We start from the raw sequence: 288358 nt of genomic DNA, 5'->3' as shown, positions 1-288358 counted from the left end.
ACAGATGGTGAACGATGGAGCGGACATACTACAGGGAAGGAGGGAAGAGAGGCTAAGATGGTGGACAGAAATAGGACAAAGAGAAGATGAGAACACTGGATCTGGGGGTTTAACAAGGTAGCGAAATAATGATAATGTTGATGTCCAGGTCAGGGGTCATCTCAGCCGGAGAATTTACAGCAGCGAGCCAGTAGTCTGGAGGTTACACTCTGTTGCCATAGCAATCAACTGCACTTGCAGGAGAGGCAGACGGAGCCATTTGCCACTCCGTGATGTGTGAAGTTGTAGACTTGAATGAATGTGCGCGTGTGCACGTACATGCACGCGCACGCATCAGTGTAAATGTGTTTGTTTGCATGCGCCGCTGCTCAACTTCATCCCTGCATCTGTATTTGTGCACATTGTCTCCCCTCCTCCCATCATGCATTTCTGTTTCTGAGTTAATGACTGAAAAACCACAACCCAGTTTTGCCCGGGCAATGGCACCTGGCAGGCCGGCGGAGCGGCGCGATATTGTTTGAGGAGATATTGTTCCAACCTGAGCAGAGGGCTTGACGGGCTGTTTATATAAACTCTCATCAGTAGCTGCTGGTTTTTGCACGCCAACAAATTCTCTCTCTTCTGCTCTCCGATTCCCCGCCGGGACGCCAGCTGTTCCCGCATCTTACCCCCGTCTCCTTCCTTCACATTAGGTTATTTTATTTTTTTTATATATTCTGTGTCGACGGATCGCTGTGTGTTTTTTGGGTGTGGGTGATTTGAACTCGTGTGTTCATCCTGTTTTTTTTTTAACGTCTTTGTCCTGCTACATGCAGCGCCTCTCTAGCCTGCCCTCTGTGTATCCACTCGCTGCTGTGTGTTGTGGTTCAATGTTTTCTCCTGCTCCTCATTTAAATGTTAAACCGCCTCCTGGTGGGAGCCATTTGTCATTGGGAGGCATGAATACATTATCAAAGCCCCAGTCGTCTGAAACACGGCGGCACACACACACACACACACACACACACACACACACACACACACACACCCACACAAGCAAATTTTCAGTGTCTGCTGCCGCCAAATCTCCAATAAAAAAACTCTTAAGTTATGCACGAAAGAGCTGAGTAGTGTTTGAACACGTGGACGTTCGGAGGAGAGGCCAACATTTAGAACTTGTGTGTGTGTGTGTGTGTGTCTGTGAGACAGCGTCGACGCAGTGAAAGAGAGCTTTGTTAATTACAGGAATATTAAGTATTACACACACATTCACGCACTGAGACTGAGCAGTGTGATAAGCCTCGGCATTCATCACAGTCAGATCACATCCCCTCTGTTTTAAATCAAAAGCAGGAGGCAAAAGGAGAGAGGGGATGCTGAATTCTAATGGGTCACAAAAAAAAAACGCTTTGGTGCTCAGATGGATGTAAAATTAAATAGGACTGTGTGTGTGCAGCATGTGTGTGTCCGTCCATCTCTCTGTGACAGGTCCGCATAATAGGTTCATCATCTCTTCTCTCAAAAGAGAGAAAACGACTGACAGTGGTAGCCGGCTGTCGGCAGCAGAGATACCCACTATGTGTGTGTGTGTGTGTGTGTGTGTGTGCGTGCAAGCCCACCATTCTGTTCTCTACACGTGTCCATCTCCGTGTTCGATGTCTGCCACCGTGCCGCCTCATTGCCATGCTGAGTGCTGGGAACCAGTGTGCCGCTCATTGCTGTAATAGGCTGAGTAATTCCCCCTGTTTCAGGCCAGCCCAGACACAATGGTTCCACCGCTAACTGTCTGTCATGTTAGGAGCACACAGTGAGGCAGCCTGGCAGGCTAAATGCAGATAGATAGACTCATGTTGTGTCTTTAGCCAGCTGTGATCAGGCTGCCTCAAACTACAACGGCGGGAAATAATAAAGCATGATGAGCCTGTGTGTGTCAGCCCAGTGCGCTGACATCTTCCGGCCAAGAGCAGAATAGAATAGTAGTAGTCTTTTACATTTGGGAAGATCATTGTCAGTGTTTACAGATTGCTTTTAGTTCTCCAGTTCTGGCTTTTAAATGTATAATGAAACTCCGCTAAACCCTGATTTAGCTATTGATGAATCAATGTTTGATTAATAGGGGATTTGGGACTGAGCTGTTAGCAGAAAGGGACATAGTAAATGCTAGAAATCAGCCATGACGGCCCTCTATAACTTTCCACAGAATCCATTATGCTAGAGCCAAGAGAGCACGAGCTAAAGAGCAGACTGTGTCTAATAGAATGGTAAATATAGAAACGGGAGGCTCAGTGTCAAAGGAGACAAAAACATGGAAGAAATTGAGACGAGCTCGAGAAACAAGGTAGGGAGAAAAGTGAAAATTAAGACTGGACAAAGTCATTTTTTGGGGGGTTGGAAAATGAGAGAGTAAGATCGAAGGCTTTGTCAGACGCCATTTGACTTTAACAGGTTATGAATTCTGGACTTGTTTACTCTCCTCTTTCCTGTCTTAAGGCTGGCCCACACCAACAGATTTTCAAAATGTGAGAGACCCCACACATAACGACTTAATGTTAAATTTATCAGTTTTGTTCCTACAGTGTGTGGTGAGCAACGATTTGGCCAAAACTGCACACCACACACTAACAGATTCCATTCATGAACAACCCGACTAAAAAAATGAAAATATCGCAAAATCTCTTGTGATCGAACGTGACTAAAGAGACAAACTAACAAACATGGCGGACAACGGGTATAGGAAGGATTTTTGCAATTCACAAAGGATGAATGGATGAAGTCATGGAGACACGTTAAATTGCCACAAATCAACAAGTTGGTCCATTTCTGAGGTCCATCTTACTAGTCCTTTATGCTTTGCATTATGTATCAGCTCATGCATTAGCCGCGACTGCCATGACGACGGTTGTTGTCCTTCCTTCTTCAGTCAGCTTGGTTTTCAGTTGGCTATCGCTATTTCCCACGTAACTGTGCCATCAACTGTCCTCGGGGTTCCCCACACACACAACAGGATATACGATCGTAAATATTGAACATCAATGCGGCCAGGATGGACTTCCGAGCAGATCGAGGGATGTAAAAAACACTCTTAACATACCAAGAATATCTGGAGGGATAATCTTTAGAACTGTCAAAAAAACGGCGCTTTGTTTGCTGACCATCGTCAGGAGGGGGGAATCAGGCCCAAAATCAGCTTGATTCTCGTTTAGTGCTTACCCAGCATTAAGGTCACTCTCCCTCCCCGTATATATATATATATATATATATATATATATATATATATATATATATATATATATATATCACTCTCTTGTCAATCCCTTTATGGAGACAGCCACAGAGGCAAGCAGGTTAACTACCTTACAGCAATGTGTTCTCGCCCAGTCAATCAATTATGACCCTGTGTGGCAGTAGGCAGGGGTGACGCAGGCGTGAGGGTAGGAAATCAAGGCATCTTGACCCGGGATAATGGCAGTGTAATGGGACATGCTCTGGAAAGCGCAGCAGATCACAGCTCGACGCTGCCTCGCCTTCTGTTGCCTCCCCTGTATTGCCGCGCCGCCTCATTAACCCCAAATACACACTGTGTCTCTCTCACTTTAGCGCTTTGGTACCACCTCCCCAACCTCTGTCTCCCTCTTCCCCGTCCCTCCATGGCTGCCTCTTGTCTTTCATGTCTCGACTTGTAGCGGAACCTCTTGGGGAAGTCGCCACCTTGTAAACAGGTTCACGTCTGTGATTAAAGAATACCTTTGTTCGGCTTTGCCAGGGAAGGAACGTCTCTCTCTGCTGGCTGTTATCGGGCCCTGCCTCTCTCGTGTCCTTGGAATACTGATTCATCCATGGATCAGAAGTCATCGCCGAGCCTGGCATGCTAAAACTAACATGGCTCTGCCCACTCGGCAAGAGAGCCTCTGTCTGAGTGCAGTGATACCAGGATAGTTATTTTGTAAAATACTGAATCTCCTGGTTTTGTGGAAAGTGAGTATATTCAATGTGATTAAAATTTTAAAAAGCGCCCCCCACACCTCTTCTGGAGCGGTGAGGAGTCCTCACCCAGCACATCTCTGGATCAGAATTTTCCACTCGGGCTTCTTCTGCAGAGATATGAACAGCTTTGGCTGTAGTTTTAATGACAGGGATCCAAATGAAATGAGATGAGCGGGTAGCAGAGATGGAGAGGGATAGATAATGAAAGATGAAGTCAGATGATGGAATCAGGCAAACACGGCTGATGGAGGATTTCTTTCAGTGTATCTAGATGTATGTCATTAGACCAACATAGGAAATCTGTCAGCGGCTTAGTTCCTGATGAAGAGTTAAAGGCACCATCTGTGTATGGCAGTGTGTGTGTGTGTGTGTGTGTGTGTGTTTATCCGGGCTGCATGGTGGTGATGTGGTGTGCAGGGCTTGGGGGGTGTTTTAATTACACAGCCTCACAGTTTCTTAGTTGCTGTAAAGGCCACCTCAATTAACACCTTTCACGTTAAAATTGGCAGGGAATTGCTCTGGCCTGTGATATTCCCTCCTCCTGTGCAAATTGTATTAAGAAAATCCCACATTTTCTGCAACATTTTACAACCCAACATCATTCCAAAGCTTGTAATAGTCCACCAGAGGATAACGTGTCAGTGCCAAGTTTTGTCTTGCCGAGGCTTCAATATTACATGTCTGTATGAAAGTGCAATAGCCTACCAGCAGGGGGCAACAAAACCACTCACTTAGGTTTAGGCAACAAAACTCCTTGGTTAACTAAGTATGTAATAAGTATGTAAACTAAGTCAAATATGTACGGAAACAACGTAACATCAGTACAGAGAACATATGACAGGCGTCACTATGAAACAAGTGACAGGCGTCAACTTGCAAAAGAAAACACTGGTCTCGAACAACGGTCTCCTGGTTGAAAGTCCTGTGGCATAATAATAAGAATATGGTCACACTGTACACATTGCATTTACACCTGGCTGAGATCAAATCAGTGCGTTCTACATGCATTTATCCCTTGCATTAGCATACATTTTTCCTTATCAAGAAAGGATGTCCAATTAGAGATTGCATGTTAATGCCAGGAGTAAATGGGGTCAAAAAGGCAGGCAAATTGGTTCGGCCTTTTTCAGTGACAGTGAGTACATCCCAATTCCCTTATTTGATCCTTCCTCCCTCCTCATTTGACCCGGAAATCGTTCCAGTCCGTCATAATGAAGGCATAATGAAATGCTCTGAGCAGTGAGGAGGAATAACTGAGGAGACCTGAGCAATGGCGAACGAGAGCCTTTGCGTAAGACTTTTATCAAAATCTGTTAGTGATTGGATACTGCAGCTGATCGGGCTGCTCTGAAACATCACCACAGTTTTATATACGGAAGTAGACATGAGTGTTATTACTCTTGTTATAATATAGATTTTATTTGTTTTCTTATTCACCAACTAGTTAAGAGTAGTGGATATGTGTTAACTGTAGAAATAGCATTTACCGTCTGAAAGTTGCTGCAGAGCTGTTAAAGCCGGCTGACGGCTGATCCAGCTGTGCTGTGGTTATCAGAACTGGCTGTCACTTGAGATGACGGTTCAGAGGAACGGACGTCTCATTTCTGTAAAAATGCGGTTCCTGGATTCCTCTCTCCTCGTATCTTCAGTGGGAGGGACTAAGATCCAATCACCAGATGAGAGTGAGGACAACATGGATGCAATTTAAGGTATTGGGATATATCCTGCGTAAACTTAACGCAAGGGACTCGAACAGCGGTCTCCTGATGGAAAACCCTGTGCTTGCTGGACCCATCCACCTCCCGTTCTTCCCGCACTGTGTGTCCCTTTTGCTCTTTAAACTACATCACCACAGCACTTTCCCTGTGCGTTTACTGTTGCCATGGATGGGTTTATATTGTAGTTAACGGAAAGCTCGGTGCGTCTCCTACCTCCGCTTAAGGGTGCCTTGTGAGGCGGGATCGAACGCCAATGGCCGTGAAAAAGCGTAGGTGTTTGATGCCCTGGAATGAGATCGGGCTGCAATACCAGGACCTTGAAAATGTCTGCAGTGAGAAAGGCCTATAGACAATCTGGTAATGGGGAGCAGGTGTAGGCAAAGGGATAACAGGTGCCTGTATAGGGGCTTTAATCATATTTGAATGTGTAACTAATTTTGGTTTATTGCTGTATGCACAGTAAAACAGGTAAACTGTTTAAAAAGAGCTTTTTTAAAATGTCAGTTTGGACCAGTAGGCCATTAGATCTTGCTGTGGATAGTGAGTTTAACAAACCTAATTAAAGTTGTTTCACTTGTATGTGTAGACATTTTTTTTTTTTTTTTTCATTTTTACCTGACACCTTATCACAGTAAAAAAAAAAAAAGGTTTTCTGGGAGCAGACCAAAACAAGAAACCTCCCAAGGAAGGCAATTTTGGTGTTTAATTAGCACAAAAAGAGCTTGCAGTGTAAGCCTGCTTTAAGCCGTATCAACACCCTCCTTCTCCAATCACTTGGTATAATAGGCAGCAACTGATAACCCAAACTCTATTCTGAAAGTAATTTGCCAGACTAGCAGCGATGCACCTGTCCCCGGCACCGCTTCTCTCCCCGAAGTCATCTCTCTTAATGACTTGTGCCTATTGTAATTGGCTCTGGCCGGATTCATTTACAGTTCTGATCAGCCAATCAGATTAGCGGGGTGTCATGTGATAGTGTTAGCCGAAGCCCTGAGGAGACCGATGAGTGATGGGACAGAATGAAGTGGGTTATCTGAAGGGAGTTTTAACAAGGTCTGGGACTCATACAGTGGCAAGACGGATGGAGAGGAGCTGGAAAATACAAAACCAGTTAGGATACCGTATCCTTCAGCATTACAGGTTTGCAGGTGCTCGTTCCATGAATTGCACCGACTAGAGGAAAGTGAATTGGCATGTGTGACTGTTTGTCAGTTTTAAATACTGACATCACCATTTAAATCATCACAATCCATAAAGTATTAGGGATTTTTTTAATCTTTGGGCACTTTGTAATTTACTGTAATCTCTGTATCTGTTATCTTTTAGTATTTTGTTATTTTGGAGTGGACTATAAATTGATAAGGACTAAACTCCCTTTGGACTGAAAGAGGGAGGAAAACACACTTATCACACATCCACTTATCTTATCTTATGAAGTTTAATCAATATTTGAACAAGATTCACTCTTAAAAATTCAAAGCAGTCTCCAGTGTACGTCATGTCAGATCCACAAGGGCTTTGTGATGTTTTTTTTAGTACAACACAAACTAGTTTGTGTAAGAGTAAAGTTGTGCTAAAATTCACCAAATACAATTTTTCAAATGAATTGCTTCCATGTCTTTCTTATTTTGCTTCCAATGAAAAATTGAGTTCTTCAAAGCACATCTGTCTAATTGAGGCTTTCTGAATTTCAAGATATTTCAGAATGCTTCCATAGAATTGCACGTCTTAAAACTGTTGCGGTTAAAAGATGAGGCTTGAAATTGTTTTATTAAAAAACAGTATTTTTTCTGTACTACATCCAGAGCATTAATATAGATGCAAACAACTATTGCTATGTAAAGAATAGTGGAGTAATGTCTACCTGAGCAGTGAGTGTGCCCTACTGGCCAGCTCATTGCCGCTACTCTGCACTGCGCACATACGGAGGTGCAGCCCAGTCGCACAGCAGTTCATGAAATAGTCACTAAATTTAATGTATTGATTTGTGTACATAGACACGAATATCACAGTTTTTTCATGATGGTCAGCATGAAATCAGTTTGTATGTAATCATGTAATTGTGAACCGGGAAGTGTAAAGAGCGGTGAGCATCGAATAGGAAATAGGTCGGGGTGGATGGGTGCATCAAAAACTACTGGACTTTTGCCCAGGAGACCACTGTTCGTACCACATGTGAAACCAGAGGTCAAAGTTGATTTATTTGTCACGTAACTTCCGTACTTATGTTACGTAACTTCCGTACTTATGTTACGGCACTTCCAGAGTTATTTTAACCCAAATCGCGATCTTTTCCTAAACCTAACTAAGTAGTTTTGTTGCCTAAACCTAACCAAGTCGATCTATTCCTAATCCTAACTAAGTAGTTTTGTTGCCTAAACCTAACCAAGTCGATCTTTTCCTAATCTTAACTAAGTAGTTTTGTTGCCTAAACCTAACCAAGTTGATCTATTCCTAATCCTAACTAAGTAGTTTTGTTGCCTAAACCTAACCAAGTCGATCTTTTCCCAAACCTAACTAAGTAGTTTTGTTGCCTAAGCCTAACCAAGTCGACCTATTCCTAAAGTTAACTACGCAGTTTCATTTTGAAAAGACTGGAGTTGAAAAAAAGGGAAAATTCGTGTCCATGTACACAAATCAAATAGATTAAATTTTGTGACTCTTGTGTTGGGTGGTGACAGCTGATAACGCCGTCCCGACCAACAGTGTGTAGTTTTATTGTCTGTGCCTTGATTCCTCTTCTGGTCGTATAATGCTGCTCTGCACGGGCTGTGGAAACACATTTCTTAACTGATGACAATATAGTACAATGCTGTTCAACACAAAGGATAAAGACGTATCCCAGTGCGATACCTTAACATAATGTGTACTCATTGTGACCCGTACAGCGGATGGATGTATTTGAATGGAGTCGTGAAACAGTTTAAACAAGAATGGACTCAGGAACCGGTTACAGTAATGAAGAGAAATGGGATGGCTCAGTATTGTGCTGTCGTGATAAAGAGTTTCCTGTTTTGCTGGAAGACACTGTAAAGTGATGGGGAATAGAATTACCTAGATTTCAGTCAATTTTGCTGGCATGGCAGACATTTCATATAATCACATACTTTTCAGAATCACTCTCCTTCAAAGCTCCTTTCTTGCTCTCATCTCCTCCCTTTCTCATTTCAGATTTAGCCTTCATTTATCTTTTCTCTTTCTCCTCTATTACCTTGCTGTAGTCCACCTGTGAATTAGTCTTCTTGACTGTTTAGCTGCAGCATGATGTATTGTGACATTTTCCAATGAGCCATTCCTCATACGCGAGCCCTGCTCCTGGCTTCTTCTAGTCCCTGCTTGTTGTTATTTCATTTCCTCCACCGTCCACTTTTATGTGGCCGAGGAAAATAATCAGCGTAATAACAATGCTGAATATTTTTAGCCAAGGGCATCATCCACTGGTTGTTTGTACCTAAGCTGTCCTGGTACTTAATGGTTGTTCTAATGAGAAAAAGAAAAGTAGCCAGATAAGAATATTCCTGTTTCAGCTTTGTCCTTGGCGACAAACTCTACAAGTGGGCCTTTTTTTAATCCTGTGAATTCACTCGTGGCCAGAGCACTTGCCAGACTTATTTCACAGTAAGAAAAATTGATCAAATGTATGACTTTGCCAAAAATGAAAATGGAACTGGCTGTACTTTTCCCCCCTTCAAATTTGCTGTGCTCCCTGCCCTCACCTCCTCTCATAAAATGTCATTGCTACAACCCATTTTCCCCCCCAAGAGGAAAGACCAACCGCAAACAGATCATGGATTTTATACTTCACCATACCGTGCAGGGGCCGAAATTGGTACATTTCAAACCGCTGCCGGTCACAACCCTGTCTTTCCATCTTCTTCTACAACAGTTGGGGGAGAAAAAGTCAGACAACAGAAAGAAAAAATAAAGCGATAACAACAGAAAGTGACAGTCAGACATAAATAGAGCATTAGCCTAAAGCCAAAGTGTTGGGAGAAAAAGAGTGTTTTGGGGGTTAGATAGAGAGAAAGCGGGGAAAGGAGAGAGAAAGAAAGGTCAGTTTGCAGCCTGTAGCTATGGATTAGCCCTGACGGCCCCGGGAGTCAATCAGTCTGCTTGCTCCTCTCATCTCTGGGCAGACGGGAGAATAACAGGGCTGTCTAACTGCCAGCCACGGGCAGGTGGAGTTGTCGGGAGTAGTGGTGGACGATGGAGATGGAGCAGGAGGGCAAAGCCTAAAGGAAAAGGCTGGAAGTGATGAAGGTGGCCCTTGTAGAAATTCCTCAACGTAAATCTTTGCTGCATCCATCCCACAAACATAGTGTTCTGCAATACTGTCATATTGTTCTAAATATCATAATAGCACAAATACAAATTATCTGTCTGTGAAAAACATCACCTGCGCTCACAAATGTATTGGATGTATCTATCCACTTTCACCATGATTATGATGAGTGGATTAACTAACACTGCATGGAATAATTTCATATCTGTGTAATGCTTTTATTATATCCATTTTTTTTGTGTTTGCCAGTGGACATTATGTAAATTTCCTGCGATGCAGTACCAGCTCATTTTTTTGTGTTCTTCAACAGATTACTTACTTCAAAATAGGATAATATTTAAATGGTTGCCTGGGGTTTTAAATGTTTCAATATTTGTCAGTAGTCTGGGAGCACAACGCTTTATGAGTGAGATGTTCTTGACTTTTCAGTGCATCATAATTGAGCAGAAATAAAGTAAAGTAAGCTCCCGGCAGTCCCAAAACTTTTCTTATCATGCTTAACATTCATTGTTTAAAATATAATTAATATATTGTATTACTTTGAACATGCTACGGTATTATCAATATTTTTGCTATTTAAAAAGGATCACATGATGTGTATGTGAGAGGGGTCGCTCAGTGATTAACCCACAGAAAGGTATCGCCAGACTACATAGAACTGTATATACAGAGTTTGCGTTTGGTGTCTTTCACCTCGACATTCCCTAAAACTACAAGCCAATCTTAGAACAGAGAACCTTGAAATTAAAGCCTACAGGTGTTTGCAGGGCAAAGGTGGGTCTTTTGAAATACTGCAGGAGTGGCAGAAGCATTTCCACAAAGTCTGAACAACTATAGACCAATTTCCAATCTTCCTTTCATGTGTTCCTTTCCTTTCAAATACTTGAGAGGGCTGTCGCTGATCAACTTACTACCCACTTATTCAATAACAATCTCTTTGATACATTTCAATCTGGCTTTCGGTCCCGTCATTCTACTGAACCTACCTTGACCAGAGTAGTCAATGATTTACTAATAACTGTTGATTCTGGCTTAAGTATATTGGTATTCAGGGGACAGTGACACTTTCACGGTTTCATTCATATTCATCAAATAAAACTCAATGTGTAAGCTACAACATTACAATCTCTGAATTTTCTGACGGAAAGTTTAGTGTACCCCAGGGATCAATCCTTGGCCCCATCCAAATGCTTCCCCTTAGTGAAATAATCTGCAAATATGGCATTAATTATCACTGCTACGCTGACGATACACAGCTATACATACCTGTAAAGCCAAATAGCCTTTTCCCAACTCATAAATGTAGGGGCATGTCTATCAGAAATAAAAAATAAAAAGAAAATGGATGGACATGAGTTGGTTATCTTGGTTCGGCCAAATATGGACATTCGTATAAAAATTTCAGTGTCAGCTTTGATGGCTTTATTATTTCTGAAAGCTCGACCATCAAAAACCTTGGAATGATTTTTGATTCTCGTCTGACATTCCAGTCTCATATCAAGGCTATTACCAAGACAGCATTTTTTCATATCAGTAATATTGCCAAAATCTGACCTATTCTATCATTGTATGATGCTGAAACTTTTGTCCATGCCTTTGTATCCTCCAGCCTTGAGCATTGTAATGTCCTTTTCTCTGGCCTTCGTAGTTGTGCTACTAGAAGTCTTCAGTTTGTTCAGAATGCTGCAGCTGAAATCTTAACTAAAACTAGAAAATATAACACCCATTCTGGCCTATCCTCAATGGTTACTAGTACAAGCGAAAGCTGATTTTAAGGTTCTTCTTTTAACTTATAAGACCTTGCACGGTCTTGGACCACCTGAGATAATTACACCAGAGGGACACCCTCTTTGCTCATGATGCTGGTCTCTTGGTAATTCCTTCAGTTAAAAAGAAATCTGTTGGCTTCAGAACATTTGCCTACTTATCTCTGGAATGGCTTTCCATTACATGTTAAATAAGCATGTTCAGTTGAAATCACCTTTTTAACATCCCTTTAACATTGATGTTTTTATTGTAGTTGTTTTACTTTGAATGTTTATTATTTTATTTGCTTGCTGTGTGCTTTGGTAATGTATTTTTTTTTTTAATTGTAAAGTGCATTGGAACCATGCCGCATGGTCATTCTGCACTTTAAATAAAATTGATTGATTTATTGATTGGTTGATTGATTTCCAGATGGCGTTTTACAGAAATTGTTTGCAATTGAGTAGTACAGCAGCTGCATACCAGACCAAAGTCATTTTAAATTGGCTGGCATATTGCACAGGGTGCGTTGGGTATATATGATGAATTTAGCGGAGTTTGTCATGTGGGAGTGTAGCACCACTACTGGAGTTTTCTGCCTGAACTGGCTCGCGGGCTTCACTCCTTTTAATATTGAAGAGGGACTTTGATGAAGACAATTAAACCTAATCTCACTCGTTAATTAGTGTAATTCCTGCTCTGAAACCAATTTATCAGAATCAATCCCCACTTGTGGAAAGTTAATTTTAGCTTTGGACTGTTACATTTTTCAGTGAAATAATACATCATTAATTATCTCATTTGTACAAAAAAAACACTCTTCACTTGAATAAAGAAGTTACTTAGCTCATGCAAGTTTCAAAACTTTCTGACTTCATCCCAGCAATCTAATTAAAGCTTACATAAAGGAGAGCAAAAAGGGAGGGCCGCAGAGCAAAACAGTGCTGGGATTTCCACCTACATTTATGTTATTTTAACCTGTTAGCAATATGCAAAATGTCAGAGCCTCAAAGGTGATTGGATTACTTCAGATTTGACAAATTGAAACTTCGCTTGAAGCCACATTAGGATTAAGTTTTACAATACATTGAAATCCCAATGGGTCAACCACTGCTGAGGGGAGCTGGACTGTAATAAAGACAAGGAGGGAAGGCTTATGCAGAAAAAGATGTCTCTTGTTATATACACAGTCCTAGAAATGATGCAAGCCTTGCTAGCTTTTTAATGAAATGTTTCTACAACTTTTTGATGGATTGCCAGTTTGGTTCCGACATTTATGTCCCCCTCAGGGTGAATTGTAACAATTACGGTGATCTCTTAACTCTCCATTTAGCGCAATCATCAGGTCAAATTATTAATGTGTCCAAATATTTGGTTTATAACCAAATACCAGAAAAAAACAAATGGTGGAAAATAATGGTAAATATTTTACCTGCATGTTAGAATGCTGTTGTTACTGTAGCATTTAGCATGAAGCCCCGCTGTGCCTGAGTACAGCCTCACAGAGTCGCTAGCGTGCATGTAGACTCTTAGGGCCCTATTTAAGCGGCGCAAAGTAAGGCGCAAGGTGCAAGGTGCAAAGGGGTTGTATTTAGTCTGTTAATTAATCATAGGTGTGATTTGGGCTTAACAAGAATTAACCCAATCAGAGTGTCATCTCCCATTCCCTTTAAAAATCAGGTGCACCTGCATTGGGTGCATTGCTATCTAAACGGTGGATTAGTCAATTTGGAGAAGTGACAGGTTTTCTGCCGACGAAACGATCTGCTCGTGCGCGAAGTGAAAGCGGGCGAGTAGATGTACAGTATGTGGTATGTGGTGCTTGGCGAGTGGACCCTCTGCCGTCTCTCAATCCTCTGTCCCTTCAACAATTGAGTGTACGCGTCTTGTGTAGCGCTTGTAGACGCATCTTACAGTACATTTGCTAATTACACAACATGGGCGCTGGGCGTGAAAATTACAACTGTGTCTGTCTGAAACTAGCAATGACAGTTGCGCTGCGCTGGGTGTAAGATAGGGCCCTTAGTCCTGATAATTGAATTGAATTTGATTTAATCAGCATTCAAACAAATATGTATATGTACCCGAGTCCCTTTGCCTGATGTTGTTAGGTATCCTAGATATATAAAAAACAATACAATATGTACAATAGTTAAGAACATACTAATAATAATAAGTGTCTCTGACAACTAAAAAGAAGCAAAATTGATAAACAAATGTTCAATCATGGCCATAGAATCACACATAACCATTAGAGAGCATATTGATAACAGGATTATAGACATACAGCTCAGAGTTGTACTGGAATTGTGCATTGTGTAAGGAGATATTGGCACAGACCTGGAACAGTGTTCTGTTAAACTGCCATATTCACTAGTTATTTGCTGTGGCTGTTGTTCCATTACTCTCTACCCACCAACGTGGCCATTAAGTCTGACAATTTGCATTTGGAAAGTAGCAATTGCCAAAACAACAAAATAATTGAGTAAGTCACTCCGAGCGCAATTGTTATCTGAGTATAAGAGAGTCGAGCCTTAAATAACACAAACGCAGCATTACAGGATTACACACACACTTCCTAAGAGGCAGACAGCACAGACCTTTGTCCTCATTTTAATCTTGTTTTACTGTTGATTGAAACCTCTGTTAATTAGACAGGAACTCTGCTGCCAGCACAGTTTGATAACTTGATGTAGCAATGAATACATTTTCGACACCGAACTCCAACAAGACAATGAGAGGACAGTTTTTTTACACATTTTCAACACTCTGATAATTACCATGTTCTTTTGGCATCACAGCAAATCCTCCCATGTCCCATCTTTCTTTAATATCGCCTACTTTACTTTTTGATGTACTTTTCGATGCCTAACACGCGGAGCTGGGTAGACACGTTGTAGTGGCAAAGATCCATAAATTGCAGCGTGTTTAATCAGAACTTTAGTGACAAAGCGGTGTGAAGTAGAGGCCAGTAGACAAGCTTCATTGGTGCCGTGGCAGGCTGATGATGACATGGGCATGATGCAATGGAGATAAGGAGTAGTAGGAGCAGAGAGGAGCAGAGAATTAGAGTGATTAGGTGTGGGGAGTATTCGTTTAGGAAGACAAACAGCTTCATTTAAAGCTAGCCAAGCACAGAGACGGCCTCTCCCACTACAGATGGGATGAAATTTTCATCTTCTCTCAGACGGGTGGATCCGAGCCCCCATCCTCACTCTCTTGGTCTCGAGTGCCGAGTGATAATAGATTATCTAAGGTCTCGCCTGAAGAGCTACTGTCTTTGATTTGCTTTTCAACACATTTTCCGTCCGCTCTCGCTAAAGTAATTCCTCTCTGCTCTTGATCTGCAGCTGATACTGTCACAGCCGTACTTATCTACAATAAGGACTGTTTGCTGTTTTTGTTTCATTCCTTGACTCCATGCAGAAAAGCAACCGAGTGCAGAGATAGCAGTCATTTCACGATTATTATACAGTAGAAAATGCCAAACTCGCTACCATTACATTTGATTTCTCCCTATCCGTCCCAATCACAATCTGCTGATGGCTTTACAGCTGAGAATGAAATTAAAGTTTGGAGCTTAGCAAAACAAACAAATCATGATGATTATCTGATAAACACTTACCAGTTGTAGATATGATTTCTCTGCAGACTGTTATGAAGCAGAAAATATTTTGGCTCGCAGGTGAATATAAGCCAGTCTGCTTTCTGCCATCCATCATTCATTTCTCTTCTGTCTTCTGTTCTGAATGAAAATATTATGGTGCTACACCAAACTTCAAAATATCTGATGGAAGTCTATTAACTCACTGTTATCACGGCTACTTTTGCGCTGGCACTGTGAGATTATTTCATCTTTGTTATTGACCCAGTGCATGTGGCGTTGGTGGGAATGCAGGGAGGGAGAGTGGCCTCTTTTATGTGTGTGTGGGGGAGTGGGGGGTGGATAGGTGGCTCTATGGGTGTATATCAAGTTGGATTACTGCCATTACCCTTGAGAACCTGCACCTACTCATGCCTTTAAGGGTTCCACTACACTTGACATACAATATGTTCATGCATTTACACAAATAGTAAATATTTAGCACTTGGATACTTGCCTCCATCGCCCTGCCGGAGGGATTTAGCAGCCTGGGCAACACTTTATGTTGCTTCTGTTTAAGAGGTTGTGTGTGTGAATAAAAAAGCCTCCGCATAGAGATGAGAAATTTTCCATCTGAATTATTTTCAGGTGTATTTGACATTTCTGTTATGTAGCCTGGGGTATTTCCCGAGGTAAGCAGTTCCTGCACATATACAGAGACAGGACTCGGAGTATGTGGGATAAGTCTATCGCAGTGCATGTTTACACCCATACTATGTGTATATGGCATCTAAATGAAAGACATTAGGATAACTTCACACCAGTACTTGGGTCTCCGTTTTAAGTCAATGTAAAAAAAGCTGTCAAAGGTGTCTTTGAGAATTTCAAACCGAAACACTTTTGACGATATCTTAGAGTCTAAGATCTTTCACACCTACCTTGTTTGGTCCGGACGTTCTGACTTTTCACTTTGATCTGAACCGAGATTACTGATGTGAGCCAAACTGTACCAAACAGCCGAACCTTGGTCCAATGAACAGAGGTGTGCTCTACATGGATCATCAGCTAGTGAGGATGCTGACTGTCTGGGACATGCAGCTTTAGCTTCAGTCTTTTCACACAATATGATGTATGTAGCCATCAAGTGCCTATTTAAGAACCGTTTTACAAGATTCTCATTTTAAACAAGTCAGCGGGAACATAAAGAAATCAGCCAGAGGCAGCGTTTTCAACCAACGCATGAAGTTCATTTTAGCTTGATTAGCTGGTTAGCTATAGCTGGTAAACTCTACAAGCAACAGTTGTCATTTCAGCTGGCAAGATCAACCGTTGGCTAGAAATTATTTTTGTCTGTCTCTTTCTGCAAACTGACATATTGTTTAAAAAATTATGAATAACAATGAGTGGTAGATCTGCCACTGTTTTCATTGTAAACTGCATACATTCAGCGATGGATTGGAAAGCTTAATTTTATGGTTAAAATTATATTTTTTAGATCCAAACCTGTCTATTATGAAACTGGAAAAGATTTACCTCTAAGTCATGTGTCATATTTCAACTTTAAAACAGCGATCAAGTGATTTTGCCTCATTAGTTAGTTTCCTAAAAACGTAACTTTCACCTCATCAGCATTTCACGGCGGGAACATTTCCTGCTCGGTGTGTGCAACTTTCTCCAACCGCACCGTAAACACCCAGACTGGGTTTCATTCCAGCGTCACTTGACATTTATTGCACATATATCTTGACTTGTTTTTTCACCTCCTGTCTGCCCTAAATTGTCCGCGAATATTTTTTTTTTCCTTGAAAAGGTGGAGGACACCCATTTTCCAATTACAGATCTTGTCTTTAGGTGTTAATTGCTGACTGACCTCTGGAGCTGTTGTGGTTGCCGTGTGGATTTTTTTAATAACCTCTAATCGCAGTGAAACAGAGAGCAGTAATAGAGAAGAGCCAAGCTGTGTTTTAACCCAGCATCCTTCAATAAGGTGTAATCTCATACAAACACAGAAGCCGGCCGTGTGCCAAGTCAAAATGTTCTCTCGCAAAACATGAGCCACTGTGATTCATGCTCTTCCGGCATTCAAATTACACACATTTTTGTTTTGTTTGGGTCGAATTAGGTCAGCGGAGTAGAAAAGAGCAGGATGGATGTTATTAGGTTTATTGGCAAATTGCTCTTTAAAAAGCATCAGGGCTTGCTTTGCTCTTGGATTTCATTCAGCTGAATACGTTTTGACATGACAGAATGAAAAACATTTAAAGGAGAATTAACTTTAGAATAATCGTGAGTACACCATGTTTTACTGCAGCCACATTGCGTTATTGCTCTTTTCACATCTGCCCAGATCGTTACTGTTCACATTCTCCACACAATGATGAGCATCCAGGCCTACAGCAGTGCACTAAATTCTGCAGAGTGAGTCAATCAACACCTTTGTCTTTTCCCCATCCTAATATGCGTGTATTTTTCTGTGTTTCCAGGCAGCCCTCCAGCCACAGGTACCGGCTCATTGGTCATTCACCTGGAAGACTACAATGACAATGCCCCATATGTGGTTCCATCGGTAGCGCGGGTGTGTGAAGACACCCATGACATGAAAGTGGCCATAGTTGGGGGTCGGGATAAGGACCTACCGCCCAACGCTGCACCCTTTACGATAGAACTGGCAAAACAGCAAGGCCTAGATAAAACATGGAAGGTTACCAGGGTCAACGGTGAGTATTTTATTTTGAAAAGAAATGTGTATGCTCTATGAACTGAACCGTTTCAGACATAATAATGGAGTTTAATAACAGGTAACGTGTCACCTATTGAAAAACAGCAAAAGTCAATTTCATTGCAAGAATATTCCAGGGTCAAACACAATTGTATAAGCTGTCACACAGTGTTAATATGAGTGCTGGATACAGGTAAGTCTTAACTAGTACGGATCACATGATAAGGATGAAGAGTAAAATAATACAAGGATGAGAGGGAGGAGGAAGAGGGTAGACAGACAACCAAGACATTGATTCAGGGTTGCATGAGCGGCAGTGCTGTCTGTGTGTGTTTGAGTGACAGAGCAGAGTTAAAACCTGCCCAGAGGTATTAACTGTGACTGACAGCGGGAGAGGGAGGTACAGACACTCCTCAATCACCACCGCTGGAAGAGACAGATAGGGCCAGCAGAGAAAGAGCCCGCTCCCAGTGAAATGGACTGGCACTGTGCTCGTCTCGGCTGTGTGTGGATGTGCACTTACCTTCCTATCCAACAGGGGACTTCGTTACACATTCACCAACGGGGGACTCCTTAGCCAACAGGGGGACAGTTCCACTACAGTACATGGAAGTCCCCGTCTTTGATAGGTAGACATCTCTCCAGGATGCAAGTTCCTTCTTTTTGCAATTTCTTTAAAAAGAAATGGAAAGCGCAATAATATTCTGGGAAAAGACTTTGAAAGTAAATTTTCTACTCTATTTTTTTTTTTTTTTTTAAATGACCAGAAACAGTCCACACTTGGTTTCTAGTTGCATGATAGTCCACTGTTGGAAATGTAGGTCTGTGTGTGTGTTTGGAACCACAGGTAGGAGAGCTGGTGGTTATACCTCAACAGTATACTGTATAGCTATGTGAAAATAACATCAGTTTTTATCAATGCAACAGTTTTAATCCTTCTTACTACAATTGTTTATGATTTGGTTTATGAACACTGAGAGTGCTTTCACACCTGTAGTTGGGTTCATTTGGTCCGGACCAAGGGGACAAAAATAGGTGACAGGTAACTCGTTGATTGGTCTGTTTTGGCGATTGTCATCCTGCATCATCAGGACGTACGTCAGGGAAATCAAATTCTGGTGGGTGACAGAAGTTTATGCAGCACCAGGTGACTGGTGCGAACACATAGTCGGAACCTTGGGGAGCACACGGACACGCGTACTGTGGGATCGCTGTCACACACTTTTTAACGGAGTTAATGAACTGACACATAGTCGGATACAAGGACAGCAATTTCAACAGCTTTTGATCCATTAATTAGTGAAAATACACGCACTGACGTGCTTAAATATACATGGCCTTAAATACAGATCAATTATAAGATCTGCTTCCTGAACAGATTTCACAATCAGCAGATGGGTTTATTAGCAGTATACCTTTCGAAGTCACGCAAAAAATCACATATCTGCTTTCATAAAATCCTGTGGTTTGTTTGCTTTCTCACCACAGACACACACTAACAGATATATTTTAATGCATGTTTTATTTTCTTAACCCAATAGGTCAATACAATTTTGGATCTAGACTTTCAAATCTGTCTTTTCAAAATGATAGTTAGTCAGATTTAACATACGGACGGGTGAAAGATTAAAGAAATAGTTAGACATTTTGAGAAATACACTTTGCTTTCTTGCCCATAGAGTTAGATGAGAAGGTCGTTTCCACTCTATGTCTAAGATAAATTTGGAGGTACCACCAGCAGCTGGCTTAGCACAAAGACTGGAAACAGCTAGTCTGAGGTAACAAAATCTCTAAAGCTCCCTAATTAACACGTTATATCTCATCTGTTTAGTCCTAACACTGAAGCTGCCCTGGGGGCTTGAGGTGGAACAGCAACTTACTAAACTCTCTTAAGGTTTTTTTTTAACTTGTCACCCATCCGTATCTGTTATCACTTTGAAAGCGCTGAAGTGTAACATGATAAATGCTTTAACAACTTAGCACAATTACACCAACTTAAGTATGATTTTTTAAACTACCTGTGGAGCAATCTGTCTGATTGTACAGAGGGAAATCTGATGGTGCTGACAGTCAGCTGTTTGTTGATATGTCATATGCTGCACATATCAAATTACACTGATGAGCCAGAGAAGTGGTTGATTTATGAAATGTTTACTGCTGCCTTGTGACATTGTTTTGAGCACACAGTTGGACACTGTACATTTTCTAATTAAATACAAATCTAAAAGTCACCCTACCTGGAGTTAACAGCCGTTGCAGACATGTGAAATGTGCAGCTTTTCATATCGTGGCACATTTCAGCATGAAGTGAACTGGCTCCAGCATTTCCTTTTGTGTCTCTTAAGGAATTTTTAAAGTGTGATGCAACAAAATGTAACAATCTTATGCAACTTAAGTGCTGCCAATTTTTGTCGCTTCAGTTGTCAAGAATGGCTTGGCAGACGGTTACATGAGGCTTATATGAAAAGTTTTGTGTCACAATACACATATTTAGTTCTGCTTTGCAAAATGGGCAGCTGTTAAACGCAGAATAGATGGACAACACACGCAGGATGGGGGATTATTGCACATTCACTTCATTAAACCTCCCTCTTCTTCTCTTCCCCCCACAGCCACACACTCCCAAATCATGCTTTTGCACAGTCTGAAGAAAGCCAACTACCAGGTCCCGTTGCTCATCACTGACTCAGGGATGCCCCCTTTGTCCAACAACACAGAGGTCAAAGTTCAAGTGTGCGTCTGTAAGAAGAACAAGATGCACTGCAGCTCTGCCCACTCCCACTGCGCCAGCCTTCTCGTGCTGCTCGCGACACTCCTGCTCGCCCTACTCTGTAAGTACCATCAAAACCACAACACAAAGAGTTAAAGAGAACTTGAGATGATGTTTTATTTGCAGACATCTTTGTTTAAACATGGATAAATACTGAAGTAATATGGCATGATTCTTCCAGTTTTGGCGAGGAAACAATACAGACAAGGCGCAGAATAGACGCAGTTTGAACTTTAAGTTTGGGGGTTCATAAAAAATAAAAAAATCTAGAGGGAATGTAATGTATACAACAGAGGCTTTGTTTGCGTAAAAAAAGAGCACCAGCAGGTGTATTTTCACATCCCGACTAATATGCCCAATGAGTGATGGAATATTGCGAGAATTACCATAGAAACCGAACTCACACAAACCGCAAAACCCGACAGTAAACCAGAGAAGAGCCTTGCAGGCTCGTTGATAGACCTACAGTAGGCTACCCGGTGGTGTCTAATATGAACCTTAGGATATTTGTTAAAACACAGAGAGGTCTGGTGTAGTGGGATGCTGTGTGTACATATTACCGTGACCTAAGTGAATGTGACGCGAGCGAGCGTCAGCGACAAGATCGATGGCATTGTTTTCTACTGGAATGTTCTGTCACACACACACACACACACACACACACACAGCGCTGCACAGTGCAACGATTTGAGCCGAACTTTTGTTGAACGCCCTGTTTCTATTAATTCCTGTAGCTCGTTCTGAGAGCGCCACAATGGATGAGGAGCGGCTGATTGGTGAAGTTGAAATGATTAGTTATCTATACGATACCTCCTCATTTCAATACAGAAACCTAAATAAGGAGGCAGCTGGCTGGAGGGAGATCACCCTGAAAGTTTCCTACTTGCTATTGGCTGTAAATATGATATTAAACGGGCGTTTTCTATTTAAAAAGTAAGCTACAAATGTAGGAAGATAATAAGTAACACCCATCTTTTAAATAGTTACGTCTCCAGCTCCAGTCTGATCTCAAGCACACAGCTGGTACGCGGTACGTGGTTTGTTTACAAAGGCTAACAGAAAGAGCATATTTAACAGATTCAGTGTAGACAGGGAGTGTCTTATGAGTAAATAGAAAGACCACAAAAAGTAATCTTGTTGGTTTCTTATTTTGTCAATAAGAAAACACAACAGGGTTGACACTATTCTTCATCATAATAAATTATTAGTTCTGTGTTATTCTAAAAAAATATAGATAATATTTAAATCCTTACATGCATTTTTGGCTACGGCCACTAGGGGGTTCAGTGAGCCTCCTGAACCAACGCAAACTGCGCCTGTGACAAATGGTGCTGACTTTTAGGAAGCAATTCATTGAACTCAGTGAATACAAGTCATATGGGTAATGTGTGTTTGTGCACATATACATTCACAAATTTGACAAGTGTGCTTTTTTTGCATCCGTTTTGTAAAAGTATGTATTTTGCATTTCATTTTTCTGGGTTTTTTCGCCATTCCTACGGCACTCCCCGGGAAGTCAAACTTGAATTTACTCCGCATATCTCATTTAAGCCACATTAGCGACAGCATTAATAATTCAGCCTCCTCCATTCACAATACAAACGTAACGGAAGACATCCAGCAGCTAGTTTGGTGAGAAGAAAAATCATTTGCAACTTTAAGGCCCCCAGATCCCGTCCTCTCGTCTGGGCTTGTTCTCTGTAGTTTATAGTCGGGCTCGCTGCACGCCGGAGGCGGGATGCAGCGGGAGGGATGGTGAGAGTGGGGGGAGAGGAGAAGAAGAAGAGGACTAGGAATAAGAGGGGAAAAGAAAATAAGACGGAAAAGGCAAAACAAGAGGAGAATGAGATTTTAGGCCTAAAATATGGTGTAGTCGTAATTATATCCATCTTTTTTTCCTGCTCATTTGTGTTTGACTGTGAAATGTTTCATTGAAGATCATCCGGATAAATCACAGTCAGTCTCCTCTCCTCTTTTCAGCTCTGTTTCATGTGTTTTTGTTCTATTGATCTTAACATCTTTTTTCTCCCTCTCTCCCGTTGATCACTCCCGCTTGCGTATTCTGTCTGTTTTCCGTCTCTAATCCCTCGGCCCTCTCTGCCACTGTTTCTCCTCCCCTGTACCACTTCTCCTGCTCTTTTGCTTTCTCTCTATAAGGCAATCAGCCGCACTCTCCCCATAATCCTTTTCTTCCAGGCAGAAACTCTGCGTCTCATCTTCCCTCGGTATCATCTGTGCATCACAGCATCTAGCATGACCCATCGGTCTTCCTCTGGCTATGGATCAATCTGTCTGTATATCTTTTCTCCAAACACTCATTCTTTGCGGATGACTGTGCCGTGTATGTTTGGAGAACTCATCATCTTGTTCTCTCATGATGCAGTCAGGGTACTTAGTAACCTGTTAAAAACTCATGATTACAGGACACAAAGTCTAAAATTCAACTGACAACGCGTGGCAAGCGGCGGCATATAAGCACAGCACACTCCAGCGTTGATAGGCCATTAGTTGCGCTTTCACTGCAACACACTAATCATGAGCGTAAGCTGATGCTGCGTCAGCGTTCGCCGGCGAGCAGCAGCAGCCACCTCTCGGAAAGTTTCACGGCAGCGATCCGGAGAGTGTGCCAGCTGGAACAGTCGCTTAGCTTTTTCACACTCTCCTTTTTTCGAAATATTTTGTTATCTGCCGTCGCTATGGCAGCAGCCGCAGTGTCTGAACTAGAAAGCATGATAATTGGTTGACATGCCAAGATGACATTAGGAGAGTCTTCTCCGCAGATGTCCTTTGACTCTGAACGACAGTAGCATTCATTACTCCACTGTAAATAGTGCGATGATAGACAGTGGCATTCATTAGCCAAATAGCTGCTCCAGATGACAGATTCTTGGGCTGCCTGGTTCCGTGCCCGTGTACATGTCCATTCATTTGGACTCAAACGCGTTTGCGTAGTCAGAACAGACGTTAACAGCGAGCGGTGTTACCCCGGAGCTGCAGGTTGGAGTGCAGAAAGAGAGGAAACAAGGACGGTGTGTGTGTGCATGCGTGTCTCCATTGGGAATCTCAGATAGTATTACAGCTGGGCAACAGAGTTTCCACCAATTCAAACGCAGAACATCTCTCTATACACACACACACACACACACACACACACACGCACACACACACACACACACACACACACACACACACACACACACACACAGCAGCGCCCAGAGAGATGACTCCTGCTCGAGCTCATCACAGAGACCTGTGCTGGGGGACAGATAGAGGGGACTGATCACTGCAGTGTATAGTCAGATAGTCTGACAGAGAGGCAGAGAGGATCCTGTTTCAATTCCCTTATCTCCAAGCTGAACTCTGACCCCGCAGGAGAGAGATGAGGGGAAGAAAAATGGAAAGAGCCAGAGGGGAAGGATGGGGAAAGGAGACGAGAATAAAGGTGCGGAGATTAAACTCTTCTGTTTTGTTCTGGTTTTGCCCACCGGGCTGCGGGCGTATGCGCGGCGACAGTTTTCTGAATTTCTCTGGCTTCTTGCGTCTGTATCTCTCTTGCCTTTATCTCCCGCTATTCTAGCTCTCTCTTTTTCTATTAGTCCCCAACCCTGTCTACCAAACAAGACCATGTACAAAACAATAGCATCCTGTAAAGTAAAGCCCATGTAATGACGCGTTTAATCAATATAATCACTGTCAATAAATTTCACTTTGTTCCCCTTAATATATTCTCCTGGTAACACATTGTTATGCCTTTGCGCCTGTGACAGCGATGTCAGGAGGCATTATGATTTCAAGTTGTCCGTCCGTCCATCTTGTGAACACGATATCTCGGGAACGCCTGGAGCGAAATTCTTCAAAGTTGGCACAAACGTCCACTTGGACTCAAGGATGATTGATGATTGATTATGGTGGTCAAAGGTCACTGTGACCTCACTAAACACCCATTTGGCCATAACTCAAGAATTCATATGCTAATTAAGACATCCATCCATCCATTCATTTGTTTCCCTCTTATCTGGGGCCGGGTCGCCGCGGCAACAGGCTTAGCAGGGTATTCCAGATGTCCCTCTCCCCAGCAATGTTTTCCAGCTCTTCCTGGGGGACCCCAACGAGTTCCCGGGTCAGACGCGATCCCTCCAGCGTGTTCTAGATCTACCCAGGAGGCATCCTGATCAGATGCCTGAACCACCTTAGCTGGCCCCTTTCGACGCGAAGGAGCAGCGGCTCTACTCCGAGCTCCCTCCGGATGTCTGAGCTCCTCACCCTATCCCTACGGCTGAGCCAGGCCACCCTACGAAGGAAGCTCATTTCGGCTGCTTGTATCCGCAATCTCATTCTTTCGGTCACTACCCAGAGCTCATGATAATAGGTAAGGGCTGGAACGTAGATGGACTGGTAAATCGAGTGCTCTGCCTTCCGACTCAGCTCCCTTTACACCACAATGGTGCGGTAAAGCGCCCGCATAACTGCTGACAAGATCCCAAGAGACTTGAACTCCCGCGCTTGGGAGGGTGACTCACTCCCCACCTGCAGGTTGCAATCCACTGTTTTCCGCAGAGAACCCTGGCCTCAGACTTGGAGGTATTGGCTCGCATCCCGACCACTTCACACTCGGCAGTTAAGACAATTTCAAACAAATGTCTAACACGATAAAATGATGTAGTGATGACATTTTGAACAGACATGGATGTAAACTGCAACTTGACTGGTTGGCGTAGGCATACAACCCGGAGGCGGTAATTCAAGTTCACTTGGTTAAGTTTAGGAAAGGGTTGTAAATACTGAAAAAATCAACATTTACGTGAAGCATGAGATGAGAAACAGACTTTTTTCAATGTTTAACCAAAACCAGGATGCTTTCCTATAACCTTAACTAAGCGTCCTAGTAGTGCAAACCAATGGTTCCCACAGTGGGCACCGCAGCTCCCTGGGGTGGCAACGGCACCAATTAAACTCAAACCAGGGGGGGGGAATCACTATGAAGGGAAACCATGGTTTTAAAAAGTTAAACCTAAACCCAACAACATGTGGAACGCATGACGTGAACCCAACCCCTGTCTTCAGTGTAAAAGTCTATGTGATTTCTGTACAGAATAAGGATGTCACACTTCCTGGATGGAAAAAGCAAGAACTTGCCAGCGAATTTGATTGAAGCAGTAATAACATTTCCTTGGCAAACCAAATTTGTAGTATACAGTATGAATATATTTTATACGAGACAGGGTTGTTCTTTGCTCTGAGACGTTAAGTTATGTAACACAAGACAAGAACTACAGTTGTTCTTTGTGTCCTCCGTTTAAAACCCTCTGGAGGTCATCTAATCTACAATCTCTGCAGCAGTTAGTATTTTGTTTGTGTGTGTGTGTGTGTGTGTGTGTTTGTATTTTTCCTCTGAGTAATGTATTTCCGTGTATCCGAGTGTTTCTGAGCGAGGCTCGAGAGGAGAGAGAAAATGACTACAAACTGAAAATGCTATCTCGACAAGCACTTCAATTCCATATTCCATCTGAAAAATCACATTTTCCTTAAAACAACTGAAGTGATTCACATTCACGCATTATCTACGAGCTCAAACAAGACAGAAAGAGGCAAATTAGCCTGAGAGTCTCCATAAAATGACACTCGAATCAAGAGAATTGATGAAACAAGTTGATTTTCGTTGAAGAGAAAGATCATCTCTCCCCCACTGACAGATTTTCTCTCGTTGTGTGTCTACTGGAAGCCAAAGGAATTCAAATGATGTGTGGGTTGTGAAGCCTGCTCGTTAATACGGTGGGGAACTGCACTACCGCTGTCACCGGCCTCAGTCGGATCTCACCTATCCATCCAGTACCTCAAACCTCCGCACTTTTCTCCCACCGACTCCTTCAGCAGTGCTTTCAGCTTAGCAACACCACCAAAAGCAGAGCCACGTCCTCACTGGCTTTCTGTCCTCCCTCTCAGCCATATAACACTCCACCGGGGTTGCTTTTCAGACCCTTAAATAATGTATGTAACCCTGCAGGACGGAGAGGGAGGGAGGGCGTGCGTGCGTGCGTGTGTGCGTGTGTGCGTGTGCGTGCGTGTGCGGAGTGCCAACATATACAATCCCAGAGCTTTCAAGGGGCCTACTTTCACTCCCCTCCATTGTAAGCCTTTCTTTTGTGATCAAAGTGCCATAGACTCTCACACACACATACTGTACACACACACACATCCTCTACACACACACACACACACACACACACAGATTACCATAAAGTAGGGAACAATTACAGTATTATCCTACAGTTCAGTAGGGGGAAACTCTTGCAGATATGTAAAGACAAACAGATTTGGGGTGTTAAATGGCCATGTGAAAGCATCCGTTGTTCACCTGAGATAAGACTTCCTAATTGGACAAACTAAGTGCAGTCAATACGTGCTCCCATAGGCTGCGGATGCACGCAAAAAAAGGACGGCTTCCCATAAGAATGATTCCTAATTTTTTGAAGTAATTACAAGGAGGACTGCTCTAGCAGAGCTCACAGGTAGCAAACCAACACAGATGACCACACTGCCCCCTATCAGTGCACATGTGAACTGTGCAGCACATGCACTATCTCCTCGCAGCAGCCTCACTGTTGCTCAAAATGAAATTCTCAAAAGTTGATGATGTGTAACTGCAGGCAATAACTGTCCAGGTTGGACGGTATGTAAATAATGTGTATTTTACACATATAGTCGGTGTTGACATCGCCAGACTTTGGAGATTAATATGTTGCCCGTAGTCGCTGTGTGTGAATGTAGCTTATGAGGGATGTGAAATAAGATGATGAAATGAAAATCTCTGGGGTGGGGGAGCGGATGCTGATGCTCTCACCCGTGTTTCTACTCATACACACACATGCACACCCATTTCATCCTACACTGCACCAGTTCACAGTGCGTATGCTCAATTTAGGGGGGTGCTACAAGCTCAAACCGCTTGCTAAAATCTCTTCCATGCAGGATTACGGGCTTCAGCTGCAGATTTGTCTGTAGTTGTAATGCACTGCAGAGAACTGCTTCTCTCTGTGTTCCTCTGTAATTTCAGCAAGAGTAATAATGTAATTCCAAGAGTAAAGGAGAGCGTGAGAGGGCGGAGTAAAAACAAAGCATTTACCATTAAACACAACAAACAGCTCCCAGCACAGATGCCACTAATTTACCTCCATCCTCCCGGGGGTTTTAGTCCACACTATTCCTCCTCTCTGATCCCTCGCTTTGCTCTGACAGCCACTTTTCCTCTTCCTTCTCCAGCTCTACACTAATCCCCTCCCAGCTATAGAGACAGGATGTTTAGGGGCTTATTTACTCTAGTAAAAAATATGGCTTTTTCACAGCTTCCTTTGAAGAGACGTCGCGTCACAGTGATGTGCTCGGTGGATGGGTTGTTTCTGCCTTCAGATCAAGCTGTCGAGGGTTATTGATCTTTGAACTGTGATATGTGTGATGTGAATTTCGAGAGGTGTATCATTTCTCGAGACAAAAGTCTATAAGCAACTAAGCTATCACTCTCATAATAGATAGATACTGTAGATGTTCTTTATTGACCCCATATTGGGAAATTCTTGTGTTACAGCAGTAGGTTATCCAGGCAATGCACAGGAACAGTAAATACACAGTAAGTATACATATCAACACTAGAGATAATATCAATAGTATACACAATATAAAGAATATATTAGAATACACTACAAAATATACCAGACTACTACAACTAGCTTAAACAATATGAAATATAAAATATGAACATAGAATAACAATAACATACTATATACATTAGCAAAGTGTGCAAGTTACAAATTTTGTTTTAAAATAATATTAAATGAGGGAGTAAACCAAAGTGCAAATTCCACATGTGCAAGATTGTTACAGGACTAAACAGAGTGTGGAAAATACTGAAATGTATTGAAATATTGAACGTTTAGAGGCCTTAAAGGGGAAATACGCCCATTTTCAAAATTCATATGTTTCTCTTATTCTTAATCCTATGATCTAAGACAGTCCAAAAAACATTAGTAAACATGAACAACTCTCTCCCAAATACAAAAACTAGAGTGTTAAAACTTAAATTTGTGATGCCATAAGGTATAAAGTGTTGAATTGCACCAATAGACAATGAATTGGGAAAGAAGTTACAAATGACACTGAGAGCACCCGGGGAGATGTTCTGTTTCACAACTGACAACTGTACAATAGAATAAAGATCATTTGGGTATAAAAAAAAGAAAACAAACATTGTGTGGATTCACAAAATCCCTGTCATTGTCTATGGAGCAGCTCCAGACTTTATACCCCGTGACATCACAAGTTTCTTGGCCATGGAAAAAAACATTTTGTAATTCTTAATTTAGGTGGAGTTCCCCTTTAACAAACAGTATGAGCTATTGATGAAATACATGACAAGTTACTTATTCTACTAGTTGACACCGAGTAATGGCTTTGATCTGTTTCATAAAAAAAATTCCGTTGCTAGTAAATAATTGCCGGTACCTCACGTTAATATATAAACTGTACATTTGACCTTTTTAGGAAACAAAAAAGTTGTCATTTTTGTGCTCTCAAGATGTATGAATTATTTGTCGATCATTAGCAAGTGATGCTTGAAGGCCTCGTGAATTATTTATGAATATAAAGTTGTTGCACCCGACTGCACTCATATTTTACTGATGCACTATGAATGATTTGTTGGTACATCTGTTAAACAGTTATACAGGGACATACTGCTCAGGGACTTCTCAGCCACAAATCTGAAGTTGCCAAAAATAAAAGTCTAGAAACATTCATAAGCTGTTTGCTAACATCAGGAGGAGGTGACGTGACGTGACTGCGAACGACAATACAAAGCATCTGATATACAGTGACTGGCGACAACATGTATAAATACCAGCCCTGCAAATAATAACAATCATTCTGGTGATGAACCATTTACATGTCCCTGTCGTATTTTACATGTTCCACTTAAATGGAACGTCGCCATCATTATTTAGCTTTTTGGGTCGTCATATGTCAACATATGCACTAGGGTTGGGTGACATATGACGCCCCCCCCCCTCTCCCCCACTATCGTAGTTTCTGCTATAGGAGATCAGCTGTTCTAGCCGAGGAGCATCGCAAAACACACTTCATTCAAACTCGACAGAACCTAAATAAAACTCACCAAAACCGTCTTGGTTAGTGTTTCCAACAATCACTCACTCTGGTTTGGTTAAAACAAACCCTCGTTTCATTGAGTAAGATGTGAAAATATTCCGACTCTACACTCTATTTTGCCCCCGGCTGATTGGCTCTCGTTCTTCGGTGGCAAACCATTAAATTAGCAAAATAAAATGACAAACATTGCACAAAAAAATCACCCAAAACAACCAGTTGCCGATGGCTGATATATTAGTCCAATCGCCCAACCCTAATATCCACTGTGAAGAAGTTCTATTAAACTCTAAATATCTTCGGCCTCCAGTTCCACTCATTTCATTGATAACGGTCGTAGCAGCGAGTGCAGTCTAAGTGCCAAAATTCTGGGGGCAGAAATAGTTCCTCTAACAGCTACTTTGTCAGCAGATCCAACAGAAGAGCAACTGGTGTGTCTCTTTGCAGCGCAACCAAACAAACTACCATTGTTTCTATGAAGAAGTCAATAGTTGGCCTTTTTCCATCATGCCATGAGCGGTCTGATTTCATGCTGCACGTGTGCGAAGGCAATTTGAATCCCAGACGGGAATGGTGGACTCCGCCTCTATCAAGAGAGGTAATTACTGAATATATCCATTAAATTGTTATCACCATAAATGCCAGACGATAAATATTATAAAAGCTGGGGTTTCATTTCATGAAAATCTTAAGGGTAATAACATAAAATAAATAAAAAAACTATATTATATTTTCTGATGCTCTAACATTTTTGTGTACATAAACTGAATCTGTATTTTAATTTTGCTGATTTTCAAAGCCAACCTCTCATTACAGTTTATGCTTATATACAGTATGATCCTGAAGTTATATACTATATATGTTACTTAAAATGTATGTCATCAAAATGATTGATTAGGTCTCTAACATTCCTATGTTAAACACTTTCCCGTACAAGTAATGGCAGTATGAAATAATGGTAAATGATTCAATAGAGATTTAAATATTCATTAAGATTATCATACATTATATGATTTTAACTAAAGTCAATGCCAGTCATCCGTTCACTAACAAATTCCTGTTATTTCTTTTAATAATTTTTTATATAGTTAACTCATTCATCATTAAATTCTGGGTTGGTAAGGCTCATTAACTTTCATTATAGCCGGTGTTACCCTGACAGATTCCCTGTCCTCCTCTATAATGTTTCCTCTTCATGCTGCAATGCCGCTGTTTTCGTCTAGCAGCCGTGACATACCTGAGCTAATCAACTGTCACCCTCCTCTCCTCTCAGCAATTAGAAAGGCTGGGGAATGGTTACTGTTCCCTCCAGTGTCCTATTTGATTCTTCCTCGCCTCCCGCGGCTTGTTAAATTTACATTTTACGCATTAAGCTCGGGCTTTTACCCGGAGAGACTTCCAATAAACGGAGACGGTAAGATAAGTCAACATCAGTGAAATCGCTGTGATACTCCTATTTGGTCATTCGTATACATGGCGACAAAAGCCTTTGAGTCAAAATGTATTTCTTTCTGTCTGGCGTTGTGGAATGGAAATAGGCTCATTTTCTAGCACAGGTAGCAGTTGTTCAGGATAGTGATAGAGAGGGATGTATATGGAACTTTAGGCTGTATATACTGTATATATGGGACCTTTTCCCAGCTGCAGACAGATGTGAGAACCTTATGTTGGGTGTGATAAATGTCACACTCATACATTTATGTGTCCGTGTTTGAGAGTTTCATATAGACCAACAACCACAGCAACAAACGTACATCAAGAACAAATGCACTGTAGCAGGAATCATTATAAAATCTTCCCTCTGCGATTCTCTATAGGAGCACAGCGTGCTATTGCAGCCTAATTCCGCTAGCTCGAACATAAAGCGGCTCATTCATAACTCAGCCAACCTCAGGTATAGTGATTATATCCCTCTCTTTGTCGCTTCCCCTTCCTCCTACCTATAATTCTCTCTTTCATCTGTTCCTGACCTATGAGTTCATAGCTTATGTGTGCTCGGGAGCTGAGGTGAATTGATTCGGCAATGTATTTTCATGTCAAGGCCTTGACTTTTTAGCCAGAGGGGGAGAAGTGCCTCTTTTATACCCAGTTCTTCATGTGAGGTGAAACAGGCCTGCCAGAGTCTCATTAGATTTGCAAAAACCAATATCTGAGTCTCGAGCGCCTTGGAGTGGTTCTCGACTTTTATTTCCTTTTTGGGGGAACACTTAGTCCTGAGCGTTATGAAAGGGGGGCATTGGAAGAAAAACAATGGAGAAAGAAAAAATCAATCGTCCCTTCACCCTCCTCCTGTTCCGTACCCTCAACCATATTATATATTCACACCCATTCAAGCACACTTCGATCGCTCCAGAATTTTTTGACGTGAACAGTCCAATTCATTTCATGAATGTCTGGGAAAATTATAGTTCACATTCTTCAAGACCTCTCCCTAATCTCATAGAGAGAAAAGAGAGATGTAGAGAGAGAGAGAGAGAGAGAGAGAGAGAGAGAGAGAGAGAGAGAGAAACAGAGATGGGGGGAGGATAAAGACAGAAAAACAAAAAAGGACAGAAAGACATATTGGCATGTCAACAGTCGAAATGCATGATGAGTGTGTCTGACTGATACCGACTGCCAACTTATTAAACAAAACCCACGAGAGCTGTGACCACAACAGTGAGTGCAACAGTGCAGCCCACTCATGCACTCACAATGGGAACGCAAAAAAAAGCATAATGCAACAGTAAACCCTTTAGAAACAATCACTAGCTATGACAAATTGCCACCTCCAAATTGGTTGTTTTACACCACATTTTGCTGCATGCATTTTGCTAGATTAGCAGTAAAAGGCAAGGCTTAAAGGTAAGCCTGTTAAGTAAGGCAGAATGTGTACGGCACACCTGATCCGTTCCTCGCAGTAACCGCTACATCTGTGTACTGATGAGTTGTACTTACAGTGTACTTAAACAAAGTCAGCAGCGTATACACTGCTGTAGGGAGCGGTGTAAGATCTCTCTTTCTTTGCTACAGTATTAACTGTAAATTGCACATATTACAAGTGTCTTGCGTCTTTCATCCTGTAAAGGCTACTGAAATGTGTGGGGTAGCATATAACGTATGCATAGTCACAATCCCATGTCACATTGTGATAACAGTATACGGTCTTAAATAATTGCAAGCTTATTGAAAGTTGAACAGATTTCACAGTTATTAACCATCCTGGATTGGATTGAACTGGCTATTTATACATCCATTTCTAAGTTTGCTAAGTGCGTAAAGTCCGTTCTAAGTTCTTCATACTAGCTAGTTTTAAACCAGTGATTTACAAACTCAATTTGCAACATTAGAATTAAAATCATCTCTTAATTAGTAAAGACTTAAGTAAGGTGTAAATCGGTTGCTAAGAAACATCTGTGCTGGTGCAACCATTTACTAAATCTGTTACCTTGAGCATGTGATTTGTTGCCCTACAAGTACTCAAAATGCATCTATTAGCAGCTTATTACTAAACAAAAGTTGCTACAATCATTGTAAATTTCAGTTTATGTTCATGTAATGCTCAATAGAAAAATATATTTGAGAATTTGCGCACTGCGTTCGACAAGAGGAACAAAAGGTCACAACAGAATGACCTGGATTTGCCTCACGCTGTTCAGAGTGCACTCGTGAAATATGTAGCAAATGTAGTGAAGTGCTCATATCCACAGTGCAATCTGACTTGAGTAGAAGCAAAGTGACCTTTTCCTGAACTTGCGGTGAGCACCTGGAACCTGCATGTGTAACCGTTTAAATATCTTTCAATTTAGTTCGACCTCTTGACTTCTCCTTAAGGAGAGTTTAAGGACATTGTACTGTAGAAGCCCAAAGTGCCTTATCCAATCCAGTCATATCAGAAAACAGATTTTGAAAAAAAAAAGGAGCCGGGGAAAGAAAAAGAGGAGAGAGAATGAGCAAAATGGCGAGCAGGAGTGAGGAGGGTTTCTGTCTAATGCTCAGCCGTCTCCAAACACGTCAGAAATAGGGAGCAGACTTGGAGGAGATGGCTGGCAGAGAGGCAATCAATAAACTCTCACATTTCATACTGCAAAGTGTCTGTGTGTGTGTGTGTGTGTGTGTGTGTGTGTGTGTGTGTGTGTGTGTGTGTGTGTGTGTGTGTGTGTGTGTGTGTGTGTGTGTGTGTGTGTGTGTGTACATGTGACTGCTGTGTGTATTGATGTGACTGCATGTGTTTGTTTGTATCAAATTTGGAACCAGCTCGTTGTAGGCAATTCTACCAGACTGATGAAACAAACTGTCACATTACCAGGGAACATACCGCCTTTTTTTTTTTTCATTCAAAACTCTGTACCACCAGGGAAAACACAGCATCAGTCCAAATTAACATATGTTCTGTGATGCTTTGAAGCTCATAGGTTCTCGTAAAAGATTATGTTGTGTGAATTGAATCAGACCCCCCTCCCTCAGAAAAACAAGCAGGGAGTTCAGCCCAGGCTAATTTGTCCAACACATGGCCATATTTTCTGCTTCGAAGCTGTCCTCGGCACCGTAAACTGAGCTCATTCCGAAGTTAAAATTTAAGTATTCCACAAGTACACGTCAGTAGCCAATTAATCTTCACTGTAGCCACTCCAGAAAGTGTCTCATGATGGCATGATAAATCAAAAGCCCGCTGCACTTCTCTGCGCTCTAAGTTTGGAGAGAGTTGCGCGTGTTCAGCCGTATTGATTGAACTGTCCGGGACGTTGAGGAAGGTACACGCTGACACAGTTTCGGGGTGGACTTCTCACATTAAAGCCAATTACTCGGTTGCTACTGCCTGAAGGTGGACTGAGAGTGAACAATTATAACTTCCCTGTTCTGTCCTTACGGAATCTTTAATGGCGCGATGCCGTCACCTGTCCTGTGTAATTGATTGCGATTGATCTGCTTCAGTGATGACCTTTACTTTACAGTATCTCCTGTCTTTTTCTCCTCTCTTTCCCGCACATTCCTCCCCTCTCTCTTTCCCCCCCGTTTCCTCTCCACCTCCCCTCTCCTCTACTGTCTTCTCCTGCGCTTTCATCTCCTCTCCCTCCAGGCCTGTAGATTCTGCTGAAACCTCCCGTAGTCCTTTTTGCAACACTGAAAAGCAACGACTTATCTCCCCCACGCAACCCAGGCTTAGGAGAGAAGAAGAAGAAGACGAAAAAGAAGATGAAGAAAGCGAGAAGGAGTCTTCTGACCGCGACAAATCAAACAAGAATATACACACAATCCCCACTGGCACAACTGCTGTATAACACCACTCGGCGTTTTTTTCTAAAAAAAAAAATCTCTCACTTATCCTCTCGCCGCTCTCGTCTCCTTCTCTTCATCTTTACTTTCCTTGTGGCATGTGTCCTTCCCCACTTCAGTCTTCTCTCATCTCATCTCCTCATGTTTTCCTGACTCTATTTGACATTTTTCTCTGTGTTTCCTCTCCCTTGTACACTTCCTCCACCATCGATTATTCCATTTCTTTTTTTTACGGTTTTCATTGTATTCCATTTTGGCAGCACACCATTATACTGGCAGACAAACGTTGGGTGTTAGCAGCTTTCATGGCAACACGCCACATCCGTAGGAGATACTTGAAACAACATGTATATTGATATTGTAACAAAACAAAAGCTATGAATCAATTTCGTATTGGACCTCACCTTAAACCACTGGTGTTTTCCCATAGTTCATCCAAAACCTCTCGCTCCATCCCCAGTTTCGTTTTTGTCCTCTTTTTCCTCCCATAGCTACCTCTATTTTCTTTTTCCCCTCCGCTCCATCCTGCCTTGCATCACCCCCATCTCCCATGCATACACATAATCCCCCCTATCTATCTGCCTCTCCTTCCCGTCTCCCCCGTCTATCTATCGACCTCTCTCTGTCTCTCGGCGGGCCAGGGAACACTGCGAAGGCTGAGCTACTGTCCTGGTCGGGGAAGAGCATTGACTTTTTGATGTGTTCCTTTCTTTTCTCGTCACAGACTGTGTTTGATCTTGTTTCCCTCTTAAAGCGGAGAGAACAAAGCCTGTTTCTTTGTCTGCAGTGGTTGTGGTCTTTTAGGACAAGGTGGTAGCCATAAGCCTTCAAAGTCAGAAACTCTCTGGAGTCGTTCCTTCGATTTGCTTCTGTTTTTATTGCATTAGTTGTCATGGAGTGGAAAACAGTATATCTTTATAGTAACGGTGTAAACCTTTAAAAAAAAAAGTACTATTATATAAATATTTTATTTTTTACCATTGTATAAATATACAGTATTGATTAACTTATGTACTTTGATTGCAAGTTCTTTTGTCACCCACACAGTGAGTAAATAAAAAAGAGGAAACCTTTTTTCTGTGAATTTTAGGCACTATTTCTAATGCTATTGATGTGTTGACTATTTTATTGTAACATCTTTTTTTTTCTTCTTTTTTTTATAATTTTGAAATCTGTGATTAATTGCAGAATCAGGAGTCTTGTTTTGATGGCTGCCATGTGTTTAGGTTCGATTCTGTCTCCCGTCAACTCTACCCTCTCCTGTTCTCTCCCCATCTGTCATTACAAGTCACAAGAAGATGTGTAAGGTCGAAAACAAAGGCTGTGGTTTTGGTGGATAGTTTAGCTTTTTTCTCTTGCGCTCATCAAAAGAAAGTAGCGTGTGTGGGTTTGTGTGGAGGACCACCTTAAAGAAAAAAGATGACATTTTGAATGAGTTACGTCTGTCTTTTGCACTAATTTAATAAAGCCGTTACTGAAAATTCCCACACTGCTGTTTTGCAGATTGTGTGTTTACTGAATGGCCATTTGATCTCTCGTAAAAAGGAGTTGTTTGCACATTTACCACGAGTGTTAGCGTGTGTAAATGTCATTTACATTTTTGCATTCCTGCATCCTAATCAATTTCACTTAAAGGTTATTTTGTAAAAGACGCTTATTCGCTTTCTAGCTGCGAGTTACTGTACATGAGAAGAACTCTGGAATATGTCCGTTTAATATGAAGCTACAGCCAGGAGATGGTTAAATTAGTGAAGCATAACAACTGAAGGCAAGGGGAAACAGCTAGGCTAGCTCTATCTAAAGGTAAAAAAGAAATCTCGCTTCCCACACTTCTAAGGGTGCTTTCAGACAGTGAGCTGTCGTCAAAGCAACATCTATGTTCTGTACTTTGAATTGGTGGCAGCAGGGCAACTTGCTCTCTGTAAACCACAAGCTGCTGCTATCCACCTAGTATAAAATCATCATGCAGATTAATAGAGTGGGTTGTAGCTTAGGAAAAGGTTAGCAATATGATACAATTATTATAGCAAGTTTTGTTGTCTAGTATCATAAATTGTTTATTGTCCCAGACCAAATAATCACACACTGATGAGTGCAGTGCCGGTGCAAAACATGCCTGTTCGGAATGGGCCGAATGATTGGCCTGTGGTGTTGCTGCTTGCAGCTTTCTCAAGAACCGCTCATACAAACAACTTCACACTCAAAACAACACTCTGGTTCATCGGCAAAAAACATACCCAATCCGGCTACTCGCGGTCAGATATACCTGTATTATACACTCCAGTTCACGGGGGAAAAAACACACCCAAGTCAAACTACTCACACTCAGAAACAACTGTGGAATACATTCTGCATCCAAGGAAAAAAAACACACCCACGTCCGGCTACTCGCGGTCAGAAATGCTGGATAAATACACTCTAGATCAAAGGGAAAAAAACACGCCCAAGTCCGGCTACTTGCGGTCAGATATACCTGTGAAATACACTCAGGTTCATGTGAAAAAAACACACCCAAGTCAAGCTACTCACAGTCAGAAACACTTGTGAAATACACTCTGCATCCCAAGGAAAAAAAACACACCCACGTCCAGCTACTCGCGGTCAGAAATGCTGGATAAATACACTAGTTCAAAGGAAAAAAACACACCCAAATCTGTCGACTCGCGGTCAGAAACACTGGTGAAATACACTCCGGTTCACGGGGAAAAAAGACACCCACATCCAAGTTCTTGCGGTCAGAAGCGCTGTTGAAATACACTTCGATTCACAGGGGGAAAAAACACACCCAAGTCCAAGTTCTAGGGGTCAGAAACACTGGTGAAATACACTCTGGTTCACAGGAGGAAAAAACACACCCAAGTCACGATGTCAAGGTATTGGTCGCCATGGTCACACGGCGAGCAGCTGCAGTAAGTTGAAAACGTTGAACAATGAGGGCAGCGAAAGCTGTATGGTCAAGATGACAACGGAAAGTCACTACACCCTGCCAAGAAATAGTCCAGCACATTAACCTAAGCAAAACCACTCCACGTTTTTTGTGCGGATTAAGAAATGAGATATAAAGTGTTAATTAGGCAAATTTTCTTTTATCCTTGAGACAGAGCCAGGCTAGCTGTTTCCCCGTTTCAACTCTTTATGTTAAGCTAAATCAACCAGCTGCTGGCTGTGGCATTATACTTAACTCCTCTCATCTCATTCCCGGCAAGAAATTGTTTAAGTGTATTTCCCAAAATCTCGAATTGTTTCTTTGAGCAGTCGGAGACATAATTCTTTTTAAATTTTTTAACATCCATTCAACAACACAACGACATCTGGAGGCTGGTTACCAGATTTATTTGTTTTGATTGATCAGCTAATGATTAGATGTAACATACATGGGACTTTATTGGTTGTAATGTTCTTGTACTGCATTGCTTATGATTATTTAGCAATTAAACAACGGCATCCGTGTTTTTTCTTGGATTTTCAGTTGATGACACTGAATTTGCTTTTCTCAAAGCTGCTCTAATCAATATGTTTCTATTTAAAATAGATTAAATGACCATGTATAGTGTGAAATGCGCACAAGATGCCCACAGACTGTGCAGTTCACCTTAGCTCTACCTTGCATTCAGCGTCTTTAGTATGCAACTTAACTTTTGTTCCATCTCAGCGTTCTTCTCAGCATCAGACCAAACGGCACACAGACAAAGTTAGCGACTAGCCGGTGAACATAGTGGAGCATTTAGCAGCTAAAGAGCTATATATATATTTTAGTCTAGACGAAAAGATGTTCTGCACCTCAGGGTTCAGTTATTGCTCACAGATTTAAAAGGTCAGTCACGTAAACCATGTTTGCGTGTGTTTTTAAAGTAATCAATAAAACCTCAACACTGATTCTAAAAGGCACGTTTAGCCTCAGTGAAACCAGTGCCGAGACACACAAATTGGGCAGATATGATGAGAGTAGTTGGAGACTGAGCCTTTTTGACAGCGTTTTTGAACAAGCTGTAATGGTGAGGTGGAGTTTTGAGTGGCGTGAGAGTATCAGATAAATTAAATGTATGAATGAGGTGAAGGCTGTGATATTAGTGCTTGCAATTCCAATACATTTGGGCTGCAGAGAGTACAGCCATGCAACCCTTGTTTTTGTCTATACTGCACTTAGCTGAAACTAATGTGAAACTGTGAAAACATGTGAGCCTTTGTTGGTTTAGAGTAGGCTGTCAAAATTCACCTCTTTATCTATTAATCTTCAGTGACCATGGAGTGGCAGGGTATCAAGGTTAGAGGACTTAGCCTGGGTCTGTGGACTTATGGGATACCATCCGTAACAGAAAAGCAAAAATGAATTGATGTTGTTAGGAATAAAGGATGAGTTGATGGCCTTGAGAGGCACACTTTTTTTTCATTGCTAACAGCAAAGCTAGTGGATGCACAGGTTTGAATAACAGCAGAGGGTGTACCTGTCAGCCACATCACAGAAAGCTATAATGAGAGAAGGAGCCTGTCTACCTTCATGGTGGCCAGACTTGTTTTCAGTAATTGTTGGGCCATTTTATGTCTTTATATGAAAATGTACAGTAGAGAGGTGATAGGAAATGAAGGAAAAGAGAAGGGGGTGACATGCAATAAAGGTCCCAGGCACATTGTGATCACAAAGCCCAGTTGCACAGCAGTTCTTGAAATAGTCATGAAATTTAATTCATTGATTCTCGTTCGTAGACATAAAATTTAACTTTTTTTTTTCGTGATGGTCAGCACGAACAGAGAGAGAGCAGCGAATGTCGCGTAGGGAGGAGATCTGGGTCGATGGCTGGGTCAAAAAACACCGGACTTTCCCCCAGGAGCCCGAGTTATTTTAACCCAAACCAAAATCTTTTCCTAAAGCTACCTAAGTAATTTTTTGTCATGATACCTCCATACTTAAGTTACACCATTGTTATTTTAACCCAAACCCCGATCTTTTCCAAAACCAAACAAAGTTGTTTTGTTGCCTAATCGATACCTAAACCTAAATTATAAGTAATTTTTTTTTAAAAGACGAGCGGAAATTTCATGACTATTTCACGAACTGCTGTGAGACTGTGTTGGATCACAGTATATGGTATGCATCTTGACTACTAGGCCACCAGAACACCTCAGTAAACCATGTTTTAACTCATCACATCATGATTATCTGAACATAGAAGCTGCTGCTTCTAACCCCCGGATGTAGTAAGACATCATTCGGTGTCAACAGGATCTGGGATCCATGGGATTTCGATTACTAACGAGCTGGAGGTTGTCTAGAAACATCTCCCTGAGTGAGAGCATGGTGGAGGCCTATCTGATGGAGTTTAGTTTACTTGATAAGATCATTCCCACCGAATGCCTTAAACCCAAGGCGCTCCATGATGCTTTCAGGCGTAAATCTGATCCTTATCACACTGATGCATTTTTGGCAGCTTTATTTATGCAATCAAAGTAAAAAACTGAATTAATATACTAAAAACAAAAATTACCTTAGCTCCAAGTGCTCCACTGATGTTTCTCCGGGCTGCATTGATTTTTGCACCAACTTTTCTGCAATATTTAGACTTTTTTTCAAATTGCCAGAGTTTCCACTCAAATTTTTTTTAATGCTCCACAAAAATGCCAGAGGTGCCAAATGGATAACGTGAGATGCCCAGAATGCAAAAAACAGCGAAATAAAAAATAAACTTTGGAATCAATACAGAATGGCACTACACAGTTGTTCGTCTAGTGTAATCGCTGCCTTAATACGACCCTGAGAAAGTTCTTTATTGCTCTGGGTAACCCGACGAAGTTGTCGACAATTCCTATGTCTCACTTTTCAGAAGAAGCAGCAGCTAAGACAGTGGTTACAGATAGCAGGTAGTGCACCATTAAGCAATCATGCAGGGGATAAATGTCCGCTGGGAAGAGCCCCAAATGTCTAGCCAAGCCTGGCAATGGAACACATGGGGCCTTTCACACGTAAAAGATTAAGTCAGTCTGTTTCAACACATTAATGTGAGCTTCGGAAATGAAGTGTGTCCCAGCCAAAGCTATTATGTAGGGCCCCATATACAGTAGTGAAGTCAGGCCAGAGCAGGGAAGCAAGATATATCGGTGTTGATGTCCATTTTGTCCTTGTCCGGTGAAGCATCAAGGATATGGGCTTGTCCAAAAGGGTGACGAAAGCTCATCTCAAGGCTTTTCATGGTTTCTTCTTGTCATCTTAGTCAAAGTGGAAATATTCCCATGAAAATGGATCAGTGGAAGTTGTGCTTTCAGGTACTAAAGAATAGACAATAGGCAAAGTCCCTCCCTTTCCGATTGACCACCATGGGAGCTTATTTCGGAAAAACGTCTACCATAGTTAACGGCAAGACACAAACATTTGTTTTGATCCCATTTGAATTGCCCCATGAATCACACTTATGATGTTTGTCATTTAAAAGATCATTTTGCAAGTCAACAAAGTCACAGTTTGTTGTTAAAACTGTCAAAGTATAAAGACCGCTACACATCGCCAGCATGTTTTCATGAGATTAATCCGCATATCAATCTATTTTTTGAACTGTTGTTTTTGTCATGAGTACTTTCACACAGAACCAGTGGGCAACTCCGCAGTCTGAGAAGTGAAGCCAAAGCGGAAGTGCCTTAAACTTGCATTCTTTCTAATTGCCAGCAGGGGGCGACTCCTCTGGTTGCAAAAAGAAGTCTGATTGTATAGAAGTCTATGAGAAAATGACCCTACTTCTCCTTTGATTTATTACCTCAGTAAACATCGTAAACATGAGTTTATGTTCTCAATCACTAGTTTCAAGTCTTCTTCAATACAGCATGATGTTCATTTAGTAAATTATGGTCCCATTTAGAGTCAAATATACCATAAAGCAGGGTATGCTTTAGGGCGTGGCTACCTTGTGATTGACAGGTAGCTACCACGGCGTTGTCCGGTCTGAGAGTTGTCTACATTTTCATCTTAGAACTTTTAACCCTTTCACAGTGTGTTTTCAGTTCACGAAAGTTAATTATAACCTCTTTGGTGGCTGAAAAATACCTCATTCAGCGTTCGGTTATACTTAAGCTCCACCCTGTCGTGTCACTTCTGGTTGCAAAAAAGACCAAGATGGTGATGGCCAAAAACTCAAGGCTTCTAAACGGCAGTCCACAAACTAATGGGTGACGTTACGGTGACTACGTCCACATCTTATTTACAGTCTACGCACAGAACGCAATATAAAGGGATGTCGTTTTGTTTTTTGGAACGAGATAGATTTTGTGAGCTTTCGCACTGGGAATAAAGGCATCAACCAATCACGTTGTGCGGAACCGGTTGAGTTGCATCCAAACCAGGACGGCAAACTTTATTACTCGTTTCAACCTTGACAAAAGCAGTGCATACCAGATCCGCTACTTCCGTTCTTGCCTTTCACAATAAAAGCACTAGACATATTATATAAATTCTTTGTCTCTCGGCGTTGACTAATGTAGGTGAAGAAGGTCCCATGGGGGGACACCGGAAGTGAAGAGACTTTGACTCTCTATACTGAATACAGGAGTACGCTTTAAAAAGTCATTAGCTGCAAGTACATACTTTAATAGCAGTGCTCTGCTCCACGGAGGAGAGTGACTGATCTATAGGAGCCATTAAACGGTGTTGTCTGTGAATGATTGTGACTCACCCAATGATACATTTAAGCCGATTGTACAGAAAGACCTCAGCCTCTCAAACCCTCTGATTTCTTTCTTCAAGGAGAAAAGATGAATGGGGGAAGTTAATGAGCAAGCGAGTGAGGTAAAAAGAGAGAATAAAACAGTTTTTATTGCTTTTTTTCCTATTCTTTTGTCGACAGGTGCTGGACATAAAGGCAACAAAATGATTTTCATCCAGACAGGTTAGAAGAGAGTGCTTGTCCGTTGGTGCATGATTACAGCAGCTGGGATAATTTAGCAGATATAATAATGGGCATTTTATTTTTGGTTCTGGTTCTTTAGTGCCACAATAAAACCCCAATTTCAGTTGGATGTGAAAAATTCAACTCCAAAAAGTCCATTTATTTATGACTTTAACTTTTTTTTTTTTTTAATACGCTTTCTAGACTCTTGAGCAACACAGAGATTCAACATTATGTGAAGTCTGGGTTGCATTTTGATGTCAGCTCTGTACACGGGTAGCTGTCAACTTTAATGAATGCAATCATCAAAAACTCCCCACATTTTTCCAAACTATTTTAACGAGCAGTGAGACTTAACACCCTTGTTGTCTTCCTTTGTTACTCGTGCATCACTTCGCAACTGAGATTAGTTTATATCTGCTGGAATTCTGTTATTGCCTTCAATTATTCTGTAATGTGTGATCTCTGACTTTGACATATATAGATGTGAACACTTCGGAGTCAAGCCGTCTTGGTTGATCAGTGCTTATTCTGCTAAAGAGTACCTATTATTTGTACTATACTGTATTGGATTTGAGGCTGATGGAGGATTTAAAAGACGACCTTTTAGATCGAACTGAACCTTCTGTTGGCGGCAAAATACAGTTGACTCAACAGACGTTTTTAAAAAACTGTATTCATTCTCAGTGTAGCGTTGCTGTGAGTGAAATAGACAGATGCATGCTGCTATATGTGCACCGCAAGCACAAAGTTAACTGCTTATTAACCTGTGCTGGATACTCATGAGGAAATGATGGGTGCAGTTTACATTAATCACAGCAGTTTCTAGTTCATGTACAGCCTTTAACACCCACCTCCCATGTAGAATACCGTGTGATGCATTGGCACATATTTCCATATCGGTTTGGGCTCAACTGATTCATGTTTCATGTTTTATTCTTGTGATTCGTATCAGGCACTGGTGGGTGGGTAAAAAGCACCTAAGAGAAATATTCTCCGAGACGCAAGAGATGACAAAGTAGGACAAGGTGAGTACTGAAAGGAAGGACAAGCAGGAACTTTAATGGTTACGAAGTTGAAAACAAAGTTTATGAGTTTTTAAATGGCGGAAAAAAACTGTTCTGGTGGGAAAGGCAGGGTGACTCTTCCTCCGCTTCTTTGTGGCTTCAAAACAAAACCATCCATTGCTTGAGTATTTTCATTCCACTACCTAATTAGAAGTCCTGCTTTATAGCTTTGCCAACGTGGAGGATTTCCTCCTCACAGCTTCCTATAACTTTAATTCTGGAAATGCCAATAGCAACCATACTATCCAATAATAATGATACTAATCTCCTTCATCCACCATCTCCCACTCTGCCATTCAGACTCATTTATTCCCTCCTGGATGATCATTTAGCACCTATTAACACAAGATCCTCATCTGTAATGACCACTCAATTATAATTTTCACTCTCATTCTACTTAGGCTTAGCAAGGTTAAGTAACGCCCTGAACTTGTGACAATCGTTGAATGGGCCATTGGCAGGTATTAGTGGCGATTACAGTAGCAATATATTCAACCAGGCCTAAAGGGTCTCTTTATTCTCTTCTTCATCCATCAACTGTTATTTTCCCTCACTCATCACTCTGATAATGTAGCATCACCTGCCTCAATCTGCTGGCCATGTCCCCCTGATCCTTAAAGCTGCAGTCGGGAACTTTGAGCAAGTTATTTTCATAAAACTGTCACTGTATCCTCACAGTATAGTGCATGAGACAGATAATCTGTGGGAAAAAAATCATGTTCCTCTGCCTCGTCCTAGTGCACCTAATGGCATTTACAAGATTTCAACTTGCCTGAAGGAAAACAACCAATCAGAGCCGAGGAGTCTCTAAAGCCAAGTTCACACTACACGACTTTAAAAGTCGTCAGATCGCTGTACTGTTCACACTAACTTGCTGTCTTGTAATCGGGAGTCTTTAAGTCGTTGTGGTTTTCACACTACATGGCTGTCCGGCGATAGGGGGTCACACACTACAAGGTCTTTCACCGGGAAGAATTGCCGATGAGGTCTCACAAAAGCACACACGACAAGTGACAAACAACATGATACCATACCATGATGGTATCATTATACGATGATGTTGTTGTTGGCACGGGTTCACAAAATAGCCTGTTTTTACCGGTTTCCACACTGGTTTTTTTACTATTTATTCCTTTAGGTGCAACAACAACTTTGCTCCGTGTTGCAAGTGCAGTACATACGGTAAGTTCCTCTTGTTACAGGTATTTGGTATGCTAGATATCTGGAATGTTTCTGTGAGGCATCGGCGAGCGTCTTCAAGCAGCTCACACATGACGCTCAAGGCGGCGAGCCAACACAGATTTGCCTCTGATCTGGGGCTTTTGTCGGGGAGCGGAAAATCAGGGCAAAAGTCGTGTGGTGTGAACTAGGCATAAGCAGCTGTCAGTCACTGCTCGCGAAACTGGCAAACTCCGATCAAACTGTCAAACTAGGCAGCTCTGATCAAATATGAATCAATGTTCTGTTACTCTAATGCCTATTTCTCGCCTCAAATGTTTTCAGAAACACGCTGTAGTGTACTGTTTAACTGTAAAATGAGAAAGTTTGTGACCCGACTGCCATGTTGAAAACAGCTGAGCCAAAATCAAGCACCGCCCACCAGATCAAACTTTCTCATTTTACAGCTAAACACTGCATTTAGCTCAATTGTCAATTTTTTCACCACCCCTACTTGTGCAAAATAAAATAAAATGAAAATGGAAACAACTCTAACTGGAATCAGTCTTGTGCCAAATCGGTTCTTTAAATATAATCCCAGCTGTATTACCTTCCTTGACACAGCAGGGAAGCTCTTCTCAAGGTTATGGATATTCATGTCAAGCTGTACTACATGCTCCAGATGAAAGAGGTGAAAAGAGAGGAAGAGCCAACATCGACCTTGATCTGCGCTGAGATGAGGGTACCTTCCTCTTTTTTTTTGTTCCCAAGGTCTTTCCTTCCACAGAGCATAATGTAGACTCATGGCCCTCTCTGCTATTTCATTTCATCACGTCTTGAGCAGACACCGGGGTGATTTATCAACTGAAACTGAACTTTGCCTGGCAACCAGTTAACAATCAATGACCATGGATCCTCTTGAGCTGTACATTTGTGATGATGACTTCATTGATAAACTGTCTCTTATTCCCAAACCTGTGCAAAACAACATACCACGGTCTCCTTTGTGAAATGAAGCAAGACATTTTAAAAGGATCCGACGAGGATGAAATGCTACAGGAGAGTCTTTTTCAGGTTTTGATATTCTTGTTTTGAACATTTTTTCAATTTTTGTGAGAATGAATGTGTGATGATTCTGTTAGTTTTGGTTTTGTTTGTAGGTCTTTTTGTGTTTGTTCTCTCTCTCTCTCTCTCTCTCTCTCTCTCTCTCTCTCTCTCTCTCTCTCTCTCTCTCTCTCTCTCTCTCTCTCTCTCTCTCTCCCTCCCCCTTCTGTCTTTTCCTCATGGCAGGGCATGTGTGTGATTGGCTCCTCCTTCGGCAGCAGACGAGGCACACCAGGTTCCACTCAACTCATCAACCTCCCCATAAAAGCCTGGTCTTCACTCCACTATGCTGCCAGATAATTCAGTCTCGTTCGGTAGTGCATCGTGCACCTTCTATACTAGTTTTTGTATATTTCTATTTTTGTAGTGTTGCTCGTGATCTCCGTACTTACTGTACCTGTGTTTTTCCTGTGCTCAGGTCATCCTGTGTGCCTCGCTGCTGCACCAGCTTCCGTGTCTCCTGTGACTGAGATATTTCATGTGCTCAGTCCTCGTGTTCTGTTCTCTCCTCGCCACGAGCCGGCCAGCTCCCTGCCCCCCCCTGCCTGCATTTTTTCCTCTGGGTTGGAAAATAAACTCTTTCACTTTACTTACCTGTGTCCGTCTGCAGAATGGTTCGCGAGAGAGCTCTAATGGAGGTGCTTAAAATGTAAATACTCTCCCGTTAATAACAATTTGAGGGTATACTGTACATAGTGTATCTACTGAAGGTGTTTTTACATTCTCATGCCAACCTCTCTCTTACTGTCTTTAAGGAACAGATGGACATTTTTGGAAAATAAACGTATGTTTTTTCTTGCTAAGAGTTAAAGGGCCAATATGTAATATACTTCTATCATAAAATGACCATGATATGTCATCAGAGATTAAGGAAACATGCTAAATTGAAATACTGGCTTCTCTGACAACAATGCTACAGCCAGTCTGTTCTCCTCTAAAATTTCTATTCCGGTCCGGAACGTCTTTGTTTTTAGCCAGTGTGATCTCAAAACGAACTGGATCAACAGAGATAAGTTAACATTAGATTCTACCCGACCTGATTACCCCAGGCACATCTCTCTGCGGTCCGTGTGCAGCTGGGTTATCAAGGCAGTGAGTATTTGAGACACGCTCCTTTAAATGAAAAGGTCGATACCCCTCTCGTATTTATCTGTTAAAGAGCTAGAAACAGTAGACAATTAGCTTAGCTTAGCATAAAGACTTTAAGCAGGGTGAACCTGCTAGCCAGGCCAGTCCAAAGTTTTATGAAATTAACATTTAACAAAACTTACAAAAACAGAAATGTAAAAAATCGGTGTTTAATGAGCAGTTACATACTAACTGTCTCCCAGTTCTAGCTCCACAGCGCACACACATGAAAGTGGTATCAATCTTCCTATCTAACTTTGGCAAGATAGCCAATAAGCACCAACATGTTGAACCATTCTTTCAACTTGCTCACTCACATTACATCAATCTTTGATTTGTTTTTGGAGGTCTGGAGGTTTTTCTCGGTGTAACTGTAATAGTGTTGTGCTAAACACTAGCACATAGAAAAGGTAGATCTTTACCACAGGGTGACCATATTTTTCAAACCCCCAAACCGAGACCCTGAACGTGTAACGCACGTTCATGCACACGCATATGTATCCGCTTATGCACGCACCATAGGCATTTCATCAGGATGGGAAACAATTGTTTCAGCACCATGGACAGCGCCTCAGCAGACAAAAAGTGATGTTTTGTCTCCCAATCCACCAAAACACAAGGACTGCATTGGTGTAATATAATTATTGATTGTCACATGCTAACTAGAGGAAGAGAGCACGCATAACGGAACACTTCCTGACCTTGCTCAACATAAGCCAAGTAAAAATGAAAAAACATTTTGTGTTTGACAGTGTGCACCATCGCAGGCTGTCGACTAAATAGCCAACTGTGACACATTTTCTGCCAGCTATTGTCTATTGCTATCTGCCTGTCTTAATATGATCTTTTAAATTGTTATTTCCACTGTGCACAACCGAAAAATCGACTCTTGCAGTGTGTGCAGAACGCAGCAATTTCATTTTTTTCGCTTAACGAAGGAAGGAGTAAGCCTCCTGGAGCTCTTTAAAAAAGTCTGACTTTCTCTTCAGCATGACAGCCAACCGTTATCGTACTGACAGGTTCGGTCGGAAAGAGCCACAATTGTCATAGCATAAGCCTTGACCAAGACACACTGATTGATTGGCATGCATACAGACAAATTAGTGTTGCATTCTGACGCATTGGGCATTGTTTATGTTTTCATCATTTTGGGTCAGGTGATAACGAGTGGGAGAGGACATGATAACGTCTTTGTAAGCGCTGAAAAGAAATATTATATTATTACTATAGAGACCATTCTGCAATGGGATCACACCAGCCGCGACGCCAAATCAGACCAGGGGCGTGAAATGGGGGACCAATGGCCCCTTCCCCACTTCCTACCCCCACTTCCTACCCCCGTGCTTCCAGCGCCCTTGCTCGGACCACGCCCATCACTGAACTCAACCTTCATTTTGATCTAAACTACTCACTTTTGTGACTGCATCGTGCTCGGTTTTGATGCCAGCGTTGTGAAAATCTGTCCACAGACAGAAATATAAACACCTGGCAAAGTACTCCAAACCACCTCTGTGGTAGTTCCTGCTACAGTAGGTGTCTCCAGGACCACATTGGTCCTGGTCCCAACCAGGACAATCCTGGACCAACCGGGACGTCTGGTCTAGCGATAGGAATTCCGACTCTTTTTAGTGAGCCAGATCATTTGGCTCAGCTCACCAAGAAGAGCCGGCTCTTTCAGCTCCCAAACGGCTCTTCGTTTAACCACTTCTGCCTTTTATAATTTAGCGCTGTTTTGACCTACGATTAGTATGTGTGCACATATATCACTTAAATTATTCAATATAGTTATACTTAACCTTATAATTTCCAGAACACCATCATTTTACATGCTGCTTCGTTTCCGACTGTCACTTATCTTACCTGCTATTCGCGCACCACACTCTTCTCTCTCTTTCTCTCCTCCTCTTCCTCCTGCTCTGTACCTGTAGACCGTCAGCGCGCCGCGCAACCACGCCCCTCCCTGCTTGATGGTATGATCCTTGTCTGTCATCACCTGATTGGTCGCACGGACGTCAATAACACGACATTCAGTCACACTCAGTGCATGGAGTGCCCGTGGCGCGGAGAAGATCATCATATCATTCTGCCTTGAATTAATAAAAAAAAAAAAAAAACATGGCTCTCGGACGGGAGCCAGCTCCCATTGTTCACTTAAAAGAGCCGGCTCGTTCACAACCGACACATCACTAGTCTGGCCACCGTACTCATTAAGCATCCCCATCCTCATTAGCAGGACATCGTAAAAGAGTCAGAGAGTGAAGCTACAAAGACCAATAAGAAAGAACAGCCTCCTTCATTACATGCAAAGGTGCACGGCTAATGTGCTGTAAATAATGCTCTTAATAGCCTCTCCAAGTCAAATATCCATTTTGCCAAGTCAACACGAGTACGCAAAACACCATATTAAGTCTATTGAACAATTTCCTACTCCTCGCAGTTTGTCATTGATGTATTTCAAGGTCGCTAACGAACCGCTCTCTCATTTTCTGTGTTGTCTTGTGCACAGAAAGGTGTTAAACAGGAGGCCTTGATATGCAAATGAGGCAATAAAAGATAGATGGAGGTTGTGGATGTCAGCGTATGACGGCAACAACACAGCATCTGCCTTCATGTGATAGCCCGTCTGTGACAAGGTTGCCTTTCTCCCTTTTCACTAGGCCCTGTTTCACAAAATTAATAGTGTTTTTGTGTCTGCTTAATTATTAATTGTAGTCTGATGTTTCAGTTTATTTTGATACATTATCAATTAAGGTGTGTAAATGACACAAGCTTGGTTAATTTGTTTATTTTATAGGATTTTTGTTGTTCTGCATGGGATGTTTGGGTAGAGCAGCTGCTCAGCAGCTCAATCAAGGAAAGTGAATACAGGTTTGCCTCATTATGTCCTCTTACCAGGGCGGGGCTGCATGGCACTGTTAAGATGGAAGATAGGTAAGATAGCTCTGCAGTAAATGAAATTCTGTAATATTTGGTGGGCTTATTGGAATGGATGGTGCCCATAGATAGAGTAAGTTGGCAGCAGTAACTTAGAGATCTTGCATTAATGGTATGTTCATTATTCTGTGTGCAGAAGGCCCTGACACACCAAGCCGACGGACAGTTCGGGGCCGTCGGTGAGCATCTGTCAGCCTAGTTTTTGTGTGTGTCCGCATCGTCGGCTGTAGTTTACCTGTGTCAGAGGTTTTCCAGTCGATTAAGCATGTTGAATCAGCGGCGGAGCTCGTCGGTGAGAGAAATCACTCTGATTGGCAGTTCAGCTTAAGCGATTCAATGCATGACAAGAGAAACAGAAGTGAGGAAAGTAAGCAAACGAGTAAAGTCCAGAGGGCACACACAGAAAGCTCTTCCGATCGTTCCAATACACGGATATTTTCACAACTACATGGCCATCTGGAATGAAGCTGAGTGGTGAGTGAGAGTGGTGTGAAAATGGTCGGCAAACGCCGTTTTTTCTCATTTACGAATCATAACAACAGTTTGTATATCCGCAGTCCTCGGTCTTCTGATTTGAATTACGAATACAGACTACCGCGACCTGCCAGGATTGAGAGTTATTCCATCTCACGCAGGCGCAGAAAGTATGTGGTAGTTCGCCGTTAGCTGTAGTCTTTGCGGTGTGTTCGAGTGCAACTTTTTGGCCAAGACAAAAGCGACGTGAGGCGACACAAGTGGCGGCCTTCGTCGCCGCTAGTTCTTTGATGTCTGGTTGGTGGGTCTCCAGCTTAAAGTTTGCCAATGCCAAACCACCTCATCTTCCCTTTTATATGGGGTGGCGGCACTACACCGTTGTATATTACTGGCTGAATTAAAAAAATGTAATCTCTGTGGATGAAAACTACATTCATCTACAAGCTCCATACCTTTTTTAAACTTTGCATAGGAAGATATATTGTTCAACTGATTTCCTGTGTGCACTAACAAAGCTGCGATAAAAAATAATACAATTTGTGTGCTTCTCAGGTACCATGTTTATGGTGTTATTCTAAAATTAATTTTGCTTTTGTTGTTTTGTTTAAAATTCACATAGTTTGCCTCTAAGCTAATAATGTTGTGCCTCAGAGGATTTGTCATTAAGCTACTTTACATTGTTAGGATTTAGGAAGCATTGGCAACATGACATACTAGCTTTAATGCCAGTTCTTCTGGGACCCGTTTCAGGCCCTGTGGTATTTAAATCACATGTTGATTAAAGCATAAGTCATGTTAGTATTATACTGTGCCTTGAGATCTCTTCTGCAGGTTCACAAAGAACAGTTGGAGGCTTTGCTTTACAAACAAAAGAATGAAAAAAATACATGGTTGTTGGGGTTTTATGGAGCAGCACATCTATCTGTGTGCTTTAACACACCATACAGTGTATAATGCCTGGGATAATGAATACAAGTAGAGAACAACCCATGAAATCAACAGGGAATATAACCAAGAGGCTTTACTTTTGTACACAGTATCAAAGTGAGGATTTCTATTAGTATGACGCATATCAGCCTGACCTTTCCATGTGTGTGGAGACACCACGCTGAGCTCAATATGCATCAAGTGGCAACCTACGGTCGAGGCTTATTGAAAGAGGCTGGGACACAAGGTACTTTTGGTCTTGAGCTCTGGGGTATGACACATGCGCAGTGTAACTGGAGCTGCGGTCGTGCGTTGCTATTGGCCCAATTTTGGCGAGTGCAGACCAGATTTTACCGCACATGTTTTGTACCCCAATGATGTGATGCGATGATGATGCGTGACATCTCCTCTTTCCACCCTCTTTGCCTCTGGAGCTGAGAAATGAAGTCAACGTGTAAGTGCCAAAAGCTGCAGTTCTACAAATGGCCACTTGAGGCTGACTCCAAAAGTGAGTCAATCCATCATAGACTTCCATGTTAGAACGCCCAACAGAAATAAACATGTTTAAAGCCTGGTACAAAAAAACAGTTTTGGTCTCGATAGCTAATTTCCCCTTTCATGACAACTGTACGGAAGGTGAATTTTTATATAACTCACCCATTTAGATTATATCAAGGCTTAAAGTTAGACATTATTAAAGGCATTGCCACTTTGAGTGACAGGTGGGTGCCGTTCCAGGTCGCAAGCTGCGTGCTGTGTCACCCGGGCCCGCCTCAGCTCCACCAACGATTCACCTCCTTGTCCATTTTTGGATTAGCCGGGAGTCAGGCGGTGTTGGCACTGCCAAGATGGTGATAGCCGGAGCCACTAAGCCCCCAAAAAGAGTGCAGAGCTTTGAAGCAAATTTCCATAGTGGCCAAACGGCGGTACTACAACGCCCGTATCCATCACGTGATACAATTTGGCCCAAAAATACTTTTTCCCATAGACTTACATTGGGAAAGAGATGTCTGTAAATCACAGAATAATCGTTTTGTTTAGGTAAATCAACTTCCCAGTATGAACAGTTAAAAAGCCCTTATTTAAATCATTAGGTCCTAAAAGTTGTAAAATGCACTAATAGCCGAATCCAGAGTTATTTCCCTTCCTCCGTTCTGGTGAATGAGAACCAGACCGCGGCTGCAGCGAGGTTCTCGGAGGTGGGGTTAAAGGAAATGCTATTGCGCCTGCTCTATGGACCCAATGGATGCGAAAGATCTCCGGATGATCCAGGTTCTTTATCACTCGGCAGTCGAGCCATTTTTGCTTCGTGCACGACTGAGCAACTCTCATATGAACAGGCGCCCGCCTCCAACGCTGTATCCAGTTTCCTTTATACATCCACGGGGGCCACCCACTTTGAGCTTCACAACTGCTCTTCAGAATGGGTGACATCACAGAGACTATACGTCCATATTTCATAGTCTATGATGGGCATTGTGATGGTTGTCTTATTGTTTAAACTTCCAACACACACATACACAGTTCTCTGTTGGACAAACCTTCATCACAGCAGCTGATGTATTTTATTATGTCGTCCCCACCACACCAGGTAGCAGAAAGGAGGCATCAGAGCTCCCCAGAGTCCCAATTTGTTTTCACTGTTGGGCTCATTGTGTCTCTTTGCGGTCGGATGCCTGTGATTTTCCCTTCTGATAACTATGAGGAGCAGCGGATGGACTCAGCACATTCACTTCCAGGATGGATTCACATTGATGAAACTCAATGGGTGTTCAGGTAGTCACAGGAACACATTAGGGGCAAATGTATGGACTATGAGCTTTGATGAGTACTGATGTAACAGGAATAAGTCAACGGAAACAAGGAGAAAACTGGATTTCTGTGCCACATGAGTGAAAAGAGTGTCTGGCATTTTGTTCTCTCTGCAGGTGCCTGTCCCCCTGCTCTTGCGTCAATATGTGCATTTTAGTCTCCCCTTTGCCTTTTCATGTGATGTACGTAGACTACCGATCATATTATTATCCACAATCATGGTCCCAGCAGCTCTCTCATATTCATTTTAGAAAATAAAAGCCTGTGAGAGTGAAAGGTAAAACGGTTTCATCGAGTTGTATTTTATCTGCAACATAGTCCTGGCAATATGCTGAAGTGCACTTTCAGTTTCCATAAGCTAAATGACAAGAGAAGCTGTCAGTGAAGTGTCCATTGTGTGCATACTTCTGACGTGATTGTAGGACTTTTAAATTCTAGATATAAGTAACACTTCACCCGCAACGCTCGGTGCTTGTAAGTACGCTGATCATCTAACAGAATTAGCTCCATTTACCGAGGATTTACATTAATGTTGTACAAATAGAGTCAATTTGCATTACAATTAAAGGAATTTGCTTGGAGATTAACAGCACAGAGGGATGAATTCCCTCTCTTATTAGCTGTAAAATCATCATGGTGGGAAATGACAAAATGAAAGCCTTGCATTACACTCATAGATTATCAGCTCTGGCAGAAATAAAGTGAGAGAAGACTTCCCATTCACAGCTTCTGAAAAGCCATTTTTTTTTTGCTGCACAAGGTTTCATTCGCCCATCATGACCTCCTGTGAGACAGAGATAACTCAGATACCTGACTTCTTCATTGAGCCAAGAGGAAATCTGTATGTAAGTCTAATTGTGGCCAGCAGTGTCACTAATAGCTGTTGCTGCCTGTCCTTTACTCTCTTACCTTATTAACTGTGGAGGCAAAGTCAATTAAAAGAACTCTGGCCTTTCCACTTCCCCAATCACTTTGGTTTCTCAGAATTGGATAATAAGCAGGCTGTCTAAGCCCAGAGTGAACCTGAGGCCATGTTTGTTCACTTGTGCAGATAAAATTCAAAATACCATTTTACATTACCAAGTAGGCTCCAACCAAGGACAAGTTTCGCTTAATAGGATGCCGTAGAACAGACTTTGCTGTGTCCACTTGCTTGGTCGATGGGGTTGATTGAATGTCTGATATTTAAAGGACCAGTGTGTAGGATTTAGTGGCATCTAGTGGTGAGGTTGCAGATTGCAACCAACTGAATAGCCCTCCGCTCACTCCTCCCTTTCCAAGCCTGTCGGAGAACTACGGTGGCCTTCAGATAACGTAAAAATGTGAAAGGCTCCCTCTAGAGCCAGTGTTTGCTTTGTCCATTCTTGGCTACTGTAGAAACATGGCGGATTCCATGAAGAGGATTCTTAGTTTCAGGTGATTATACACTTACGAAAACAGTTATACTGATCAAAGGCTCAAAAGACTTCAAATAGAGTGTGCAACCTTGATTTGAATATAACAAAAACTTGATAAAATGAAATTGCAAAATACAGGGTATTTTGTTGCTCTCACAGTCAAAACAATTGTAAATGGTCGAATCTTGTCTTCCTTCACTTCTCGCCGTTTGATGGTGATCAGTGGGCAACCTCCGGGTCTGAAAAGTGAAGCCAACACCGAAGTGCCTTAAACTTGCATTCTTTCTAACAGCCAGCAGGGGGCGACTTCTCTGGTTGCAAAAAGAAGTCTTATTGTATAGAAGGCTATGTGAAAATGACCCTACTTCTCACTTGATTTATAACCTCAGTAAACATTGTAAACATGAGTTTATGGTCTCAATCGCTAGTTTCAAGTCTTCTTCAATACAGCATGATGTTCATTTAGTTCATTATGGTCCCATTTAGAGTTTAGAGTAGCGTGGCTACCTTGTGATTGACAGGTCGCTACTACGGCGTTGTGCAGTCTGTAGAACCCTTTCACAGTGTCTTTTCAGTTCATGAAAGTTAATGGTATATACAGTCTATGATGGTGATTGGCAGCAAACATAATACTGCCTCTCTGAGGAGAGGGGTGTTGAAAGGACTGAGTATTTTGAAGTGTTTTAATGTGTTTAGTAGGAAACGTAATGATGCCCACATTACAGGTTCATAGTGTGTGAATCTGCTATGTGTGGCACATAACACAATTGAAGTTCGGACTGTAGTCATTGTTAAATCATGTCACTGTTAAATAACAAAAATCTCGACCTTTGTTTCCATTTCTCTACATGAATTTGAACACATTTACTATTAAACATAAATCTCTCTGTGAATACCTGCAAGTGGACATGGTAAATTTGTCAACGTTGTGAGTACTTGAGTATAAGATAGTGATTTATTATGTGTTAAATGCTACCTAGTAGCCAGGGCTCTACTTCCAGTTGCTGCTTCTTCACAGCAACTCTCAATCAATTCGCTATTTTATCTGAGTGCAGTTGTCTGACAGCAGACATAAAGATATGTCAATGACAGGGCCTGCACTGTGTGATCCTATATTGACACACTAAATAAGTGATGACAGAGAGAGCCTGAGGAGTGTTGGCTTCTGAACGTGGATCCTACACAGCAGCATTCCCCAATGCCTGGGAACTCAATCCCTGATAATACCACAATGAAAACTCCATTCTTTGTCCTGCATTCAAATTTTGCTCAAGTAAACGTATAAAATTATTAGCGGTGAAATGTTAAGTAGTGTTACGCTCCAGCAATGGAGTTCCTCCTCAGAAAAAAACCTTGCCAGTTGATACATATCTCTTTATGTCACACTACTGCTACTATACTAGTAGTAGCGACTGATTTGGCCAAAATGTAGCATGTAGTATGCAGTATGTGAACAAAAGCAAAATCTACAGTATGCCAGAAATACCTGGATGTCATACTGATTTGGAAAAAAAAAAAATTCCAGTGTACATCGGACCAGTCTACCTCGCCTACTGTATCCCACAATGCAAAGCGCTGGAACGGTACAGGCTGCGGTTACAACAGCAACCTAAAACAGCTATTTTTTTTGCATTTTTCGTCACTATTTCATCACTAAATCCACTTCTGAGAATTTTTAGAGGCAAGAAATCAACTGTGTAAATTTTGAATATTGACAGATTTACAATATTAGACGGCTGTCGAACATTTGCTCCACCATTTTCAGAGCTAGAAGACGAGAGGCTTTTATTTCCTTGTTGATGGATAGTTTGTTTAAATATCACAACAGATATGTCCATAATAAATTAACAGGAACCTTTGTTTATCTGCCTTTTAAGTTGAAAAGCTCCACAATCGCCCGTGAGCTTAGCTCGCTCGCCAGTTGGCCAGTGACGCTCTCAGACCGGCTACAGAGCAGCAGAGTGGCGAGGGAAGAGTATAGCCTCTGACGAGGCAGAGAGATACCTGCTGAGACAACATGACCCTCATTCCACTGTTGTTGCTGTAACTGAAAAAGCAGTTTGAGTACTGTACATTTTGTCGAGCAATGGTTTATATGTACCGCCTCCCCTCGTTGATGATCCTGTTTGTGTTACTTCACTATGAGCTGTTAGAATAAATTGTTTAAACCTTCAGTATCTTATAAAGTGAACTAACGTAAAATAAACAAAATCTAAGTTGTATTTTTCGATAATATTGCAATAGCGGTACGAGTTTTTTTTTTGTCCAGTGCTTTAAGAGCTGGTTTAAAAGCTAAAGCCTGGTCCAGCATACTGCAAAATACATTGCTTTAACAGTTTCATACTGCATACTACTCACGAACGCAGTATGCAGTATGTACTGTATACTGCATACTGCATTTTGAATTTGGTTTTGAATACAGCAACGGTCTGTCTGTCTGTTCCCTCTGAGCCACATTTCCACTTCCCCAAACCTGCTCACCTGTTTCCACTTTCCCTCATCTGCCCTGCAGTAACCTCTCTCCCTCCAGTCCCAGTCACCTGACCTTCCTCACCAACCCGCTCACCTGTTTCCACTTACTCCTCGTCAGCCCTGCAGTATATAACTGACCCGTTTTCACTGATTCCCTTCCAGATTGTCAAAGTTGCCATGTTGCTTTGTGCCTTTGCTTTTGAGCCACCAGCTACTTTGACCCTGTACCTGCCTGTTGCGTATAATATCCTACACCTTCGCTTTGGCAATAAATCATTGAACTGTCTCTGTCTACTGTCTCGCTTGTCTGTATGGGTTCTTCCCCTGTTGCCTCATGCTCCCATCTTCATGATGCTTTAAAGCTGCATTAAAGTGGCAGTAGGTAGAATGGTTTTGGCATCATTGAGCAGAAATTTCATAATAATCTTTCAGCAAATTGTAATTCAAGTGTTTTGAGAGAAAACTAGACTTCTGCACCTCCTCATGGCTCTGTTTTCAGGCTTTAGAAAATCTATCTCTTGACGGGAGACTTTGGCCAATCACAGGTCATTTCAGAGAGAGAGCGTTCCTATTGGCTGTTCATTCAACAGAGGCAGTTGTCAATCACTCGCAAACTCCGATCAAATGGTCAAACTAGGCAGCGCTGATCCAATATTCTGTTACTGTAATGCCTATTTCTCGCTTCAAATGTTTTCAGAAACATCTTGTAGTGTACTGTTTAGCTGTAAAATGAGAAAATTTGCTCCGGGCTGGTGGGCGGTGCTTGGTATTTCCTCAACTGATCTCAACATGGCAGCCAGGTCACAAACGTTCTCATTTTACAGCTAAACCGTACACTACAAGATGTTTCTGAAAACATTTGGGGCGAGAAATGAACATTACAGTAACAGAATATTGATTCATATTTGATCAGCGCTGCCTAGTTTGACCGTTTGATCAGAGTTTGCGAGTGATTGACAGCTGATCAGAGACGGCAGGCTCCAACTTGGCTCTGATTGGCTGGTTTCCTCCGGTCTGTGAAATCTTGCAGATGCCATTAGGAGCACCGGAGGACACAGAGCTACATGGGCTGTATTCGACACCGCCTACTACATACTACTGAAGAACGCAGTATGTAGTATACAGTGCATACTGCGTTCCTCAGTAGTATGCAGTATGTGACGGTTAAAGCGATATATTTAGCAGTATGCTAGACCAGGCTTTAGCCTTTAAACCAGCCCTTAAAGCACAGGACAAAAAACAAACTTGAAAAAAAATATTATCGAAAAATACAACTTTGATTTTGTTGTTTATATTATGCTTGTTTACTTTATAAGATACTGCAGGTTTAAACTATTTATTCTTACAGCTCATAATGAGGTCAGACAAACAGGATCATCAACGAGGAGAGACGGGAAATAAAAAATATTGATCCACAAAATCATTCTTTTTCAGTTACAGCAACTAAACAGTGGACTGATCTCCCTCCAGATATTAGAGAAATGTTAAAAAGGGTCATGTTGTCTCAGCAGGTATCTCTCTGCCCCGTCAGAGGCTGCTCTTTCCCCCGCCACTCTGCTACTCTGTAACCGGCTCTCCAGCGAGCTACGCCCGCGGGCGATTGTGGAGCTTTTCAACTCTAAAAAGGCAGATAAACACAGGTTCCTGTTAATTTATAATGGACATCTGTGTTGTGATATTTAAACAAACTATCTGTCAACAAGGAAATAAAAACCTCTTGTCTACTGGACCGGTCTCTTGAGAGAGCTTCAGCCAGCTCATAGCGCGGTCTCTGAGCGTGACTACCCGGCTTGCTGGCAGCGACTCCGGCAGGCGCTAGCTGGCTGTCACAGCATTTTGTGGAGCTTCTAAACTCCGACAACGGTGGGACAAATATTAGATTTGCCATCTAACTTTGTAAAACTGCCGATATTAATAATCTACCCAGTTGATTTTTCGCCTCAAAAACTTTCAGAAGTGAATTTACTGATGAAATAACTACAACATTTTTTTTTTAAAAGAGCCGTTTTTGGCTTCTGTTGTTGTAACCGTAGCCTGTAGCGGTCCAGCGCTTTGCATTGTGGGATACAGTAGGCGAGGTAGACTGGTCTGATGCATACTGGAGATTTTTTCCAAATCAGTACGACATCCGGGTATTTTTGGCATACTGTAGATTTTGCTTTTGTTCGCATACTGCATACTACATGCTACATTTTGGCCAAATCAGTACATACTACTAGTATAGTATGCGGTTTCGAATACAGCCATGATGTTTTTTCAGATCACCTTTCTCATGCACTACTGTCAGGATATAGTGACCGTTTTATAAAAATAACTCTTTTAATCATATTTTCTCCAATTCTACCTACTGCTGCTTTAATTGATAATGAATTTATTTTTGGCCTCTTGGAGTCAGCGAAACAAGCTGTAAACACGATATTGAGATCTTATTCAGGTATAAAGTCACCTGAATACATTACATTACATTATTATCCAGCAGACACGTTTTGTTTCTGGGCAACTGATGAATATTCACTTATTTTGGCTCTGTTTTGCTTCTCAGCAACTCCTGAGGGAAATATGTGGCTTTTTAGCTGCTAATTGCTCCACTATATGTTCACCAGCTAGTTGCTAACTTTGTCTGTTGGTGCTGGGCAGGTAGCGCACAGTAACAGCTGCTTGCTGCTGTGTGGCAACAATGCTGAACTAAGTGATGAGACTGAGCCAAGCATAAAGTTGCAGGTTAAAAAAACAAAACAATTAGCTGAAAGCTGGTCCGTAGAGATGAGGGAAACTGTGGGTTTTTTCTCTACCGTTGAACCATTTAACATTACACATAGTCATTTGATCCATTGTAAATATTGAAATATTGATTAGTGCAGCTTTAACTCCCTTCCTCAAACAATTGATCCTCTTTTGTGTAACTGTATCTATTCTTATCTGTGTAATTCTACATTATGGAATCTAATCAAACTAAACAGGCTGTTCTCATACACTGTTCATAGCTATACCTACAATAAGTAATGCACTCTAATTCATGTATCCACGTATTTGCGAAGCAGGAAGTATAAAGAGTGACAAACGTTGCATAGGGAGGAGGTCAAGGTGGATGGGTGGGTCAAAAAACACTGGACTTTTGCTCAGAAGACCGATGTTCGTACCTCGTGTGAAACCAGAAGTCAACGTTGATTTAGTTGTCACCTAACTTCCGTACTTAACGGCCGGGACACACTGCCCGCATGAGCAGTGCGTGACGGCTTCCACGCTGAACTGCTGCGTTTCTCACGCATAGAGTTTGCCTTCCATAATGGCCATTTCGTTTCATTATAAATGTCATCTTTATTTATTTTGGACAGAAAAAGGTTAAGTAGAGTGTGCTCATTTGTAAATAATAGTAATAATCCAAAATTAAAAACCCTTACTTTATTTATTCATGGAGTCCCGCAAGTCACTGCATTTTCCACAACACTGTCCTGTAAATAATTCAGAACAAAAGCCTTGTGTTGACAAATGAAGGAATTCTGTCCACAGGAAAAAAAACGGAAGCAGGGAGTGTTGATTTAAAATAAATGTTAACTTTTTCTGACATATTCTACAGATACAGACATTGAAACTGTAGTAGTGTTGCTAGTATGATGTCAATATAATGTCAAAAGCTAATTTTTACTGTCTGTTGTTGCTGTAAACCGCGGTAAAAATAGGTGAGACCTCGAATCTCTAGAAGAGATGCAGCTGAGCCTTACGTGACCCGCACTGCTCAGGCGGGCTGTGTGGCCATGTTAACATTGACACCGAAATAAAAAATAAACAGGTTCCGCAGCCGCCACATTGTCGTTCCCAGTGTAGCCCGGGGCTAAATTCCGCCTTTAGTGTTATTTTAATCCAAACCCCGATCTTTTCCTAAACCTAACTAAGTAGTTTTGTTGCCTAAACCTAACCAAGTCAATCTTTTCCTAAACCTAACTGTCGTTTTATTTAGAAAAAACTGGAGCGGAAATTGACGTGTGCGTCACATGTTGCTGGGCATTCGTCGGAAAACGCACAAAAAATGAGTAATAAATCATACGAACCGTTGGATGAGGATATGTTGAACTAAGAAATCAAATGTGACTACAGATCATTTCCAAATGAGTCCACGTGTTGATCACATTTCACATTTCAGGTCACTCAATCCATATGACCTTGATCGCACACATACAAACACGCTCACACATTCAAGCAAAACGTCTTTCTAAGGGTCCTTTCATACCAACAATATTGCACCAAAAAGCACAGGACCTTCCTTCATTTCAATGAGACCACTACGTGCAGCCGGACACAGATTAATCCGCCAGAAAAGTCCTTCGTTGACTTTTACCACAGAGCCCCGCACCGCACTATGTGTGCATGTACATAGCTCGTAGCATTGTGCTAAGAAGTGATTAATAAGCTGTTTCAAAACCACTGTGAAGCATCATCATGTTCAATAAACCTAACTAGACTTCATGGTTCATATTTCATATTCTAACTTCACCCTGTAGCAACACACTCACACTAACACAGACCCTTGTTGTCAGTCTGATGCACTGAAGTGTAGATAAAGTCAAAGACCACTTAGCCCAAGACTGAAGGTGGCCTCGGTGTATTAAATTATGCAGCGTAGTGAATTACAAGACAAACGTTGACTACCAATTGGAAAATATACTGTGCACACACTAATTGCCACAATTTTTCAAACCCAATCTTGCATCACCTAGAGGCTTTAATATCAAACCTCTGCCTGTTAATGCCTGAATTTGATTTGACACGAGAAACCCTGAAGTCGAAGCTGAGGATTTGGAAGACCAGTTATAGAGGTTGTGTGTCAGCAAAGTGGTTAGCTAAGCTACTTATCGTATTATACAGAGTTATTGTCATGTTTGGCTTGGTTCTGTCTGAGAGGCTTTCATTGCAAGCACTTTGCTGTCTTCCCTGAAGGAATATTGGAGATAAATAAGAAAAGAAACACAAAAAACAAGAGAACAAAAAGAGATAATTCCTTGATTCCTTGGCAATGTGGTGATGGAAAATTGCGAAAAGCACAGAGAAAAGATTAAGCTTTTCTTCTTTTTAACGGACTGTGGTGGGAAAGTTGAAAACCAGTGCAGCGCATGCCAGCACTAGCACACTCTTCATAAAGGTCACATTGAGGGTTTTACGTGTTGCTTTCCCATTTTTTAATTGCAGTCTTCACGTAAGTAATGAAACATTTTTCACACTCTTGAGTTTTCAACAACACTCTGTTTACATTATTGAACCAAACCGCACTTCTCCTCTTCAGTCTGTGTCAAGTATAAATAAAAGTCTGAGAGTTTTTGTGAGTGATGTTAATGATAAAGTTGAAAAAACAGCTAATGGCACCCTTGTTGTTGGCACCCTTACAGACACAATAGGCAGCTGCCAAGAGCTTCACACATCCAATTTACTTTCCTATTGAACAATGGAATACAATGGGTTCCAGTACTGACAAGTTTTCACTGCAGAAAGTATCAAGGCATCAACAGAAACTTTTAGAAACTATAGAATAATCCACAAGAGACAGAAAACAACTACAAAGAGATAAATGGCTACAAGGAGAGACAACAGGAATGCAGAGAGATGCAAAACGACCACAGAGAGAAGACTACAAAGAGACAGAAAACAACTTTAAAAGGACAAAACATAACACAGCAGGTTGTTTGCCAATGACTCCCAAAATGACATATATGACCGTTCTATTTAACGTTGTGAAAAGGTCGCAAAGTGGCAGGTTTAAATACGTGACCACATTCAGACATGTGTTTAGGCAACAAAACTACTTGGTTATGTTCAGTAAAAGATCATGGTTTGGGTTAAAATAAGTTTGTTAAGTAAGTATGTGATGTAATACGTAAAATGGTTACGTATGTAACTTAAAATAACTCAACAAGTTGACTTTTTACACAGGACACGGACAGCGGCCTACTGAGTGGAAGTCCTGTGTTCGTTTGCTCTTTATTAGGGCTGTCAAAGTTAACGCGATAATAAAGCATTAATGCAACTTGTGATTTTTTAGGTTGTATCGGGCTCAGTTTTAAAGCTAGAAGGAGATACAGGCATCATATGGAACTAGGAAACCTAAGAAACCCATTGGTACCAATGGTGTCATACTAGCTTGACGCAAAGATGGCTAAATAACGCTCCAAACTTACACCAAATTTTTGTGAGGAAAAACTGGCGTAACCATTTTCAAAGGGATCCCTTGACCTGAAAATTGGTTCTATGGGTAGCAACGAGTCTACCCTTTACAGACATGCCCACTTTAGGATCATAACATGCTGTTTTGGGCAAGTTATAGTCGAGTCAGAACACTGACACACTGACAGCTGTTGTTATCAGTTGGGCTTGAATTTGCCATGTTATGATTTGAGCATATTTTGTATGCTAAATGCAGTACCTGTGAGGGTTTCTGGACAATATTTGTCATTGTTTTGTGTTGTTAATTGATACCCAATAATAAGTATATACATACATTTGTATAAAGCAAGCATATTTACCTACTCCCATGTTGATAACACTATTAAATACTTGACAAATCTCCCTTTAAGGTACATTTTGAACAGATAAAAAAAATGTGCGATTAATTTGCGATTAATCACAATTAAATATTTTAATCGATTGACAGCCCTCCTCTTTATGCTACATTACCCAGTGTTCTCCTTTCCTTCCGTACTAAGTCCTCTAGAGGTCACAGTCTAACAACAAACAAAATATTAAAAAATAATAAATATTGATCGTAATAAGGTGCTTGCACATACGACCTATATGGACGTTTTTTGGGTGAGGACAGCTTGGCAAAGAGATGCAAAACAACCACAAAGAGACATTAATTGATTCAAAGAGACAACTACAAAGACACGACCACAAACAGACACAGACACAAACAATGAGGCTGGGCCGTTTGTAGTCGTTTTGTGTCTCTTTCCGTTTCGGTGTCTTGCTCTTATAGAGGATACTGATGTTGAGCTGTACCTGTATAAAGTGTGAATTCTTGTCACCACTTGTCTTTTTGTTGTCACAGGGTTCTGGTGTATTAGTTTTCTGTCAGGATGACAGCTGGTTGATTTCTGCTCGTCTTCACGCCGTTGACCCTGCAGTAGAAGGGATTCAGCTCTAGAGAAGATTTTCTATTCATTGAAAATCACATTCTTTTGAGGCAACATATCCTAATTCTCAATAATATGTCAGCTAGGAAACATTTTCTTTGCCTAGATTCCCCAAAAGAACATTTTTTCTGATGTTTGACTTCATTTATAATATTTTTTCACTGGTTTTCAGAGGGAAGTATAGACGTCTTTATCCACATTTTGGCTGGATTGAAAATCAGACAAAATGATACGCTTGTACACTATTTGTGATGAATAGTTGAGCAGCAGCCTAGATTCTTGCATCAATTTCATTCAGTCATTTCGTCATTGTTTTTCCTTAAAGGGACTCAATGTAAGAATCAGAAATTGTTTGTTAACAGTGACACTTGTGGCCATTAAGTCAACAACAGTCAGCATCCTGTTGCTAATGCTTGTGCTCGCACTACGTAGACGCGAGCATCATTGACAGCTAAAATCACAATATCACTACATGGCCAATGTTGATCCTAGTGTTAACTTGTTCCTGCTTCGGCCTCCGGACTGTGATCAGAAGGAACAGGGGAGACACTGTAATTTCGGTCTCCTGGGCCAGAGTCGATAACGTTACTCGCTCCGGAGTTAACCCCCTTCACTTCACTCAGCAGCAGGGAAACAAAGATACAGGAAACCTCTGTTGGATTTGAGGAGCTGCAGCATTTATTTCTACACAAACTGCAACTTCCACTGTACATTCCCTTGATATTCTCAAAGCTAAACTAACTCCCTTCTGCTCCGCTGCTCGCTTGTTTTCTCACACACTCGCCGCTCGCTCGCTCTTGTTTTATCACTCACTTCCCACTTGCACACACACAAACTTCGCACTGGCTCTGCTATTCTCCCACAACCCTAGTTTTCCCCTGTCGGTCACATTCCTGTTTTGCAAGACGGGATCCACTAGATATAACTGTTCTTTTGTGGGGGTTTTTGTGGAGTTTTTGTTGGAGTCTGAGTTGTGGTGGAGGCTGCTTGTCTGTTGGCGTTAGCTGACTCCATTTCTAACCGAATGTTAGCTATAGTTGCACACTGGAGCTGAAAATACAGGCACTCACGAGCGCGCATGATGCCACATCCGCTGGATTTTCTTGGAAAAACCGGCTCGCATTCTTCACATTAAAAGCAGTCTACAGGCTGATAGAGGAAACCTAGAAAGTCACGGAAGGTCTCATTTTTTAGGTTAGGTTACAACCTGTTCACACATTGACAAACTATTAAAACATGTTCATATGTGTAAAAAGTTACATACAGTCCCTTTAAATAGTCGAAATTTTGTTTGCACGCACGACAAAACATGAGATTTGTATCAGAGCACTGAGCCGAGATAGTTTAGATACATGCAGCAGGTTGACTATCAGCCCACAGAGATCAAGCATGAAGATACTGCAGGTGTTGGAACATGTGGTTGGTGGAGGGAAGTTCACTGGCAAGAGAAGAATCACACTGAGGCTGCACACACTCTGGAGGATAACTGTATATATCATGAAAACATTCCTTTTTCATCTTGATAAATAGGGACTCCATCTGAAAGATCTTCTCATTGAGTGCCAAGAAAATAGAAAGAAGATGCACCTATCACTGGCTAAAGACAGGTTTTACTTAGGCTGGGATGTTCCCTGTGCAAATTGCTACCCGCCAGGATATTTGCATCCCCTAGGCAATGCTCTTTTACTTGTTGTTGACAACACGATTCAGGAAACTCTTGCATTGGTAAAGACTGGAGCATCCACTGGCCAGTATTATGTTTGCCAAACGTTGACAGATATAATGGAACACTTTTTTTTTTTACATCTGTTACTACATCAGTAATGATACAGCTCATGCATGTGATGCAAAGGCTGCTCCACACTCCTGTCAAAGCCAAACCAACTGCACGTTATATAAATGTGCTAAAACCTGAATCAAGGAGCCATTTCCAGTGAGTCCCTTTTCTCTCTTGTTAATGACATTTCTGTGTTCTTACAGACATCCTGTCAAAAGATGATGCATAGGATGAATGTGCAGGAACACGAAAGCCAAGAACGTCAAAGCCTTTTCCACTAATGAACAGACAGAATGGGCCAAAATATGTAGCCTTGAAGAATATCTTCAGGTCTTTTTGAAAGTTACACCAGGCTCTGCACATTGATGCTCTTATGACAAAGAGTGTGTCTTGAAAACTACAGTGTATGTCAAAGCTAGATGATTCTTAAAAGCCCATAAGAGATAAATAAAAGGCCGCATAAGCTCCCCAGCTTTTCCTTCCTTTATCGAGGTCACGACGACACCATTGACAAAATACCCACAGGATGGTCCTGACAACTCACAATACACTCAAAACGTGGTAAGATTTCACATTTAAGGGAGCTGCTGACTATGTAGTGCTTTGAGCTTGAATGATGGCTAAAATGGCAAGAGAATTTTATAGATGTAAACAGTGCCTGTGAAGTAGAGGTCATTAACCAGGCCATGCTGTTTGTCATGAGCCAATCTTGGTTGAAGTCCTGGGACATTTTTAGCCCCACTCCAACCCTGAACGTAACCACAGACGGCAGCAACATAAACTGTTTAGATTGAGCAGTTAGCCGTGTAAAGGCCTTGGCTGTATTTCCTGACCTGTGACTGTTTTTTTGTTCTCCTGTGCTTTGTGTAGCTGTATTTGAATGTCACCCTGTAGGTGTCTCTGGGCCTTTCTCAAACCAGACCCTCCCCTCTCCCACTCCGTGACGGAGTAAACTCCGTTTGTAGTCACACTCACAGCCGAATGAAGCACCCCTCTTTAAGGTGTAGGGTATAAATACAGCGGCAAGTTTTGGGACGAACTTCCCTTTCTCCGATGGAAACTCCCCTAACGTTTGGTAACCATGGTTTTGTATCGAGCGGAGGGGAGAATAAAAAGAATATGTAATAAACAGAGAAACTAAAGGTGAAAAAAAATGTACTTCCATGCTTCTGTGGTGGCATTTTTCTTTTTTTGTAAACATCTTCTCATATTTAACTCTGATGTTAAGTGAGCTGCTTGGTTTTTGCAACAGTTCCTGTAAATATACAACACTTTACAATCAAATTAATATGTTTTCAATACAAGGGTAGATCTGATCCTAAATACAATGTAACCTTAAGTTGTTAAATATCTATTTAGTTTGAGCAGTTTTACATTTGTACGGGTAGTTGCACGGACCTCACATTTGTACGGAGCGTGTTCCGTGACCAACACAAAACGCCATTGCACACAGACAGTAAGTCGGCATCGCTGCAGGCTCGCTGTTGGACGGTTATATTACCCACTTCCACTCATCGCTAATTGGTTTGGGATGGCACCTGATATGGCGGACCCTCCACGCGAACGGAGTGGAAGTAGGTAGGGAGAGGTTGTAAGGGGTGGTTTAAGAAAGGTCCTCTTTCTGCCTTAGGAGAGTCTGCTGCTGATTGACTCCAACATAACAGCCTGCCCTTTAAATACCCAGGTTTCCAGCAGTCCAGTGGCAGCAGTCTGAAAGCAGCACCTCTGTTCTGTCCTCGGCCTCCAAACCCTTCTGTAGTTGTTTTGTGTGTTTGATCTGTGATGTGATCTTGCTAGGTCTAGAGCTCTAGTTGGCTGGCTGACCTTACAAGTGTAAAAATAGAATACTCCACATTTTGTAAATAGCAATGTTTTGGCCTTTGTTCAACCGGAATTATAGTGCTTCAGTGTGTTGTCCCAATTTATTTGCAATTCAGTGTTCAGACTTTGGGGACCAAAGGAAAGGAGAAGGAGGAAACAACCTTTTAACTTTTATGTTGCGCCCCTACCCCACTAAATGGGGGCGCAACAAGCCGTTATTTATAATCTGAGTTTACTTTTTTTGGTAAATATCCAAGACCCACGGTGCGAGGTTACCTGAACACAGCTTTTAAATGTTATTTTTAAATTAAAGGAGCACTAATTTATTTTTTATATTAACAATAGGTCAAATTACTATATGTAAATGTGAAAGGGATCACTCAACACCAAACTCTGGCACCTACCTCAGCTCTATGGAACATTTTAAGGTATTTCACTGCATTGTTTTGGCTTTATAGCTCACAAATTCACTGTATTGGTTCACTCTCACTGCTCTAATGAACCTAAATTCTGGTTGTAGTAGGCTCCTGTTTTCAACAAGGAGTTCTAAAACACACTGTGCTCTACGTGTCCAACACCAAACAACAGACAAAGTCAGTGACTATCTGGTGAACATAGTGGAGCTTTCTGCAGCTAAAGAGCAAGATATATTTCTCAGGAGTTGGTGGAGACCAAACGTGAGCTAAAAGGAGAGTGAATATTAGACTTCCATTTGTAAGGTGGCCAGAAACACATCTCAGAATGAATACTAATGTTGGTCCATGTCTGCTTGATGTGTAAATAGCTAACACATTTGCCACATCGACTTTACAAAGCCATTATGTATCAAATGTGTGTGATAATGTCACTGAATTAATGCGGCTTTTAAGATGCCTTTGTAATTACATTATCAAAGACCCAGTGAACTCAGTTAGGTGTTTCCTGAGGTTTTGGTTTATTAGACCTTGGCTGAGGTTTTTTCATTTGGCGGAGCTATGCTGGAATTACGTGAGGTCAACCAGCCAATTAGACTGTTATCAAGTCATTAAATGGGGCGTTATCAGTGGTTATAAGCCTCATAGATGTGGGTTATATAGGACCCTGCTACACACACTAATAGGTTTTGTCATGTATTCACATGGTTGATCACCAAAAAAAGGAATAAAAGAAGACAACAGTGACCTCTAGCGACCGTAGTAATTATGACAGGAGCAAAAGTGCAAGTGAGGCGCTGTAGTATATACAGTGGCTCCAGGGTCTGAGAGGTGAAGCCAATGAGGAAGTGCCTTAAACTTGCATTCTTTCTAATAGCCCGCAGGGGGCGACTCCTCTGGTGGCAAAAAGAAATTAGATTGTATAGAAGTCTATGAGAAAATGACCCTACTTGATTTATTACTGAACAACATCTATGACGCTTATAGCGAGCAATAACGCATATTTAATGGGCTGATAACAGGCAAATCGGGTGAGAGTGAACCAATAAGAATGATCAGAAAGGTATCAATCAAGCACATTGTGTAGGCCGTTACACACCTACACAGTCCTCAGAGGAGATCTAATTGGGCACCATACGTGAAAACACATGTGTGGGTGGCCCATAGGGCCTTTAAATTGAACCACGATTATCAAAGTAAAACATAGTGAAAATGTACAAATTAACGTTTGGATACTGATTTAATGGGCGAAACAAAGCCTGAACCATCCCTATTAAAAAGACATTATTTTACTTTGTAGACTGTGTCACACGTTCAGAGCAGAGAAATAACGAATCTACACCTGCAATGATTAGCATAAAGTAACGCAGAGACACCATTAACATTGTTTAACAGGGGATGTGATGGACAGATATTTTTACCCGGACGTTAACAGGGACAGCTAATCGTGGCACACTGGCTGTGACTGGGGATCAAACATTCACCTTAGTCACACAGGGGCTGAAATGTGTCTCAGATTTTGAAATTAAAGCACTTTTTCCCGGAAAAAGCTATTAAAGGTGTTAACACTTACATGTTTCTGGCAGGTTAATGCAGACACACTGCTGGTGAATTAAACATTTGCTCATTCATTCCTGCCCAGCTCTGGTGACAGATAAGCTCTGGTGTCAGCTCAAACATTGTTTAAAGTCCGCATAATTGTGTGTGTGTAATTTAATGGCCTGGTTTAATCACATGGGTGTGTGTGTGTGTGTGTGCGTGCGTGCGCTTCCCATTCAAATGTGTGTGTGTCTCATGATTAACTGTTGTATCCCCGAAGTATATTGATCTTGCCAGTGGAAGACAGATCGCTATCTAACAACATGGACAGAAAAATCAACAGTGGATCACTCTTGCTCTCTTATTCTCTCCTTTCTTGCTGGCAGTGTTGCATTTAATTACCATATGCTTATCTCTGGCATTTGGCCTCTACAGCCCTTTACCAACATTACAAATTCATCCGATAACCACACAAACCCGTAGCTAAACTATCAGCTTCCTTCATTGGGACATGAGAAAGAAGCAATGTCATATGATCTACAGTATCTGGGCCCACATGAGGCCCTCTGTGCTGGATACATATTACTCAGATTAATTAATCCAGTGTGTCTGCTATGTTTTTCATTGACATTGTCTCCGCCCCAGGAGAAATTCTCTTCTTCTCTCTGTAGTAAACAGATACACAATGGTAGAGAGAAATAGAGTGAGGAGAGCTCACCCTGCCAAACAGTGGAAATGCATGACCAAAAGTATGTGGACACCCAAATAAAGTTACCCTCATATGTGATTGTTGAACTTCTCATTCCAACACCTAGGGCATTGAAGCTGCAGTTTTTAGCAAATATGATTAAAAAAAAGATATTTTTATAAAACTGTCATTATATCCTGACAGTAGTGCATGAGACAGATAATCTGTGAAAAAAATCATATTCCTCTGTGTCCTCCGGTGCTCCCTAATGGCATTTAACAACCATACAAACAACCAGTCAGAGCCGAGGAGTGTCAATCACTGCTCGCGAAACTCACAAACTCCGATCAAACTAGGAAGCGCTGATCAAATATGAATCAAGATTCTGTTACTGTAATGCCTATTTCTCAACTCAAATGTTTTCACAAACATATTTTAATGTACTGTTTAGCTGTAAAATGAGAAAGTTTGCTATGGCCAGGGGGCGTTGCTTGGTTTTGGCTTGAGTGTTTTCGGAATCGGCAGTAGCTCAGTCTACCCTCCGGTTCCCAAGCCAAGTTTCTTGGGAACTGGAGGGTCGCCGGTTCAAGTTCCCTGACAGACCAAAATATGGAGTGTGGAGGGGTAGCAAGGAGAGCAAGGAGAACTGCTCCCCGGGCGCTGTGTAGTAGCTGCTCACTGCTCCTATAATACTAGGATGGGTCAAATGCAGAGATTAAATTTCACTGTGTTCTGTACTATGTACAATGCAATGTGTGACAATAAAATCTGATTTACATTTACAACATGGTGGTCGGGTCACAAACTTTCTTATTTTACAGCTAAACAGCACACTACAGGATGTTTCTGAGAACATTTGAGGCGAGAAATAGGCATTACAGTAACATTACAGTTCGCGAGTTCCACGAGCAGTGATTGACAGCTGCTGTAGAGACAGCTCGGCTCTGATTGTTTTTTCTGGGCACTTTGAAATCTTGCAAATGCCATTAGGAGCACTTCTTCACAAATTATCTGTCTCATGCACTTCTGTTAGGATATAGTGACAATTTTATAAAAATACCTTTTTATCATATTTGCTCAAAGTTACCGACTGAAGCTGTAAATGTGCTGCTATAACAGCCTCCACTCTTCTGGGAAAGCTTTACCAGTTTTTTTTTTTAAATCTGGCTGCAGTAATTTGCTCCCATTCAGCCACAATTAGTGACATCAGGCGATGAGGCTTGGCTCAAAGTCTGCGATGTTGGATGGGCTTGAGGTCAGGATTCATTGCAGATCAGTCAAGTTCTTCCACAGCAAACACGGAAAAAGAACAAGCCCCTCACTTGATCCTTCAATTTACATTTATTGTAGGCTATTTACTAATACATCCATGGTCTGTGGTCTGTTGTACATCGATTTTGGAGGTCCTTGACCAATCTCTCCAATCTCAAACCTGAAAAGTTTGAGATTGCTCTCGAAGTCTGTGTGCTGAATTTCTCTAACTTTCATTTATGCCCATCGCTCACTTTGTGCTCATCTGGGAAGCGGCCGGGCACAAAGTTTGATAAATAAATAAGTAAGTAAGTAAATAGTTATAATAGTATGCATATTTATAATATTTTTATTGTTCAACACAAGTCAATTTGGTAGAGAAAGGAAATCATTTTGTTTTACTTTTGTAAGGCATTTTCTATGCAGATGTTTTACTGGCGTCCAGTAGTGCACTTTCAGTCCAAAATGGCAGAGGCATAGCTTTTCTGCTGGGCACTGATATTGCAATAGCATGAACAATTGGCTTTCACTTCTTATCAATTTACGTTCTTTGACTAATGTGCCTATACTATAAAGCGAATATGCAGCATCATACTTTGGTCGAGATCCATTGCAGCAGCTGCATCATCCCTCTTTCTTTTCAATACCACCCTTCATTCAGCATTTCCATAATCGCATGTGCCACTAGAGGACGACTGTAATGAATCAACTCCACAGACTAAGAGGATTCTGGCGTTGCTACACTTGTCAAGGAAAACAAACGCAAAAAATGCTCAAAAAACAAAACAATATATGAGTATCCATTTACGAGTATGTGTGAACAAAGAAAGGAAGGTTGGTGGGAATAAAAGAGAAAAACAAGACAGAAAGTCTTCAGTGGCCTTAAGGATGGCTGAAGGGCAGCTCAGTGAACAGCAGTGCAGTTGGCAGACACAGGAAGTCAACTGGCTAAGTGATCCAACTGGGAGCTAATGAGAATGAATGTTTGCCTTTATAGCCTCTCTTCCTCACTCTTCCTGCTGGCCTCCACAGATAGCCAACACTACATTTATCTTCTCACGCTGACACCTTTTTAACACAATGTTACATAGAGCATAGTGAGTAGAATAAAAGGAGGGGAAAAACACTCTGTCATCAGAAAACAAACAACCGAGGAGCGTGGGCTTCACCTCAAATGCCCTTTTTTTCTTCTTCATCTGTGCGCAGAACATTTCTGCAGAGAGAAAAGAAGGAGGGAGAAAGAGACGGAGAGAATGATTAGATCGGCGTGTTGGGTCGGTTTTTAAATGCTTGGTGCATTTGGCGGAGAAGGACACTAGTGATAAGAGAGGCAACAGTTAAAGCACTGCTCTACGGGGAAATAGTGACTGTGAATATACTGACACCCACGCTCTTATCTCTAGTGGAACAAAGCAAAGAGACTGACCCAAAGGTTGTGGTCTAGCTTATACAAATATTGAATAATATGTTACATCTAAATAAACCCAATACAATAATTCAACTCTAAACTTCAGTTTATGTGTGCAGCCAACGTTTGCATATATTTTTTAAAGTGTTTATTCTCCCGTCAAGTGTGGACAGGAGAATAAAACGTGTTAAAAAGACCTTTCAGTGCAAGCAGCCTGGTTAAACATGGAAAATCCAGAGAGCAACACCTTGCTAAGGGCTTAGTAATGTAATATATACTACTACAATGGCTAATGAGTAAATGCAGAGGAGCTGAGCAGGCAGGTCACTGAGTCAGGGAATTCTCAGAAGCAAGAAAACATCTAGAGGGCAGGTGAGGCATGGCAGTAGTGAGCATGAGGTGCGCACACACAAATACAAAGTGGAGGCTGTGTCCAAGCGACACCGCAACATTCATTGGAAGCCGGTGACATGAAGTTACGAACTGACGCCCGGCAATTGTCGCTCTGTGACATGGTGCGCTACAAATAAAATTGACCTGGAGTGTGTTCAAATCCACGTACTACCGTACTTACACCTACTATTTTGAGTGCATAAGTGCGTTCACACTGTGAAGTATGGCAAAATGCTGTGCACTCGAAGTACCCGGATGTTGTACTCAAAACGGTCAAATCGTTGAGTGTGGAACGCTGGACACTTTTCCCACTCAATTGTCACCATCTTGGCTACGTAGCTGAAAGGGCGGGACCACGACCACTATTCAAACATGTGAAAATGGCGGCAGTTGATGCAGTAAACATACCGGTACATTTTCAGCCAACAGGAGGACACATCGTAGGCGTAGGCGACAACGTTGGAAACGTAATTTCCACTTTGCTTTAATTTTTTCTTCAACAAATGGCAGAAAATAGCAGATATTTTGGCGGGTAGTGGACGGGTAAAACCTGAAGGAGGCAGCAGTGCAACACAAAGGATGCCATCTGCTGCAAAACCCCGAAGAAGATGAAGATATTTTGGCGGGTAGCGAGCCGCGGTGAAATGTTGCGATCGTCATTTCCGGTAAGCGCGCCGCAGAGTATTTGATTTGAGACGACCCTACCCCGTTGAAATTCACGCACTACTCAAGTAAATACAGAGTGCACACAGTGCACTACAGTGAAGTATACTTCCGGACGTACGTGGATGGGAACACACTCCTGATCTCAACTTTTTTTTTAGCGCTCCAATGACGCGGTGAAGCGTCAACCAATCAAATGTTTTTGTTTCACCATGTGGCTGGCCATCTGAACATGGTCTATGAGGGTGAGTCATAAAGAGAAACAGAAAGAAAGGGGGAGAGAGAGAGCGAGAGAGAGAGAGAGAGAGAGAGAGAGAGAGAGACGAGCAGAGTGAGAGATGAAGCAGGTCTTGAAAGAAGGGTAGTGTTGTGTTTCACTGCTTCATTATTAAAAATCGGAACTATACACTTGTAAATAAGCACATCATTATGAAGTCGTAAAAACTTTTAAAAGGCTGTAATGGAGCTGGAGATGACCTAATAGGCATTTCTCACAGCAGCCATTTTGACTCGTTATGGTAGGAACAGTTCAGGTGTTACCAATAAACAGTAATGATGGCTCCGCTCTGTTCAAGCGTGATAGTGAGCTAGCATGCAAATACTTGGACCATAAATGTTAAATTCAGCCATCGTTATTTCTATTATTTCAACCTGTGCTTCTCTTACTGTGACAGTGCATGGCGCCTTCAGATTTAATTGATTTATTACTCAACAGCCCCCACACCAATGCAGACCCTCGTGGGTATTTTTTTTTAACGCAGTACTTTCGTTCAGTGTGTTGTTTTCCACCATACATGTACTTTTGGCTGCAGATATAGTAGATGATGATATGATCAAATTAGTTGTTCAACTAAGTTGAACCGATACCGTTGATACAATGTACCACACCAAAAGTTAGCTTTTCGGTCAAAAGGTTTGCTACATCACTAATGTTGGTGCAACTCAGGTCTTATTATTGTTTTCTTTAATGTCTTTTGTCGTCTTCATTTTTAAAATTCTTTACTAAGCCTGTAAGTAAGCACAAATAAAACAGGAAACAACCAATGCAAAGATCAACAGTACAAAATGTTTCTGCTTCAGTAGTTGTAAACGCATTCAAAAGGTTGTAACAGAGCTGGATAAGGCTTAATGCCTCTAAGATGTATGAAGAGTATAAAGAGTGTTTCCACCATGAGCCTCTAAATTTACTGTACTCTGGAGATGGAGCATACTTTCATACATTGCCCAACAGAAAAAACCTAAACATTCATTTCATGAAACTAAATTGAACTTGAGGCAAAACAACACTGTGGGCAGTGGGCCTCTGGTTAGAGAATGAATCCAGTGGGCTTCCCTCACGAGGAGAAAATATGTAATTTAGAAGCCCTTGTCAGGACAGGGGCCAATCAATAGCTAGTTTAATGTATCTGCGCTGTGACAAAGAGGCTGGGGCCAGTAATATGTAATGGATTTCATGGAGAAACAGAGCAGAGGATAGATGTACAGACACTAATATTGGAGATAATCGCAACATTAATCTTGATGCAAATGACCCTTTTTTATGGAGGACCACAAGTGTCACGGAAATAGCAATAAAGCATTTCATTAATTAATAACTAATTGTACTATAAAAAAAGACATGAATACATTTTAGTTTATTAATCTAAAAACTACAAAGTAATTCATTATCTGATATCTTAACGGGCAATAAAAAGAGTAAATAATTTACAAATGAAATATGAATCACTCAATAAATAGTTAAAATTAAAAAAGGATTTATAAAAAAAACAGCATAAAACAATAAGTCCATAAATACATGAATTCATAAATAAATATTGGAATTTAAAAATCTATTTGAAAATGATTTACGATGACAAATTAAATGAAAAATGACGACTAAATCACTTCTATTAGTCTATTTATTTATAGATTAATAAATTGATTTGTAAATAACTTTATTAATGCATATTGTTATTGCACAATTAGTTATTGATTAATGAAATGTTTCATTACTATTTCTGTGACACTTGCGGTCCTCCATACCTTTGTGGACGCCTTTGGGTCTGAGACAGAAACTATCGGCAGTCAGTCGTACAGTGACACTATTTTGACTGAGTCCTTTGATACAGCCGGGGAGCAGATCTCAGGCTCCAGCAGCTCCACTGACAAAGACACAAATTGACCAGAATCAAACGGATGGGAAAGACTTTGATACTGACCACAGCATGCGCAGTCAAACACCCAATGTTCACAAAAGTGACATCACACAGACGCCCAAAACACGGATTTGGATATTCAGGATGAACAAAACACCCCACTGAAGAAACAGATGTGCATGCTGATCCTATTCAAAAAGATGTCTTGAGGACAATCAGTCTGATACTGCCCGAACAGAGACCGTTAGCATAGACACTGATAAAGCTGTAAGATGGACGACTATAGAGTATTAAATGTGAGACAGATGACACACAAAATTAACTCATGGACATAGATCAGTGGTTCCCAAACTATTTTCCTCGAAGCCCCCCCCTACTCGTACTTACTAAATTAGTCATTTTTAATTAAATTAACTGTTTTTGATGAATATAACTCTTTAGCTAAATGGCAACAAATATGGATATTTCATTATTAAAAACATTGTTGTGAATTTTATAATACATGGATTACATCTATCTTTTTCCAGTAACATTTACAACACTCTGGAGATATTAGAAATGTTTTGATCACACGAGTTGGAAACAATCCTAAGCAGCCACCACTGGAACCTAATTCTATACCAAATAGTATATTACTAATAATATTAATGTAGCCCAATCTTTATTTGCAACTGTGAACAAATACGGGGTTTTAACAGAATGTGGCCTACCAAGTAGAAAAAATATATATATTTTGAAATAGTTTGATACACAGAGTTTTTTATAAATCATCCAGTAAGTGTGTTATTATGATTTTAGTTATACATGTGCACATCTAATTTTGATAACCTCAGAGGAGACAAATCCTGGCGCAGCCTCTGAGATCTTTGGCGCCTCCCTGAGGGTGGTCCGGACCCCAGGTTGTGAACCACTGACATAGATGACATATACACATAGGCTGTATTCGAAACCGCATACTGCATACTACTCAGGAACGCAGTATGCAGTATACAGTACATACTGCATACTGCGTTCCTGAGTAGTATGCAGTATGTGACAGTTAAAGTGATGTATTTAGCAGTATGCTAGACGAGGCTTAAGCCTTTAAACCAGCTCTTAAAGCACAGGACAAAAAAAACAAACTTGTACCACTATTACAATATTATCAAAAAATACAACTTTGATTTAGTTGTTTATGTTGTGCTTGTTTACTTTATAAGCTACTGCAGGTTTAAACTATTTATTCTAACAGCTCATAATGAAGCGAGCTATGCCCGCGGGCGATTGTGGAGCTTTTCAACTCCGAAAAGGCAGATAAACACAGGTTCCTGTTAATTTATAATGGACATCTGTGTTGTGATATTTAAACAAACTATCTGTCAACAAGGAAATAAAAGCCTCTTGTCTACGAGACCGGAGTGAGTCATAGCGGTCTCTGAGCGTGACTACCCGGCTTGCTGGCAGCGACCCGGGCAGGCACTAGCTGGCTGTCACGGTATTTTGTGGAGCTTCGAAACTCCGACAACTGTGGAACAAATGTTCAATTCGCCATCTAACTTCGTAAAACTGCCGATATTAATAATCTACACAGTTGATTTCTCGCCTCAAAAACTTTCAGAAGTGAATTTAGTGTTGAAATGGCTACAGAAAACGTAAAAAACTAGCAGCTTTTGGCTGCTGTTTTTGTACCCGTAGCCTGTGCTGTTCCGGCGCTTTGCATTGTGGGATACAGTAGGCGAGATAGACTGGTCCGATGCATACTGGAGAATTTTTCCAAATCAGTACGACATTCGGGTATTTTTGGCATACTGTAGATTTTGCTTTTGTTCGCATACTACATGCTACATTTTGGCCAAATCAGTACGTACTACTAGTATAGTATGCGGTTTTGAATACAGCCATAGTCTCCCAGTGGCACTTTATGTTCATCACTGACATTTCCTCCATCTGGTCACATGTTTCTTGAACAGCACATTGACTCCCACATTCCGGCCACGTTCCATGGCACTAACTATAGGAAAGATGATGTCAGTACTGTTACATTTTCAGAGATTTAGTGACTCTAAATCATGCGCTTTTTGTACGATATATTCTGTGGTTACCACAGTGCTTCGTGCCTGTAGCATATGTTTTCTATTTTGTCCCTGGAAGATACGACTCAAACATAAAGGATGTTATTTTGTTTGCTTTGTTTGCTTTGTCTGAGTGTTTATTTGTGCTTTTTGTTCATTCAAATATGGGAGAAATACAGTGGCCTTGAGGTGCAAAACACAGCAACATGGACAAAACATGAACAAATCAGAACACAATGAATCAGAAAATGACAATGTTAGGGAAAACCCAATTGCATTTCAGATAACCAACCCGTTCTCACTCCCAACTCGTCAAATGCCGCCGTTTGGTAAATGCCCCTCAGCATCGGAAACCGACTCAAGGAGGCACCATTTAGCAACAGTAGGTGACGTACCGGGCTTTCAACTAACTAACTAAGACCGGTGTGAAACTAAAAGTAATGTTGACGTATTTTTTCACGTGACTCATCGGTATCGTCAGTCCCGTGAGTCACTACTCATGTGAATCATTAGTCATGTGAGTCCTTGGTATCATCAGTCCTGTGAGTCATTAATCACGTCAGTCGTTAGTATCGTGAATCACATGAGTCACTATTCATGTGAGTCATTAGTCAACTGAGACGTTAGTATCGTTAGTATCGTCAGTCCCGTGAGTCATGTGAGTCGTTAGTTAGTGAAGTTAACTTCAACCACGACCGTTTCCTAAACCTTACTAAGTGGTTGTGTTGCCTACACCAAACTCTGAGTGAAAATGGAAGTTTATTTTGAAAGGACACTATGCATGTAACGAGCATAATTGACACGCCGTCCCTGGTACGTCCAAATGTAACACAACAGGGGTGCATCGGTCTCCGATGCCAAGGGGCACTGTCCAAGCGCCAGTATTTGACGAGTTGGGAGTGATAATGTGTTGGGAAAACACAATTGCTAACTAATCAGTAGCTATTCTATAAAATTTGATTAGGAGTTACTCACTAACTAATGGTTCACTAGCAGTTAGTTCATCACTCGTTCCTTGTTCCTTCCACATTCTTGTGTACCGTACTGTAAAGTGCTACCAATTACCATTTTTCTGTCCCACTAGACCTGCAAGACCTGTCATTTATCTCCTTGTCTGAAGGGCCAGAGACACGTTCGGGGACTTCCTGCCGCCCTATTACCGCGTTTATTAAAATCAGCTCTGGGATATACAGCAAAGACGCAAGAGCAATCTTCAGCCATCTATCTAACCCTACAATACTGTGTCTCTCTCGTCTTCCTCATCTATCTGTGCTGGTGGCAGCAGCAGGGTGATGGATGACATTACCCAGCAGGGACTCTGCCGGCGGTATTATCATGGAGCAGGTATTAGCATGGAGCCTCTCGGTCCCTTCTCGGCCCATCGATTTGGGCTGCTGCCTGACCCTAACCTCCTAAAGGGGCCTTCAAGCTGGAGGAACAGAGCCACGGTACAAGCCCTGGGGATAATCTTTGCCCCGGTCGCGGTCCTTCATCATCCTTATTCATCCCTCGCTGCCTTCCACCTCCTCATTCCCTTCTGTTCTGTTTGAGTCTCAGTCTGTCTGCCTCTCTCCTCTTGCAGTTTAACAGCAATTGCCAGATATTAATGCCACAAAAAAACTGAAAAATCCTCAAAAAAATACTGGTATGTACTCCTGAAAAAGATATATACCGTATGCTGTTATCCCGCAGCTGAAAAAAAAAGCCAATTCTTTCCCAAATGAGTTTATCCCTGAGAGGCATTTTTCTGTTGTTTTGAATTTTAATGGAAAGCGGGACATCATCACCATGTTGATAATAGAGATCAGGAAAAACAAAAGTGCTTTCTCTTTCTCTCTCTGTGTGTGTGTGCGTGTGCGTGTGTGTGTGTGTGCGTGTGGGTGTGTGTGTTTGTCTGAGAAATGCTCTCTTTACTGAATTTCTCCCTATCTCTGGCACAAGTGATAAAAATATGAACATTATGTAGGTGCTTTTTGATTTACACACACATATGCAAAAGCGCCACCGCAGCATTGTTTTCAGTGCGGCTGCATGGAGGCTGCTCCTGTTTCTAAGGTGATTAGAGAGTTATAGAATCCCCAACATCATTTGCGAGCGGTGTGGTTCCATTCACTGTTGACAAGCACGGCCCTGTAATCCACTAATTGTTTAGGTTGGGAGTGAAAAGACCCAAACTGCATGTGGCAGGACATGAAGCCTAGCCAAAGTTCAATCAGGAAGACAACTTTTCCTGTGTTTGCCTTCTTTTTTAGGCTTTTCTCCCACTTACAATGAAATCATTTTCTATTATCTAATTCCCAAATGAAAGTAATTAAATTCTTAATTGTTGTTCTTAGGTTTTTCCAAGTTTTATCTCACTGGGTAGCACTCCTGCACCGCTTTCCCCCATACTGTCAGATTCTTGGGTGTATATATTTTACATACCATGCATAAACATACAAAAAAAAAGCATTTACACAGAGATGTAGATGTGTCGGAACCTACACATGCAATGAAAGATTGAGAGATGAGAGTGATTTACATTTACGTAGGTTTTAAAGTAGTTTGCCTTGCTGTCCAGTACAGGGCGTTCTTGAAAATTCACAAAAATCGGCTTGACCCTTTGCGTGCCTCCACTAAGGCAGGTTTCATGTACGTCGCTGCCCCCCCGCCACCAAAATCTAAAATAGAATAGATTGTTCATTGTGCCACACCCTACCCCTGTCATGTGATGAGTTACTAAGATGACCCAAACGCAGAGTACAAGCAGGACAGGAAGATTTTTAAATAAAAGCGAGCTTTAATTCAGCTGACAAACTCCAGAACTAACAAAACAAGGAGGGGAACAAAGTACAAATGAAAACACACCAAAAACAAACTGAGAACAAAAACAAAAAAACTACAAACCAGAGGGTGCGAGAGTCACGGGCAGGAGGAACACTAGGAACACGGAGGAACACTAGGAACACGGAGGACAAGGGACTGGGAAGACAAGTACGAACCAACAAGGACAGAGGGGAAACACACAGGCTTAAATAACAGACAAATTACACACAGGTGAAACAAATCAGGGCGGGGCAGACAATCAACCAAAAGGCGGGAAAACAGACAAAGGAAGGAAGTAAACCGAGACAAGACACAGGAGGAGTGAATCACCAAAATAAAACAGGAAACACCGGAAATACATACAAATAAACCCCATCCAAAACCACAACAGTTCACCACAACAAGCTGGCACAGCCAGAACACAACATAGCCCCCCCCTCAAGGGACGGATCCCAGACGTTCCACAACCAGAACCGGGTGGGCGGAGGGGGGCCCGGAGGAGGGACTCCAGGAACCCTGGGCACCGACCCTCTCAGGCGGACGGCCTGAGGGCAAAACCGGGACAGAGCCTGAGAACTCGGGCGGACGGCCCGGGGACAGAACCGGGACAGAGTCTGGGAACTCGGGCGGACGGCCCGGAGGCAGGGCAGAGTCCGAACCGAGAAACTCCGGCAAATGACCCGGGGGCAAGGCAGAGCCAGAGCCGGGAAACTCGGGCGGACGGCCCGGGGGCAAGGCAGAGCCAGAGCCGGGGAACCCGGGGTCCCGGAACCGCGGCCCAGCAGTCACAGGAACAAGGCTTTTGGGCTGAAACCCAGGCGAAACAGGAGGTGACGGTTGCGACCCAACCGGCGAACCAGACGGAACAGCAGGTGGCGGTTGCGGACCAACCGGCGAATCAGCCGGTGGTGGTTGCGGACCAACCGGCGAATCAGACGGTGGAGGTTGCGGCCCAACCGGAACAGCAGGTGGAGGTTGCGACCCAACCGGAACAGCAGGTGGAGGTTGCGGCCCAACCGGAACAGCAGGTGGCGGTTGCGGCCCAACCGGAACAGCAGGTGGCGGTTGCGACCCAACCGGAACAGCAGATGGCGATTGCGGCCCAACCGGTAAAGCAGGTGGCGGTTGCGACCCAACCGGAACAGCAGGTGGAGGTTGCGACCCAACCGGAACAGCAGGTGACGGTTGCGACCCAACCGGAACAGCAGGTGGAGGTTGCGGCCCAACCGGAACAGCAGGTGGAGGTTGCGACCCAACCGGAACAGCAGGTGGAGGTTGCGACCCAACCGGAACAGCAGGTGGCGGTTGCGGCCCAACCGGAACAGCAGGTGGAGGTTGCGACCCAACCGGAAAAGCAAGTGGAGGTTGCGGCCCAACCGGAACAGCAGGTGGCGGTTGCGACCCAACCGGAACAGCAGATGGCGATTGCGGCCCAACCGGTAAAGCAGGTGGCGGTTGCGACCCAACTGGAACAGCAGGTGGAGGTTGCGACCCAACCGGAACAGCAGGTGGCGGTTGCGGCCCAACCGGAGCAGCAGGTGGCGGTTGCGGCCCAACCGAAACGGAGGTCGACCCGACCCCCGACAGGAGACGTGGAACGGAGGTCGACCTGACCGCCGACAGGACACATGGAACAGAAGTCGACCGGACCGCCGACAGGACACGTGGAACAGGAGTCGACCGGACCGCCGACAGGACACGTTGAACAGGAGTCGACCGGACCGCCGACAGGACACGTGGAACCGGAGTCGACCGGACCGCCGACAGGACACGTGGAACAGGAGTCGACCGGACCGCCGACAGGACACGTGGAACAGGAGTCGACCGGACCGCCGACAGGACACGTGGAACAGGAGTCGACCGGACCGCCGACAGGACACGTGGAGCAGGAGTCGGCCGAACCGCCGACAGGACACGTGGAGCAGGAGTCGGCCGGACCGTCGACAGGACACGTGGAGCAGGAGTCGGCCGGACCTCCGACAGGACGCGTGGAGCAGAGGTCGACCGGACCTCCGACAAGACGCTTGGAGCAGAGGTCTGTCGGACCTCCGACAGGACGCTTGGAGCAGGGGTCGGCCTGACCTCCGACAGGAAACTTGGAGCAGGGGTCGACCGGACCTCCGACAAGACGCTTGGAGCAGAGGTCTGTCGGACCTCCGACAGGACGCTTGGAGCAGGGGTCGGCCTGACCTCCGACAGGAAACTTGGAGCAGGGGTCGACCGGACCTCCGACAGGACGCGTGGAGCAGAGGTCGACCTGACCTCCGACAGGACGCTTGAAGCAGGGGTCGGCCTGACCTCCGACAGGAAACTTGGAGCAGAGGTCGGCCGGACCTCCGACACAGGAGTAGGCTTGGTTTTGGATGGAACACTGAGCAGCTTAGGAGAACGCCGCCTCCGAGACCCACGCTTCCTTCTAAGGGCTCCAACCCCTAGCAGGTCCAAGCTAGTGTCCTGTATATCAGCATGGCGAGCAGCAGACTGTAAACTTAGTGGACCTCCCAGGGCAAGGCGGGTTCCCAAGAACCGATCCGGGGCTGATGCTAGCCTAAAGCTAGCTGACTGCTGGGGCATGGGCCGGAAGCTCAGGAAGCCAACAGGCCGGGGCTGAGGCTGATGCTCGGACCGAATCCGGATGCCCAAATGGGCATAAAAGCTCTCTGCTGGGGTCATTATTTAAGGTTGGTTCGTTCTGTCACGTGATGAGTTACTAAGATGACCCAAACGCAGAGTACAAGCAGGACAGGAAGATTTTTAAATAAAAGCGAGCTTTAATTCAGCTGACAAACTCCAGAACTAACAAAACAAGGAGGGGAACAAAGTACAAATGAAAACACACCAAAAACAAACTGAGAACAAAAACAAAAAAACTACAAACCAGAGGGTGCGAGAGTCACGGGCAGGAGGAACACTAGGAACACTAGGAACACTAGGAACACGGAGGAACACTAGGAACACGGAGGACAAGGGACTGGGAAGACAAGTACGAACCAACGAGGACAGAGGGGAAACACACAGGCTTAAATAACAGACAAATTACACACAGGTGAAACAAATCAGGGCGGGGCAGACAATCAACCACAAGGCGGGAAAACAGACAAAGGAAGGAAGTTAACCCAGACAAGACACAGGAGGAGTGAATCACCAAAATAAAACAGGAAACACCGGAAATACATACAAATAAACCCCATCCAAAACCACAACAGTTCACCACAACAAGCTGGCACAGCCAGAACACAACAACCCCTCCAAAAAATGTCATTCAAATTCAGCGCAGACTTTTTGAGTTATCCTCCAAACGGACAAACCAACAAACCAATGCCGGTGAAAACATTACCTCCTTCCTTCGGCCTTGGTGGAGGTAATTAATATAGACCTTTGTGTGTGTGTGTGTAGGTCTTTAGGCTTATATGTACGTTTTTCAGTACGGCAAGTGAAATCTAAAACACTCTCTTGACATCTCTGTGGAATTTCTCGTAAACTGACATGATTTAAAGTCGGGGCTCGTCCATTTCCACTCATTCTCTTGTTCTGCCGCTAATAATACACACCACTCAGGGACAAGACACACACTTAAACAATGGCTTCTTGCTTTTAGACAATAATGAGAGGGAAACACGTTGAATGGTTTTAAAAAGAGCAATCTTTTATTTCCCTGCTTAACATGGGAGGCACACATTATTGATGCCTGTAGGTTAGTTTAACCTGTACTGTTATCCCTTACTGTACCTTACCCAGTGAGAAACAGTGATAATGAATGTGACCAATTTTTAATCACACTTCAATTTGCGACACTGCTCATTGTTCCACACAGAAAGACAGAGAGAAGGCTGGTGAGAAAATCAAGGATTAATTCATTTAGATCCGACCCATAAATAAATGGAGAACAATGTGGATATCAAGCAGCAAATTTGAAGCATGGAGAAATGAGCGATGATAAGGCGTCAAACCTACCAACCGTCTCCAATTGGATTTTTTGTCTAATCCTTTTGAATAGAAAGAAAGAACACAATTATGAGAAGACAATGCCCTTTCATCTAGAAATTCAACACTTCTCAGCTCCAACTTTCATTTTATCACATATATCCACATGTAATTGAATAAATAAAGCATTGTTTTGTCCTGCACACTGGATGATTATTACAGCATCTCCTCAGCACTTGGAAAAACACAGACAAATACACATAAATACTAGGGCTGTCAATTACCTAAAATATTTAATCGGGATTAATCGCAAATTGATTGCACATTTTATATCAGTTCAAAATGTATCTTAAAAGGAGATTTATCAAGTATTTAACACTCTTATTAACATGGAAGTGAGCAAATATGCTGCTTTATGAAAATGTATGTATATATGTATTATTGGAAATCAATTAACATCACAAAAAAAATACAAATATTGTCCAGAAATCCTCACAGGTACTGCATTTAGCATAACAAAATATGCTCAAATCATAACATGGCAAACTCAAACCCAACAAGCAACAACAGCTGTCAGTGTGTCAGTGTGCTGACTTGATTATGGCTTGCCCCAAACTGCATGTGATTATCATAAAGTGGGCATGTCTGTAAAGGGGAGACTCGTGGGTACCCATAGAACCCATTTTCATTCATATATCTTGAGGTCAGAGGTCAAGGGACCCCATGCAATGACAGTTTTTCCTCGCCACAATTAAGCGTAAGTTTGAAGCATTATTTAAACTCATTCTCGCGACAAGCTAGCATGACATGATTGGTACCAATGGATTCCTTAGGTTTTCATATGATACCAGCATCTTCACTCTACCATTGAAACTGAGCCCGCTACAACCTAAAAATCGCAAGTTGCGTTAATGCGTTAAAGAAATGAATGGCGTTAAAACAAGTTTGTGTTAACTTTGACAGCCCTATTAAATACACATAGTCGCGGTTACACATCTGGAAATGAACATGTGTGGATGTCATAGATGATAACCATGTTGAGGGGTAATCAATAAAAAAAAGATGCTCTTTTATCAATCACTGTGAGATCACACACTGATTTGGTAATATGATTAGACTCATTCTAATTAAGCACCCAAGTGTGACAGACTTCCAGTAAACCAACACTCCTGCCTTAAGATTTGATTTCCGGTGGTGTTATTGTGTGAATGTATTGAGCAATTAAAAAATGCAATAGCACAACATACTTCCAAATGTAAGCTGTGATATTCTCAGAGTAACAAGGGGAGCCATGTTTAACACATCTCAATCTTCTGCTAATCAGTTAATGAGAACGCCCTCCCAGTAATGGTGTTTCTTTCACGTGTTCTTTACACCTTCAGACTTGTATCTATTTTCTGACAAATAAACAAGATACCGGAACAGAAAAAGAGGTGTGACTCGGTTTATATATAATTTACATATAATTTGACATCAGTTTTCTTTTCACAGAAAAGTGTGAACAGCTTTCCGCAAATCAAATGAATTTCTGTATAAACTACTTCCATGCCTTTTCCTTTTTTCTTTACCCCTCTTCACCACCCCACTTACTTACTTTTGCTACTGTAAAACTTTCCATTCTTACAAGGCACATACGAGTTTACAAAAAAAAATTAAAAATGTAACAATGATAACAGTGGCAGAGACCACTTGGAATTCATGGTAGGTCTGGAAACAATGGATCCTTGATTTCAGAGAGAGGTAAACAACACAGGCTTTCATTTCTAGCCAGAAAGGACAACTGCTGCTGGCAGATTTTATCAGCTGTAGCTTGCTTTGTATTCCAAAGTAGAGCTAGTTAGTCCTAATATAAAAGTCATATCGTAGTTCATTTTAATGTACGGTGCATAGACTGTATATAAGTGGACGTAGTCACTGTGATGTTTGTGGACTGCCGTTTTGAAGCCTAAGGTTTGGTATTTTTGCCGTCGCCATCTTGTGTTTTTGCAACCAGAAGTGATAGGTGATGATGTTTGGGTAGTCACTAAATAAATGGTGTAGTGTAATATAAGACAAACCCTTAACAGCTCTTGATGGAGTTACTAAATAAAAAATATGTATTTCAGAGACTGTATATGTTTGCCGTTGCCATCTTGGTTATTTGCAACCAGAAGTGACACGAGAGGGTGGAGCTAAGTACAATCGAACACTGAATGAGACATTTTTAGGTGACCAAAAAGGTTATAATTAACTTTCATGGAATGAAAACACACTGTGAAAGGGTTCAAGTTCTATGACTAAAACACGGACAACTCCCAGACCGGACAAGTCCTTGCCTGCCTCACAGCAAAAGCTTTGCAGGTTCCTATCTGGTTCGGGGCCCTTCTGTCTTCGTGTTCTCCCCCTGTTAGCGTGGGTTTTCTCCGGGTACTCAGGTTTCCTCCCACAATCCAAAGACATGCAAGTACGATTAATTGTTGACTCTAAATTGCCCGTAGGTGTGAATGTAAGTGTGAATGGTTGTCTGTCTCTATGTGTCAGCCCTGTGATAGTCTGGCAACCTGTCCAGGGTGTACCCGACCTTCGCCCAATGTCAGCTGGGATCGGCTCCAGCCCCCCCCTCCTGCAACCGGAGGATGTGCACACACATATCTTCTTCTTTTGTTTCTTTTGTCGTATACCATACGCTTAGTACAATGACTAATCACGCCCGTACTACAGTCATGTACATTGCTTCAACATGTGGAGAAATCCAAGGCTTGACAGACCTGCCGTGTCTAGTTACGACACTTTACCAAATTAAATCACAAGATGGAATAAATGCCCAACGATGTCCTGCGACAGCCACAGATACCTTTGTTTTTTTGTCATTTTTCATTTTATTGATGCTGTCGGGATGTAATGAGAATTTAAACAAATATATATATAACAAAAAAATTTTTTTGAAGAACATTAACAACCCTAGTTTTAAAGTATGCTTCTTATTTACAGTGTTTTTTCCGCATGTCTACTTTTATGAATCAGTAGTCCAACGTGATTCAGCCTGGCCTTCATCAGGGAGCATCTGTGCATATCCATGCAGTGTAATAACCTCACCAATCTTAATCAATGATACGACAACCACCCTCTGATTGTCTTTTGCTGTATTGAAATGCTCACCCCCAGTGCCTGTGTTTTTCTGTCTCTCTCAGCGTGCAGGCAGACTGACAGAGGGGGTGTTACAGTGAGACAGGGGGGCTCAACAGATGCCGTGGGATCCCTTACAAAAGCGAGAAAGAGGCAACGTTCCCGTGGTCTGATTAGAGCAGCCACAGGGGAGCGTGGCGAGGAGACTTAATTAAAACTCATCTAGATGGAAAACGCGGTGGAAAAAAATGGCATTTTGTGCGGGGCTGCTGGCAGCTTGAGGGTTGTAGAAGATATGTGCACCTAATCACAGTGTTGGTAGGGTGGGGGCTTAAAGATGAGCTCACTGGCCAACTGACTAATGTGGAATGAAAAATGATCACAATTAGCATGTGCTGTGGCCGTCTGGGTTGCGGCCAGATGCAAACACAGTTATGCTTCAGTGGATAAAGGACAGATTTCTCTCGATTTCTTATCTATATTTCTTATTTCTTTCTTCTCTCTCGTTCCCCTGCTCCTCCACTCTCTCTGTCAGCACAACTCTGATCAAAGTAAACATGCATAAAGACGTTCTCGTGGCTGCAAATAGAGCACACCTCTACCACAATGGAGGAGTCTCTTCCCCGTGCACCTCATCCATTTTTCCTTTTCATCCCACTCTCTTCCCAGGCATCTAAATGACAGCGCACCACTGCAATGGAGCCCATCTCAAACACCCATTAAAAATAATGAGATGGCCATTTTCCCCGCCTGTTACTTGAAAACAATCCATATCACACAGGGGGCCACTGGCAGAGACTGAGGGGGAGCCAAGCGGAAGGCAACAATTGCTGAGTAGATTTACTTAATAACCTCTTGTTGTCCTTGGTCGGACTGCTGAGCTGGTCTCCTGCAGTAAACCTATCCAAAAGACAGAGGGCTGCTGGATATACAGTAAACATATCTGACTTACTACTGCATGGAAGATACTTGAAGGTTGGGTCAATCTGTGTTCTTTTCCATTTTGTTTTTTTTGTTTTTTTCCAAATGGAAATGTAAACTCAGCTGTTAGCAAAAAGCAGTGATGTAGGTTACCAAGGTAAGCTAATCAATAAGGTTATGAATAATGTAAATGCCAACACTAGCTGAGTCAAAATTAGCTGTGCTAAGTTTGGAAAGGGTTAGTTCAGATTTCCTGAAGTGGTGTTGTACAGTATGCATACTCTCACGTTCCGCGAGGTCAAATTACTGTTTTATTGAATGTAGTCTGGTGGCTTTGAAGAGAGAGATATAACGGCTTTACTTCCCCATAAGAAAGGGCTGGTCTACCATTGCATCGATCAGTTAGTTTGGGGCGGCTGCGGCTCAGAAGTAGAGCAGGTCGCCCACCTATCAGAATATCGGCGGTCCGATCCCCGGCTCCTCCAGTACCATGTCGAAGTGTCCTTAAGGTTAAGTGTACTTAACCACAAATAGCTGACATGTAGTGTAAAGGGCTTTGAGTGGTTGGAAGACTAGAAAGGCGCTATATAAATGCAGTCCAATTACCTTTACTTTCCTAGTACATTGCATAGCATCCATGCTTGTACTCCCGCCGTCAGTGTTGCCAGATGGCAAGTGTTAAACTCTCGTACCAGAGTAATGGTACTAGCGTACTATTACAAAATTTAATTACAACAGCCCGACTGGAAGCCTGTTCATAGTCTGCATGAGGCCATACGCTAAACTAATTAAATAAATAACTGGGCTTACCGGTGTATTCAAAGCTATCTCTCGTGCAAACTCTCTTCAAATGAACGTTGAGCAGCCGTGTACCCGAGTCAAGTTCTTCAACATCATAGCCTACACCAAGCGTGATTGGCTGGAAAGAGTTCACGTGAGAAGAGAAGCATATGCATAGAGGTAGGATTCATCTGGGATTAAAATGGTCAAATTATCGTACATTATGGCACTTTTGGGCATTATTGATCGTACATTGTACAGAGGGCAAAATTATCGTACAAATATGATAATTATTAGCATGTCGACGGCCAACCAAGTCACCGTAGGTGATACGCACTTAATGGATAAGTATATACCGCATATATACATAGAACGTCATCATAGACAAAAACATAGATACTTCGACAAAAATGGAAATGTTCGAATACATAAGGAACATCACTTGGAAGCTACAAAATGATAAGAAAAAAAACTAAATAATGGGCCTGCCCTTTAAACAACACATCTGACTTAGTTCTTGGGAAGTATTTGGCATGGCAGTTGTTTGTTATTCCCCAATTATATGAATGTCACAGTCTTCAACAGTCTTCTTTTGGGGACAGAGCCTTCAGTGTGACAGCCCCCACACTCTGGAACTCTCTCCCCATAGAGCTCCGCAACGCACCATCTCTGGACACCTTCAAAAGACTCCTCAAAACCCACCTCTTCACCAAGGCCTATGGCCTCTAGCTTCTGTTACATTTGTTGTGTTTATTTATGTCTTTGTTAAGCGTCCTTGGGTTTCATGAAAGGCGCTATATAAATCCAAGCTATTATTATTATTATTATTATTATTCAACGTATCCTCATACAATGGTTTGTATGATATCTTACAAGAAGTTTACTTTTCGTGTGTTCTCCCACGAAAGTCCAGCAACACAAACTATCAGTGCACCTAAGCAAGCCCCTGCATGCAGAACCTGTTTAGGCAACACTTGGTTAGGTTAGGAAAAGACTGTGGTTTTGGTTCAAATAAGTGAGCTTGTTACGTAACTTATGTACTTAACTACGTAAAAGTAAGGTAAAATAAGTCAACGTTGACTTTGGCTTTCACACGGGACACAAACAGCGGTCTGCTAGGTGAAAGTCCATTGGGTCGTTTGACCCATCCATCCGCCTCCTCCCTACGTGGACTTTGTCACTCTGGCTTCTGTCATAATCTGCCCTTCTCCTAGGTTATGTTTTCCTTTGTTTTATTAATTTTTTTACGTCAGGTTCAGTGTTTCCTGTTTTATTTTGTTACTCACCCCTCCTCTCGTTTCAGATCACTTCCCTTCCTGCCTTTGTGTGTTTTCCCGACAGTTTTGATTGTCTGCCCCGCCCTGATTAGTGTCACCTGTCCCTCGTTGGTCCTTCCCTGCTCCCATCTACACACCAATCAGCTCCTTTCCTGTTCCCAGTGGTTTTCCCCTGCCAATCAGCTCCCCGCCCGTTCTCCTGCCTCGTCACCTCATTCCCCTCACCTGAGCATCTCCGCCCATCTCTCCACCTGCACTTCATCATCTCGTTAGATTAGATTGTATTTAAGTCTCGGTTTTCAGTTCAATCTTTGTTGGATCCTTGGTTTTGTTATGTGATGTTCAGTTCTGCCTTGCCTTCACCGAACCTTGAATTACAGTTATTTATCCAAGTTCCTGTTGCCTGTAGTCTCGACACGTTCTCATCCCAACGCATCACATACTGACGCTTTGTCAGACCCCTTGCTGTCACTTTATGGTCGCAGTAAACACGTGCTTAACGTTGCAAATTTAGACAAAAACACTTTAGGTTTAGGCAACAAACCCATTTAGTTGAGTTTAGGAAACTCATTTTCACTGTTCTCCAAATTCTGGGACTGATATTTACATCATCAACAAAGGTCTCTTCACAAATTCCTTTTCCAGATTAATGTTCCATGGACAGGAGCACAACAGTGTTATCATTAAGTTTGTAGTCACCGGAAGGCATTGCCTATAACCTTGAAACACCATAGAGCTCTTTCATATAATTTTGTAAACTTCAGCACAAACATAAATAACTTATACAAATAAAAGCAAGCAGACAATACAAATATAAGTAAACCGGTGATGAGATGTTGGGAACAAACTGGAATAACAACTTGTTTTCTGCACAAAAGACATGTTCATTTATTTCCTTTACAAGATAATGGTACAACAGAACTCAAACCTAAAGGCAACAAAGGATAAACATAACTAAAAGAAAAAGAGCTTCAAGGCACAGGGCTTATCATAAATTCTGGTGGCTCATGTCCCCAATGTCTACAAAAATCATGTTCTTGTAACTCCACAGGGTGCAAACGTGGAGCAGAGAGCAGACTGCCAGTCGGTCTCGCTGGCCATGTCCGCATCGTTCCCCCCTCACAGGACGTGGTGGAACCACACCAATGTCCCCAGCATCCTCATTGGTATGGTATGGTATGGTGTACGGTCTAAGACCTGCTCTATATATAAAGCATCTCGAGATAACTTCTGTTATGATTTGACGCTATATAAAATTAAATTTAATTGAAATGAATTTAATTGAATTGGGCTCGAAGATGTCCCCCGCTGTGAGGCAGATGTTATGTAGCACCGCACAGGCGGTGATGACGGAGGGGAAAAAGGTGTGGTCGACCTCCAGAGCCCTGAAGAACAGCGATCTACACCGAGTCTTCATCATGCCAAAGGCCCGCTCTATAATGGAATGGGCCTTAGCATGATGCTGGTTGAAGCGGCCACAGGTCCTTTCATGCATGGGTAGCCACCTTCACCCAAAATATAGTATCCCTTCAGAGAGTGGGAAACCACAAATTAATATATTTATAGTAATTGATGGATATTAATGCATTGACAACGTATTTAGCCTCACCTGAGGGAGGACACAGAGCCTCTTTGTAGATCCTGCTGTTCTTCAGGACTCTGGTGTCATGGACAGAAGCAGGATAGCCCACAAAGGTGTTAATGAAAAGGCCCTTCCCATCACATACTGCCTGCAATTGTATGGATGGGAAGAGCTTTCTGTTGAGGTAATCCTGGCCATTAGGTCCTGAGGGGGTCTTTATGTGGACATGGCAGCCATCAATGACACCCACACACCTGCAGAACACTGGACTGTTGGCCAACAGTACAAATGCTTGGCCAACCTCATCCAGTGCTCCAGCGGTGGGCAGTTTGATGATCTCCTGACAAAGGGCTGCAGTTTTCTCCACTCCAGTGTGCATCAGTCTGCGGACTGTAGACTTGGGAACATGAAAGGCCCGGGACACCACACTGTATGCTAAGCCGTGTGCCAGCCTGTAAATGGAGATGAGTAAATGCACCTCATGTGAGCAGCCTTGTGTGTTCTTTGATGGCAGAATCCTCAGAAGGGTCTCCGCGGACTGTCGGCCCCAGCCTGTAGTCGGCCATGAGGTCCTTCTGGCCATCAAAGAACACAGCAAGGACTGGCACATGGGGACTGATTAGTGCATTGACTGGTTCTGTGTCCAACTCCATCTACAATATAAAGGAAACGGTAACTTCCTGCACCTAAGTTTGCTAAATGTGAATAGAACTAATCTTACATTAAATGAAACTCATTGGTACAACCAGTCATAAAGCATTACGCTTGTGTTTGTGATGCTTAACTCTAAACACAGGATAGCACGCTGCAGTCTTGCTCTCCTGCAACTTGCGTTGTCTTGCTGTTGCTGGAGCCAATCAAAGATTGCATTTGCACAAACTAATGCGTTCGACATCTTCCTACTTCTTCTGACATCTTCTTTTGTCTATCTGACACGTATATAGGCCTGGTACCTTCTTCTTGAATTAGCCTCATAAGTTACAGCTGGTAACGTGTCAACACATCTAATTAGCCTAAATTTGGCTGCTGAATTGCTGAATGGCAGTGATACCATTGACTAGAATTTGAAGGGGTCATTTGCAAAAACTGATCTGTTTTTATTTTCCTAAATATTTTTTTTTGTGAAATCCAGGGAATATTTATCAAACTGGTCTTGGGTTGTTTTGATAATATATATTTTTTCATAAATCTTGTGTTTTTTTTATTGTGTACTATTTAAAAAAAAAAAGTGTTTTATCTGTTTTTGCAAATTAACTCATCATTTATACACTTATCTCGGTCTGCAATTAATATCAGAAATGTAAACACAAGTAAATGTGTCACACAGAGTCCACAGTTGGCGGGGGCTATTGTTTGTGAGTGAACATAGAACAGATAAACCCGCAGGCCGCTGTCAGCAGATCTCTAGCTGTGCCACCGTCATCAGAAACGGACGTCATTTCACGTGACGCTTCACGTGACGCTTCACGTGACGCTTCAGAGGAAAGGACGTCTCATTTCTCTTAAAACATATTTCCTTGTTTCCTCTGTCCTCTCATGGTTTCCTTGCATCTCTCCATGCATCCCTGGTGGGAGGGAATAAGACGTAAGGAAAAGAAGCAAGTGAGGGAAACGTGGATACAATTAAGAGACTCGGGATGTATCCCATGTTGTTAACACGGGACACTAACAGAGAGCTGATTGCAACATAAAAGCGAAACTTAACACACGGGAAACGAACAGCGGTCTCCTGGATGAAAGTCCTGTGCTTGTTGGACCCATCCACCACACGTCACCACAGTCCCGGCACACTTTCTCTGCACGTTTAATATTGCCGCGGATGGGTTCCATTGTAGTTAAGTTTTTTTTGTTTTGTAAGTTACGTTAGTGAAGATTGTCACGTTTTTGATTGTCGTTTGTGACGTGTTTTCCGCAGTTGTTTCTGTACGTGTTTTACTTAGTTTACTTACTTATTTTAAGCCCAACCATGACGTTTTCCCTTACCCTAACTAAGTGGTTCTCTTACATGAACCTAATAGTGGTTTTCTTGCCTAAACCTAACTGCGGACGTTTGGGTGGCATTCAAATGATACACGGAAAGCGGTGTACAAATGACACATGAAAATGCGTACACGTATGATGCACAGAAAGTCCATGTAATGTCTTGGTATTTATAAGTCATTCCGTGAGACCTGGTTGTATTTAATGCTCTGCGTATGAGAACGGGCTGCTAGTCTCCTACGTTTGGGTCCACCTGCTCCGCTCCTCATGACCGCTTCTTTTAGCTTCATATTCTTAATACAGTATTTCATGGAAACATATGGTGTTTATAATGGCTAGAGAACAAATTGTACCATTAATGCAAATGAGACTGTCTTTTAGGGCTGTTTTTTTATGATAAGTAAAGCCGTATCTCATAAACAGTCTGAAATTACAATGGCAGTCTGCATACACAGCATAACATATCACAATAAACAAATTGTTTACTAATCACTTGCTTTTTTTATTGGGGAAGTGACAGTATTTTATAATGGAAATGGAAGACATCACCATTGATTTCTTCTGTGCTCAAATACAAGGAGTGATGGTGTGATTAACATCTGTTTGCGTGTGTGTGTGTTTGATGTGTTGCCAGGGGGAACATGTCATCTCACCAAGTCTATGAATAACTAACAGGATTTTTGTGTATTTTCATGATTGCTTGCTGAGTTCAGTAACAGTAACCACAGAGTACCATTCATTTAACCGATCCTATGAAGAATACGCCTTCATCTCAAAAGTTGTAGGTGTGAAGGCAGAGTCACACTTCTCTCTGGAGGTGTTGTATTATTTGCCATGGGGATTCATTTTTGGTTCAGTGTGGGTTTTAACACATAAATTATCACTGCTTATTGTACCACATGTACTGTATGTGTCTTGCTTATCAGGCAGTGTTGTGCATTCACGATATACTCACAGTAATCATGTTGACATTCTCTTTATGTTGAGATAGAGAGAAAGCCAAAATGCAGTATGTACAGTAGGAGAAAAACAAAGCAGCTAATAGCAGACCATAGCAGTTCTTGAGGTCTCTACGCAGCCCTGATATGTAGTTCCATGTAGTTGGTTCGTATATTATCTTACGAAAAGTTATTCCTCATTTTTCGTGCGTTTTCCTAATGTCCAGCAACATGTGTCAATTTACATCAATCAACGGAGAAAAGCAGCAGTCCTTACAGTAAAGAGACACTGAAGATGTTGTTGTGTCTTTATACAATCCCTCTAAAGCAGGGCTGCCCAATGTAGGGCCCGCCATCAGGTTTGATTTGGCCCGCCAGATGTTTGCAAATTATTTTTTTTTATTAAAAGACCCAACCGACTTTACTGTCTTTTGGAGGCCGTACCAAGCTCGGGTTTATGGTTAGAAGATAGTGGCATTGTATGAAACTAGAAAACCTAAGGACTCTATTAGTGTCAGGAAGGAGGCTAACACTCTAAAGTTGGGTTAAATTTTGACGAAAAAAAACTGTCATGGCCATTTGTCAAGGGGTCCCTTGACCTCTGACCTCCAGATATGTGGCTGAAAATGGGTTCTATGGGTACCCTCGAATCTCCCCTTTACAGACATGCCCACTTTATGATAATCACATGCAGTTTTGGGGAAAGCATGCAGTTTTTTGAATGCAGTATACATTTTTGCCTGTTCTAAAAATGGTGTATTTTAATATTTCTGCAGTCCTAAACAGTCTTGGAAATGCATAAATTGCATAAATGAGCCCAATTGTATTCAACAGATGGGTTTTAAGGGGCTAACTATGTAAAACATATTCAATTAAGGGAACTTGGGATCCTAGTACCATTTTGCATCTTAACAATACAATAGGTGTTTAATTTTGGCCCGTGGACCTCCATTGAGTTCCAGTTTTGGCCCTCCAAGGGAAAAGTTTGGGCACCCTTGCTCTAAAGAAAGGAGTCAAATATTTGGAAGAACAACATTTTATAACGAAACGAACTTTGAAAGGTTGAATATAATTTGATTTGGCTGGCAACATTTTTACATTTAAGATCTCCTGTTTTTAAAGTATTTAAAAACAAATTGGCCCAGGGGAGAGAGAATATGAGGCGCTCTCCCCTGTCAGGATGGACTCCCGTGTGTAGTAGTATGTCCAAAATAAAATAGCTATTAACTGGTATTAACATGTACCTGTTTTAATATTTCCATTCAATTTCCTCTGATAAGGCAGAGCAAACAAATTACCGCTATGCGAAACAAAGCTGTAAGGGAGGAAGAGGTTGAGGAAAACCAGTGGAGGAAAATCCATTTGTAAGGGAGTTGGTATTGAATTGTGCAAACAGCTGTGCCTGGTCGTGCTGAACACAAAAGAAAAGAATGCCCCCCGTCTTTAACAAAATGAAAGCAATTCCCAGCACATTTCCCCTGGGTTTTCTGAGACGCTGCTGTTCTGAGCAACTTGACTCTGCGTGTGTACTTTGCCTGAGAGAGAAAGACAGATAGAGAGAGATAAAGGAAGAAAAACGGAGAGAGAGAGAGGAGGAGGAGGGAGGCGTGGAAGGCTAACAACGTTGACTGGCTAAAACAAAGACAAGAAAAGCCAACTAAATGAGCACCACAGGGGATGGCAGAACTGTCCGGATATGATAGTGACATGCTGAAATGACACATTTTCCGAGCAGCATACATTCTGTGTAATGCCCTTGATTAATATGGCTGCAATGTTATTTGCCTTACTGCCTCTTCAACAAGTGAATTAAACATGCTAATCTGCCCCCTGCAGTTTACCAGAATGGCTATGTAGACAGTCCGATATCCGCGTGTGTGTGTGTGTGTGTGTGTGTGTGTGTGTGTGTGTGTGTGTGTGTGTGTGTGTGTTTAACGAAGCAGTAAAACGGGAGATGCCCAGTTGGCGTTGGACCCCCCTCCAACAAATTAACCACAACAAGGCTGATGTCCTACCAGCTGGCCCCATCAGCGCACACACACATATACACACACTTGGGTTACGTGCCCTGTGAGTGTATGATCAGTTTAGTCTCCCGTGCCTTTTGTGATTTCCCGCTTTACTGAAAAAATTCAGGCTGTTCCTTTTATCAAGGAGCGTGCAGGGAGATGGCTGATCACAGTGACCGCTCCACTGAGGCTATTACGCTCCCGCCGACTCTTTGTCACTGTACGCCATCGCGGGAAACATTGTCACTCCGCGACATGCTTTTCATTTGTTTTATTTCGATGGGAGCCGAGACACACGGTTGAAAATGATGGAAACAGTGTGAAATTGCAGATTAAGTGCGAGTCAAAACGGCAGTGGATGAAAAAGATAGAAGTCCCTGCTGCCAAAAGGAACAAAGGCACAGAGAAGATTGCAAAAGCCAGCAGTGGGATTGTAATTTTCATATACAGATGGAGCAACCTGATTTTATATATTATGTGGTAGATGTACAGTAGTAAGGTATTGTTTCACCAGGAGACTCCAGAAACAGCTTCAATGCTCCTTGCTATTGATTCTCCAACTCTTTGGACCTTTAATGGATATAGGAAATGTCCAGATAGTACATCCTTCAAGATACAAGACAGCTCTTCCTTCAAATGCCAGGAATGCTAGCCAACAAGACCTCACGGATTTACAATATCCTGTAAACAGCAACAATCGAGATAAGAAGATCCCTTTTCCCCTACATGGCCACTAAACCAGACCTCTGATCCTTCAAAATCTCCTAAGACACTAACATAAACACCCCTCCACCATTGGCCATTATAAAGCGCCCCAAAGGCCCTGACAAACCAAGCCGACTGTCGGCCATCGGACAGTTTGGGGCCGTAAGTGAGCGTATGTCGGCCTAGTTTTTGCGGAGTTTGTCCCGCACTGTCAGGTCTAGTCTGCCTGTGTATGAGTTTTTTCTGCCAATTCATCATGTTGAATCGGCGGCGGAGCCTGTCATTGAGAGAAAATCCCTCTGATTGGCGGCTCAGCTTAAATGAATCAGTGCACGAGAAGAGAAATGGAAGTGAGAAAAGCAAGCAAACGAGTAAAATCAAGAGGACACACGCAGAAGGCTCTTCATCTGATCATTCCAATTCATGGATATTTTCACAACGACATGGCCATCTGAAATTAAGCCAAGTGGTGAGAAAAACAGTCGACAAACGCAGCTTTATTTCATCTACATATCATAAAACGACTTGTATATCCGCAGTGCTCTGTCTTCCGGTTTCCCTTTTTGAATGACAAATACAGACTACCGCCGCCTGCTGGTGTGGAGAGTTAATTCCTCTCACGCAGGGGCAGAATGTACGGGTAGTAGGCCGTTAACTGTAGTCTTTGCGGTGTGTTCAAGTGCAACTTTTTGGCCAAGACGTGAGGAGACGTGAGGCGACGCAACTGTTGGCCTTCGTTGCCGCTGGTTCTTTGATGTTGGGTTGGTGTGTCTGGGCCTTATGAGCCAGTCACCCACCGAGACTAGCTGACACCAACTTTAATCCCACTGTGGACTCTGATCTTGACTAAAATGTAGTTTAAGGATAATTAATATAGTATATTAGTAATAAATGTCTATGCAATTAAAAGTGAAGTTGTTGGTGTTTTCTTGTGCTTGCATCACTTAACCTTAAAAGATCTATGCCCTTGAAAAATCATAATTAAGATTAACCTCTCTTGTGCAGCCCACAAGGTGTACAGTTTGCTTATTATTTTATATACTCCAATGTGAGTTATGTTGCTGGATGAATGATTATATGTTTGAGTTGTGCACAATAATAATTAAAAATTCCCCCTTTAAATCATGAAACTGTTTGAGTGCACACATTTCTACACTGGACCTCCATTTTTCTACAAAAGACATCCCCTTATTTTGTGTTTTGATGAAGGTGGTGGCAGCCAGTCACATGGTAATTTAGGAGGCAGATTCAGATTCAGATGACTTTATTGGCCATTAGAGTTGCATAAAATGGATAGTTGTCTTTGGCACTGGCATATAAGACAACACACACCATACACAGCGATACACAGCATACATACACAACAATACACAACAATTATGCATCTTAAAAGTCTTAGAGTGACCAAGCAGCAGTAGTAATAATAAAAGTGCTGAGTGGATTGTTCTTCCACTGGCATGTGTTATTTGGCCTTGTGTGCTTTGATTCATTGCCACTCTTGGCATTTGCTCCCGCTGTTCTTAATCAGTGAGTATTAAATTGGTCAGTTTTTGCAAACTCCAGTTGCAACATCACTGTCTATGTTCAAGGAAGTGCTCAGCTATGGCGTAGCTATGCCAACTATAGGTGGGTAGACTAGTCGTCTTGATGGACCTGAATCTTATTTAATGGGACTATTTTTCTTCCCCGTATAGATCCAGACATATTGTGGTAATTTTAGTTGACTGGCAGATGACAGCGCTACGCTCCGCTCAAACTTTCCAATTTGCTGCAACTTTCCATTTTGCTCAGCGGTAGGTTGTCCCCAAACAGATAATAACAGAAGAGGTGATAATTTACCGCGACCCGAAACCAGATAAGCGGTTGAAGATGGATGGATGGTGATAATTTACTTGATGAAGAACATTTACAGCCAGTCCAGGGTCTCATTGTCCTGGCATCAGGGGGTCTTTATCTCTATGGACCTGAAAGTTGTTCTACCTATACTCATCCAAGCATTATGGAGATGTTATTCGCTGGCAGATGACAGTATCATGCTGTCAGAGCCTGCAATTAGGCAGCAACTTGCTCGGATAGACATCGCCTGGTACCATATTATGATGGAAAAGATGATAATTTACTTGATGACAGGCATTTACTGCCATTTCAGCATTTGCTTGACAGGTTGCACTTCTTCAGCCAGCTCAGCATATGATCTTACTGTTCCCATATCGGAGGAGCACATGTCAGTAAATTACTTCTACATGACATGTTCTCTGCTTCTAAATAACACTGCAGATGATGACTTCTAAATGGCTGAGTAGTTTCCTGTAATCATTTTACTTTTTTGCCAGGGTCTGAGAAGTGAAGCCAATGCTGAAGTGCCTTAAACTTGCATTCTTTCTAATAGCCTGATTGTACAGAAGTCTATGAGAAAATGAGCCTACTTCTCACTTGATTTATTACATCAGTAAACATTGTAGACATTAGTTTATGTTCTCAATCACTAGTTTCAGGTCTTCTTCAATACATACTTGTCTTAGAACTTTAACCCTTTCACAGTTTGTTTTTAGTTCATGAAAGTAAATTGTAACATTTTGGTCGCATAAAAATATTATCATTATTCAGCGTTCGGTTTTTGCTTAACTCCACCCTCTTGTGTCACTCCTGGTTGCAAAAAATCAAGATGGCGATGGACAAAATGCCAAACTTGAGGCTTCAAAACAGCAGTCCACAAACCAATGAAGACGTCACGGTGACTTAATCCACTTCTTATATACAGTCAATGGTTTCCGCTGCCCCTAAGTGTCCAAAACATCAATTAGCCTAATGTAGGTTTGAAGGGAAGTACAATTAGTACTTTAAACATGTCCATTTTATGCTAGTTTATGCAGCTATACTTTTATATACAACATATCACAGGAATATATTGTCCCTTTTTACTCCTCTACACTTGTCTGACAGATACAGATTTGCAGATTAACATTTTACATACAAAACTAATGAAGATCTAATCAAATATGATGAATTGGACACTATCCTATACTGTATATCCCGAGCACACTTAACTGGAGGTCATAGTTGGGATGAAGATGAGCATCGCCAAGTACTGCAGCCAGGACTGTCCCTGAGAGCTGAGCCTGAAGGCAGAAAGGATCTTAATTTACTCTACGTATGTCCCAGTCCTCACCTACAGCATGGCCACGACATTCTGACAAATGACCAACAGAGTGAGATCACAGATTTAAGCAGCCAAAATTAGTTAGACTTCGCAGTCTGGGTTCACCCTTTGGCACTGGATGAGGAGCTCTGATATCTGGAAGGAGCTCAAAGTAGAAGTGAAGTTGAGCCAGTTCAGTCGTCTGATCAAGATGCCCTTCTGGTCGGCCCCCTTTGGAGGTATTCTGGGCATGTCCAACTAAAAGGAGACCCCGAGGCAGACCCAAAACATGCTGGAGGGATTACATATCCGATCTGGCCTGGGAATGCCTTGGGCTACCCCCATAAGAGCTGGAGGACGTGACAGGAGAGACCAACATCTGGGCTTGAGTAACCTACTGCCACAGCATGACACAGCAAAAAGTTGCTCACTTTTCATTTGATATGAGTGCAATCTGAGCATGCAAGTGTTAAATTGTTCTACATAGGGTTATATATTTATTCAAGTTGTCACATTGAAAGGTGATTATTTTCTGTGAAGCCCCCTGGATTTAATTTTTTACTTTCCTGCTTGTGACTGTGGTGTAAATAAAAATTGTTGTTTTTTTCTCTCCATTGAGTCCATTGAAGGATTAGGGCATGTTGGAATCTGTGGCTCTGTTATCATCGTCTGTTATATTATCATTTATATCCCACTACCTTTCTGTCTAATGGACATTGTGACAGAAAATAATTTGAAAAAATATTGCAGTCGGACTGCGAGTGAATCATGAAAGTGGCCATGGAATAAATGAGAAAATTCCTCCAGCATTCCTCCTCAAAGAAGAAAGAATTCAAGTAACTCTTAATGAATAATATGTGTTGATGCGTTCATTTTCTCCCCGCCTTCTGTCTCTCCCTCCTGTATGCCAGCTAGCTGAAATGATGTTTGAATAGAGCTTGAATCGGATATGTTTGAATAATGCCGGGCAAGTGCGCATTTAATATTTCATGGCTAATGACCGATACAAACTTTGCTTTAAAAAGCAAACAAAAGAGTTGCAAAAAAGGGTTTTGATATTAGTAATATGGGGGAGGTATCCCTCACAAATCATACTAAGGGAAGAAGCACATCCAGCATGGTTTCCTTTCAACTGCTCTGAAAGTAGAGCGTAGTAGTTTGAAGGCACGGGGGATTCTTTTCTTTTTTTTTCGAACAAATTAACCAACGGTTCAAGTGAACCGTCAGCTGTCACTCCCCCACTCTGGAGTGCGCTCTGAACGCTGAATAACCAAACGATTATACTAATAATGCTCCGAATTTACGAAAGCGCCTGGCGTGTCATCCCAATTGTAACCCACCTGTTAAGTGAGTCCTATTTGTTTTTTTGCATCGAGACAGTTCACAATAAATGTATTTCAATAGTATTACCTAATAGCCTAATAGTAGATTACCTACTTTTAGCTGTAGTCAGCATTGTGTTGGACAGCAAAATACGTTAGTGAGTCAAATAGAACAAGAAAACACAAGAGAGCAAGCCTGTCAGATTTCAAGGTAAGGACATTGAAGAGGAATTTTAAAAGATGAGGTAGACCTGGGTGATGAGTTCAAACAAACCATAATGATATTTTTAAGCCCCATTTTCAGTTAACTATGCATTAGGAATACATTAATCTGATGTTTGAAAGAAAAGTTATTTTGTTAAAACAACAGTCTGAGCTTAAACCTATATGATTTTTGTTTTATGTTTTTGTTTTATTTGTTTCATGAACATTAAAAAAAACATTAAATACAAGTCACATGAAAGACATAGGCTATAAAGTATATGTGAGGGTGTGGTAGAAACCTATAATGGCTTAAAAAACACACCAAAAAGAGATACACATGGTAAAATATTACTATATAAAAATCACCAGTAGGCTACAAATTAAATATTTGTGTTGAATGTCACATATAAAAAAAGGTGTAGGAGTAGCCTATTATACAAGAACAAAATACAGAGAAGCATGAGTAATTGCTGTATTTACAGTGGGAACAACAGTTTCTAAGAGTGAGTTTTTTCAAAATCTGTTTATTTTACATGTTTAATTTGCTAGATTGTTTTTCAGACTGCATTACAAACACACTGATAGTATAAACTGTTCCCTCATGCTTGAAAGCCAGTGACAGATAGATATAAGTGCTTGTAAAGCTTTTTTAATATGCCCAATGTATTGCCCCTTTAGTTTGAAGTATCTGATGTGAATATGAGCATAACCGACTATTAGATTGAAAACGGTTGCTGTTTAATTTTCATACAATAACTGACATTTGGACTAAAGCACAGCTCTGATCAGGTTGTGAATGGTCACGGAAATATTATAGGTAGTACCCAGAGCATTTACATTTTGTGGCCAACGCTGGCATCCTTTACCTTGATTTTCTGTTGAAGATGTCTTTTTTTGCACAGCCACATGGTCACTCATGTTGTTTTCCCTCTATCCGGTGCTTTTACTGCAGGAAACGGCCATTGCTGATTTGTGGACAAATGACACAAATAACTTTCTGTGTTTTTCCCAGAGAAGACAGACCTGGCACTGGATGTTTACTACAGCACATTTGCTACATACAATTTTCATAAACTATAGTATATAGCTTGAGTCAGGCCAAAATGGACATTTGATCATGTGAAATTGTTCTGTTAGACAGGTGTTGGCACACGGGGGGAGACCACAGAGCTCTCCTGAAACACAGCCCACAGCCACAATGTGCACCAAATGAGCAAATTGCAAATGTAGGGTCATCATTTTTGCCAAAATGTGGCTAAATACACTGCTTCTGTGAAGAACTGTTGTCCCTCTTGATGCTCCAAAGGTCAGCCAAAAGTAGTATGTTACCATATGTTGGTGGCTTATACTGCTGGAGGGTTGAGAAGATGTATTTGACGTTTTGATACTTTATTGTAAAAACCCATTGAAACAGGCATGAAGCCGACCACAGGCCCTGTTTTTCATAGACGATCAAACTTTTTGAACTCGTTAAAGCCTTTACACACCAGGGGCGTGACAAATAAATAACATGAAAATGCGATATACTCGTGTGCGAATATTATGTAATGGGCTTTTATTGAGAAAGGTAAGAACGGAGGGAGTAGATCTGGTCTTCACTGCCTTTGTCAAGGTTGAAAGAAGTAATAAAGTTTGCCATCTTGGTTCGGACTACAGAGCCTCCATGTTGTTTCATAAATATAGTTGCAACTCAACCCGTTCCGCACAATGTGATTGGTTGATGCTTTTATTTGTGGTGCAAAAGCTGAGAACATCGAACAAGTTCCGAAAAAAAAGTGTTGTTTTTTTTGTCGCGTAATATTTGTGTTCTGTGTGAAAGTACTCATGACAAAAAACACAGTTCAAAATAATATACTGACGTACGAATTACGTATGTCAGTATCCAGTTATCTTTATACAACCATGGCAGGGAGGGTCTAATGAAAGATTGAGTTGCATTATGGGAAATGTGGGATGATGAATCCAGCATTTTTGGAGCTTGACCGTCGTTCTTTTTTAATCTGTCTCTTGTGAGTCCCGCAACTTTATGCAGTACTCCTTCCATATCTTAGTAATTTAAATCCAACTGTGGGTGTCAGCAATTTTTTTTGGCTGAAACTGTATTTAGTATTTATTTCCAACCTGTAATTTGCAAGGTCATTGTTCCATGTTTGAGGTTGATTAATAGTGTACACACCACTCCCAGGCTACATGTTCAGTGGATCTTGCACATCTGACTCAACAATTCTGTGAGAAAACTTAGGAAAGGTATGCAAGATGCATAAGGAAATAGATTTACTTTATGTATATATTTGGACAAATATTCTAAAATTAAGAGCTAATAGTCTCATAGTGATAGTTCAGGTGGTCTGATTAACAGTTTTGATGCTTTGACGGAGAGGATGAGTGAAAGTTAAATACGAATAACAGTGAATTAAAACTTGATAGACAGAGAGATGTAAGATGTTGCAAAAGACAGGTGAGGTGCAGTTTGCCGAGGTTTAACGCTTTCTGCAGAATCATGGGCGCTCTGCATTGTGACGCCACATGGCATAATTGTCGAAATCAGTCCTTCTATGCTGCTGAGATCAGCAATTAGTATTTCCAATCTAATTAAACTGAGTGACCAAACTGTGAGACCAGGCCTGTGTGGTGAGGAGAGCCAATAATCAGATTCCTGCTGGAGTTTTCTTACGAGTGCAGTTAATGTCCATCATTTTGAAGTTGACTCAAACAGCTGAGGAGCTGAATGTGAATCAGCTTTCCAGCTTGAGTATCTTCACGTGCATTGTGTGCTAAGTAGTTTGAATTGAGGAGAAAATAGAAAAGGGTAATTTGATGTTGAAGAAGCGATCCTGTTAAATTGTTTTCCAACCCATATATTAATTTAAGATGTCAGCTATGAACCAATTAGCTTTCTTACCAACTGTCCTCTTCTTTTGGAGTCACTCGGTTGCTAATGTAACAGACGCCACGAGGGTCCCATGAGACAGGTCCACTTAATGGACTTATTGATAGATCATGTTGTTTATTTGTTCATTAATTTGCATGTAATTGTGTAATGGCCAGCTCTTGCTGGGAGACCCCTTTTTAGTATCGTGACCACGGTGATTTGCAGAGACAGAGCAGAAAACAAAACAATTTAACTTCCATAATTTGTCATGACTCATCATGTAGGATGGTAATTCTTCAAGAGGAGCCTCAGACTGAATTTAAATGTGGAATTAAATTTTTTAATGTCAAACAATTAGTGTTGTAATCTTGTGGGTTAAAGACTTGAAGTTGTGTATATATGTGGAAAAACAGACATGTTTAAGCCTACACTCCTGCAAAAGGATGCTTGTGCTGCCTGTTCAGGGTTCTGCAAGGGGCGGGCCTCAGGACGGAGGTGAGGAGGGCGCACGGCTGCCTGCAGAGGGCCATGAAGGTGGTGGGCATCAGGACGGAGGTGAGGAGGGAGTACAGCTGCCTGCAGAAGACGCTGGAACGATGGGGCACCAGGAGGTCTCTCTTGATGCTCTCTCTTCGTCGTTTCACTTGGCACGGTGTTGATCCCACTGCCCCAAAAGCCAGCCCTGGCATTCAAAGGGGTCTCTGCCTTGTTCCATAAAGACTATCAAAAACAAGGTTTTATCTAGCCTTTTTTCCCCTTGCTCTCCCAGGTGATGACCCTCTCCTCCAGCATCAAAATATCAAATATGAATCAATATTCTGTTACTGTAATATCCTATTTCTCTCCTCAAATGTTTTCAGAAACATCTTGTAGTGTACTGTTGAGCTGTAAAATGAGAAAGTTTGTGACCCGGCAGCCATGTTGAGATCTGCTGAGGAAATACCAAGCACCGCCCACCAGCCGGAGGATAGCAAATAGGAACGCTCTCTCTCTCTGAAATGACCTGTGATTGGTCAAAGTCTTCCATCACGGGCTAGATTTTTTAAAGCCTGAAAACAGAGCCAAGAGGAGGTGCAGAAATCTAGTTATCTCTCAGAACACTTGAATTACAATATGCTGAAAGGTTATTGTGGAATTTTTGCTCAATGATGCCAAAAACGTGTTGCCTACTGAAGCTTTACATGACTGGACCCATTGGAACGCACAGACTACCACCTCATGACCCATATCTGACATCAGTGTGAACGGATCTCTGCTCTGAAACGCCTCACATGCAACCAATAACGCCACACACACAGGGGGACTGCAATCCGACGGCACATTGTTCCGAAAATATACACCGGAGTTGTTGGAGTCCAGTGACTGCCAGACTCTGTTAACATATTGCTCAATTTAACAGATCTGGGTTCCCCATTACACAGATGACACTATGACACATATGACTTTGTATGACTCCTAAAGAAAGACCGATTGGCTGATTGGCTGATTGGCTGATTGGCTGATATTTAACTTTAACAGCTCTTCTGTGAACTAAGTTAAATAAACTAAAGTACGATGTGTAACGTTACTGTTTGACATATCGAAATACCACCAGTCAGCACGTCCACGCAATTTTTATAACGCAATTTCATTTAATCAGAGTTCTGCTTTGTAAAACATGATGAATTTATCAGATGAACTGAGTGGAAAGTGATAAGCGCCAAGTTAATTTACATAAATCAAAGCTCCGTTGACGTATTGTTAAATTTAACAGAGCCGAGCTTACCAGTAAACATCTACCTAACAGTAGGCCTACCCTATCCTCAGATGTTACACAATATGCACAGTATTTCAGTGTGTGTGAATCTACACTGTGACCATGAAATAAATGAGCACATTCCTCCATCAGAATTCCTGATCAAACATAAATTCAAACTCTGTAAGTGAACCCACGTCTATAGTGTATTTCCTTTGACTGCCTATGCTGCCCCTGGGATGTGCTTTGTCTGAAGTCCCATTAAAGCACATACCATCTAAGCATGATGTCCTTGGTCTGAATAGCTGGGCTCGTGTTATCCCTCAGTCCTCTTCTCTACCTGTTTGCCTGTCATGCTCCACTATGCACTAGTTAATGAAGGCAAAAAACTAAAAAATACAGTATAATTCACGTAGGAAAAAAATAATTAGACACTTTGCAGTAGTTGCACCGCTTGGGTGAATCATGGCTCAGAAAAGAACGTTGTAAAAAAATATTATGAAAGTGTGAGTGTGTGTTTCCTTGTGAATGAATTTATGAAGGCACAAAATATTTCTTATGGAAGTATATTGAAGACGAAAATGTGTGTTTTGTGTATTCTATATGATCTTAATATCCACTAAGGGCACATACACGAGTGCTGACCCATTCATTAATGTTTTTCTCATAATGGTTCTAATAATTTTTAAGGAGAAATAAAAAAAAACACTACATCTGGTTCAGAAAATTAAACTAGAAATAGAAGTTAACACAAACCTAACATTAACACATTAACATGACCACTATGATACATAGCTAGTACTTTGGGCACTTTTAAATTAACTTGACGCACAAAATTATTCAGCTATAATGGCTTTAACTGGTTTAAACCATAGGTAAATTACCAACTAATTGAATGGGATTTTAGTCATATAGTGTCAACGCATTTTGTACATAAAGACACCAAATACTGCTCTTTGTTTTCATCAGGTGATTAAAAAAATGCCAGGTTCAGCTTTTATTTTGAAAGAAGGAGGAAGGGTTTCACTTCCAGGTCAAACTGAACAGGTAATTCAGAGTGCCAAAAGTGAATGTGAGCAGCAATCACACACTTCCTCTTGCATGCTCACGATTCTGACCTCCCTCGCACACAAATCGAATTCTGCCCGTACAAATCCGTGCCTGTGTGCTCTGGAAGGTGGACTTGCAGACTGAGTAGTGATCTGACTTGTTTTGTGCTTTCTCAAATCTCGTCATCAATATACTTCCATAGTTTCTTTGCATAGTGTATGTTGAGAAAGCATGCCTGCTCTATTCTTCCATGATTGCGTCTGCTACTCAGATCAGATAAAATAGATGAAACAGTTAGGCATCAATCAGATGGTTATTATACATCATATGGTGCACTCTTTCAGTCAGTTTACCTGTAAATGCAGTGCGTTGTTATAACAGTTGGGCAGAAAAGGCCTGAAGGCATTCAGAAACAGAATCAGATATTCTTTGCATGCTTGTGTAATGTACATTACTGTACATCCTCCTTGTCTCTCTCCAACATACACTCCCACATACAGTATATCCACATATACAGGAACAGTGAATTGTTTTAGTTATTGTATAAAAGCATGTGGGCAAAGCTGAGGACATATCATGAAAACACTTAAAAACTGTAATACTGTTCTGCAGTCTAAAAACATACTGTAAGGTAGACTTGTTGCTAACAGTTGCTAAGATACATTTGTTGGGTATTTCAAAGTGTAGCTGTGGACTCTACATATAGAGGCTGGTGCTCAGGCTATTGAAGGGACCTGTTTTAGTAAACAGCCCCATTTATGAAGAAAACACATTGCTACAATCACACGATACCTCGTGTTTTTTTACTTTTTCAGTATTTAGAAATGAAGCAATTTGCTGGAAACCAGGAAAATGTGTGTTTAAAGGTAAATTTATATGCGTCCTTGCATTTTAAGTTTTTTTGGGGGTGAGCAGAACTCGGAGCACTAAAATGTCACTAAAATGAGAATAGCTGGTCCACCTTAAAGGTCAGCCCACCTCAAGTGTGCCTGAGCCGAACTTGCCGCTAATTTCGGGGCTAACTCCCTTCACTTTATTCCGCAGGTGAAAAGCAAGTCACAGGAACACGGCTTGGGTCTTGAGGAGTTGTAGCCTTTATTCATCGACTGCCTAAACTGTACACACACTGCACTGCTATGTTCACAGCTATAATGTAACTGCTAACTTTTTTTTTTCACCCTCTACAGAAGTACTACATTTTCTTTGTTTTTATTCTTTTTCAAATAAGTAGCCAATGAAGGACAAGAAAAGTGATAAGGCTAATAATAATCATAATCTTAGTCATAAAGATAACAATATTACTTAAAAAAAATTACAAAAAAAGCAGGAGCGAATAAGCCGGCCACCTTGACGACATAAACAAATCATTATTGCTAACTTAACAGGCTACTTACCGTCACCATACACATAGGTGCTCTTTATCTCTCTTTCTCGCTAACATTAAGCACACAACCTACGCATTGAGTTATTCCTTAAAGGAGTTTTACTACCTATATAACAAATTTTAGGTTTTAATGCCCGCCGGGCAATACACTGGCAGAAACCCTGACTACATACCTGTAAAGTTTCATGACGCCAAATCAGTCCAAGGACGTAAAGTGGTGGGGCCTTTCCCCGGACCACAACCATCTTCGAACACGGCCATCATTTAATACTATCGCCGTGACAAAATCTGTTCCCAGACAGACGGACAGAAATTGAAACACCTGGCAAAGTACTCAAAACCGCTTCTGTGGTAGTTCCTGCTACAGTAGATGTCTGCAGGACCATCTTTTGCCATGATGACACACTCACACAGACTCACAAGGTGAAAACAACAGAAGTATCGGTGGTAAAAAATCATGTTGTCACACTGGAAAGAGAAGCTATGGAAAAACAGACTTACTTATTGACCCTTCAGCAGCCTCTATAATAGAACTGAGTGACACTATGACTCATGACTACTAGTTGGAACGCTTAAATCACATGCACATGGACGTTAAATAGGAGACTTTTCTCCCTCGTCACACACAATGAGTAACAATGAGCACACCCACACATTTCCCAACCAATGCTCCCTTCACCCCCACATCCTTACCGTATTGATATACCCAGCTGTGGACAGCTGGATTTCCCCCAGCAATGGATTTTAAGCTGCCTTGCTGCGACAAGAATTTCCTCTTGTAGGACAATAAGGAGATTAACTGAACTGAAGTGAACTGATATAAAAACATCGAGTTATAACTCAAATGCTTACGAGCTTCCATAGGAATCGTATAATTAATCTCCATCATTATCATCATCACAACTTTTATCATCATCAATAATTCACTCATCTGTGTATGTAGCTTTTACATCTATCCTTAGACTCACCTCAAACCCCCAAAGCTGCTTTGCAAATGCATAGGAAATTATTTGTGTATGTAAGAAACAATACAGTCGTGTGGTGCCGCTCCCAAATAACCACCCTCACAATGCTCATTTAAATCTTCATAAATATTTATACATAATTACTGTAAATGCTCCCAGTTCGGCCGCGCAAAACTTTGCAAGCCCTTTCTTTGGCTATAGGAACCCTGAGGGAGGAGAGTGGTAACTTAACTATCAAGTGCCTCATCCAGCAGGAGAAAAGACTAAAACTGGTGAATGCAAATACGAGTCTACAGAGGACATTGGGGAGACATTGTTTATACCTAAACAGATGCCAAAAAACATGAAGAACAGAGAATGCAAACAAGACCAATCTAACATCAAATACAGGTCAGGGGAAGAGGAGATCTCCTTCCTTTGGGAAACTCTCCTTGCTCAGTGGGAGATAAACGACAGGCTAAGAGCTTCCAAGAAAGAGGATGGCAACAAGATCAGAACAACCTCTGAAAAAGACTTGTGCCAACCGCCAAGATCAGAACAACCTCTGAAAAAGACTTGTGCCAACCGCCAAGCTCAAGGAGGTGGAAGCAAATTGGCAGAAGAGGGTGAGTAAGCTGGAAGAGGTGACCTCTTCAGCAGGGTCACTGTCACAACAGGCATATCGCCAGATATGACTGATGACTGAGAGGAAACCACAGCAAGATGGAGAGGAATAGAGCAAGAAATCGATCACTATTAAAGAGGAGATTATACATCTATACTGCCTCAGCTGATCAGTTTTCTTTGTAATAATATCTCATTGGATTCTAACAGTTTGTTTCCCCAACTTGTTCTCCCAATTCAACATGCAACCCTGCAACTTTCCACTCCCATCACCCAACCAAACTTCCTCTACTACTTTTCCCTCCCTGTTTTAACACATTCCGTGCCACCACCACCACCGCCACGTAATGCCGTCAAGAAGTCGTGGTCATTTCACGTATTTCTGTGAGATCACACACACACACACACACACACACTGCAAGCCGAGCGCTCAAGTCCGCTTGTCTCTGTCCTTTTCTCAGACCTCAGTCCTGATATTTATTGTGCAAAAAGTTGCCGGTATGCAAAAGTTGGCGGTTTGCGGATGGGGTCAGGTGGTTGATTAAGGCATATTTTTGCAGAACGGGTGGTGCGGATTTGCTCCCATAACGGGTTGAGTGGGTGCACGTTATAAAAAACCCTGACCCGCGCATCACTGCTACATAGGGAGCAGGTCCTCTTCACGGAGACCGCCATGAGAGAGCATTTTACGTTTTTACATTACCTGAAGGCCACCGTAGTTCTCCGACATGCTTACTGCAGTAACGTGAGCTGCAGAGTGCAAAACCGTGGTACCGCCAGCCGCTGTCTGACTACCGTTGCTCCTAAAGTAGTGTTATTGTTGTATGGATGGCCTCTGAGCAAGGCGAACAGAGTTACCACAGTTTTGCTTTCGGCGGCTCACGTTACTCACGAAAGGGAGGAGCCAGCGGAGGAGGAGTGTGTAGGATTTGATGCCACCAAATCCTACACACTGTACCTTTAAATATAGCGTGACTACTGGGCTAGCAATGCAGGTAACCATTTAAGAATAATGCTGCTCCCTTTTCATTTTTGTTGTCTGTTCTTCTCATTGTTTTGGTGTCAATGTGGTATAAGAGGTGAATTATACTGGAAGCACATGTGAAGTATATGCGAAAGACTGCTACAGTCAGTGTTACAAGTTCTTTCTTGTGGCCAAGCAAACTTTTTGAAATTCCTATCCAATCTTCATGAGAAATATGTGGTTTCATGACCCCAGCCATGGTTAATTTATTGAAATACATACTGTACATACCAGTTGCATAGTCATTTGAATGGATATTGGATATTGAATGCTTTCACATTCCTTGTTCCCTAGATACAGGCGAATCACGTTGGCAGAGAGATGGATGAGCTGTCTCATTTTCATTTTAATGAAAACAGATGGAAAGTATCAGTACCAGCACAAACACTGTTTCCGGAGCTTGATTTGATACTATTATGATTTTGCCATTTTGTAACAACTCAATAGTTTGCTAATGGCTTTGCTAGCGTTAGAAAGAGAAGAGAGAATATTTGAGGCGTGAAGTCGACACGTGTGTGTGTTCTGCTTCCCTCCTCTAATTCTGACATGCAAACATACACGTGCTCCCCCTTGCCTTCAACTCAAGGGCAGCTCAGCACTAGCATGATTTGATATGCTAATGCCGGATGTCATGCATGGACATCATAATGAGTCATTTAGCGCCTGACTTCTCCCATTTCTATTGACACTACTGGTACATCCAGAGGACAAGGATTTTCCCTGTCTCCCTTAACTCATCATATATGGATTCTCCATTGACTAACCGGGTCTGTCTCATACTTTAAGGGAGCAGACGACAGTGTGATTGCCATTTAATATTTTTCCCTGTTGAAGTTGGGTACATTTCAGCTGGAGAAAGATTGATAAATGGAGTCATATATCTGACCAAAGTGACTGGCTGAATAGCATACACCATTTCCTTTCCATCACATTTCCTTAAAGTAACACCCGAAGGATGATATTTTGCAATTGTGAAATTCAACGTCTCTTTCCAGAAGCAACATCCTGATTATGCAATAAAATAAACAGACTCTCGCTGTGGACAGATTTTTTTATTTACCTTTGGCAGGAAACAGTTGCCAATGAAAGCAAGATCTGTGGATTATCCTGAGTAAATGAGACATTGTTTACATTATATGCTATACAGCAGTGAAAAGACTGTGTGAGAGGCAGGCTGTAAAGAAGGCAGAAGCAGAGAAAAAGACACACTTGAAACGAATTAGGAGAAGAGAAAGAGAGAGAAAGCCAGATAAGAAGTTAATAAATAAGAGAAGGTGAAAAAGAGTTATATTTTATTCAGTTATATTTAGATGAATAGAGGCTATTATAATGAGTTGAGAGGGGAAGGGGAAATGGAAATGCCTTTAAGGCAGCGCTTTAAGAAATACAATTGAATGCAGTAATAACACAATGTAATTTACAGTACTGTGTGAGAGTGTGTGTGCCTACATAACTTTAGGACATAGAATAGAATTATTTTGAATGGTCCTGCAAAGGCCTTGGCTTAAAAATGATTGGTCTTTGTTTTTTTTTTGCTGAATTTTATACTGACTTTGATATGGACAACTTTGATATAGGTTCTTATGTCAGTAAACAATGTGGTGGTGCAAGTGGTACAAGTAGAGATCAGGAGGTGTTCTTTGAGTCGTGAATATCACAGCAAACATCATGCAATCTTCCCATAAGATGATTGTAAAGTCTATCTGGTGCAAAAACACCAAGTGTTTGAATAAAAAACATGGCTTACTTCTACAACAAAGTCTACTACAAACGTCTCCTATAGAGTGAAACCACTGTGCTTCAAAATTGTTTTAAAGGCACTTATTTCTTTAACGCATTAATGCAACTTCTGATTTTTAGCTTGTAGCGGACTCAGTTTTAAAGCTAGAGTGAAGATACTGGTATCATATTAAACTATAAAAATCTAAGGAATTGGTACCCACCATGTCATACTAGCTTGTCAAGAAGGAGGCTAAATAATGCACTAAATTTTGTCATAGAAAAACTGGCACTGCAATTTTCAAAGGGGTCCCTTGACCTCTGACCTCAAGATATGTGAATGAAAATGGGTTCTATGGGTACCCACGAGTCTCCCCTTTACAGACATGCCCACTTTATGATAATCACATGCAGTTTGGGGCAAGTCATAGTCAAGTCAGCACACTGACACACTGACAGCTGTTGTTGCCTGTTGGGCTTGAGATTGCCATGTTATGATTTGAGCATATTTTTTATGCTAAATGCAGTACCTGTGAGGGTTTCTGGACAATATGTGTCATTGTTTTGTGTCGTTAATTGATTTCCAATAATAAATATATACATACATTTGCATAAAGCAAGCATATTTGTCCACTCCCATATTGATAAGAGTATTAAATACTTGACAAATCTTCCTTTAAGGTTCATTTTGACAGATATAGAATGTCTGATTAATTTGCGATTAATCACGGTTAAAATCTTTTAATCGATTGACAGCCATAAAAGCAGCTTTATTTAATTGATAATCAGGATTTCTCATCAAACCACAATGTTACTGGAGACACTGATCCTATAGTGAACATAGGGGAAATCCTGGATCTGTAATAGGATTATATTTAACTGTTCTATGTGAGGAAGAATGCGTAGCATGATTATACAGTAATTAAACATGATTCTACATACAGTATGGCTCTATTCTGAAACTGGACACAGGCACTAAAAAATGGACTTGGGCCTGATGTGAAAGTCTTTACTAGTGCCTGCAATGAACTTGTTCATTAATTAGTAACATATGATAATATTCGTTAACTACAAATATGTGGTTATAAATACACACAAATCAGCAGCTACATGTACATTTTGAAAATGTGAAAAAAAAAAAGACCATTTTATTTCCTCCTCTTTTCATGCACCATTGGTTTTGTTTAACCTGTAGCTGTGATTTGACCTGCATAAAACCAAAGGGGTAATTGTACAATTTACCTATTTACATCACACTTCCTGTCATTCAGCTACTTTCTCCCAGCTGCACTCTGAGCAGGTATTTGTGCTGCAGTGCTAAAGGAAGTGTCACTGTTAACTTAATACTGGTACATCTCTAGCTGCATAATGCCATCATGCATCAGCATACCTAGCTTTAAAAAGGCAGTGTAATTGCAAGATTATTAATAATGGAAAATATTTAAAGTAGAAGGGGGCTTAAAAGGAAGACTGGCGGTGAACTTATGCCACCGGCAAAATGTACCTGAAGGTTCCATTAACATGCGAACACCATTGCTAGGTGTAATATAGCTTATGTTTGCAGAACTGTCGCCAGCACACCATGAGCAAGTTTGATGTGAAAGTGAGAAAGACACAGAGATAGTATTGTAGATAGCCAGGGATTTCTTGATGACTAGTGCACATGTATTAAAAGCGAACTGTGTCCGCTGGGTTTTGTAAGCAATATTTGTCTAATGTCAATGTAATCTACATCTCATAGAAGTGGAATCTCAATCAGATGCAAAGCCATCGAGGCACTCTGGGCATGAGGAGAGGAGATTAAGACAGAGGGATATAGGCAGAGGTGTAGGGGAAGGCTGTGTGACGTGAAGTACGTGAAACATGGAGAGGTACAGTACAGCCATGCAGTACATAGCCATAGCCTTGTTGTTTCTCAGGGTTAATGTTACTGTGCATTCACCCTAAATATCATGTTAAGCTCTGAGTATAGCACAGTTATCTGTGAGCCCATGTGTTTACTGTCACTGTAGACGAATACATCTTGGGCCCTGTTCACACCAGGTATTAACATGCGTTGTCAGTGTTCGGATCACAGGTGGACAGCTTTGAGTACGTCTGTTCATACCTGGCATTAAAATGCGTCTTCACATGCGTCTTCAGTGGCCACTGATCCGATCTCACTTCCCCGCCCCATATGCAAATGAACACGTAGTTAAGCGTCCTTGGGTTTCTGAAAGGCACTATATAAGTCCAATTTATTATTATTATTATTAGTAGTAAACACATGGATAATAAAGCAGCCGTTGTGACGTAATATTACATAAATGTCAGTTGTAATATCCTACATATTCATTAATTCTGGTACATTGTATTAACATCAAAATAAAAGGTTATTGTATTATTGTGGCAAAAGCGGGGTACAGCGCCCAAGCAGCAAAATATGACGAGTATGGATGAGATCACATTGCAACATCATAGCACTGGCTAATTTTTGTGCAATCTGAGCAAAAGAATGAACATTTGCCCATATCAGTAAAAATAAATGAATAAAGTGCTTGCATAATTCTTTAGGTAAACAAATTAAGTAAATAAAAAATAGAAACCGACAATGTTACATGTAAACTGTATTGCCTATATATTTTTTTAACTAGACTATTAATTAAAAAACGATTCAGTGTTTTTGAGAATTGATACAGTATCACAAAACATATCATGATACTCAAGTGTATCGAAATTTTCAGCCGTCGGAGAGTTTGGGGCCGTCGCCGAGGGTCCGTCGCCAAGTCTTTGTGCGTTGTGTCCCGCACCGTCGCCTCTAGTCTGCCCGTGTTCGGCCGATTCAGCATGTTGAATCTGCGGCGGCGCCCGTCAGTGAGAGAAATCACTCTGATTGGCTGCTCAGCTTAAAGAATCAGTGCACAAGAAGAGAAAACGAAAGTGAGGAAAGCAAACCAACGAGTAAAGTTGAAAAACCCAGGCGGCTCTTCTCATTTTTCAGCTTCACTTCATCTGATTGTTCCAATTACATTTTTATATTTTTACAGCGACATGGCCATCTGGAATGAAGCTAAATGGTGAGTGAGAGGGGTGTGAAAATGGTCGGCAGACGCCGCTTTGTTTCATGTACGTACTGTATCATAACAACGTCTTGTATAGCCACAGTCTTCCGGTTTCCCTTTTTGAAAGATGGTTTCTACATAGTGACAAGGACAATTGTTGTTTAGTGAATGCTCAATTAAATGCAGAGTAGACTACGTGTTGGGTCAACTTGACTTGCTCGACGTTATTTGAGCGAAGAGCTCATCTGAGAGAAAGCGTTTGTGGGGCTAAATAGAAAAAAAACGTTTATAATATTGGATATGTGCAGAAAAGTTGCTCAATTCTCTCTATTTATAAATCTTATTTCTTTCATGTTGTTCCTCTTTTTCCTTTCCCCGCTGCTCTCTTCTCGTCTCCTCTCCTCTGCAGACTTGTTTATTCCCCTGCTTTGCCTTAGATTGGTTAAGCTGTCCGTGGCAGAGTAGCAACAAGGTTGTTTGTGATGTCTCTGTGGTTGGAAGGAGGACAGCGAGAGGCTTGATAGATCCATTAATGTTCCTTTGGTCTTCCATTTCAAGGCAAACACTCTGATGCGTGTCTGTGTGAGTCTGTGTGAGTCTGTGCGTGTGTTTTGTCTTTCTAGAAAATTGAGAGAAAAAAAATGCATGACTAAAAAGCTACAGTGGCAGTGGGTGTGTGTGTGTGCTTGTGTGTGTGTGTGTGTGTGTGTGTGTGTTAGGCATTGTGATAAGGTTTAACTTCATTAAAATTCTGATGTAAAAGCCCCCAACAGTTCTTAATCCGCTGTTTCAAACCACCTATGGAGGTGGTCTCAGATGTTTTATGAAACTTCAAAGTGAAAACACATAATTTCTCAACCACATGTAGCATGTACGCCTATACACTGTAAGTAGAATGAATATGCAATACTTTTAATAATACCCTCTGCAACCAAGTCTGCATAACAAGAACTTGCATGCTTTCAACACATTATAAACATGCCCAGTTAATGAAAGCTAAAATGATGTATAGGGCTTTTATGCTAGAGATGTTATGTGGAGGAAATCTTTCCTGTCTTTTTTATAGGAAAAATGTAGTGCCATAATTCCCATTGCATCGGGTGTGTGGCAGCAGAATCATGAATAATTTAACACTTCTCGGACAGCAGTGGACTATCAGGCCACCTGAAGGTCCTGTCTGTTCAGGATAAAGTCAGAGAGAACTACTGTATGTGGCAGACTTCCTGGTGGAGGAGCTGGACTGATGTCAGCCAATTTGTGCACTGTGAAGCTGCTGTGTAGCTGAGGAGATGGGCTGAAACCAGACCTCCAGGTCAGAAAAGTGAAGCCAGTGTGGAAGTGCAAAGTCTGATTGTATAGAAGTTTATGAGAAAATGACCCTACTTCTCACTTGATTTATTACCTCAGTAAACATGGTAAACATGAGTTTATGGTCTCGATCGCTAGTTTCAAGTCTTCTTCAATACAGCATGTTGTTCATTTCAGCCGATTAGACTGTTGTCAGGCTATTAAATAGCCGTTATCAGTGGCTATAAGTCCCATCGATGTGGGTCAGTAGGGTCCTACTACACCCACTAGTAGGTTTTATCATCTATTCACAGGGTCGATTATCAAAACAAGGTAAAAAAAGAAGACGACAGCGACCTCTAGCGACCGTTGTAATTAAGACAGGAGCAGAAGATGAATTGAGGCAATGCACACGGGGTGGATGAGTCAAACAAACACAGGACTTGTACCTAGGAGACCGAGTTTGCATCCTGTATGAAACCAACAATGTTATTTTAAGCCAAAACATCATGTTTTTTTCCCCCTTAACTGAACCGCTTGTTGACGCCTGCTAGCTTGCCAAATTGTTTGCCTCTGTGGCTTCTGGATGCCAACAGTAACGTTAATATTGCCGTTGCTTAGCAGCAGTGTTCTCACAACTTATCCACTTGAACACCAAGCATATTGTGTACACAACTTCCCATGTTGTAAACACAGGCTCACGAGTTTCATTTGAAGGTACCATTAGCTCCACCCTCTCGTCACATCTGGTTGCAAAAAACCAAGATGATGATGGCCAAAAACCAAGATGGCGACGGCTAAAACCAAGATGGCGACGGCTAAAACAAAGATGGCGACAGCCAAAATGCCAAAACCAAAGTTTCAAAACGGCAGTCCACAAACCAATGGGTGACGTCACGGTGACTACATCCACTTCTTATATACAGTCTATGAAATCCATATTTTGTATTTTTTTATTCAGTAAATCCATATTTTACCAAAGAGCTGTTCATCTTATATTACAATACACATACTACTATTTGGTGACTATCCAAACATCATCACATATCTGTAATGGGCTTTTGCGTGAGAGAAATAAACAATAGTCATCCCATTGCTAATATTTCTGGGAAATAGATCATCTGGCCCTCAGCTGTGGTCACTATTATTGTTGTTTCATTGTTGTATCTTAGAAATCAAATCACATCTATCATCAATTTACTGTTTAGTCGCCATTTAGCATTGATGCTACACTGCAATGCTACTCCCTCTGTTCCGAACTAAACAGGCCATCTGTGTAAACACTAATTACCAATCGACCATAATAAAAAGCACAATTCCCTCACCTCGGCATCTGCCACAGTGGACGATGTGTCTCCCTGTCTTTAACAACGGGTCACAGTCACAAGCGACATCCACATCCACAGAGGAGAAGCTGTGGCTCTCCCTGCACGGCTCCATTCAAGATTGCTGTTGTTCAAAACGTCTACTAAAGGAGTAGAAGGTCAATGAATGAATGACAGCATACGTAATAGTTTCAGCAATGAGTCTGAGCCAAGGATACATTCAGTCCAGTCCAGCCTCGCCTCTCTCTTGCTGCCGCCCACTTCATCTGATTCATCTGATAACTTCCTTCTCCAGCTCCTGGTTCAGTATCGTGCCTCTTCCCATTCTGAAATTAATCGTACTCATCTCACAGTTACCCACCACCGCCCAGCTCCACCTGCCACCGGAAGACTCCCCACTGGGCCGGGCTCAGACGCCCTCCTGCAGAGCATTCTGACAGGATACATCTCCAGTCCTGGTTGGCAAAGTCTCTTAGATGAAGTGCTTTTTGATGTAGCGCACAAGTGCATCAGCTAGACAGATATGTCAGTTTTTGCAATCTTAGGTTCCAGGTTACAGTTTACAGCGGAGATCATTAGTGCATGAAATGGGCCAGGCACCCTACGGGATACTGGTACTTTTTTTTTTTTATATTATTACCTATGGTGCGCTGCCACTTGCTGATGAATGATGGCACACATTGTGTAGTTTAAAGTATGAGGCTTGAATTTTTCTTTTTCCTGCCCAACCAAGTTTGGAGAAGCATAAAAGTGCCGCTGCTCTTGGCTACCTGAGCTGCATATTAGCACTCAGCAGGGGGGACAGCTCCAGACTCCAAAATCCTCCACCAGCACAGACTTGATGTCAACATAATTAATGCCAAAGTTTTCCTTAAATTGATTTGTTTGGTTATGGTAGAAGATGGGCTCTTCAGCAGATCCCTCTTGAGTAAGACTGGTTTCATAAAAATACCAATAGTAACACATTTTTTTAAAGGGTAACTTCAGTATTTTTCAACCTAGACCCTATTTTGAGGGATAACGCTATAACCAGCAGCCACAAAACAAGCTGCGAGGGCAAATGAGCAGCGTCAATGTAACGTTACGTTCACTAAAAGTGATGTTTTTGCCACCAACAGGCTCTGTATTTTATTATAAGTGTCTGACAATATTATGAAAAGGATCCTACAGAGAAATAAATTTTTTTCTTTACCTTTCACTTGATCCAATCTGTTTGTTATTGTGCAACACAGTCTCACGGCAGTCAGTGAAATAGTCACAAGATTTAATCTATTTGATTCGTGTACATAGACACAAATGTCCCTTTTTTTTCGTGACGCTCAGCACGACTTTCAACAACATATTTTTTGTGCATTTTCCTACGAAATGTCCAGTAACACGTGACACAAGTGTCCACTCTAGTCTTTTCAAAATAAAACAAATTAGTTAGGTTCAGGAAAAGATTGTAGGGTGGGTTTGAATAACACCAGAAGTGGCGTAATTTGAGTATGGAAGTTATGTGACAAAAGCTACTTAGTTAGGTTTAGGAAAAGATCCTGGTTTGTGTTAAAGTAACTCCGGAAGAGATGTTTATGGAAGTTACATGACAAATAAATCAACTATGACTGGTTTCACACAGGACACAAACACCAGTCTCCTGGGCGAAAGTCCTGTGTTTCACCAATCCACCTCGACCTCCTCTCAACATGGCGTTCGCCCCTCTCTATATTTCCTGGTTCACAATTACATGGATCACATACAAATTAATTTTGTGCTGACCATCCTGAAAAAAATGTGAAATTGTTTATGTGCACAAATTACTACATTAAATTTTGTGACCATTTCACAAACTCCTGTGCGACTGGGCTGTATTATGTCCATGTCCCGCTTAAGGAGAAGTCTCATGAAATCTGAATATCTGTATACTCAAATAAATATGGGCTGCCATCGAATTAAAAGACTCATCCACATTGTCTAAATCATCTTGATATTCAGCCATGACATTAGAAATCTTTTAGATATCACTAAGCTACGCTTTCTGTACTCCAATACAACAAACTCTGCCAGACTGGAGCTCACGTTTCTCTTTGCCCTATTACTGGAATGCCACACCCATCTACACAACTGCTTCCACATCCCTCATCTGCTCTGCAATTACCTGGCCTTCCCCGCCCACCTCCTCACCTGCATCTGATTGTCTAATCAGTCACTCGCTACATATACCGGTTCACTTCCTTTGTGGGCTCATCATTACTATGCAGTACCTTGTTGCCTGCCTGTTATCTGTCTGCTGGACCCACTGCCATTTGGGCTTTTGAAAATAAATCACTGAATTCATCCTGCTGCTCCCTCATTTCTCTGCATTCGGGTCCAAACCTGTTACTGAAATTGTGACACTTCTCCTTGAGCGAGACTCTTTCCATAATGTCAGACTCATATAATAACAATCAGAGTCTGTCATGGCAAAAACAATAATTTTTAGTGGACCTAAATGACGGTGCCAGCTTGCCCCAACAGTACCATATTGCAGCCCGTGAGCAGCTGTCATCTACAGCGGTCTCCCTCAATACTGGACCAATTTCAGAAATTGTTGTCGCTATTTGTCAGTTAGACACAAAAACATGGAAAAATAGGGTCCAGGTTGAAGAATACCAAAGTTAGAGATTATAAATGGGTTTTTCGTAGCAAGGTGTGTTGCAATTTCCTTTTTCCACACATATCAGAGTGAGGTTATGGTTGAGATTGGATCAGCCCACACTCCCTGCAAATAGTTGACAAATCGCTCAATACTGACCACCTACAACATGATGCAAAGCATGTAGCAAGTAAGATGAGAGAACTGGGTGGAAGGCATCCTCCTCCAAAAATCAGTTTGTTGACACACTATAAATGAACGACATTTACCACTAAGGTCTAAGATATGTGATTTTTTTAGTTGTTGTTCTATGCTGCAATACCCATGCAATATGTGTGATTTTTCAATGGCTTACTGTACCACTGCTTCACCTATACATCAAGTGTTCAACTTGGCTTGTTGAACTCGGGGATCACTTTCATTATGCGTGTTGTATTCCTTTGGGGCAACCAAGGTCTTCATGGCAACCACTTCAGCTCATGTGCCACAGCCTCTTAGCAACAGTTTGCTCTTCCTTTCTGTTTGGATTCAGTTCTTTGTTTATGAGGAACTTTGAGTCGTGCCTGTGATCAGGGTCTGCATAATGTAAATGAATCTTGACACCCTGCCAGTCTGTCAAGATTCACCTGAACACCTCGCCACAAATCAAAGGCTCCTTGATAGCGTTCATGAACGCCATGTACAAAAACACGCAAAGAGGCAGAGTGAGACAGGAGCAAAAAGTCAAGAAGAAAAAGTAACAGATGCTTGATGGTGAATAAGCAGCAATGTTGAGTACAGCACATGAATATGCTCTGCTGAATCCATCCATCTTCCTGCTTCTCCATCTTTCTCTACTTGTATTGATTTGCAAGTTCCCAACCGACACTCGACTTCCATATGGGTGTTGGTGGAGCTCGTCCAGACACTTTGCATGTATGGAGTGAGCGAACAGGGATTTCATTAAGTGTAAAAGGCTGACTTTATAGTGATCAATGGCCCTGCTCATCGGTCACCTGCAGTGGCCCAACTGACCGCAGCATCGAGATGGATGAAGGGACTAGAATGGAGAAAGACGGGAGTGGCTGAGATTGAGTGGAAATGGAGAGGAAGGCGGTGTTTGTACTGATGAAAGTAAGGGTAAATAGACAGAAAGAGACAGATGAGGAATAATGGATCGCATTAACCTCACAACCCCTTTCTACACAGGGGAACAACGCATAAATACTGTATTTACTGTTGTTACAAAATGGCTTCAATCATCATGTCACTTTTGTCGAGTGAAAATGATCAAAAACATACCTGCATGATTAAATGCATGTGTTGTGCAACCGCACAGTCCGTGCAAAGACACACACCGCAGGATAATTTTGTTATATGCAGTATATTTACACAGCAGGAGAGAGTAGGGTGATTTGAGCCTGTGGGGAAGTTGAGCCGGCCCTTTTTTCTTTCTTTGTTACCACACATTGAGTCATCCATTTTACCGACCCTGTGATGAGAGAGGCAAGGTGGCAAGCACGTTTAGGTTAAAGAAAACATCTTTATGCCGTTCTAAGTGATTTTTTTATATTCAGGGAGTCATGATTCTTGTGTCTGAACAATTACAGACAAGTTTGTAAAAATCTACTCTACTGGCTATAATGTTGGCATGACGTTAGCTCTAAACTGCTGGAGGATACAAGTTTGTTAAAGTGGTGGAAATGCTGTAATTTGAGCCAAAAGGCCTGGGGCAAGTTGAGCCATTATAATTATATATAATGAGATTATAGCTTCAACTTGTTATGTAAATCTCAATGTCAATGTACTTACCCCTCATCGGGGGCAAGTTGAGCCAACTTTTATTTTGGAAAGTCATATTTTGAAAACTGTTTATTTTAGATCCAAAGCGATCATTCCCAAGGCAGCATCCCATCCTGAAATATATGTACATGTTTTAGTTGGAGTCATTACTGTCATTCCCTTATTTTAAAGATGCCTCAAGTAAAAACTGGCTCAACTCACCCCACTCTCCCCTAAAGTGTTATACTTACAGCTAGGGCTAATGAAAAATGTTCTCAAAAAGGTGCCACCTTTTGCAATAACTCTTAGTTATGTAGATTGAATTCACGCTATTTTCTGAACAAGATAATTTAGCATTTATTTATGCTCATGCCTGGTGTGAAGGCCATTATGTGCGCAACCCAGTGTTTAAAGTGCCACTGTTTCACTTAAAGGAATGAATCCATTGCTGTAGCTACAAATTGTGTGTACTTAAGTTTTCCGTTTTCCAGTGTATGTGATTAGTTTTTTGAGTGACTACCCATCTTCAAGGCAGCTTCAGTGCTTTTAAATACACATTAGCATCCCTGTTATGTATGTTTAATTTATGTCATCCCTATTAGTATTCCGGTCATGTGTTGATCTTTATATCCTGGTTTCAGAAACCTTGATAAACCCTTATTCCAGTTTTGAGAAACCTAAATATGCTAGTTGGAGTCAGAGTTGTAGTTGTGCAGTGTAGCGGTCAAGACCACCTAAAACAAGAACAAGTCATCAAGACCAGAGTGTATCGAGACCGAGACAAGATCAAGACTTTGAGGGGTTGAGACCAAGTCAAGACAAAGACCAGACCAGTGCAAGTCCCACACTGCATCACACGATAAAATGTGGAACATGCAAACAAGCCCCCAAGGAAGAGCACCAGGCTTTGAAGCAAATTTTTATTTAGCCCTTATTTAAATGATTAGATCCTAAACGTTGTAAAATGCACTAATAGCTGAATCCAGAGTTATTTCCCTTCCTCAGTTCATCTGAATGAGCCAGACTGCGGCTGGAGCGAGGGCTGGGAGGCGGAGTTAAAGGAAACGCTACTGCGCCTGTTCTATGGGCCCAATGGATGCGGAAGATCGCCGGAAGATCTGGGTACTTCATCACTTGGCAGTCGAGCCATTTTGGCTTCGTGCGCCACTGAGCAACTCTCATAGGAATGAATGGGAGCCCGCCTACAATGCTGTATTTATAGTTCTCTTTATACATCCATGTGTTAACTGCGCACTGGAGACTTTTGATCCCTGACTTTGGCCTTTAAGCCAAACCACGATGTTTTTTTACTAAACTTAACCAAGCGGTTTAAAACTGCGATCGTAATCCGGGAGAAAATACATTTCCTTCAAAATGTATTTTGGTTATGCAGTTTAGTTGCAATCGGAAAGTAATTTTGTAGGAGACAGGGTTGCCAGGGCGGTATACTGTCTAGAAGGAGGCACTGCCTTAAAATGACTACGACATTGAAACAAAACAAAAAATGCAACAAAACTATTTAGTTAGGTTTAGGCAACAAAACTACTGGTTTAGACTTAGAAAAAAATCACTATGGTTTGGCTTAAAATGACTTACAAACAAAAAAAGGCAAGAAATTACTACATTTCACACGGGACACAAACAGTGCTCTCCTAGGGGAAAGTCCAGTATTTGTTGGACCCGTCCACCTCCCCTCCCGCCCACCAGTAGTGGACTTTCTTGCTTGTTATACCCATTATCATTCAATAACGTTTTTATTCAACGCATTTTCATTCACTCGATACATACCTGCTCTGTACATCGCTTGTTTTACTACGTCACTCTCTGTGGCTGTCCGCAGACTTACAGAGGTATTTCTGATACATAAAAGACAAACGTAATCCACTACAAAATACGTTTCCTTCCAAACGTAATTGAGAATGTAATGTAGTTGTATGGGATCGTAATTTTTACGAGACAGGGCTGGCCCTGGAAAGAAGAGCTGTCTTCAAGGAACCTTATTGTCATTCCATAACAGGGGCAACACATTATTAAACGCCTGTCATGGAAAATAACCAATTACATTTAACCAAAATGCCACTGTAAATAAGTACAATTTTTGAGGTACTTGTACTTTATTTGAGTATTTCCATTTTCTGCTACTTTATAGGCTACACTTCTGAATTCTGAGGGAAATATTGTACTTTTTATATGACATCTATATTTACTCCACAGAATACGCAGGTGCATGTTCAACTCAAGTTATGTAGTAGCTAGTCAGCAGAACAACAAATCTAAGTAGCAGAAATATAATGATGTTTATTATGCTGGAATGAAAGTGAAAGTCTAACACTGGTAGTGTTAAATGATAAACTGTACTGTTAGTCTCATCCGGGCATCTAGAAACCAAACTGAGATCATCCTTGCTGAAGTAACCGAAACACTGATGCTGTTTGTGTGCAGGTACAGTATATGAATAACCAGATTTATTTTGTTCCATGTACTGATTATAACCCAAATATGATCCAAACTAGAATGTTAGTATGCATGTAAACATGACATACTCTGTGATTTTTCAGTCATTTCACTATGAACATCAACCACTTGCAGAGCCTTGAAAATTGCAAGAGACAGGCAATCCATCACAGTGAACATTTCATCGCCTTTCTTTTTGTCCAACTTGTGCTATCATTCCCCGGATATGCAAATCAATTCAGCTTTCTGATGGCATGCAGTATCAGAGTGTGACCCCCGGGTAATTGAATATAGCATGAAAGGTGTCGGTGTCTGTATGAAAGTTTCCGCGTGGAAAGTCTCTCTTTTATCTGCACGCTGCGTAGATAAAGAGGACTCTCAGTGGGGGAGATTTCAGATTATGTGAAAACAGCAGAGGGTAAGCAGGTGGGCATCCGGAGAAAATTGAGAAAATTGTCAACCCCTATCCTAGCACCGCCATCGTCACTATCCAGCCTCCTAAAGACACAGCAAGGCCAATTAACCTCCCTCATTACCACTGCTATAGGCCTTCCGCTCCAAAGGATAGAGCGAGATGGGAAACAGGATGGGGGAGTGGCTGAAGGGTGTGGGGTGTGGGTAGTGGGGTGTTGATGGGTGGCAGTGCAGCAGAGGGAAGGAATAAATCAGCGGAATGAAAGTAAGAAAACGCAATTTGTCACACCATTGTCGGCTTCCGCTCTCCCCTCTTCTCCTGTTGCAAGAGGAGCATGGTTTTGCGAGGCGAGGCTTGCGTGTCAGCCCAGCTGCTGCATCTATTTAAATGAGACTCACAGCTTCATGAAGTGAGACCACGTATCCTTTCAATATGCGGCTCTGGATGAAGGGAGGTAGACACAGAGTCGAGACAGGGGGAGACGGAGAGAGCGCGGTGGGAGCTGATCTGAGGGAGAGAAATAGAGTAAAGTGATTTTTGAAGATAACTCTGCGGATGCATGAGCGAGACTGAAAGTGTGGAGGAGGTCTACGGCCTTAATGGGTCGCTGGGACGCACGCAGTGACTGTAAAAGACAAACCGTGTTGACAGGAAAAGCCATTGACTCATTACTCAGTTTGTCTGTAGAAGAGAGGAAAAGTAAGAAGAAAAGTCTCTCTCTCACTGCATGTGTTGTATATTTCATCAGATAAAGGAATCTTTTGAAGAGACGAGCTGAAATTCATTAAAAATGCTTGTCTTTGGTGCTATTAGGAGGTTTCGACTTCAGATGGTGTATGAATAACACACGTGTGAGCTTTTAATGGAATATTAATTAGTAGCATGACTTCATAAATGGTCCTAAATATTCTATTACAAATATGAATAAGCGAAAAGTGATTATGATCTTTTCGGGGCTTTCAAGAGACTCCGAATCAGTTGTATAATATCTTCTGTAGCTGTGAAGGAGCTTTGTCAAGTCTGATGTCATCAGGGTTATTCGAGCTTGGGCTTCATGACTTAATAACAGAAAGCCTGTGTTACAAACTGGAGAATAAAGTTTGACAGATGTGGAGATTGAAGGTATAACCTTTTACAGTTGTCGGTTGGTGTTTGTAAACACACAGCGTTCGAAGTTGTCCACTTCTTCTCAGCTCAACAAGCGAGCGAGGGAAAGAGAAAGAGAAAGAGAGAGAGAGAGAGAGAGAGAGAGAGAGAGAGAGAGAGAGAGCTACTGTAGAGAGCTACAGCGCTACTCTCGGTCAAACTCAAACTGACACACTGATAGAGGAGCCGGGGGAACACTGCACATAAAAAACACACAATCGGTTCTCATCCGTCAAATATGGTCGCTTTGTATCTGACAGAGCTAAAGGGGGCCTGTGCTCATGGATGTATAATGCTTGTACCTCGGTATCAGACGCTGAGGTGCTTGACAAAGCGGCGGTATTTGACGACCTGAACGGGCTTGGGGTTACACCCCCCGGTGACGCCCAAACTTTTCTGAAGTCCAGAAACATCCCGAATACAGCAAAATAAGAAGAAGAAAAAAGAAAATAAAGGCAGAGGGCAGGGTGTCTGCAGACACAGACAACACCACACACTTTTAGTGGGTTATAAGCATAGACTGTATATAAGAAGTGGACGTAGTCAGCATGATGTCACCCATTGGTTTGTGGAGGGCATTTTGGCTGTCACCATCTTGATATTTGGCCGTCACCATGTCGTTTTTTTGCAGCCAGAAGTGGCTGAGAACAAAGAAGTAGAGCTGCACCGAGGGCTTGTCAATAATACATAATGTGCATTTTGATAATTGTTGTCATAAACCCTCACCTCGTCCTCCCAGCCAACTGGAGGCTGCTTCGGTGGGAGTAGAGCGTGCGGCAGCTCCGGGAGACGGACCCCTACTAAGCAGTTAGCAGTTAGCTCGAACTCAGCCAATGCAAACCCCAGCAACGGGGTCTGGACTGCTGCCCCCCATTGTGTCGTAAATTGCAAATATTAGGCTTTGTCTCTTCAAGACGTTTTCCTAGTCAGAGGAAGAAAGAATTTTGCTTTGTCATTCAAACTTTGCTGAAGGATGAAATAGAGCGAGAGAGTACAAATAATGTGTGTCAGAACATCTGTTTTGCTGAATCTCTCAACATCTGGTTTGTTTCGCAACTGTCAAAAGTTTGACAAATTTGACACTTGCACAGGAGGAGGCACTTTATATCAGCACAGCAAGAGGGACGGGAAGGTGTTTCCGGAAATTTCCAGGTGGTCCAGATATCAAGGGCAAAAGATGAAGAGGGGGAAGGACATATGAAGGGCGATTTTTGAGTAATCATCACCTCTGGGTCTCGGACTGTTTACTTGATCGATGAATGAATGCATACCGGTGCTCTTTATGGAATGTGTCTGTGTGAAATGTGAAAGTCTCAGTGATCACAAGGAACCGGCAGAATCAATGGACAGTGTGTGTGTGTGTGAGAGAGAGAGTGAGAGACAGACGGGAGGAGAGAGTTTTCACACTCATACCAATCTGTCTGGCAACTGTATCAAGCCTGGAGTGGCTGTCACCCTAGGGTGATGCCACCACTACCTCTGCCTGTTTACCTCTTATTCATTCAATAACCCAATCTGATACAAGACGTCAGGTCAACTAATACTGACTAATTGCAATGGATGAAGGGGGATGGGGAGGGGGGGCGTAAAATGCCATCAGCAAGCCAAATTAGTTTTAATTACAGCCTATAACCAGATATATCAGATCTGTCAATCTCCAACTCGCTCCGCAACTGGGCCAGAGTGGATGGGTGAGCTGAAAGAAATAACAGAGGAAGGAGAGAAAAGAAGGTATGGAAGAAGAGAGAGTGGTATGGGAATTTAGCAGAGCAAGGAAACGAAGGTGTTTGGCCAGCCGACACATCAGGGAAGCATCGTTCCAACTACTGTATGTGCTCAGTGTCTAACAATCCACTCTGAGTGAGACTCTGCTGCCCTCTAAAGGTTACATCTGGCAAAATATGGGCAGATTCAAAAGGGTACGTGTGTGTAATCCCTGCGAGAGTGTGTGTGTGGCTATGCACATGTGGAACGTGTGTGTCCTGATTGCTCGTAAAACCGTGAAGCCCTTTGAAGGCAGACCAAGGGATTGGATGGGCTGCGGGTGCAGGGTCGGGTTACCGGGGGGGGTGGAGAAGGAGGAGAATGGTGATGATGTGAGGTGAGAAGCATGAAGGAGGGCCAGCGACAGCAACCAGGAAGAATGGATTAACACACTTGGATGAACTCTTCCCTCACACATACACACATACACAGAAAAGTCAATGGCCTGCAGGTAAAGCCAGCCTCCCTTTGGGAAGTTTTTTTTTCCCTATCCCTCTCAGTTTTAACTGAAAATCCCACTCTCCTCACATCATCACGTACCTGCTAAAACTGCTGTGAACAGACCACGCAATGACATTTGGAACATGTGTGCAAAAGTCCTCATCATAAAAAATGACTCAAGCTGAAGAAGCGGGATGCATTGATTTCCCTCAAATGTCAGGAGTAAGTGTTACAATAAAATGCCACACCCTATAAAACTTCAGAGGACACATCCTTCAACCTGGGCCAATGCTCTAAAAAAAACACATCAGAAAGTGCATTGACTTTTTGAGGCACATACTGTAAATGACTCTTTCATTTTCACACCACGCCAGATGCACTTTATTGACTTTACTTCACTGAAAAGTAGGTTGTACAGTAGCTAGTTAAAGGCCCTGAAATTGATTTTTTTTTCTCAATAATCATCTTTCTGTGAGTGATTGGGTCCTAAAATGTTCTGCCAAAGTTAGAGTGGCTTTGGTTATTTTGCATGAGATTTCCGTCTATGCAGCTTTATCCATGCTTTTCTTACCGGTTCACAGTGGGCTGGGCTCTGGTGGGAAAAGGAGATGTCACATAGGCCTACTTTTGTTCACCAATCAAATCTGATATCAAACCACACCCACACAGTCAACAGATTATCATTTTTGAGGGTTAAATGCTTAACAAATAATACCAAAGAGTGTTTTTCCCCCAAGCTTTAACTTTGCTTATTTAGTCATAATTATTTAACATTACAAAATATGTCATATTTTTTAAAGTTTTCAGGATCTTTAAAGGGGTTCTATGTAAAAATCAGAAAATGCTTATTAACAGTGACACCTGTGGCCGTTAAGTAAACGACGGTCCGGTTGCTCGCGCTTGTGCTCGCGCTACATAGATGCGAGCAAGCATCGGTCAAAACAGTGACACGACACACACAAGACTGAACGTGATGGACAGCTAAAACCACAATAAAACCATAATATTTCATGTCTTGGCAGTAATTGTAGCTTACCTGTCCAATAGGAATTTTGCCAGCTCGGGGTGGAAGTCCCAGCCGATGTTGATACTAGTTTTCCTCCCCGACGTCGGTCACATTCCTGTTTTGCAAGACGGGCTTCACTAGATATAACTTTGGTTTTTTTTGTGCGTCCGTGGAGTTTGTGTTGGAGTCTGAGTAATGGTGGGGGCTGGTTGTTTGTTGGCGTTAGCGGACTCTATTTCTAACCAAACGTTAGCTATGGTTGCAAACTGTTAGCCCTGTAGCGGAGCTGAAGACAGTAAAGGATCTCGCGAGCGCGTATATAACGTCACATCCGTTGGATTTTCCCGGAAAAAACGCCTCGCTTTCTTCACATTAAAAGCAGTCTACAGGCTGATAGAGGAAACCCAGAAAGTCGTGGAAGGTCTAATTTTTTAGGTCGTTTTAGGTAAGTTGTTTAGGTGTATTAAAAAGCAACAATTATAGGAACAGTGTGTAACATCTTGGGGGATCTATTAGCAGAAATGGAATATAATATGAATTGCCATGTTTTCATTAGTGTATAAACACCTGAAACTAAGAATTGTTGTGTTTTTGTTAGCTTAGAATGAGCCCTTCATATCTATAGGGAGTGGGTCCTCTTCACAGAGTCCACCATGTTGCTCTGCCATGTTTCTACAGTAGCCCAGAATGGACAAACCAAACACTGGCTCTGAAGAGAGCCTTCCACGTTTTTATGTCACCTGAAGGCCACCGTAGTTCTCCGGACTTCCGTTACTTCTACAGTGTTATTATGGTAAGCATGACCTCTGAGCGAGGTGAATGGTGTTACCACGGTTTTGCACTCAGTGGTTCACGTTACTGCAGTCTTGGAAAGGGAGGAGTGAGCGGAGGGGTACTCAGTTGGTTGCAATCTGAAACCACACCACTAGATGTCACCAAATTCTACACCATGGTCCTTTAAGCTATTTCTCAGTACTGGTCAAAGGTCAGAGCCGGGACAATTTGATGGTTCCAAGAAGACACAGCTGACATGAAAGGCTCAGTTTGCATCATGTTTGCATCTTAAAAATTAATTACAGTTTTACATTCTGTTCTCCTTTGTGACTTTTCTTCTGCTATATGCCAGATCCACTAGTGGCGTCCTCAAAATCAACTGTGAGGACGTCAGCAGTGGAATGAATCTGACTTGGCATGTTTGCATACCCTGTGTTTTCCTCGGTGGCACAGTGATCACAAGAAATATTGGACTGAGTTGGAAGGGGTTTGTTTTTGTTCTGTGCCAATGTTTATTCTCTATACCATTTAATATAATCAAACGCTTGGGAGGCAGACACACACGACCAGTGTTTAGATGAATTTTTGGAGCTCTTTGATTAATAGCTAAATGTGACATAATGAATCCATTGAAACCATTTCCAATCAAAACTAATGACAGTATTTCAATTAACTGTTTAAAAGGTTTTGGAATGCCACATCTTTTCCTGTCACTTACTTTTTTGTTTTTGTTTTATTGCCAGCATTCTAATATATTATAAAATACAACATATCAGAGTTTATCAGTAATACAATCCAGCACTTACCTCCATCGTTGTACTTTAAACTCGCTGTACAGATGAAGACAAAAGGCTTTTATATCCCAGACCATCAGAATGAATTAGAACACGAAAATGCCACGGCCACCACTCTTCCATCACTCTCCTATTTTTCCGGCCACTGTGATCTGTAAAAAATGGATTACCTTCATTTGTAAGGCAATTTCCTCCGAATGAGGGACAAGAAATGAAATATACCCCGGCCACGCACACATGCACTCCCCATCTTAAAAAAAATAAATAAATAAATGGATTCTCTGAATTACTGAATTATTTTTAGATGAGGCATGAATTTCCACGGCAGACAGTTTCTAATCAATTGTAATCAGGTCTTCTGCTGCTTTTTGGAAAGTATTGGCTCTAAGACATGTCAGACAACGGAGATGTACAATATTGAACTTGGCTGTGAATCCATTATCAACATGTGCTAGGCTGGAAATGTGACAAAACTGCAATCTGATTAGATACAAATGAAGACTGGTCTAAGTACACACTGTGCCAATGTGGAAATTGTCAGTGATCAGAATACTTGCTGTGACATTTGTCTACAAAAAGCTCTAACATAGCTATCCAATTTCACTGCCATTTGATCACAGATTAGCCTACAATTATGTTTTACGTAATTACATATTCAGATTCCATTCATTTGAACAGCCATTTTCAAATTAGCTCCATTTAACACATGAAAAGTGGATTCGACCTCTTAAAGGGTAACTTCATACTTTTTATTTTTCCACCTGACCCATGTTTTTGGGTCTAAATGACTAATGGGGACAATATTTTTTTTAATTGGTCCAGTATTGAGGGATGACGCTGTAACGGGCAGCCACGAAACAAGCTGCGAGGTCAAGTGAGCAGCGTCAATGTAACGTTACGTCCAAAAAAAATGCTTGTTTTTGCCACTGACAGGCTCAGATTGTTATTAGAAGTATCTGACAACATTATGGAAAGGAGGCTGCAGAGAAATAAAATGCTTTCTTTGCCTTTCGCTTGATCCGGCTGTTTGTTATTGTTTCCAAGTACCGCTCAAGGAGAGGTCTCGTTGTGAAATCTCAATATCCGTATACTCTGGCTAAAATAAATACGGAGGGCCATCAAATTCAAAGATCATCTAAATCATAAAAAATCATCTAAATATTCAGCCTAGGGCTGTCAAATTTAATGCAATAGTGTGTTAACGCAAATTTGTTTCAACGCCACTAATTTCTTTAGCGCATTAATGCAACTTGCGATTTTTAGGTTGTAGCAAGCTCAGTTTTAAAGCTACAGTGAAGATCCACTATATAAAACTAAAAAACCTAAGAAATCCATTGGTACCAACCAAGTTATACTATCTTTTCGCCAAGGAGGTTAAATAACGCTCCAAACTTACGCTAAATCTTGGCGAGGAAAAACTATCATGGCCATTTTCAAATGGGTCCCTTGACCTCTGACCTCAAGATATGTGGATGAAAATGGGTTCTATGAGTACCCATGAGTCTCCCCTTTACAGACATGCCCACTTTATGATAATCACATGCAGTTTGGGGCAAGTCATAGTCAAGTCAGCACACTGACACACTGACAGCTGTTGTTGCCTTCTGGGCTTGAGTTTGCCATGTTCTGATTTGAGCATATTTTTATGCTAAATGTATACCTGTGAGGGTTTCTGGACAATATCTGTCATTATTTTGTGTCGTAAATTGAATTCCAATAATACATATACAGTATACATACATTTGTATAAAGCAAGCATATTTGCTCACTCCCATGTTGATAAGAGCATTAAATACTTGACAAATCTCCCTTTAAGGTACATTTTGAACAGATAAAGAAATGTGCGATTAATCGCAATTAACTATGGACAATCATGCAATTAATCACAATTAAATATTTGAATCAATTGACAACCGTAATTCAGCCATAATACTGAAAATCTTTTAGAAAACAAGAAGCTACGCTTTCTGTACTCCAACACAACAAACTCTGCCCAGCTGGCGCTCACATTTCCACCATGGATGTATTCCGCTATTCCACCGTTGTGTTCCGGCAACACGTCACCTCGCCGGATTTCAGAACAAGACTTCTCCTTGAGTGAGACTCTCTCCATAATGTCAGACACTTATAATAACAATCGGAGCCTGTCATGGCTAAAACAAACACTTTTAGTGGACGTAAATGACGGTGCCAGCTTGCCCCAATAGCACCAACATATTGCAGCCTGTGAGCAGCTGCCGTCTACAGCGCTCTCCCTCAATACTCGAGCAATTTCAGTCAGACTAGTCTAGACACATAAAAAATTGGAAAATAGGGTCCAGGTTGAAAAATACCAATGTTACCCTTTAAGCCTCCACTAAAGAGCTTTCTATCGTTTAATTTAGTGGGAGCTGATGTGTCCATAAATCAGATTTCAGTGCTGTAACTGCTCGCTGTGCGAGCAATTTGTCTTCTTAGTCCGATGGGAAATACCTGACTGACTACTATCAAAAAGTAATTACTTTCACTGTACGACATAATATACTTTTAAAAAGTTCATTATCAAAAGCTGCTGGACTTTCAACCCAAACTGCTCTGTGGTCATTCCTGGGCACAGTGACTCAAAACAAGCCCTACCTGCCAGCAGCATGTGAGCATTATGTCATTGTTGTTTCCCTGGTAACCCATACCTTAAGTGTGCATCGTCCTCCATTGCGGGATGGCGTGGCAGTGTCGCTCTTTTCCGTGTGCCCACGCACACATATAGAGGTATATGGGTGTCTTATTGTCTCCAATGTCTCCGGCGACACTCACATTGTCTGTCAAGGGCATCCTTTAAACAACTATGCTTTTTATGCTTCTTTGTTCTCCTCCTCCCTTCCTACACAACTGAACACCATCAATCTAGCCATTTACTTTAACTTTATTTCTCACTCCATTAGTTTCTAGGACACAGAGCAGCACAGGGAGAGAAAGGAGGAGAGGAGGGGGTGGGGTGGGGGTGGGGAGGGGGGGGACAGAGATTGTGAAAAAAACAAAAAGAAAGTTTGGCTCCTTGGAGAGATAAAATGTAATTTCACAGTCAACTTGCTGTGATATATTATTTCACAACAATGGAGTGTGGGCTGATATGAGCCCTGCTTGGCACCTGTACAGAGCAGTTAGAACATCAGCGATGGCTCTCTGGAGAGGTTGGTAGAGTGAGTGTGTGAAGGCAAAATTATAAAAAAAAAAAAAAAATCACCTGAATGGAGGTACCAGGAGGGCTCAGTCCAGTGGATCAGAATGAGCACAGTCGACTGCAAAATATGAGTAGCCATGATACACGGCAGAAGAAAAAAAAATACTGTTTTGTTTGGAGTTATTTAAAATGAAATAATATTTCCAGTCAGTGATTTCATGCCCTTGTGTATTGAGCTTTAGAGGGGAATAAGCAGGTGTATATACCCAAGAAAAAAAGACACAATCCAATACTCTCCCATTCATCAAAGTGTTTGCAGTGAGACAGTTCAGCCAAATGAAAGAATCTAAACATCATTTATTCCAGTAGCTGCACTCCTTCATTGCTCCTGCTTCACCATTACACACACTGTTATCCAGGAACATAGTAAGGCATTGATAGATGCCTTGTGCTTCATTAGCTGCAGTCTCTCAGCCTGGGAGGCACTTACACAATATCAAACAGCTTCAACCAGAAACCCAATGAGGCAAGAAGCCTAACCTATGCACTACATACAGAAGATGGGATGAGACATGTGAGAAATGTTCTAATTTCAAATAAAAAATAATCGTCCATTCAGTGGTGCTATTGAAGCAGTTTTTTTTCTAATTGGATATTTAAAGAAACATGTAATTTATTAAAAAAGTTCATCAGTTAATGTTTCAATGATATCAACGGCCATCTAACAGGGTGTATTTATGGGTGTATCTTCATCTCTTTCTCACAGTTTGCTGTTCTTCTGAAATTGGGACACCAGCCCCAGCACCTGCTCTGACGCAGTGATGACCTTATTCTGCAGGTACACAGTGCTGTTTTTAGACGTCTCGTTCAGGAAGTAACGATAGTTCACCATGACGCCGCAGGAGTTTGCCACTCCCCTCGGGCTGGTGTCGGCGTGCCAGTTGAGCCGCCACATTGTGGCGCCGTTTTGCAAGTGGAAGTTGGCCACCGGGTTGAGAGCGTAGCCTCGCCTCTTCTCCCCGTAGAGGTACCAGGCGCAGAGGCGCATCAGGACGGGCTCCAGGACGCGGGTCAGGCGCTCGGACCGCGTCCACTCGCTGGTGGCGATCAGCTTGCGGAGGGCCTCGATGGACGCGGTCCCCGGGGCTGAGTCGGTGGCCTGTTCCACCTCCTTCCACTCCTGCTCAGAGAGGAGGTCAGAGCCCCGGCCTTCCTTCCTGTACTGGCTGAGCAGGCCCTGGAGCCAGGAGGAGAAGCCCGGGATCGGAGACAGGCTGGAGAACTGGGCCATGTGAGGGAACTCACTCTGGAAGACATGAGGAGAGAGGGAGGTAAAGTTAAGGACAAAATATACATTAGGTGCTGAACTCCCTTCTATTCCTTAGACTCTTCCTGGCATCAGAATTTCATAACTGAGACTTGTTTTTCTACTATTTTTAAGACTCTTTAGAGACCCAAGGTATGTAAGGGTGTCTTCTTTTTCACAGTACGCAGGTAGCTAGATAAAGCAGGTAATGTGTTTTTTTGGTTTGGCCTCAATTAGCATCACTGATACTATATATTGACACTGACATAAAGATAAAAAAGTTTGCTTCTGCCACAATAACATGATGGTGCAGCATCAGTGTGTCAGGCACACTGACTGGATGTTGGAGGGTTTTTTGGGGGGAAGACCAGGAATATATTTTGATACAAAAGGATCAGTCAGATAATTCCATAGAGCACATCTGGAGCAGGAGTATGACAATGGGAGCTCAGGTCATTCTGTGCTAACTAATTTGTGCTTTGTAACCAACCTGTTATCCCTTGGAAAAAACACCTAACATAACATACCCAAAATGAATCGGGAATAGCTTCTCAGCGATAAGGCTTATATGCATATATTTGGTCTCCTTTGAAAGGTAAGAAGCTAAACTATACTACTAGCTGTAAAATGAGAAAGTTTGTGACAGGCAGCCATGTTGAGATCAGTTGAGGAAATACCAAGCACCGCCCACCAGCCGGAGCAAATTTCTTTCTCATTTTACAGCTAAACAGTACACTACAAGATGTTTCTGAAAACATTTGAGGAGAGAAATAGGCATTACAGTAACACAATATTGATTCATATTTGATCAGCGCTGCCTAGTTTGACCGTTTGATCAGAGTTTGCGAGTGATTGACAGCTGCCTCCGTTGAATGAACAGCCAATAGGAACGCTCTCTCTCTCTGAAATGACCTGTAATTGGTCAAAGTCTCCCATCACGGGCTAGTTTTTTAAAGCCTGAAAACAGAGGCATGTAGATGTGTAGGAGTCTAGTTTTCTCTCAGAACATTTGAATTACAATATGCTGAAAGGTTATTAAAGATTATGGAATTTTTGCCCAATGATGCCATAAACTTTCTGCCTATCCTCGCTTTAAATATGGAAGGGGTGTCTCTAAAGACCTAAAGTGTGCAGGACTGTTTGGCAAAACATTCATGCATTTAAGGGTTAAAAAAAAGTTTATTTTTTAATCTCCTATTTTGAAAAACAAAAAGTTGCAGAATCATTTAAATGCATGTGGAGACACTTCAACGCAGAATTGCCTCAAACGGCTTGAAGAGAGGAAAACAAAAAAAGAAAGTTGCAAACAAGGTAACGGTTTAAAGAAAACAGATGAGAGGCGGCAAAGATTTGATCCCCACCAGAATGCAGGGGCACCGGCTTTGCAACGGCGGAAATAAGGGAGATGAAAGCTCCACCTCCGTATCAAAACACAAAACAACATTTTCTTGTTTGCGCTCAGGCTGCAGCTCAGGCCTTTAGTTCCTCAGACAGGAACGGCATTACAAATCAACTCCATTGCTTCACGATCCTGCCCCGCTGATGGAGATGGATGATCCCCTCTCTCACTCCCTCCCTCTTATTCTATCCTCCTCAGTCCCCTGCACTCTCACTTGTAATACCTGTCCTCTTCTCTCACTCGCTTCTCCCCCGTGTCTTTGTCTCGTCTCGACCACCCACACACACACGCACAACACCCACCCACCCATCTCATGAGTTCTCTTCCACCCCGCTACCCTTCTCCTCTCGCCAGAATCCTCCCCCTCATCTCTGCCCGTCTTCGTGCTCCGGCATCTGGGTTGATAAGTGACGGAGCGATGTGGCAGGCAGAGGAGTGAAAGTGGCTGCAGATAAAAGTGGAAGTGTCAGACAACCCCTGGAGGGACATGCTGCTCTGTGACATTGTTTTCCTTTCGTCATCCTTGATTTCGCCCTCCCTCCACTTCAAAATCCAGCCTTCTCACTTTCCACGTCCCGCTGGCTCTCCCCTTCTGTTTCGTCTCACTCTATCGTGATCTCGCCTTCTTCTTCTCTAACCTCTACATTTAACTACTGTGTGTTCCCATGTCGAGAGTGGGCAGGGTTGACAAAGAAAAGATCATGGTGGAAATAAGGACAGTGGCAGTAGCAGAGGTAAAAAAAAGAAAAAGGAAGAAATAATACATTGAAAAAGGAAGAGCAGTGCCAGACCTGTGCTCTAGGGGCCAATCTACAAAGACAAGCAAGACCTCCTCCCTTCACCTTAAATCACGGCTGTGACCTTTTCTTTTCCACTCTATCATCTATCTATCATCCTAGTGGTCCCTCTGTGACTGCGCGGCTCCTCTCTTCACCTTTATGTAAGGTAAAGCCCTGTCAGAAACCCAGGGCCTCTGCAGAGTCTGTATTGTGGTTTGGGGTAGCTCCGATGGTAGATCATTGCACTTATACATCGTCGGGGTCATGGGTTCGATTCCCACTAGGGTCATAAAAATATAATTGCACTCATGGGGTGCTTTGGGTAAAAGCGTCCAGAAAGGGGTCTGAAAGTCACATTGAAAAGTTCAATTTCCCAATAGTACTTTATACTGTACTTTGTTACAAAGCCAAAATGCAGTATAGCTACATAGGCTATTCAGTCAAAATTGAGTTACGACCAGAAACTGGCTTTTTGGAATCTGTTTTACAAAAAACAACATCCTTATGCCATATTAAATTTATGATTTTTGTTTTAAAAAACATGTCAAATTGGCTCTGGCTTGGTAATCTGCTCCAGAGGCCATATTTAACTGTGCTCTCTACCAGCCATCTAGACAGCAAGAGAGCTATAACTACCAAGAGAAAGCTAGCTAGTGAGATTTGAGATTTTGAGCCTTAGCTAAAACTAAATTGACTTATTGATTTTGCCTTAACTGTTATCAATTTTGATGACATCGACATCTTGGTACTATATTTTGTTATTCCTTATTTCTAGCAGTTAAGTAACAGTAACTAGACTACATTCTATAATGGTGAAAATTGGCTAAACCCAACGTTACTAGCACTGCTGGACGCATGATAAAGTGCCCTCTAGGGTGCCCTTCCAGTAGAGAAAACATGATGAATGTGCCTTCTAGGGTGCCCATCCAGTGGTGAAAATAAAAGTGATCTCTAGGGTGCCCTTCCAGTGGAGAAAATGTGATGAATTGCAACCTAAGGTGCCCTTCCAGTAGAGAAAACATGATGAAGTGCCCTCCAAGGTGCTCCTCCAGTGTATAAAACATGATGAAGTGCCCTCTAAGGTGCCCTTCCAGTAGAGAAAACATGATGAATTGCCCTCTAGTCTAGGTTGCCCTTCCAGTGAAGAAAATGTGATAAAGTGCCCTTTAGTGTGCCCTTCCAGTAGAAAAAACATGATGAAATGCCCTCTAGGGTGGCCTTAAAATTGAGAAAGCATGACGCAGTGCCATATAGGCCGCCCTACATGCTAGAAAACCTTCTGCGTGCAGCTAGTACCCTTTTTATTATTTTTTGCCCCTGCCCTTCAGACAGTCTGAGTCCGCCACTGGTTACTAGCTTAGCAGACTCTCAGAGAAGCAGTAACTGCCATCTCAGGCTTTGACTTTCGTAGAATGTATGCCATTTGGTGAGGTTAACTTAAAATCAAATATTTCAATGTATTCAATGGTAGATTAATTTCAATATATCATTAGTAGACAACCAGATGGACCACCCCATGAACCATAGGGACCATTTTAAAAAGCTGAGAGAGCATTTTGCTTGTAGAAACGGTCTCTTTTTCTGTCTAACTCTTATTCCTTTTCCCCTCCAAACATCACAGTTTAGTACTGTGCCTTTGTAGGGTGGTATAGAGAAGCTAAAAAGTAGCACAGCTCTTTTTTTAGATTATTATTTTTGCATTAGAAAGACAACAAAGACGACAGGAGAAGATGCTGGCTTGCAAAGCTAGCAGACCTCTTGATGAAGACAACATTCCCCATCTGCAAGGCTTTTATAACGCAGTGCAATATAACCTACTTTCCAACCTCCGACACAAATAGCCCTAATGCTTAAGCAGGGAAACACAATATCTGCTGAGCTCACTGAACTGCATGTTGCCATTAATAAAAAGGCCGATAAGTGAAAAGCTTGCACCAATCAAAACAGTCCCGTTGAACTGAATAAAGTGGAAGCAGCTTAAAGCTCTGAAACCTGATTTTTTTATGAGGGTTCACTGTAAAAAGCTACTTCCCATCTGTTGGGTGGAGTGGCTTTTGATGTTCCATTCAATGTTGCCAATCGTTTAACAAGTGCTAGCTGGAGTGGCCCGACATGAAGGGCCACTTCCGCGCTTATTGAGAGGGATGGATGCGATTTCATTACTGCCTGTCTAGTGACTACAGCTCTGTTTGTGTGCATGCATACATGTGTGTATGAGCAAGTGCTAGAACAAGCGGGGGATTTATGATTCAGCACTGAGAGACTAAAATAAAAACTTTTGAAAAGCAATCAAACAAAAATCTTGCCTGGCACAGCTACATTTCTCACTGGAATAACGCTGTGCCAGCTGGGCCGCACCTGAAGGCCACCGTAAAGCCGTTTAATTGAATTCAGCGTGTGAGTCATACAGAGTGAAACATCCTGCGGAGGAGACTAACAACACTCCTTTGCAACTACACCATAAGGGAGGAGCTCTGCAGGAGTTAAGAACTGGCTGCATCTGTGCACGTGTCATGTGCACTGTCAATGATAAGGCGTTATTTAGCTATAGTGGGACAGGGTGGTTTAAAAGCTTCACTGATAAGACTGGGTACTTCATAGTTATTGTATTTAGATAACATGAGTTTACATATCTCTTCCTCTTCCGTGACCTTATGCCTTACCTCCTGTTTACCGGAGCCAAGTCCTTATAGGAATACAAATAGAATTGATTCAAGTAATTCTTCTGTAGCAGTATTTTTACAGTGGTTTTATTAGCAAAACTATGAACTAGGGCTGTCAATCAGTTAAGACATTTAATTGCATGATTGTCCACAATTAATCGTGATTAATTGCAATAATCGCACATTTTTTATCTGTTCAAAATGTACCTTAAATGGAGATTTGTCAAGTATTTAATACTCTTATCAACATGGGAGTGGGCAAATAGGATTCCTTTATGAAAATGTATGTATAAATGTATTATTGAAATTCAATTAACAACACAAAACAATGACAAATATTGTCCAGAAACCCTCACAGGTACTGCATTTAGCATATAAAATATGCTCAAATCATAACATGGCAAACTGCAGCCCAACAGGCAACAACAGCTGTCAGTGTGTCAGTGTGCTGACTTGACTATGACTTGCCCCAAAACTGCATGTGATTATCATAAAGTGGGCATGTCTGTAAAGGGGAGACTCGTGGGTACCCATAGAACCCATTTTCATTCACATATCTTGAGGTCAGAAGTCAAGGGACCCCTTTGAAAATGGCCATGCCAGTTTTTCCGCTCCAAAATTTAGTGCAAGTTTGGAGCGTTATTTCACCTCCTTTGCGACAAGCTAGTAAGACATGGTTGGTACCAATGAATTCCTTCGTTTTTTCTAGTGTCATACAATGCCAGTATCTTAACGGTAGCTTTAAAACAGAGCTCGCTGCAACCTCAGAAATATTGATTGCATTAAAGAAATTAGTGTTATTATTGCGTGTGAACTTTGAGAGTCCTACCATCAACACAAAATGCTGTACTCCTAATTGTGGCCTCATCTCACATATCAAACAAAATAAAAACATCTGTGTCAAATTAGGTAATATACGATGCAGAAAGTTTATCAGAACATCACAACATTATTATGTTCATCCCTGAATTTTGATCATTGTTGCATTTTAAAAAATAAAATGGTAATTTCCTTAAAGATTATATAAATAGCAACAATTTAATTTTCGCAGAGGCCAGTGATCATTTGAAAACTTGAATTTTACTTATTAAATGCTTCAACATCCATTCCTAGTTCCACATCCATAGTTTTAAATTTTCGTTGACCAATGCACTACGCTACATCCTGCATCCCACCCGCGCTCACCTGTAGTTCTCGGACCACCCTCTTGATGAGGTAGTTGCCCAACTCCACCCCTTGGAGGCCAGCCTGGGTGGAGGAGATGGAGTAGAAGATGGCTGCATTTATCTTATTCACATCCTCCTCCGAGTCAAGAGTGGCGAACTCACGGACGATACTCTGAAGAGAAATAAAACACATTTCTGTCGAGTCGCACAGACAAATAGTGCATCCCTCATCCGGATACAAGCCCATACTCAGTGTTTTCTCTCCTGAAGGCCAAGTCAGGCGTCTCCTATAGTTACTGTATGTCAGAGCTGCTGGAGCGAAACTGTGGATATGGTTGCACTATTTCACACCATGGAATATTCTCAAATTGCAGAGTTGTCAAAACCACCTTTTCCTCACTGTAAACACAGAGGAAAGGAAGTCAGCGCTGTAGAGGCTGCTCCCAGAGGGATATGCAGTTTAAAGGTCTCTGTATTGTTTTTCACACAGCAATAATCCATTTGTCAGCTCAGAGGAGGAACAACGTAGTAAATCCCAGATGTTTAACTATCCTCCAAGGTGTGGTAAAGTGAGACGAACCATTACAACAGCCTGCAGCTATCGCTTCTAACCTGAATGTTATCAGAGATGTCTTCAGTGAGGGCCACGTGTAGTACAACCAGGGGTTCTCCTGGCATGGCGGCGTGGGTGAAGGCATAACACCGGCGGTATGGCCCCACTCTGCGCTTCAGGTCAGTCCAGTTCCTTATAGGGTGCACTGCCTCATACCTGGGAGAGAGAGCCACTAGTTAGTCTTTCAGTATCCAATTAACCGTTTGCTAAGCCCCGACTTCCTCAGTTACAGTTGCTACGCCGGTCAAGCTTTCCATTTGTATTAGGGATGCTAATTTAGAATTTTTTTTCCTGACCGATACCAGACCATCGTTAACCGATCATTAACCCTTAAAACGACAAGATTAGTGTGTTGCATGCAGCGCTGCTGTGGTTGTAGTGCCTAACAAACCTCCCAGCTACAACGATAAGCCGATGCACAAACAGGTTAAATCCATCATTTAGCGCCAGCTGCAGTGAATGTGCAAAACAGGGTTGCGAGGTTGTCAGCTGTGTGTCTGCCTGGCGTACTCTGTCAGCCCCCCGTAACGTTAGCGAATGTCCGACAGACCGTGTGTATGTATGTATTTAAATATCAGAGCCGAGCAGTCTCTGGGCAGCTGTCAATCACTCTAACCAAAACGGTCAAACTAGACAGCGCTGATCAAATATGAATCAATATTCAGTTACTGTAATGCCTATTTCTCACCTCAAATGTTTTCAGAAACATATTTTAGTGTAAAATGAGCAAGTTTGTGATTCGGCCGCCATGTTGAAAACAGTCGAGCCAAAACTAATCCCCGCCCACCGGCCAGAACAAACTTTCTCCTTTTACAGCTAAACGGTACACTAAAATATGTTTCTGAAAACATTTGAGGCGAGAAATAGGCATTACAGTAACAGAATCGTGATTCATATTAGAGCAGCGCTGCCTAGTTTGACCGTTTGACCAGAGTTCTCGAGTTTCGCGAGCAGTGATTGACAGCTGCTGTAGAGATTGCCCGGCTCTGATTGGTTGTTTTCCTTTGCCACTGTGAAATCTTGCAAATGCCATTAGGAGCACCGGAGGACACGGAGGAACATCATTTTTTTATAAAAAATAACTTCTTTTTTTTATCATATTTGCTCAAAGTTATCGACTTCAGCTTTAGAGCAGTTATGGTTTTGGAAAGGCTAAATTAAAACTCTTATAACCTTGACACACCAAGCCGACGGTGGGCCATCGGACAGTTTGAGGCCGTCGGTGAGCGTCTGTCGGCCTATTTTTTTAGCTTTTGTCTGCCCGTGTCGGAGGCTTTTTCGGACAATTCAGCATGTTGAATCGGCGGCGGAGCTCGTCGATGAGAGAAACCCCTCTGATTGACTGTTCAGCCAAAACGAATCAGTGCACGAGAAGAAAAATTGAAGAGACGAAAGTAAGCAAACGAGTAAAATCAAGAGGGAACACACACAGAAGGCTCTTCTCATTTTTCATCTTCATCTCATCTGATCACTTCAATACACGGATATTTTCAATAGAACGACATGACCATCTGGAATGAAGCTAAGTGGTGAGTGAGAGTGGTGTGGAAATGGTCGCCAAACGCCGCTTTGTTTCATATCATAACAACGGCTTGTATATCCGCAGTCCTTGGTCTTCCGGTTTCCCTTTTTGAATGGCGAATACAGACTACCGCAACCTGCCGGTGTGGAGAGTTATTACATCTCACGCAGGCGCAGAACGTGCTAACTGGCCGTCGACTGTAGTCTTTGCGGTGTGTTTAAAAGTAACTTGTCAGCAAGACAAAGGCAACGTGAGGCAATGCGAGGCAACGTGAGGCAACGTGAGGCAACGCAACAGTCGGCCTTCGTCGTCGCTAGTTCTTTTATGTCAGCTTGGTGTGTCTGGGCCTTTAGATGACACGCAGGTTGTTTTGCAATGTGGAGAAGTGCCTAGTCACGTCTGTTAAACTATATGATTGGAAAATCACTGTTCAGGGGACGAGTTTAACAAACGGTCAGTTTTCATTACTGTGCTGTATAATTTGTATATAAGAAAAGAAACTTGTGTTGAAATGAAAGAGGGAGAGAAAGACAGAGAGAGAACCACAGTATATGAGGGAGCATGAATGCCCTTACTGGCTGATCCTCTGCAGGATCTCGCAGGGGGACTGCCAGGTGATTCTCTCCAGACGGAGCAGACCTACAGAGAACCACTCAGACAGCAAGCTCTTCAGCGTGCCGTTCAGGTCCTGGGAGAGAGAAAAAAGGCGAGAGTTTAGAATTAACATCCACCTCCAGCTGATAATTGAAAATTCACCACATTCTTTCCTTTGTCGAGAACCGCTCAGCCGCCGGTCTGTCGGGAAAATTAAAGCGGGATCGTGCATTTGTATTTCATAATAGTGCAGGAACTATATATTGTGTGAATAAAAAACTGGTATGCAGGTGTGATGAATAAGAAAAAGAACGTCATGGTCCGTGCTACATTAAGTTATCTGAGCAATGTCCTTTTACTGTGGCTATGCAGGATTTTTTTGTCCTTCCTTTCTATTTTATAAGGAAGAAACACCACAAAAGTATTCTGTAGGTATCGCAGCTTTTATAGAACTATTAAAAGAAGTTGATGAACACAGTCTTTACAGCTCTATCTTACTGACTGACAGCAAAGTTGCTCAAGTTTCGGCTCCGAACTATTCCAAGACCGGTAGCTTACACACTGCAGGGTGTACGATCCCCTGGGCGTCTGTATGCTGTTTGAATGTTTTCACATTATGAGTAGTGATTTGTTTGCGCTCGCAATGGGTGTAGAGGAGGCACTTCAATAAACAACTTGCCATTTCAAAGCAGGCCTGTCCTCCCGCAAAAGGTCAGACTTCATTTAAAGCAAATCTCTTGCAAACACACAAAAGCAGCGCACGCGGCGCACGCACCCAAACACACCCGAGCACATAAATACAGCTTATATTGGCCGTTCCATAAGATGACTTCACTGCAGGTTTACTTTAATACCGGCTTGTCAGTCATAATAATAGCTAATACAAACAAGCTGGAGTACAGTCATGGTGTAAAAAGACACTGGCTGAAATTCTCCGCGAGCAACTATCAAAACCAAAACTATCGAAATTTGAAAATCATCCTCACATAATATGCATCAGGCCCTGCATTATTCAGCTTTACGGTCGAGAGGTCTCACGCTGGAAAACATTCTGTAGAGCGAGGAGCTAAATAAAAAATAACCCTCCGAAAAAAAAGGGGAAAAAAAGTTCAGCAAAACTTCCATCACTACTTTTGTGAGGGTGTATGTGTGTATTTGTGTTCCTCTGACCTCACAACCTGCCTGAGGTGAAATAATCTATAAAATGGCCGATAATCCCGGCCCGGCATTTCTGTGGAAAACGCAGCACATAAACAACCCATGAGAGTGCAGCCGCTGCCTTGGGTAGCCAATTCTCACCCACACAAAAGGAAGGCCAGAATGAGATGTGTATTCCATTGACCTAGCAGAAGATGAAGTCCTTTTGAAATGGAAGGGTCTAGCATTCAGAGCCTGAGGTTAGGAGAGACGCGTCGGAATGGAGGGAAAGCGAAAAGAAGAAAATTCCTGCACTCCATTAGAAAGAAAATAAAGCAATACTTTTTTGACACTGGAGCTGTATATAAATGCAGAGAGGCTCTGATGCCGTGAGCTGATACAGCCTCTGTTACCTTGAGCTGCAGTTATATTGTGATTATATGGAGTGATGGGAGACTGCAGTGCCTGGAAGGAACAGTCTGTCTATCCGAGGCCAAACGACCACCATCTGCCAAAGTGTTTACGGGTCAAACTCAGAGTGTGCCAATACCTTTACTCCAGTAGGCTGCATGCCACTTGTCAGCCTGGCAGGCTGTCCGTGGGGAAAAAATAGCCTCACTGATACGCTGTGAAATCCCAAGGAGCCAGCTAAAACGATGTCTCTGACTTGTCTTTACATCTTTCGCTCAGTTTGTGGACAGGTGAACAAGAATGAAAGGGAGGAACATCAAAAATCAATTACCCAACCAAGAGAGACTAATCTAGCGTAGAATTCAAAGTGAAAACTCTGCAAGAATCATAGAATTTGCAGCGAGCTTTCATTACTTTAGCCATTTTAGAAATTGTATCTTTTTCTTCCATCTAGGTTTCTGTGCTATTTTGATTATCTGCGTCATTTTGTGATTGCAAGATATTTCTCTCCCCACATACTATCAATACATGTACTAAAAGCTTAATATTTACCATGACCTTTTCTCATTTTTAGCTCAATCAATTCTGGCAATAACAAGAAAAAGATTGCTGCGCACCCCCAAGCCCAAGGTGGTCAGCACTCAGTACGAGTACTCCGTAGGCAGCTTAGACCTTTTTAAGCTACAAAAGGTCTCAGTGGGCCTCGCTTATTGAGATTAAATGCATCTGGAGCACCTCGCAGCAGGAATAAAATAGGTATCGAGCAGGACAGAAGAGGCTAAGAGTCCTCTGGCGATAGTGCAGTGAGGGTCTTTTTGAAAAATCATATTAATCTATATTCCAAAGCCAAACAAACAAAGCATAAAAACTGACCACAAAGATGATAGAAAACCTTCATTTCATCATCAATCTGTATCCACAGACAGCACACATCATTTTAAGTAAAGTGGCTTTAAATGGCCTCAGAATGATTTCAAGCAGGACAGCTTTAGTTTGACCATTACAGCTTTTGATGGTGCACACATCAGCATTACAACTTCACCGGCAGCAGTTGCATTCTAGTGTGTTTGAGAAAAGTGGACACGACGTGTCAACTATGACAGAAGCAGTATTTGCTTTGGATAAGGCCACCAAATTCCCTAAATTACTTCTGCACCTCCTCATGGCTCTGTTTTCAGGCTTTAAAAAAATCGGAGACTTTGGCCAATCACAAGTAATTTTAGAGAGAGAGAGAGCGTTCCTATTGGTTGTTCATTCAACGGAGGCAGCTGTCAATCACTTGCAAACTCTGATCAAACAGTCAAACTAGGTAGGGGTGATCAAATATGAATTAATATTCTGTTACTGTAATGCCTATTTCTCACATAAAGTGTTTTTTTTACTGTTTAACTGTAAAATGAGAAAGTTTGCTCCGGCTGGTGGGCGGTGCTCGGTATTTCCTCAACTTATCTCAACATGGCAGCCAGGTCACAAACTTTCACATTTTACAGTTAAACAGTACACTACAAGATGTTTCTGAAAACATTTGAGGCGAAAATAGGCATTACAGTAACAGAATATTGATTCATATTTGATAAGCGCTGCCTAGTTTGACCGTTTGATCAGAGTTTGTGAGTGATTGACAGCTGCTTAGAGACGGCAGATCAGCTCTGATTGGTTGTTTTCCTCCGGTCTGTGAAATCTTGCAAATGCCATTAGGAGCACCGGAGGACACAGAGGCACATGATTTTTTTTCAGATTACCTGTCTCATGCACTACTGTCAGGATATAGTGACCGTTTTATAAAAAAATACTTTTTTTTAAATCTTATTTGCTTCAATCTGTTTACTCCAGCTCTAAAAGAGCTCCTGGAGTGGCCTGTGACACATAAATAGCAATTTTCCAGGCTGCAAGCCACTAGTTGATTTATAAATGTAGCTTCATGCAGCATCAACTCAGTATACAGCCAACATAAAGAACTCAGTTTTGTAACCTTTGTCAAGCTTAAAATTCATTGATAAAAAACTAAATACTGCAGGAAGAAAGTAGGTAAATATGCAACATTTGGTGCACTTTAATTACAAGCCACACTCTTGATACATGTTAGTAAAATAGTTAGCCTGTCAAATTACTCTGAGCGTGTATTAATAGCAAAACATCTATGGTACATTTCAAACTTTGTATACTGTATATCTGCACTTTGGGGAAAAAAAGCAGTGCAGGTTTTAGATGAGATTAACCCACAGAGTGCACGGAATTAACATCTGAAAAATATTCCACCCCTTATTCCAAGGTGTGCATGAAAACTCCTTCACTCCAGTGCTGAACTGAATTGAAAATCGAAATTATATTTGACTGAACATGAGTGACTGAATAATGAGACTAGAAAGGGGAAGCTTTTCTGAAAAATAAGTTGCCAAAAAATGTGCCATTAAGGTGAGAAAGAGCAAGGGGACCATGTCTGTGTGATTTTAATTTTTTTTTTCCCCCACTTCCTTTCCTTTAAATTTTTCTTTCACTTTGTCTCCAAAAAAAATCATTGAACATATTCATTACATGCCTGATTTATATTCAGCACTTTCACCTTGTTGCTGCAGCAGAGTAGCCCTTGCCTCTTCATGTATAGAATGAAATGGGGTCTATTATTCTATGTCCCTGTATGCTGATCTGAGCAGCCAAGATGAGCAGAAAATATGAAGGAGGCCAATCTTATCTTTTTTGCAAAAACGCCCCTAAACTATGAGGAAATTAATAAATAAACAAAACAGATTTAGTTCCTCTAGTTTGGTCAGGAAGGTAAACTAGGGCAAAGGTCATTTCCACTCAAGCTGTGAGGAAATGTGAGCCATGTGACTGGGGGGCAAGTCACATGCAGTCTGTGCCTCAGTGTGGGGGGTGAGTTGGGTAAGCAGCTATACTCGACTAATGCTGTTAAAATATACCACATACAACGTCTCTAAATTACGGGACTTTCAGGTTCGGTTTGTGATACGATCTTATGTAACTTTTACAATTCTTTTATTGAAAGCCTTTTAACCTTTTCTTTCACCTGCTGGATTAAGGGTCTGTCTGTGAAGGACAAGAACAGTCTAAATAGTATAGTCAAAGTGTGCTCCAACATTATTGGAGTTCAGCAGAAGGACTTGGGCACTATTTTGGAGAAACAGGTGGCTGAGAAAGCAAAAACAAAAAGGTATCAGCCAACCAGATCCCCTTCTTTCGGCTGAATTCTCTCTGATGCCTTCAGTCCGATGTTATAATGTGCCCTTAAGGAGAACAAATCATTACTCTAAGTCCTTTATCCCTTCTGCTGTTAAGCTGCTGGACACAGACCAAAACCCATTTTAAAGGGACTGTTTGTAACTTTTTACAGGTATAAATCTACCAGGTCAGGATCCCATGCGCGCTCGCATGTGGCTACGCTGTTCAGACCGCTCCTCTGCCTGCTTGTCTTCACTCACACAACGCGCTCGTCCTCGCTCCACCTCACGTTCATGCGCGCACACTCTACACTGCAGAAGAGTTAGTTTAGCTCTGAGAATATCTAGTGAATGCACAGTGGACGTTTGTGCAGAAATAACTGCTGCAGCTCCTCCAGACCAACAGAGGTTTCCCATATCTTGTGAAGTGACGGGGCTCCGCAGCGAGAAATGTTATCGTCTCCGACCGGGTGCCGGATTCATCCCTTTTCACTCCGGCTGCGGTCGGAGGCGATAACATTTCTCTTCCTGCTTCAGCCTCCGGGGCTGAAGCAGGAAAAGCCAACACTAGGATCAGCATTGATTCATGAAGAGACCTCCGTCTGGTCAGCTAACATTACTGCCAAGCAGGTGAAATATAGAGTGATATTGTGGTTTTAGCTGACGTGTGTCGCCTCCATGTTTTGAGCGATGCTTGTTCACGTCTATTTAGAGCGAGCAAAGCGCGAGCCCGACGCTGACTTTCGTTGACTTAACGGCCACAGGTGTCGCTGTTAACAAGCATTTCTGAAAGTTACAAATAGTCCCTTTAAATGACTGTTATTTAGAGGAACTTTAAGATATGTTGTTCTCATATATTGTTTCTTAATTTTTTGGCTTTTATTGCTATAATCCTATTTATATGGTTCTTATTGTAACTTGTCCCTCCAACTGCCCCATGCCTTTAATATGTTTCCTTTGACTTAACTAATTATTGGTTGTCTGTTGTATGTATGTATGTATGGACTGGGAATGCTACAAATGACTTGCCCCCTTGGGGATAAATAAAGTTGTCTGAACTGAGCTGTTCAGGCAAAAAATGCCAAACGCTGAAGCGCGAACGGCAATGATTTTGACTCATGCGAGCACCCGTGGACAATGTAAACATACCCTGATGTGTGGGCTCTCGCTAGCTTTGGATGACAGTATTTCAAGCACATCTGCTCGGAGATCCACCAGAAACTTCACTCCTCCTTCGACCCTGCTTATATGATTAAGCAGCTGCTTATAGCGGGGAGTCAAGCCGTACCGCAGCCTGTCTTCAACCTGTAAGATGGTTGCTAAGTCTCGTAGCTGAGTGTCCAGCAGCCTCACAGACAGCTCTGAGGCGCCTTTATGATCTACTCCAAAGTCCTGCGACAGCTTCGTCAGGAAGCCGAGCTTGTCTTCCTGGTCCAGACTACCGTAGAAGTGCATGAACTCCAAGCTGTTGGACTCGGGAGGAGGAGGGGACTTGTCTCTGGTCTCGTATGAGGGTAAAGGAGCAACGACCCTCGCCAGTATCTCCTCCATGCCCGTGACAGCGACACGAGTTGGGGTCGAGTAGCAACGCCGACCGCGGACGTCCGAGGCCTTCAGAGCCGCTGTGAGGACAGCCCGGTGTCCAGCCCAGCAGCACCGCACACTGCTTCGAAAAGCCCAGATCGCAGGATGGGATATCATCGCCCCGGGAGGGAGCACAGCTGTCTGTCTGGCGGAGGTGACCAGTGAACACACACAGGAGGGAACTGTTTCCGGGTCTCTTAAAGAGACAGTACAGCACATGGCAACAAGTCAGATGGTTATAGTGGAACAATCATGCAAACAGTGATACAAGCACCACATTTGGACTCTTAGCAAATATGAACGATTAGCCACTTAAAAATCCAAGATTTTGACCTGCCAATAATGGTTTCTCTCATAGAAATTCATCTATTTTGTCGCGTAGTGGATCAGTAGTCCAAAGTTTCCGTCCCTGAAAGCTGGAATATGACCAGCTCCATATCCAACACCAGGTGCTAAACTGGAACTGTGACTCTCAAGCTGCAAAAAAACACAAAGCAAAGACTCAGCGGACAGCCAGAAAGCAAGAAAAAACTTATTGTAGGATGTTAAAGCTGTAAAAAAATAGATCAAGAAAACATATAACTCTACATCGCACATTCAAATTGACCAAGTACATGCATTTGGCAGCCATATTGCAGTTTAAAACTATCAAAATTAGATCCAGCATGCCAGAAAACATATAATTTGACACTAAGATCACTCAAATCGATCAAGTAGATGAATAACTATGAGTGAAATCATTATCGGCAGGTCAATTTGGCGGCCATCTTGAAAAATGGCCGCTATCTTGGATTTTCAAGTGGCTGATCGTTTATATTTGCTGAGTGACCCCTCGGGAATCATCATGCTGAATTTGGTGCTTGTATCACTATTTGCACGATTTGATTGAAAAATTGATGTTATCTGCTCCACTAAGGGCCATGACAAGCAGTATGAAAAGAATAGTAGTCTTATATAAATGCTCCCATGCAGTGTACTGGTGAAATCCCCAGACTCTGATTAAAGGGAATATACTATCTATATATCTGTGTGTGAAAGTGTAACAATTCACATATAAAAAAAACAAACACTATGTACAATATAACCCCAAGGCTATCTACTGGCAGTCAACAGAATTTCCTTTATTAGATAAAAACACATTTGGAAAGACCCCTTCACTTTCTTTATAGCCAATAAAATAAAAGAGGTTCATTTAAAATTATTTTATTGTTTATTTTGTAAATATTATAAATGCTCCCATGCAGTGTGATGGGGAAATCACCTAGACTCTTATTAAAGGGAATATAGTCCATGAGCCAGGGGGTTGGTCGTGCCACTTTGGAGGGACCAAGTGTCATGTGCACATCAGATCAATATGAAGTTAGTTATAAGGGCATTTGCAGTGGTATTCAGAATTTGCCCGATTACAGCATTGGAGGTCAAAGGTCAAATTCTCTTGACCTCAGTGTCATAACAATGTGACCGATGGATAGATTATAGTTTAAGCTTTACAATGATATTTAACTTCATGGTATTGTGTGTTTCTTTCCCTCTTTTACACTGGATCTATGTGTAAAATGGCGAAAAAATATGGAAAAATTTGATTGATGGAGTGATGAAAAAAGGAGTGATAGCACATAGAAAGCTACCATTGCTGCAATGCTATCATGCATTTCTTAACACTAGGGACATAGACCTTTAAAAAAATCACTATGAGACTTGGTCCCTCCAAAGTGGCACGATGACCACATTTTGGGGGTCTGGCTCATGGACTAATATACTATCTATATATCTGTGTCTGAAAGTGTAACAATTCACATATAAAAAACTACCAAAAAAACCCCCCCACTATGTACAATATCACCCCAAGGCTATCTACCGGCAGACAACAGAATTGAATTTATTAGATAAAAAACACATGTGGAAAGACCCCTTCACTTTCTTTATAGCCAATAAAGTAAAAGAGGTTCATTTAAAATGATTTTATTGTTTATTTTGTAAATCTGAAATAGAATCAATACTTGTTTTAACAGCTACTTCAAACATTTTGGTCAGTTGTTTCTTTATTAATTTTAGTGTTGTGTCTTTAGCAAATTAATGTATTTTTATAGTTGCTCATCTGCTCATAAGGATAACAGAGTTGATGGTTGATGACTGTATAAATCTTTTTGATTTTGAGGAAAACATATTCAGAAATCAGACCCAAATAAAAGCTTATTTTTTAAATCTGATTTTGTTATTTTCATGCGCCCATTATTGTTTATTTATATGTGTTTTATTTCATGATCTGTAACCTCTAAAAAGCAACAACAAATAACAATTTAGTCACCATGATGTGAAAACTTAAATGTCTACAGACAGCCTATGTGTAAAACTTTGTTTCTCAATCAATGACTGTTTAATCCGTTATAGACAGTACCCATAGGAAGTGAATCCAGAGAGGATTGTTGTTGATTTCTTTTAATAAATAAAGAGAAAACAAGAAGACAGATAATGATATATGTTCACAACCAGCCACAACCAACTCCGCTGTGAGAATAGAGTCTTACTTATGGTTTTTCAGATCACCATGGATCACCGATCATTTATTGATTGCATTTGTTAAACTTTGCTACTAACCTAAGTTGTGTTTGTGTTCAGCATCAGACATCCTATCAGTCCGAGGTTTTACCATGTCGCTCAAGGTTTGCTCCCAATCATCTACAGCTACTGTAAAATTCATTCTGGAGCAAATATATTATTTTTTATAGGCCTTTTTGATGTGTCTCATTCCTGCCTGTGAAAATACAGTAGCTCTGCTGAGAAAAAACTGCACTGACAATCTTCTGCAGTCCACCTTAGTGAACCTCTGTGGGTACATACCATGCATTATTGCTTCTGTCTGCAGCATGTTTCCACTAAATCAAAGCCTCCTCCTCTATTGGAATCCTTTATCCAAGGTAAAAACATCAAACATCTGTCCTGTGTTGTTTGAAAATGTTTGATCTGCCTCCCTATAGACTGATATAGCAATACTTGAGATATACGGGCCACTCAATCATGTCATCCAAGGCAATTTGTTCATACGACTGCAGTATAAAAATAATATTGCTCTTTTATGCTCTTTTATATTTCAATGTTTAGTTTTTTTGGCAAATGAGATTAAAATTAATGAATACTTTTATTGCTGAAAGTTATCGTCTCCCCATAGATTAGGTCATAAGAAGCTAATAACCAAATATAATTTAAGCATTCTGTTTTTTTAATGAGGAACTTTGTAATAGTCTTAATACTGATTTAGAGGGTTTCCACTCTGAGAAGATTGCAATTATGATAAAAATGTGGCTTATACATTTAAATTTAAATTCAGGCAAAAATAATGATAATAATGAATATAAGAAGTTTCAGTATAAAAGAAAAGGTCTTAGTATTGTGTGTCAAAAAACATAGTTTTGAGACTGATGTAACCTTTCCAGAATTTCAAGCAACAGTCAAGTATGACCTATACTGTAGTATTCCTTCTCTGGGTCTGGGATTAAGTGCTGCTGATTGAGATAAATCCTGCACTCAATAAAGGATGGGCTGAGATGACAAAAAAGACTAGATTTCTATGTTCAAATGGCGAGGAATACGTGAATACTGTAGACATGAAGAGGGGATGAGCTGCCATAATGCAAACCAAATAACTGGAGTAAATAAACCTGTGTCAAGAGGTTAAACAGGAGCCAAACTGAGGTCAGTGGTCCTTGAGTCTTGCTTGCTGTTAGGTGTAACTTTGCACCTACAGTGACTAGAACAATTTATTTATTCTTTATTTCCATTATTTATTATCTGTCTTTATATCTGTTTTTATTACAAATGTACATCCGTTCACAATACATTTTACTTTCTAAACAATAATAGGCTACGGTACATAATAAGGCAAAACAAACAATTATATACAGGCTTTTTCCTCATCCAGCCAAGTTAGGTTACATTAGAATTTAGCTGATTGTGTACAGCCTTTTAAAATTTGACATATTTGGCTACTATTGTCACACCAATCCAATAATAACCATTTAAACGTCCAAACACAGTGATGTTGCATCTCATCCTTTCAAATTTGGTCAGATCAGTGATGTCACAGAAATGTCAAGTGTTTAGGAAAGCATTTTTTTTTTCCATTTAAAGCATTTATATTTAAAGCTTTAAAAAGACAGCAATTAAACACTCAACGTTTGAAAATGTTTTTGAAACATCAGTGGGTTCTGGAGAAGGATGGTAATAGAAATAAAGAACAGAATATCATTTTTGAGCGTGGGTGGGATACTTTTAGTCAGGGTGAGGATTGGAGTTAAACAAAATTAATAAATAAATAATGTTGATAAAGGTCAACTAAAGGGATGTAAATATGTCCTTTTTTTGTCTGTATAATAGAATAGATAATTGTGTAAGCGAATGTGTTTAAGTGGATATGTATATGAATGCGTGTGTAGATATAGACATATATATATGAGGTTGGTTGTATGATATATGAATATGAATATGAATATGTATGTATATGAATATGAACTTATCTCTTGACACTACACTATTACAACAGGTGGTACTTTTTCTTATGTTTATATATGTTGTTGCTGCTGTCTGTATGTCCCTTTACAAGTATGTGTATGTATTCCTTTAACCTTAAATACAATTTTTTTTTTTAAAAAGTGTTTAGGAGACTCCAGACCAGCTCAGACTTTCAAACACAAGACAACATCCTGTCAAGACAGGTCACAGAATCAGACGGGTCACTGAATACGGTGTAACACCACCCAACCTGGCAACTCCCGGAACTCCCTCAGCCAATCAGAAGTCAGCTGGATTTGACGCGCGTCCAGCAAGGTGCTGCGTTCAACGCTAGCAACAAATCTGGCGAGGTTGCGCTGCGTCCATCAAGAGAATTGAACCGCCTAAAGATTTGTATTTTTCACTTTTCATTTTTGTCGACATTGCAAGCGGTGAGCGAGACCTATGATACTGCAACGTTAGTTTTTCACTAGCCAGCTCTGTAATGTGGAATAAGATTGCTTTTAGCTCACTATCTTTAACTTAATGTTTTCTCCTGCAGCTTTCAGCTATTGTTAGCTAATTGGCTAACGTGGGAAAGCCAAAGTCTTCCAGGACGTTTAGCATTTGTATATTGTAAAAACTGATCCTCTTTTCACCAATTACGTATATTATTTGCTTCCAACTATGTCATGTTCACTGTGCTTTACAGAGTTACATGTGAGAGATGGGAAGAGAGAAGGAGGCTAAAGGAGAAGAAGGGAAGGACAAGCACAAAGCAACGAAGCTGAAAAAACTGAGGGACAGTGAAGGCGCCATTGCCGGGGGAGATGCGATCAAGAACAGGTGAGTAGTGCGTGAGAGAGCATGTCACTACTTGAGACAACCACAACAACACATAATAGATGTAACTCACACTCTGCCTTTTATTTACTCCTCTACTCCATGTTTTTTTTGTTGTTTTTTACATTTATCCTTTGATATTGCAATATATTGTTATTCATATTTTTTTAATGTTTGTTTGTTTTATTGACACAACAAACATTAATTACTTCTTTATGGTTTTCTTTCATTTACATGCATGTTCTTTTTAAATATCTATATGTTGCAATTAGCTTAATGAATTGTATATATATATGTTTTTGTTTTTATTTTGTTCTTTTTTTTAACTTTTTATTTATTATTGAATTGACGCTTTGGCAATATTGTTTTGTCATGCCAATAAAGAAAATTGAATTGAATTGAGTAATGATGGATAGAAAAAAATGATTTGCTGACAGGCATAGTTTAGCTAGCACTTAATCATTATCCCACCATGTGTCTTTATCAAATAAGTTGCGTTTTATAGTTTCTCTGTAACAGTTGTCAAGTTAGAGCAGCTCCTCAATAACATATGCATGTGACCTGACTGCAGCACATCCAACATCTGTTCAGCATCAGCTCACATCAAAGCTGTTTTTTTTTGCATGGATCCTGCAAGATAGTATTGCCTTTCATGTTGTCGAAATGTGGAGACAAATTAATTTGGATAAAATTCTTGCAATGGTGATAAATCAGCTGAGAGTAAGATGCATATGGCAGCATGTGTGTGTGCTACTAAAGGACAGATACAAAACCAGGGAGAATGCTTTGCTGGCTGAGCTGTCGAGCAGGCCAGTGGCATCGAGTGCATGCATTAATTTCACTGAGTACAGTGGGTACTCCATCTTCATATGAATAAATTAATTTACCTTGATATCTGATGCGTTTATTACCATGCATATGTGAGCAGACAAATGAATGTGGAGTGATCTGTCATTGGCTCGTGTAATTGATGAGAGCAGGGAGATGAATAGACACCTGTACGCGCTACTGGCTGTAGAGCAGGCGGCTAGCCTCGTGTTATTTCATGGCACACTGACTGAATTACTGATTAAGGTTCAGCTTATCCTCATCAGCTACAAGATTCATGGAGCAAAATCTTCCAGAGCATGAAAGGGCCTCTTGCTTTAAATGTACTGCCGTAGTCTTGATGTTCAAAATTGGGGATTCTGAATAAAAAATTAACATAGCCGGGGAATAATTGCTGCTTAACAATTCCATGTTACATCCAGCCCTGAAGGGTGGAAAGGTCAAACTGAAAAGACACATGTTCAGAACTGTAGGGAGATCCTCTGAGACACCACTTGTCTGATTGGTGGCATTTCATAGCGTTGTCTTACTAGAATGGTACTAACCAGGCAAAGACATGAATCTAACATTGGCCTATGCTCTCGAGTTAAGCCTACACTTGATAAAAGTGCAGCTCAAACTGTCTCTTAGGGGCCTGTTCAGTCATGTCCCGGTAAAAGGGAAAGCAGCTTTCTCCTATATTCCACAATATTTCTCTTAACCTTTTCCACTCCCCCCCTCTTATTCATAGACCCATTTTTTTTTCTTTTTAGGGGGGTACAGGGAGTTTTTAGGAGGAGATAGCAGGTCAACAGTAGATGTCACATAGAAGTGGTTGACATCATCTGAAAGCTGGGAACCTGAAGATTAATTTGAGCTCAGCACTGTGTCAAGCATAAATCAGAAAAAAAAAGAAATACAATAAAATACATTTTGAAAGTGTATAAGGATTAAGACCTTTGTGATTGAAGTATATGCTGTCCATCGACATGCTCTATTATGTCTCATAAATTGCTGCAGCAATTTTTGGGTTGATACCATTTGTTACACAGCTTCGGTGCTAAATGTTACCATTTTTTACCACTCGAGAATTGATAAAAATTATCAATAATCCCTCCAAAATACCACATTAATTCACCAAGACCTTGATGAACACCATAGAAAAAGTCATGCTGTGATTTGGTATCAAAAACATTTGACATTTGGAGATTTCTACAAGAATTGCATTTTTCGGCGATTGGATAGCAAGCACTTCTTTTTTGAAACTGCTCAGAAACCCCCTTATTGTCAATCTACCTAGTAAAGCCATCCATCCTCTGAATGCCCTAGGTCTTTGGTTTGTGGTTGTAAAGTTTCATGAGGCTGTGATTATCCTAGAGTTTACCACAGGTAATTTTATACAGTGAGGTCAAGTTTAAAAAAAATGATCTCACTACATGAAATGGCTGCTATGGGGACTAACATCATCACATATGAATACAATTGGGCTCATTGGATCCACAAGAGTCTCAGCTTTACAGTGATACCCAATTCATGCAATTTCCAGACTGTATGCAGAAATATTCAGATACATCATTTTAGAATGGAGGGAAATAACACATTTATTCTGCAAGCAAAAAACTGCATGGTTTTTGCCCCAAACTGCATGTGATTATCATAAAGTGAGCATGTCTGTAAAGGGGAGACTTGTGTGTACCCATAGAACCCATTTTAATTCACATATCTTGAGGTCAGAGGTCAAGGGACCCTTTCAAAATCGCCATGCCAGTTTTTGCTCACCAGTAAGCCAATCATTTTTCTTTGAAGTATAATCCAAGTCTCGTTTATCCAGTCGTAGGCTCACTACTTCCCAAACACATTAATTTTCGCCAAAATCGTACTATTTAAAACACTTCCGCCACTACCGTCTCATGCTTGCACCGGCGCACTACTCGTCCGGACTTGCACAGACTTGCAGTGCGCCTGTGCAAGCATGAGATGTAGTCGCTCCTACTGCACGAGTTGTGTGAGAGTTTGTAAACGAATGTTGTTAAATGCAGGCCCTATTTACAAATGTTCATTTTGTGGGTGAATTATTCCTTTAACTGCTCATGTGTTACAAATACAGCATAGCTAACAAGCCTTTTCTTTTCCTCATGTTCATCCCTGGCCAATCTTGACATCCTGACGAGCAGTGCAAAGTCACCTAAATCTACAGAGAAAACTGAAAATGGGAAGTCTCATAAGAAGGTAAATCACTCATTTTCTTCTCTTCTCTCAATACTGCACAGGGCAAGATCGTGGCTAAAGTCGGACCAGGTGTCGTATTTAATCTGAGGCTAATTTAAAACATCTCAATGGAAATTCAGTGTCATCTTGACATGGGGAAGGATTTTGCCGGACATGTGAGTCCACCCATAACCCGTGCCCTGTCTGGAATTAGCACGAGGGTGAAAATTCCATCCCCAGTTACCCAATGACCCCAGAGCAGGCTGTCATAGCTGAAGTGTGTGCAACAGCTTATCCTACTAGGTTACAGCTGTGCTATTGGGTTCCCACATCACTGTCATGGAATATTTACATGCATACCAATACCCAGACCAGTGGAAGTTTTTATCTAACTCTTATCTTAATCTTAATTATTACAGCTTCTAACCAAGAGCCTCAGATAACGGACTTGCATGACGTGTTTACATGTTTTTCAATATTCAAAATATGATGTGCAACAGATGTGCTTAAATATACTCACCAGAAGCCAGAGGATATGACATGACCCCTTGTGATTGTATGAATATTTATAGACTTCATGCATGCATTTCTTTGTGTAAGCATGAACACAGTTACTGTGCATAGTGTCATAGGCCATCTGCGTGTATTGCATTCAGTTACTGTGTTGAACTCCTCCCCTCAGGTCAAGACACCTAAGACTGAGACCCTGGAGTCAGCCAGCAGTCCCAGGTAAGGATGAAGTCAGAATACCAGTGACTGTATCTTATTAAAGGCAGTGATAATACACTGACAACAAGAGTTGGGTCGATTTCCATTTTGTCCGGTGTACAAGCTCAAATCAGTTTGATTTTATGCAAACCGGCATTTGTCATTATGACATGTTCTGGCAAATTAATAAGTAGCACACATGAGCAACCTGTGCCGACGGCGTCACGGCGCTAAGTCCAACTTATATTGCATTAGTAATTTATTTATTATTTATTTTTTTACTCTTTACTTCTCTGGAGCTTTCCGCCCCACCCATTGTTCCTACGGCAACCCAGAGGGTTAAAATGAACAGGAAATAACATAAAAACTGTTACAATAATAAGCAATGTGACAATGTGATTAACATAATATTATGTCAGTTTATATACGGACTAACGGAGCCACTAGTGTCTGATTAGTGTCTGGCAATTTATTGCCGTGCCAAGGTCGGCAACATGAAGGAGATCACATTTCAGTAGAGGTGGGAGGGGGGATGATGCACATGGCACGGTGTGTTTGTTTACCAGAAAGTTCATGCGTTTTTTGGGGAGACGAGACGAAACATGGCAGAGTGATGCTGCGTTCACATAGAATCAGGCAGACGGACAACACCTTCTGGACCGCACGGGATAAACAAACACACAGTCCGACAAAATGGCAGGACGGCAAAACGAAACATGCATGACGATATGTTGCAATGTTGATAGAATAAAATTATTTTGTGTCTACTATCTTATGTAATTATTCTAGTAATGCATGTAGCTATAAAATGCAACTTTATCTTAATATTCTATTGCAAACTTAAACATCTTTATCCAGTGTAAGGAGCTACGTAACATCCGGTTGTAAATTCCGTTGCGGAGGGCGGCAAAAAGTTAAAATAATTTAATTTTGGATGGCAATGTCTGCTGTTACCGTTGCAGGTATTCTCTGCCGGCCTCACCTAATTTTACCGTCCTGCTCTCATCTACTAACATGATGTAATATACCGTCTGCCTCATTCCAGGTGAAGCATTTTGAAGAAAACTAATGCTGCGCCAATACGGCAACATTTTTGATTTTAAGCCGACGAAAGAGGTGAGGCGTATAAACGTGTAAATGCTGTAGGTGTCGCTACACAGAGCATTAATGGGCACTCACAGTCTATATGTTCCACTCAGGACTGTTTGCTGAGTCAAGAGCGACAGGCAGTGGTAAAATTCGCTATCCCGGTCTGGTCCAGTGTTTGGCTTAATATCAAACCGTTTTAAACATTTTTACACCAGCCCAACGCTACTGACGAGCTACCATGGAGCCATAGTGCCAGAAATCGTATTTTTCTCCTCTTTCTGTTATCTTCTTCCCTCCTCCCTCCTGAGGTGATGGAAATTAATTCTTACGTTTTGATGTTCAAGGGCCCTGGACAGAAACCATTCCCATTTTTTACAATGTGTCGAGCTGTCTCACAGAAAATTAATTTTACACTGCATTGAAGACAAATATCTGTGGCTTGTCAGGAAAGTAATAAATGAGAATGCATGGTTTGAGTAGTTGGATGCTCAGCAGGGTGTTGCCGGGATGGCAGACTTTGGCCGAAGGCCCGCTGTGTCAAATCTGTCTCACAGCAGTGTTTCTACAGAGTTGTTAATGGATTGTTTCCCAGACGTGGACTTAAACCCAACCCAATATGAAGAGAGACTTTTCAAAAGGAGATGTCAGTTGGAAAAACTATTTTGCTAAATTCTGGCTTTTAATGTTTCCCTTCAGGGTTTTTTTTCCTCCAGAAAGGCTCAGGTGGCAACTGTGCTAGTTGAATGGGTTTCATGCAGGGAGGAAAGTTAAGGGCTCGCAGCAGAGTTAGGGAAGAAACATAAGGCTATTAGAACCACAAACCGTAAATGTCAACGGACGCAGTGACCCACCCTCCTTTGTATAGCTTTTTATGGATTTTGCTCAGTGGTGCAGTATACCAAAAAAACATGACCACTTCTACGCACACTCTTTTTTCCCCCCCCTTCTCTCCACATTGAGCAGTTGAACTGAACAGCTTGGCAACTGCACACACTTAAGTTGCAAAGTAAACTAAAAAGAGAACAAGGGCTGTACACTGAATAGTTTGAAGCTTCATTCATAATGTTGAAATTAAAATTCTAAATCAACATTTGAATGCTGCACAGCTTCTTCACGCACAAGCGTGTGTGCGTACGTCCCATTCTCATGAATGCAATATCTCAGGAACGCCTAGAGGGGTTTCTTCAGATTTGGCACAAATGTCCACTTGGACTCAAGGATGAACTGATTTCGATTTTGGAGGTCAAAGGTCAAGGTTACTGTGACCTCACAAAACACGTTTTTGGCCATAACTGGACAGACATGGATGTAAACTGCAACTTTACTGGTTGGCAGAGGCCAAGGCGGTAGTTCTATTTATATTTTTTGCATGTCTAATTATTCTCTTTAAACCTGGTATATCTGCACATTTGCAATTAAAGATTAGGCTACACTAAGATTATTAGTGTTATACTATTTGTAGAATTAGATTCTAGTAGTCACTGCATAGGATTGTTTTCAATTTGTGTGATCCAAACATTTCAAACAACTCCAGAGCGCTGTTAACTCCAAAAGTCTAAATATATTGGGAAAAAAAGATACATTTCCATGTCTTTAACTAATGAAATATCCCGCTTCAGTGCATATTTGTTGGCGTTTAGATTTAATAAAAAGAAGAATCATTTAATCCAATGAATAACTTTATTCAAATTGAGGGATTTTTCTGAGGATTATTTATTTTTAGGGTGACGACGTCATAAAACGTGATGACAGACATTCAAAGCTTCATTCAAAAACCTCAATAGAAGCTTTAAATGTAAAAAAGACAATGACTTCCAGTACAGCAATAAAGAGAACAGGGCCAAAGTTAGACAAAGGACTCCCTCATATGTGTAATTTGTAGTGAATATAAAAAGAGCTTTGGCTCACAAGTATGCCTACTGCGAAGGTTAGTGTCAGCATGAATGTGATTGTGACACATTGTGACACCTGCAGGCAGGCAGCGTGGTTTCTGCTTTCACATGTCATATTAAAAATCCCTCCGTCCCTGATGGGAGCTGACGCACAAAGCCTTATGCAAAGAAGAACCTGTTGGAACCAATTTAGTCAATGTAGCTGCACTTGGCCCATATTCTCCCATACATACTGTAAAATGGAAAGTAGTTTTATTGGAGGATTTTAAAATGTAGTCAGCATGATGTCTTCATGGAGAATGTCCTGCATGTTGGAATAAGCACTAAGTATGAATGGACTTCTCGTGTTGTTCAAGTGTGGTTGGACTGAAATCCCTAATTATTTTGTCATGCAAGTTGAGAGCTGTGCAGGTTCTCCGTGGGCAGTTGCTGGAAGGAAAAAGCACTATACGCATGGCAAAAGGGAGAGGAGTTTGTATTATAATTGAACTTGACTTGCTGTATAAATACAGGTGACCCCCAACAGTAGCGCTGGGCGATATGATGATATATTCTACAATTCTACAATTTCATTTAGCAGACGCTTTTGTCCAAAGCGACGTACGTAATTAATTACACCTGCTTTTTTCCTACTTTACATTAAAACGGTATTGAATCGTTATTGAATCGTTATTTATCTTATTTGAAGAAATAAAGTTGCAGTAACATTTTTCTTTCCGTTGGTCCCCTATCATCTTTGTTCTGAACCTGAACACGTACAGAGTTTGCAGACGGAGTCAGAGACCAGAGGACCTGGGAGAAGGCTCATTACTCTCAATCAGAAGCCATCAGGGGTCATACTGTAGAAGTGCAGAGAGTGCATTAGGCTCATACAATATGTGCCAGGTAGTTGCTATCATAGTGGCTTGTAATTAGGATTCAGTAAGCCAGTTTGACAATTACGTGCTACAGCGCTTTGCATTTTTCGCATGTCCCCCTTAACTAGCTGTTATGTGAAGGAAAGGAGAACACTGCTATTTATTAGCAGTGGTGACTCTTAAGTTGTTGCTTTCTTAATTTGAGCATTTCCCTACCCAGCAATTCCTCACTCAGCAGGGAAATCCAAGCTTGCAGTTGTATAATAACCGTCTTTTTTTTTTTTTTTTTACATCTAATTGCTGTAATTATGTCATTATCATTACTGTTTGGATAATGTTGCTTAATTACCATAATTATGTGTGATTTCTTGTGGTCAGTGTGTCGTCAGTGTGTGCTTAAGGATTTTTTTTTGTACCCTCTCTATTTCGCATGGAAGGGGAATTTAGTCCTAATTCTGGAGGCAGCGGTGTAGCAGACAGCAGGGAAAAAGAGCCATCAAGCTTTTACTCTGTCTTTGTTGTTATTAGCCAATTGAGTAAGGGCTCAAACTCAAAATCAGAATCAGATTTTCTAAGATAATATTAAGTTATATATTAAGTAAATATTAAGTTTACACAGTAAACAGAATAACAAAATCTTAGAAATGTGTTTTTTCAAGTACAGCAATATTAAAGAAAGGTGGATCCCAATAGGTTCCAATAAGGAGGGTTTTAAAAATGAAACAAAAAAAAACAGTGCTTACCCTTTTAAACTGGAGTTTAAGAGGGGTGGCTGTTATTTTACTCTAAGCTTAACTTCAAACCAGTCTACCATGTGCTGTGTGTTTAGAAATATGAATAGAACTGTACCTTCATAAGACTACAAAGCAGACTTCAGATTGAAAAAAAGCAACCATTAATATTGTGAAGATGACAAGTTCACTCAATTTAGGGCTGCAAGATTATGGCCAAAATGATCATCACGATTATTTTGATCAATATTGATATCACGATTATTCATTGATTTTTAGCGTGAAAACATATTTTTATTGCACTTTTACATTAAAATTAACAGAGAACTGCTTTCACTTCCATGCTGTGCTACATTTCTGCACGATGTGGGAAAAAACTGACATTGCAAGATTTATTTTTTTCTGCTATATATATATTGCAATATGAAAAAATACAGGAAAATTCACCCTGCCCTTTTGTTGGCTACATTGTAAAGTTAAATGCTTCAATCTGGTGCACTTCGAGAGCAAAATTAGCAACATTAAGAGCTAGATAAACAATGTTATGCTCTCAATTGAATCATAAACACATTGGTTGTATAAATAATATCTATACCCAAAAGTGAAGCCAAAACATCTCGATCACTGGCTGGTGGCTCGCTGTTAGTTTAGGAAGCGCCTGATCTGATATGCAGCAGAGTTTTCTATGAGCGAAGCATTTTAAACGTCAATATCGCAGGCGATCATGTTCATTTAATTGTGGGAAGCCAAAATTGTGATTGCGATTAATATTCAATTAATTGTGCAGCCCCAACTCAACTTTATATCTTCTCTTCTTTTTGTGGTCTAGAGACTTGGTGAAACAGGAGCCAGAGGATGATGACTTTGCTGCAAAGAAGAAAGGGTTGAAAAGGAAAAGAGTTAAGGATGAGCCCATGGAAGGCCCTTCAGACTCTCCTGCTAAACCTACGTAAGTCTGACCAGAGGTCTCCTTTATAACCGTTTCATACCCACAAAACAGGGCCTAAAAGATCCGTATGCCACTTCCCACGCGAAAGTTGTAATCTATAAAATTTGACGGGAAAATATGCGCACCTGTATGGAAACTCTGACCCGTGCGTACGTACATTATGGAGACGGGAAATTGGCGACGCAGATGGTGAGGTGGTGAATTAAAGCCAGATTGTAAAAATTAAATATGAGAGGAATCTTTATACGTATAATCATTCCTCTCACATATTTCATTTCACTTCATACTTCTAGATCCACTTTATCATAAACATTCAAACCGTCAGTGTCATTTGTGCTAATGAGCCATAACTATTCCTTAAGCCCCTTTCATTTGTAAAAGATATATGACAACTCAAATCTCAAATCAAATTCCGCTCAATATTTCATCACCGATGTCTAACCATCACATTCCCCAACCCGGAGTGCAGAGGAGCCACTCGTGGTCAGCTGTGGTTGAAATCATCATCACCGATTGTAGAAATCCAAGATTACATCAATTAGCATTGAAGAATGGCGGAAGAGAGCGTCAGTAGTTTCAAGTAATATCTTCTAATACTGTACATATATCACCAAGTACGATTTTAGTTTTCATAAAGTGTGTAAAATCGCTGCAGTGAACACAACTTAATTTATTTATTTATTCATTCATTTATTTACGGTTTATTAGACAGGAACAGATACATTATACATAGACAAAATGAAAACAGCTATCAGATGCAGCTATCAGACTGCGTCTCCAGTGCGCCTTGTGGTGGCTGTCACACACACACTGCTCCCTCCAATCACCTCCACCCAGCACATCTTCATCAACTGCACATACAGTATGACTTGTGTAAACTTAAAAACTTAAATAAATAAATAAATTGTGTTCACCTATTGAACTTCCATTTTCAAATGATCTCCAGGGTGGGGGAAGCGATCATTCTGATTGTTAAACATATGAATATTGCGGTGACACTTGTCATGTGTAATGCTGCATGGTGGATCACTGGCACTGCAAGGACTACATGAATGGAAGAATTAGGAGGGGACGAGTGTTCAGAGACCACCTCACCCACATGCACCTCGATTTCTGTGTCAGAAAAAATCCTTTTCTTGGTCTTCCTCTCGGTAGTTGCCATGATTCAACGTAAAGAACCACTGATCAGCAGGCTCATTTCTATGCAGAAACATTCATGAGGTTTCTTTGCATTGACCATTTATGGTTGAATATGGTTGTGTAGAGGGCGGGATATGAGGCTGATCCACGTGCCAACAATTCCAAGTTGATTTGGGATTTATTAAAGGAAATCGATCACTGGCAGACGTATGCAATGTTTTATAAATCAGAATCATTTTGAGTGTATGCACATTTCCTCATTTGTACGTACGCAAACTTTAGTGTGGATCCTAGTACGCACTGTTTTATAAATGACAACCCAGGTCTTTGAGTTGTGGATTGGCCTGAAATGAAAGGCTCTTTCACGTTTTCCTAATATTAGAGTATTATTAACAAAGTCGTTTTGGCATCTGCAACTCATGTTAATATTTGTGTACGAGTATTTCAATTTTTAGTTTAATTTAGTTTGTGAACTGACACCCTTCATTTTTTTTCCCATATTGTGTAAGCTGTTAGTATTCTGTGTCTGTCTTCTGGGTACCTGCAGCTCAAAGAAGAAAAATAAGCGACATGGGCAGGAAGAAGAAGGTAATGGAGAAGCTCAGAGAAAGAAGTCAAAGAAGAGAGACAAAAAGGTAAACCCACTGTCTTCCCGAGGTAATCCGTCTCCACCAATACTGCTCCCGCTATATGGAGTTTGATGGAAACGCGGCTCACGATGGGCGTGTTTGAATTCACATCTCGATTGTTTTTTTTCTCGGCACAGACGGTAAAGAAAGAAGGAGAGCATCCAGTCTCCAAAAAAACAAAGAGGACAAAAGAGGATATTCAGGAGGCAAGACAGTTGAAGATCAAAAAGAAGGAGGAGGAGGAGCAGAGTCGCTGGAGATGGTTTGGAAATGCTTCTCTTGTCATCTTGCACTGACCTAGACCCACCCCCACCACACACACACACACACACACAATCAAACACAAACCACATGGGGAAACCGGGGAGCAGCAGTGTTCACTTTCTCAAATGCATCCTCATTTTTTTCATCATCTTGCTTTCTGTCAGGTGGGAGGAGAAGAAGTATGAAGACGGGGTGAAATGGAAGTTCCTGGAACACAATGGTCCCTACTTCCCTCCTGAGTACCAGCCTCTGCCAGACGACGTTCACTTCTACTATGGCGGTCAGTTGAATGTGTCAGAAAGGGTGATTGAAACAGGGTTGAAAGGGTTTCACACACATGTTTTCATGACTATAATTTAAAATAATCTCGGTACCTCTCAGGTGCTGTTGAGACCAGTCACAGTAACAACACTTTTTGAGATTGAAAGCAGTCAAAATGACACAAAAGCGTACTTTAAGATCAGGAATAAATCGGGTAGGCAGAAGTAGTGGTACCAAAAATAAAAATATGAAGATAAATATAGGACAACAGCACAATACACCAAAAATATACATGAAGTTACACGAAGTTTACATACAGTACATGTGAATTTGTAAAACACAAGTTGAAGCAAATAAACAAGTGAAACATACCATATTTTTAAAAACTTAAGTGCAAGTCTCAAAGTTACTACGAGGAACTTTAAGTTTGTGTTGATTTTGGCGGTCACAGTGGACAGAAGCGGTAGTGATTCCGAGCACCAGAGTCCCTTTAGAAAATCTCTCATTTTACTGCAGCAGAGTCTGACGGTCTGCCACACACAGTCCTGGTTCTGGTCCTCCCGTGCCTCCCTTCCCTCCAGTGGGCTCAGCAATACGGTCTGGGCCTCCAGCAGTGTGGTGTCTGCTCCCAGCAGGGACCAGCGGCGCAGTGAGGCCAAGCTCCTGGCCAGAGGAGGAGCCGCTGCTCGACTGCAGGTCAAAGGCGGCAGCGAAGCCGGATCTGGATCTGTACGTGGCGGGCTGGTCTCTGCCGGAGGCCCCGCTGGAGTCTGAGCTGAAGGAGTTTCTGTAGAACCTGCATGCTTCCTTCTGATTTCGCGTGGAATCTGACTATAACTATATAGAAATAGACAATCTTCTCTCTGATGGTCTCGTTTACTTATATACTTCATATAGAGTCAGTATTGAAACTGTTTCATAACCAGGTAAAAGTTCCTCACAGTAACTTTTAATGTGCAGAATTGGTGCCATGCTGCACATTAATTGAAATATTATATATTCTTAATGATATGTAAGCCTTTTGGAGTAAAAAAGTCCTCAGAAGCAATTTAAAAGAAGATATTAATTTCTTAATTCACACCCATGTCACGCTGCGATTGGCCAGCTGTGTGAAGGTGAGAAAGGAGCAGCTCTCTTTTTAAATTCCTGACACTGATTTCTATCCCGTTTCATGAATGCCTTCCGGAGACACTGAAAATGTGTCCTGTTCTCCCTATATTTAACTATTATCATGTTTCTCCCCCTTTTATATTTAGGCTTAGGTGTGCAGGAGAGTAGTTATCCCCCAGTAGGGCTGTCAAAACTGGCCAAAAATGATGTTCGATTACTCTTTCTAAAAAAAACACAGGTTCGAACTATTTGAATATCTTATTTCACGCATTATGTCCATGACACCATGGCGCGCACAGTTTTGGGAAGAACTTTTGTCGGATGCCATGTTTCAATTTATTCCTGTTGCTCGCTTTCATTTCACTACAAAAACTAAAATAAGGTGGCAGTTGGCTAGAGGGAGATCGCCTGAAAGTTTCCTACTTGCTGTTGTCTATATTGTATGTCATTTCCAGTAAATATCACAATATAAAGCATGTGTCTTCTGTTTAAAATGTACAAACGTTGGAAGATGGCAAGTTCTACTCAACCATATTTTAACTTGTGTCCAGTCTGATCTGGAGCACACAGCTGATAGGTACGTGGTTTATTTACATGACGTAATGTAACGTTGTAAGATGTTGAATTATTCCTCGTCCAGCTTGACCGAACGTTGCATTTCATTTTCAATAAATGAAAGTGACATTGTGTGACCCCCGTCATGCGGTGCATTCAGTGTGCACAAAGTGTGTGTATATATATGTATATATATATATATACATATATATATATATATATATATATATTTGAATTTATGATATTCGTTGACAGCCCTATACCCCAGCAGGACAGTTGACCTTCAAATTGCATCGACGCAACGTCCGGCCTGTTTGAAGTTTAAGAAAAAGTCTGGAGTGTTTTTACATGACTTTCCCTCCACAGTCACAAGACCTCTGCTACTTTTTACACTTTTGAAAATGGGACAGGCAAGTTGTACTGTAACATGAAAAGAAACTGTTAAGAGATACGTTAAAGTCATGTAGATTCTCAAACTTTCTTAATCTTCGAAAATTAAAACCAGACAAAGAGTACACGCACAGATTTACAGGGAACAGTGGACAAAGTTGCGTATCAAACAAAAGAAGTCTTTGAAGTGGGCAGACACACACAAACACAAGACACACACAGTTGGATCTGAAGGACGCTAAAGGTGTATTGGGTCAAACACTGATTGATGACTGTAATTGCTTTTGCTTAGTTAAGCAGTCGAGCCACAACGGTGTCCTACAGGGAGTTGGTTTGATCTGTTAATTCCTCTGCTTGCATGCACTTGTTTGGAGCTCCCTCTTAGCAGTGGGACTGAATGTAGATCCTTGTCCTTGTTTCTGAGCCTACTTCTATAAATTCATGGATTAGTCTGACAGAACTCTAGAGGAGCTGAGGTGGGCTGAGCTTATAACGGTGTGTGTTTGAGTTTGTTTGTTTTTGTAACATGTAAATTAGGACAGCAATGCCATGAAGCAAATTAAGAACCCCATGTTGTATTACGGTGTTAAACTTGTGTTTGTTTGTGTGCAGGTAAGGAGGTAAAGCTGAGCCTGGCAGCTGAGGAGGTGGCGTTGTTCTTTGCCCAGATGTTGGACCATGAGTACACCACCAAGAAGGTGTTCCGGGAGAACTACTTTACAGATTGGAGGAAGGTAAAGCAAGAATGAAAGTCCTGTGTTCAAAACTGCCTATTAAACTAGTAGTATGTACTGATTGGGCAAAAATGTAACATCTAGTATGCAAATAAAAGCAAAATCTACAGTATGCCAAAAATACCCAGATGTTGTACTGATTTGGAAATAATCTCCAGTATGCATCGGACCAGTCTATCTCGCCTACTGTATCCCACAATGCAAAGCGCTGGAACGGTACAGGCTATAGTCACAACAGCAGCCAAAAACGGCAAGCTTTTTACATTTTTCGTAGCTATTTCATCACTAAAGTCGCTTCTGAGAATTTTTTAGGTGAGAAATCAACTGTGTAGATTTAGAATATTGAGTATTATATTGACTTTAGAAGCTCCGCAAACTGCCGTGAAAGCTGGCTAGCGCCTGCCGGGGTCGCTACCTCACCAGCAGAACAGTCATGCTCACAGACCGCTATAAGATGGCTGGAGCTCTCTGGTGACTGGTCCCGTTGATGAATGGTTTGTTAAAATATCAAAACACAAATGTCCATTACAAATTAACCGGAACCTGGAAACGGCTCGCTCGCCAGTCGGCCACTGACGCTCACAGACCGGCTACAGAGCAGCAGAGTGGCGAGGGAAAGGGCTGCCTCTGACGGGGCAGAGAGATACCTGCTGAGCCAACATGACCCTTTTTAACATAACTCTAATATTTGTAGGGATATCATTCCACTGTTTTGTTGCTGTAACTGAAAAAGCAGTTTGAGTAAATTTTGTCGGACAATGTTTTATATTTTCGTTACCGTCTACCCTCGTTGATGTTCCCGTTTGTCTTACTTCACCATGAGCTGTTAGAATAAATTGTTTGAGGGGTGGTGGAGCTAAACCATGCAGTATCTTATGAAGTAAAAAAGTAAAGAAAAGTAAAATTTAAAAACTCAAGTTGTTTTTTTCGATAATATTGCAATAGTTGTACGAGCTTCTTTAAAGGCTAAAGCCTGGTCTAGCATACTGCAAAATAAATCGCTTTAACCGTTTCATACTGCATACTACTGAGGAAGGCAGTATGCAATATGTACTGTATACTGCATACTGCGTTCGGTTTTGAATACAGCCATTGTCAGTTTTGCGAAAAAAGCACCCCCAACTCACCCTCTAAACTGACCCCTTCAGCTCAGAAGTTTATCGCTAGTGCTTAAAATAAAGTGAAGTGAATTTAACATTTAAATGAAAACAAGCCCTTTTAAAGTTTCAAATAAAAGACATTCCCATGCTTGACAGTGGTTTTGTCAGATTTCTGAATGTGAACTATCGTGTTTTTTGTCCAGCAATGTTTCCCTTGATGCTGTGCACGAGTTCTTTGTCTTAGTCAAAACTTGATTACATCCAGGTACAGTATTAGTTGTCTGTACTCCAGCTTTGTGTTGTAAATTGTGGAATATACAGTATGTGTATAAAGTATGGGTTGCGTGTGTGTGTGATTGCGGCTGATACCTGCGTGCTGGTTGTCCTCTGTATAGAGAAAACACTGTGCCAAGCCCCAAGGCATATCATGCAGAATTAATTTTGCGCTGCTTAGTGCTCAATGCACTTGAAAATACGGTTTGTGTGAAGGCATTGATATGCTAATCCATACAAGTAGCTCCCCTGCATATGAACAAATCCAATTAAACTGTTTTATTATAGGCGGAAAAAACTCTTCCTCGCTCCATTGCCCTCAGTGCCCGCCCACCGTCGGGTGTCAGTCATGCTTAGACACGCAGACCGACTGCGTGGCCGTACTGTCAAGACTCTTGACTCAAGAGTGTTTCTGGAGAGAGGTGTTTGTGCATGCGTGATGATCTAAAGGTCTGTTTTTGCATCTCATCTGCTATGACCCGAGACCAGGGGTTCTCAAACTTTTTGGGCCCAGGGACCCCCTTACAAGGGAGAAAATGTTCAAAGGGCTCCCTCCCATATAAGAATTCCTTATATTGTGATTAGGGCTGTCAATCGATTAAAATATTGAACCGCGATTTATCACGCTTGTCCATAGTTAATTGCAATTAATTAACAAATTAATTGCACATTTTTGTATCTGTTCAAAATATACCTTAAAGGAAGATTTTGTGAAGTATTTCATACTATTATCAACATGGGAGTGGGCAAATATGCTGCTTTATGCAAATTGATGTGTATATTTATTATTGGAAATCAATTAACAACACAAATCAATGACAGATATTGTCCAGAAACCCTCACAGGTACTGCAATTAGCATCAAATATATTATCAAATCATAATATGGCAATTTCAAGCCCAACAGGCAACAACAGCTGTCAGTGTGTCAGTGTGCTGACTAGGGATGTCAATAATTAACCGTTAACCGACATTAAAGGGAATGTTTGTAACTTTGTAAGCGTATAAATGTAGCGGGTTGGCACACATGCGCGCTCGCATATGCGCGTTCGCGTGTAGCCGCTGTACCCTCCTCCTCTGCCTGCTCGCCTTCACTCAGACAGAGATCAGCTCGCTCCACCTCTAGACGTGAACGCGCGCTCACTACACACTGCAGAAGAGTTGGTTTAGCTCTGAGAATATCTAGTGAATGTACAGGGGACGTTTGTGCAGAAATAACTGCTGCAGCTCCTCCAGACCAACAGAGGTTTTCCGTGTCTTGTGAAGTGACGGAGCTCTACAGAGATTTACGTAGTCTTCTCGTTACCGACCGGGTGCCGGTGTCTCCTCTGCTCTCTCCGGCTGCGGGCGGAGAGAGCAGGGAGACACGCTGCAGAGCCCCGCTGCCTCAGCCTGCACTTAGGCAGGAAAATCTGGCGGTTAACGGTTAAGAAATTTTTTCAAAATTAGCATCCGTAGTGCTGACTTGACTATGACTTGCCCCAAACTGCATGTGATTATCATAAAGTGGGCATGTCTGTAAAGGGGAGACTCGTGGGTACCCATAAAACCCATTTTCGTTCACATATCTTGAGGTCAGAGGTCAAGGGACCTCTTTGAAGATGGCCATGCCAGTTTTTCCTAGCCCAAATTTATTGTAAGTTTGGAGTGTTATTTGATCTCCTTCGCGACAAGCTAGTATACGTAACATGGTTGGTACCAATAGATTCCTTAAAGGCAGGGTTGACGATGTTATCCAGTATACACTGTTTGTTATATTGGTTGAAATGGTCTTTACACCCCGACAGCGATCCACTACTTATGAGCTCTGAAAAAGGACCGGAGAAGAGCTGTCATCTGTAGCTGCTGTAATCCTGTAAAAACGTCTACCAATCAATGCCTGGCGGTGCGCTTGGAAAGACCCAATCAGATTTTTATGAGGTTAATTAAAAACAGCAAGTTGCGTTAAAGTGTTTAAAAAATTAATGGCGTTAAAATTAATTTGAGTTAAGGCGTTATTATCGCGTTAACTTTGACGGCCCTAATTGTGATCTATGTTTTTATATAGTAACTATTAGGCTCACTGCCCTGTTGTCAAAGAGCACTGCTTTAACAAAGCGTGAAGACAATAAGATCAAGATGTCCTGCTCATTAAAAGCCCAGTTCATTGTTTACTGTAACATTCTGCTGCTCGAGGCCAATATGACCATAAGAATAGACACCTGAAAAGGGATTTTTGCTCTACACGGCCAAATGTTGGCCTCGAGTTCCTGCTGCAATTGCTTTCTTGCCCGAATTCATTGTAAATGCTGCTCATGTTGTCATGACATTTTAGCACCGGAAACTTCCGAGATGAACCATAAAGCCTCCACTGAATAGCTCTGTATTGCTGCCCTGTTAGTGACCTCTTTGATGGGGTGACCGCTTGTGCAATAACTTTAAAAGAGTTGACAATTATAGTTGAAACTCCGCCGCCCTGCTGCTGCTGCCGCCTTCAGTGTACTGCTGTGTCAAGGAGGCGACGGTCTATACTCTGGCCTTACACAACGCTGCCACTTTTTTCTTTTTCGGTCCGCTCAGCCTCCATAAAGATGAGTAATTAAACGAAAGGTCACCGATCTGCTGTGATCATGCTCGTCTTGTTTGGTTTTTATGATGCATTATTGCATAATGCGCTATTTGACAGGCAAAGGTTGTGTACTCTGTATTAGTGGCTCACAGTGAATTGAATGAAGGAGCATTGTGTGCACATCCTTTGTCTCTTTGTTCCTTCAGTTCACGATTTTGACTCGGCACAGAAAGTGTTTAAATGTGCATACTTTCTGTGATCAATATTGAAGTTTAGAGTTAACAATTCATATATTTCATCAGCTCTGATACTGAATAACCAGTGAACTGTGGGTGAGAAGATGTATTGCCATGATTGATGCAATATATTCAAAGTGGCAAAGACAGTTATTCTGGCACTCCAGGATACTCGGGCTGCAACTAACGATTATTTTCAGTATAGATTAGTCAGATCATTTTTTTATATATTTGATTGATTGTGACACGGCTCCTGATAAGCGGTGGAAAACGGATGGATGGATGATGAATTGTTTAGTCTATAAAATGTCAAATAGTGAAAAATGCAAAATCACACGATTAATGACTGAAAAGATTTATTGATGATCAAAATTGATGCTGATTAATATTCTCTTACTAATCTTTTTATCATTAAAGGATATATCGCTGTTTTTATGCAGGTATTATTAAAAAGAAATTTCAGACTCGAGAAGGGATCACACTCCAGTGTTCAATATGTGTGTTTGTGTCTTTTTAGGAAATGACCCACGAGGAGAGGTTATTGATTAAAGATCTTGACAAATGTGACTTTGGAGAGATGCATGCCATGCATAAAGCCAAGGTAGAGGCCAGGAAAGCCATGACCAAGAAGGAGAAACTGGTAAGGTTCACGCTTTTTTTTCTTCTCTTAACTTATGGTACATGTCCACAGTCTCCGTTCTTTCCACGTTTCCCATTCATTGTCTATGTAAGCAGCCGTGCCATACATTCTGGTAGCGTGGCGGTGCGATTCAAGAGACGGGGCGTCACGTTGGCTGCTCCTTAATTGCATAAAGTTGAAGTCTAGGCTATTTTATGCAAATCAGGGGCGTCTGGCGCGACTCGCTGACTCTGGAAACTTCCTAGAAACTTTTAAACTAACTGTTGTCGATCCAAAATAAAGACAGATTTAGCAACTGCTTGGCTTTTTCTCACATAAAATGTTTTCAGAAACACATTTCGGTGAACTATTTTCGTGATATAAGAGAAGAAAGTTTCCAAACGAGCCACCAGGTTGGTTCGGGTTCGAAAGCCAGGAGCAGCAGCCCACGAGGGAAAGCGTTCGTCCAATCAGGTGCCTAGTGCCTTGTGTATCGTAGCAGCCCATAAAGCGTCCAATGATGAGAAGCGAGGCGATCCCTCGCGATAAAAAACTCCCCTGTGGACATGTACCATTAGGCCCCGATAAGACAAAGGCGCGTCGCTACAAGCGCAGCCACTTCAAAAGGCGTCGGGCAAAACAGCTGTGGAGCGGGGCTGTGTGCACAACCAGGCGATCAAATGTGATTACAGGAAAATGTTGTTTCTCTCTCTCTTTCTCTCTCTCTCAGCTAACTAACTAGCTGCTCTACTAAAAACGTGACTTCTAGCGACGTGTCTGTGTGATCGGGGCCTTACAGTACTCTTCTTCCTGTTAGTGTCTAAATAAGGTCAGCGTGGATAATTTAGGTTCTGAATAATTCTTATTTAATAAAGATTCTTATTTGTTTTTGTTTGTTGTAGGCTTTGAAAGAGGCCAACCAGAAGATAGTGGATGAGTACGGCTACTGCCTGCTGGACCAACACAAAGAGCGCATTGGCAACTTTAAGATTGAGCCTCCGGGGCTGTTCCGGGGTAGAGGAGAGCATCCCAAACAGGGCATGCTGAAGAAGAGGATCCAACCAGAGAATGTCATCATCAACTGCAGCGAGTGAGAGTGGGGCAAAGGGATCAAACTGTATACAGAGATGTGTGACAGTGTAGTGATGCATAAGTAAAGGCTGGTCTGACGTAAAGCAGGATTTACTAAAACTCCATCACCTTAGCTGCTAAAAACCCAGTTGTCACACCTCTTGGTGTGACGTTCTAGCTGGGACACCTCAATACACAGAGTGGTTAAAAGCTGTGAGTCATAGGGACATCTTTTCATTCTTTTCAAAATGTACATTACTATTTCTTAGTATGCAGCAATGCATATCCATATTGACAGCTGGTAACAGTAGTATACACTGCTACAGATGGTGCCGTGTTTTGATTTTGACTAAATGAATGTGTTTTCTTTAGTTAACCTCAGAGATATGGTCTGTTAAAGCAGTACTCAAGAATTATAGTTATGCATCACTTATTCACTCTCACTAGCCTGGGAAGAAAGCTACATCCACACTAATGCATTTTTGTTTGAAAACCCATAACTTTTGCTATGTTTATGCCTAGCATCCACACTACTCCAGCGTTTTCGAGCCCCTTAAACAGAGACGTTTGAAAAACGCTGCTAACAGGGTCTGAAATTAGCACCCGCCACCCGCCAAATGCGGGTAAATTGGGTGTGTGAAATTGTCAGGCCATCTGCCACTTTTGGGCAGGCAGGGAAAGCGCTAGTGATGGGAATAGAGAACCGGTTCCTGTTGAGAACGGGTTCCTAGTTGTCCTATTCCTTGGCATATCATGCCTCTGTGTCTGATTCCTCTGTATTGATGCTTTCCGACAGTTACCCATGCACAATGACGCATATGCACGCCGTATCATGTTTAATTTTGTTTGGGATCGGAGCCACGGCGGAGAAAAAAAAAAAATGCTCAAAAGCATGGCGCCACTACTGCTAAATCTGAGGGGACGCACACTATTTTTTCCCTGATTATGCTACACTGTGAAAAACAAATTTGTGTTGAAATCAACAGGAGAGTCAGTAACTTTACCTGTTAGAAGTCGATAGGCAGCACAGTACTGCTTGGTTGAATAATGGAGCTACTAACGTTAGTGGAGGTGCCATTGAGTTAATATTATGAGGCGTTCAAGCTCTGTTCAGTAAAAAGGAATATTGGGCGAAGGTAAATAACTTTATCACGATGTGTTCAAATGTAATCTCGTAAAATTACGTTTTTGGCGAGAAACTTGAATATATCCAGTTGTGTGACGGATATGTTTTCACAGAAATAGATAATAAAGAGGGAATTATGACCTGTTTAACTTCTTAAAACTAGCTCTAAGCAGCTTATGATACTAAAACTTGTACAATCATTTATTTTTCCTAATCATTTGCGTTGTGTTTTTTATGCAAATATCCACCATAGCAAAGTACAGTATAGTACTGTGTACAGTACCCTTGAAAAACAGGGCTCCCCTGGAAGCTACAGTATAATTCGAACACTGTACTTTACCATGAATATAATGTTTTTTATGTAAAATATATCAAACATTGAATGACATCAGATCTAGAATGGTATTCCTTCTTTTAGCGCATGGATTTCAAAAGTGTTAGATCAAAAAAAAATACTTGCCTGCCGGGAAGGCAGAGAAAAAGTTAATTTCAGACTCTGGCCGCTGACCCCGTTTTAGTTTTTAAACTCCAGGGTTGCGTTTTAGTCTGGATGGACAGAAATGGAGAACTTTTAAAAACGATGATGCAGACACCCAGGTTGGGTTCTTGATTGGATCTTATCAGTCATGACGTGTTGTTCCCTGATTCGTCACACCCCACACTTCCTGTTTACACGGGCACGCGCATGCCCGGTGTACGTGAATGGTCATGTTAAATGCGTTTTCAGGCATGGTAGTATGGACAGAGATTAATTCTGAAGCGGCCATAAAACGCTTGTCTGGACGGAGATCGTTTTTGTTTTAAAACAAAAAACATATTAGTGTGAATGTAGCCTTCATCTCACATAGAGATTACAACTGTAGTGTCCGTTTCTGGCACTGGTGTCATACATTTCTGTTAAAAAGGCTTGAGCCTCTTTAGGGTGCTGTAGCTGGTACTCCAATACTGCGACTGCTCACACACATTCTTTCATGCTCTATCTGTGTCGTTTACAGAGCAGGCCCCATCCCCGTGCCGCCTGCTAATCACCGCTGGAAGATGGTTCGACATGACAACACTGTGACATGGCTGGCCAGCTGGACTGAGAACATCCAGGGCTCCATTAAATACATCATGCTCAATGCCAACTCAAAACTCAAGGTAGCCTCTCAGTCTACTGCAAACAGGCGAGAAATGCTCCTACATATGTAGAACAGACACACACGTCATAACCAGCTCAGGGCGAAATGAACACTTTAATTTAACCAGTTGTTTTGTTGTTATAGTTCAGGGACAGGCAGGGGCAGTCTGTGTTTGCGTGTGTGGCTTTACATAACTCAAATTTGATTCAACACTTTTTTAGATTGGCTTTTCAGTTAATAAATACACTTACCCAACCTTCCCGCAAGCACCCGAATGCACCACCAGTCAAGTGTTGCCATTGCAATCTATGTACCCGACTGCTTGCCACTTAACAAAAATGTAATTTTGATAAAAATAACAGCTGTCATGTTATTCACCACAATGGATTATGTACGTCAGGTAAGTTTTACAGGTATTTTATGTTTTTTTTTTTCGTTTCTTTCCCATACCACACTGACATGAGCGCAGACCAGTCACTGACTGAAAGGTAGAAAGAAACGCACATTCATAAATCAAAACCTTATACTCTGCCTTGGAAATTAGTAGGCCTGTCAGACGATTAAAATATTTAAAAGCAAATTAATTGCAAATTTTATATCTGTTGAAAAAAGGACCTTAAAGGGAGATTTGTCAAGTATTTAATAAACTTTATCAACATGGGAGTGGGTAAATATGCTTGCTTTATGCAATTGTATGTATATATTTATTATTGGATATCAATTAACAACACAAAACAATGACAAATATTGTCCAGAAACCCTCACAGGTACTGCATTTAACATAAAAAATATGCTCAAATCATAACACGGCAAACTGCAGCTCAACAGGCAACAACAGCTGTCAGTGTGTCAGTGTGCTGACTTGACTATTACTTGCCCAAAACTGCATGTGATTATCATAAAGTGGGCATGTCTGTAAAGAGGAGACCCGTGGGTACCCAGAGAACCCATTTTCATTCACATATCTTGAGGTCAGAGCTCAAGGGACCCCTTTGAAAATAGCCATTCCAGTTTTTCCTCGCCAAAATTTAGTGCAGGTTTGGAGCGCTATATAGCCGCCTTCTTGACAAGCTAGCATGACATGGTTGGTACCAATGGATTCCTTAGAGGTTTTCTAGTTTCATATGATGCCAGTATCTTCACTCTAGCTTTAAAACCCGCTACAACTTAAAAATGGCAAGTTGTGTTAATGTGTTAAGTGATTAGTGGCGTTAAAACAAATTTGCGTTAATGCGTTATCACCGTGTTAACTTCGTCAGCCCTGGACAATAGTCAACATAGGTTGTATTTAGGATAGGTCGTCCAAAATCTATGAATTTTCAAACAAACTACTAAGCCTTATTTTCCGCCTTTGCCTTTTCTTGTCTTATTCCATTAGCGAAACACCATGGGCTGACAACAGCAATAGAAAGAAAGAAATGTGGGCAATATAGGCGCCAGGTTTTGACAAGGAAGAAGAATGTGTGGGATAAAAAAGATACATCTGTGTTTGCTGAATCAGTTTTAATCCCTATATTGTAAACTAAGCAATTCAAAGCATTTCATCAGCTTGCCATTGTTAGTACTAGTCCTTTGAGGTCAACTTGGTGACTGCCAATTGGCAAGTAATATTGGCAGCCTGCCTCTTGCTTAGCACACACAAAACTGGACACACTAAAATGAATAGTGCTGCATTCCAGAGATACATTCAGTTAGAATATAAACAAGTAACATTAAAATCTAATCAGCCAAAATGTGAAGTCCAGTTATTTGAAAATGAGGCCACATCACCATAACCTGACCCGCCAGATGGTTCATTATATAGAACCATCTGAGAAGCCGTCAATGGAAACTGTTTGGAAAAGGGCAGGCACTTTCAAAAAAATACTTGGCAGGTGATGGATGAACCATCCGTCAATCAAACTCGGCCAGTTGGACACGGGAGAAGAGTGAAAAACATCTTTTCCATAGAGAAAAGTCTTCAATGCTGTTCTTTGCTGCCGTTCTTTGAAATACACTCCAGTTTTGATATAACTGATGTTATTGCAGCAGCTACGCTAACCTCTTCAGGAGCCGCCATTGTTGTTTAGAACAAACAGTCGCCTCTCCATAACCATGTCATACTAGCTTGTCGTGAACGTAAATAATGCTCCAAACACGGCTAAATTTTGTCGAGGAAAAACTGGCATGGCCATTTTCAAAGGGGTCCCTTGACCTCTGACCTCCAGATATGTGAATGAAAATGGGTAATATGGGTACTCACGAGTCTCCCCTTTACAGACATGCCCACTTTATGATAATCACATGCAGTTTTGGGCAAGTCATAGTCAAGTCAGCACACTGACAGCTGTTGTTGCCTTTTGGGCTTTCAGTTTGCCATGTCATGATTTGACCATATTTTTCTGTTAAATGCAGTACCTGTGAGGGTTTCTGGACATGAGAAGAGTATTAAATACTTGAAAAATCTCTCTTTTAAGGTGCGCCTTGAACAGATAAATTTGTGCAATTAATTTGCGATTAATTGCGATTAAATATTTTAATCAATTGACAGCCCTAATATTTTTACAAAATTGTTAAGCAACTGTTTTTCATTTAACTCGCAAATAAACTTTTTATAGGAATAAAAAGGCCAGTTTAAACCCTATTTGTTTCATATCAAACCTGTGCTTTTGTTTGAAGCATGTTTGTATCATTTGCTTACAAAGTCAGAGGGTGTTATCTTGCAAGCAGCTTGTTCCCTTATAGGTCCTGACACTGTTGATTACAGACCAGAACTATGATTCTGATGGTAGATCTGTATTGTATAACTACAAGTACCAAGCATGCATCCATGTCATGGTCAATAAAACTATTTGTGTAGGAGATTTGCATTTAAGTTCTAATAGTTTTTTGTTTCTAAAATATTAAAATCCCATAATGATTTTGTTTTTAGAGTAAATGTGTTATGCCAGCTGAAAAAGACGTGTTTGCGACATCTTGTCATTCTTTCCCCTTCTCTCATTTCTTTTTCGTTCTCCATTTGCGCCCTCTTCCTTCGTTCCATCTTTCATGTGTAAAGGTTAAGTTATTCCACTGTTAGTCTCCATGACGATATGCCTGAGTCTTCACTGATGGTGGCTTTAATTGTGTCTCAATATACAGTATAACCAGCAGCAAACAGACGAGGAAAATGTCATTAAAGTTGTGTAGTTGTGTGATATAACAGCCTGCCTTCATGTCATCATTGCCATTTTGAGTAATGTTTTGATCGAAGGCTTTCCAAGGAAAATGACTGTTGTCATTTTGTTTCTTTAGTTGTTTCATGTTTGCTTTTCTCTTCTTTCCCCTGTTGTTATCCCTCCTTCTCACTGTCTCCCTTTCTTCACTTTCTCCCTTCCTGCTCACTGTTTCTTTCTCTTTATCTACACTCATCTTCCTACTCCCTCCCCTACTTTCATCCTACGAAGGGAGAGAAGGACTGGGAGAAATACGAATTTGCTCGGAAACTGAAGACATGTGTGGACGACATCCGCAAGCAGTACACCCAGGATCTCAAATCTAGAGAGATGCGCTCGCGACAAAGAGCTGTGGCCCTCTACTTCATAGACAAGGTCTGGTTCTGCACTGTTGGTCAATGAAAAACTCTGACGTAGAGATGCAGCAATTAGGATACCAAGTTTTACATGTTTACACACCAGTGCTAGAAATAGACCGCTGTCAATTTCGCAGATTCTCCTTAGTGCTTAGGTTGATACCGAGAGCCATGTGAACATATTAGAAATCAATGCGATTTGTCTTGATTGCCTCTTCAGTCTTCTCACAAAGCCGGATGGAAGATCTTTTGCGATGAGATAAATGGATTATACGTAGCCATTTTCTTTTAGCGACCCCCAAGCTAATTATCTCGGTCTGCATTGAGTGAAATGATAGATTGAGTGTGTGATTGCTTTTGGCTCATGCCAAAGACTATTTGAATTCGGATTGTGCTTTGTTGTGTTTACTGTGCAGTTCTTCATTTTTCTATCTCATGTCCCGTTTGTAGAGTATGTGTACATATTTAATAGCTGTCTGATTGGCTCTGTGAATGGGAGGTCTGGTGCTGACAGTGCTGGGAGAGTGTATGTGTAGATTTGATGTGCATTTATCTCTGTATCTTCTGACCCCAAAAAAAAGCTGGCACTGAGAGCTGGTAATGAGAAGGAGGAAGGGGAGACGGCAGACACAGTCGGCTGCTGCTCGCTACGCGTGGAGCACATCACCCTTCACGAGAAACTGGCCGGCAAAGAGTGTGTGGTGGAGTTCGATTTCCTGGGTAAAGACTCCATTCGCTACTACAACAAGGTCCCCGTCATCAAGAAGGTAAAGACACAAAAGCACTTCCCCACACACACATTCATTCCTGCTTTCATGGTTTTGATTGGACCTGAAAATATTGGGCCTCATTTACCAACCGTTCTTAAGAAGACATTTCTTCTTAAAACCCACATACGCAGTTTATTCTTAGGTGAGAACAGAATGTGCGCACACATACGCACACATATGCACATTTGAGTGCTGACATGTTTGTCAAAATAATTAGTTATTGCATTTTCTTAAATTCCACAGTTGTATAATATAAGATTCAAATTACAATAATATTTTTTATAATTTTTAAATAATTATTTTCATTATTTTACAAAGCATTATGGTCTTTTAAAATAAATAAACACTAACACTACACTAAAGTTTTTTTTTTATTTCTAAACGTTTGGAGTAGTAGTAATAGTAATCATTTATTTCGGTCCTTATTGACAATTTTCCAAAATGAATGCACATATAAATAATAAAAAATAATAATTATAATAATAAGGCATTACATTAAAGGAAAAACAAAAAAAATACTGACTGAAAAGTTGTAGGCTAAAGCTTAAAAATCATATTGATAACATTTTTATGTAGATGAATATTTTTTCCAAAATTAATGCATCCACAGAGCCTTTAGAAAGGTGTTGACTAAAAGTAAAAAAAATATTATGATTGTGAATTAATTGTTTAAAATTTCGGCGGGTCCAAAATGAATGTTTTGTTTATCCCTGTGGAAGATATCCGACATTTGATTCCCACCTCTAACAAGGCTTGTGAGCCAATAGTAAAGCGACGTTGGTATCACATGGTATGTCTGGGTCGTCAGCTAGTGTGGAAAAAAAGGATAAATGGCTGAGATTGACGGTAAGTGCCTGGCAACGACTTGTTGTTAAGTAAATGCAATGGAATGGAATGGGGGAGGGAGAATGTAATATCTAGTGGCTGAATGTTATCAGTACCACTTTTAAGCTTATTATACCTATAAGGCAAACCTTTCACTAATGTGTATTCAAAAACAAACAGTAACAAAACAAAGTTCCAAACGTTTCATACAAACTATTTTATTAATTAATAAATAGTGCATAGGTTGGTTCGTAATAATCTGATCGATTTACAATTCTTACAGCTCTATTCTGTAGCATGAAAATGTGATTGGTGTTGGTTTTGTATGTGTTTCCCCATACCTTCACCCAGTAGGTAATGTATGGAACTGTGAGGGAACAATACTGACTCAAGATATATTTAGTTTTATATAATATTTCAATGGTTTTAGACATTCTTCTTTTTTACATTATTTATGTGTGGTTTCCAACATAATTTATGATCAATTATCAAGTCCAGAAATTCATTTTCATACTCTTTCCATATCAACATCATTGATCCTCATTTTTTACTTGATTATCGATTTGCCGATATTATAATATTATTAATTAATAATATTATAAACTTTGGTCCTGGCATTCTTGACCATCTCTGTGTGTGCACATGGCCCTGCAGTCTCATGCCCTTTTATGGGGGTTGGCAGGTTGTTTACCTGTACTAATTAAGATCAACTTACTGGCACACGCCTTCAATTTACGAGGAGAATGGCATTCATCATTACAAGAACGTGAATCTGACATAACATTTTCTTAAGGCCTTTCTTAAGAACAGATTCAAGAATAAACTTAAGATATTGGTGAATGAGGCCCATTATTCTGGAAATAATAATAGTTAATACAAGGCAACTCCATTCTCAGTAGAAGAAGACCTCAGCAAAGAAACTAACATAAGAGCTGTTCATTGCAGTACAAAACCAATATCTTTCATTATAATAATCTAGGTTTTGCCCTTTGGGTTTTGGCAGAAGTCCCTGCAGAGAAGGTCAGTTGCATGCATATCGACATGCACTGAGCCCGAAGCAGAGGAGAACTGAGAAATGTCCTCCGGGCACAGTTGTAGAATTGATTCCTGTGGCTGTGGTGGTTTAATTTGTCTGTCTATTAGAACTGTTGATGTGTCCCTCTGCTCCAGTCTGCTTCTCTTGGAGTACATGTTCATGTTGGTGAGTTCTTAACCCACTAACTGAGGTAACCTGGAAGTGGTTTGTGCATCTAAGTATCATATACTTCATAAGCAGTACTTTGTAGTAGTACGTAATACCTCCAAAGTGATCCTCAACTGGCTCTGCGGCACTGTGGCGGGGCAGCACATGCAGGCGAACGCCTCCCTGCATGCCGCTCACTGGGTGAGTGAGCGAGGAGCCCCATCAAAGGGGCGGCGTTCGTCTCGATGCACCGCTCACACTGTAGTTACACAGAGCCAGTCAAAAGGCAAAGCAACACCCCTAGCGGGCCATTGGTGAAGGTAGAGGCAGAAGAATTGGCAGCGAGTCAGTAAATAGCAAAGTGGTCCGTTTCATTACTTTATATTCATGTAATAAATATACAAATGTCAATTAGATGGTAATGTGCATGAGAAATAAAGATCAACAAAAACAATTTGGTTATATTAATCATCTGCTTGTAGTGATCAATTTGACCCGGACAGAAGTGATAACTATAAGCGGTTTCTACTGTATTAGAAATGAAAGAATAGTAAAGAATAATAAAATCACTAGTTGGAGGTGGAAAGATAACTTGTGTGGTATGATCTGTGCTTTGTGATTATTCACAGATTTAGTTTTATCCGCTAAACAGGCATATATGTCAGCCGTAACTCATTTAAAGGTTCTATATATGGGATTTAGAGCATTAATATAGCAGCAAATCACTATTTGCTATGTAAAGATATTGATGTCTACCTGAGCAGAGAATGAAGTCACTCTCCCTCTGTGTGTGTTTTAATCCGAGCTTCTCTGTACTCTGTTGACATAGCCGGGCCGGCCTCGCATGCATTGCACTGTTCGCGCTGTTAGCACCGTTAGCTGAGAGCCGCCTGTTCAGTTGTCGCCATGTTGAGAGCCGTGTGGAGGCAATAGAAATGCTCTGAAATTCATATTGAGCACCTTTTAAAAACGTTGACATTGACAAAATCTTTTGATCAGTTTCAGTCAGTTTAAGTAGCACGCTCAATTGACTGTACAAATGTAATTTTATCTCGTACAAAAACTTCTCCCTGGCAAGGCTTCATGCTGTCAGGTGTCTTTACGGTTTAAACTAATGTGTTGACAGACTGCCAACATGGGTATTCTAAAAGAACAGAAAGTAATTAAGTATTGCAGCAACTCTTGTCAGTTGTTAGTTTATCGGATACAGTAAATGATGATGCATACCATAATGAGCAGGTTAGCCAAGGCCACATACAAGAAAACAAAACGTGTCTGGAAACTTTTTTTATTATTATTATTATTATTATTCTTGTTTAGTTGTCTGCAATCTGTCAAACAGCTGTCACATTTGTGTATGTGTGCATGTATGCATATGTAAATTTCCATCCCCTCCTCTGGTCTCAGCCCATGCTATCTTCTGCTCCAGAGAAGGAAAAAGAAATGTTAGCACCTGACAGCCAGTGTTTTGTTTCTTGGCAGAACGTATAATTATTCAAATGAGTGCATTCAAAAGCAACATATTAGCTAGAATTAATTAGTCCCTTGCATATTTTAGCATCATCAATTCCCAGGGAAATCAGTGAGATTGCCGCTAAATGTCACTTGGATTAAAACGGAACAAGGATGGAAGGAAGGGATTTCCATTTTCTAACCTCCGGAGAGGTTTGAAATCATTTAATCTAATACTTGGGCTTATACATTTGGCTTATATGTACTGTATACGCAATTTGCTGCTTCTGCAAAAAATCTGCATGCAGCGAACACAGAGCACTATAGGGGATGAATGCAAAAATGGCGAGGAAGTGGAGCCACGCTATGCATGATATGGACTACCAATACTGTGTGTCCCATATGTAATTAAATGGAAAGGAAAAAGTCATGTCATGGCAGGAACGGGGAGTAGCCAAAAGGGTTAATAATAAACTATGTTCCCAACCATTGCTGCCTACACAGTGACTGATCGGCGCCTCAGTGAATCTGTCTATTGTTTAAAAACAAGTCCCTACTTATTACTCAATTTGTCACCAGTTAGAACACTGAATGACTTTATCAAATAGCCCCGGAGTGTGGGGACACCTGCAGATGCATAAACGTATTGTGTTGGGTACAATCAGCCTGCTGAACATTTCTTTATTTATTTTCTAAATGAGTATTTCTATTCTTAACACACACTCACACACACACACACACACACACACACACACACAAACACACAAACACATCACTAAACCAATTAGGCGAGCTCCCTTTGGTGTCTCTGCTTCTCTGAGACTTTTAGACAGACACTGATTTACATTTTCATCCCAAAAGCACTTGCACTTTACTTTTTATATTTTCAGTTTGTTTGCCAAGGGGGAACAAAATTGCCACGCAAATCAGCCACTGAATATGTCAGTGTGTTTTTTAAAGCAACGCATCTGTTGCCATTAATTGGTGCCTTGCATATTTTACGAGTTTATTTGGGGTAACGGTGCATCTGTGGAAGCCACAGAGTCGCTGGAAATGTCAGATGTAATTGTGCCAGTTCTACTCCTCTGGCTCTGCTCTGAAATGGACAAATGAAGCCAGGCTCCAGATACACACACACACACACGCACAGAAACACACACACCACGGTCCTTGTGTCTAATGTTTATTATAATGTAATTTTTAGGGATTCACCGATCAGACTTTTTCAGTCCCGATACCGAGTACTGACCCAATACCAGTGTTTAATTAATAAGCTGTATGCCTCACTGTGTGGAAGTGACTAGGATCATTCTTTTATGTGTAAGGCAACAACAGGCTTGACTTAAACATTGTTTTCATAACTTTGTAAAACAAAATGTAACAAATAAATGCATAGATATAAATTCACTGAATTATTTATTGTTAAAATAATAAATAATGCACCAGCAACTTGGTAAAAAAGTGTTCATAATTAAGAGGAAATACAATTAAAGTGTAAACCTTTTTAAAGGCACAGTGTGTAGGATTTGGCGGCATCTAGAAGTGTGGTTGCAGATTGCAACCGAGTACCCCTCCACTCACTCCTCCCTTTCCAAGACTGCAGTAACGTGAGCAAAATCGTGGTAATGCCTTTTGCCTCGCTCAAAAGCCATCCTTACCATAATAACACTACTTTAGGAGCACCAGACGGCGGCTGGCGGTACCACAGTTTTGCACTCTGTGGCTAATGTTACTGCAGTTTCACAAGCGTGTCTACGGTGGCTTTCAGGTAACGTAAAAACACGAAAGACTCTAGAGCCAGTGTTTGGTTTGTCCATTCTGGTCTACTGTAGAAACATGGCGGAGCAACATGACGGGCTCCGTGAAGAGCATCCCTATGTAGATATGAAGGGCTCATTCTAAGCTAACAAAAACACAGTTCTTAGTTTTAGGTGTTTATACACTAATGAAAATATAGTTCTGAATATCATATTCCATTTCTGCAAATAGAGCCCCCCAAATATTACACACTGTTCCTTTAATTGTTGCTTTTCAATACACTGAAAAATCCACTGAACCTCAGCCATGCTTAAAGTGACTGTATGTAAGTTTTTATAAACATTATAAACATTTTTTAATTGTTTTTTTTTTGCCAATGTGTGAACAGGTTTTAACCTAACCTAAAAAAAGTTGCTGCTAATAGATGCCCCGAAATGTTACACACTGTTCCATTAAATGCAGCAATAAATTGGTCAAAACTTAAACGATGCTTCCGGAGGTGCTTGATTAAGTTGGTTGTGTTATATTTTGCAGTGCTACTGCCACGCGAAACATTGGCTTTACAGATATTGCAATTAGCCGTAGAACTTTTTGGCGTGAAATACCTCCTAACAGCTGATGTTTACTGTTGGCTCGCTCAGCTGCACGGTCTACCGGCGTGCTGCTAATGCATGATGTAGTACACGCACGTGTAATCAGACGTAGACATAGAACTAAATTGTATAGATCGGCCCCATTGTCACTGACACCTGATCCAGCTATTTGAGTCAGTATCAGCCCGATATCGGTATCGGATCGGTGCATCCCTAGTATTAGTGTCATTTATTTTGTTTTAGATCTGACTTGTAAGCTGGCTTTTAATAGGTCGCTGTCACTTTTCCGCTTTTCTCAATTCATTTATTGATATATTGAATGACATTTATAATTAACATATATAATTATAATGTTTTAGAAACATATCCAAATTGCCACAGTAATGTTGGTAATTGATGACTGCTAACTGATTGACTGGTTTGCTGTTTCCCAGTTCTTCAAATATGCATACATGATCTAATTTGTGTGTGTATCTTTTCAGGTTTTTAAGAATCTCAAACTGTTCCTGGAAAACAAACAACCTGGAGATGAGCTCTTTGACCGCCTCAATGTGAGTGACTCACTAACTACTAACTGCTTTTCAATGATTTCTAGCCACCCTGATGTTTAGTTTTGAACCTATTGTGAAACACTGACACACTACATTTTGGTATTAAAAGTAAAGGAATTAGTTTTTTTTTTTTTTTCCTGAAGTATTTGTGAAAACTGCTCACAAGTGAGTACCTGAATTTTTTCCGAGGTTGTGTAATAAGGGTGAGAATCTCCCCCGAGGTGTGTAATATTTGAAGAAAAGGCAGGAAGAAATTGTGAAAGCAAAATAGAATTATTTTTTGGCTGCAGTAAAAGGAAAAGCAGGGACTAAATTGTAAGGTGTAAGAGATGAGATTGAATGAGGATGAGCCGCTGGCATGGAGAGATGAAAGGGGTAAAGTGAGGAGAAGAGGGAGAATATTGGAAGCGGGGAGACTGAAAGCAGAAAAGGGAGTCTCAAAAGAGAGAGGGGATGGACTCTGGCAGATAAAAATGAAACTGCGCGAGTGGAAATTGAGAGTGAGCATGCTGGGCGGATGAATTTCCACACATAAAAACCTGCCGTCCTCTTAACCTCTTCCTCTAGCTGCAGGCAGCAAGGCCACACAGCATGCAGCAGTTGTACACATGGTTAGTCCACTGCAGGGAGACGTGGAGCTTCTCAGGGTGCACTTGGTCTTTATAAAACAAGATCAACGGCATTATTCATCTATTTGAGACTATACCCCTGGCTGACAAAACATATTCAGAATCACAATACACAGGTTTCTTATTGTGGAAACTGGGCGACTGCTACATCAGCTCATAGCCTGGCAACCTTTGGTTAAAGGGGCACAACAGCCATTTTTAAAACATTGATATTATTCTGAAGGCTGTATAACATGATGGAAAAAATACTGCAACTTGCTCATGTACGTGCATATTGCGAGGGCGCGCCAGGAGACCACAAGGTGGCAGCGTCCTCACGGTAAACAGTAACTGCCACTGATGGAGTATGGAATTTCAACAACATTTGCAATATAATTAAACATGCTGTCAGTTTATGAATCTATTTGATGTCAACATAAACACTTATAAGACAGAGAAACTGTGTCATACCTTTCTGACTTCTTTCGTCTTCCAGTAGTTATAGTTTATGCAAGGGCTGTCCACTAGAACGGAGAGGTAAATGACAAGATTTCAGTGCATGTTGTGTAGGCTCGCCCTAGTAGTTGTGGTTATACACATATTACGTTACGTGCCCACCGCCCTCACCGTCGTTTTGCTTTTTTTTTGCAGAAATAAAACCCATTTAGTTCATTTTGGCTGCGTATCAGTGCTGCGTTATCAATACATAGTTGGACGACGGACACTACAAACTGAAAGTGAATGTGACCGCTCCATGTGGAGTCTCAGCACAGAGTAGCAGGAGTCAGATTTTACACACACACACGGGACGAGAGAAAGTTGACGGGCAGGACGATGGCGGAGGATTTGGCGTTGATGCGAAAAGCAAAAGCAACATTTCAGATTTAAACCCAATGCTATAAGGGAACCATAACCTTAACACTTCCCATTCATTGTCTGTGTAAGCAGCCGTGCAATGCATTCTGATAAGGCGGCGGTGCGATCCTCTGGAAATTCCGGGGGGAAATTTAAACTAAGCGTTTTCGATCCAAAATAAAGACAAATTTGGCAAATACATGGCTTATTTCTCACATAAAATGTTTTCAGAAACACATTTCGGTGAACTATTTTCATGATATAAGAGAAGAAAGTTTCCAAACGAGCCGCCGTGTTGGTTCCGGTTTGAAATCTGGGAGCAGCAAACCCACGGGGGAAAGTTCGTCCAATCAGGTGCCTGGTGCCTTATGTCTAGTAGCAGTCCATCAAGTGTCCAATGCTGGGAAGCGGGGCTATCCCTCGCGATAATAAAAGCGTCCCTGTGGACATGAACCTTTACTGGTGTTTTGTTCCTCACTGTGGAAACTACAAGCTGCTACAAGCTAGCTGCTGCCCAAATCTTGTCATGGATCTCTCCGTTCTAGTGGACAGTCCCTTGCATAAACTATAACTAGTGGAAGACGAAAGAAGTCAGCAAGGTATGACACAGTTTTCCTGCCTTTTACGTTAGTGTTTATTGTTGACATAAAATAGATCAGAAAGTGACGGCATGTTTATTTCTATTACAAATGTTGCTGAAATTCTATATTCCATTCCTATCGCCACTGCCAGGCAGTTGCTGTTTACTGTGATGGCGCTGCCACCTCGTGGTTTCCCGGCGCGCCCTTGCAAATATGCGTACATGAGCAAGTTGCAGTATTTTTTTCTATTTTGTTATATAACCTCCAGAATAATATCAATGTTTTAAAAAATGTCCGTTGTTCCCCTTTAAGTGCTCTGATAGATGAGAAATATATTGTCTTGTGATACACTCAAGAGAGACAGGGTTGTAGGTGGGAACGTATGCAACAGATGAATGGTCATTTTGGAGGAGAGGGGGTTAATGAGGGGAAAAAGATGCAGATAAGAAAGAGGAAGGTTTCAGAGGCAGTCACATGTTGGTATATAAAGATTGACAGGTATAGGAAAAGGAAGATGCAAGACGGGGCAGGAGTGAGATGAGGAGATGGAGCAATTGAAGAAAGGAGTGCGGTGCCTCTGCTCTCTGCCCTCTAGTGTGTCAAGAAATGTCAGGGTGTGTTGGAGGTGGAATGGTAATGGCTGCTGTGGGCAGGACTGATTGGCACCCGCAAAGGCCAGGCCACTGAGAGAGCGGAGGGACGGCGGGTGGGTGTGGAGGAGTAGACGGAGCGGCAGGAATGTGACAGCTGGTCCAGGTGAGGGGAGGTTAGGAGGGAGAAGGTGGAAGACGGCTGGAAAAGGGAGGGAGAAAGCAAAGTTGACAACCGGGCATCAGCTGCACGGCCGAGGTGAGGAGGACGATGTGGAAGAAGGATGGAAGATGAGTGGGTGCTGCTATCCTCACATGGCCTTGATGTAGAGAGGTGGTGGAAGACATTAAATTAAATATGAAAGTGGAAAGTTAGGACTGCAAGGTAAATGAATAACACGAAGAGGAAAAGGGAGTTATAGAGTTAAATGACTCCAAGCTCTATTCAATTAACAACCTCTGTGGTGTTTGGAGCTAAACTAGCTTGAGCATGGTGTTAATTGCGGAAAATTGTTCAAACTGGGATAGCTCTGCGTCTCCTCAGAGGCATTCATGGAGTGGATTTAAATCAAATCCTTAAAATTTGATTTGATTGGTCAAAAGTGGGCATTTACTGTATACAACTGCCTCTGAGTTCAAGATGAATCGTCAAAAATGTGTGAATGTTTTACAGCACGAAAACAGAAAAGGATTTTGCTATTAAAAAAATACAAAAATGTATTTTTTTTTTAATTGTTCTTGGCATTTAACAAAACATTATTGAACAATTAATATGTAGAGACAGAATCAGACCTTGAAAAAAACATTTTTTTATTTAATTGCGTCTTTGATCTGCACAACATTTAAGTGTAATGACAATAATTAACACCTCAAATGTTTTCAGAAACATCTTGTAGTGTACCGTTTAGCTGTAAAATGGGAAAGTTTGCTCCGGCTGGTGGGCGGTGCTTAGTATTTCCTCAGCTGATCTCAACATGGCAGCCGGGGTCACAAACTTTCACATGTTACAGCTGAACAGTACACTACAAGATGTTTCTGAAAATACTTTACGTGAGAGATAGGCATTAGAGTAACAGAATATTGATTCATATTTGATCAGCGCTAGTTTGACAGTTTGATCAGTTTGTGAGTGATTGACAGCTGCTCAGAGACGGCAAGGCTCCAACTCAGCTCTGATTTGTTGTTTTCCTCCGGTCTGTGAAATCTTGCAGATTCCATCAGGAGCACTGGAGGACACAGAGGAACAGGATTTTTTTTTTTTTCAGATTACCCGTCTCATGCACTACTGTCAACCTTTTTTTTAATCATATTTCCTCTAACCTGCCTACTCCAGCTTTAATGTTGCCGGTGCTTTCAAATACTTGTAAGCGTTCAGTGTTGCAAACATTTAATTGTAATGAATGGCATTTCATAGGGAGAGAGAGCAAGAGTGCTCCTCAATGTTAGATGCCGTGGTGATTGCGCACGCACACAGGCCCATTCACACGCATCATGTTGATGATGTCTGATGCTGAGCTGAAAATGCAGGTGTTAGTCAGATTTGTCTAGAAGCTTCTTCTCCAGAGTCCACGTCATTAGAGCTACAGTAAACACGCTGCCTGCGTTTTCAGGTAGACTATAATCTCAGAGGGATTTCTTCAACTACATTTTAGTCAAATATTAAATTACTAGCGGCTGTGTAGTATAGTCCCTACGAGCTGCTTTATTTGGGCACATTTCATTTTCCCTCCACTCTATTGTATCCCTTCCACCTTTTCTTTTTTTTTTTTTTTAAACAGGGAACTGATGGCAGAGAACACCCAGCGAAAAAATGAAAAGCACATCATCATAGCTAGTTTATAATGGCAATAGTCTATGTTGTCTCCCTGGCATTAGTTGCCATCACCACAAAATTGTTTAGCAGTATGTTAATGAGAAAGTTCCAGTACATAGCAACCTGCGTTATAGATAGGAAATTAGTTCTGCAGTAATGGCAGCTTGTAATAATACCTCAGGAGATGACATGGATGAGTTTGGGGGTGTGAGAGCTATCACACTTGCCCCTCACACTTGCAGACACCTTCATTAGCATTGCAGGGGCAGAGTTAGGTAGCTCATTAGCAAGTCAGGCACGACGGCAACGACTGCGTGTGTGTGTGTTTGTGTGTGTGTGTGTGTGTGTGTGTGTGTGTGTGTGTGTACCTGTTCGCCTTCCAGCACATGCATGCACACGTATGTATACATGGAAACCCTGACTCTTAATAGGCTCCTGCAGCAAGAAACACACATTCGCACACTCGTGTGTGGCCCCAGACAGCCGGGTCGTGACCCCGCTCTGATTAAACCAAACCACATCATTATTGCAATCCTCACCAGAATCATCAGAATTATTCCTTCTCTTGCCAGAGCTAGTGAGCTCATCTGAATGTCTTTTCTCTTTTCCCCGTCTGTGAGCTTTTCATCTGTTTTAAAAAAATGCACGCGCTATCTTGCCTCCTCAAGTCCACGTGTTTGCACCTCACATCAGTTATGTGTGCGGCGAGCGTACGTGTTTGTTTTTTGCCTACACACCAGCGTGCGCCCCTTTCCACTGTTAACTCTTGTTTCATCTCTGTGCTGTTCCGTTGAAGCTGCAGCCATTTGACAGGAGCTAATGGCTATCTAACCACTGGCTGCGACAGCTCTAACTTGTTATAATACCTACGGAAATGTCAGAGGGGGAAATGGTACTGTGGTCTTTTTTAATCTCCCTGCTCTAATGGCTGATGATGATAATGAAGGCAGAGATGGTGTTGTATGCGTTTTATTTGTTATGGTACATTACAGACGCTTTAAACACTGCAGTGGCACGATGCCACAGTGCCACCTAGTGGTGGAGTTTTGATTCACTTGGTCTTGATGGTGTTGTGATGACGGTGTACAGTATTTTGTCGTATGCCACACTGATGTGAATGTGTTGTGGCTCTCTCTTCCCATTTGTCATTGGCAGACAACCAAGCTGAACAAGCACTTGAGTTCTCTCATGGCCGGTCTGACTGCGAAGGTCTTCAGGACATACAACGCTTCCATCACCTTACAGCAGCAGCTCAAAGAGCTCTCAAACAGTAAGGCACACACACTCATTATGCTATAAAAGCAGTCTAACATGACATAAATAGCGTTTTAAAGCAGCTAGACAGGGATCAGTAATCATAATCTCATTACCTGACTGCGTGTGTCATGGAGTCCCATGATAAAACTGCCACACCTTTGATGTTTTTTTTTTATTTTTAGCTTGCCTAATTTAAGATACCCTGATGTCAGGTTGCAGGAGTAAATTATCACTGTACACAGTGCTGTGCTGTCTCTGCCTCACTCTTATCTGGGTCCCATTGGCTGCCTCTCACTGTTTCTCATTCGGAGATAGAAGTGTCACACTCATCTTCTCATTTCTGGATTGCCACTGAGAGCCAATCTGCAGGATGGCACGTGGTCGTTGTGTGTGTGTTGTGTGGACCCCAGGAGGAATAGATGAAGCTTATAGGGATCTGAATAAATGAAATGAAATAGCAGCAGCCTGTAATTTTGTATGTGTGTGTGTGTGTGTGTGTTCAAGGTCAAGATTTGTGGTGCAGATGGTGGGTGGGCAATAATAACATCAGGGACACCAGCATGGTTTTATCTTTTTCAATTCCTGTGCGTAATCCTGGTCAGTTACGTGCTCTCAGTGGGATTTTCCTGTAAAAATAACTGGTTCTGTCACCCTCCAAAGAGTCCGACAATGCTGCAGAGAAACTGCTGTCCTACAACAGGGCGAACAGAGCAGTTGCCATTCTGTGTAACCACCAGCGGGCGGCGCCAAAGACCTTTGATCAGTCTATGGCTAACCTCCAGGCCAGGGTAAGAACAGCTCGACTCGGTTTATTGGACACAATCATTCATCACATTAACATTTACGGGGGATGATGATCTTTTTCATAACAGTTTATTTAAAGAAGGCCAGGGCAGATTTCAAGAGACAGTGAATGTTTGTAACCTTTCCAGCCCAGTCAATGATATTTTGAAGCCAAGAGTAATCCACATATAAAAACATGCCCTTATGTGCACCGTCCAGATTGATGCTCGAAAGGAAACGCTGGCCCTAGCAAAGACGGAGCTGAAACAGGCCAAGAAGGAGGCCAAGACCAAAGGCAGCCCAGACCCCAAGCTGCAGACGTAAGTGTCACAATAGTGCTGAAAAAAACAGCAAGATTCGGACCTTAAAATAATTAGAAATGATTGACAACAAATACTAATAGAAATGTACCCTGGTTTAAAGAATAAAAATGAAAAATGTCTTTTTAACCCTTTTTAGAGCAACTCCCCGGTCATATCATGCACCTATTTAACAATATATGCAAAAAAATATATATTTATTTGTATTTTTTATATCAAAATCCAAGAACGAGGGTGCTGTAATTTATCGCCACAATGTTCACATCCTTTTTGTAAAATAGTTGGTTAGTGAACTGTGAACTACGATGTCGCTTTTTTTGGTCGACTTCGGAGAGCTCTCTTTTTTCACCATACTCTGTAACTGCTTCACCGTGAATAAGGAGCTGTAGGTTAAAGCTATAGGAAATGTAAGATATTGACTGTGATATATCATGTTAGTCGGGGTGGTAGCCCGGCTGTTAACTCCCAGAGATGAGCTTCACTGCTGTTCATTTTTTGTCTTTGTGCCTGGAGCCAAAAGGCAATTGCAAACACTTTGCTAGTCGTACGTTGCAGTGCAGAAAGACAGACGAGACTTAATGGACCGCTGCTTTTCTGTGTGTATTTCCTTTAATTCGTGATCGAAATATTTGTTTAGACTTCAGAGAACATTATGTAGTATTGAGTGGTGCATAGAAAAGGATTACTTAGTCCTGCTGGACGTCTGGTGAGATTTTTCAATAGTGAAGTTAAACCATTTGAGACAACAAATAAGGATACTTATGTGGTGTTACAAACCTACACAGTGGTGTGTTGTGCTGCCTATCACCCGTAGCCCTGAGAGTATTTAACATTGACTGTTTAGTTTTCTGCAGGTTGGACATTTGCTACTACTTCTAGTTATTTACACAAAACATCTGAATTAGATTGCATACTGATTAAAGCACACTCCTTTTTGCTTGCCCAGAATGTGGAAAGAATTCACATTAAAAGACCACATCAGGAGTCTTATTTCTACCGTATTTCTACCAGAGATGTCAAACTGTATTGCACCTTCCTTTGTATATGTTTTCTGTCAGAGTGGTGGAGCGGAAGAATGTAGCAGTACAGCGCTGTGAGGAGCAGCTGCTGAAGATGGAGGTCCAGGCGACTGACAAAGAAGAAAACAAAGAGATCGCACTGGGTACCTCCAAGCTCAACTACCTGGACCCACGCATTAGCGTGGCCTGGTGAGTCAACACTAACATACACACACTCTAAACAACCTTGATGCCTTGGTGAAAACACTTGTACATACCTGCTGCTTAAATTCATGCCACCTGGGTTCCTACGTGAGAGCACACAGACAAATGTGGCTTTTCAAATAGAACCACCTGGACCACCTCCACCTGGGGTCTGTATCACAAAGCAAGATTATTTCAAGTTTTGTGCAGCTGGTTCACTTGTAATCAGTGTAAAATCACCATAGTAACCTGAGTTACATGGCCAACCAGGCAGGTTCAGCTCAGTGGATCTGAACAAAACAGTTCTGTGTAAACAAACCACTGCCTCTCTGGAAAAACTGAGTCATCCACTCTACAAGTACCCAAACTGGACAGCAGCACAGCATTTATAGTATAATAGCAAAGTTAAAGCAACAAGTTTACAGATCATTAAACTCACTTTGATTTTTATTAAACAACGGCGTATTAGGGCTATTGTAGGTAAAAAAATAAATTAAAAAAAGTAATGGAGCCGGGGGAGGGTGGTAATATTCAGAGAAAAAAACTCAGAATTTCCAAGATTAGTCATAAATTTACCAGAAAAAAAACTTGGATATTCTCTGAGATTCACGTGCCAAATTTACTAGAACAAATCACAAATTTGTGAGATTATAAAGTCGTAAATTTACGAGACAAAAACCTCGGAAAATAGTGGAGTGCAAAACTGTGGTAATGAAAAATAGTGGGGTATTTTTGTTTAGGAACCACATTGCTTCACTTTGCGAGGTTGGATCAGCCTCATCACACTTATGCCATCATTAAACACTGCGTTAACGTGAGCCACAGAGTGCAAAATATATTATTATTATTATAATATATGCATTATATATTGTTGCGGACTCTCCATTCATCCATTCTCATCTGTTTGGCAGGGGCCGGGTTGAGGGTGCAGAATGCTAAGCAGGTTATTCCAGACGTCCCTCTACCCAGCTAACTCTAAAGACATAATTCACCATAATCTGTGGTTCAACACAAGCACTTATCTGTGTTGTTTCCTCTTCACACTGACAGTGACGGGTAAAAGTGTCAGTGCATGCCTTCATGTAGTCAAAGATAGATGTAACTTCTATGATATTGGTACTTATTTTCATAAAAGAACACATTAAGAACAAGAAAGAAAACTTGTATATGTATCTTTCAGGACCTTCGCCTCGCTCAGTTTTTTTCTTGTAAATTTCAGACTTTATAATCACGCTAATTTGAGATTTTTTTCTATTATGTTTATGACTTTAATCTCAGAAATTCAGAGTTTTTTTCTCAGAATATTACCCCACTCCTCCGGCTCCATAATTATTATTTTTTTTTAACCTACAACGGCCCTAATACGCCGTTGTGCTGAGATCTATAATCGGAGATATAATAAATGTTTGTAATGTAATGATTTGTCTACTCTGGCCTGCAAACAGATTCTCACATATAGCAGGAAGCTAGCTAACACTTATCAATGCAATGTCAATAGTGCAGAAAAACAAGGTGACTTTGTAAAATAGAATCTTTTCTATAGGCTCATTGAAATGATGATTGTGGATAAAACATGTCTGCAGTAGCGTAACTTAGTTACCAGAAAAATATAATGCATAGCATTTATAATGTTGAATTTAAACAATTTGTGCTTCAAACCTTTTCATTTCTGCTGTTATCTATCTGTAGTTTTTCTCTCTTCCACATCAAAGTAAACATTTTTAGCTATGATGTTCTATATTGCTCATATTTATTCTTAATAATAATTTGTTCATCTCCAGACCAGGGTTATTATAGTAAACTAAAATAAGAAAAACTATTGTCAGTAAAGTGAAACTAAAAACTATAGCCTTCAAGAAAACCTCAAACTAAACTGACAGTATTTCCTGGTTAAAACTAATAAAATAAAAATAAACGTAAAGGCATTTCAGTTTTAGTTTTTTAACTACAATACATCACAACTGAAGGGAAAAAAAGGAGACGGCATGAATTTCTGTCAACTCTTGTGACATTGAACCACAGGAATTGACGGACTTGACGCTCCAGGAGACGACACTATAATGCAATTGCTTCACATCGGACACTAAAGTAGCACGAAGATCAAACATTATGGCCATTCTTACAGTTCTCCAACCATTTATTTTGCTACATACTTCTGAGACATTATAGCTTGCCCTAACAAAAACAAACAAAAACTTAATATATAAAAACTAAAACTGAACTTTCCTGTGAAACTGAAACTAAACTTAAACAACATACACTCTTAAAACTAAGTAAAAATTAACTAACATGAAATTGAAAAGTCAAAACTAAAAACTAATTGGAAATTCAAAACTATTATAACCTTGCTGCAAACATACAGTAAAAGCACCAATTTCTTTCCCATAGTCACTCTATACTAAACGTGCTCAAAAGGTTAACTGTATATTATAAGACCCATAAAATCATTGTATTCTATCAGTGTTGATGTTCTCCTACTGGCTTCCTGTGTGCTTGTTTTTAAGAGAAAAAGATTTTGAGACCTGTTAGAAGATCAACTGGTGGGTTCAACTATTTATTTTTGCTTAACAATATTTTTTCCATTTGTTCAGGTGTAAGAACATGGAGGTACTTGTAGAAAAAATCTACAGTAAGACCCAAAGGGACAAGTTCGCCTGGGCCATCGACATGACGGAGGCAGACTTTGAGTTCTGACTTTAAGCTTCTTAAAACCCCAGTCTCATAAGCTGATCCTAAGATGCAATTATGGAACCAATCACTTTATAATACATACAGAACTTTAATATTGCATTCATAATATGTTCATGGACTGATGTTGTACTTCATTAGATTTTGTGACACGTTTCTTATACTGCTGTTCATTTCTGTTTGATGTTTTTGGCACTTTATTTTTATTGGTTAGTTTTTTTATTTGTAAACTTTGTGTTTGCACTAATTTGAATAAAAGGTTCCTATTATGCAGTGAAGTGACACACTTTTGAGTGGATATTGTTGCAAATACCTCTAATTCTGTACACATTAAATGTCAGTTCAAAACATATTATTGAGCATTATAGAAGGTAAATTCCCAATTCCCCAGCTTAGTGTATTAATGAACTGTCATTTCAACACATTAGAAACAATATAGATCAAAAACACATGCAACACAGACATTCCAGATAATTTGCATGATAAAATACAACTCTGGCTTAAAAAAAATAAATACAGAAAAACACTTAGCACCTTGGAGTTATTTATATTTCTAAAAATTCACTCAGCACCTGGCCAAATATTTATTATGTAATATATGACAGACAGCATTGTATTAAATAGCTTTAATAGAAGAAAAATCAGTTGAAATTGGAATGCATCCCACACCTTGGTAGTAACAGTGCGGTTTGTAAAACACTACAGGCCTCAGATGCCCATTTCCCATGTTGGTAGGGATGGAGGTTCCAACGGCCTGTTAGCCTGCGGGTTCTACTTCTCAGCGCAGGCTAGAGCAAAACTGTCCCCATCGCCTCATGGGATTTAATTAACTATGATATATGATGGCGGCGAAATAACCTCCGGGTTGCCGCGCAAAAAATCCGTAAATTGCATTCCTGCACACGAGCATTTAGTTCATCACACTATTCTAGCTTACAAATAACGTTCAACTTTTCAAGTCATTACTTAACTGTAACCGTTTATCACAATATTCAATATATAAAAAAGCATTTCACAGAACGACACACCAAATCAAAAGAAGTCATTATCAGAATGGAAAAGTCTGCTGCTCCTGAATATAGGATCGACTTCACACCAAACCTGCGGGACAGACAAAACAGATGGTCTGTGTACATTCATTTATAAACACATAAGCATTTTGCCACATTTACATCTGACAAAGCAAAATTAAAAAGGGACTGTTTGTAACTTCTTACTCGTATAAATCAATCCGGGTCGGTGTCCCGTGCGCGCTCGCGTGTGGCTACGCTGTTCAGACTCAGACTCCAACACAAACTACACGGAAGCACCAAAACCGCAAAGTTCTAATTAGTGAAGCCCGTCTTGCAAAACAGTGTTGGCCGCGGTCGGAGGACGAGATTGAGACCGTAGCTTTGGTCTCCAGTGCTGGAGTCTTTGCTGTATTCTGTTCCTCTGCCTGCTTGCCTTCACTCACACAACGTTCTCGTTCCACCTCTACAAGTGCATGCACGCTCACTACACACTGCAGGAGAGTTAGTTTAGCTCTGAGAATATCTAGTGAATGTACAGTGGACGTTTGTGCAGAAATAAATGCTGCAGCTCCTCCAGACCAACAGAGGTTTCCCGTGTTTTGTGAAGTGACGGAGCTCCACAGCGAGTTACTACGTTATCGTCTCCCCTGTTAAATCCGGCCGCGGTCGGGAGGCTGAAGCAGGAAAAGCCAACACTAGGATCAGCACTGTTTCATGGAAAGACCTCCGTCTGGTCAGCTAACATTACTGCTAAGCAGCTGAAATATAGAGTGATATTGTGGTTTTAGCTGATGTGTGTCGCCTCACTGTTTCGACGGATGCTCACTCACATTCAGTTAGCGTGTGCACACGGGCGAGCGGGAGCAACAGGACGCTGACTTTCGTTAACTTAATGGCCACAGGTGTTGCTGTCAAAACCAATTTCTGATTCTTACAAACAGTTCCTTTAACACGATATGCTTAAAGGCCCATTTTCAAAATTCATTCATGCTGCTCCTACGGTCTAAGACAGTCCAAAACATATTAGTAGACATGAACAACTCTCTCCCAAATCCAAAAACTAGAGTGCTGAAACCATAGAAATCAAATCTAATACAAAAGAAAATGTTGATTGTTGTTGAACACACTGGGGCAATGGGGCCGTAAAGTGTGGTCGCACCTCGCCGGTAAGAGAACGAACGCAGCTCCCGGAGACAGCTGGCTGGCAAGTTAGCTAGGTAACTTGTCGGAGGGACCGTTTAGACCCGGCGCTGCCACTGGCCACCAGCCCTCTGTTCTATGGCTAAAACTCAAACTTGAAGTGATGTCATAGGGTATAAAGTGTGGAACCGCTCCATAGACAATGCTTTGGGAGAGATGGTATATAGATGACACTGAGCGCACCCAGAGGAATGTTCTGAGTATATGGGAACATTTTCTGTTTCCCATTCTTCCAGTCACTGTCTATGGAGCAGCTCTAGATTTTATTCCCTATGACATCACAAGTTTGAGACTTACTTATCTGGTTTCTGGCTTTGAGAGAGAGTATGTATGTTCACACATATTGATTGAACTTTCCTAGGCCATGGAAATAACATTCAAATTCTTTATTTGGGTGGTGTTCCCCTTTAATCAAATGATTAACAGATATTTAAAACTAATGGCAAAATACATTAGTCATCCAATCTTCTGATATCTATATATTCTTAAGATTCATGGGTCACTCAGGAAAAGGGACGCGACCATAGACCTTGAAGCAACATAGAGAGCATGAATAAAAGCTATTTGGGTAAACTAGTGTTTCAAAAGCTAGATGGGTGTACCGCTTACCTTCATTATGAGCCTTGACCCTCTTTAGCCTTTTCCGGCCCTGCCTCGATCTCTTCGACACCAGCCTGGGTCATCAGGTCGGCGATGTTTTTCTCCAAGTCATCAATGCGCGTGCTCATCTCATCGAGTGGAGAAGCAGTTAAGGCACATAATTAACATAACTCACAAAGTCTAGGTCAGTCTGTCAGTCCACCATTGAGATGTCAATCCATTATTATATTAAACTAGATTAAAATTCAGAACCGTCATGCATTTATTCAATGAACAATTGATTGCCTCATTTTAAAGAGGACCTATTATGCTCATTTTCAGGTGCATACTTGCATTTGGGGTTTCTACTAGAACATGTTTACATGCAAAAACGCTTGACTTTTCTGCCTGAAACGCTCTGCTGGAGCTCCTGCTCCCCATCCTGAAAAGCCCAGTCTGCTTTGATTGGTCAGCTGGCCCTCTGTTGTGATTGGTCAACCAAATCTAGGTCTTCAGATTCCGCTCCAGCGCCGCTCTAACTAGCTTTGTTTGAAGGCATGTCAAACTAGCCGCTAAGCAAAGTGTGTTACTTGGTGACATCACCACGTTATAGAAGAAAAGGCGGGACTTTGAGCAAGGTGTTTCAGGCAGTGTTTCTGTGGAGGAGTAACTCCCTTTGGCGTGGACTTCAAGCTTTGTAACTTTGCAGACCTTTTACATGCACAAAAAAACGATATAACACACTTAGAGAACGGGAAAAAAGCACAAAACCACAATAGGCGCCCTTTTAAATAATTAGTTAGGATATTCCTCCCGATGATCTGGTCTGACATGGTCTGGAACTTGTCCTGCATCTGTTGCAGCAGTGTCTGGACCTGTGAAACAAACAGCGCAAATACCGTTAGTGCAACAATGAAGCCACAAATACATGAATCTACTGATTTAAAGTTGGTTCACTGAACATGGCATCCATACAGTACATCAAATTCACCAGTTTAATTTGAGGATGACAAAATCAAGAGGATTTAAGTACTGACGCATTCAGTGGACTGTTTACTATTAACAATACCTCTGCCACTGAAAAACATCAGCAGCACTCCCACTCTAACGCACCATGCCTGTGGTCTATGAATGATTTAAAAAGTAATGATAACAAAAGTATCTAGTTTCCTTGACAACAATGTAAAAGCTCAGTAACCATGGGAGATGTTTCTTTAATTCACTGATAAGCATACGTATATTCAGATACAAGGAACTCGCAACAAGTTCATACTATTCTGTATCGGTGCATTTTGGTGCATTGCTGCCCATCACATAATGTGGCTCTTAAGCAGTGGTTTCTAAAGTAGTGTCTGTGCCCCCAGACAATAATAAACAGTTTAATATGCCCCAACGACTTGTGGTTAAGAGGTACCCTTATCTCAATAGGCAGTATGATAAAATCATGAATAGAAAGTGTATGACTGGGCGTCCTGGAAAAGAAAGAAAGATATTCCTTTCTTAGTCCCACAGTGTACAGCAGCAAAGGGGATAGTGCAAAAAACAAGATGCATCAGCTAACACAGTAAAAAAAAGAGCTACAGTAAACAAAGTGTAACAAAATATGAACCATTTAAATAGAAGGAAGTATAAAAATAGGAGCAGTATGTACAGTATTGACAATAAACAGACTTAACAAAATTGCACAACTGGAAAATGATATTGCACAGTGAGAATGAATGAATGAAATTCCACCTGAAAATATCAGGTTATTGTCTGTTTTTTGGTGTTTAAGTGGTCTAAGGTAAAAAGAAAAAGGATTGGATTGGTTTTTAAAAGAAGCTCAGCAATTTATGTGAATACAAAAGTGAGTATAAAAAAAGAATATAGGGGAAAAAGTATTAAAGGCATAATAATATGCTATGGTTAATAGTTTGGGAGGGTACTCTTATGCTCATCTCCATGACAACACTCAATGACAACATTACCGTGTAGTAGACTAAGTACCATTAACGCACTGAATTGTGCAGGTTATGTGAGTGAAACTACACATTGTTCACTTTGATGGAATTTAACAATGACTACAAGAACACGCGTCTCTACAGCAGTAACGTTACACAGCAGCATAACTTCTTGTGTATGTAACTAATGCTGCTGCTGCGGTCCACTGAGCTCCACTGAGCTCCACTGAGCTCCACTGGGGTCCACTGAGCTCCACTGAGCTCCACTGGGCTCCACTGAGCTCCACTGGGGTCCACTGAGCTCCACTGAGCTCCACTGGGCTCCACTGAGCTCCACTGGGCTCCACTGGGGTCCACTGGGGTCCACTGAGCTGTGATTGGATGATGTCACGTAAAAGCCCTACTGACCATTAAACGTTAAATAACGTTACTAAACAAGAGCCAGGACGCTCTGGCTTCAGTAAACACGTTTAACACGAAGAGCTCATACACCCTAATGAATTATACAAACAAATAAACAACATGAAATGCAACATATATACTCTGGCTAACCTTTGCTTACTAACTAGCTAAACGTTAGCATCCACTAGCCTGCTGTAGCTAACGCTAGCTATCTCTATCACGACTCACCACGTTAGTGAGGTCCTGCACCGACTTGGGATCCGTCTCAGACATGTTGTGGTGTAAAGTATTACCAGTGCCTAAACAGTACTTATATTCAGTAAGCTGTGTGTCGATTATTTCCCACTATCAGGTTTGTAACTCTTCTAGCAAAACCCTCGCACCACCCTCCGCACCGTCAGCTGTTCCACAACACACCAAGTCTCGCGAGATCTGTGTCAACGAGCTAAGAATTGTGGGACATTGAGTTTTTGAACGATGAGCGTACTAGTGATGGGAATTCCGGCTCGTTTTAGTGAGCCAGATCATTTGGCTCAGCTCACCAAGAAGAGCCGGCTCTTTCGGCTCCCAAACGGCTCTTCGTTTTTTACCACTTCTGCCTTTTATAATTCAGCCAAATTTAGCGCTGTTTTGACCTATGATTAGTATGTGTGCACATATATCACTTAAACTAAACAATGTCATTATAATGAACCTTATAATTTCCAGAATACCATAATTTTAAATGCTGCTTCGTTTCCGACTGTCACTCATCTTGTCTGCTATTCGTGCACCGCACTTCTCTCTCTTTCTCTCCACCTCTCCCTCATGCTCTGTACCTGTAGACCGTCAGCGCGCCGCGCAACCCCACCCCTCCCTGCTTGATGGTATGCTCCTTGTCTGTCATCACCTGATTGGTTGCACGAACGTCAATAACACAACATTCAGTCACAGTAATGGTACGTGTACACAGGCTCCGTGCTTTCCACGCTCCCCATTCATTGGCTATGTAAGCAGCCGTGCAATGCATTCTGGTAGCGTGGCGTCGTGATTCGAGAAATGGAGTGTCACGACGCCCGCTCCTCATTTGCATAAAGTTGAGGGCTCGTCTACTTTATGCAAATCACAGGCGTCCGACGCGACTCGCCGCCTCTCGAAACATCCGAGAATCTTATAAAATAAACGTTGTTGATCCAAAATAAAGACAAATTCAGCAACTCTATGGCTTATTTCTCGCCTCAAATGTTTTCATAAACACATTTCGGTGAACTATTTTCGTGAAATGAGAGAAGAAAGTTTCCAAACGAGCCTCCATACTGTTTCCGGTTTGAAAGCTGAGAGCAGCAGCCCGCGGAGGGAAAGCGTTTGTCCAATCAGGTGGGGACAGCCTTGTGTCTAGTGAGAGCCCACCAAGCGTCCAATGTTGGAAAGCGTCGCGTCCCCTCGCGATAAAAAACGCCCCTGTGGACACGTACCAAGAGTGCATGGAGTGCCCGTGGCGCGGAGAAGATCATCCGATCATTCTGCCTTGAATAAATAAAAAAAAATTAAAAAAAACGGCTCTCGTACGGGAACCAGCTCTTTTCGTTCACTTAAAGGAGCCGGCTCTTTGAACCGGCTCGTTCTCAACCGACATATCACTATAGTAGTTTCGATTAACCCTTCTGGCTTTTAAAGAGAAGACCATAAACGGCACTCATCCAAAGAATGTGTTCACTACAACTAGGCTGCATCCCATTAAAGTGCCCCAACAACAACAACCTGCATGTTTGATAAGTAAAGGAAGTAAAGTGAAAGTAAGTGAACAACTAGTGTATAGCATCTGTGTGCGCGTGTGTTTATGTGCCTCCAGGCGCGTGCACATCTCTTCTCTTTTTAGACCGAGTTGGGATCTGATAGTTGGAGCTGCTGCCAGGGGGGAAGCAGAAGAAGTGTGTGTTTTGACGCTGAAACGTCCGTGTGCGAGTTGGTGTTTTGATAAAGCTGAAGGAAAGTGAATGAAGGTGACTGGTAAGTAAAGTTAGAAGTTGTCCATAGTTTACCTGTTAAACGTTGAAGCTTAAATTCTGCTAAAAATAGCCCATTTAGAACAAAAGATGCAGACTTGGCTTTTAGAGTTTAGCTCAGAGTGGTTAAACGTACTACATATACTAATATACATCCTTAACAGTGTAGCCAGACTGTGTAATATGTGTTTTCTTAGTGTGCTGTGTTACTGTAGTTGCCCTAAATTGATGCCTGTATCAATGTTCAGACATGTTAGTGACCCAGCCCCATGAAGCTATGCTTTGCTTGCATAACACAGCATGTCCTGTTACTGCTAGAGGTGGCCCAACACATTTAGTCTATCCTGTGGTGTGTGTGTGGGTGTGATGGTTTACTCACACACACAACCAGGCAGAAGGAAATAGCTGAAGACACCTTGGATTGTTAAATTCTTGAGTAATGTTTAACTGCAGGTAACCTATAAAAAAGACACTCTCATGGAGGGCTGTTCTGCAGTTTTGCATTATTAATAATCTTAAAAGCTTTACAGAAATCACAGGGAGACATACACTGTGAGGTAGATAACTTGAGAATTGGCTTTTTGCTCCACAAGATCCACCCGCCTGGCCTTATCCTCCTAAGCAGTGAGGTCCTCTTGGCTGCAATATTGACCTTTTTAAGTCCTTACTGGCAGCTGAGTTATGTGAAATAACATATGTCCGATAGGTAATCAGACCCTTTTCATCTTGGGGATGACTCTCAGTGCTCCAAGTACAGTCTGCATCTCCTGTTGTGTTGAAATCAGCAAATCATACACCTGGTGTAATAAGAAGTTACCACCAGAGAACCTGCTGGTGAGGTTTTTTTTTAATTATTTTGTCATGACTGTTTCCTTCTTCTACTGTGTTGACTGGCTCTCTAAGCTATACCGAGTGACTTATCAGCTGACACTGACTGCCGAGTATGTGTGTGTGACTTGGCAAAGGAGTTTATATTTATGCTGGCCCTCTGTTTTAGATTGGACAATGAAAATATATTGTTATTACACAGCCACACTAAGAATCACACACAAATCACATCACGCCAGTTAGTTCCCTGCACTTCTCACTATTTGCTCAGAATTTGTAGGTCATGGTTTTGTGTACACAACAGCAACATACTGGCTCACACTGCCACTCCCATTTCCAAGGAGTTGTTTATCTGTATTACAAACCACATTGTCTGAAATGTAATGAATCACTCTATTTGTTCTGTGGGTTGCTCTTGAGATTACTAAGCTTTAGTAACTGATGTTATTATGCCCTCAAGAATGCCTGCTATAGCATATGGCACAAAACACCACTTTTTTTAAGGATCTGAACTAGTTGTGCAGCAGACAGGAGGACAGCCTGGTAATATATCATAGGTGTTAAACCGTGTGAACACTCAGAGTGAAGAACCTGTAGAGTATTTGTCAGAGAGAAGTCAGTTAGCAGGAGGAGACACAGATTTGTATTTTATCTCCACACTGTGGCAGCTAATACTGACACCTCCCACCCAGCACACCTCTTTCTGTCTATGGGATGTTTCTACATCTTTGACTTCACCCACATCTGTACCTTTCTGTAAATGTGTGAGCCTACTTTGCTGATTATGTCTGTGTAATGATAGAAAAAAGTAATTTGCAAGATGCAGGTGTGTCCTGCACAGCCAAAATATTCATAGTATGATAACTATTTAAAAGTATATGATTATTATCTTTCTACAGCTACTCTGCTCACTCTGGTCATAGAGTCAGCTGGAATACAATGGGGAAACCTAGTTAAGAGTCAGTGTTTATACATAGTAGTACATACCGTACATACATTATGCATGTTTACCTGTTGCACTAGTTCCATTCACATTATCTTTATCATCAGGTGTGACCATCTCTGCCTGTACAGCATGTACATGACTGTGTATGTGCAAATACTGCATGCACTGCATGTTGAGGAATATATCACTATTATTTGATGAACTAATAATTTGCACCATAAATTCATTTTAACCTCTTCTTACCTCTTATTTAATTAATTAATTAATTAAAATACATTGTGAAAGTGTATAAGGGTTTAGAATATTATGATATAAGTATAAGATGGCAATCTCCACGCTGTAATATGTCTCATAAATTGTTGCAGCAATTTTTGTGTTGATATCATTTCTTCCACAGATTTGGTGCAAAATCTAACTTTATTTTTTATTTTCTATTTTTGTTTTATCAATAATCCCTCCAAAATACCACATTAAGACTCCAAGACATTGAGGAACACCATAGAAAAAGCCATGCTGTGATTTGGTATCAAAAACTTTTGACATTTGGAAATTTCTGCAAGAATTGCATTTTTTCGGTGATTGGATGATGAGTAGTTCTGTTCTGGAAACTGCTCAGAAACCCCCTTATTGTCAATCTACCTGGAAAGCCATCCATCCTCTGAATGCTCTCTCTAGTTTGTGGCTTTAAAGTTAAAAAAAAAAAACGGTGTCACTATATGAAATGGCTACTATGGAGACTACCATCATCACACATTAATATAATTGGGCTCATTGAATCCATTAGTCTCTTTACAGTGATACCCAATTTATTCAATTCCAAGACTGTTTAGGGACCCCAGAATGCCGAAAAATTAAAATACATCATTTTAGAAAAGCGAAAATAACACATTTCTACTGCATGCAAAAAAACTGCATTGATTTTGCCCCAAACTGCATGTGATTATCATAAAGTGGGCATGTCTGTCAAGGGGAGACTCAGGGGTACCCATTGAACCCATTTTCATTCACATATCTTGAGGTCAGAGGTCAAGGGACCCCTTTGAAAATGGCCATGCCAGTTTTCCCTGCCAAAATTTAGCCTAACTTTGGAGGATTATTTAGCTTCTTTTCCGACAAGCTAAGATGATGGTTGGTACCAGTACCAGCACTTGTTTTTTTTAGTTTAATATGATACCATATCTACATTCTAGCTCTGAGCCTGCTATAGCCTCTGAAAGACTGTAAGATCAGCTGAGGTCGCCGGCGTCCTCAAGGAGTTAAAGAGGTTAAAAGGCAAATAAGTAAAGCAAGCTTTAATTGCCAAATGTTTTACTAAATGAATAAAACAAGTAATGATCAAAAAGTAATGAATTACACATATTTTTTGACAGACTAATCAGTCAATAGGTGAAATTCTATTTTGTAATTGATTTGCCAAGGGCTGGTAACCTTAACAGAATGTAGGAAAAGGGAAATACTGGCATGCTTAACCTAAAAACATTGAGAGATGTTACCTAAATATGTACAGTAGCTACAGAAAAAAAGTCTGCACACATTTAACAGTTTTTAATTCACAGTAGGAAGAGTAAAACCAGGGCTCCAACCTGCTGCTGCTGCTGTGCATGTTAAAGACTGATAAGAATATATAAATTCTCTAGTGTGGACTTTATAACCTCAAGAATGAACCCAAGAGTAAGTTTCACTGTGTTACAGTGAGGCGGCATGCACAAAACCAGGAAACTGAAGCAGCTAATTCAGCCATCGTTCATTTTATTATTTAAAACTGTGCTTTACCTACTGTGACATGTCAAAATGTCTTCAGTGGAAAAAGGCCTATTAGTCTAATGTTTCAGTTACATTTTATTTTTTGTAAAATAGATTAAAGTTTGCATAAGTTTGGCCATTCTGCCCAGAGCCATTGTCTTACTTTAATGAGATTTTTTTTGTGCTCAGAGAGTATTGTGTAGTCAGCAGGGACAGCTATTTAAAACAAACCGGTCCATACATAACTGAGGTATTTAAATGCAATCAGCTTAATACGTTTTACTGCTGATGGGCTCTCGGGGAATGTTAATTTCAGGCCCTGTTATTGACCTCTGGCTACCTCCGAACATCCATCAGTGACAACTCTGCTGAACTCCCATGCCTCCCAGGTGTAACCTCTAGACCGCCCGGACACCCCTGAGCTCCTCTCGGTGCGATGGATGAAGATGTGCTTCTGCAGGAGGAGGACTTGGAGGGCTCATGGACGTTGCTGTCCTGGATGGCGTCCTTCGTCATGGTGTTTGGAGGAGCGCTGCCCTATGTACCACAGTACCAGGATATCCAGAGGAGCAGCAACAGCGAGGGCTTCTCCACCAGAGTGTGCCTGGTGCTGCTCATAGCCAACATCCTGCGCATCTTCTTCTGGTGAGGAGGAGGAGGAGCCTGTGTTTTTTAGGGGACATTCTTTCTTTTTTTTAAAAAGAAGTTCATAACCAATAGTTTATGCACACCTGAGGTTAACAAAGCTAAGATGTAGTGAGCAAAGACGGATATTCCATAGCCCTGACCTAATCAAATCTAACTGACATCACTATTGTTAACACTATTGTTAAACAAAGAACAGTTCTGACTCTTCAGATGTTCAAATGTTGATGTAGTAAAGTGCATCGACGAACTTATATCGCATATTGCAATCGTGTTCTCTCCACACCAGCGACGACATGTTAAGCTCTCTAGTAAGCGTGCTGCGCTAGATCTTCTTCTTCTTCTCTGTGTTTATTGCCGGATCACAAACCAACTTTAAAGGTGCATTCCGCAACCTACCGAATTAGGAGTTTGAAGTTGCTGCGCTTGTTAAATCAATGATTGCAATTTGGCTTCATATTATCAGCCGATAATTTATCGGCTATAATTCCATTATTGGAATAATACATAATAATATAAATTTTCCATTATCGGACAATCATTTATCGGGCCCAATATATATCGCGCATCCCTTGTGTTTGCATATAACATGAGTTTTTGTCTGTCTTTCTGATTTTTTCTGTCTACTTTCTTTATTTCTTTCCCTCTTGGAAGGCCCAGGTCATTTACAAGGTCATTCCTCAGATCAGTCTTGGTGTCATAAATGGTAATGGAATAGGAATATAATCACAGAATAAAATGAGATTCATTATGTAATCTGAGCCATATGCTGTTCACTTTGAGGCTTCTCAAATTGTTTTACACATCAGAGAGCACAGGTCATTGTTCCCGACTGGAGGGGCAGAAGAGGGATTTTAATAGATTCTTTAAAGAATCTGGTTGTATTATTTATAAGGTCTTTCTGTGCCGCTTATAGCCTGTATGACATGTTTTATAATGAATCCCATATAATTGAATAGTATATTATTGTGATGTAATACATGCCTTGTTTTCTTGTTGTTATTATCCTTCCTTACTTTTATTGCAAAGACAATATTAATTTGTGTTATTTTTAGATTGTATTCTGTAAGTTCTCTCCTATATCAACTCCATCTAAACTCTGGAATGTGATTGGTGTTTTGGTTGCATCCTTGCAGGATAGGGAAGCAGTTTGAGCTCACCCTGCTGCTCCAAAGCGTGGTGATGATCCTCGCCATGTTCGCCATGCTCCACCTCTGCTGCGTGGTCCAGAACACCAACCGAGTGAGCACCAAGCAGCACCGACTTTCAGGTGAGCAAGCAGCTTGTGTTCCAAAACCGTCTTGACTGACAGCAAACATAAATTAAAACTGACACAATAACATAACCACTGTCATGTATGTACAGTAATTACACATCATTTCAAGGTAGTAAACAGCATATCCAGCATGCCACTTCTCTGTGTCAGCAGTTTAGATGCCGAGCGCTTCAACTCCTACTTCTTGCCAAAAGAGGGGGCCATTGGAAAAGCTTAACTGGCTGCTCTCTTTTCAAAACGCTTTACCTCTGACTGCCACTAATTCACCACTAATCTGATATTCACTTGCCTTATTCTTTATTGGAAGGTTACTTTAGGCTCCTTTAAGCCTCTGTACACAGGCTATATTAAAGCCCAAAGGGTGATGAAATTGTGTCATAGATATTAAGACATGTAAGAAAGTGCAAGGCAAAGCACAAATGTCCTTTGGATGTATTAGCTGCTGTACTATTACACGTGTCTATTCTGGGCACAACTGTGTGTGTGTGTGTGTAAGGAGGAAGTGGATGAGCCATCGGTGCAGTGTAAGGGAGAATCGGAGATGGAATGGAGAGGGCTAAGATTAAGCATTAGCATCCACTGTGCATAGTTTGTGTGTGTGTGTGTGTGTGTCTGCGAGAGCAGAGGGAGATTATTTTCAGGGTCACTCTTTATAGGGCGCTGTCTTTTATGGGTAATTGTATGTTTTTTTTTACAGACGCTCGAGTTGATTGCTTTTGTAAATAGGCTGACGGAAATTCAATCTAAGTACAATTTTTACAAGATAACAGCCCACGGAGGGGAATTGAATGATGGGAGTCTTGTAATACTCTGATCATGCAGAGCAGAGTGTGTTATTATTGAAGACATAAATTATGATCGATGTTTGATTTCATGTTGTTTCAAGGAGGGAAATATTTCTTTATGAAGCGAAACAGAATGTGCGTGTCCGTTTGTGTCGCCGTCTTTGATCGAGAGGCGAGAGATTGCGTGTTTTGTTTGGGACGTGAGAGTAATGATCATCTTTATCTTTGGCATCTGTGCTTCTCTTGTCTCAGCGAAGAGCCGGTGTATTACTCACCACGAGCCCACGCTTCAACTTTTTTCATGGTGAATATAATCATTTAGGACGGCCGGTGGTGGATTGGCTGTGGATGATTTTCGTAATCTATCTGTGCCCAGTGTTTGCACACATGTTGCAAATACATTGGACACTAAGTCTGCCTGCAGGCCATGTGTACGTACTCTCTATGTTAAACAGGCTCAGATATAGAGAGATGATTCAAAGTGATGAAGCTCGGGATCAAATCTTCACAGTTTGTCCGTTATGAGCCCGGTTACTAAAACACAGCATGACCGCCCTCTTACATCAAGCCTCTCTCTCTCTGTCTCTCTCTCTCTCCGAAGGACGGGCCTGACTGAGGTCCAGTTTCACAGAGCGCGTCCGGGTACGATGGGGGGGGATGGTGGTGGGGTCAGGACAAGAATAGATCAGAACAGCCTTTCGTCCCCGCCGTCCGCTCCTCCCTCCGTCGCTAAGTCTTTCCAACAGATCAGGGTCATCTCTATGTAAAGCAGTTTCTTCTCCCCAAGATGCATGTTGGCATGATTACCAGCTATTTTTGAAGATCGTTCAAGCCGAGCTCTCTTTCCTGTCATTTCTCCGACTACCCACCCAGCACCCTTCTCTGCCCTTTATCTTTCTCTTCTTCCACCGCCCTTTCTTTTTTCCCACCTTCCTCCACTGTTCTTCTTTTTCTCTCCTCTTTTGGTCCATCTGTTGCCGTTTCATCTGCTCCCACCTCATCTCCTTCCCCTGACTTCTCCTTTCAGAAGGGACATCTGAGACTGACGTGTGCCATACCCGGGTCATCTATGATCTGGTTGCCCGCCTGCCAACACTTGTTCCCAACTTACTGACCTCATTTTCCATTTCCTAAAGACACACACACACACACACACACACACACACACACACAGAGGAAAATACACAAATTGAATGAAAAGGTAAAAATGGAGAATTACTTGTCTCTGCGACTGATGGTTATGCTGCTGATTCCCGTACCTGTAACTATCTGTTGTTGCTGATTTCCCCCAGCCTACACCTGCTCTGGTTCCCTTATCTCAAAAGCATCTCTTTCCATATGTGTATTACAGTAGGTGTATTCCATATTTTAGTAATGCAGAATTCTGTTCTGTATATCACCCTAAGGGTGTAAATAATAAATCTAGCATGCTGCTTTGATTCATGTGGGGTTCAACCAAGCCCTTTTCTGCAAAACACAGCTGGCTTTGCATCGTTGCAGTGATCGTAAATGCTTTGACACAAGTTGAATACGCTTAAGAGAATCATATTCAGGCCTTTTTCACAATGGGTTGTTGGCCTGCTGGTCCGCTTTCATTCTTGTTTACCGTTGTTTCCATCCATGGTATGTTTACACAATGCTTTCCTCAACAAAAGTGGAGATGTTTACCATTGTTGCTAGGAAACAATGCTGGATCCGTCTTTGATGCATGCAGGGAAATGGAGAACAATGTACGGATGGAACCATAGTAGCATGGCTGAAAGGAGGAGAAAGGAGCAAACCTCCTGGGAAAGAACTGTTGTGTTGCATCAAGTCAGGGTTGTTATTGTACTCTCATGTATCAGCAGCGTATCTTCATACATCTGTTCATATGATATCTTATGTAACGTTATTCCTCATTTTTTGTGCGTGTCAAATTCTACTCGTTACATTTTCAAAATAAACTTCCGTCTTCACAGGAAACAACTTTGTTAGTTTTAGGCAGCAAAACTACTTAGTTTGGTTTAGATAAAGATCATGGTTTGGGTTAAAATAACTCCGGAAGTGGTGTAACTTAAGTACGGAAGTTACGTGACAAAAAGTACTTAGTTAAGTTCAGGAAAAGATTGTTGTTTGGGATAAAATAACTCAGGAAGTTGTGTAACTACGGAAGTTACCTGACAAATAAATCAACGCTGACTTCTGGTTTCACACGGGGCACGAACACCAGTCTCCTGGCCGTAAGTCCATGTTTTTCTACCTACCCATATGAATGGATTACATACAAATTGATTTTGTGGGATATATATGAATTACATTGCATTACTTTTTTCGTAGGTATAGCTTTGAATGGTGTATGAGAACAGCCTGGTATCAGTGAGGTGTTGTATGTATTTTCTTGTTAGCAATGCAAGAACGTCAGTAATGATATCATGACAAGTTTTTTCTTCTTGTGCGAGTATGTATTGCATTCTGACATACACGTGAACACACGCAAAGTCTGACTTGAACCGATCTCAGGCTTGGATAAAACCTCACTTCACATACTGTACCTTTACCATACGTAGCTTTTTTTGTTGTTGATGTTCACGTTGAATTGGTCTAACGTTGTAAATTATGCGCACACACTTTTTCCCTCTCGCCCACGGTATAAAATCTACAATACTTTTCTAAGGACGCACATACACAAACTACCCAATGGGTATTACCCATAGGACAAGCATCAGGCGACATGAACACACTGAAAGTGCAGATTTGTTTTTATTTCTAAGTGTTGCCTTTTCATTTATGTGGAAGCTGGGAGAGAATCAACATGATTAGACTGGAGTTTAATTTTCTGGCGAGGTCACCTTCATTATCATTAATGAGTCTGAGGACTGGGTGAATGAAATGCTTTTTTTTGTGTGTGTGCGCATGTTGGTACGCTCTACTTTAGCTCTGTAATATTTATGATCCAACAAATTAAAGTAAATTAAGTTTTTGCTGATTTACAGATTCAAATTGGAGCCAGTGTGCTTTTATCCGCAGAGTCTTTGTAATGGTCTCTACACTGAGCTGACTCAAAGTTCTGACTTTGCAGTGACTTCCAGCGGCTGCCCCAGGGTGCCACATGAACAGTCCTGGCCTTATGATACAGGGATTGGAAGGCCGATAGGGGGGCGAGGGGAGAGATTATGTTCAAAGACAAATGTGACCTCAGGCTAGGTGTCAGGCTTGGTGCAATGAAAGTGGGGAGTAACTTTGAAGAAGTGAAAGTAGAAAATGTAAGAACTGGGTGAAACAGAGTAAAGGAAAGGGAATTCTTCATTCATCTAGTATCCTGTGAATTTTTTAAATTTAAAATATGAATGAGTTGAGGTGATTTAAGAAACCAGAAGTTCATTTTAAAACAAATATAGAGTGGAACAACATCCTCCTCTACTGGTTGGTGCGGGTAAAGCACAACCTGACTACTCTTAACACAATTGATCTCAGCTCTTAAGGTATTTTTTATTTGTAAAGTATGCATGCAGTTTATATCATTTACATTATTTTTTAAATTTAACCAACCAAAGCTCTCAACTCTCGCCCACAACGCCGCTTTGTGAGTTACCTAGCAAAGAGCCACAATTGCTATTTAACACCCTGTTTGTGGAAGCCAGCGGGAGCTCACCAGACCATAAACAGAGGAAGAGATGGAACTCTGGATAGCTGCTGTTGATCCTGCGGTCATCCTTAAAACCGTTGGCACTGGAGTGGTGAAAGCAATTTCAATTTGCACTTGATAACCTTTCCGGGAGAGGTTAGACACAGCAGACAATGGACGTGTGATTGGAATCGTTTAAAGGATGGCAGTCTGTGACTAATTTGTTGTCTGTACTGTTTGCAAAATGAACTTTCACTCTGCTTTTATTTACCCAGGCAGGAACAAGTGATCACAGACGCTATTTTCCAGCTACTTATTGCCTCATAAATTCACACCATAACTGTTCTATACAGCCACAGCTTGCTGCTGCTCTGCTCTGAGCACTGGTAACTAACTTGAGTCATTCAAGCTGTCTTACTGCTGAAAATTCATTGAGGGCCAACTTATTTGATTTGGAGTATACCCTTTAAATAAACGACTGAATGAATAGACACATAACTGCGGCTTAGGGCGCAGTGCTTTTTACTCAAAGACAACTTGAAGGGAAAGCTGAATAATTTATTATTTCACTTCTAACTCTCACATTTTACCAGGCTGCACCCAAACTTGAACCCTTTAAAGAGGACATATTATGCTTTTGTGCTTTTTCCTTTTCCTTTAGTGTGTTATATAGTTATTTGTGCATGTAAAAGGTCTGCAAAGTTACAAAGCCCAAAGTCCATGCTCAACGGAGTTACTCTCCCCCACAGAAACACTGCTCCTGAACTGCCTGAAACACCTTGCTTGAAGTCCCGCCTTTTCTTCTGTAATGTGGTGATGTCACCAAGTAATACATTTGCATAATACCTGCCTAGCAGCTAGTTTGGCATGCCCTCAAAACCGTAAAACTACAATTAAAAGCAGAGCCCCATTTAGACACAGAGGCCCTTCTTACTCGCCTAGTGTGGCTACACATTTTGACAAATAAACACAGGTCTGAATTAAACGGCAGGTAACTTTTGTCAATATGGACATGCTACACATCGTTAGATCAGTTAGATACTACATAATTCAATCGTCCAGTTCATTTTACGGAAACCGTGAGCACCAAAGAATAATTCATTCAGATCTATGGTGCTATTGATTGCTGCTGAACTGCCCTGTCAGGTGCATGCCTCCCATGGTGTTTTTTGACGACAAATGTTGTTTTGGACAGGCCAACAAATATGGATCGAAGCACAGTGTTTTGTTGGATGGTAGCATGTTGTCAATTTTGGAAATGATTACATCGATCTTTTTTCAATTAATGTTGACTTTTGGACTGAAGACTGAGACAATTACCCGCCACGTCACTTTTGTGTGTGAAAGAGTGAGATAGAGAAACATTGTGTGCCTTCTCTTTCTTTCTAAGTTATTCATAATAATAATAATTAGAATGTCACCGTTATTAAGCTTCTAAGCTTCAACTATCGGTACAGCGGTAAACAAGAGAGACAAAGAAAAAGTGGCTTACCTTTGAAGCGGTCATAAAGTCCAAATATGTGTCCATTCCTATTTATATTCCTTTTGTCTGTTGGTTCACCAATCAAAAGAATCAAAACAATTTTTCATTAAACTTAATCCAAGGTGTCCCCACCTTTCTCTGTTTATTTCCACTTTTCCTTATCGGCAGGCCGGTTCGTTGCTGACGGGCAGGTGGGTTTTAACAGGATAAAGAGAGGTGTTGTGTCGGTATATGCCGGTGCCGTAAAGGAGCTCAAACAGAGCGTTTCAGACAGGGTGTAGGGTGAAAGAGGTGTTGCAGCACAGCCGGTATGAGAAAAATGAAGCCTTTTTAACATTAAAATATGTAAACATGTTCTAGTAGAAACCCAAAATACAAGTATGCACCTGAAAATAAGCATAATAGGGCCTCTTTAACTTCCCAGTCTTGAGGCTGCTTCTTGGGCTGAGTACGCTACTGCCCACATTACACCCTTGTACAGTATAAATGAGTTGTGTGACCCTCGAGTCAGTGTATCAATTTGAAGGAAAAGGTGTTTATGTTTTCTCAGATTAATATGTGACTTATTACAGCATTCAAAGTAAAGAACATCTGGGCTAAACGAGTGCCCCGTCTGTGTTTCCTGTTGTATCTAATAAGCTGTAATGGGCAGTCTTTTGCACTGTCTTGCATGTACGTCTGTTGCATTTGTTTCTGAATTACTGAATGGTGCAGTGCAGAATGTGATGGCTCTGCCACTCATTCTTATCTGCAACACTCAGGCAGCACTGCAGCAGGACAAATCGGGTGTAACAAGCACAAGCATGCACACACACGGACACACAGACAGACACTGTGCGACCCGACCAATTTCATTTACATATCCTACAACACACAGAAAAACTGCTTACTTTCAACGTCAAGTGTGTTTAATTAAACCCCTGATAACAGCAAAGTTTAATTAGCAAGTCAAATGATGTCAGGTAGGCGAGAGATGCTTTATTAGCAGTCGAGCATATTGGATTACTTGGGCAGAATGAATAAAAAAATGGTAATAATGTATCATGCCTCAGAGGGAGTATTTGTGGAGATCATTCTTTAGCTTGTAAGTTTTCACAGAAGCTCGCAGAAGAGCTGCAATGTGAAAACATTTTCTTAAACCAAAGATAAGTTTTGTAATTACCTTTTGGATGTAAGAAGCTGTTTTTTTTTTCCCCAGTCATCATTTTGCCTGGTGGTGTGTCTTTATGATACATGTGGCAATAAGAGCGGTGGCATGTTGGTGGATATTAAAACAAGAAGATTGAAGAGTGACTCTCCCTTTTTGTCTGACGGCTAATGCGACCATGCTGCCTTCAAGGACTGTTTGTTGTTCTCATGTCCTGAAATGAATTATGTATCTGTGAGGAGTACTTCTCCAAATATTCTCCAAAGTGTGCGTATATGTATTTGTTGAGCACAATATAATACATCTAACACTGTCTGTGTATCTTTCACATATCTCGAGAACCGTTCATCCGATCTACTTGACACTTGGCGGGTGTATTGCTGGGGACCCAAGGGAGTGCTTTTTCGAATTTGGTGCAATTTGGATTCGCTCAATATTAATAAACTTTGAATAAACCAGCAAAGAGCGCTCTGTGCAGCAGTGAGGGCGGTTCACTTTTCACTGTAGTCAACGAGCAATGAACACGAACAAGCACTGCACTAGTAAACCAAAAATGAATGATACTAAGTTTCTTTTAGTTTCAGGGTCCTGGTATTGTGCATGCTGGCTCACTGCCACACTGTCAGGGCTTACTGGGACATCTGAATAGAACAGAGCCATTGTTAATGTTATTAACACCTGTGCTTTTCCTAATATGACAAGTAAAAATGTCTGCTATGAAAAAGACCCGCTTGTGTCCTGGTATTGTCCTCCATACCTCATTGGACGTTATTATCTCCCTTTCACGAGAAAGCTTAGTCATCTACCTACATTTGTTTAATTTTCTTATTTTTCTCCCTGGCTACTGTGGTAATTTATGTGTACGGGTCTGATTTTTGTCCATATTGCTTGTGCATTCAACAATTTTTTTGCTGCCCACTCTCAAATCTCAAATGACTAACCTTCCCACAAGCACATAAACGCACCGATTAGAGAACTTTTCATAATAAATAAGCTTTGACTGAAACGAAAAACTTTGGAAACAAAAGTTTCAAGTGATTTTTAAAGCCCTTCCATACCACTGACTGTACGCCCACTGTTGCCCCTTGATTAGACCTCTCTGTAGGACAGTGTGGGTTTGTACAGACTGTGCTTGATTGACATCTCCGTCCACTCTTCTGTTAGCTTTGTTACACCTGATAGGGCAGGAAAACTCAACCTAAGTTGAGGTTCCAAAATAAAAGAAAACATCTGTATTTAGTCTGCATGCAGTCAGCTCAATAGTGGGAGACATCAGCCCAAATATCCTTTACTTGTATTAGAAAATGATTTAATGGAGATACTTTTCTTCAGACACACCCGGTCAAGGAAATCAAACAGAATAGAAAATGTGCTATTGAAAAAAATGTCTTAGCCTCTCTCTGAGGGTTTGCTCCGATACCTTGTGGTTATTTATGGATGTGGGTCAGCAATCCATGAACTTGTCTTTGACCCTGCTGAACTGGTTGTGTCAGTCAGGACAGCTTGTCGCCTCATTAGACCAGCACTGGAGAGACGACCTGACAGACAGACACCATCTATCACCATCCATCTCCGCCATATAACCCGACAGGTGTGTGTGACGAGACTGGGTGTTAGGGTATGTGCACCCATCTGTTATGTGTGTGTACTATATTCAAATGTGTGTGAAGGAGGGAGTCTCAGGGCATGTTGCGCATCTGTTTTGGTGTGTGGGTACCAGATTGTGTTCGTGTGTGACGTGTCGATAAAGACATCCATATATCAGGCCGGCCAGATGCCTGCTAACTGAACATGAAGTCAATACCTTCTGAGTGCCTGTTAAGTCGATGAAAGACCATCCTCAGCTTGTTCACTGTGGCAGAGCTGTGTGTTTAATATGGCCAAAAAATAGTATCATGATACATTTTCTCATATAGTTGATATCAATATGTATCAATTTATGTATAAATAATGCTGTTATAGTATTTGAAAGGTTTCATGATACTGACTTAAGCTGGAAGAAACCAGGTTTATTTAGACAATATTTTAAGTTTAAGTTAAACATTTAACTGTGCAAACATGACTTGAGCTGCAACCTTGATTATTTTCATTAACAATGAATCTGTTGATTTTTTATTATTATTATTAATAATAATAATAATCATGTGTCTATAGAAACTAGTGAAATGTCAGAAAATAGTGGAATATGTTCCGAGAGCCCAGGTTGGTGTCATCAAATAGTTAGTTCAGTCCAACCAACAGTCCAAATCCCCCTAAATATTACATTTAAAATGATCACAGCACAAAAGTAGCATTTTTGCTTAATAAATTACTTAAATGATTAATCAGTTATCAAAACATTTCAGTGATTAATTTTGTTTTCATTGACTAATCTAATAGACTAAGAGCTGTGTGATTCCTATCACTTCAGATTTCTTTGGCATGGTGTGATGGCTATCGTTAAGGTTTTATTGATTCTACTCTTATCAGTCTCACACCTGACACAGAGAGCAGGAGAGAGGCTGCAGCGTGATAATAAATTACACCGAAATGCTAAAAAGTACTGATAACAAAACCAATACTAGAGCCTTTAATAATTTAGCTCCGGTGCCCGTTAAAAGGGCCGTTACACACGGGGGGCGTGACGAATGAACGACACGAAAAGGCAAAAATACTCTCCTGCAAATATTATATGTCTAAGGCTTTTATTGTGAAAGGACCAATGAAATGAAATTTGTCAAGGTTGAAATGATTAATAAAGTTTGCCGTCCTGGTTCGGCCTCTGTGTTGTTGTTTCATAAATATAGCCAACCCAAACCGCACAACGTATTTGGTTGATGCCTTTATTTTCGATGCAAAAGCTCAGAAAATCATCCTTGTTCCGTTAAAAAAATATGTCGCTTTTATACCACTTAATATTTGCGTTCTGTGTGAAAGTACAAAAACAACAGTTCAAAAAAAATATAAATACGTGCGAATTAATCACAAGAAATAAACGCCGCGGGTGTGTAATGGCTTTAATATTGTGTTTCGATACCCACAGTAATCAGGATAGTCGTGAATCAGGATTTAGCTATATGATATTTAACATACATTTTTATAGTGACATAATCTTCACTCCTGTAATGTTCTTTCTCATCGGGGTTAGCAGCCATAAATGAGAGCATGATTGATTGTTTAGGTCAAGCTCCAGTATTGGTAGCTACAGTATATTAGTACGTCGGACACTGTTCTAACAACACTTGCAGGAGCCTGTAATTTCATACACTCTATGTACTCACTGGGATGGCACCTTTCAGGTGACGGAGGGGATTAGCTTCCTGTCGGGGTTTGCCCTGCATGGCTAAAACTCTAATTTGGAATTGTGCCATTTTTGGTTAGTCAGCAGTTTTCTCCCATGTGAAGGGTAAAATGAAATCACTGCTTCTCTCCCCTTTTCTCCTCACAGTTGAAGGCCTCTTTGTTTTTGCCAGCCGCTGGAGGCAAACCGCAGCCCGATCAGCTGCACTGTGTCCTGGCTGGCTCCATCACTAAAGCCACGCGCCAAGAACCATATTAAATACAAACTCCCAAAGTGTATGACCCCTATCGAGGAAATGATAGAGTAACTCTTTTGTGGTTTCCTTGTCAGGGTTGCGGTAGTGGCTTGTGATACCACACAGGAATTACCTATGAAAGTCCTCCAGCGGTGCTTGTAAGGTGAACTAAATTGTCCGGCGCCTCAGTTCTTGGAGAGTAAATGCACGTTAGTCCTTGACTCCACAACGTCAAGGAGGTGGTATGATAAACAGATCGCTGTGAGGTGTAAACTCATTATTCCCTCATTATGTTAACCTGAGATTGACTTCAACCTCTCGTCCTTCACTCTCTCACGGCTTCGTTGCTCGGTGTGTTGTGCTTTGATGAGACATGGGTATGCGATAGAGTTAAACTTAAAAAAAAAAAAACCTGGCACGCTCATTAAGAGGAAACTCTTTCTGGCTCTCACACATTTCACACACCGCCTCAAAGAAAATATGCACTAAAACTATTCATAACTGTTAAAACTGTTGGTATATTTTCCTTATTTCAGTGTATAACTGTCCAAATAAACATTATGTAGGGTGGTAAGGAATTTAGTGACATGATTAAATCTGCTTGTGAGTCATTCATGAGTTTGACACACTGGGTTATCCAACTCAAACTTGCCATGAAATAAAAACATAGAAAGTTTTCCAACTCTAAACTCTACAAAAATTCTTGGATGATCCATTTTGCAGAGGAACAGGAACTTACAGCTATGTAGGATGTAGGATGTAGCATAGGATGTGGTGCCTGCTTCACTGTCCTAATTGGAGAGGTGATGCTGAGCCCTGGGCACTGTGCTATCCATGAGACACCACACTTATGCAGACTTCTCTGACTCGTCTCCAACTTGTCCCACTGTGCTTCCTGAGAACATCAGTGCCTGCAGGACTGCCCTCAAACCCAAACACACACACACACACACACACACACACACACACAAACACACACACACACACACACACACACACACACATACACACACACACACACACACACACACACACACACAATACAGGGTGTTCAACAAGCAGCTCAGATAATTATCAGAATAACAACTCGTGCAAAAAAATATGGAGACAAGCTCAAGTGGATTATAATAAACAGCTTTTAATCACCATTGCCAACACAGTCTCATGGCAGCTTGTGAAATAGTCACAAAATTTCCCTTTTTTTGGTGACCCTCATCGCGACTTTCAACAACGGATTTTTAGTGCATTTTCCAATGTCCAGCAATGAGTAACGCACGTGTTAATTTCCACTCCAGTCTTTTCAAAATAAAACGGCTTAGTTAGGATTAGGAAAAGATAGACTTGGTTAGGTTTAGGCAACAAAACTACTTAGTTAGGTTTAGTTTTTATTCATGTCTCGCACTGAGAAGTATCGTTGGAAGACATGTCTCATTTTTTGAATGTAATTACTGTAACACTTTGACACTGGAACGATGGGTGCACCAGTGGGCAACCTCTGGTTCTGAAAAGTGAAGCCAATGTGGAAGTGCCTTCAACTTGCATTCTTTCTAATAGTCTATGAGAAAATGACTCTACTTCTCACTTTATTTATTACCTCAGTAAACATTGTAAACATGAGTTTATGCTCTCAATCGCTAGTTTCAAGACTTCTTCAATACAGTATGATGTTCATTTAGTAAATTATGGTCCCATTTAGAGTCAAATAGACCATAAAGCAGGGGATGCTTTAGGGCTTTGCTACCTTTTGATTGACAGGTCGCTACCACGGCGTTGTCTGGTCTGGGAGTTGTCCGTGTTTTTGTCTTAGAACTTAAACCTTTTCACAGTGTGTTTTCAGTTTATGAGAGTTAATTATAACCTTTTTGATCGCCTAAAAATTTCTTATTCAGCGTTCAGTTGTACTTAGCTCCACCCTCTCGTGTCACTTCTGGTTGCAAAATACCAAGATGGCGACGGCCAAAATGCCGAATTCGAGGTCTATACAGTTTACAGGGCACACCCAATGATAATGTCAGCTGGAAGCACACTGCAAGATGCAGAACTCTCAGTAACAGTTAGATAGCAGACATTTTCAGCATACATCTTTCGGATTTGATAAACTGACTTGTACAAGTCCCATAAACTCTTACAGGGAAAATATCATTGTCTCTCCCAGAGACATCTCTGCAGCCAGCCAATACGGATGTGACGGTGAGGACATTTTCCCACCGGTTAATGAACTTGTGACAACACCGGTGTTACCGATCACACCGGACATTTTACAAGAAAAGATGACGGTCAATATGTGTAGCGTGCTTACTTTGGTCTTTACCGTCAGGTGGCGGTGTGTCTGGCCTCTCCAGTCCAGCTTTCGCTGCGGGGCCGCAGGGGTCTACCTGGCGCCGCTGCACCGCACATAACGGCTGTGGCCGCTTCGTCCTCCTCGCGGCGATTACCTCATTAACATTATGATTCCCTTATAGCATTGGGTTTAAATCTGAAATATTGCCAAATAGGCACGTTTGCTTTTCGCTTCGACACCAAATCCTCTGCCATCTCTCGGCCTATCAACTCTCTCTCGTACCGTGTGGTGGAAATCTGACACCTGCTACTCTGAGCTGAGACTCCTTAAGATGCATTCACGTTCACATTGTAGTGTCCGTTGTCCGTCTATCTATTGATAACACAGCGCTGATATGCCAAATTGAACTAAATGGGTTTTATCTCTGTAATTTAAGTGGGTACGTAATGTAATCGTTGTGTGTCCAACCACCATGTAACACCAGTAACACCGACTATCGTGACAAGCCTACCAGCCATCTCTTTCGCTGCTCCACCCTCTCTCTCCACCCTGCGCTCGGCCCAACACATCACCGGGTGCGAGCTGCCCAGCCTGCAGGAGCTTTACACCCAGCGGTGCCTCAGGAAGTCCCTGAGGGTCATTAAGGACACGACACACCCCCACAACAGCCTGTTCTCCCTCCTGCCCTCTGGTAGAAGATACAGGACCCCCAGGACTCTCACCAGCAGACTGAGGAACAGTTTTTTCCCTCAGGCCATCAGACTTTTAAATCTATAATTAATTTGACACATTCTTACACAAAAATATTTCTTATACTGTATATACTGTATATATTGTTAATACATATGTTCTTAATATGCCCTTGTATAAAGTATTTCCTTTTATAATTGTAATGTAAATGTAATATAATTTATTATTTAATGGAGCTTCCTAGCGAAAAGTATTTCACACGTTTGTACCTGTACAACCGGCGTGACAATAAACATCTTGAATCTTGAATCTTGAATCTTTATTTGTCATTTATTTACTCCCCTTTTCTCTCCTCAACCCTCTTTCTTTATTTCTCTCCTCTTCACTCTGACTTGCTAAAGCAAACAAGTGGACACTGATGCAACCTCACAGCAAGACCATGTTTGCTGATACTCAGATCCTATTCCATCATGCACCATGTTGTATAAAACACTGAAAGCCAGGGCTTGGTCAGCTACCAAAGGGAAAAAGTACTACATTTGTGAAAAGTCCAGACATGTTTGGGACAAGTGGTGAGCTACTGACCATCCATACTTCAGGTCAGATTCTGAAGTGTTTTATGAAGTTGTTTATGAACAGGCCCAGACAGGCCCAGTCCCTGTTGTTTAGATATGTTTTTGACAGTGTTGTGATGTGATATGAGTGATAAGATTCTTAAAGCTGGTTCCTGTTACTGTTCTTTGGCAGAGCGAGAATGAAGTCCATACATCCATTTTTTTAAACTGATCTGTTTATATAAAATTGCTACAAGACGTACAAATACAAACGTTTATCAAGCAACGCGTTTGCATTTTACTTTGGCAGTCATTATGTCTGCCATGGCTTCTTGTTATTTCTTTGTCTCCACTGTGTAGAGACATAAAAAAAGACATTGGAATGCTAAAAGACAAAGAAAATGTCTCATATTGATCGACACCTACAGTGCTATTAGCGTTTATAGCACTGTAGGTGTCGACCGATATGAGACATCTTCTTTCTTTGTCATGCGTATGTTTTTGAGAACAAGCTTGAAGTTTCATGTATTTTGTTATTTATCCCCTTTACTTATTCTCTGCTGTTTGCCATAGATGGTAAAACATTTAGCCTTGTTAGCTCCTGCCTTAAATTGCCACTCACCCAGTATTAAACTACAGGTGTAAACAGTCCCAATAAACTGACATGGACATTATTTCTACACACACACACACACACACACACGCACGCACGCACGCACGCACGCACGCACGCACACACGCACGAACGCAGGGAGAAGGGAACAAAGAAAAGTAGCCAGTTGCGTTGTGAGGAAGGTCAATGGACATTCTGTCTAAATAATGACTTTTAATGAGGTACTGCTGTGCTAATTAATCTGACTGGATGATGAGGTAATTGTACCCTGAGGAAGAAGATGAAGAAGTGTGTGTGTGTGTGTGTGTGTGTGTGTGTGTGTGTGTGTGTGTGTGTGTGTGTGTGTGTGTGTGTGTGTGTGTGTGTGTGTGTACGATGCACAGAGCTGGCCGTGTGTTCCAAACTGCCGTAAAATCACCAATTGAGGCGCATATTCCGAATGCACTGTATACATGTCTAAAGAATGCTCCTACAACCTGAATAATATCGGCATGTCGTAATTGGAAAATGCTCCATTCGGAATAAGGCCTAAACGGAATATGCTGTTTACATGACCCGTATCAAGTTCAGAGTATTCTCATATTGGGAATAATAGTGTGCATGTAAACATAGTCAGCGTCATCTACTGATTGTGACTGTTCCCTTACATCTCAGAGCACACTGACAAAGGTAGTAGCTTTTATCTAACTGTAAGTATTTATATTATGTAATCTGGGATAAATATTTGTTTACCGTACATACCGTATGATAACATGCATTTGTAATTCACATCGCAGTCACAGTTTTCCCTGTAGGTCAGAGCCCATTCCCAGCACGCTGACTGCAGTTGTTAAATCTCATGTCTCATGACTCCGTTTCAGTGCTTTGTCATCTAAACACATCAGATTGTATTTACGAACACACAGAGTGTAGAGTCTGCATGGTACACTATATGTTAGTGGGATTCATCACAATTACATAATGTTAATTTCACAAGTCTTGGGCAGTCATTGCCCATAAAGCTTCTGTGTATGCTGTACTCACTTGTCAGTTGTCATAAAAACAGAGAAAGCAAATGTATGTGAAATGTGTTCACTCTGTTTTTAGCAAAAGCTGCAGACGTGCCACATCACAAACCATCATCTCTGCTCTGTCACATTGTGTGATGTAGAAAGCTTTTGACACACACACACACACAGTCATTCTGCAGCTAATAATAGCTGCCCTTGTGTTCTAGTCGCATTATCTTTTATTTACACCTGCTTATCTCTATAGGAAGAAAGCCCCCCCGTTGATAAGGTGTCTGCCCTAGTAGACCGACCCTAATAAATAGTTTGGAACCCTTTTGGTCCCCTGTGCTGTCGTGTCCTTATCGGGACCTCCCGACTCTTCCATCTGGTCAACAGCTGATTATCGGACCAGATCACCTTCACACACAGCCGGGCTTAACTTTGACTCTGCGAGCGTATGCGTGTCTTAAACAAGAAGGAAGCAGGGCGAGAAAGAGAAACACAGTCTATGTATTTTTGTCTATATGTGCATCATGTACTGTATTTACACCCACACCACTGACATGTGTTTGTGTGTCTGTCAGAGAATGTACAAGAGAGAAGAAGAGAGCCCAAGTGTAGTTAATTTCATCTTCCCGTCTGTCTGTTCACCTCCTCAATTCCATCCACTCTGCTCCTCCATCCTCAGCACCATGGTCACTGCATCTCAGCACTTTGGCTGCACCACTCTGTCTAGTAATCATCCATAAGACACACCGCTCCATCGTCCACTACACCAACACTCCAGCCTTTCAGAACCCTTTTTATGTCTGCTCAAAGTAGCCAAAGAGAAACCTTGTTGCATTTACCAGTTTTTTTGTACTTAGAATTCTCTCTTAGGTTGGAGTAAAATATGTGAGTGGTTCAGACAAGTAATGTACAGATAGTCTGCCTCCCACCACTAGGGGAAAATCACTTTTTTGACTAAAGAATTATAATGCCTTTATCAGAAATATTTTGGAATTTAAATATGTAGCCGACATCAATTAAAATGCTAAATAAATTTTTTGTTCACCATATCATCGTGGCTTGCCAATTTACTATACTTTTTCATGTTTTTGTCTGCTGATTTTCAACAGCGGGACTTCAAGGTTGGCGGTGTGAAATTCTTCTTTTAACCCTTTTTGCGAATAAAACGTCCCCACAAACGGAGCGGAACAAGTAGCCTTATGTAGCATTTTTGGGGTGTTGGTTATGTAAATGATCAAATCTCATGAAAACGCACCTCCTCATGAACATGTCTTGTCAAGAGAGAGATAGTTTCTGAATCGTAGTGCTGCGGTGGTTTGTGTATTTCTGCTGTGTTCCTGCTTGCCTGCAGACTCTGGGCAACATTGTGGAACCCCCTCTTTACGTAGCGCTGCATGTCGTTTAGTAGGTGGATTTTTTTTCTGGAGATGGGCACGGCTCAATCCACTCCTCCATAGAAGTTAATGTTTCCATTCTGTAGCGGGTTTTAGCAGTTAACTTTGTTACTTTGTATTTGTAACCTATTTCGTGTTGGCGGAAAGTGATCCCCACGTGACCCTGTCGCAGAGCAACCATGACAACACATTAGTGTAACGTGGTGTTATCTCAGACGTGGAGTGATACTGAAGTACAAAGGAATTAGACGTCATAGCAGTGATTTGTGGGTATTTTATCATGGCTATTAACCATTAGATTGCTTAATGTGAGCTACCATTTTATAAATGGATATATACCATGACAAATTCAATGTGAAATGCCACCACACATAAGGAGTATCACAGGGACATTTGCTTTATTAAGGAAAAGCAGGAGTGGCTGGCTAAGCATTAAGATTTATGACATACAAAATGAATTTGTGTGAAAAAGTCCTTGACAGGCAGCCAAGAATATCATTGTCCTGCTCCATTATCCTAAAATTGCAGGATATAAAAAAAACTCAATGAGTCCAACATTGTTCGCCCAATATGAATATGAATATGAATATGAACATCAAACACCCTTAAAGCTGAAAGCCAGCACTTTAATCTCAAAGTTATTGTTTCTCATCCAACGTGCTGAAGTAGAGCCAGAACAATAAATACTTGTCACTGTTCTCACACTAAGGGGCTGCATTCTATCATGTAGTTACAATTATCAGCACAGCCTAAATAGATGGACTTTCCTGCTCACTGTCAGCTCAGCGTCAGTGCCGTGCTCTGATGTTCTGCTATCAGACGAGTATTCGCAGCCCGAGTTTGACAGCACGAGCTGCATTGAAAGTGCTAACATAAGTGAGGCCTGCATGGGACGTTTTGCCTCATCTGAATCTCCTGATGTTCCCTTTATTATTCTACTGCTGGTGAAAACAAGAGTGTCGGCGTCTTTTAAGTTTCTGAGAACAAATTTAATAATAAAGAACAGTTAAAAATGAATCATTTGAAGGAAACTGGGTAGGACTATGACTAAGTGTCTGTTATGTCATTGCTGGCAACAATTAAATAGCCTCAGTGTTTGGCATTCGCACATTAATAGCACATTTGTCTGTTCAAAATGTAACAAAAAGGGAGATTTGTCAGGTATTTAATACTCTTATCAACATGGGACTGGGCAAATATGCTGCTTTATGCAAATGTATGTATATATATTTTTATTATTGGAAATTAATTAACACAAATCTGACAAAATTTGTCCAGAAACCCTCACAGGTACTGCATTTAACATACAATTATGCTCAAATCATAACATCAAAACTGAAGCCCAACAGGCAACAACAGCTGTCAGTGTGTCAGTGTGCTGACTTGACTATGACTTGCCCCAAACTGCATGTGATTATCATAAAGTGGGCATGTCTGTCAAGGGGAGACTCGTGGGTACCCATAGAACCCATTTTCATTCACATATCTTGAGGTCAGAGGTCAAGGGACCCCTTTGAAAATGGCCATGCTGTTTTTTTCTCGCCAAAATTTAGCGTACGTTTAGAGCTTTATTTAGCCTCCTTTGCAATAAGCTAGTATGACATGGTTTTCCTCAGGTTTTCTAGTTTCATATGTCATATATGCCAGTATCTTCACTCTAGCTTTAAAACTGAGCCCGCTGAAAGATCAAATAGCAGCTGGGCACCCAACGGCGGTTAATTAAAAATCACAAGTTGCGTTACTGCGTTACAGAAATTACGAAAAACGACTTAGCGTTAACACGTTATTATCTCGTTAGCTTTGACAGCCCTAATTAGTAGATAACAACTCATCAACTAGCAACTGGAATACATAATTGAAAACAAACTACTCACTTGTCACGCTGGATGACCTTTGAAAAACACACAAAACGGAAAAACAGCATTTCTTTGAAACGTCAAACTTTGATTTTGCTATAGACAGCAAATCCAACACAAGCAATGAACTTCAAAAAGAGAACGCTGAGGTTTCTTAAGGCCGAATCACCTGCAGACACAACTGATCTCGTGTGATCTTTAAATGATTTGAGCCATTTAGGGATTTAACTGGCATGCACGTCAAGATATAGAGGCTTATACGGACGCTATCAGGACAACTGAAGGACAACGCCAGTGAAGGGCTTTTTTATCTCTGGTTTTCTCTGCTTAATGGAACTTACAGTACTGGATAGATGCAAGAGAAGAAGAGTACAGGGAGGAGACAGGGAGGAGGGGATGCGGTTGACAGAGTGAGAGGGAGAATGAAAAGAGAGCTATAAAGAGGACAGCAAGAGAGAACTAGAACTAGAGAGCAGAGGTCTTCGTGGGTTCGAAAGGTTCCCACGGTGTTGTCAAGTGTCCCAGGTCTGTGTGTCAATATGTCTAATACGAGCAGATTCAAGCAGACTCTCTATAATGTGATACATTTTCATAATCACAGGAGAATAATGCGGCTAGATATAGAGTGTATACTGTATGTACTCTTTGAGACCGCAGCTGCTCTTTAGTCGGTGGAGCATCATGCTGCATCTGCATTTTGGATCTCGTCTAATTATCCTCTGGACTGGTTCTAACTGTCCTTGGGTCAGTTTCAGATAGGATCTCTCTCTTTTTTTCTTTTTTTTTGTAGAAAATTAGCATGTGCACTTTAGGTTTGGGCGAATTGGGTCTAAGGAACATACGATGACCTTTAATAGAGCGTGGGAGACAAAAATGAGGAGGAGAGACTACAAAAATCAGTTGTGGTGACATTTACATACGCCGAGCAGGGAAATATTGTTGAAATCATCATGTTTTTAATGTTAAGAATGTTTTTCCAACCTCAATATACCTTATTAAATTCCAAATAGGGCTGCAACTATCGATTATTTTCTTTGTTGATTAACTTGTTGATTATTTTGATCTATTAATCGATTAGTTGTTCGGTCTATAGAATGTCAGAAAATGGTGAAATTGTCGATCAGTGTTCCTCAATGCCCAAGATGACATCCTTGAATGTCTTGTTTTGCCCTAAACTCAAAGATATTCAGTTTACTGTCATAGAAGAGTAAAGAAACCAGAAAATATTAAAAAGCTTGAATCAGAGAATTTCTTAAAATATTACTAAATCAATTAATAGATAATCAAAATAGTTGGCTATTAGTTTAATAGTTGACAACTGATTGATTAATCGGTTAATTATTGCAGCTCTAATTCCAATTAAACAGCTCCCCATATCAATACATGACATTATACAGTATCTGCTACTAACCATGCACAGAATATTACCAGGCACCAGCGTTGTATATATTATGTATTTGTGGTCCTAGTTTTTAAGTTCAGTTTCTAGTTAAGATTTGAGTTATTTATGGTTTTACTATGTTATTTTATTATTTATCTCTTTCTGAGTCCTTATGATGTTTTATGCTGTAACGAGGCAATTTCCCAAAGGGATGAATCAAATATTCTATCCAGCTGCGGTATATCATAATATGGCAAATGCAAAATCATACAAGATTTACCAATGCAATATACTGTGTTCTGCTGTTGTGTATTGCATCAGACAAAACTCTTAGCACACAAATAAAAAAATATTAGCCAATTTTGAATTCAGTGAATAACAGTAAAATATGAAATTATCATATAGTCATGGTGTGATTCCACTCAAATTCAATAAGCAATCCTTTTGGACTATTGCCCAGCGAGGTCTTTGCACACTAAGTCTGTATATTCCGTATGTGTTTTTTTAATAATCCGTCATCCGATAAAAATCGTTATGCACAGAAACCTTGCACACTGAGTCTGATGCATTTTATTATTATATTTGTTGCGAAATGTCGCAATACGATACAAAGCTGATTTAATTACACTGGTGCAATGGAGAGCGCTAGTCCAAAATGGGCATTCACTAATGAATAAATGACATGAGCAAGAAGCTATTGTTTAGCTGCTTAGAGCACAATCACTACTGTGTAATCTTTCCTACGTCCTTTGTTTTGCGAGCCGGTGTGTAAACGTGATAGACACAACGTGGCGTCATATTTATTTTTAAACGTGCGGCAATTTCGGACGACGAGTCCATGAAAGGTGCACACAAGCAAACACATGTACGTGTATAAAACAGACAACCCTGTCCGGGCCTTGAACCCGACTGAATGGAAGTCTTTTGGGGGGATTGTGGCACACCGAAGGCTCACTGACTCCCTCATTTATCTCACAGCTGCAGGCGCCTGCCAATGACTTTTAGGGACGAAAGTGGAAGGAGGCGCTGGAGCGAGAATGAATGTTAAAACGAAGGTAGATTGGATGGTGGTGGTGGTGGATGTGTGGGTTTGACAGTATGCCAGAACTGTCAATGGACCTGAAGCTGAAACAAAATGTTGTTACGTGTGAAGACGTCATGTACTGTACTGATAGATAATGTGGTATTCTGTCAGGATACACACAAACAAGCACAGGAGTGGGTCATCAATCTTCTCGTATTGAAGCTGGACGTCTTCACCAGCACAGGAAATGATTGAATAGAACTTTTCTGACTGTCTCTTATCTAGCCATTAACAGGAGTAACACACAGGAATGGCTCCTGCTGCCATGTGTGTGATGGGAACGTTGTTGAGTCCCCATCAGTAAAGGGGTGTGTACTCTGATGGAGCTCTTTAGAGTTATTCTTTAATGAAACGGGTACGGATGTGGAAACCATTAGTACACAGCAGAGGTCAGGCGGTCACAGAATTGCTGTTGTGGGTCGTTAATGTCAATAGAGCTCATTAGTTAAGCTTGTCTGGGTCAAGAGGGTAGAAAGAACACACACATACACTCAGTGGGGAAGCAATCAGTCGTGGAAAAACACAGTCATGGTTCAGTAGCAAGGTCAAAGCTACCCACTTTCAGAACTGCAGCAGAAACTCTGAGGAAAAAGTGTTGTTGACGAAATATTATTATTATTATTTTCTTTAAGCTGACCAGACCGTGACTGAAAGACATTTCTCTCTCAAATCCTAGTTTTCCTTTTCATTGTTTTTTTAATTAGCTGTCAAAACATGCAGTAAACATGAGATGACAAGAAGAAATTAATAAAAAAGACTAAATAGATAAATATTATAATTTAAGACGTGAATTAATTATAATCATAGTCATAGAATCATATGAGTAAAATCTACTGTAGCAATACAGACAAATGCACAGTATGGTAACATAAATGAGGCAATAAATTGTGAAATAATTTGCATTTAGTAAAACTTAACTTAATTAAAATTAAAATGGAGTTATATTTATATATATATATATATATACTCAAAACAGACGTGGTATATGGTTCTGTATTTACTACTATGGTGTCAGTGTACGCGGATGTATGTCTGTTGCATAGACTGTATATAAGAAGTGGACATAGTCACTGTGACCTCACCCATTGGTTTGTGGATGGCCGCTTTGAAGCCTCGAGTTCGGTATTTTGGCTGTCGCCATCATGGTTTTTTGCAACCAGAAGTGACACGAGTGGGTGGAGCTTAAGTACAACCGAACGCTGAATAAGACATTTTTAGGCGGCCAAAAAGGTTACAATTAATTACTGAAAACACACTGTGAAAGGGTTAAATTTGTAAGACGAAAACACAGACAACTCCCAGACTGGATAACGCCGTGGTAGCTTCCTGTCAATCAAGAGGTAGCCTTGCCCTAAATCATACCCTGCTTTATTGTACTACTTTACTCTAAATGGGAACATAATTCACTAAACGAACATCATGCTGTATTGAAGAAGACTTGAAACTAGAGATTGAGACCATAAACTCATGTTTACAATGTTTATTGAGGTAATAAATCAAGTGAGAAGTAGGCTCATTTTCTCATAGACTTCTATACAATCAGACTTCTCTTTGTAACCAGAGGAGTCGCCTCCTGCTGGCTATTAGAAAGAATGCAAGCTTTATGGACTTCCACATTGGCTTCACTTTTCAGACCCGGAGGTTGCCCCGTGGTCTGTTGACACAAGATGAAAAAAATGTACCCCATGCAAACCCAACGCAAATACGGATATATTGTGCTTTTGCAGGCTCAGCATCTGCAAGCTCACAGCCTATAGCTCCTATTAGCCAGAGCAACCCAAGAGTGAAAGACACAACACTTCCTTTTACTATTCATAAATTCTCTTCCTCCTGGGGAACATCTTTGAAGTCACACTTCCGAGGTAATGCAGAATTAACCAGCAAGCTGACGCTGTTAACAGCTCTTTGCTTTGATGCCAAGTAGAAAATCCAGTGCTCGCAAGGTTTCCAATATGTATTGTGCCTGTGCACGGTATTTACTTACAGCAGCAGTTGGCATTTTTTTGTTTTAATGAAGGGGAGCTAGTTGGCTAAATTTAGCAGCTGTTGTGGAGCCATCGTAGAGGCTGTGATTGGCTGAGGATTGTCGTTTGAACATTTTGTAAAAATGTGCTAAAATTGATATTGTCAATGTTATTTGTAGGATTTTGTTTGTGTTTTTGTTAGTAAGAGTGAAGAACTGCTCTTGACCTCATAAATACCCAGTAATTGTGCTGAGCTAACTGTCCTAATATCACATACATCTAAGCTTCCAACCATGCAGGCTATAGCACATCCTTTGTAGCTGCCAGTAGAAAAAACTATTAAAATGCACACAATGCCTCACCATTACGCATTCAAGCAGGCAACTGTAAACTGTTGACTTGCGAATGTATTACTTGGATGTTTCTGCTTGAATGACTTTTGTAATACACAAAAATATTATGCAAATGAATGTACCCGTCGTCCCTGTGAATAGATATGCATTAGAAGACGCAGACAGGCTTTTTTGTTTTGACGGACGTGACCAAACACACATAAAACCGCTGCTATGCTGTCAGGGACTGAAGAAACAATGTGGCCCTCTGTTACAGCTTAATTTATTTTGTTAATTTACCGAACATAAGAGATAAAAAATAGAGGACGTGCTTACGACGAATTGGGCAGCGAAGCAGCAAATCCAAAACTGGATTAAATATGTAAGCTGAAAAAGATAATGTAACAGAAACAAATCAAAAATCCAAATGCATAATGTGGTGTATAGCCTATTGCGATATTCCCCTGTGGCAAACATGCACACAGAGGCTATTGGAAATCAAAGAGTTACAGTAATTGCACTGGACGTTGTGATTCCCGTATGTGTGTGCATGTGCATTTTTCTGTGTGTATTCAGGCGTGTTTGTGCAATAGTGTCTGTGTACATCTTCAAGATAAGATCAGAAATTTTAATTGCTCAGCAAAATACACATATAAAGATGAAGATGAAGTATGCAGCGACGCAAATATTATCATAATCCTGCTTGCCTCAGTGAAAATGACCTTAACTGCGTTGTCTTTTTTCACATTTTCATTGCACTTTTCATTGCTTATCACTGTCTCGCACATTTTAAGTCATTTTGTTGATGCATTTTTCGGTAAATGAGCCATTAATTACTTTGTTATCTTGTTTTTCTTTGCCACGACTACTCTAAATGAGATAATGTTTACTTGGAGCTCTTTTTTGCGGCAGCTGAAGAGGCCAATTAAGAGCCTATTCTTGTGGGTCATACAGTATGTGCTCTTTTTGTGTGATTGAAGACACGCAGTAGCTGTTGACTGAGCTCAGAGATCATGACTAGAAAGTTTACAGCCAGACAGATGTGCGTTTGCGCAGAAATAGCAGTCCTTGTTGCCACAAATAACCCCCCGTAACGCATGGCTGGTCTCGAGCTGCCCGTTCTCCACATGGTGCCGGTGCCAGTCTGACATTGTGCAGCAGCATCCCCTCTAAAAATTCCTCTCCGCAGGGAAGCATCCAAACAGTTTAGCAGGAGGGAGGGAGAGTGAAATGGAACGGATGATGTGGAGGGGTGGCAGACACAAACAAATCAGTTGCTTTTTTAGAATTATGACCAGATGGTTCTTGTTATCATTGTTTCTTTTGTTTTTCCCTTTTGTTTGTTTACTTTAACCCTCTGTGACCCACAGTAGACCACTTTTTGTCTTTTTTAAGGGGTTACAGGGGGGTCTTTAGGGGGAGATAGCAGGTCAACAGTAGATGTCGCATAGAAGTGGTGTACATCATCTGAAAGCTGGGAACCTGAAGATTAATTTGAGATGCAGCTCAGCACTGTGTGTCAAGTTGCTCAAGTCATTAATCAGAAATAAACATTAATTAACTTATTAATTAAAATAAATTGTAAAAGTGTACAAGGGCTTAGAACATTATGATAGAAGTATATGATGGTCATCCCCATGCTCACTTATGTCTTATAAGTTGTTGTAGTAATTTTTGGGTTGATAACATTTGTTTCACAGATTCAATGCTAAATGTAACCATTTTTTATCACTCGAGAATTGATAAAAAATGATCAATAATCCCTCCAAAGTACCACATTAATTCACCAAGACCTTGAGGAACACCATAGAAAAAGCCATACTCTGATTTGGGATCAAAAACTTTTGACATTTGGAGATTTCTGCAAGAATTGCATTTTTCAGCAATTTCTGCGAGCACTTCTGTTCTGGAATCTGCTCAGAAACCCCCTTATTGTCAATCTACCTAGGAAAGCCATCCATCCTCTGAATGCCCTAGGTCTTTATTTTGTGGTTGTAAAGTTTCATGAGGCTGTGATTATCCTAGAGGTCACCACAGGTAATTTTATAGAGTGAGGCCAAGTTTAAGAAAATGGTCCCAATAAAATGAAATGGCTACTATGGGGACTAACATCATCACACATGAATACAATTGAGCTCATTGGATTCTCAGCTTCCAGTCATACCCAATTTATATAATTCCAAGACTGTTTAGGGACCCCAGTATGCAGAAATATTCAAATAGCATATTTATACTGCATTCAAATAACTGCATGTTTTTGGCCCAAAACCACATGTGATTATCATAAAGTGGGCATGGCTGTAAAGGGGAGACTCGTGGGTACCCATAGAACCCATTTCCATTCACATACCTTGAGGTCAGAGGTCAAGAGACCCCTTTAAAAATGGCCATGCCAGTTTTTCCTGGCCAAAATTGAGCCTGACTTTGGAGCGTTACCGAGCCCTCCTTCCCAACAAGCTAGCATGTCATGGTACCAATGGATTCCTTAGGCTTTCTAGATTCATATGATATCTGTACCTTTTCTCTAGCTCAAAAGCTGAAACTGATTTTGTTATTAGTGTATGCAAAGAAGTTAAAAAATTACTTATATTTTGCTTAGTAAATTAACCAAATGTGTAATGAAGTTTTTCTGCTCTCAAGTTAAATATAAACTAGTTCAAGAGACTAATTCCACTGGGAAGGCAATTTGTTCTTCTGTGTTCACACAGTAACTTAATGAGTGGACATTATTTTAGAAGCTTTTGTATTATTCAGAGAGCTGACGGAGAGAGAGGGAGACACAGAGAGAAGTGGACCCCTTACTATCCGTCTTCACTCGGACTTGTTCTTCTGCTGGCGAACTAAGTTCTGTTTGTAACAAGCCCCTCTTTCTTTGGTTTTCAGTCTGTCTGAGAGAGAGAGAGAGAGAGTTTAGAACGGTTCAGTGACTTTCTGTCCGTCCACATGATTGCAGAGCGCCCGTGGTGTCCTTATTAAAGCTTGTCAAGACGGTATAAGAGGATTTGTTTTCTGGTGTGCCTGTGATGTCAATACTCTTCGTGGAGCTGAAAAAGAAAAGGCGGTCCGCAGGCTCAGCTCATAGATATTGTGAGATGGCCCTTGACCAGATTCTGGATCAGTTTAGGATGGTATAGTAAGTAAGTTATTCCCTTGCGTTGTCAGCCTGATCTACTACAACCACTACTAGAAAATAGAGATGCGCCAATCCAGAAACCGATATCGGATACCGGGCCGATACTGACTCAAATAGCTGGATCGGATATTGGTGACATAGGGGCCGATCTATTCAATCAAATTCGATGTTTATATACTTCATACGTTATATACTGGAATTTTGATTCTTGTGTAAGTTTTGATCAATTTGTTGCTGCGTTAAAAAGGTTTACACTTGTATTGTAATTCCTGTTAATTTTGAAGATTTTTTACCAAGTTGCTGGTGTACAATTTATTATTTTTTATAGTAAATAATAATTCAGTAAATTTAGATCTATGTATTTATTTGTAACATTTTGGGAAAGCAATGTTTAAGTCAAAGAATGATCCCAGTCACTTCCACACAGTGAAGCATACAGCTTATTAATTAAACACTGGTATCGGATCGGTACTTGGTATCGGCTGATACCCACAGCCCAGGTATTGCTATCGGTATCGGGACTGAAAAAGTCGAATCGGTGCATCCCTACTAAAAAAAGTAGTGTTTTTTTAACTATTATCATAATCTGAAAAGTTCACTAAATTCTGCATGTCCTACACGAATCCCCACCTGTTCCCAGTTGATGCCAGTGAACCGAGTATCCGAAAGACAGACGTCAAGAGATCTCAGGCAGCAACTTTCACACGTCTTAAAATACACACAGAGCAGACTCCGCAGAGCTGAGTCGCTCCGCTCGCAGGCTGACAGCGCTGAGTCAGCATATCTCGAAGCTCTCTAGCTGTCAGCGTCCATCCTCGTCTCTGTCTCTCTACCCTCAGCTCTCCGTGTTGTTCTTCTTTCTCTGCTCGGCCTGATAGGAAATACCGCGAGTTTAGTCTCCATATATCTGCTCGACTGACTCAAGGCTGCTCTCCCTCTCTTCCTGACTCGCTCGCCCTCTAATCATCCTCTCTCCTTCCTCTGTGCAGCTCTTAAGCTCTAACAAGCGCTGAAACAAAGTCGCCATAATGCTGCACCCCAGATAGACCCACTAAGGCTGTCACAACTGCGGACTTACACCTGAACAGACGCGCACAAAAATTGATTGACTTATCCTGGCCGAGCAACTTCTCATCTTCCCTGAGTAACTTCATACGCGGTTATTGACATCCTCGCGGCCGCTTCCTCGCCCGTTTTAGTAATTGAATTGTTTGATCTTGTATGGGCTTTGTGTAAACAGAGAGTCTGTGTGAAGAAGGGAGCGCCTCGCCTCCTCCTGGCACTCCAGAGTCTCTGGGGGTCTTTGAAGTGCGGCCCTGGCCTCGACACACGGCAGACAGGAGGACGCTGTTTGGAAAAGGCCAGGCTACGTGTCTTGTCCTGTCCTAGGGTGACAGGACAGCAGCCACAGAGGAGGTGTGTGAAGTGAAGACGCTTTTTTTTTTTTTAAATCAGCGAGGTGGGTGAAAAACAAAAACAGATTGAGAGGAAGGAAGTGAGCAGAGGCCTGTACTACGAAGCGAGTTCAACATACCCAGGGTATCTTCTCGTTATCTGGCTTAACTAACCCTAACAAACGAGATCCTGCAAAGCGGTCCTACAACGCTTGTTATCAACTCGGTAAATCAACCCAGTGTTGACGAGTGCGTTCACTTAGAATAGAATAGAATAGAAAGCTTTATTGTCATTGTATTAAATACAACGGGATTCACAGTTGCCACTTCTGGTCAGTGCTTTAAAACAAACACTTGACAAGACTAAATGAGGCAGATAAAACATATAACAGGTAAAACACACACAGTTATAAAGCAAATAAAACAGGTAAAGTAGATGTAATAAATAAATATAAACAGAAGTGTTACACTAGAAGTATAAAATATCAAAATAGATGTAATGTAAACAGAGGTAATTGCACTTGTAAAATAGGTAGATGTAATAAATAAAATGTAAACAAAGTTGCACTTGAGGTGTATATTGCATCAAAAGGGGCGGTGTTTGCAGCATGTGAACAATCACTAACATGGACAAGTCTACTGTCAGCAGAGCGGAACATTTTTCAAAGGAGGAGCGAACTATAATATGAGACAAATACGAAGAAGTTAAACACACAATCCAGGCTAAAAGTAACACAGCTGAAGCTGCCAAATGCAGGAAGGACAGCTGGCCAAAGAAAAAAATTGCCGATGTGTGAATGCGTAAAATTAACAGACTTATTAATTGAACGGAATTCTCAAAAGTCAGATATAGTCTTCTAGATGGGGCAGTGAAATATAAATAGCTTTCAGAATATATTGGATGCATGGATTACACTTTATTATACACTTTGGTAATGGCGAGGCGTGTATGACTATTTCAGCCTTCTTTCAGCTGCGTCCCCGACTCTGGCGGTGTGAAACGGACTTGAGAGCAAGTAAAAAAATAAATTTAAAAACATAATTCAAAGCGGTAAGCACCCACATCATACAACCAGCTGTTCTTCCTGCATTTGTCAGTTTAAACTGTGTCATTTTTAGCCTGGATTATGACTTTAACTTCTTCGTATTTGTGTAATATTAACATACGATCTACGCACCGAGCTTTGATTGGTCAGTAGGAGGTGCTTTTATACGAGTTGATCTCTTATCTGGAAACATAACCTGCTCCGGAGCAGGTTAAGCCGTTCAGCATAAATTGCCATGATGATCTACCCCGGTAAGAAGTGAACCACCTTCGTAGGATGGAAAACCCGGAGTTAACCCTGAAGTTACCTCGCTAACCGCAAATCCGGCTTCGTAGTACAGGCCTCTGGTCAGGGAAAGAAGAACGCCTGGGATGATGCTCGATATAGGACAAATAAGAGAGATGACTCCATGAATGATGCATAGCTTTCTCTCCTCATTATACTCTTCCGGGCAATTTGATCATGCAGGTAAACATACAAGGCTGTATAAGTGAGAGAGAGGGAGCCAGGATATGAGGAGGGGAAGTGGGTGTGTTGCTTTCTGTATGAAAATAGATTGGCTTGGTAAGAGAGGACAAGAGAAGAGCATTTTTGGTGTCTGAGTGTGTGTGTGTGTGTGTGTGTGCTGACGATAAGCAGGAGAGGGAGGGGAAAGCTGAATTAAAAATCGAGAGATGAAAATGTGAGAGAGGCTCAGCGGGAGTCTTTTTATACACTGAAAAGTTGACAGTAGTTTTGAAATAGCACTCCTCTCATTGTTGCTGCTGTCAGCATGTTTATACTTCACCACCCTGGCCTCATTCAAAAGGAAATGAAAGGGCTTTTATGTTGCCGATAAAAGGGCAGCCTCTAAGCCTCTCCAGTCTCCCTCTGCCAGCCGCCACTGTCTGCAATGACTCAAGTTTGATGTTGTGTTGAAGTAAAGGGGGCACCAAGAGTGAAGAGGCACTTGTGAGTAAGAGCTCAAATGTGCCAGGTCCTCTGTCTTCAGCTCTTTGGCTTCTGTCAGTGTCATAGTTTGCGAGGACAGACACATGTCACGCCCCGAGAGTCCGCGTTTGTCAAGTAGTATGTGTGTGAGAGAGCTGAGAAGCATATGTGTGTGTGTGTGTGTGTGTGTGTGTGTGTGTGTGTGTCTTGTATCGCTCTCTTCTCCCACCTTCCATGTGTGTGTGTGTGTGTGTGTGTGTCGTCAGCTGTGGGCGATGTGTCTTTTGTGGCTCTCGATAATAAAGCCATTAATCACGCTCGCTGTTTGCCACAAACATGCCACGCTGCACTCGCTGCAAGATGTCTCACTCGGTCTGTCCCAGGACGCAACATCAGATACAGCTCACTGGAGTGGAACGGGAAACGTCCCAGCCTGGTGTTGTTGGGTGTCTCTGTGTGTCTGTGTGTGTGCGTGTGTGTGTGCGCGCTGAATATTTTGTGTGACCATATATGTACAGTATGTGAGATAATATTAATGGATGATGTTCAGACAGAGAAGCACTTAAAACTGAAAGTGCTCCTCTAGTCTAGTGATTACAATGAAAAAGTTGGCTGGAATATATACTGGGTTTCCAATATCCCTTTTGGCAGGCCGTTGCAATTTGAGTCTCCTCAAAAGTAAACATAATTCAGAATTTTTACCTCACATGATGGAAAATACCTGTATGTACCTTTGAACATTGAGAGGATTTATAACTAGGGCTGTCAATTGATTAAAATATTTGTATTAATCGCGTGATTTCCCATAGTTAATTGCAATTGATCGCAAGTTAATCACACATTTTTTCTATTTGTTCAAAGTGTACCTTCAAGAGAGATTTGTCAAGTATTTAATACTCTTATCAACATGGGAGTGGACAAATATGCTTGCTTTATGCAAATGTATGACTATGATTTGCCCAAAACTGCATGTGATTATCATAAAGTTGGCATGTCTGTAAAGGGGAGACTCGTGGGTACACATAGAACCCATTTTCATTCACATATCTTGAGGTCAGAGGTCAAGGGACCCCTTTGAAAATGACCATGCCAGTTTTTCCTCGCCAAAATTTAGCGCAAGTTTGGAGCGTTATTTAGCCTCTGCGACGAGCTATTATGACATGGTTGGTACCAATGGAAGGTTTTTTAATTTCATAAGATACCAGTATCTTCACGCTTTTCCTAAAAAAGAATTAGTGGCGTTAAAACAAATTTGCATTAACACGTTATCATGTATCGGTATCTTTGATTCTTTCATTCATTCATTCATTCATTCATTTTAAATAGCACAAGAACGCCTCTGAGAGCTGAAAGTGATGTTTCTAATTGTTCATTTCTGTTTGATGAACAGTCATAAAAGCCAAAGGTGTTCATTTAACAACAATAAAACATTTTGAAAAGCAAGCAGATCCACACATTTAAGAGACTGTGAACAGCAAACACTTTTTTTTCAGTTGGTTGTCAAAATTGTCATTAATTCATTTTCATTTAACTAGTCTATTACTATTAATTGTTTAATTGTTTGAGCACTGGTGTCCAGTCCAATTCTTAATAATAATCAACGTCCTGACCAAACTTCTGCTGGAACTATTGCTCATTTAACTGATAAAATGATATCAAACAAAAGATTAATTAACAACAATTTTGATTCATAGTTTAAAGGACCAGAGTGTAACAATTAGGATGATCTATTGGATTTTCTTTAGTGTTTTCGTTACATTTGAATGAGCCATTTATATCTACATAGGGAGTGGGTGCTCTCCACGGAGTCCGCCATGTTTCTACAGTAGCCCAGAGTCGATAATGTTACTCGCTCCAGAGTTAACCCTCGTTTATTTCTGCACAAACTGCAACTACCACTGTACATTCACTTGGTATTCTCAGAGCTAAACAAATTTCTCTTCTGCTCCACTCGCTCACTTGTTCGCTCACACACATTCGCCGCCGCCGCTCTCTCTCTCTTGCTTCACCATCACTTCCCACGTACACACACTCTACACATTGGCAACAGCTCTAGATAGGGCAATCACGTTTTCACATTGGCCACCGTAGCAATCCTACACGCTTGGCACACACGGGAGGAGTTGCAATCTGCAAGATGTTACACTTTTAAGTCATTTATCACAAAAAGAGCCAATATATATAACTCCATTTTATTAACATTTTCTAGATCAAATTGTTAACCAAAAGAAAAATAATCAATACAACTAATCACCAATGAAAATAATCTGTTGCAGCTCTAAAACTGACGCATTTTCAAAGGTTTTTCTTATCAGCCTTTGCTCCCAACATGTGTCTCTCGTCTATGTAGAAATTCAAGGACACACATGCCATTTTCTTCATATAGGTGCGGCCTATTCAGCCAGCGTGAAAGGTAACAGCGGAACATGTTGCTGCCGGGTGCTTGGCAGTATGCCGCGTCACACTTGAGTCCCCGCGCTAACTAATGTGCTCTTATTAAGCCATCAATCCCCTTTAGCTAATGTCAGCTGCTTTTCTACGGCTCCATGGTCATACATAAGCAATGAGAGACTGTCCATTATTTCACATTATGGTCCATTGAGTAGATGTCCGATGGTGACGAGAATGTAGATGTAGCGGGCCTTATGTTTCCCCTCATGAGCTTTCCTTGGCAGCTCCCGAACCAGCTGATAGGAGGGACGTTGTTTTAGGTTGCTGGACCACTTAGTCTTGGTTCAATTCTAATTCAAAATCACTGACTTTTCTATTCTGTCAGTGGTGCCAGCCAGCCCTTCCATTCAAGTTGAGTAGCTGTTTTAGAGAACAGCGCTGTATTTATCAGTGGATTACAAAAGCCACACATGATAAATAGAGTTGTGTCAGTGGAAAGATAGCATTAAGACGAGGGTAATACACTTTCTAAATGTATAGCCTGGCCTCACCAAGGGCCAGGTTATTCCAAAGTAATAGAAATGTAGAAGCCTTCGAGTAGACCATTTATCTTTGTTCCATTCACTTATGCATGTGCACGGTATTGATTTAGGAGTGCTGTCTTTGCAGAATTTCTATGCATCCTTTAATGGAACGCTCTTATTCCTTCCTCTCGTCTTTTTTTCCTCGCTATATTTGCCTCGCCGCTTTCAATCACTGCCTGTCGATGTTGCTCTTCTGTTTCCATTCGCACATACTGTAAGAACCTTCTCACCTTTCAGCACTGCAAACACTCACACACACACACATGCACTTCCTCACTCTTACTCTCTTTATTCAATCATCTCTCCAGACTCTTCCGTCTGCTTACTTAGCTTTAAATCCTCCCACACTTTTGCCCAATCTCCACTTTCCATTCTGTTTCCTCTACCTGTCACATCCATTCAATTTTGTTTTTCCAGACTGTAAAGAATACTGCAGACAAGTATTGAGTGTAGGTTCAATTGTCTCTCTGTGTCTGCTTTGTTCTCTCTCCTCTCCAGACTTGGACTTTCGCTACTTCTGGAAGTGGAGCGCGTTCGAGGACTACCTGCTCTTCTGCTTCGGCTTTACCGTGGTGTGCGCAGTCGTCACCATGCTGCTGCTGGACTCTGCCGTTTTCGTGGAGACGCTGGGCTCCCTGGCCGTGATGTTCGAGGCCATGTTGGGCGTCCCGCAGCTTCTGCAAAACTTCCACAACCGCTCCACCAAAGGCATGAGGTACGGCACGCTTCGAGGTCGAGCAGAGCTCTGCAGGAAGCTCATAACTCACTGTACTACTCAAACCGGCACACAGTGGCACACTGCCACAGAACTTTATTAGTGCTCCCTAACACCACATGGAAAGTACTCTCATTAACCTTAATGTGCAGGGAGTGAGAGTAATTTATATTCTCCTGAGCAAAATATGCTAATAAGGTCATTTATAGTCATTAGAACAGTGAGTCAAGGCTTGGATAAACCCAAAGACTGAGTCATAAACAATTATCTAACAGTTATCCATCAGTTTCATTGACAAGGGTAGATGCATTACCGATGTTGAATAGTGACGCCCTCCTTTCAGGCCTCATGTTTAAACTACACTAATGAGAGAAAGAAAAAAGGTGATGATAATACTGTGAAATATCAACTTATTTGCCCTCTAAAATCAGTTAAAAGAATCAACATATTCCCTCCAAGAAATGTTCTCGATGGCATTATTACATGCCACATTTTGAGCTAGAGGTAAACCGATCGTTGGCCGATAGGACGTTTTACAAACTATCATTATCGGTTGAACTGGGCTCTGATAGTGGCCGATGGCTGCACAGCCACCACCAGTCACACATGTACATGGCCTACATCCCCGTTTTGCATGGAGGCAAGGCAGAGGGGGAGGAAAAAAAGTTATCTTTCGAATATATAACGCAACACTATCAGCTGTTTGTCCCAGATTCAAGACAGGCAGACAGGGAGGAAAATAAATAATTAATTTTTACTATAACTTACTGTACCAATTTGTCATTCTCTCTTCCAAATAATCCAGCCACGTAACCATCCATTCATGAAATCAAATCAAACACTTAAGGATCCTCCTTATCCCGGGAATATGCACAAACATTAATGCTTTGTGTGCATTTAACAATGTAACAGGACACGCAACAGAAGTAATCCTGGACAGTCGTACTGTAAACCACAGAACGCCACATCGCCCATTGCAAATAAATAAATAGATCATATTCCACCGATGTAATCCAAGAAATCACACTTCAAGATATTCTCTAACTAATGATTAAATTCAGAGTTACAAAAGCTGGTTTAGTAAAAACGGTGTATGCAAAAGTAGCCGACTAGGCTGCTGCAGAAGTAAAGAAGATATCGGCCGATTAACCAGCTATCGGCTTTTTACCTGCTCCAAACTATTGTTTGCCTTTAAAAAATCCACCATCGGTCAACGTCTATTTTGAGCTAATTCCCGTGGTTAAGTCTGTACCTACGTTCAATTAAAGGTGAACTTGAATGGAAAGAGGCGGTAGAGGGTGAAGGTGGGGGGCAAGCAAAAGGCTTGGCTTGCATTTTGATTGTTAAGATTATGTCAGCGTGTAAAAAGGCCAATGTGTGTGTTGATTAGCCTCTCAGGTAGAGGACTGTGAGATCAATTACGCCCCTAATGGCACAGAACCTCTTGGTAATTATGACCATTATTTCCTCATTATGTCTCTTGTCCGTCATCAGTGCACACACTACGCATACTGTGTGTGTGTGTCTCTGTGTGTGTGTGTGTGTGTGTGTGTGTGTGTGTGTGTGTGTGTGTGTGTGTGTGTGTGTGTGTGTGTCTCTGTGTGTGTGTGCGCGTGTGCGTGCGCGTGTGTGTGTGGTGTAGTTGTATGCTTTGCTTGTCATTCATCTCTGAAAAGAGCCTCTAGAGACGAAGCAACATATTGAACTTTTTCTCTCCAGGACATAGCCCCTGTCATTTTGTTTTCAGTGGATATTCAGGAAGTAAAGACGTCAGACAGTTAACATGCATACCAGGGGGATACGACGATGATCCTAAAATTAGGATTCTGCAGTGACGTCAGATAGAATTATCAACTATCCCTGGAGTTAGGATGGGTTTTGTTTTCCATATCTTGACTCAAAATTCTTTCATACAATGTAAAATGACAAAATATGTGTTTTTAAGGGCTGCAACCAACAATTTTTTTCATTATTGATTAATCGTTGATTTTTTTTTATTAATCAAGTGATCATTTCCTCTATTAAATGTCAGAAAATCATGAAAAATGCAAAATCACAATTTCCCAATGCTCACGATGATGTAATTGAATTGCTTGTTTTGTCCAACTAACAGTCCAAAGCCTATAGTTTACTATCACACAAGGCAAGGCAATTTTATTTAAATAGCATATTTCAGCAACAAGGCAATTCAAAGTGCTTTTACATAAAACATCAAAAGCATCGAGACAAAGTGCAAAAGAAACACACCACAAAAGGATATTCAAGTACAAATAAAAACAGTCATTAAAGAGACAAGATAATAGAAATAAAAAAAAGCTAGAATAGAATAAGACAAGTATAAAATACAAGAATAAAAGTTACAGTGCAGTTGCATAAGACAAAGAGTAGCAGAAAGTTGTCACAATGGAGAAGCTGTGAACTTGGAAATGGTTAGCATTGTTGCCCCAACAAGACTAGCAGTCTACAGCCATGCTAGCAGTGCTTTGAGCTCAACACTAACGTCAGCATGATAACATGCTCACAATGACAATGCTAACCTGCTGATGTTTAGCTGGTGTAATGATTCCCATGTTAATTCTAATGAGCGTGTTAGCATGCCAACATTTGCTAATTAGGACTTAATAGAAAGTAGCTGATGGAAATGTCATTAGTTTTGCAGGTCATAAACCAAAATATCGGGCAAATTATTGCAATTCATCCTGAACTTGACATTAATGTCTGGACAAATGTAGTTGTTGAGATATTTCAGTCTTGACCAAAGTGATGGACAGTCCGACAGACCGACATTGCCGACTTCCCTAGAGCCACGCAGCTAGCATTGCTAATAAAAATGGCTTATATGATATTGAAAATACAGTTTTCTATGAATTAACCACTCATTTCAGCTTTAATGTTTTTATTTTTTGAATGAAATGCATAACATGCTTTACACAGACAATCTGGGTTTGAGGAACACCTGCTGCTGTGATTGACAGCCCAGATTAGTTGCTCAGACTGACATTAACAGGGGTACCTGTTGAGGCTACAGTTTACAGTTTGTCTTTTGCAGATACATTATCTTCTTCTCCTTTTCCAGCTTACTCAACCCTCTGCTATTTTCTCCATTGTTCTGTCCTCATTCACATGTTATATTTTGTTTTGTATTTTAGTTTTTTGTTGATTCCCCAAAGGATCAGAATACCATAGAAATAGTGTACACTTGGGAAAAGAGTATTCATGATTCATGAAGGTGGTGTATATGTTTTTCCCTTGAGAGACAATCTGTTTCACCACAGACAGGTGACAGAGGTGCCATCTACTCAGTGTTCTCCACAGTCTTTGCTGTATATCTAAAATTCTTCTTTAAGACCCGCTCCGTGTTTTCTCTGGATTTACTGTCACTCAGTGTCGTCACAGTAGCTTTTATACTGAAACACAACAGAGGAAAATTCAGTCAAGCCTGCTCATATTGTTTCTCATATCACTCATGCATCCATAAACACAAGAAATAAGATCTGAATATACTTTAGTTTTGAACTCTTCAAGTAATGCAGTATAGGTGATTTACCGTATGAATGGTGTTCTTCCTCTGTAATATGCCCCATTTCACATAAAGTGTCCTCAGGGTGTACATCTGGGTTTGCACTTCCTGTGAGCGCCCATTCAACTCAGAGTGACGCCGAAGATTAAATACACAATAACACTACATTAGGCCTCTGAGATGACTGATGAAGAAGTTAGGAACATCAATTCGCTAAACTCAGATCTATGGAAAAGTCCCGGCATGCTGAGTAATGTGATGATGAACCAGTGTTGTAGCAAGCCACCAAAAACAACACAGTTGTTGGAATCCGCTTCTTCAATATTAAATGATTCTTTCGAGAAAGCACTGTGATTTCAACGTGAATATTTTCGATCCTCGCTATCGATCTCCCCAAGCTAATTGGACGAACGACCCTGCAGGGTTGAAACCAGCCAATTCAGCACTTCTGTCTCCGTGTGCATAACGTGTATTAGATCTTTTGACCCTCATCACGTGTACTTAAGGACTCTCCCATTTGTTCAGTTAAGCTTGAATAAACTGTTTTCCAGATATGACGACTCAGCACATAGTTTGCCCTTCCTCTCATGCCATCCCATGTGAAACAGTTACTTGTTGTTGTTCAGTCAGATTCCCCAGAGTCCTATTACTAAGGTGCGATGGTGAGTCTTATGGATCCATTTCATCAAGGACTGCTCACCTTTTCCAGCTCGCCCAAATGATTACCTTCACTCAGAGAGAGACACACACACACACACACACATACACACAGGCACGTTCAATCGCGCTCAGCGTAATTATGCTGCCTGGACACTTTGCACATGTGCATGTGTGCGCACACATTCACACTCATACCACTTCTCCCGGGAAACGGAGGAAGGGACAGAGTGGTGATGGAAAGATACTATAAAAGAGAGAGAGAGAGAGGCAAGACTGGATGAGGTATAGAAAAAACATCAGTATGTGATAGAGAAGAAATAAAGTATATACAGTATAGGGGAAATGTAGATTGCAGAAATGAGAGAAGTCACATCTGAAAGTGAGCCCCCTTTATTTCTCGCCTCTTCTGTTTACTGCACTTAAAAGGTACTTTCCAGTGGGCAACCTCCGGGTCTGAAAACTGAAGCCAATTAATGCTGGATTATTATTGACAGGTCGCTACCACAGCGTTGTCCGGTCTGGATGTTGTCCGCGTTTTCATCTTAGAACTTTCATCTTAATAAACCTTTAAACTTCGGTTCAAAGAAGATTGCACTTCCAAATATTTGTGTGTGTGTGTGTGGTTTATATTGTATGCAATTACGCTAGTTCATTGTTATTATGGAAAAGAATGTGGTATCGTATCGGAAGGATTATTTGTAGAAATGTGTTTCCAAATGCACTCAAATTTATATGGTGTCTTGCTTTATTTGTTTACTCACAAAAATAAGAATAATGCATTCATAAATGTATTCCCACAGTACAACCACAAGACTAGACACGGCAAAAACACCCCAAGTTTCTCTTCCACCATGTACTGTAGAAACAAAAAGAAAATGTGAGTTCTGAAAACACAATATCCTGTCTTGTCTTGCCCCAAGACAGACAATAATTGAACAGCGAGAGCTATTGCACGGACTAGTGCAATGGCTTTGATCGTGTTAACTTACACCCTCACAAACATTATTATATGTGCTCTGCTTACAAGCTATACTATGTAAGCACGAAAATGCACACCCTCATGCCATGCATACACGCACATATCTCACACGGAGAGACACAAATACAAAATCCCTGAATGTACACTGGTTAAGTAAACATGTACTAATGTCAGTGGGACACACACTCAGCCTCCATTCACATGATGGGTATCGAAGGAAGTACCCATCATCGGTGTCACTTTAAGGGTACTGGTATTATTACTGGCATCATCATTTTTTAACAATACCCAGCCCTAAAACTGTATATTCTTTAATTAAATCGTCTTCCACCCAGTTCTGCCATATCTAGAAGATTGTGCACATGTACCATTATATGCAGCCACTGTCCTCAAACTCACCTTCCAGATGTGCTCCCTTTTGGGACACACAACTCTGGTTCACAGGTCACAAAGTTTCTGGAGGTCATCACAGTGTCTGCATGATATCCTCCAGGGCCAGACTGTAAAGGTTCTGACCCTTTGTCCGAAATGGCCTAGAGTTAAAATGTGAAACCACCATTAGGCTGCCATTGAAGGGACATGGTAATAGGACCACCATTAACGCTTGAAGGGTGTTACCCAGAGCTGAGAGCAAGAAACAAGCAGCTAGCTGTGAAGGTGTGAGTGACACAGAGTGACAGAAAGAGGGAATGGGAGCTGAATGTGCAGCGGGGACAGCTGTTTATGTTTATATTCTATTCTTTTCATGGACTCAATTGAATGTAGGTTTTTTTGACTACTCTTGTCACTTTTATGACAATAAAGAGCAGTAAATTGAATTGAAAGAGAGACAATAGAGGAACTGTCAAAGGAAAGGAAACTGACAGATAAGTGTCCGTGTATTTGTCTGCATAGAGTAGTTTTCAGTCATCAGGACAGACACACTGCCACCGTCAGTGTCCCCTCCGCTGTCACCGAGTGACATTGTGAAAGTTGGCAGCTTTTGGTGGAGAGCTGTGAGAGGAGAACTGGAAAGGAGGCAAAATAAATAAAGTTTAATGAGAGGAAAGAGAAAAACAGGCGGACTCCCCAGGCAGCCGAGCAGAGAGTGCTGAGCAATCACTCACAAAAACACATTGTTGTTTATATAAACAAATCACAACTTTACCATTCAGTTGTAGCTTCCACCTGAGTAATGAGTGCTTTCAAATGCCAAGCAGGTGACAGCATAGCTCAACAACCAAACGCTGTCAGATGAAAACCTCGCATCTCTGTGTGAAGTCAGTGTTTCATGAATAACTAGAAACCGCTTTATTCTTCGACTGAACAGCATGTAGTACTCCAATTTTTTTGAAACAATATGAGGTCATGGAAATAAGCTCGAGGGCTAAATGTGCAAAAAAAAAGTAAATTCATTCAATCATGCAATTATAAACATTCACATCTGGAAGCAGCCCAGGACAACCACAGTCTGATCTGAAGGTCACTGACCAGCTCCACTGGAGCAGTTCAGGTTTAGGGCCTTTGCTCAAGGGCACCTCAGTGATGGGAAAGAGGGAGGGACAGTTGCTTTTATATCCAAAAAATCTGTATTATTTAGGCATGTAGTGCAGACCAGTGTTGTAGCACTTGAGATCGGCCTTCGGTCTCAAACAAAGAGGACTCTGGATTTATTTCAAAACCGGTCAAGACCACAGCTGCAGGGTAAGACTAAATTGTTATATATATTTATATGGCAATTAAAGAGGTGAATGAAGAGGAATCTCGGTGGGTGGTGAGGTGTTTTTATGGGAATGTGGATCTATCTGTGGAGTGCCTCTGGTTTGCATATTACACATTTTATCCAAGTGTATCATGCAGTGTGGGACTTGTACTGGTCTTGGTCACAACCCCTTAAACTCTTGGTCTTGTCTCGGTCTCAATACACTCCGGTCTTGGTCCTGACTTGGTTTCGGTTTATGGCTGGTACAGACTACACAATATCAGCCCGGCTGGAATCGGGAACGATAATGAGTGTCGTGTCGAAAATGTATATCGTTTTATCTCATGTAGTGTGTCATAGATAGACAATCGACGCCGCGTCTGGGATGCCTCACGACGTCCAGACAGAAAGTCTAGCGTGTTTGATTTTTTTTGTCTTCCATGACGTGTTCCGTCCGTTTGACCGGTCAAGCATAGAGTGAAAGACGACCGCCGATGAGTGGTCGGGGACCGACGTGTAGTCATGTCAAGAATTTATGACTCTCAATCACCTAATCTGACATTGTGACCATTGTAACCATCAAAAATACAGTGTAGTCTGAACCAGGCATTAGCTGGTCTTGACTGACACTAGATTATCCCATAAACTTCAGCCCGCTCACATTATAATGTGTAATCATATAGTGAGCCAGCCTGGGTTACAGTGTGACTTGCTCTTTCCTTTTATCTGAAACAATTGAGGAATTCCTTGTGTCTATCCATCAGTACAATTATGTTTCATCACTAATTTAATGGGAAATGTTGCTTCAGTGTTTGAATCCTCCTGTAAATTATGTTTTATCTATCACATATAATGGGAACATTTTGTCATTGTGTTGATCTGAATCACCTGTATGGTTACTACTGGTTTAGAAGATGTAGCCTTGCGTAAACAAAGCTACGATAAATAGGGCATTATTTTGTTGTTATGCTGAAATAGCCATCACCAAATATGCCATCTCATTTTGCTCGGCTCATTTTCTGGCTTGTTTACATTCTCAGCAAAAAGTACCTAAAATATCCCAATTCAAACTCTGTGTCATACTCCTTCTCCTCACCTCCCCTCCGCTCATTTGGTAAAGTAGAATCCATCTCTTTCTGGCAGGTTGGAAACTTTTCGTTGTTTGCCCGTGTGCGATCGATCAACATGCATAATTCATAGTTTGTGGGTTAAGAGCAGCTCGGCTTCTCTCTCGTTGGGCCCTTTGATTTTCGTCTCTCTATCTGCCCCCTCCTCAGGGAGAGCTACAGCCCCGCTGCCAAATCACCTCACACACACCCTCATGTGTGGGCGCACACTTGCATACAAAGATGCGTGGACACACACATCATGTCAATGCACACATGCATAGTTATGCTGAAAAAGAGAAGGAAAAGAGGTGATTGAAGCTCTTTGAAGCTTTAAACATCACCCCATGCTGCTCTAGTGTGTATCTTCCCATGGAGTTGTGTATGTATTATCAAGCAATTACAAGTACTATGTAACCCCCCCCCCCCCCTGGAGAAGTCTCACATACAAATTGTGATTCCCCACTTACAGCTTTAAGCCTGCGCTGGGTTTAATTTATGATCAGTTGCCTACTTATTTCCACAACAGTAGTGGAAAATATGTCCAACGACATACTTTTGGTCACAATATGTTCTCAGAAATAAGAAACTCACTCACAATTATGTGCAGTTGTGCAGAAACAAAATAGCAGTCCGCTCTGTGCCTGCAAGAAACTTTCTTTTTTTCCAGTTGGCTTTTCCTTCATTCATTCTTCCCAATATCCATCCATCCATCCCTTGGGCAGTGGACAAGGTGAAAGGCACCAGAGGAGACTGGGACAAGAAGATAAAGAGACAGTTGACAGGAGTAGAGGCAGGGGGGCAGATTGGTATACAGATAAACCAGCAGAGGGACGGGGTTAGGGTGGTGAGGACGGTGTGCAATATGCAAGTGATGCAGGTGACAGAGTGAGACTAATTGAGTACTGGTACTAATGAAGTGTACCTGTTGCAATAAATCAACCAGCTGCAGAAACAGAGATCCTGTTAGGCATCTTATCCCTATTGTTGCAAGTGTTGCAGTATATGGTCACACCAATATATTAAATGGAACCTGCTGGTTGTCTTGTGCACCATTTTATACAGGCATCCATTTCACTCCAGATTGAGGTATTTGGTTACTTTAGAAATCTTGGGAACTTTACTACAAAGTGAAGCTCTATGGGTGTGACCAATGCTTACCTGCAAAGGATATTGTGCAACTTCTAATTATTCTAGCTATTGATTGATTTATTTTGTGGAGGGATTAATCAATTAATTGTTGAGTCTGTAAATGACAAATGCCCAAAAGCGATGTCTTTAAATTATGTATTTTCTTGTTTGACTCGCAGTCTCAAGACTGAAGTTTTGAAATTACAATGAAATAAATTGAACAAAAGCAGCACAACTGTAACCTCTTGGTATGGTTCTGTGGCATTTTTGCACCAACAAGTAATTGATCATTAAAATTGTCATGTATTCTTTTTGTTTTTGTTTTTCTTAATATTCACCACTTTTAATGATTGGACCAAACTGTCCATTAAGTCGAGAAAGTTGAATGTTTCCCTTACATACAGTATGTTACAATAGAGCAAAGGTCAGCAATTTGTCCAAGGGCCAGAATTTTTCCAAGCAGACATTGTGGGGGCCGGACTTTCAAATAAGAAAAGATTACATTTATTTAGGCCTAATTAGCCTATCATTGTTAAATATTTTCACTTCATTACAGAATGAATGTTCTTTTTATTAGCCTACATCAGTGTGACATCCATAGTGATAACTAGATACTTGCAGACCTCTGCCAATGAGGCAGTTCACTGAGGAGTAAAATCTGTAATTACAGAAACATAATTGCAGAATGCAGTCCTCGTTTATTCAGGGCAGGCACAGCAAACTGACTAAAATGCACATGTGAAGGCACACTTTAGCGCGGCTCAAGCACTTTGACCGTATCCTTTAATTTGGTATTGTCTACGATTGAGTGTGATTGCATATTCTGTATGTAGCGATAAACACTCTTATAGCATTAGTTATTGCTTTGGCATGGTCTGAATCTGCAGTGGGAGGCTGCCTGAACGCTTGGATCACAGGTCACACACTCACCATCCAGTCTGTTTTTGTTTCGTTCCGCTAATCGACACATTCAGGTGATGCCGTCATGAATTAAATGTTGGAAGTGTTTCCACAGATATACCTGACTTCAGTTGAAGAATGTCGGCATACAGTTTGACACAAATCATTGTCAGTTGAGCTCGACTAACCCGGCTAATCAGGCCAAGCTGACTAGCATGCTATAGCTGATAGACTGGTTCGCTGCCAAAACTTTCCGGGTAAAACTCATTGATATTCTGTGGGCCGGATGGGAAGCTTCGGTGGGCCGATTGGCAGTTGCCAATCACTGGAATAGAGTTTTGGACAGTTCTACAGCACATGATTTACTGTATGTCCAGAACCAAAAATTGGTGCCAATACATAATCTAGTGTCTTTTTTTATGTAGGGAAACAATTATTAAAGGTTTGAAGGATGGGGTGTTGGATTTGTGCTCAGCATGTTCTTTCTCACTGAAGACTGTAGTTTGCGTCATGCCTCTACCAAAAATTAAAGTCTCTTGAATTGGACAATTCCCAACATTGGCATCTGGTGGATCAGGTAGATAGAAAAACAAGTCCTCTGCTACAATATACTGTAACACAGTGATTCTCAAAGTGCATATCTACAGATGGGGACCATTTGTGCCAATAAAACAAGCATATTGTATGTATATTGTACTTATATGACTTCCAACCCAGGTTAGCTGTGGGCCAATAGAAACTCTGATATGATTGTGACACACAGCAATAAGTTCATTATTTCAATAAGCACCTACTGAAAGTCAGCTTTATGCTGCTAAGTTTAAATGTCTGGATTCATTAGAATCAAAACAAGTTTTATTTGTACATACATACAAGGAATTTATTAGGACTATGCCAGTCATGCTACTGTTCATTTTCTGAAAGCTTTTAAGATCAATTACTTGAAATGTAGGCTATAAATGCTGTCAAGTTGAGCCCAAATGTAATTTGAATAAAATCACCCTCTGTTTAAAAGGTATATAAGTGGTATTAACATTCAATAACAATAATATATACAATATGATATAATGCAAATTTCCCCACTAATAAAGGATTATCTCATCTTATCTTAACATGATTCAAATCTAAATGTGTTTCTGTTTATCACTATGAAACATGCCTGAAGTATTTAGCTTAAAACCTTTTAGAATACAAGTAGTTCCAGTAGCATCTAAGAGTACAAATGGTTGTAAGCATAATGCTGAATCTGTGTTACGATAAGAGTCTGTAACTCACAGCAAGTCAAATTGATTTTCACAGTTGTAAAGGAATTAAGCAATGCTTTATTTTTGGATGAGCTTTATAGTTATTTTGGACCTGCTATAAGATGGTGTTTTCGCAAATTGACATTTACAGATGCATCAGGCAACTTTGCTCATATTTGGGCCATGAAATCACTAAATTGCACACACCACGCTCATGTCCTTTTAATTCTCTCTCTCCCCCTCTCCCCTGTCTCTGTCGCACTTTCTAAATGTCACTCAGCCCTGTTTCCTGTAGTAGTGTTCCACTTGTCCACTCCAGCCGCTTAGAGGAGCTAATAGCTGGCCTGACAGCGCTCGTTCAATACACAGCACAATTACTGCCTGGCCCACATACGGCACAGCCATCACACCATGCAATCAGACCCCTCTCTCTCTCTCGCTTCCGCCATCGCTCTCCCCTGTCCTGTCACTCCCGACCTATCAGGGTGGCTTCGTTTCTCACCCCTCTTTAGATTTATCATCCCCCTCTGCCCGGATACATTGTCATCCATCTCTCATCATTTTCCTTTTACCTCGGCCACATCCTCCCTCATCCATCTCCTAGCTCCCTTCTTTTTCTTTCCATCCCTGACGTACGCTGTTCACCATTTCACCCTCTCCTCTCTCATCTCTTGCCACTTGCTCAGATGAAGGTGTCAGGTCAGTACTAATCAATGAGAGACTTGTCCAGGCCGAGCTGAAATGAGTCAGCGCGAGTGCATGTGTGTGCGCCAGTGTTTGTTTGTGTGTGTGTGTGTGCATGCTTTGGTGAGAACGTGGAACAAATGAGCAATTTCATGGTTTTGCATTTTCTGTTTCTCTGCATTTCAGTGTGTCTTTGTGAATTAAAGTTAAAGCAAACTGGCACACATGCTCATTGATGCATGCTTGTGAGAGACCGAGGTCGTCAGTCAGTCAATATTCTCAATCAATACCAGAATAATTCCTTCTCCCTGTGGACACTCAAAGCCTCGCTCCAGACCAAGTTCAATTGTTTGCTCTGTGTGTCTTTCATCGGCTGTCAACTGAGCCACAAGCCCCACGATTAACAGTATCTCAGCCAGATGGAGCTACATGAGACTAGCATGACAAACAGAGACTGTAAAATGTGAGTGTGTGTGTACTGTAAATGTGTGTGTCCCTGCCAGAGATGAACGACCTCAAACTGGCATTTTGTCTCCATTCTGCTGCACCGCTGCAGAGGCTGCTTTTGTGCAGATGACCCGCCCTCCTTAATTACATTGTTAATGACTCATCCTCGTTAATGATGTTTGCCGTCTCCTGAGCAAAGAAATTAGCCAAGGGGGGAGCGGAGAATTCGTGAGGGTGAGTGAGGGCGAAGGAGGGGAGGGAAGGTTAGGCAGAGGAAGACAGAGGATAACTAATAAATGAAGGTTGGAGGGCTGTAGAGAGGGACAGAGAAGACAATGCTATAAAAATAAGTGTAAATAGTGTGAATTCAAAGGTGTGCTTTTTATGGTAGAAAAAAAATTGACTCCACACTGAATTAAATATCTCCCCTAATATTTGTATTCTCTTTTTCTGCTCCTTCTTCCTCTTCTTTATGAGTATTCACTGATATGCAGCTCTAACCAGCTTTGGGTGCATGTGCACACAATCGAATTCTTCTTCTACTACTGAGATTTATATGATTATATAGTGCAAATTAACCGCAAATATGAAAATATGTTTAATAGGACATTCTGTTACTGCATACACTCAACTTATGTCACAAGATTTGTTTTGTTAAGAAAGTCAAAAATTGACAAACCAGTATCAGTGCCGTCACTCTTTCAGGAAATCAAACTTTCTTACTAAAAGCACAAGTTTGACATCATGTAGCAAAAGACATTATTTCCATTGGGGATTTCCAATGTGCTCTGCACTGATTTTTAACTAAAGGCCCAGAAACACCAAACTAAAATCAAAGAACTAGCAGCTACTAAGACCGACCATTACGCCGCCTCACGTTTCCTGTGTTTTGGCCAAAAAGCTGCACTCAAACACACCGCAAAGACTACAGCAAAAGGCCAACTACCACGTACATTCTACGTATGCGTGAGAGGAAATAACTCTCCAGACCAGTAGTCGGCAGTAGTCTGTATTCAACATTCAAAAAGGGAAACCTGAAGTCCGAGACGGTGGATATACAAGCCGTTATAATTTAAATAAAGCAGCGTTTGCCGACCATTTTCACACCGCTCTCACTCCCCACGTAGGTTCATTCCAGATGGCCATGTCGTTGTGAAAACATCCGTGTATTGGAATGATAAGATGGAAATGAAAAATGAGAAGAGCATTCAGTGTGCGACCTCTTGACTTTACTCATTGGCTTGCTTTCCTCACATCCGTTTCTCTTCTCGTGCACTGATTCGTTTAAGCCGAACAACCAATCAAAGTGGTTTCTCTCAGCGACAGGCGCCGCCGCCGATTCAACATGCTGAATCGGCCAAAAAGCCTCCGACAAGGGCAGACTAGAGCCGACGGTGCGAGTCACGTCGCAAAAACTAGGCTCACCAACAGCCCCAAACTGGACGGTTTGGTGTGTCAGGACCTTAAAAGTTCAACTAAATTGAACTACTTCTTCTTCTTGCATTTTACAAAGTGAGCAAATATTTGTTAAGCCTTACCTTTATTCACACATTTTCCATCTATGGGGAGGAATGTAAGATGCTTTACTCACATTACCACAACATTTTCCATGTTAAAACAGTAGCTTGAATTTTAAATTAAAAATGACACTATTCTTTTTATTCCACTATTTTGAATGTAATATACCTCTTCACGAGTTGTTTTTTGGAGGATTTGTTCCAACCAGCCAACTAACTGTGCTGTAAATGCAACTTTATTATTTGACTTTATCATGGTTCGCAGTAGAAGCTGATAAAAGCCACTAACTTCATTCCCTTTTATAGAGAAGAGAGGAGCGCCGTAAAAGCAGTGACAGAGGCAATAAAAGTAAAGATGACAGTTGAGCGGGACGACGGACAAAAGAAGAAAGTGGCGCGGTGAAAGAAAAAGATGAGGAGAGAGATGAAACGAGAAATCTGAAGTTCAGCGAAGGGTACTCTCGGAGGAACAAAAAAACTTCAGTGGAACAAAAAGCAAGTATTTCCCCTGAGGGATACCGGCAGCTTAGAGAGAGAGAGAGGTAAAAGCACGACGATTTTAAATTCTTTAACGCACTTATTTTTGGAGCAGTTCAATCAAACCCCGGAGTGTTTACCCCGGAGGTTTAAATTGTTAGGGGAGCAGAACACATCAGTGAGACTCAGATCTGCTCTAAACAAGCGCTCCTTGGTCAGCCTTTGGGAGAGGTGGAAATAGCCTGATTCTTGCCTGAGGTGGTTAAATTGGAGGTGGGAGGACCAAAGAGGGAAAAAGCAGAGAGCTGTGTGTTGACAGAAGCAGATTGGCTTTTTTTAATCTCACAACTGGGGTAGATCTGTCCAAGTTTTGGATTGACATAAATCAATCAACAAATCTTTGCTGTAGAAAGGTGAGAGTAAATAATCAAACAAAGTGAAACAGCAGCACAAGTAGAGAGAGAGTCACAAAGACGGTCAAACTGACTCAGTCATGTCTTTCATCATGTATTTTATACAGCAAAGTTACTTGGAATTTTGTGTACAAATAACCACTTTAGATGAAAATAACATAGTGAAAGGATAACATTTAGAATTTTTGATGGTTTTCCTTGACTTCGGGACAGTTGGAATTATTTTTCAGGATGGTGGTGAAAAAAGTTAGTCTGGAGCCTTGTATACCAGCTGCTAAAACAAACCAAAAAATAGCCGATACCGACCATTTTTTGCCCTCAACCGCAAAACGTTATGGCCATTTTTGCGCTCCAACATCACTAGCATAATATCTTTTGTGAATCAGACGCTGAGACGGGGCAGATAGCGGTTGCAAATGATGTGCATTTCATGGTGCCATCAGCGGTGTGAATCCGCCCTTCAGTGTTGTTTTCGTCCCGCATATAAAGTGGGGGATCCAGCTGTCGTTAGCTGTAATCTCATCACTCTTTATGTTATCTCGTTGAATCACAGCATGGACAGAGTCACAGAATAATGTATGGAGGTAAATGTCAATCCCGCAGCTGGTTAACTGCCTATGTGTCCATTGGAATTTAAGAGCGTATTACAAAGTTGTTTTAGTGCCCGCCCACACAGATATTGGACCAATCAAGTTACCACTACGACGTCGTCAGTCTGAACCAAAAAAAATTAAATTAAATAAAATATGTTTTTATTTTGACAAAAACAAGTAAAACAAGTGCATAGATGAAAAACAACAACCATGGGCAAAACATTATATTGATTTTTGCTTGACTTCCCAGCACAGATCTGTCCGTTTTGTGACAGTTAATGACTCAATTTATGGGTGTAATCATTGCATATGATAGTGTCCAGATGTGCAGCTTGACCGTCCCATGTATTGTAACAGCTGTGAGTTCAACCTCCATCATTTCATATCCTGTACCTCTCCAGCACAGCCTGTGTTTTTGCAGCCTATGCGCCCGTCTGGGTTGTTAATCGCATTTCGGTACCACATGCAGTGTCTAGATTTAATTCATTCCCAGATATGTTGAATAATCATGTCCTCGGTTCCGTGCCAGGGCAGGATCGTTCGCCGCAAATGTTTCGGTTCCTCGTGGGGGCCTGGAGGGAGCCCAGGGACAGCTAGGAGTTTGACATGACTGTGCAAGGAGAGCTCAAGGATAGTACAGGACAAATGTCCCCACAGTCATTAGTCAGCCTCTACCCCCATACGCACTCATCTTCCATATCTATCTCACAGAGGTCTCCTGCCTCTCTTTCTCTCTGGCGGCCTCGCTGTCTTCACCCTGTCTCTCTCACTGCATTCTAGATAAATGCTGTCCTCTGCAGGCTCTCTGTCTCCGGCTCTCTCCTCGACCCTTTCTGACCCTTACAGTATGTCTCATTGATGATTGATGGTCCTACTCCGTCTTCAGGCCCAGTCAGCCCTTGTAAAAAGAATAAACTCATATTACATTCAGCCCTATGGGATTTCACTGTCCAGAGAGCAAGGGTAAGGGAGGGAGCAGAGAGGAGGTGGAGTAGGAGTGAGGGCAGAGACTGTGAAGGGTAGAGTTAAAGAAACATGACGGTGAATGAGTCGAGTCGAGGGGTGGGGGGGACAGCACAAGTGAGGAATAATAGCACAGGGGAAAAAAGGATGCTGAAGGATGAAGACAAGATAGAAAATGATGAGTGGAGGAGTGCAAGTTTCAGAGGATTCCTTCAGGGTATTGTGTTGGCATCAGGCTGCTGGCTTGGCAGATGTGTAGTGTCTTCTTCAAGGTCTTTCCTCTCAGCCTCTATATCTCTCAGACAGGCAATCTTGGTGTGTCTTTCTCCTTCCTTCACTTGCTCCATCGTGGTGTGATCAATTGGTGGTTTCGGCCAAACTTCATCCTGTTCGTTGATGTTTTTACTGCATCCCTGCTGTTTCTTATACAGCAGGAACTAAATAAAGCTGCTCTCAAAAATCTTTTCTTTTACTGCACTTGTTTTAACTTTGTTTTTTTTGTGAAATTCCTCCAACCTGTAAAAGAAAAAAATTAAAGGAATGGTTGAACATTTTGAGAAATTAGCTTTTTGCCTAGAGTTAGATGAGAAGATTGATACCACATGTCGATGTATTATAAGTATGTAGCTGAAGCCAGCAGGTTTTTTAGCTTAACTTAGCATAAAGACTGGTAACAGCCTGCCTTTGTCAAGTGGTAATAAAATCCACCTGCCAGCACCTCTAAAGCTCACTAACAAGTTTTATCGTCTTTGTTTAATCCGCACTAAAACCAAAGTGACACGTTGTAATTTTATGGGGGGTTATAAGCTGTACTATTTTTGGCTGGTACTAGTGACCTCATGGAGTCTCAGCTGGTTGCAGTAAACAGCAGAATTTTTGTTTCTACAGTTTTTGGGGGTTTTGTGCGGGTTAAATAAACAGGATATAGTGTGTAAATAAGTGAGCTTTAGAGTTGCTGGTAGGCGTAGTTTGCTACCTTTGTACTAGAAATCTAATTAAAAAAAAAAATTCTAACCGATAGCCAATTCTCATTAACCGATTATTAAAAATTAACTGACAAGATTAGTGTGTTGCATGCAGCGTAGCTGTGGTTGTAGTGCCTTACAACGCACCCAGCTGCAACGATAAGCCGATGCACAAACAGGTTTAATCCATTATTTATCGCCAGCTGCAGTGTATGTGCAAAACAGACAACTGAGTCCCCAGATCACCCGACTGTGAGAGTTAGCAGCCATGATGCTGTTAATATTAAGACACATGCAGCTGCTTTCCTAGTAAAAGTCTCCACCTCATTATTTAGTTTAGCTGTGAGGTTGTCAGCTGTGTGTCAGCCTGGCGTACTCTGTCAGTCCGGCGTTTGTCAGCGCAGCCTTATGTTAGCGAGCATTCAGAGGGCCGGGTGTGTGTGGCGGCGGCGGCGAGTGTGGGGTTGTCGATAGCGTTGTAGCTGAGAATATAGCAGTGCAGTGTGTGTACAGTTTATTTGTCGCTGACTAATGCTACAACTCCTCAAGACCCAAGCCAAGCTCCTGTATCTTGCAACACCGACTCAGACTCACTTAAGGTGGGCTGTTAAAGTGGACCAGCTATTCTCCTTTAAGTGACAAGCTGCTCCTCTGAGTTTAGCTCAGCTTTTTTATTTCATTTTTAATATATCTTTTAAGCATTTAACTGATAGCATTAATTGGACAAAATTCTTAATGTCGGTTCACAGTTAAAAGTTAACTTTGGATAGAGCCGGGCCAGCTGTTTTCCCGTTTCCAGTCTTTATGCTAAGCATATTTCCCAAATGTTGAACTATTCCTTTAAGAGAAAACTCCTTAATTCTCTCTGTCTTCACACCTTCACCGTGTCTCTCTGTCTCCATTTCTCCAGTGTGAAGATGGTGCTGCTGTGGACGGCCGGCGACGTCTTCAAGACCACCTACTTTGTGATGAACGAAAGCCCGACTCAGTTCTGGGTTTGCGGTTCAGTCCAGATCATGATCGATGTGGCCATCCTGCTGCAGGTCCTTTTATACAACCAAGACATGCGGGTCAAGCTAGGTTGAACACAACTGTTGCCTTGGGCAATGAGTCTGATCATTTAAGGCTTTTTAATAAAATCAGCTGCTATGTTGATGGAATTATCATGGGAGACACTTAGCATCAAGAACACAGAGAAAACCAAAGTTTTTTTTAAATCTTTTTTTACTGTTCAGCCTTGATTCAAACTATTCTGTCATTTGGGTATCATGCAGACCCAAACAATTTCACGTGCAATTAAGCAAACCGCTTCAGCCTTGATCAAACTACTTAGCATTTTCAGTTAAGCACTAATAACCACACCTTTGCATTTTTTGTTAAGATAAGGCAGTATTTTGGTGCATTTTTAGCATGTTTATTTATTTGTTTCTCTGTTACATTACCTGGAACCTGAATTGTTGTGGACATGGAAACTGCAAGAGGGAAACATTACTCACATTGGCAGCTCATAACAGCACATCTGTGCTGCTGTACTGGCAGCTGTAGCAACCAGTCCTGCACCGGTAGCCCTGCACTGAAATTTACTGCCTGACTGATGAGTCTCCCACTTCACACTCCACACCTCACTGCACTGTTCTCATGTTGCATAGTGTGTGTGTGTTTGTGTGTCGTATGCTTGCTGGTGTGTCTTGTGCAGCCAAAATTGATTTTTGCTGTTGGCATCCACGCCAAGCCAAGGCCACAGAACTTACATCAAGTAATGGTAACTGCATAGGACATCAATCTGTGTGTTATGACTTTATGGTTTAATTGACAAGCAACGCAGGTCTTCCACAAAGTATGTGAAAAATATTGAAAAAATGTGGCCATGCTGCAATGCTTTGCACTGTACCTCAGTCTCAACATCTTTTGTAGACACCAAAGAACACATCAGATTTTAAATCAAAATACATGTACAACGTGATGTAACAGTATAACTGAACATTTGCGGCATTATCATTTCTATCACATACGTCTTCGTCCCATTAGCTGCTGATTCTGTGATATCTTTTTGTTCTTTCAAAAAGCACTCTTGTTCTTTGAGACAGTGAAACAGTGAAAGAATGACTCATAAGCACTGTGGATAAGTAGCGGTTAAATCAACATGATCAGCAGGAATGTTACAGTACATCTTACCTTGATATTTTATTGAACACATTTAGTGTTAACACCCGACTCCTGACTCCTAGGCAAGAAATACATTATTTAAAAAGGAAATGTAACCAAGTGAGAATTTACCTTTAGGGACTGTATGAAAGTTATTGGTGTGGAGTGGGGGGGAAATCTTGTTTCACTTTTTGAAAAAGCAAGACCCTCCCTATCATTATTAATACTTTCTTTGAACCAAACCTTTTGAATAAAACAACTGCATCCTCCCCCCAATATCTCAATGTAATATTGAACAACATTGAGCTGGTACAACTTGTTTAAAAGTGCTCTATACGACATCCAGAGCATTAAATATTGCAGCAAACAACTATTTGCTATGTCATTTTTATAAAATATACTAAAATATATATAAATCCAGGGTGAAAAAAATAAATAAAAGACCCCCAGGAAGTCAAACTATCCTCCCTTTAGTTAAAAGAAAACATACCCTTTTCAATCCCCCTTTTCTGACCCTGCCTTACCCCCAAATCACTTTATACAGTCCCTTTGATTTGAATATTTAGTTTCCCTTTCATGGCGAGTTTAGTAATTCCTAAGGGGTGATGTTTGAAGTGTCTTCATTCACCCAGAAATGCCCCATTAAACAGAGGACAGTTTATGTAATGCATGCCATTACAGAAACACTGAAATCTCCGTCCATTCCAGCCATCCAAAATGCACAAATTTTTTATTCAGAAGTTCTTTTTATAATCGAAACACTAATTTAAAAGTATATCCTCTCAAGGCGAGCTGTGGTTCTTTCAACTATTTCTCAATAGGTTCCTACTGAAACTATCAATGCAGGATGAAAGAAATCAGTACCAGCAGCTGATCTGTAGTCAGTGCAGGTTTCTCCCCTCGGCATGATTTAATTAAATAGTAAAACTACTAAACCTGCTTATTAAGTCTTTTGGTCACCTTTTTTTTACTTAGCAGTCAATCTATACCTGTCTGTTTTTAGTTTCTCCTCAGTAAACATCCTGTTTAAATTACACACTGCAGTGGTTATGTTTGTATCATGCAGAAAACCTCCTCCAGTAGCTGCCAGTATGCCTCAGCAACATTTGTAAAGGTTGCAGAATTGCATCTCGGTGTATTTCAGTATTATCCTCAGGGTCAGCATGTAGAAAATATATACATGAAAGAGAATTTTAATACATTTATGAGTTAGTTTTTCATAATCTGACAATGCATAAGATCCTTCTAAACACAACAGTGACTGAGTATCATGTCTCGTGTTACCTCTGCTTTGATATGACATCAATCATTGTATTCCCACAATAGTTTGGCATTTTGGGAATTGCGCTTTTTGGGTTTTCTTGCAGAATGTTGGATCAGAACATTGACACCACTCACATCTGTACAATGTACACTGGTTTCCAATCATTATGCTAAGCTAATTGACTGCTGGCTGTTGCTACATATTTTACCGTACAGAACTGAGAGTAGTATTGATCTTCTTATCTAACTTTCAGCAAGAAACTATTGCTTTAATGTTAATAATTTCATCTAAAGTTTTATTATCAATCATTATAAAGCATTATAAGGTCACAAGCCATAGTTGAATCTAACAAAATCTAAAAGGAGAAGCACTCCCTTCTGTGTTTGTATATGTGTATCAATTTATCTCATCTTTATGTGTACATATGAAAACAACAAACCTTACTCATAGGGGATGTTGGAATATCTTGGGATTATGCCTTTGTCTATGCGTCTATAAGTGCTTTTCCACTCGTGCTGTAATACATGTCAGATATTTTTGGGATAGGTCAAAATGACATTTATAGAAGCGTCCAAGTTGCTGATCAACTTTTCTGATGTCCAGCTAATCCCGCAAGCTTTCAGCTGCATTGTTCTGTGACCTTCCATTGTGTAATTTACTCCATGTGGGTATACATGCATTCTTCAATTCCAGATATCTTGCATTATATCCGTAAGCTGCCATATTGGAAGCTGTATGTGTCTTATCTCCAACACCCAGCGTACCACGGCTGTATTGAAATTGCATTATTTCTGTATTCTATATGCTCTTATCACAAGATATGTATCTATCTTTATATTGTCTGTCTCAGTAGAGGCGCTCAGAAAGGCTCCCTCACAGGATTTAGTTTAACATTTGGGCTTCCTTAGCCTTCTCTTCTCAAGGGCAATAGGACAGATGAGCACACACACTGCCTGGTTGGGATAATGCCTCCACCAGATTCACATTATGGTAAATGTGCATGTTGGCTTACCACTGCAACACAGATAAGAAATAGGTGGTTTGTCATTTCTGAGGAGGTTACTTCTACCAGATGCAAGATATACAGTATATATATATATTTAACAATTTATTATCAGTCACTACAAAAAAACAGAGCCCATAAAAGAATTTGTGTGAATTTTAGTTACTGATTTAATGCGATGTATGTGTTTACAGGATCGATGAAACCAAAAGTACAACCAAAAAGTAATTGTTGTCTTGTACCATACCAATTAAAGGTGCTCTATACAATATTCAGTGCATTAATATAGCATCAAACAACTATTGTCTATGTAAAGATATAGAGAAGTAATGTCTACAAGAGCAGAGAAGGAAGTCACTCTCCCTCTGTGTGTGTTGTAATCAGAGCTTCTCTGTACTTTGTTTACAGAACCGGGCAGGCCGTGCGTGCCTTTTAGTGCATGTTAGTGTATGTGTGGTGCCCCACTGGCTAGCCCGCGGTCGTCGCGCTGCAATGCTCTCATACGGCGGTTACAGCTGATAACACCGTCCCAACTGACGCCGTCGTTGCGGAAGCATAGCGTCCACCCTCCGATTCCCCCCAGGTAAACACCGTTAGCCCTTTTAGCACCGTGAGCTACTAGCCGCCGGCTCAGCCGTCGCCATGTTGAGAGCCATGCGGAGGCAATAGATATGCTCAAATTTCGTATCGAGCACCTTTAAATGGTGGATGGTTGCCATAAAATGTAAAGGTCTGTGTAAGTATACTGTACATTAGTGATATCACATCTGGAAATTGTATGTATGCGAAATATTTATCATGATATTTTCTCAAATATAAACTATTTATACATCAGCATGTGGTCTTGTGTTGTTACTGGCACTGTGTTTTGAAAAGAATGAATGCCTCGGAGCATGATACAAAAACTCTGATCTGATCTGAGCCCGGCAGGCTGCTGGCTGCTGCTGTAACTTACAGCTGGATTTAGACAGGATTTCTACCTAAAAGTCTGAACTGAAACCTCACATGAACCCTTTGAGTTTGATCCAGATCAACCAGGCATATCAGACCTGAATCAAAAGCATGAGAAATATCTGCTTTTTTTTTTTTTACACCTGTTTATAAATTGTTTGTATACAACAATTCCCACTGCAGCAACCGTACAGAGTTGTGATGAGGTTGTGTGTGTGCGTGCGTGCGTGCGTGTGTCTGCTGTCCTGAGGAAACCTTGAATTTGAAAGGATTGAGAGTGTACCTGTGCACCAAATAAATCATGAAATAAGATAGAGGCTGAGTCGGACTTTGCCTGCTGCTGCCCACACAGCGGGGAAGTTGATGAGTGGGGGTTTGATTAACCCTCCTGTTACCTTCAAATTTACTAACATCTTTTATCCTTGGGGTCAATTTGACCCCAGCAATTTAAACCTCCAGAAAATGATTATAATTAAAATTGGTACCCAAGTTTATGTATCAGGTACTTTATGTTTGTTTGTTGACTACCTAAATAGCCCTTTAAATAAAATCAATATCTTCACGGGAACCATATTTTGCCGCCCCCAAAGCGTGGGGAAATATCAAAGTTCGCGCGAGAATGATGTTTCCCTCCCCCATGTCGTGTGAACTATCAATGGTTCTTGCACTACTACAGTTATGGTTATGTTAGGTTAGGGCCCTAAAGCTTTTTGAAGATTATAAAGTTGCATGTTATAGTGACGTCAATATCATCCAAAACAAATGTGTGTAAAATGTTGATATTTCTATATATATATATATATATATATATGTTTTATACAGCTAAAACAGCCTGGGGTCAAATTGACCCCAAAGAACACCGATGCGTACATCATGTGTACAGGACATTGAAAACATATCATCATTTTAATTTTATGTTTACCCAGTTGTCCCAATTAAATTAGGAAAAGTCATTAAATATGAAGCAAAAAAAATGATGTCAATCATTTATTTAGAGACGGGAAACATTGAATGGGGTCAAATTGACCCCAAAGATAATAGGAGGGACGTGTGTCGCTCTCTGGCTGATGCATCATCACACAAAGATGTATACACCATCACAAGGTAAAACCACTAACAGTCAGCAGTGCAGAGGAGCACTGCAATATGGATAGTAAAATATTAAAATGGATACAGTAGATAATGGGAGGCTTCCTATGGTTTATAGATGAGTCGGTCAAGGGCAGGCTGTATGCTGCACCTGTTGGTGCCGCCATGTACTCATCTCCTGACCTGGCTTGTTCATCCATTAATAATAAGTTGACTACAAGTACGGCCTCTCTGTGTACCTGCTGGTAATGTATTACCTGTACCTGTATCATACAATCTTCCTAATGGTTAGCACTCTTCTCTTCAGCCAACAAAGACACATGACTTTTCCCTTGATATTTTATATAATCTTGTTCATAATGGACCCATCTGTCTGCCTGCCATCGTCTGCCTTCCTGTCTTTCTGTCCACCCATCCATCAGCTGATCATCCGACATGTCTGTCCATACAGTGGCTTGGTTTAATGATTGATGAGTTGGGCTAAAATAGTCCACCTGCACTTCACGTCTGTGACGTGCCGCATTGCCCCGTCCTGCTCCATGTATTAATGATAGTGTGTCGTCATGCTGTGAAAGACACTAATGTGCACTTTTCACCCTGGGTAGAGTGTTCTCCAAACATCAGTTAATAACAACCCGATTTTAGTCAATGTCAGCACTTAGTGGACATGCTGTGCAGATCAGAAAAACATGACTTTTTTTTTTACAAGGGTTTCGATTCAGAAGTCAGAGGTTCTTAAAAAACAAGTAGTAATAGGGGTGGCTCAGAGGTAGAGTCATGTACTAATCTGATTTGTGGTTCAATCCCTGGCTCCTCCATTCTGCACGTCAAAGTGTCCTTGAGCAAGAGACTGAACCCCAAATTACTCCCATCGATGTGTGAATGAGTATTTAGGGCAGGTTGGCACGTTGTATGGCAGCCCTCTGTTGTCAGTGTATGAATGTGTGTGTGAATGGGTGAATGTTGACATGTAGTGTAAAGCACTTTGAGTTGTCAGAAGACTAAAGAAGCGTTATATAAGTGCAAGTCCATTTACCATTTGTAATGCAAATGTTATTTTCTTCATTTTTATGGATTTATATCATTGAGTAAATAATGAGTTATGAGTCTTTTCCATAATAATGTTAGGATTACAAATAAAGCCACATAAAGTGCTGCATTATAATGCACTAACCAAACAGTCACCTAGAATTGTCTTGATCAAGGCCTGATACTTTTTTTTTATAAATGTTGTTGTTATATATAAAACTGTTTGACAAAACTCAAACTACCATTTCCATTTAAATTCTATAAATAATGTTTCATTCATATCTTTACTACAAAGAGCTACTTTTTACTGCATTATCTTTGATTGTGAGATATAGTGTCTCTTTAGAAGGTTTATGTGGAAAGGAAAAAGATCTTTTAGTGAATGAATCAAACTGAAATATATTTTACATATTGTAAAGCGGTGAAAATATTCTAAATATAGCGTATACTTAAACTGATATTGGTTTTTTTAGGTGGCTGAAATTTTTTCTGCTGCTCCCGTCCACAGTTGGTTTACATCACCATCAGAAAACCCTTTCCGATGGGGAACTGAAGCCGTTATATTGCTCTCTTCAAAGCCACCAGACTCCATTCACAAATACAGTAATTTTACCTAGCAGAATACAGGAGTTTACATACAAACCCACTTCAGAGAATACGAACTAACCCTTTCAGTTATTTCCAAACTTAGCACAGCTAACGTTGACTCAGCTTGTGCTGGCGTTCGCATTATTCACAACTTTATTGATTAACTTACTTTGGTAACATATGTCACTGCATTTTGTTAACGGCTGAGTGGGCGTTTCCATTTGAAAAAATAGGAATAGAACACAGATGGACCCGCCCTTTAATTTGCACATATAAAAACTGGAAATCATTATTTTACTGTATCTTTCTTGCACACATTCAAACAGAATATTCAAAATCTATCGAAGGGCTGCAACTTTTATCTCAGGAGTATCTCTGACAACCTGTCCAAGACTAGTTGTACAGTTGTAAACACTTATAAATCACAGCTAAATTGTTTGATAGCTTTTTAAAACAACTTTATTCTCCGTCACATTGTAATCTAATGCAACCTAAACAGAGCTAAGTGTTGATCATAGCACTTTGCTGCTTCCTCGAACACAGCCTACTAGTTGATGTAATACAGCTTTACTAAAATATTAAACATGATTTGCTTCCAAACTGCCATCGACAACTACAGCTGTAGTTAATGACTTCTTTCCAAAAACAATTCGTCCCATAGTTGGATAACGTAGTGCGTTATAATCAACAGCACCCATATGTGTATGTTTCAAAAACATCGATCCAACTTAATCTCTGTCTAGGCAACTTGGAACATGAACATCATCCATCTCTTATCCACCAATAGCTACAGTTTTTGGAGAACTACTGTCTTCCTGCCATGTTTTGTTATCAAAGTAAACATATGGTCATCCATTTTCCTCCTTTAATGAAGACAGAATCACAACTAATAAAAGGAGAAATGAGCCAGGGGAGGGAGAGAGACAGAGAGATCAAACTCATTTTATTTTTGGGGAAACAAGCAGATGGTCTTATAATAATGGACCCAGGTAGCAGCCGAGCCACTCTACGAGCCCTACGAGAAAATTGATCTCTTATCTTGTCATCAAAACCAATAAAAACATTTTACGGCTCATTTCTAGTGGGAACCAGTTCTGAGATTGACCTTTGACCTCCCCACTCTATGGTCAAAAAGTGGATGATGGGGCTCAGAGAGGAGTACAGGAGAGGAGAGGCTCTCATGACATAAGGCAGCACAAACAGGAACAAAATATCTTAGTAATTTGGGAATTTGACAACCAGATGGTCCTCCAATCTAGTGATGTGATGTTTGTTAGCCTTGCAGGCATAACTTGGTCATATACAGAAAGGTACAGAACTGTGAAGTTTATATGATTACAGTAAATGCCAGCATTAGAGAGGGGGTGAAATGAAAGCATAAGACAAACATAGCGAATAGAAGGCACCAGAGGGAAAGGCAAAGTGCAACTCAGACTCCATGCTTTTGGGAAATGTAGCGTAGCCAGATGGCTCTGGGCTAAGAGCAGACTCATGGTCCCACAGTCCAGGACATTCAGCCCCCTCGGGCATGTACTCTAATGACAGGCCGGGCACGGCGGGACAGGATCAAACTCTCAAGATGGATGAGTTTTTTCCGAGGTCACTGCAGACTGCAGGGAAAAGAGAGGTGCAGAGAGGAAGAGAAGGACAAAGTACTAATAGGGGGGTGTTATCAAACAGACCCCCGTGCACTTCTCTTCTTTGTTTCATTGGATTTGGTTGCTGAACCAATATAAGATCCAGTATACTGCACAAATATCCAGTTTGAAGCCTTCACATTAGATTTTAAAGAGGTCAGCTGACCCACTCTGTTGTGATTGGTCAACCGAACCAAACTCTTCGGACTCCGCTCCAGCTCCACTCTAACTAGCTTTGTTTGAGGGCGTGCCAAACTAGCTGCTAGGCAGGTATTATGCAAATGTGTTACTTGGTGACATCACCACGTCACGGAAGGAAAGGCGGGACTTCAAGCAATGCGTTTCAGGCATTTCAGGAGCAGTGTTTTTGTGGGGGAGAGTAACTCTCTTTGGTGTGGACTTTGAGCTTTGTAACTTTGTAGACCTTTTTACATGCACAAAAAACACTATAACACAAAAGAAAAGGGAAAAAGCACAAAAGCATAATATGTCCTCTTTAAAAGCATGTTACATAACAAATGTAACATCACAGTGTTACATTGCATGACTTTATATAACATTCCTGAAGCTTCTCGATGTAGAGACTTCGTGCATCCATCTGGGACTGTAATAGGAATAAGGAACAGATTTCTTGCTACGCTTTATGGAACAAGGGCATTAGGTGCTGAAAGCAATGCAGAGAATCCATCAAAGAGAGAATCATTCTGCACACCTCTGCAGGATAATCCTGCCTTCTATACATCTTACTTGGAGGTTCATAACTTTCACAAAGAAGAGGCAGCAATGTCTGCGATGCGTCTACATAGGTGCGGTTTCCGGTCTTTGTTTGATTTAATTCCTCGTAGCTATTCAGATCGTAGTTTCAGCACATATGTATAAAGCTGCACTAATCAGTATTTTAATGTTAAAAATGGATCAAATGACTGTGTGATGTGAAACGTGTCACTCGTACAGCAGTTATGATCCCACAGAGAATTATCACCAGACTCTGCAGTTCCCCTCAGCTCTACAGAGCTTTTTAAGCGTTTAGCAGCTCATTGTTTTGTTTTTCTGGCAACTGTATTGTTTTCGGTGTAATCGATTAATGTAGTCATTATTTTAGCAAACATGCCAAAATACGATGATTCAAGCTTTGTTTTGGTTTATTTATTAGTCTTCTCTGGTAGTAAACTAGATATCTTTGGGTTTAATTGGACTGTTGGTTGGACAAAGCAAGAAATTTGGAAATATTATCATGGGCTCTTAGATTTTCACAATTTTCTGACGTTTCATAGACCAAACAATGAATCAATTAATCAAGAAATGAATTTGCCGATTTCAGCTCTAATTATGTTTACAACACACATCTCACATTTGACAGATCCGTCAGTGAGTTTGTCACCTAAAGACCCAATAAGAAAAAAACAAAAACTGGTAGACCCCTGGCTTAGACCCAGCGCTCCACCAGCCTGCTGTGAGTCCCGGCGCTGGGGTTTTCGCCAGCTAAATCTGAGCCGCCATCGGCAGGGAGGACGAAACAAAAACATGAGCCGTTCCCTTGTCTCTGCTACCCCAGACCCAAGCCAATAAACAAACTGTCGAAGCGTAACGTTACATGGACAGCCCCCCGTTAGTGCCACATCTAGCACACAGATGGCTAATGTAAACTATAGGCCAACGCCACACGTGTGGATTATAAAATAGCAGTGTTATATTGACCGACTCTCCGAGTTTCAGCAGTTTGGTAGAATTTTACGTATTCTTGCCCCTGCAACTGACTGTAAATTTAGATTGTATGGCCCCAGTAGTAGAGGTGAAATGCTGCCCCCTATTACTTTGGAGCAGGTGGCTCCAAATTACACATTGCACCTTTAAGCAGTGCTTAGTGACTGTGGAAGGAGGAAACCATGCCTGAAGCAGGCAGATGGTGAAGAGGCTCAGTGCAGCAGGACGAGGATCAAACCCCTCTGATGGATGGTCTCATCTGGCCTTCGACTCCGACTAGGGAGCCAGAACCACAACAGAGATCAGAGCAGAGCATCACAGGTTGTACATCAAAATGGACAAAATGTAAAGGACGTGCATAACAGCTGAGACTAAAATCTATAAATGAAGCTATACAGTATATGCTCTGACCTCTATATGAGTTATTGGACATGGATGCTGGATGTTTTGCAATAGAAAGGGTGTGTTTTCTCCTGCAGCCACTGCAGCTGAAGTCTCCTTGAGGATAAACAAGCTTAGTTGCCCTTACTTCACCAACTGCTCCCCTGTGGAGTTCCTTTGCATTTGCTGATATCTTGCATCTAAATATCAAGTCTGCAGATGGCCAAAAAGCTTTTTACATCATCTTGTTCTCCCTCAGTTTTATTTTGGAATCATTAGTTCTGTGAAGGGGGGCAGGTTTTCTTCTATCTGTGAAGTTTTGCCACTTTTTTTTTCTATTTGGAGTTTGTGCGACTGTGAGCCACGCATTGTGTGTGTGCGTGCGTGCATATTGACTGCTGTGTGTATACGCGTGGGTGTGTACATGCTGTCTATCATGACGGAGAATGCAGCACAATAAGTGTCATGTTACGTGGGACGATGACATTAGTTGCTGTTGTTAGAGTGGAGCCAGACAACATGCCTGCCGGCCAGTAAACAGATCAGCAACGACAGAGACTCAACTGCAGGAAAAGGAAGATGACAGAGGAAGTCTATACCAGCCCAGAATGTCAGCTCAGCACGCATAAGAAATGCAGATAACAACAATGTCCTTCAGTGCACGACATTGACTTTAATATACTTTCCTCTGAGGGTTGTTTCATTAGCCTGGGAATTTCACACAGCCCACAAAACAGTGATTCAGGCACTTAAACAGAGCTGCAAACGGGAGGCAAATAAAGGACTAACTGTTCTGGTGAGTGATACAGAATCAGGGGAGGGAATGATTGGTGAAAAGGGTAAAAGCTCATGGGTTAGAGTTAGGATATTTACTGAAGGTCAATTATTCCCTATGTTATTTATTCAAACCCTTATTGAGGCTGAGTGATATTTTGCATGACAGATAGATATTTTATTTCCCATAACCACAATCTCTGTAACCTTAACCACATTGCAGTTGCCATTGTAAAATACAATATTTGAATAGTACTGAAAGAATTAGTCGATAATAAATGAATCTACAATTTTGATAATCTAATAATTTTTTAAAGGGGAACCCCACTGGTTTTACACATCAAAGTCGGTTTCCAGGTCTTGGGGATTGCTACTGCATTACGTGAGAAAAAGTTGTATAGAGAGAATAGCCCAGTAGCAACATTCTTGTCTTGTGATAGGGTAGGATAGATGGCTGTGTGTGTTGAAACCAGTAGTCGATTAATCGATTAGCTAAAAATTCCCAAACTTTTTCATGTCAAGGTCCCCTAAACTGACTCAAATTAAACCTAAGACCCCCATTTGATAACATTTTGTTCCAGCGTCCCCTATCTGATAGGATTTTAGCTTTTTAGTTGTTTTATTACAGAAAGTGTACATTAAATTTTTTTTTTTTAAATAACTTGCTCCCGCACACACTTTTCTCTGCTTTATTAGTCTCTTTCTTGTATAAGTGTTTTAAACCCATGACCAAAATAGTCATATATTATGCATTTGTATTACTTATTGGTGGATTTATAGTGAAAATAAATGAGTCCCCTTTTTGCTGGGGACCCCCTAGAATCGTCTCATGGACCCCTGGGGGTCCCTGGACCCCACTTTGAAAACCACTGCACTAAGTGACCCAAATAAAAACACACGATGCTGTGTGTCCGAGGTGCATGCTGGGTCTGGCTAAATGCTAAACTGCTCATGGCGGTCCAGCGGTGACAACTGCTTTCACTGAGGAACTTTTACCTTCAGTCAGGCATGTGAGGTCTTTCTGCTGTTTTCGAATCCCTGATGTGACTGTAGAGCCTCATTCAGCTCAACATGTTTGAAAACCTTGAGGAGCTCAGTTGGACAGAGAGACTGAGTGGACTGGTTATACTGGGACAGAGAGGCTGAGTGGACTGGTTATATCATGCTTTGAGAATGATCAGAGAAGTTGAACCTGGAGCAGATTCAGGAGGAATTTACGGTGCTCAAGACTTACAGACTGATGTTCAGACAGGTGAGTACAACAAACTCTGTGTTGCCTATATAGCGTTGTGTGCTACGTGGTGTATAATAACTGTGCAGTTCTCTCCTTTGCTTTAATACATGGCTGTTTACTTTATGTAGTTTATTATCGCTTGTTGCACCCGCCGCGGTGTCCATAGACTTTTTATTTGTCGGCCATTTTTGTCTGAGTTTTGTCTAATTTCTGATTAATTCTAGTGAGGCTACACTGAGGAAGGTGGTTGTATAGCATACAACTGATTGATTATCAGAACAGCTCATTATGACTTCTTGTTTCACTTCTTATCAAAGACTCATTTTTTCTTTTTCTCTCCAGATCCCCTCTCCAGAGCCAACTTAAATGACTCCATAAGTTACTTTAATAGAGGAAAGTGCATTCCAAGAGTGAAATATCCGCCTTGTCACTGTACCGCAGCTGGCCCCCAATTCAAAACAGAATTGCCAGCGTTTTGTGTTGTTCGCCCATAAGTTCTCTGGCTCAGAGAGGTGTGTGTGTGTGTGTGTGTGTGTGTGTGTGTGTGTGTGTGTGTGTGTGTGTGTGTGTGTGTGTGTGTGTTTGTGTGTGTGCAAGTGTTTGCAGTCCCCTTTTGCCTCAGCAGCACTCTCCTGCTTTCTCTCCTCTATTCACTAGTTGGCATGTAAGGTCACGCACGCAGCAGCACACTTATATGGACACATCTACTCATCCACCCACACCCACACATACACCAGCTGTTTTCTCTGCACCAAGACAAAGTGTCTCAGCGAAAGCAGAGGACAGGAAAGCTTCACTGAAAACCTCAGTGGCATATTTAACATAAATTCCTCTGCCCTTGCACAGCCATTCACCGGTTAAGGTTGGATGAAGGCTGCCATAAAGCTTTTTTCCACAATGCTTCTCACACTCTCGCACGTCCAATTCCTCCATTCCCTCAGCAATTAGCTCAGGCTTAGATTAAGGTCAATACCCTCAACTCCATGTGCTCCCATTTTGTGTAACGTTTTAATCAATTCCAATTCCTTTCCCTCCAAAACAAGTTTCTTTTTCCACCTTCCCCCCCTCTTTTTCATTCTTAAGTTTAGATTCAAATTAAACCATCTCTTATCTGGCTGTTAAATTGAACACTTGGACTCTATTGTAGCTTCTCGGACTATTAATCTTATGGTGGAAGCTATTTCCTGCTCTCAGGTGAGGTAATTATAATGTCTTTATATGGAAAGAACAAAGTTTATGACACAAAGGGGCCGCACGTACCACTGAGTACCATCACCAGCCTCCAGACCATCTATTGGACAGGTGATGTAAGCAGGTGGGGCTAATAATAATTATGATGATGAAGACAGTGATAAACAGAGCCATGATGAAGATGATATGGGTCATAACCCTCATTGCAATCAGAACCAAACCGATTTCCTCCCACAATTACTCGAGGAGTAGTAGTGTCCAATCGCAATATTTCACAGTCCATAGGGTTTACGCATCATTACAGACTAACACTGACGGGTATTGAACCAGGGGTCATTTGCATGTTATGGTACTGCATTAGCTTGATGATCAGGCTTAACAGCTCGCCTCAGGGCATGTGGCTGATGGGGATTTAATCAAAGGTCATCTGTGCAATGTGCATGCCAAGATAACATCAACTTCTGCAGAGCTTCTTGTCATTATGCTAGAAATGAAAGTAGATACAAGGTCATGAAACTCATCTTGGACATAAGGTTGTGTCAGGATAATGAGGAGAGATGCTAAATATCACAGCTGAAAATGTTACTGCAAAGCTCATAAAGTGCTGAAAGCAAAATATCAAATCAAGTGTTCTTGAAGAGGCAACAGAGTGACAAAGCCTTTAATCCTGTAAGGTCAATCTGGTTTGGTTCTATAATGTTGTAGTTTTGCTGCTGACAACCATTGACCTCCATTTGAAAGGGTAACTACATGAACAAATATAGTGTAAGCTGCATATGTTGTTTTACTCCATCATTGGTGCTATTCACTGTTTTTGGTGGACTACTTGCCATCAGATTGGCTAATTCTGCATTTCACAGCAGTTTTGGTAACTAGTAGTAGTAGCTAACTATTACGTACATTACATGGTAAATCAGAAATTAAAAAATTGTTAAAGAAAAACTAGTAGCACCACAGAATTTGTCTGTTGTTAGCAACACTGGATGTGGAACTGTTGTCCCTGTCTGTGTTATCATGTCAGTAGAGAAAAATAGCACACAATAAAGGGATAAGTGGTTGCTTAGAAAGTATATGTGATATGTCAAGATGATGGATGTAGGCTATGTAGGCTTGTACCTTGCATAAGGGCAGGAGGAAATCTAATAGTAATTTAAGTAAACCAAAAGTGACGGATTTAGTTGCTAACACTATTTAAATAGCTGCAATGACATTCAGCCTATGAATTTTAAGGTTAATTTCTCTTCCATTGTGTACAACTATCTGGGTACCATTAGTAAACTCACAGTCAAAAGCTGGGATCATTAATAACAAACCTTTTTCATAAGACATGTAAAGGAAAACTTTATGATCCCCTAGGGGCAATTTGTTGTACAGTCAGCAGTACCACACAGTCATCAAACAAAAACAATAATCACAATAAATTGCCTATTAAAGGCAATAAATACAAAAGCTTACAACATACAACATTACAGGACATTGTTTAGGAAACCAATGGCAGTCGGAACAAAATAATTTCTGAGCCTATTGGTCCTACATTTAGGCAAACTGTATCTGCGGCCTGACGGGAGCAACCTGAACTCAATGGACAGGGGATGGCTAGGATCAGCTAGGAGTGACTGAACCTTCTTCAAGGTCCTACTTTAGAACAGAGGAGTCAAGTCATTCAGGGTGGTGCCTGCAATTTTGCTGCACACTTTGACTATACCCTGCAACCTGATTCTGTTTTTGAGGGTGAGCAACCCATACCAACTGATAAAAGAGAACGTCAAGACAGACTCAATAAAACAAGAATCAAACATTTTCATAAAAGTGTTGTCCACCTTAAAACTACAAAGTTTATGGTAAAAATACATCCACTGATGAGCTTTTTTACATACAGCATCCACCTGAGGCTCAAAGGTGAGCCTGTCATCTAGTACAGTATTTGTACTGCTGCACCACCTTAACAGCCTGATCATTAATCCTAACAGGAAATCTACTATCATCTCTTTTGTTTTGGACACATTTATATTTAAAAAGGACGTCCTACACCTGGCACTCATTTGTATATAAAACAAATAAAAGAGGCGAGAGGACACACCCCTGCGGCGATCCACTGGAGGAAAAAAGAACATTGGATAAAACATTGTTAACTCTCACACGTTGCGACCTCTCAGATAAAAAGTCCATCAGCCAGGATATAAGGGCAGAATCAATATTGTGGATGCTCTTAAGCATTCAACATGTTACCAACAGAATTAGCAAGTAAAATGGCTAAATGCTAAACAAAACATAAAAGCTAATATGTGGCTGCACACATAATAAGTCAGATGAGTCTGCCAACAAACATAACTACAGTAAGACATCACTAAGTAAGGCAGTGTGATGTCTCTGTCCCTATCGATTTTGTATTCTTTTTTACCTTAACCTGAACACAGCCTTATACCTAACCCCAACCTGTAATCTCTGGAACGCCTAACCATAAATCAACCTAAATTAAACCCTTACTTCAACCATGAAGGGCAACACCTCAACAACAACTATTGAAATGGGAAACAGTCTTGTACTAGGTCAAATTCAGTTGTAAAAGTTGCTAAATGTAATATGTCTTTGCAAAGAGAAAAGGGAAACATTAACAATCCTCAAGAATATGACATAACTGAAAGTTAAATTTTTGGTTAGTTCTTACTTAACCATTTAAAGCTGCAGTGGGTAGAATTGGAGCAAATATGATTTAAAAAAGTTATTTTTATAAAGCGGTCACTATATCCTGACAGTAGTGCATGAGACAGGTAATCTTAAAAAAAATCATGTGCCTCTGTGTCCGGTGTCCTCCGGTGCTCCTAATAGCATCTGCAAGATTTTACAGACCAGAGGAAAACAACCAATCAGGGCCGAGCTGGAGCCTTGAGCAGCTGTCAATCACTCACGAACTCCGATCAAACGGTGAAACTAGGCAGCGCTGATCAAATATGAATCAATATTCTGTTACTGTAATGCCTATTTCTCGCCTCAAATGTTTTCAGAAACATCTTGTAGTGTACTGTTTAGATTGATCCATATTTGATCAGCGCTGCCTAGTTTGACCGTTTGATCGGAGTTAGCGAGTGATTTGCCTCCATTGAACGAACAGCTAATAAGAACGTTCAATAGGAACACCCTCTCTCTGAAATGACCTGTGATTGGTCAAAGTCTCCCCAGTCATGAGGAGGTGCAGAAGTCTAGTTTTCTCTCAGAACACTTGAATAAAAAATACATATATAATTATTATATATAAAATACAAACTTCTCACTTTTTTAAAATGAAATAAAAATGTCAGAATAAGTCAAAAAACACAGAATCAACTTAACCTGTTTCTTGGAAAATTCCTGAAACTACTTTACCTGCCCAAATGCTTCTTAAAAGCACAAGTCATCCCATGGCTATAGTCATAATCACAGCAACAGCCTGTCTCAATCGGCCTCTGCAGCAGTTGATGAAAGGGCTATCTAGCTGCAATGATACAGACTTGTGCCTGAGCTATAGCCACAGCAGAGGGTGCGTCCGATTGCGCTGTGGTCACAACCAGTGGCATAATAGGCATAAGGTATAATATTTAATATCATAATACAGCTTAGCCTTTCTCTGTGGATCAGAAGAAAGGCAAAAGTAATGCAAAATAATTTCTGGGGGGAAAAAAAATCCCACCGTCACCGTGGCTCTGTAAATTTGTAATGTTTCGCAGTGCAGTGAGTTTGCTGTGTGTGTCACTTTCCTCTGTAGGAAAGTAAAAATCCTGGCACAGATGTTGAGAGTGCTCTCGAGATCCAAGGGCAGCGGTGCCCTCCCCTGCCTCACCCTGAGGGAGATAACTGATGGCTGGAGGGTGAGAGGACAGAGGAGGAGGAGGAGAGAGGAGAGAGGATGGGTGAATCTGACTGTAAAGACTTGAAACGAGAGGCTATGTGTGGCAGGGATGGGAGGATGTACAAGATGGAAAAGATGATGAAAAGAAAGAGGGTTTAAAGGTTTTGAGCAGGAGTGTGAGTGTATTTAATATGCACGCTTCACCAGTCTCCTCCACGTACATTTCGGTCTCCTCATTATTCCTGAGTGTGCTGGGATGTAAAAAAAAAAAAAAAGGTGATGAAAGTCTGGTTGGTGATAACGGCCTCTCCATCACAGTAAATGTTTATTCTGGCAATATGAGGATAGAATAACAAATGCCTTTTTATATGGCAGCTGTGCAGTCTGTGAAGCCTTTAATATGGATGTTTCTCTCCCAATCACACCTTCCTTTCATATACAGTAGCTTACTGTACATGAAAGTATGTACAGCTGGGCTGTCACAGTTTATGTTTCCTTCTGTCAGGAAATCATTTATACTTCAGTATGTACCACAGCCTGTAATGATTTACAGTGTTGTAAATGTAATGACGTGTAAATTGTTTCTCATTAGCGCTACTCTAATGCCAGTTTCTATATTCATGCTGCTGATCTGTGAATGATTGTTGGATTATTTCTGAGCAGTTCACCTCAGTCCACCAGTGCTCAGTGTCCACAGCCCACCCATGTGGTTTGCTGAGAGGTGTTTTGTGTGATCCACGGACAATCCAGATGCCAACTGAATGACCTTGGGTGTGCTGCAGAGGAGCAAGATAAAGAGGTAAGAGGAGAGAGTGAGGGAAGGATTTGTAAAGGCCTTGAAAATCATTCTCAATCAGCTTCTTTATGAGTGATGTATTGCTACACGAATACAAAATAGTTTGCCAAAGTTACAACAGTGTTTGGTTATTTCACATGAAAGATTTTCTGTCTGCATTGTTCTCACTGGTTTGACATGGGTGGTGTTAAAAAAAGTGATGTCATGTACTTCCGTGCATCACTTAGAATTCAACAATACTTGAATATGAATCTGACGACAACTGTTGGACTGTTTGCCTAAATGTTTTTGCTCTTTAATTTTGAGTGATGCTTTTTAAGTCATGAATATTTAATATTATATAGAGAAATACTTAAAGGGACCTGTGTGTTACAATTAGAGGGATCTATTGGCAGAAATTGAACAGAATAATAATAAGTATTTTTTCTTTACTGTAAATCACCTGAAAATAAGAATCTTGTTTCCGTTACCTTAAAATGAGTCGTTTATATCTACATAGGGAGCAGGTCCTCTTCATGGAATTCGCCATGTTGCACCATCGTTGTTCCTACAGTAGTAGTAACTTTTCCTGCTTGGGCCGGAGTCGATAACATTACTTACTGCTGACGCCGCCGCTCTCTCTCTTGCTTCACCACTCACTTCCCACGTACACACACACACTCTAAGCACTCTAATCAACAACTGGCTCTTGAGGGGACCATTTGCATTTTTGCGTCGGTCACCGTAGCAATCCTACATGCTTGGCACATGGGAGAAAATCGGTTTTAATCTGCAACCTCACCGTTAGATACCGTCAGATCCTTTAAAGCTCAAATCAGTAGTTTTAACTTCACAATAGATCAAATAATTATGTGAAATGTAAAAGACTTTTGCTTGTAGTGACAAACTCACAAAGAGTTATCATCTGACTCTGCAGTTCCCCACAGCTGTACAATGCATTTTAGCATCTTTTAGCGCATTGTTTTGGTTTTCTTTACAGTTTTGTTTCCGTCTCACAACTCTCATCTAACCCGTTTCCAGCTGCAGTAGGCAGCTGTTTTCAATAAAAAAGTTCTGGTAAACCCACTACATGACCTGCGCAGCCAACCCGTTCTCACTCACTCACAACGATACAGACGCACAGAGGCACCCTTTAACGTAAGTATGAGATGCACCAGGTTTTCAACTAATACCAATGTAAACCCATCCGCTTCATTATTAGATTGGCAGATCAACTGACATAGTATTAAGAGTGAGAAAGTCTGTGTATGGAAGGTGGGAGGGGAGGTTGGACTGGTCTAACAAAGACAGGACTTTCATCCAGGAGAAACCAAATCAACATTGACTTATTTTTTTGTTGCATAACTGATGGACTTTACTATGTAACAAATATAGTTATTTTAACCCCAACGACGATCTTTCCCTAAGCCTAACCAAGTCGTTTTATTGTCTAAGTCTAAGCAAGTAGTTTTGTTTCATAAGTAAACCTAAAAACTAAGTAAAACTACGTTATAAGTTTATTTTGAAAAGAGACTGCATGCATGTAATGAGCGGAAACTGTACATTTCCTGTGAACACGGAAGTTTATTTTGAAAAGCTCATGTAATGAGCGGAAAATGACGTGCGTCCCTGACACATCCAAAACTGACGCTAGTAAAGGGGTAGCAACTACCTGGTGAACATAGTGGAGCCTTTAGCAGCTAAAGAGTCAGATATTTCCCTCAGAAGTTGCTGGAGACCAAAACAGAGTTAAAAGGAGAGCAACCATTGGACTTACATTCATGGACAGAAACATGACTCCAAATGCTGATGTTGCTCCGTGTCTGCTGGGTGTGTAAATAAAGCAACTGTTTGCTAACACATTTGCCAGCTTGTTGTGCTGCCCTCAAGTGGCCAAAAAATGAACTGAATCCAAGTTTTCAGGGGTTTTAAGAAAATCGTGTCACGAGCGTGTAATAAGCCCAAAACACAGCCAACCTAACTCTGGCTCATTAACAATTACTGTTAATGGGTTTACCAAGACAAAATTAATAAATAAACAAGTTAAACCGTTTTCCACTTTACATTAGGAATCTGTATTGCAACTTGTATCCCCATAAATGCAAAACATACATGCATTATTTGATACATACTTTGAGATGCCTCTTAACTCACTGTCATTTGAGTGAGGCTGCCTAAATGGATCAAATCTTCACCAAATCTAATAGTGTTTTTCTACCCCATTCTCCGAGACATGACAACGTATGGGAAGGTAAGCTGAGAACGCTTCTATTTGTAACAGCAACATGAGAGCTGCAACAGAGACGAAGAAGCTGAAGGAGAGGAAAGAGAGAAGTGGTGGCGATGACATGGATGGAAATGATGTAAGGATGGACTTGGACTAGATAGGATAGAGAGAAGAAAGAAAACATGAAAGGAAGTTGTATTGATTGAAAATGGTAAGAGGAGATTTATAAAGCATTTCACTTACTGTTCTTTGCTTCTGTCACAGATTTAGTATACAAGACAACAGTGGTGGTTGACAAAAGTCTGTTTTCTTTAGCTTTTAGGCTGAAAACCTATCCCCTGCTGTGAAGCACTGTACTTGTTTGAAACTGTGAAACACATGACTGCTGAGGCAGTGTTGGGGAACCAAAATAATAGAGCAGCAAGAGAGTGTAGCATTTATGTCCACAACAAGCATTTTACATAGGCAAGATGTTTAATAAAGAAGTAAAACCAAACCAAGATTGAAATGTAAGTGATTTAAAATAAGAAATT

General features: G+C 41.2%; 5 protein-coding genes and 1 long non-coding RNA gene across 9 annotated transcripts in view; 4 read left to right on the top strand and 2 right to left on the bottom strand.

Annotated features, from left to right (window-relative positions):
* The window catches only part of cdh13 (cadherin 13, H-cadherin (heart)), a 441664-nt gene extending 404990 nt beyond the window's left edge, over positions 1-36674 (top strand). The window contains exons 12-14 of the mRNA XM_074631905.1: positions 17776-18009; positions 20624-20842; positions 34994-36674. Coding sequence (XP_074488006.1) covers positions 17776-18009; positions 20624-20842; positions 34994-35001 — 461 coding nt within the window. The 3' untranslated portion in view covers positions 35002-36674. The remainder of the gene's footprint in view (positions 1-17775; positions 18010-20623; positions 20843-34993) is intronic.
* Positions 36675-137153: 100479 nt separating this feature from the next.
* On the bottom strand, positions 137154-153430 carry mlycd (malonyl-CoA decarboxylase). The gene is made up of 5 exons (XM_074631903.1): positions 152735-153430; positions 146840-146952; positions 144742-144898; positions 144149-144301; positions 137154-138122 (listed from the first exon to the last, which is right to left on the bottom strand). The coding sequence occupies exons 1-5, from the start codon at positions 153386-153388 to the stop codon at positions 137577-137579; spliced, it is 1623 nt and encodes a 540-aa protein (XP_074488004.1). The 5' UTR covers positions 153389-153430; the 3' UTR covers positions 137154-137576.
* An 11-nt stretch (positions 153431-153441) lies between these two features.
* LOC141765710 (uncharacterized) lies at positions 153442-155451 on the top strand. The gene is made up of 2 exons (XR_012593547.1): positions 153442-154206; positions 154954-155451. It is a non-coding gene; the product is annotated as an uncharacterized LOC141765710 (long non-coding RNA).
* Positions 155452-157869: 2418 nt separating this feature from the next.
* On the top strand, positions 157870-202574 carry LOC141765707 (DNA topoisomerase I, mitochondrial). The gene is made up of 20 exons (XM_074631901.1): positions 157870-158109; positions 158370-158503; positions 161482-161536; positions 162198-162244; positions 167622-167741; positions 169429-169516; positions 169648-169772; positions 169939-170054; positions 172703-172824; positions 177498-177620; positions 178502-178689; positions 180792-180936; positions 184343-184486; positions 185049-185234; positions 191531-191599; positions 197202-197316; positions 197964-198091; positions 198306-198406; positions 199465-199614; positions 202200-202574. The coding sequence occupies exons 2-20, from the start codon at positions 158385-158387 to the stop codon at positions 202300-202302; spliced, it is 2244 nt and encodes a 747-aa protein (XP_074488002.1). The 5' UTR covers positions 157870-158109; positions 158370-158384; the 3' UTR covers positions 202303-202574.
* Positions 202575-202907: 333 nt separating this feature from the next.
* Positions 202908-207857, bottom strand: hsbp1b (heat shock factor binding protein 1b). Its single transcript, XM_074631902.1, has 4 exons — positions 207659-207857; positions 205897-205963; positions 205119-205245; positions 202908-203397 (listed from the first exon to the last, which is right to left on the bottom strand). The coding sequence occupies exons 1-3, from the start codon at positions 207701-207703 to the stop codon at positions 205124-205126; spliced, it is 234 nt and encodes a 77-aa protein (XP_074488003.1). The 5' UTR covers positions 207704-207857; the 3' UTR covers positions 202908-203397; positions 205119-205123.
* Positions 207858-209069: 1212 nt separating this feature from the next.
* On the top strand, positions 209070-271253 carry LOC141765705 (solute carrier family 66 member 2). Of its 4 annotated transcripts, none has more exons than XM_074631899.1 (6): positions 209229-209419; positions 210159-210249; positions 213322-213577; positions 214714-214847; positions 248511-248727; positions 266918-271253. In XM_074631899.1, the coding sequence occupies exons 3-6, from the start codon at positions 213369-213371 to the stop codon at positions 267090-267092; spliced, it is 735 nt and encodes a 244-aa protein (XP_074488000.1). In that variant the 5' UTR covers positions 209229-209419; positions 210159-210249; positions 213322-213368; the 3' UTR covers positions 267093-271253. The 4 variants fall into 4 exon arrangements, with proteins under 4 accessions (XP_074487998.1, XP_074488001.1, XP_074488000.1 ...); XM_074631898.1 differs by having other exon boundaries at positions 210122-210249; XM_074631897.1 differs by lacking the exon at positions 210159-210249 and having other exon boundaries at positions 209070-209419.
* Positions 271254-288358: the final 17105 nt, after the last annotated feature.

The sequence above is a fragment of the Sebastes fasciatus genome, chromosome 4, assembly GCF_043250625.1.
Source record: "Sebastes fasciatus isolate fSebFas1 chromosome 4, fSebFas1.pri, whole genome shotgun sequence".
Classification (NCBI taxonomy): Eukaryota; Metazoa; Chordata; class Actinopteri; order Perciformes; family Sebastidae; genus Sebastes; species Sebastes fasciatus.
The sequence above is the reverse complement of the archived record's forward strand: the minus strand, read 5'-3'. Positions and strand labels throughout refer to the sequence as shown.

Excerpts from the sequence above, each read along its gene's own strand:
- LOC141765705 (XM_074631897.1), top strand. The coding sequence starts at position 213,369 with ATGGATGAAGATGTGCTTCTGCAGGAGGAGGACTTGGAGGGCTCATGG. Across the intron at positions 213,578-214,713 it reads ATCCTGCGCATCTTCTTCTG|GATAGGGAAGCAGTTTGAGC; the intron begins GTGAGGAGGAGG and ends GCATCCTTGCAG. Across the intron at positions 248,728-266,917 it reads CGCTCCACCAAAGGCATGAG|TGTGAAGATGGTGCTGCTGT; the intron begins GTACGGCACGCT and ends CCATTTCTCCAG.
- LOC141765707 (XM_074631901.1), top strand. The coding sequence starts at position 158,385 with ATGGGAAGAGAGAAGGAGGCTAAAGGAGAAGAAGGGAAGGACAAGCAC. Across the intron at positions 158,504-161,481 it reads GGAGATGCGATCAAGAACAG|TGCAAAGTCACCTAAATCTA; the intron begins GTGAGTAGTGCG and ends CCTGACGAGCAG. Across the intron at positions 172,825-177,497 it reads ACTTTACAGATTGGAGGAAG|GAAATGACCCACGAGGAGAG; the intron begins GTAAAGCAAGAA and ends GTGTCTTTTTAG.
- mlycd (XM_074631903.1), bottom strand. The coding sequence starts at position 153,388 with ATGTGCTGTACTGTCTCTTTAAGAGACCCGGAAACAGTTCCCTCCTGT. Across the intron at positions 146,953-152,734 it reads GCGAGAGCCCACACATCAGG|GACCTGAACGGCACGCTGAA; the intron begins GTATGTTTACAT and ends TCTCTCTCCCAG. Across the intron at positions 138,123-144,148 it reads GGGTGGTCCGAGAACTACAG|AGTGAGTTCCCTCACATGGC; the intron begins GTGAGCGCGGGT and ends CATGTCTTCCAG.
- hsbp1b (XM_074631902.1), bottom strand. The coding sequence starts at position 207,703 with ATGTCTGAGACGGATCCCAAGTCGGTGCAGGACCTCACTAACGTG. Across the intron at positions 205,964-207,658 it reads TGCAGGACCTCACTAACGTG|GTCCAGACACTGCTGCAACA; the intron begins GTGAGTCGTGAT and ends TTTGTTTCACAG. Across the intron at positions 205,246-205,896 it reads AGACCAGATCATCGGGAGGA|TCGATGAGATGAGCACGCGC; the intron begins ATATCCTAACTA and ends CTGCTTCTCCAC.